The following is a 231608-nucleotide window of genomic DNA, read 5'->3' as shown; positions in this document are numbered from 1 at the left end:
AAAAATAAGTATTTAGAGCTGGAGAGACAGTGGGTAGGGCATTTGATCAACCCAAGTTTGATCCCTGGCACTCTGTATGGTCACCAGAGCACTACCAGGAGTGATCCCTGAGCACAGAAGGAGTGAACCCTGAGCATTTGGGGCCTACTGTGGCCCCAAATAAAAAACATTTAAAATAGGGGCTGGAGCGATAGCACAGCGGGTAGGGCGTTTGCCTTGCACGCGGCCGACCTGGGTTCAACTCCTTTATGGTCCCCTGAGCACCACCAGAGTGCAGAGCCAGGAGTAACCCCTGTGCATCACCAGGTGTGACCTAAAAAAGCAAAAAAAAAAAAAAAAACCCATTTAAAATAGACATAAATCCAACCAATTTGACAGTATTTCATCTTCTACTCTTCCTTTTAATCAAGGAAGATTTTATGCTATATTTTTACAATATTATATGATATCATTTTTCTTGGGGGGGCAGTGGCTGCACCCAGCAGTGCTACAGGCCACATTGTCCTGGGGATCAAACCCAGGGCTCCCATATGCAAAGCCCTTTAAGTCATCTCCATGGTCCTATATGTTAACTTATATAGCATTTTCCCACTGTACAGGAAATATATATACACACACACACATTTGTACATCTTTGCACATATATACATATATCTATTTATATAGATATATATCACATCTCCTTAGCCAGTCAGCTGGCGATGGGCATTTGGGTTGATTTCCATGTTATGGTTATTGTGATTAATGCCGCTATGATCACAGAGGTGCAAATATGCTTTCAAATTTTTTTTATATCCTTGGCAATATACTCCGGAATGTGGTTGTTGGAGCATATGGAATTTATTTTTCCCTTTCTATTCTTTTTCTTTTCTTTTTTAATTTAGTGAAGCAATTAGTTTTGTCTTGTTTTGTTGTTGGGCCACACCTGGCTATGCTCAGGGTTTACTCCTGTCTCAGCCCCCGTCCTGGGTTCAATTTCTGTCCCTGAAAAAAAAAAAAGTGTCGGAGCGATAGTTGGGGGGGAGGCGGGGCAGAGTGCTTGCCTGGTACCCAGCTGGGTTCCACCTCGGATTCCCCATATGATCCCCAGAGCTCAGCCAGGAGTGATCCCTGAGCTCAGAGAGTAAATCCTGAGCACCGACTGATATGTCAAAAAATACAAATAAATAAGCTGTAAATAAACAAGCGCAACAGCAAAAACGAACCATACGTTCCTCGAGCGGTGGCGCCAACGTAAGCGTAGCCAGCCCGAGCGATGGCAGACCGGAAATACTAGCTCTGAGCCCCCGCCGCCCTGCTGCTGGGGGCGGGGTTTGGAGCACGGGGCGGGGCTTGGGCTGGCGCGGACGCTGGGGGCGGAGCCTGCGCGGGGCGGCCGTGGCGTAGCTCCGCCTCCGGCGTTGGCGCGAGATTCGAACGTCGGTGCCGGCGCTGTGGGCTTCACCTGAGGCGCTGGGTGCGCTCCATCGTTCGCAGCTGGCTCGGGACCCTTGGAGGCCATGAAACGCCGAGGCCGCGAGGAGGAGGAAGCCTGCGGCGTGTGGCTGGACGCGGCGGCGCTGAAGCGGAGGAAAGTGCAGGTGGGACTTTGGGACGCTGGAGGGGGAGCTGAGAGGTTCTGGGCTGCGTGAGGGCGCAGCCATTCCGGGCGGGGACCCTTTTTCCCCCCCCCCAGTGAAGTCGGGGGCCGAGGGAGACATCTCGGAGAATTTCGAGGCGAGAGGAGGGATTGCAGTTTCCAGAAGGACGAATAATCCTGTTTGGAAACGGAAATGGGCGGCCGGTCTGGCGAGCTGTGGAGATTCCGAGACCGCCGGGTGGTGCGTGAGGCGTGAGGGAGACTCGAGGCGCCGGGGAGCCTGGGGAAGAGGCCGGAGCCTGGAGCGCGGTGCGGAGGCGCTGGGGGCGGGGGGCGTTCCGGCCCCGAGGCCCCGGTTCTTCCCCGTTTGCCCGGAACCGGTCACTTCAGAGGAGAAAGGGGGGCAGCGGGAAGGGACGTTGTCGGCCGGGTCATGACCCGAGCGTCTTCGGGGCCAGACGCCGCGCGAGTGCGTCACTCCCGGAAGGCTGGGAATCATCCCCTCGTTTGGCTCTCGTGCGGAGTCCCTGGCACTTAACTGCCGAGTCTCGGAGACAGGACTCTGGGTGGGTGTCTGTTGCTCTGTGCTGTTTGCGGTGGCGGCATCTTTTGGGTGCGAGCTGAGGCTGGAGAGCGCGCGCAGGGTGTGCTTGTGGGAGTTGCGGGGTGGGGGGCGCCTCTATTCCCTGCCCCTCAAGCACGGGGAGTGACCGCTGGAATAGCACCCCGCTTCCTCCCTCGTCCCAGGCATTTTAGGGTGTGGCCCCAAAACCCTAACTCCTTCACCACCACCCTCCTCCCCCCCCAAAAAAAAAACCAGTCCACAGATATGTAGAAAAAAAATTTTTTTAAAAGATGCTTAGACAGGTTCTTTCTTGAAAGATACAGTGTTGGAGAAAAGAAATGTGATTGTAACATTTATTGAGTCTATGTGTCAGGTATTTTGCAAGGGACATGACACTGCTTATCTGTAATAGGTCCTCACAAAGTTCATTCACATGCTTTTGTTACCTATTTTATTGATAATCTTTGCGGCCAAGATGTAGAAATTTGCCCAAGTAGCCTGGCAGACATCCAAGACCAGTTCTGACTACTGCACAAGCCAGTGCTCTATTATTATTACTTTTTTTAAGGACTTTTGTTTTTTTTTCAGAATCCCCTCTTCCCCCCACCACCACTTTGTTCTTTGTTTTTGGGAAGTAAGGTAGTTTTTGTTGATACTTTTTAAGAGAGATATGAGGGGAAGAGAGGGATGAAGTATGTGTTGGAGAACACAACAACTTCTCGGGAGCAGAAACAAGCAAAGCAAGCTTGAGACCAGCAAGCAAAAAACTAGTTCACTTAAAGAGGAAGCAAGAATTTCCCTTTCTCTTAGTTGTGATGACTAGGCATCTTGCATTTGATTGCGCTGCTTGCACACACCTGATTTTTATTTTTTTTTTGGGGTCACACTTGGTGATGCTCAGGGTTACTCCTGGCTTTGCACTCAGGAATCACTCCTGGCGGTGCTCAGGGAGCACCTGGGAATCTGGGATGCTGGAAATCAACCCTGGTTGGCCAATCGGTTGCGTGCAAGGCAAATGCCCTACCCGCTGTGCTGTCACTACAGCCCCACACACCTGATTGTTTTTGCACCAGAGGTTATTCACTCATTGTGGTTCTGGGAATGTGGCAGTGCTGGAGGGAAGTTGTGCTTGTGGGATGATAGCCAGGATGGTCCTCATGTTTTGGAGGCAGGTACTTTACCACAAACTGTCTCCTGATCCCGTAGACCAGTACTCTTGTTGTTGTTTTTGTTTTGGGGCCACACCCATCTGTGTTTAGGGCAACCTCCTGGCTCTGCCAGACCTTAGGTGCTGGGGATCAGACCTTGATTGGCCAAATGCAAGACAAGCACCCTACCTTGTACTAACTCTCTGTACCCCTGACCAGCACTCTTAACCACTTCCAAAATGTATGACCAGTTGAGTGGTTTGGAGGAAATACAGTTTTAGAGGCCAGAAACATTATCATGGCTTGGAATTATCAAGAGAGATTCATTTGAGCAGATAGAAAGGGATTGATGATTGGAAGGATGTGCTGAATTTGAATACTTGGTGCAAGAGTTTACAGATGGATGGTTAACCTAATCTGAACCACGAATGAGAATCTTTTCTGTAGGTGGCTCCAATCTGCTGAACAAAATAACAAATGAAACAAGACAGTTTTTATTGAAATTTACTTAGTACTGTATGAGGGGAGATGAGCTTGTTCAATTGAGAACACAGCAAGCAAGGTATATGTTCAAAGGAGAACAAAGACTTGAAGAGCAAACCTAACATAATTCTTATTTTGAGAAATAAAAAATGAAATACCTGTTCCTTCAGAACCAAATTGTTTTAGCTTAAACACAATTTGTTGGGGCCGGAGTGATTGTATAGGGGGTAGGGCATCTGTTTCAGTCCCCAGCATCCCATATGGTCCCCTGAGCACCGCCAGGAGTAATTCCTGAATGCAGAGCCAGGAGTAACCCCTGAGCATTGCCGGTGTGACCCAAAAAGAAAAATTAATAATTTATTGAGGGGGCTGGGGAAATAGTACAGTGGGTAGAGCATTTGCCTTGCATGCAGCTGATTCTGGTTTGATCCCTAGCACCCATATGCTCCCCTGGAGCCTACTTGAAAGTGATCCTTGAGCACAGAGCCAGGAGTAAGCACTGAACGACACTGTACCTCCCTTCCAAAAAAAAGAATTTCTTTTTTATAGGTAATGAATTCATGTGATACATAAAAATGTGTAGATGTCTAGACATAGCCCTGTGATAAAGTATAGAAGGGAAGGGGAAATATGTATAGGGTATGCAGTGAAATAACTCTAATATTGATGAGGAAAGTAGATCCCTGTTTTCCTCCACAATGAGGAAAATGATCTTTCTCCCCATTCCTTCAAGGAGAAGTGAAAGGCTGCTGGAAACAGACTGCTACTATGGGATGCATACTGACCTTTCTAAGCAAGTAACATGCTTAGGAATTTCTGCTTCTTTACTGTCTGCTGCCTGCAAATGTACCATCCCTCATCCATAAAAACTGGGTTCTGACCTTTGTTCTGGGCCCAGACCAAAAGAGCATGAGCTCACTGGGTCCACCCTGTGCAAATAAATCCTATTTCAAAAGCTTTGTGAGTGAGATTCCCCCCCGCCCCCAGTCTGATCTGGCAAAATCTTACAATATTTTTAACTATTCTTTCCCATCTCAGGCCACAACTTGTGTTCCCAGATATAGTCTATATCTCTATTAGTATTTCTATTTTTAAAGTAGTATAATGTATGTATTATATTATGTATTATCCTATTATGAGTCTTTACACATAATGACAAAGAGTACTTCTTTATCTATAAAGATGATAGTATTCTATTATGCAGAATAGCTCCTATCATATATAGTAATATTGTCTTAATCTGCTTGAGTTGTAATAACAGACTTAAACCAGTGCCTGCCTGCCTGCCTGCCTACCTTCTTTCCTGCTTGCTTGCCTGCCTGCCTGCCTTCCGTCCTTCCTACCTTCCTCCTCCTCCTCCTCCTCATCCTTCCTCTGGCAGTGCTCAGGGCTTGCTCCTGGATCTGTGTTCAGGGATCACTCTTGGTATGGTTCAGGATGGTGTACTGGGGTTTGAACCCAGGTAGGCTGCACACTAGGCAAATGTCCTACCTACTGTACTATCTCTCAGATCCCTAAGCCAGTGCTTTATAATTGTCCAATTGTCAATGTATGCATTCAATAAAGAGTTTGGAAATGAAAGAAGGTGGGGGGCAGTGGTGGGCAAAAGAGTAAGAAAGAAGATCATCTGTCACCAAGGTACAAAAGTGTCATTAATAGAATGAATTCCTAGAAGTGGAATCTGTAAAGCCATAATTCCTCAGTGGTTCTATCAGTATTTTATGTTAGCTAAGCTTATTAGCAATTTAAAATTATCTTGCTTCCTTTGGAATCTTTATCTCTAGTTTGTGCAAATAAGTATGAGTTTTATATAGAATGAGTTTTATATCAGAACTTTTATTTCTGATCAAGAAATAAAAGGTGACTTGCATACTACCTCTAAAGCACATCTCTGGCTCTTTTCTATAGATTGTGGAAAGGTGAATTTAGGTGTGTTGGGAAAATATCACGATCACATCATCCTGTTGTTCGTTGATTGCCTCGAGCAGGCCCCAGTAACGTCTCCTTCGTCCTAGCCCTGAGATTTTAAAAAGTGCCATATTCAAGGCTCTTTCAGGGTTAGGAGAATGAGACCCATCATTGTTACTGGTATTTGGCATATTTGGTAGGCCACGGGGAGTTTGCCAGACTCTGCCCTGTGGGCAGGCTACATTCGATAGCCTGCAAGTTTGTCCAAAGTAGGAATGAGATAATAAGATGTCGGGGAAATTTACTTACCAAAAAAAGAGCAAACTATGCAATAAATATTCATTACTTTTTGCATTCAAACTGTGCCTTTTGTACCTTTAAAATGCATTCTTGAATGGAATGGGGTGGGTGGTAAAACAGTATTAATTTAATTTACAAAGAAGAGAGTGCGGAAGAGAGTTAGGAAAACCTTAGGAGAAAGAAGAACTATCCCATAGGGAAGAGGAGAGCCAGTATTTGTTTCTGTGTCTTTAAGTCTGATATTACAAACCACATATTTTCTTTCCTGATGTTAAGATGAAAACATTTCTCTTGATCTGATTTGTAACAGGAATCTTCAGAATATCTAGTTCTTTACTGATTTTTTTGATTTTTGAAAAATATAGGACCTTATAACCACAGTGACTGGAAATATGTCTTGTTCTTATTCTGTTTCCAAAGTTGTTTGTTAAAAACTTTGGTTCCATAGCAAATTTCTTTTTCTGACTTTAAAGACTTCCAGGGCTGGAGAGATAGATGAATGCATGACTGAGTGTATACTTTGCATGTGGAAGGGCCTACTTTGATTCCCTGCATCACATGGTCCCTAGACACTACCAGGAGTGACAGCCCCAGCACTGCTGGCTGTAGCCCAAACATGCTCCCCCACCCCCCCAGAAAACACAAAAATAAAATAATAAAGACTCCCTTTCACAGGATATAGAAACCTGACTCTGCTTCAAGTAGCTATCACATAAGGCACATGTTTGTTGAAATATTTAAATGTTAGAATGGTTAGGCAATAGCTAGTGGCCATTGTTTTGGAAAACATGCTTCTTCCTTCTTTATCTCTAAACAAAACCACCTGTTTTTGAGATAAGCAGTATTAGTTTATGATCTGCCCAGAAAAAGAGGCATGCAGACTTGAAAGGTAAGTTTAAATCTCTCTCTACTGGTCTGACTATCATGGCAGGCTGGCCTCATTACCTTGGCCTTTGTATAGATGGTAGTATATTTGTGGGTTTTCCCCCCCTTTTTCTTTTTTTTTCTTTTCCTTCTTTTTTGCTTGTTTTTGGTCATACCCTGATGGTACTCAGGGGTCACTCTTGGCTCTGCACTCAGGAATTACTCATGGTGATGCTCAGGGAACCATATGGGATGCCTGGTATCGAAACTGTTGAGCACGGGCAAGGCAAGTGCCTTACCTGCTGAACTATCTCTCCAGCTACCCCCACTTAAAAAAAATATGTGTGTGTATTTATTTATTTATTTATTTTGGGGCTATACCCAATGGTGCTCAGGGATTACTCTTGGCTTCGTGCTCAGGGATCACTCTTGGCAGTGCTAGGGGATCATATGGGAAGGTGGGGATCAAACCAAGGTTGACTGTGCAAGGAAAGCACCCCATTCACTGTATGCTGTACTATCTTTCTGGCCCCTCTATTTTTTAAAAAATACAATGTCAGTAATATTTGTAGAAAATAATAGGGAGTTAAAAATTGGAAGATACAGAAGTCTCACTTATTCATTTACTAATTCTCCCTTCTGTTATTTTTGTTGATGTTGCAGTGACCAGGGTCACACACATGCCTGGCTGAGAAATTCACACACATTTACTAGTGGTTGTTTACATGGGTCACACATCAGGCTGACCTTCTCACTAGGTATTGCACCTCCTTTTAATTTTAATGCTTGCACACACCCTACTGTGGTTTGGTCCAAAATTGCTTGTGGTGTTGGGGATTGGGGCGGGGTCATGGAGTGCCTGACTACTTGTTTCAAACAGCAGAGCTGTTGGGGCTGTGCTTAGTATGTGTGACAGTGCCATGGATTGATGTGTGACCTTAAGCTTGCTTAGGTCTAGCTTAAACTATGGTTTGCTGTTTCAGAATCCTGTAACTGAATGTGGGGATTGTGAACAATTTAGCAATGGTAAAAGGTCTCTGCGTGCATGGTGCATTCATATGCATTATCAACTGCCTAATGAATCTGAGGTGTTTCTGGCAGTACTTGCCAAAGTTGTATTTCTTGGGCTTGAATGGGTTGTGAGTGGAAAAAGTTTAAGAAGCCCTGTTCTAATACTGAGCCATCTCCTGGACCCTGATACCAGAAATTATCACCATCATCATCATCATCATCATCATCATCATCATCATCTTTTTTTCAAATGTAAATTAATGTGCCAATCCTCAACTGCAATGTAGGATAAGCACTTTGTTTCCATTTCACACATGAGAATGTGACACTTGAGGATTAAGCAACTTGCAGCTAGTAAGTGGCAGTGCCAGAATTAAAATTATTTGAATTCAAGTTGTGTAACTCTGGAATCATGTTAACTACTGCATAATTGAAAATTACTGAAAATGTATCAAATGTTGGTGGCTGGTTCTGGAGGTCTTCAGCTGCCGGAGCCTTGGTCGGGGCGAGGAGGGAAACTCAACCCACTCCCCTCCAAGGGGCCCCGGCGAGGACAGCCAGGCACGGGGGTAGGAGACTCTGCGCTGTTCTCTTCTGGGAGCTGGGTTTTATAGTCTCTGGGTCTTGGCCGTTGATGGGATTACACGGCGCCAGGAGGCCAGTTGGTGGGTGTGACCCCTGCCTACTGGAATATGGAGGATCTGGGTGGAGGATGCTCAGCCCTGATCCGAGCAGGCTTGGAGATCTCAGCCCCCAGAGCCGCATGCCTGTGTTCCTCTGCTTGTACCTTCACTCTCCACACGCATTCGCAGCCGCACGACATCTTATTATCTCATTCCTACTTTGGACAAACTGGCAGGCTACCGAATGTAACCTGCCCACATGGCAGAGTCTGGCAAACTCCCCGTGGCGTACCCAATATGCCAAATACCAGTAACAACGATGGGTCTCATTCTCCTAATCCTGAAAGAGCCTTGAATATGGCATTTTTTAAAAAATCTCAGGGCTAGGATGAAGGAGACGTTACTGGGGCCTGCTCGAGGCAATCGATGAACAACAGGATGGTCGTGATCGTGATCGTATCAAATGTTACTGGTGTCAAATCCTTAATTACCTATAGACTATTATTTTTAGAATACCTTCAACAAATCCTGTTTGTTTTGCCGGTATTACTGATTTTCATGCAGAAGCGGAAGTTTGGGCTATAGTTAGAATATTTGATTCCAGAAAAAATAAAATCCATCAGACATCATTGTGGAAAGAAATGATAGATGATGTATAGCACAGACTACCTACAGATTTGGATATATGTGGAGTTCAAAGGATTCAATAGTTCTTCGAAGATCACTGTTTATTGAATCTCTCCTGCCCGGAAGCTGTCTTGATATTAATAAATTTAATTTTTTCTTCTCACTTCACAGAGGCATTTAATCACATCAAATACCAAACTGCTAACACTCTTTCCTGGAGACAGAACTAAAATTTCTTTTCCTCAAAGAAGAACACCACCTGTAGGTGTTCGGCAGACCAGCATTGCTTCCTTCTTCACATTGCAACCAGGTATGGTGATGATCAGTGGGCACCCAGGGAGCAAAAGGGAGTATGCATTTGTTTCATGCAGGAACATTTATGAGAAGTGTTATTAGACCATTGTGTTAAACTAAGCTGACCATTAGAAGAAATGATACAGTAAATCATTCCCTTTTGAAAAGTATGTATGCTTTTATAATGCCTTTTTTTTGTTTTGCTTTAATATTAAATACTTTTATTCCCTGATGAAACAGTGAGGCAGGTTATATTCTGGGAGTTGGGATACATAGGGGAACAGATATGTCATTAACTGGACATACACACAATAGACTATAATGAGTAGTCTGTAAGATTGATAATTGATTTTTCTGTACAAACCTTCTCAAAGTAGTTGAGGTTCAAAGATGCTTTTTCTTGGAAAAATTGGCATAATAAAGTTGGCAGTTTTTTTGTTTGCATGTCCCCCCCTGCAAGAGACAAGCTGCCTCAGAGGAGGCTGGGACTTACAGAGCAGGGTCCCTAGCAACTAAAAGTGTTGGGAGTTTCTTACTTTTGATACAGTTCCCAGGATTTCTTTGGATGCACTTTCAAAATGCACTGTCCTCCCTACCCCACACAAAAACTCAAAATACTCTTTTGCTTTGAGCAACTGGGCAGATTTAAAAAAAATCTCCCCTCTCCAATTCTATTATATAATCTGAATTCTTAAGCAAAGTTGAAAACTCACAAGACTTTTTTTTTTTTTTGGCAATATAATTGTTGGAAAAGGAAAGTCAGTTTGTAATTATCCTTGGTCAGTTTCCTAATTAGGAAGAGAATGGGATCTATTACTTGTCTGATAAAATGGATAGTCTGGACACCCATTGTATTTTTTCATGCAGGAACATTTTTTTTTTCTTTTTGGGTCACACCTGGCGATTCAGAGGGGTTACTCCTGGTTCTGCACTCAGGAATTACCCCTGGCGGTGCTCAGGGGACCATATGGGATGCTGGGAATCAAACCTGGGTTGGCTGCGTGCAAGGCAAATGCCCTACCCGCTGTGCTATCGCTCCAGCCCCACATTTTTTTTTTTCTTTTGTGGTTCTTCCTTTGGATCATACGCAGCAATGCTCTGGAGTTACTCCTGGCTCTGCACTCAGGAATTACTCGCGGTGGTGCTTGGGGAACCATATGGGATGCCAGGGATTGAACCTGGGTCAGCTGTCTTCAAGGCAAATGCCATATCCAGTGTACAGGGCCCTGGATACCCACAGCTTTTCACTACTGGTTTTCTTAGAGGAGCAATGCCATCCTAATAGTATTTTCACTCCCTTCACATGAAATATTTGAGTAGTGGTGAAACTTAACTTTCTTCACACTGTCACTAAGTTTCTGATTGGAAATGTTAATGTAAACTTTGGTATTTTATAAAATAATGTATTGAACGTGTTTCTCAAAGGATAATATTCAGGAGTATATATTTGGCTATGGCCACTGTTTAGCAAAAACACATTATATATAAAAAGAAGAAAGTCGAACTGATGTACCCTATGCTAATTATATTCCACTTATGAAAATTTAACTGAAAAAGCAGAGTGGTCTGTTTAGCATGTTTTACTAGGTAGGTGATAGGAAGCATTCATATATTTGATGTTTGGGTAGGGGAATATAAATCACTTAGGAGACACACTTACCTTCCTTGTAGCAGGAAGATCAGCTACAAGAAGGGTATGTGAAGAACTCAAAGTAGCAAGAGTAGCCAGTATTTCAGAGGCCAACTAAATCCTGCTCAGGGCTGTTTTCTTATGTAGTAATACTTGTTCATGTCTATTAGGAAAGACAAATGGTGTTGACAAGAGAAATGCTTCGTCTCTTAGAGAGAATCAAACTAACCAAGAGTCTAAAGAAGATGTAACCCAACTAGATCATCCAGTCCAGGTCACAGAGAATGACTGCATTACACCCCCTTTAGCCACTTCAACCCCTGCAGACATCCAGGAAGTTGAACTTTCTCACTCCTTCCAGGATGGCTGTCCCAGAACAGGAACCCCAGTTTTGACTGTGCCATCTGCATTGCAGCCTGACACCTTAGTCTGTGACGGAGAGAGTAAAGCCTCACTGACTTGTCCATTCATTCGTGATTTGGAAAGTTCTTGCTTGCTGAACCAAGAGGAGGAAGAGGATTCTTTCTGGAAAAGGAAATGGCTTCGTGGATCTAAGCAAAATAACTATCAGGGTGTTGGGAGACACATGAAACCTCTTGAGGGTAAAAGCCAACATCCTTTGGATAGAACTAAATTGGGAAGACTGTCTGCTAAAGAAAATAGGCAGGCTCCTATCCTTCAAACATACAGGGATTCCTGGAGTGGAGAAAACACAGAATCAGTGAAACAAAGCCCTGGTCCTGGTCCTATACTTTCCTGGGACACTGGAAAGAATGAAGACTCTTGGAGTCAGCTTTTCACTGCAGATTCTCAGGGCCAGCAGGTCATTGCTCACAACTCTAGATCTCCTTTCCGAGAGGTCACCAACAAAAGGAATCAGGACCTAGAACTGATCTCTAATAGCCCTCGGGCTAAGTGTCAGGATGGGGCCATGCAATTAAGCCTGCAATCTGATTTGCTTTTTACCCAGGATTCTGAAGGCAATAAGGTTATCAAGCACCGTATCTAAATGTCTTTAGGAAGATCTGGTTGTGAATAGACCTTGTACAATTGAGAGGGTAATATTTTGACATGGATGGGAAGGGAGGCATGGTGGTAAAGCTGTCATTATTGAGCATTTTATTTGTGGTAACTAAGGTTGTGGCACTTGTAGAAATAACTATTGACATTATGCCTTTCATGGTGGCTGGTAAATTCCTTGAATCCTAGATAGGGACCACAGGTAGAACAGACATTTCTCTACTGAAGAAAGCTACTGATATTGCATACAGCCATTTTCGTTCTTTCAGATACCTGAAAGACATTGCCTATTACGAATGTTTTATTTTTATGCTACACCTGGGGGTGCTCAGGGGATATTCCCAGTTTGTTGCTTAGAGGTTGCTCCTAGCAAAGTTCTGGGGACCATGCAGTTTTAGGTTTCCAACTAGGCCTCATGCATGAAAATAATATGCACTAGCTCTTTAAGTTATCTCCCTTGCCCTTTGGACGTGTTTTTATCTCTGGCTGTATATAATTTTACTCAGTCCCTCGAGACTATTATTTTGCACATTAGTTTTAGTAAGGCAAATCTGGATCCAGGGAGAATGGGGAAAAAGATAGTTTTTTTGGGGGTGTTATTTTTGTGATATTTTTACAGTGAGTTATTTATAGTAAACTGATACTACTACAGTGTGGGAGACAAGCCTTTGTAAAAGCATGAATCCAAATAAATGACTATTTACAAAGCTGGCTCTGATGATAATTAAAGTATTACCGACTTTATTCTTGAAAAGGCAACTTTTAAATAGTATAATGGCTGGTCTGCCATGGATCTGGTGAGTCTGAAAACCTGTGTACTATAGGTACAGTGAAAACCTGTGTACTATAGGTATAGTTAACCATAGGTGGCATTTTCCTGTGCTGCAGGTGAGGTACTAAGGAGGCTTAACCAGCCTCTGGAGGAGCAAGTGTTGTAACTTTTAAAGTGAAACTGCTTTAAGAGGTTAGGGTAAATCTATACGGAAAGGGGCAAGAAACTTAGGTAAATTTTCTTCCCTAAGGCAGAATCTTACAAGAAAAAATGATATGTCAGGATCCTGTTTATTAAATTTCATAGATCTTAAAATTAAAAGTAACCCTATACCTGTATAGGGTAACAGATAATCACAACTCAAGAGATGGACATAGAAATTGTGGTATCTCTTCAAATCCCTTCCTTTAATGTTAGGTAGTGCTTCAATACACAGGATGCATACCATAGAGAAAGGGACTTGAGGGTATCTGAATCATGCATGATATAGTAGGTACAAATCTTGGCCAATCGCAAAGGAGCAGTCAAAAGGATGTAAGCTCTTTTCCCTCCCATTTCTCTTTCCTACTGGGCTTACTAAAGTCCCTAGAAGAGAAAGTTTTTCCAATCAGTGGAACTGATGAGGCTCCAGGGCCTTGGAGGGTAGATTTGGTTGTAGAGTATTACAAAATACATTTAAGAAAAAAACAGCCCAGGCCTCCCAGCAGCAACTCAAATAGTCAGCTGGTCCAGTGGCTGACCTCCTACATCAAGGTGTTAGAGAAGAGGAATGGGGTAATTGTTGGGCATTGGTGTGGTTTGTGATGGAGCAGCATAAGATTTTCCCTGACCTGTGAATAAGTACATAAACAGCCCCATCCCCCCCCTCAGCCCTGCTCTGCTGCAAGGAAGCCACTGAGAGTGAGTGACATGTGGGCACAAAGTGTCCACTGAGACCAGTTATGGTGACTGATAAATGCAGTGAAGTCATACACTTAGGACCTATTTCACACAGGGGTAAAGAAAAACCAGGAATTTCTATCTCACCCTTTAGACTCAGACAATCCAATCTACACATTTATCAGTAATAAGTGTCTCATCTCCAAAATAGGCCTTAGCTTCTGCTAAGATGTGATGATTGGGAAATACATAATTGAGCTCTTCTTTTTCAGTCCAAGCTCAAGCTTTTACAAGACTGTTGCAGAAGTTTTTTAATTGAGAGGCAGAAACATCTGTGGTGAGGAAGGCAGCTATTGAAGGAATTCCAGGAGCATGAGATTGAGTTTGCAAAGCTGAATGCTGTCAGTTTCCTTTTCTAGTGATGTCCTCTTCCTTCAATGCAAACTTCCTCCTGAGGACCTCAGAGATAAGGATAGCAGGGTCTTCCTCCTTCAGTAAACTCCGGTTCCTGGAGATAAAATAGCTTGTATTTAGTACTTTATAATCCAAGTAATGTTATTTTTGAATTAGCGATCTCATTTAACTCAACAATCTTATGAAGTCAGTGCTTTTTACAGATAAGGAAAATGAAATATAGAAAACAAATTTGCCCAAAGTTACTAGTCACTCAGCTATAAGTGGTGAATCCAGAGTCCAAACCTAGCTATAGATCTCATTTCTTGGGTTGGGAGTAGGGGCTCCCAAGCAGTGCTCCAGAAATCTAGGGGCCATTTCCAGAAAGCTTCCAACAACTGGGCTAGAGGTAAGTGCCCTACTATTGCTCCAGTTCTCCAGGGAAGTGATTTTTGACCTTTATTAATTCTGGGGAAAAGGTGTGTGGAGATTTCCTATTAATGAGGGAACTATAAAATATTTTAATAAGAGATCTAGAACTTGAAACCAGAGAGTGTAGGGTGCTTGTCTTGCATAGGATAGATTCAGGTTTGATCCCTGGCACTCCAAATGGTCCCTCGAGCCCACTAGGAGTAAGCCCTGAGCACCACTAGGTGTGGTCCCAAAAACAAAAAAATCTAGAATTTACAGTAGAACGTTTATATCACAAGGGAACTGTGGGAACAAAGTCAAATCCAGATTAAATTCACATTAATAAATACATCATAAGAAATAGATTCCTAGGGGGGCTGGAGTGATAGCACACCGGGTAGGGCGTTTGCCTTGCACGCAGCCAACATGACCGACACAGGTTCGATTCCCAGCACCCATATGGTCCCCTGAGCACTGCCAGGAGCAATTCCTGAGTGCATGAGCCAGGAGTAACCCCTGAGCATCGCCGGTTGTGACCCAAAAAGCAAAAAAAAAAAAAAAATTGGCTCTCTTACACCATTCATAGCCCCGTCAGTGATCAGCACAGGGCTAGCACAAATTGGAAATCCTTTGGTGTTTGGTGAACAATAGAATTCATGAGTTCCTTGATTGCATCAGTTCATCATGCAAGAGCAGCTAATAATAATACAGTCATAAGGGCTGAAAATGTGGCTTAAAGTGGTAGAGCATATGCCTTGCATATCTGAGGCCCTTCACTCCCTGGCACCACACACACCCCCACGCAGAAATCCAGTCAGGAGTAACCCTACCCTCGATGTGCTCTTCAATTGAAGTTCATCCCTGACTCCTGAAATGAAATTTTAAAGTGTTTAATAAACTGGGACACATGTCTTGAGTCTATGCAGTACTGAGTTCTGGTGTCATTCATTGATACCAAATATAAATAAAATGCCATTTGACTAGGGATATAGCTCAGCAATAGAGCTTACTCCTGGCTCTGTGCACAGGGATCACTCCAGACTGTGCTCAGACTGTATGTGCTGCTGGAGAAAAATGGTTAGCTGCATGTAAAAAAACACCTGCTCACTCTACTATGTCCATCCCCTTGATTCTGAGTTTAAGCTGTATTTTTAAAAAACAAGTCAAGAAGCCAGATTTAGGAACTACCTAAGAATCTTAAAAGCCTTGACTTCACCTTGAGATGCTAAAATAATATAACCCCACATCTGAGGTTGGAGCATAGGAATACTATCACCGGTAGCATGACAACTGAAGTAGTAAAACTTTGGATTAGATCCAGAATCTAGGTGAGTCTGAGCCTTCTTGTAAAATGCCTACTAGTAAAAAATTTGGCTAAATCATTATCTCAGACCATCCCAAACAAATGTAAAGTGCTGGTTCTTCAAAGAAGTGTCCCCACCCTGGCATGAGGCAGCTTGCAAGTTTTGTGAACGAAAGAACAAAGAGCTATCGCTACAGAGCATTTATACCGATCTAAAACTTTTTCCTAAAATAGGCAATACTGCCCCCTGGGGGTGATGGTGAGATCCATGGGGATGGTAGGAGTCTGGAGTACAACTGGGGGCACTGAATATTTTTTTCTGAAAAGGTAGCTAGCTAAACAATTTTTGTAACCTCCTCTACAACTTAAACAGCATAACATATGTCAGCAGAAATCCTTATCAAAATACTTACAGATCTTGGCTCTGTTTTATCCGGTGAAAATCTTTCAGGATCCCCATCATATCAGCAAAACTGCTGGCTTTTGACAGAGAGACACAGTCATCCTCTTCAGACGAGCTGCAGGTAGCTTTGTTTTCTGGTTTGCAACACTCTGGGCTGGCAGAACAAAGCAGGGGGACTGATGGAAGCTCAGGGACCTCTACCTCAGTCTCCTCGGTGATGTCACTAATGACAAAGGAAGTTGTAGAGTGGAATGAGGATCCAAAACAAGGTAAGGGAGAAGAGACATTTGAACTTCCTGGAGATAAGAAATCTGGCGTTAATGAAGTCGAAGCTGAAAGAGAAAACAACAAGCATGGATGGGCATTGTGGCTAGAACAGAGCAGTAAATCTTTTCCCCACAAACACTACCTATATTCATTTTGGGGGTTACACTATGGTATAATTGAAGAGCCAGGATGGTATCTGTAAACCTGTGGACAGTTCCCCCACCACTCCCCTTACCCACCCAGGATCTCAAAAAATATGTAGAACTACAAGGTCCTAAAATGTCCCGTTCCATAGTAGGCTATGGAGTAATAAGCCCAGAGCAATAATGACAGAACTAAAATCTCAACTTGTCCTTTTCTCTAACAGATTAGGGTTTCTGACTATGCTCCCTGAATCCTTGCTCAGGGCTTACTCCTACCGCTACGATGATTTCTTCAATTTCTAAGTATCTTAAGAATCACAAGCATAAACTTATTGCTTGGATGATGAAGCAATCATCTTCATGAAAAAAACCTTTCCGTGATTTTTGGAAAGTTTAAATATAATTCTCTATTATTACCATATGAAGGTTAAGATTAAATATATGGTTTTAAATAGAATACTAAGAATTTCATGTGTTCTACTGTTAAAAAGTTTGAGCTATGCTTTTTAGGTAAGAGAAAACATTAGGATGGAAAGAGAATGAGGTAAACCCTGAATATTTTGGGAGAGATCCACCTATTTCATGCCACTGATCAAGACAGACACCGATCCATCCAGTGGAAATGGCTTAAGTGAAGACTGAAAAGTAGAGGGATGGGCATAATCTGGTAGAATGGACAAGGAAATAGAAAGGGGTGCTTACAGGAATTATTCCTGAGTGCAGAGCCAGGAGTAACCCCTGTGCTTCGCCAGGTGTGACTCAAAAAGCAAAAAAAAAAAAAAAAAAAAAGAAGGGGGTGCTTAAAAGGGATGTGTTTCTTAGTGGCTGGGAGTGTTATCCCCTCTCCCCATCCCTCTTTCTTTTATGCCTCATTCCAGATCGGTGAGGTGCCAGGGACAGAACCTGGGGTCCTGCATGCAAAGCATGCATTCTAATCTCTTGAACTATCTCCCTGGCCTCTACTTTTATATTTTGGTAAATTTGTACGGAGGAATTATAAAGAATGAAAACATAAACCTATAGAGCACCTTCCCCTCCTCCCCTTCTCGGACAACTAGGTCAGAAGTATTATTATGCTTGGGCCCTGGGATATGAGATAACAGGGACCATCCTAGTATGCTTAGGAGACTTCAGGGCTTCATCCAGCAATGCTCAGGGGATCACTGATATTGGGGATCTCTGGGGTTGGCCACATGCAGGGCATTTTTCTTAACCCCTATGCTTTCTATCTGGTCCCCAAAACATTTTTTAAAATGTGTTTCTTGTGAAAATGAACTTCTATTCAATCATCCTACTGAATTATCAGGAAAAAAATATTCCAGCTCAATCAAGACAAAATATATTTTTCCACAAAGAAACATTCAGAGTCTATTTGCTCCACTCAAATTACATTCAGAAGTGTGGCAGGCTTAGTATCTTCCATTTCTTCCAAGCTCAAATCATTCCCGGGATATTTTGCAAGGTAGTGATGAGACAATTGAGTTTAAAGGTATTTTTGATAACCTGTCAATGTACAAATCGGAGAACCACACTTGATGGTGTAATATAAATTTGGCATCTAACTGCATTACTGCAGTGCTGTGTGCTATTCATGAATGCTGAGGGTTGCTTACTGTGGACAGTCTTTTTATTCCGATGTGAACACTACTAAAAGTACTGACATCTGGGAGCTGGAGAGATAATATAGCAAGTAGGGCAACTGTCTTGCACACACCTGACCAGAGTTTGATCAATGGCAACCTATATTGTCAATTGAGCTCTACTAGAAGTGATCCCTGAGTGCAGAGCCAGGAGTAAGAGCTGAGCATTGCCAGGTGTGACCCCCAAATACAAAACAAGAAGCACTGACATTTGGGTTGGAGTGATAGTACAGTGGGTAGGCCACTTGCTTTGCACATAGCCAACCTAGTTTTAATCCCTGGCATCCCATATGATCTCCAGAGCCCTACCAGGAGTAATCATTGATCCTGCAGAGTCAGAAGTCCTGAGCACTGTCTGGCATGGCCCCAAATCCAATAAATAAGTATTGACATTTGTGGGGCAAAATAAATATGTGTCAAAACCCAAGTGACTTCAATGTGAGGTGTTCATTTTTCTGTGGTGACTCTTGGGTGTTAGAGCACACAGCCTCCCAACCACTAACCCTGTTCCTCATACCCCTTTCAACATTTGATGTCTTTTTCCCAGGGCTGGGAGAAGGTACAGTGCTTAGGGCACATGCCTAAGGTTTGATTTTTGGCACCATATGGTTTCCCCAAGCATTGCCAGGTGAAGCTCTAGAGGTCCGTCCCCCCACCCCCCCACCCCCAGCACTGCTGGGATGGCTTGAATACCCCTGGCACTGCAGGAACTGAGTAGTATTCCAGTCTTGGGCCTTTGCATTAAATCACCAATGTGGTTGGTCAAGAGTCACTGGTGGGGGCTCCTGATCTCCTGAGCATCACTTAGGTGGCCCTTCAATATCTTCATCTTAGTATAGCACTATAGCGCTGTCCTCCCATTGTTCATCGATTTGCTCAAGCAGGCACCAGTAACGTCTCACAACTCCTTGTTATAGTGATACTTGGAGCCTAATGTTCAGTGAAAGACACATGGCCTCTGCTTTGAGTCCTAGTCCAGGTATTTAGTTTGTATCCTTGAGGAAGTTATTTAACAATCTGTAAACTTTTCTTTTTTTAAAAAAAACATTGAGATTAATAGTATAAGATTTCCACTGAGAATCAAAGAAGATGGGCAATGGTATTTTATGGAAAACTTTAACAACCTTCTGTTAAATTCATTGAGACTCCAAAGAGAAATGACCTGCAGGACAGAGGCTCTGAGTTTGCATCATAGTCTCTTGTCCCAAATATAAAAGATACAAGAACAAAGCTTTCCTGCCCTCAGAACTTCTAAGTTGTAGTCCTGTGGTATTTACATGTCATCTACATTAAACTATTTTACTCTTTCCTAATACCCATTTTTCTTGCTAATAGCACAGTAGTTGGGCATTTGCCTTGCACATGGTCAACCTGGGTTTGATTCCTCCGCCCCTCTCGGTGAGCCCGGCAAGCTACCGAGAGTATTTTGCCCACATGGCAAAGCCTGGCAAGCTACCCATGACGTATTCGATATGCCAAAAACAGTAACAAGTCTCACAATTTGTTGTGAGACCTTACTGGTGCCCGCTGGAGCATATATGTTTGTTAATTCCCATAGCTCGGGGATAACAAGGAGATACAGTTGTGACACATTTTAGATTTACTATTATTTCTCTAGTACTGGCCAACCCATCAGATTCAAATTGTTTTGTGAGGACTAGAAATAGTACAGAGGCATTTGTCTTGAAGTGGATAACCCATGTTAAATCCCCAGCACTGCATATGTCCCCTGAGTATTTCAGGAGTGATCCCTAAGTACAGAACCAGGAGTAGTTCTGAACATTGTATATGTGGCTCACCCCTCTCAAATTTTTAAAAAAAGTTGCTAGCTGGGGCGATAGCACTGCAGGTACATCATTTGCCTTGCACGTGGCCGACCTGGGTTCAATCCTGGGCATCCCATATGGTCCCCCAGGCATTGCCATAAGTAATTTCTGAGCTCAGAGCCAGGAATAACTTGATTATTGATGGGTGTGACCCAAAAGAAAAAAAATTTTTTTAATAGCAAGAAAAAGGTTGAAAAGAAATCATGCTTCACATGAAGTAGTTCTTCAAAAATGACACTAAAGTTGGCCAGGGAGATAGTTCAAAGCACTGGTGCACACCTTGTATGCAGGAGCCTTGGGTTTGATCTCCAGCACTGTATGGTCCTCAAGCATGCTTGACAGTAGCCCTTAAACGAGCCTGAGCCCAAAACCAAGGTGGGAAAAAAATTATTATCCTAAAGCCTGGCTACAACATGTTCTTTTCCTTTATGAAGATTTGCTAAGATCCTATCTAGTTGTGGTTTTAGTATGTGAGCTTTGGAAATTCCTGAAATTAGACTTCTTTTTCAAATCAATCTTGAGAACCTTTCGCTGTTCTGATAGAAGGCTTCCCCAAAACAGAGTAATAATGATCTGCTTAGTTTCTCAGCATTAGTGAACTTATGTCATATTGAAAAGGAATGCTGCTGAGAGTTCATGGAAGACACTATCTTACAGACACTTGGAAAGGGTGTGGGTTTTTGGGGTCAAGGAAAGGAATCTGCCTAGTGTCACAGGTTAAAAAAAGATGATTCTGTCTCTAACCTAGCCATCTATGGACTACAGGTTTGACCTCACAGAACGTCCAGAACTAGAGGCCTAAATTCCATCTGAACAAGGGACCATCATTTTTCTTACACATATATTCTTATCTCTATAGTTCAACAACTTCCTACATTCTGGCCCTGGCTCAAGGGTTCCTACCTGCATCAGCTGCCACTATTTTAGCAATCTGGCTGCGAAGGTGGCTCAGCTCATCCTGGAGCTCTGTGGTGCGACTTAGGGCTGGCAGGGCTGGCTTCTTAAAGGCCAGGAGTCTCTCCTCAGACCCACGAAGGTTGGGGACTGAGGCATTGCGTTGCATAACAATCAGAGGGCTGGGTTTCCAGGGGTGCCTCAGGGGCCGTGTGTCACTCCTAGACCAAAGAAATATAAGTCAGTTAGAGAGCTGGTGACTGTTCCCCTTCTGAAATTCCTTCACCTATTCATAGAAAGTTTAACATAGCCATATTCTTTTAATCCTTACTGTTTTCAGTCTGTCCCAAGCTTTCTCCTGGCTGGCTGCCACCTCATCAAGGAAGATGATTCCCATTCCCCAGCAGACCAGCTTTGCTTAGCTACCTGACCCGGGCATATGTCTCCTCTTCATCTGCAGCAATCCAGGCAATGTCTGCCAGAGTAGGGACTGGGGGCACATCCTTCAGACATAAGTCAGAGATATTGGGCAAGGTCTATAGGGAAACAAAATTAACCATTTAATAACATCATGAAGAGACAATTAGCGGTTGCAAAATATTTATGAGGGGAACTTAACACAAACGAGGTCCCTAGAAGAGGGGGAAAGATTCCCAGATGGGGCTGGAGCAATAGTATAGCAGGTAAGGTGTCTGCCTTGCACACGGCTGACCCGGGTTCGATTCCCAGCATCCCATATGGTCCCCTGAGCACCACCAGGAGTAATTCCTGAGCGCAAAGCCAGGAGTAACCCCTGTGCATTGCCGGGTGTGACCCAAAAAGCAAAAAAAAAAAAAAGATTCCCAGAATAAATTGGCTTCAATAAGAGCCCGCAAGCAAGGGTGAACAGATTGTCCAGCCTGGCAGGAACAGAGAAAATGAGGTGGGAAGTTAGAAAGTGAACTGGGAGCTAGGACCTAAGACCAAAATTGAACCCCTGGACATTTTTAAGTAAGGATAAAATTTTAAGTTTTATCTTTAGTTTCAAAAGATCCCTTTGGCTACTGTCGGAACTATGGACAGGAGTGAAGAGATCAATTGTGAGGCTTCTAGCAAAACATGGCCTAGGGCAGGGATACAGCCTGTTTTTATATGTTCCATTTTATTGGAAAAAAAATCATATCCATTCACTTAGATGTTGTCTGTAGTTGCTTTTAAGCTACAACTGCAGAACTGAATAGTGGGGTGGCACACATCCAGGTTATTTAAAGAAAAAGTTTCATGACCCTCGCTGAGAGCAGAGTTCTTAAGTCACTTGGGTTAGAATTACCTTTTAAAAAAGATGGTCACTCGTTAAGAATGTCTTGCCCTCTGGTTTATAAGACTGTAAGTGCAAGGACATCAATAATATGTTACATGGACAGAAATTTTTCCTAGCTAGTTCTTTACACTTCTGCAGTTGAGATCTATGCTATTACAGCACCATGTTTTAAGCAAATATAATTTGAATATTTAAAGAAAAAGGAGTGATAGTTTATACAAAAGCAATTATAATAAGATTCCCTAAATCATCCCCTCATCTCCAACAACCAGGGAATAGAGCAGTTAACTGATACTTTATTAACTAATTATGAGGATTTCAACCCTGTGTTGGCTATGAATACAAAAACATGCATATGAGTCTTGTATGTTACATCAATTAAAAACATCCATCTAGGAGTGGGGAGATAGATCAAAGAGCTAAAGCTTATATTTGCATTAAATCCCTCCTTCCCCCTAGCACTGCCAGGTATGGCTATTGTGGCACCAAGCAGTACTGCATCATTGAGCATGAGCATTGAACTGTCAGGCTTTCACAGCCCGGAACACGTATCTCTAGGAGTGGTCTTTGGGCAAGCACACACTGCTGGGGAGAGTACACATCCTCCAAAACAAAGATCTGGAAAAAATGGCTTTAATAGTTGTTGAATCATGACTATGTGATTATAGTTAATTTTCTTTGTCCTTTTAAATTTTCCACTATTTAACAATCTTATATGGATAAATTTAAAAAATAAGTAAGATTCCTTAAAATAATATATTATTTTAAGATATTAAATAGTATCTTAGGGAAATAGTATATTAGCTATGGTGCTTGTCTTGCATGCAGTCTGCCTGGGCTTAAACCCCAGTATACTATATTGTTCCCTGAGCACCGCCAGGAATAAACTCTGAGCATCATTGGGTGTGGCCCCCAAACAAACAACAAATTTCTTAAAATATAAGGAAAATTACTGTATTTTAAGTAATTTCTCAGTACACACCTATATCTTAAATTCTGATTTTTCTGCTGCAAATTGGTAGCTGGAATTGGTAGCTTTGGCTTTTGGATAGGGAACATTTGCCTCATAGTAACGAAATGATAGTCCAAGGTTACATAGGTCTTTCCACTAAACCAGAAATACTGCTAAGATATGCCATCTGGGAAGACTATTTGCTTTCTGAGATTAGTCAAATGCTCCTCTGTTACTGGAAGTTAAAGAACTTATTAGCACTGTGCCTGGCACATAGTATGTGCTTAGTGTTATCTAGTACTAGTACTTCTCAGATACACACCTGTTCTTATTGACTACTCCACAGTATCCAGTCATTTCATACTTCCCAGTTGTGCATTTCCCATTGTTTCTGATGTTTGAGGCCACTAGGGCAAACATCCTATGCATATTCTTCAAGGCAATTCTGGATAATTGGGATACTACCCCCAACATTTTTCCTAGCTCTAATTCTAATCCTGACACCATTTCTAACTATAGATCCCGTTGCTTCACAGACATTGCAACTCAGCATTTGACACACAAACAACTTCATTTTGTTCCCACCTGACCTACATCTTTTCAGGCATATATTTCTGTGGGTGGTTAGAAAGCTGAAGTTTTTCTTTCATGTCCCATCTCCTCAAACACATATACACACCTTAAACATATAGCCCAGAACTGATGCTTAACCATTAGGTCTTAGAAGGAGGAGGCTCCAACTAATGAATGTTAGTTTCCACTGCAAAAGGGGGTCTAGGAGACTTGAAAGAAACTCTAGCAGAGTGGGTGCTAATGGCGTATAGACAAAGAGATAAGTATATAAGCCCTCCAAAAAAGGAGTGGACAGACTTAAGAGAAAGGATAGGGAGTAATGGCCTTAGGAAACGCTAAAAATAGATGGCTAAGTAGACAAGTCTTAGAGTTGGTTAAAGAAAATGGAGTTTTCAGTGTTACGGCTGGTCTTGTGATATGGTTCATTAAAGGCTTTGGCCTGCTCTAATAAACTAGGTTGATGGACTTAATGAAATCTGAGCAGAGGTATCAAAGATTAAATTTTGAGAAAAATGGAAGTCTGTTGTCAAAAGTTTGTATGAAACAAGACAGTGATGTTTTTGGCAAACTATTTCTTGACAAAATGCAGAAGTGACCAGGTAAATAACATGACTTGGCAACCTGGGTAACAGAAACAGGAATCTGGTTAACAGAAACAGCATAATCCACCTTCCTCCCTTTCAAGAGTACTTACCTCAAAGGATGCCCTAGGACATGGCTTCAGGGGCAGGTTGGTCCCAATTCTTCTCACTACACTGCGAGCAGCCCCATGGGGTTTATTTTGCCAGATTGGGATGGTCTAGAGCAGACACAGGGACAGCAACAAACTCAGAGAGAAGTCCAACTATAATCCCCTCCCCCCCAACACAACCCCTTTCCCTCCCAGGGATGCTACAGGAGTAAGGCAGTTCTCAGTTTTGAATGAAGGTAGGTTTCCACTGTCACCAGCATTCACCTTGGCCAGCACCTAAGTCACCTACTGCTGTCACGGTAGTCACTGTTGGGAGGGTGAGTGAAGGGGTTAGGAATGAACTCTTAAGGGGGTCATCTGCTGCTGTCAAGAAAGTCAGCGTTGGGAGGATTAGGATTTAGCTGGATGTAAGGATCACCCAGGCTTCCTTTTCCAATGAGAGGACAGTGCTACAGTAAGGATCACCCAGGCTTCCTTCTCTACAGTGGAAAAAGCAGAAATCCTGATTCTTAAATTGTTCCAATCATAGCTGGTTCTGACTAGGGGACAGGAGTAGAAAGGTAGTTTCCCCCAATTCTAACCCTCTAGAGGAAAGGGAAATGATTTCTCGGCTTGTAACTTTGGCATGCCAGGTGTTAAGCCTTCCCTACAACACTCCTGCCCTGATAATGATGTTCCTTACCACATTGGCTTCCATTCCCGACATCTCAACCAGCTTCTGCACTTGAAGGACAAGGCAGCCACACAGCAGCTTTGGGGGCTTGGAAGCGTAGCTCCTTCATATCAGGCCATCGTAAGGAACACCAGATTTCACTTCCTGTGAAACAATCCCCATAGTAGGGACTCAATGGCAATTATACAAGCCCCACAAGTTGTTCTGCTGTTTTATAGGGTGCAAAATATAAATCGAAGAAGCTAACCTCACCCAATGATGACTCTCTGAATCTACCTCAAAAATTCTGCTCCAGGCTTGCTACATGGTCATGGATCACCTTGGGAGCCTTTCTGGGCCCTGTTTCCTGAAACTTCTAGACATCTAAGTAATCTAAAAACTACTGTGGCAGTTCAAGAGTTCATGGGAGGGCCAAGAGATGCAGCTCAAAAGAATGGAGCGCATGCCTGTCATGTGCAAGGTCATTGTTTTTTGGCCACACACACTGGTGCTCAGGGCTTAGTCCTGGCTCTGCACTCAGGAATCACTCCTGGTGGGCTTGGAGGACCTTATGGGATGCTGGGGCCTGAACCCAGGTCAGCCATGTGTAAGGCAAGTGCATTACTAACTTTACTATCTTTCTGGCTCTGTGTTTTATCTCTGCAGCTCTGGGCTCAAGGACTGAACCATTGCGCCTACACCACAGAGCCTAATTTTGCCAGGAGTGGGCCCTATTAAAAAAAAGCTCATGGGAGTTGCTAGGAATGTGACTCAAGTGCTAGAGAACATACATTGCATGTGTAAAGCTATAAGTTCTAGCCTCATATCACATGCTCCCTACTCCTAGCATGGCCTGATTATGTCCATGATAGCTCCCCCAACACCTCCAGGAATAATCTCCATAACAATAATGACAAGAACATGGGGGAAAGCCAAGTTGCAGCTCCGTCCAGAGTCCAATGTTCACACTTAAAGATGAGATATAAAAGGCTCAGCATGTGCCACCCAGTCTGGCACTGCTGGGACCTAGTGAACAGAACTAAGACAAAAGAATGAACAGTTAGTTTTAGCAGTCTCAGTCTACTGGGCTACAGGGAAAAAGAGTCAAATTATTTTATACTGGTTCAGTCATCTACTGTCTACTGGTCAATCTTAGGGTCAATCCGTGAAACTGAACCACCCTCTCAGCCCCCAAAATTGGATCCAAGGTCTCACACATACATACCAAGTGCTCTACTGCTGAGCTATATCCCTAGTCAAATGGCATTTTATTTATATTTGGTATCAATGAATGACACCAGAACTCAGTACTGCATAGACTCAAGACATGTGTCCTAACAGTTTATTAAGCACTTTAAAATTCATTTCAGGAGTCAGGGATGAACTTCAATTGAAGAGCACATTGAGGGTAGGGTTACTCCTGACTGGATTTCTGTGTGGGGGTGTGTGTGGTGCCAGGGAATGAAGGGCCTCAGATATGCAAGGCATATGCTTTACCACTTTAAGCCACATTTTCAGCCCTTATGACTGCATTATTATTAGCTGCTCTTGCATGATGAACAGATGCAATCAAGGAACTCATGAATTCTATTGTTCATCCAACACCAAAGGATTTCCAATGTGTGCTAGCCCTGTGCTGATCACTGAAGGGGCTATGAATGGTGTAAGAGAGCCAATTCTTAACTGGCAAAGGTGAATTATCACCTATTGAAAGAAACCAGATGAGGATTTCTTAAGACTTTTTCTCCTGACAACCCTCTTTGCGTATGAGAAATGCAACAAAGGTGAGCTTGCCAAAAATGCTCCAGTTGATTTTGACTTTTGGTCCGCATTCATAAATTATTTAGCTAAGTTTTTTTGTGATCCCTGTATTCAATACAAAACCCCATGTAGGGTCACCACCCAGTTTAAGAATAAAATTCCGAGGTAAGTGGCCAGGTGAGTTTGGCCTCCTAGTCCCAGGGTACTCTGGTGAACAGGAAGACAAAAAACCGTAAAGACAGAAAGCTGAGAAGTAAAGAGACTGTGAAAGACCTGCAAGGGTTTGTTTGCTTTTGGTAAAGTTATAATGGGTGCAAATATCTGGGTGAGAAGTCACCGCAGAATCAAGGACTGCCTCCCTAGTCCTCCAAAGCAGCCCTTTCTGAAAACTTTCTTTCAAGAGAAGTGACCTCTTTTCTGCTTGACAGAGGACATCTCACTTGCTTTAAGATGCATAGAAGGAAAGAAATCGGGGAGAGGTCAAGACTTGGCTGAGGTCACTCTGCGGCAATGCCAATAGAAAGCACAACTCTGATCCAGGTTCTGTTGCCTCGTATGTGGGTTCAACTCTAGTTTATCTATGTTCCTTTGCCGGCCAGGCACTGCGCGGAATGTCAGTGCTTCCCCAGGTTTTTGACTTAAGTCACTTAACCACTTAATCTCTGAACAACTTCGGAGTCTGTCGAGTCTAACTCCGGGGACAGCAGAGGGGTCTTTCTAACATTAACGGCTCGGTGCAAGGCTTCCAGTCTGAATCCCCCTGCTGCCAGGCTGGAGCTCACGGGCTCAGTTCCGGGCTCCCTGGCATTCTGCCGGATCGCGACCTCTTTTCTCTGGGCACACACCTAACCCGTTCGTTCTCAGGGCCCTGGCAGCCACGCCTCCCTACCGGCAGACCGGCGGGTCCTCGCTTCCTCCGGCTCCCGGCACCGGCCTCCCTCGGCTCAGCTCCCTCTGCAGGGCTCGCTTCCCCGAGGAGCCCGCTCCCGGACATTCCCCCGACACAGCGCCCCGCACTTCCCTCCGCGTCCTCCAGGACCAGAATCGCCCCCGGGACCGCACTCACGCTTCCGTTTAAGAAACCAACGGGATCGTCGGATGAGATCCACGCCGGTCGGGGCTTCCCCCGCCCGGCTGCCGCTGCGGCCCTGCCGAGGCCGCCGTCACGCTGCTGTCCACGGGAGAGAGGGCGCCCAGGCCAGCCGGCCGGCCGCCAGGGAACCGGGTCCCGCAGGCAGGGCTGTGGGCCCGCGGGGACCGCAACGCGGCTCCCGGGGGCAGCCGCCGCCGCCGAGACACGCCTCCCGCCGCCGGCAACAGCCCGACCCCGCAGGGCCAAGGTCGGCCAAGTTCTCTCCCGCGGCCCTTGGACTGAGCCCGGGGACGCGCCCCGGGGGTTGAAAGCGGCAGCCGTGGCGCGGCCCACACGAGAGGCCTCCCGGGGAACTCGGCCACCGTCGCGGGGTGACGCCGGCGAGCTGCGATCCCTCGGGGCCTCAGTTTCCCTCCCTTGCCTAAAGACGCCCGGCAGCAGCGGATCCCGCGAGAAGTGGCGCGGGAAGCGGAACGGCGGGGCCCGCACAGCTCTCCGCACTAGGCTGTGTCTCCCGCCGGGCCGTGAGGCTGAGCGCCGCCGGCGGTCCGGCCCTCAAGACTCGGACTCACCTCAGACTCAGGATCCGGGACTCACCTCGCGGCCCCTCCTACTACCTCAGCGGGCCGGCCCAGCTCCACTAAGCTGCGCCCGCTTCCGCTGCCCGCCTCCCGGAAGCGATTCTTCGCGCCTGCGCAGCGGGCCGCGCCCCCGCTTGCCCTCGGAGGGCGGGCCCAGTTGGGGGCGGGGCGAGGGGCTGTGCGTGGGCGGGCGGCACGTGCGGAGGGCGGGCCCTCGAGACCACGCCCCGCGGGATGGGAACCCAGGGCGGAGTAGACCGAAGGGTGGATTCTAGAATCTTGATGGCTCTGCTGTTCTCTCCTCTTTACTACTATTCCCTCTTACCTCCCCACCGCCCCCGCGAAGAGGGAAGCCGAGGTGTGACTGTCGCTGCTCCGCCCCCAAATCCTGCTGTGTCTGTTGCACCCACCCCACAGTAAACTTGAAAATCCTCATCCCAGTGCTTAATGCTTCTCCCCACTTGCCTATTTTGGTCTGGTTCCCTGCCCAAACCTGACAGTCTTCAGCAGGAATAGACCTCTTTTTTTTCTTACCCTTGCCCTGCAGCGCTTTGTAGATCTCTATTCTTTTTAGCCTTTGTGGGTGTCACAAACATAAACAGAAGTTATATTTAGTGATTGATCACACATTCCCGTGGATTATTGGGCAAGATCCCAGATGCATTGGGAGAAATTCCTTTCAGGCTCACTCACCCACTCTGTGTCCTCAGATTCTCACTGTCCTGATCTCCCTGGCATCCAGGCCTGACTCACAGTCTCTCTTCTGCCTGAAAGACATGGCTGTTTCTGTCTCCCAGACTGCAGTTCTTTGGCTTCAGAGGTCGCAAGTTGGAGCTGCCCAGGAGAGGTCACCTTCCTGGGAAGACAGCACACAGCCCACACACATGTCAGAAGATCTCTGTACTTGCTCTAATACTCCCATGCTGCCCTGATAGATTAATAATAATTTTTTTTCTTTTTGGGTCACTCTGTTTTTATAGTCTCTGAGTCTTGGCCGTTGATGGGATTACACGGCGTCAGAGACTATAAAAACCAGCTCCCGGAAGAGAGCAGTGCAGTCTCCTGCCCCCGCACCTGGCTGACCTCGCCAGGGCCCCTTGGAGGGGAGCGGGTTAAGCTTTCCTCCCCGTCCCAACCAGGGCTCCGAAGACCTCCAGGACCAGCCACCACCATGCTGAGACCACTCTCCGCACACCTGAAGGTACCGGCAGAGGAACAAAGGCAAGCGGGTCTCGGGGCTGAGATCTCCAAGCCTACTCGGATCGGGGCTGAGCATCCTCCACCCAGATCCTCCGAATTCCAGTAGGCGGGGGTCACACCCACCAACTGGCCCCCTGGCGCAGTGTAATCCCATCAACGGCCAAGACTCAGAGATTATAAAAACCAGCTCCCGGAACCACGCGGCCGAGAATGCATCTTATGACATCTTATTCCTACTTTGGACAAACTGGCAGGCTACCGAATGTAACCTGCCCACACGGCAGAGTCTGGCAAACTCCCCGTGGCATACCCAATATGCCAAATACCAGTAACAATGATGGGTCTCATTCTCCTAAAGAGCCTTGAATATAGCACTTTCTTAAAAATCTCATGGCTAGGATGAAGGAGACGTTACTGGGGCCTGCTCGAGGCAATCGACGAATAACAGGATGGTCGTGATTCGTGATTGGGTCACGATGCTCTGGGGTTACTCCTGGCTCTGCACTCAGGAATTACTCCTGGCAGTGCTCAGGGGACCATATGGGATGCTGGGATTCGAACCCGGGTTGGCTGAATGCAAGGCAAACGCCCTACGTGCTGTGCTATCGCTCCAGCCCCAGTAATTTTTTAACAGCGGTTTTGGCATTTGTATTTTGCAAGTTTTCTTTTCCCACAGTGACTAGTCCTGGTTAGAGACCTTACAGGTTGTCCAGTCTGATCCCACCATATTTCTCAGCTGATCCTGGTTGACTGCCAAGAAAAGTAAATTGTTGCTTGAAACATTGATTCCCACTCCTGGGCAACTGCAGATTTTGAAAACCCATACTGTGTTTCCTGGAAGTGTGGGAATCTTGGTACCCCATTCAGATCCCTTTCACCACATAAGAGGATTCATCTTCCAGCTGCTAGGTTGGTTGCTCACAGCCACCCCTTTCTCTGGAAAATTGCCCTTGCAGGAGGCAGTATGGAGCTCTTGCACTGGGAATATACTTCACCTTTCCAAGCTGGTCAAGCTCTGCCCTGTGATTTGTGTTCCAAAGCCATTCCCCTGGGACCCTGGGATCAAGCCAGGCCTGGGCTTTGAGACTATCCCTGCTCAATGTTTTCTCTTTCTCTGTTTTGCTTCTCTCCTGGTTTTTTTTTTTTTTTTTTTTGCTTTTTGGGTCACATCCACCTGATGTTCAGGGGTTACTCCTGGCTCTGCATTCAGGAATCACTCCTGGCAGTTCTTGGGGGACCATATGGGATGCTGGGAATCGAACCCAGGTCAGCCGCGTGCAAGGCAAACGCCCTACCCGCTGTGCTATTGCTCCAGCCCCAACTTCTCTCCTTTTATAGGTTTTTCTAGAAGTGTACTCCCTTCCAAAAAAAAAAAAAAGTGACCTAATGCATCTCAGGCTGTTTCTAAGACAATGGGTTTAATTTCAGAATCTTTCTCAGCACAGAGCACCAGATTCTAAAAATAGTTAAGTTCTACTACTAAGTCTATCACAAATTTATTTTGAGCAAGTCACTGGCACCTTCTGGTAACAGTTAAGATAGTTCCCAAAAGGCGTTCGAGCCATATTCCCTTGCACACCAGCCATGCCAAACCAAGCAGGGGCATCAGACCAAGAAGGAAAAAATGGAATGTCTTACTCAAAGAAAAGACACCTAGAATCAGGCTTGTCTCTTCAGTTTTATTACAGGACACATTGGGGGCAGAGAGTGTAGTAGAGGGGTGACAAGAGGGAAGCTGGGGCCCAGTGCAGGTGCAGGGGTTTGGCAGAGGAAGAAGGCCCAGCACCAGGACTGTCTATAATGCAACAGGCCTTCTGACTCAGGACAAGAAAAGGGCCTGCTTGTGGGGGAAGCTGAGTCCCTCCACATTAGGTGGCTCAGGGCACGGGTTAAACCACCCATACCCGGAAGGGGTGTCCCCTCACCCCTGCAAGGGGCTTGCAAACTGTCTCACAAAAGGGCACATAGGATCTGGCGGAGCTTGCTGGAAAGAGGGGAAAAGAGACCTTTTGGCTTTTTTTTTTTCTCACGCCAATAAAAAATGGTAGGGGAGGGTCAGAGAGAGAAAGCACAGCAGACAGGATGCTTACTTTGCACGTGGCCTACCCAGGTTCAATCTCTATCACCCTTAGGGTTCTCTGAGCCCACCAGGGATGATCTTTGAGTACAGAGCCAGAAGTAAGCCCTGTGTACCACTGGGTGTTGGCCCCCAAACAAAAACAAATAAGGCAGAGGAGACAGATGGGGGTAGGCCGCGGCAATTCAGTACAAAAGGAAACCCTCCAAAAAATCAAGAGGGGCTGAATCTCATGTGAAGTCTCTGCACTTCCCTGAGACTCAGCTTCTTTATCTATAAAACAGGAACAAAACGGTATTTGTCTCAGGTTAGTGTGAGGATGAAATGGGAAAATACATGTGGTTTTTAACAAAGACGGTAAAGGCTCTTGGGGACAGCTATTTTTATTCTTGATAGAACACTGAGAACAAGAGCTGGGCTATGAGGAAGGCTCAGTTGTGGAGGCGCCCCAGGCAGGCAGGGAACTCAGGCAGAGAGCTCTGGGGCGCCCCTCAGGAACTGTCTTCCTCCTTCTACTCTCTAGGACTGAGGTGGGGGAACACAGCACAAGGGCCCCTCGTGGACAGGTTTGAGTGGCGGACAGGCTAGAACTGAAGGTACACTGATCCTCTGAGAACTATTTTTAAAAAGCTGGAAGAGAAGAGAGGAACGTTTCTTCCCACAGGACAATCGCAAAGACATCAAGCTGGATCCATCTAGGATTTCAGATCCAGCCATCATGGGGCGGTTGTGGGTAGGGGTAAAGCCCTCTTCTTTCTCCTCAGTGCTGGGATTATCAAAAATACTTATAAACTGTGAGAAAGTTCACATAAAAAATTTTTTTTCCTGCTTGTATAAAAAAGAGATGGCCACTGTTTGTGGCTCAGGACATAGACCAAGGCCCAAGTGGCCAAGGGCCAACGGCTACCAGCTGGATTGGGTGCCCTAACGGTTGGGTGGGCTGTGCTCTTGGCCGGGCTACCCTTCTATGGAGCTGGGGTCTGAGGATGATGGGAGCACTGGTTCCAGCCATGCTGCTGGGAGCCTGGGCTGGGGCAGGTGGCGGCGTGTCAAGACTGTGGGCCTTAGGGGCTGCTCAGGGGACCCGCTGTTAGGGGCTGAGCTGACCTCTGACAATCCCTGAAGTAGGCCGGGGGGAGGAAGGTCCTATCTTATATCAGTTAGTGGTCTGGGGGAGCAGTAGGGGTACAGAATGATCTCCCCGTATGAAGCAGGAATGTTTCCCTCAGCCCCTGGGGTCAGAGCTTCCCCATGTTTCCTCTGGATGGGGATAGGGGTGACCCTGATTTCCTAGCACTCACTCCACCTGGTTCTATGCCCCTCCCGAAGACCTGAGCTATGGGCCCGACGAGGCCAAGGGCAGTAACCCCAGGTCCCATTCTCAGGGTGGGCCCTCAAGCAGTTTCTGAATCCAGGAGGGCTGGTGATGTCAGCCAGAGCTACAAGATCAACCCAGGTTCCCCTCCTCTACCCCCCTCAGCTAGGATGTACACCCTCAGTTAATCCTGCCTGGTGCACAGGCAGCCAGAGGATAAGAGTGCTGAGTATGGGCGCCTCTGAAATTTGAAATGTGTGAGGACCACTGGCTCAGAGGCTGTGGGTCTGGTGTCCATGATGTAGCCTCTTTTCGGGAGTCCCACAAAGCCTGGCTGCTCACTGCCCAGAGCCACACTAGGACTGGAGGAGGGGCAGGCCTCGCCGCAGACCCTCCCTCAGGAACTGCATGTAGGTGGTCGTGGATGGGTCTTCAAAGGTGGACGAGAAGCTGAAGACGTTGCCCTCAACGTCCTCGGGCTTCATGGAGGTGATGTCCAAGAAGTAGTTGGCGTTAATGTGGTGGACCTAGGAGAAGGGCGGAGTGAGGTAAGTGGGGCTCACCTAGGGGCAGACTCCCTTCCTGTCACCCGTGACCTCCTTGGAGCAGCTACTACTAGGACTCACTGCCACCTCTCTGAGTGCGCGCATAGTAGGATCGCCAGAAGCACATGCGGAACCCAGCCCAGGGCCAGGCCGTTACTCTCCTCCCTGCTCACACAGCCCTTCCACACTTCAGGCCTTTCATCCACCCCACCCTGCCCTGCCACGCTCACCACTCCCGAACTCAGCCACCTCGGGGGCTGCGTCCCCACAGGCTACCCCGTCCAGCTAGTGAGGGTCCAGGGAGCGGGTAAAGGAGTGAATAAACAGACCAAGTGAGCAGGAAGACACATAGCAGACAGTCCCAGGTAGTGTTCTGTTTGCCCAGTGTGAGCGTGCTGGCCTGCTCCACCACAGTGGGTGCTGGTGGACAGGTGTGAACTGACGGGGCTCCCCCACGCTTTTCTCTCAGGCACGCAATACTCCAGGGGCCCACTCTCTGAACCCAAACTGGGGCCAGCAGGCTCTGGTTGTACCTCTTCCTAGCCTAAAGACCTGGACACTTGTCCAGACAACCCTGGCCTCTGCTCCTGCACAGTTGTCTGGGGGCGGGGGAGGAGGGAGGGAGGGCGGGCAGTCCCAGGACCAGCCTGAGGACCACACCTTTACCTGAGTCCCCCACTTATCCCCTGGGACTTAAAAGACAAGGCAGTTGTGAGCTGAAGGGTTGGGAAAGCTGAGGCTCACGCACACACAGACACAGACATACACAGACACACAGACACATATGCCTGGTGGAAAGCAGCTCCAGTTTCTAATTGTGACTCCACCAAGTCTCTGGAACTTCCTAAGTTTGCTTATTTGTACACCTGAGCAATTGTGATCATCTTCCCCACCGAGCGCAGAGGGAGGCCTGTGGGTGATGTTGCGCTGGGAGCTGGCCTACCCTCTGATCCCCAGGCTGGCCACAAAGACAGGGAAGGATACCTTCATTCCAGCTCCGACTCAGGTCTGCACCAGCCCACATGGTGACCATCTCAAAGGGTTATTGAGAATGCCCTTGCCCTCACCCTGCAGGCGCACCCAACACCCCCAGTCGTGGGGCATCCCGTTTCCTGCTCTGTAGTCCTGAGAGCAGCTGGCTGAGAAGCCTGAGGGCCGGGCAGCCACGAACTGCCTCCTACGTACCACGGTGCCATTGGGCAGGCAGACCATCATCTCCACTGGGAAGCTGTACTTCTCCAGGTGTAGGCTGGCCAGCTTCTGGTGGGTGGCGCTCTGCGGGTTGTTCTGTGGGGACAGTGGGCACACTCTGCGTGTCTGGCCTCCAGAACTGTCCCTGGGGCTGTTTTCACCCACCTGCCCCTCACCTGCAGGTCTTCTAGCTCCTTCACCAGGGACCAGGTGCTGATGAAGCTCTCGTTGAGGAGGGCGAGAATGGGCGAACTTTCCAGGACTGTCTCCCGGAGAGTTCGCCCGGAGCCTGTTCAGGAAGAGGTGAGGCCAGAAGTGAGCCCCAGCCCCGCCCCCTAAGCCCAACTCGTCTTGCTGGGGTTTTCACTGTCAGGGACAGTGGTCTGGTCTGTGCCCCACCCCGCGGTGTGACTCTAGGGCTTGCAGGGAGCTGCCTCAGGGAAGTTAGCATTGCACTGCAGCTGCCAGGCCAGGACTCAGCTCTGTGCCCCAGGGCCTCTGAATACACAGTTCTGCACCGAAGTTCCTTCCTCATGCCACTGCCAGACTCCTTTCCTATTTCAGCCTCTATGACAGGTGCTCAAAAGCCTTTGCAGGGCCCTGCCATACATACCAAAGGCAGTGGCCTCGGTTGCCCATGATACTCACTGACAGACACCCACAGAATCCCTCCTTGCTTGGCTCATCAGAGAAGTTTCTACGGAACTGAGTATAGAGACGTGCCTCTGGCATGACTTTCCGGCTTTACAGAGTACTAGGCACCTGCCTGCCTGTCTCCTGTGCAGGTCTGGGAGCCAAAAACGTTACCTTCTCTTATCAGTGAGAAAACCATGGCTTGCACAGGGTTTCTTAGCTGAGAGGGGCTGAGCTGGTCCCTTCCTCCGTGCAGAGGCTCAGCATGACCCCGAATCCACTCTCTGCCCCACGTAGCCCCCCTCTCCATGCCATGGGCCTCAGAGCCCCCTGCAGCTAACGACGTGTGAAGTCTCGAAGTTGTCCCCAGAATGGCAGCTCCCTCACCTCAGCAGGACTGGTCGTCCAGGGCTCCCCACAGCAGGATGGAGTGCACCAGCTTGTTCTGGGCCTTGGCCTGGTCGAAGGCCTCCGTGAAAGGGAGGTAAGCGACCTGTGCCGAGTACAGATGGAGGAAAGGAGGGTGAGCCCAGCCTGGGGGGGGGGGGGGGGGGTTGGGGGAGGCACGCAGCAAGGGAGGGCTGGGGGAGGGCTGAGAGGGGCAGGCTGGGCCCTGTAGGGAGGCACCTTAGCCGTGAGGTAGCCCCCAGACCTGTCACTCCCAGTCCCCAGCCTCACCTTCTTGAAGGGATACATGGCCACCTCCAGGCGCCCTGCAGCCTCCTCCCAGCTCAGCTCCTGTTGCCACTTGATTTCCTCAAACACAAACTGCAGGGGCTCTCCCGAGGGCAGGCGGCTGTCGATGGTGTTACCGTCCTCGTCCAGAATCACAGATGGCACTGAGGGGCCGGTGGCCTCCAGCTCCATCTGAGATGGAGAGCAAAAGAGGGGGGTCACCCAGGAGGATCTCCAAGAAGTGCCGGAGAGATCCTCAGGTTACCTTATGGCTGCAGAGGTGGGGAAATCGAGGCAGGCTGGGTTTCAAGGTTATGCCATATGTCTGGGACAAAGCCAGTATCCCACCAGGCCCCAGTGCAGACATGGGAGCAGGAAGTTTCCATCTGTTAGGAGCCCTGTGCTTCAGTCTGGAATGTTCTGAGGCTCTTAGCCCAGGATCCTCTGTAGGCCAGTGAGGGGCACCATAGGGTCCAAATTGCCTCGCCAGGCAGGAGAGATAGTAGAGAAGGTGGGGTGTTTGCCTTGCATGTGGCTGACCTGAGTTTGATCCCTGGCACCCCATATGGTCCCCTGAGAACTGCCAGGACTGATTCCTGAGTACAGAGTCAGGAGTAAGTCCTGAGTACTGCTGGGTGTGACCCCTCCCAAACCAACCAACCAAACAACAACGACAACAACAACAACAAACAAAACCCAAACCAAATGGCCCTGCTGTTCTCGCCAGCAGGGACGCCATGCTCACCTGTGGTATGTAGCCGATGTCCACCTCCATGTTGCTGCTCTCACTGGCCCCATACAGCCACTCCATGTCCACGTTCAGAGACCTGGAAATCCCAGCAAGCCTCTCAGCTGCATGTGGACATGATATCACCCCCAAGTGCATGACTGACGCCCTCTGACAGGTGAGGGCTGGAGGCAGGGCGAGGTGAGCCCTAGGCTGCATGGCAGGGCTTGGGGATCTTTGGTCTCCCTGGATGCCGCTTCAAGCACCACAAACCCCCACTGGCCCACAGAGGGTTTCACATTCCTGTCTCCCACCTGCCACTGTTCTGACAGTCAGTGCACCCCAGAAGAAAGGGACCCGGAGGGAAAATTGGTCTCTGCTCTCAGCAGCCGGAAAGCTGACCTGATCGGGTGCCATCTGCAGAACCACCATATGAGGGCGCCCCAACACTGACCATCAGCAAGCTTTGGTGAGGCAAGAGGGTGGGGTCCCTGGCACCTCAGAGAGATCAGCAATCATCACTCCTTGTGGTCTGGGCCTGGGGCTGGCCACTTGCTCCTTTCCTTCTGTTAAGACCAAGACCTTTAGCCCCAGGGTGGGAGCAGATAAGGCCAGGAGAGAGAGAGAGAGAGAGAGAGAGAGAGAGAGAGAGAGAGAGAGAGTGTCTGTGTGTGTTTGTCCAGTCCTTCATGTTCTCTGCAGACCAAGACCTATAGCTCCAGGGGTGGGAGCAGATGTGGCCAGGAGAGAGAGAGAGAGAGAGAGAGAGAGAGAGAGAGAGAGAGAGAGAGAGAGAGAGAGAGAGAGAGAGAGTCCAGTCCTTCATGTTCCCTGCAGACCAAGACCTATCCTTCATGTTCCCTGCAGCCCTGGTCCCTTTGAGACTGAAGAAGATGTGTGTGTGTGTGTGTGTGTGTGTGTGTGTGTGTGTGTGTCCAGTCTTTCCTGTTCCCTTTAGACCCAGGGTGGGAGCAGATGTGGCCAGGAGGGTGTGTGTGTGTGTGTGTGTGTGTGTCCAGTCCTTCTTGCTCCCTGCAACCCTGGACCCTTCAAGACTGAGGAAGATGCTGCTGCTCCTGAGGGCACAGTTCTCTTCTCAGCCCTCCTGCTCAAGAGCCAGGTTCCCACCTAGCAGACGAGGACGTGGAGACCCCTAAAGACAGTCCCAGCAGGCCCACAGCCACCAATGAGACTGAACTCTGGGCTGCTGATGCCTGGCCACGTCTCATCCCTGGGTCAGGAGGGAAGCATCTGAGGCCAGACCTTCAAGACACTCTGCTGCCCTGTCAGGAGGGGCCCCTCAGCAGGCCAGGCAGAGGGCACTGCACAGCCCATAACCACCAGGCTCTGGAGACCTCAGGTCTGAGCATGAGCTGTTCCCACTGCCACTTCACGCCCAGTCTCTGTGCAGCCTGCCCGGATGCTCGCCCTTTCTGTGGCATGAGCAGGATGTGGCACTGGGTCTGTTCGCAGATGGGGTTGGGGGCTCTGGCGTCAGGGTCTGTGGGCTGTGGTTGTGTATCGGGGTGGAGCTGGCAGGTCAGGCTGACTTGGAGCTTTGGACACACGTGTGGTGATGGAACAGGCCCTCCACCTGCTCCTTACTGCCTCATGCTGCCTCCTCCTGAGTCAGCTCCAGGCCCTTCCCTCAAGGGCATCCAGGCCAGACGGGTGGCTCTGGGGAACAAGGAAGGAGCAGAGACAGGGACCTATGGGCGCTTGTTTCAGACCTCCTGGGCCTGGGAGGGTGGGCACAGGGTAGCCAGGTCTGGGCCAAGACTCGCCGAAGCTCTCACCTGTGGTTGGGCACGAAGAGCCGGAAGTCGCGGACATGGGTGGCATCTTTGGAGATGATAATATGACCGGTGAACTGGCCGGGTGAGAACCAGAAGGGGAAGCTGGGAGGTTCGCTGAGCTGGAACTCAGCATGGATCCTAGGGGGAAAGGGGTCTGGCTGAAATCAGGACACCCACCCAGCCCCCAGTTTCTGCCCCCAACACCAAACCCTTAGCAAAAAGACTGGTGTCAGGGAGAGGCCAGATGGGGGAGCCGGGAGAAGGCCTGAGCCTCACGCACAGGGGTGCAGCCTGGAGCGTTGGGCCTGAGGGTATGTGGTGAAGGGGCCCTGCTCTCAAATCCCCTCCGCGGAACCCCAGACACAACCTAGTCACCAGCTATGCACGGCATGATCCAGGCCTTTTCCTCTGGGGAGAATGTCCACCCACACCTGGGGAAACTGGGGCTGAGAGCCCAGGCTGCAGGTCTAGGATTACAGGGAGTGAGGGTTGGGGACTTCAAGCTCTCTCTGGGCTCCGGGTGAGCTGGGGTGGCTGACCGGAACATGATGGTGTAGTAGAAGTCGCTGATGGCTGTCAGGCAGGCAACAGCCCCCTGGGGGGCGAAGCGGGTCTTCACGAAGGGCCTCGGGTGAAACATGCTCAGGAGCCTGTGGATGATGACCTGGAGGATGGCAGAAGGGTCTGGCCTGTTCGTCTAGGCCCTGTCTAGGCTGCAGAGCCCACGGAGGCCCAGGGAGGCCCAGGAAGGGGAGGGGCGGCGGGGGCGGCCCTGGTGCGGGGGCTCTCGCGTCTTCTCACCTCCTTGCCTTTGGGTGGTGGTGGGTAGAAGCGGTTGTTGGACAAGTAGCCAGTGAAGATGCTCAGCTCGCTGGGGATGAGCCACCAGGGCTTGCCCAGCTCGGCCTGGCCCCGCGGAGGCAGGAAGGGCCTGAAGTGGCGGGCGGCAAACACGGCGCTTGGGGAAGCGGCGCTCGTCCAGTTGCGGAGGCCGGACAGAGCCAGGTGGGAGACCTGGGGTAGGAGAGAGCTCTGGGGCTCCGAGCACCCCGACTTTGGGGTCATCCAATTGAGGGTGGGGGTCGCCGTGGAGCCTTAAGGCAACCCATCAGGAAGCAGGAGGTGAGGGGGCCCAGCCTTATGACAGTGCCAGGCTGGGCACTGCCCGAGGCTTAGGACACCCGGGGCTGTTGAGGCAGCTGAGGGCCTCTGCCCTCCTCACCAAGCCCCTGTGGACAGTGCCCAGCCTCACTTGGTCCTGTGTCTCCTTGCAGCAGCTGGCAGGCTGGGCCATGCTGACGCCTGCTCTGGTGTCCCCCTCCCCCCCAACCTGGATCCCTCAAATTCTCCTCCTGGTGCCTATACCTGATCAGAGCCAAATTTAAGGAAGGAGGCGGTAACCGACCACCCTTCAGGGGAAATCCCCAGGGCTGAGGGCACGATGAGGCCATAGAGACAGGAAAGAAAGGTCACCTGAGGGCAGTCCTGTCGGGCACCCAGCCAGTCCCCAGTTTTCACCCCTAAGACCAGAATCCTTCGTGAGAAGACTGGTGCTAAGTCAGGGAGAAGTGGGGGTCCGGGAGGGCTGGGGCAGGGAGAAGGCCGTAGAGAGTGGGAGGGTCTGAATCCCCGAAGCTCTTGGGCTACACAGGAGCCTGGCCCCCAAGACAGCTCTGATGCCCCAGGGGTCACTTGGCAACTAGGAGCTCCCTGAATTTCTCACCCCAGCCTGCTCCTCTCTTGGCTCAGTGGGAAAAGGGGTGGAAGGAAAGGGGTGCAGGGAGCTCCTACAGAGTGGAAGGAGGCTGGCTGTGCAGACCAGGAAGAGCTGCCAGCCTCGGCCCGAACTCAGGCTAATCAGCCTGCTAGAGCCCTGTTCCCCTGAGTAGTGGGGGGTGGTGGTGGTGGCGGCTGGGCTCTGAGGCCAGGGCTGAGGTGCTGACCCTGCTCACCTGTTCTCCCTGCTCTTTGGGGCCAGAGCTGGGTTTCCAACCACCTACCAACTCCCCGAGATGTCCCCTCACCTCCACCAGGTCCAGACTGACCTCATTTCCGGCCCCCCAGCCCTGCTTCCTCCCTAGGGTCCCCCAGGACAGCTGGCCTGCCCACGCTGACAAGAAGTGCCCAAGCTGACCAGAAGTCTGAGTCACTAGACCCCGCCCCTGCTGTGCCACGCCCATCTTGCCTCCTTTCCCTGCATCCTCCTGGCTGTCCAGCCTCCATCACTACCGTCTCCCCCACCGGCTCCCCCTCCCTCTGGGAATCAGTTTCTTGCCTCCTGCGTCCCCTCCAGCCACCAGCACGAGAAGCAGAGATGTAATGAGGGACACCCCATTCCAGCATGTGCCAGGGCCTTTGCTCTGCAACCTTGCAGTCTGTGTGGCCTGGCAGCGCCTTTCCCAGCCTGTGTGTCCCCAGGGTCCTAGTCTACTCACAGGCCTTTATTCCTAAATGCTGATGGAGTGTGGCTTGGGCAGTGTGGAGAAGTTGTTCCCAGTGCAGGGGTACCACACAGCACACTTCCAGCTGGACACAAGCTGGGGCTGCAGAGGCCAGAGGAGGGCCAGGAGAGGTGGGTGGTTCTGGGTGTGCTGCAGACCTGCCCGCCCCCACCCCCCGGCCTCAGGAGCATGGCCCAGGCACTGTCTCCACTCCACCTCGGGCTCTCACAGTGAATCTAGGGCCCAGGGTGTATATATATATGTGTGTGAGTGTGGGGGTAGGGGGTGGCAGGGAGGGGGGTTAATCCCTTGTGCTGAAGACTGACCTGCATTAGGTAGGGTTGTGTGGTGAGAGTGCAGCGGCCTACCTACATTCAGTTTCTCTAGCCACTGCTTTCTCCCCTTCCCATCCCTGGTCCTAGCCTCCTTCTCCCATGGCTTCCAGCAGATGTCACTACCTCAAGGAAGCTCTCCTGGATTTCCCCTCTGGGTTAGACGCTCAGACTTGTCTCTTCACTGTTCCACACCAGACTGTGTGCACACACACATTTTGGACTCTCAGGGCCTGTCGCACTGGGTTCCTGAAGGACAACTGGGGAAGGAAGGAAGGAAGGAAGGGAGGGAGGGAGGGAGGGAGGGAGGGAGGGAGGAAGGAAGGAAGGAAGGAAGGAAGGAAGGAGATAGGAGGCAGACAGGCAGGAAGGAAGTAGATGGAAGAATGGATAAACAGCACAGATGCTCTTCCTGTCTACTGTCCTGTCTATGGCCCCTATCCTGTTTCCTCTTCTGAACTTACCCCTAGGAACCCATTTTTGCTCTTGGTCATGGACTCTAGGAGCAGAGGCTGGAACTTGGCCTTGATGGTGAGCGTCTCCTCACTGGGGTCCAGGGGCAGCTCCTCCTCCTCCTCATAGCTGGCCACCGGGGTTGACCCTATGAAACATACACAGATGGAGAGTTCCCAGGCTCTGGTATGAAGTCTCCCTTCTCTCTCCCCCATGCCAGGAGAGGGGGTGGCAGCAAAGCCCCAAAGGAGTCTCCAGTGTGTATCCTGCTTCAGTAATGGGGGCTCTGCCACCAACTCCACCCCCCACAGGAGCAAGTGTGGGCTCAGAGCGGAGTATGACTCCCTTGGTCACTTGGCTAGGTAACGGAGGGTCAGGAGTCCGTCCAACTCAGGCCTGCTTAGCTTAAAATTCACAATCCCTCACAACCCCCTTCTACTGAGTTAGCCTCTCAAAGATTCATTTTCTCAAAGACCCCAGAGGACCTAGACTCCAGCCTTGGCACATGAGATGGTGGGGGTGTGGCTTGATGTGCTAAGGATGACCAGGCTGGGTATGCAGGAGTCCAGGGAACCCTCACTTGGGGTGCCATGAGCAGAGATGTCAGGGTCAGGGGGCCGCCATACCGTGCCGGGACTCTGACCTAGTGCTCTGGCCTCCGATCTGTGCTCCAGCTGCCAACCTAGTGCTCTGGCCTCCAACCTAGTACTCTTGCCTCTAACCTATGCTTTGGCCTCCAACCTGTGCTCTTCCCTCCAGGCTGCCTGCAAAAGTCTGCTCCCTTCGCCCTGCCCTATGAGCTCCAAACTGAATCTGAGATGTCTGGATTTTAAATCCACCAAAAGTGGCCTCTGAGCAAGCTGCCAGGATCCCCAAGCACCAAAGAAAGAGGCCACACTGTGGGGTCTGAAGGGAAGGCGTGGGGCCAGGCCAGCACACCCCGGCTTTGGAGGAGTTTGGCAATTTCCTGGACACCTGGGAGCAAATCATTCAGCCCCTCTGGTCTTGCTGTATTAGAGAGACTCAGGCGCCCCCCACACTCCCGTATTGGGAGGAAATAAACTGGCTCAAGGAAGTGCTCATTTAGTACTCAACCACTGAGGGGAGCAAGACACCCAGGTTCCCTCTCGGGGTGCAGAGTTCTGTCCTGGAGTGAGGGGACTTCTCCTCCCTGAGTTTTCTGGGTGGCCCCATTTCCTTGCTGGGGGAGGCTGGAGCTAAGCTAGCTTGATCCAGCTCTTCCTGCTTAGGGATCCTGCCACATTTGTCATTTTTCAGGGGCCAGAGTCCTTATGAAGGGTTAAGGGAGAAATGAAGCCTATTTCAAAGGGGGGTGACTAAGAGAAGGGAGGCTGTGGACGCATGTGGTATTAGAGCAGGTAGGTCCTGCCATGTCCACCCTCAGATGGGTATTTGTTGATGGATGAGCCCATGGCTTGAGCAGGGGCATTAAGACTGGGAACCAGTGGGACGGGCAGTTTCTGGACTCAGCCCCTAGCACTCCCAGGCTCCTGCAGTAAACCCCAGTCCCGGGAAACAAGGTTATTCCTGCATTGGTAAGTCAGTGCAGCAGAACTGTTTTTCCCAAAGCGATCCAGTCAGAAACCCCAGAGGAAGGCAACAATTGGGAACATGCGGAGTAATTAGTCAGCCTTGTGGATTCAATTATTTTGGTGCTATCAGATAATTATTGATAATAATGCTCAGCACTTTATATAGTCTTGTTTCTCATTAAAAGAACGACTTATATGCAACATTTGCTTATTATACACAACTTGTAAAACCTTTAAGGTGAGCAGAAGAAAATGAAATGCACGTGTAACTGTGCCAATTAGAAAGGCTGCTCCACTTCCGGCCTAGATTCAGTGTTTGGGGGTTTGTTTTCCTCAAACTGGGTCCGATTTTGCACTCAATTTCCCTGATGGAGAAAACCTGGGTATGAACAAGTTCAAGGGGGGTCACAGGTCACCAGGGAGAACACTAGCTCTCTGACCCCAGAAAAGGGGAGGTGACTGTGCACGCATGGAGAAATGAGCACAGTCAAATAAGAGGGGCGCACGGTCCAGCCTGCTACCTGCCCAGCTAAAATCACCACAGAACCAGTGGTACCTGAGCTAGTGATACACAGATTTGCATTTTCCATCTGACCAAGCTCCCCTGGCAGGGATCACAGTCCCCGAGCCGGCGAGCAGCTGCCCTCCCCGCACATGGAGACACAGCAAGGCCAGCACGGACCTCAGGGACATGCTCGACCGAGAGCAGCTGACATCGAGTTCTTGCCTTTCCCTCCTACTGGCCTACTTACACTGCGAAATCTGCAGAGCAAGTGGGTGCCTAAGACCTTCCGCTCATCAGTGAGAGAATTCAGGAGATAAAGCATTTGTGTGTGGTTTCGGTGGCTGGGAACTGGTTCTACTCTGTGGTACCACATATGGTCTCCTGAGCACTGCAGGGTATGGCCAAATGCCCCCCTTACCCCCAAGTCCCCCAAATTGTAAGTTTAAGAAATATTGCAAGAGAGGCCAGAGAGACAGTACAGTGGGTAAGGCATCTGCCTTGCACACCACTGACCCAGGTTCGAACCCTGGCGTCCCATATGGTCTCCTGAGCACTGTTAGGAATGATTTCTGAGTGCAGAGCCAGGAGTAACCCCTAAGCATTGCTGGGTGTGGACCTCCCCTCCTGAAAAAATGTCGCGAGAGGCTGGGGATGCAGCTCAGTGGCTTGTATGCTTGAGACCTGGGTTTCATCCTGGCACCTCAAAAACAAAAACCAAAAAGCCATGAGCAGTGGAGGGGGGGTGGAGAGGACCCAGGTGCTATGGGGCTGATGATGCTGTGAGAAATATAGTTTTTGACTGATTTTTGTTGTGGGGGCTATACCTGGTGGTGCTTAAGGCTCAGTATGCTATGCAGTGCTACCCAGGAGTGCTTTGCAGTGCTGAAGATTAAACCCAGGCCTTTCACATGCATACCATGTGCTCCCGTCTTTGAGCCATCTCTCTGGTCTCTGATATGACTGTTTAAAGGTGTTGAGAGACCACCGGGGTTACACCCAGTGGTGCTCAGGAGACCAGGAGTTGGACTCGGGGAGTCAAATATGCTAGGCCTGGGCTCTACCACTTGAGCTGTCTCCCCAGTCCTAGAGAACCATTCTGTCATTAGAACATTTGAGCTGCTCCTCTACAAAAATGTCTCATTGCAAACAGGCAAAAATGGATCGGACTCTGCACCCCTGGGCAAGGCTTGGTCTGGATAGGGAGTCAAAGTGACACTCCTCCGCTGTCCACTGACTGCCTGCTGCCCACGAGGTACTCAGCAAACTCTAATCCCCAATGATCTGCACTGCGGCAGGACCCAGAGCTGGAACTCCAGGTTCTGATCCTGGCTCCTTGTTGGCTGGAGAAGCTGGCCAACCTTCCCGTGCCTCCATCTCCCCAGTTACAAACACAAGGATGATGAGGACAGGACTCACGGCTATGGGGCCCAGGGAAATTGGAAGAGCTGGTTCACAGGAAGTGCTCAAGGTGAACTGGGGCCCGAGGAACACTGGACTCTCTTCACAGGTGAAGAACATGTGTGTGGGAGCACCACCAGCTGGGAAATGTCCCAGTGCCCACAGCTCCGGTGAGCCCTTCCTGCCAGGTCACTGTGCCGTACCTGTCAGCTTCTCGGCGATGGGCTTGAACTCCTCGGGACTGATGCGCAAGTCCCCATCAGTGTCCAGCGAGGAGAAGAGGAAGAGGCCTTCGTTGCCCAGGGCCTTCAGGGCTGACTCCTGCCGGGAGGGAGGGGCTGGCTGACTGGGGTCCCGACACCCTCAGCTGCTGAGGGGCAGCTGAGTCCCATCAACACGCCAGTCCATCTGTCCACTGCTCCCTCTGCTGCCCGGAGCCCGCTCCTCTCATCCCTCCCGCTTCCTGCTTCCCTCCTGCCCCATCCCTGCCCAGTCTGAGCCCCACCCTAGTCTGCCCTGTCCCGGCACCCTTCTACCTGCCCAGCCCCATTCACCCCGATCTTTCACCCCTCCCCACGGTCCCTGCGCTCCCCAGACGCCACTTGGCTCTTCGCTGTCCTCTGTCCCATCTCCCTCCGATCCGTGGCCCTGGACCCCGCCTCATACCGGCCAGCTCTTTCACCTCCCCGCTACCGCATCCGTCCTGCCAAGCGGGGTCCCCCCCACCGCGCCCCCACCTCCCGGGGCCAGGGGTCCCGGCCGGCCGTCCCCCCTCCCCGCCGGCCCTCCCGCGGGCGCGCTCCCCGGCCGACCTGCAGCGCGGCCGCCTGGGCCTGGTGGTGGCGGGCGTAGGCCCGGGCGGCGGCGGCGGCGGCGGCGGCCAGCAGGGCCCCGAGCAGCGCCAGGCCGCGGGCGCGGGCGCGGGGCGGGCGCGGCGCGGGCGCGGGCGCGGGCGGCGCGGCGGGCCCGGGGCTGGGGGTCCGGCGGGCGCCCGGCGGGGCCCGGCCCATGGCGGCGGCGGGCAGCGGCTGGCCGGGCGCCGGGCGGGAGCGGCGGGCGGGGCGCGGGGCGCGGGGCGGGCCGGGGCTGCGGGCGCCGGGGCGGGGCGGCCCGCGGGGTCCCGGGCGGCCCGCGGGGTCCCTGGCGCCCCGAGCTGTTCCTTCCTGCGCCCCCTCGTCCGAGAGCGAGCCAGCCCTCGGCGTCCCAGCGCCAGGAGCGTGCATGGGCAGAGCCGGGCAGGGAGGCCCCCGCAGGGCCCGAGCCTTTCTGGGGGGTGGTGGGGGCACGGGGGTGGGGGAGCAGGCTTCTGCCCCTGTGGAGGGACGCCGCAGAGGGTCCCCTCCCTCCCTGCCCTCCAGCGGCCGAGGGGCGCCCCACTTACTCCTTACTTTCTGCAAGATCTTCCTTCCCCCATTCCTCATGGACACCTCCGCTGGGACAGTACCTGTTGGAGGCCACCCAGGCATAGGAGGTGAGGCCCTACATCCCTCACCTCCAGGCAGGCAAAGCCTCCCCTTCCTGTCCCTCGAGGCTCGGGATAGGAGGGAACACACGGGCTGGCCAGGCTGGCAGCCCCTTGGGTGGCCAGGCAGTGCCCGTGTTCCCTGGCTTTTCTGCTGGACCCAACCTGGCCACGGTTGCTTTTTCAGAGAAGCACACTGGGTGTTCTTGAAGGGGCCCTGTGAATAGAGGTTGGTGCCTGGTGATCACTCACTGATGTCCCCAGACAGGGCTCCTGGGGCAAGTGGCCCTGTGTGATCTAGAGACCTCAGGTGCTGGGTACTTTGGTGGACCTTCCCCTGGAGAGGGGGTAGCTGCAGGCACCTTTAGGAACCCAACAGCACTGATCCCTGGAACACAGGGCCAGTCTAGTCCTGTTCAGGTGGCAGGATACACACAAGCCCTGGACTTGGGGTTGTTGCTTGACCTGATCTCATTTGTCTTCAAGCCACGCAGTGAGGAAAGGATGGTGGCATCATTCTTAAATGAAGGTGCCTGCGCCAGGCCCAGCTCCTTCTGAAGCCACTTCCTTCTCATGCTGTCCCCCAGGAGGGTAGGGGTTCTATTCTCCTCCCTAGCATACTGTGACAGCACTAGGTATCAGGGTCCAGTGTGTGATGGCCCCTCCACAGCGACTGCCATGAGGGACTCTCCGGAGCCCAGCCTTGCCCGGCACTCAGGTCTCACCTCCCTAGAGGCACTCTCGAGGGCCCGACATCTGCCGCTGGTTTCCGGAGGCTCCCAACTGTGCCACCTCAACTCATTACTGCTAATGTTTGGGGACACCCTGCACACGACAGATGTTATTAGAAAACCAAATTCCGTTCTACCAGGAAGCAGAGCTCACGGAGCACAAAGCAGGTTAGGAGGGGAAGATGGATGAGCCAAGGTCCCTGGAAAATAAATGAGGGACATTTTCTTTGCCAGATTACTTTTATTTATTTCATTTGCTTTTTGTTAAAGATGCAGACACCTCACTGCAGCGTGGGCTGTAGGGAATTGGGAGTTTGTCTCAGAGCTCCAGAGGGGTGGGTTGATAATACCATACTCAGGCCAGTGAGCGTCTTGGATAACCATCAGGGGACCCAGGTCTGGGAATCACGTGGACATGTTACTGAACCTGAATTCAGTGCTTGCCACTTAAACATCAGTTACTTGAGCCAAGAGGTGGTGTGAAAAAAAAATTAACTCAGTTCTGGCAATCTGAGAAGTTGGGGACAATTACAAAAAAATTTTTTTTAATTGAGACTGGAGAGGTTGTAGAGCAGGTAGAGCATTTACCTTGCATGTGGCTGACCTGGGTTTGAGCCTTGGCATTCCTTTTAGTCCCCCAAGTACTACCCTACCAGGAATAATTCCCGAGTGCAAATCCAGGAGTAACCTTTGGACCACTGGGCATCACTTGGTATGGCTCTCCCCCGCCTCCCCGACACACAGTATTTTTTACTGAATCACCCACCATATGAATCACAAAGTTATTCATGATTCAGTTTTCAGTTTCAGGTGTACAATATTCCAACACCAGCCCTTTTACCAGTGTCCACTTCCCTTTACCAATATCCCCAGTTTCCCTCTCGCTCCCTAACCTGCTTCTATGGCAGGCACTTTTTTCTTTTTTCCCATTAGGCATGATGCTTTACAACCTTTACCTCTTTTCAGCACCCAGTCCTTGTCCTGAGAGACCAGTTCAGGGGGTTTCTTATCCTCAAATAAACTATCTTCTGTCTCAGGGTGGGACTAGGGGGTTATACAGTGCTGGTTGGAAAAGTTAGAAGAAATTGTTCATCATAGGAAGAGCAGGAGGAAGCTGTCTCGAGGCCATGTGGACTGACATCAGTGGTTAGTGAATCCTTGGCTAATGATTACATGGTTCCTCACAATATGGTCAAGCACCCCCTTCTCTAGGGCCTGATGATGGCCTTCCAGAGTCTTTTAAGAGGGCCTATTGTTGACTTTTCTCCAAGGTAAGCGTCAGGAATATTCTCAGAGGGACTGTTGTTTACTCTCTCTCTATCCATAACTGGACCCAGTTCAGCTTCAAACACACAGGGTATGAGAACATCCTTTAGGACTGAGGGACAGAGCACAGACCAAGGGGAACTAGGTTCTAAGAAGTACACATGAGAGGAGCAAGATGTGCTCCTTGATGCTTCCCAGGGTGCCTCCAAACCCAAGCGAGCAGGGCAGGCCTTGAGAGATGGGTGTGGAGGGTGATTCTCAACATGGGAAACCTTACAGAATCTCTTTGGCACTGGTTTCTTGCCCCTCAGTGGGCAAGGGTGGCATTTAGTGCTATTTGCAGCTAAGGGGAATATAGCACTGTAGCACTGTCCTCCTGTTGTTCATCAATTTGCTTGAGCGGGCACCAGTAACGTTTGTTCCTGTTTTTGGCATATCTGATACGTCACGGGTAGCTTGCCAGGTTTTGCCGTGCGGGCGGGATACTCTCGGTAGCTTGCTGGGCTTTCTGAGAGGGGCGACACCTTGGGCTGGAGCAATAGTATTGTGGTAGGGTCCTGGCCTTGCATGAGTCCCACTTGGGTTCAGTCCCCGGCCTCTCATACTGAGCAACCCCAGGAGTGATTCCTAAGTGCAAAACTAGGAGTAACCCCTGAGCATCACCAGGTGTAGTTGGGAAAAAGTAAAGGTACACAGCAGCCAAGGAGATAGTTAGGTCAAAGGGCTGAGTGCATGTTTCGCATGTGAGAGGCCCAGGTTCTGTCCCCAGCATGGTATGGTCCCCTAAACTCCATAAGGAGCAAGCCCCAAACACAGAGCCAAGAATAGCTTCCAAGACTGCTTGGTGTGACCCAAATATCAAAACCAAAAAGTAAAATGAAAAAGCTTGGGCTCACAGGTCAGCAGAGAATCCCTCTTGTTTCCATTCTTCAGGTATTTATGGGAGCATGAAGTGTGTGTGTGTGTGTGTGTGTGTGTGTGTGTGTGTGTGTGTGTGTGTGTGTGTGTGTTTCTTTGTTTCTTTTCTGCTCTGCCTTGAGCACCAGATAGAAGAAAATACTCTTCCAGACAAGATTTACTCTGCCCCCCGACCCCTGACCCAAGAAGGAAACTCAACCCAGACTAGGGCTCCAGGACTGTGTATGTGTGGAGGTGGGAGTGGGGAGGAGTGCTTAGTACAGGAGGTCACCAGTCAAGTGAGCAGCAGATACCAGGGACCTGCCAGGGACTGTGAAGGCAGGGCCCCTGAATTTGTGTAGAGCCACTGGAAAGGGTCTGAGGGGTAGGAATTCAGGACTTGCTGGGACCATGGAGTAAAGAGTCAGGACAGAGTCCTGGAAACAAAGCAGGGTCTTCAGAAAGAGAGACTTTGGGTCCAGAGTGATAGTATAGCAGGTCGGGAGTTGTTGGCCTTGCATGCGGCTGACCCAGGTTCAATACCTGGCACCCCTTGAGACTGCCAGCAGTTATCCCTGAGTGCAAAGTCCTGAGCACCATGGGGTGTGGCTCCCAAACAAATGGGCTGTGGGGAAAGAGAGAGAGAGGGAGGGAGGGAGAAAATGAGAGAGAGAGAGAGAGAGAGAGTGTGTGTCTGAGTCTCATGCATCTTGGTGGGATGGGACGGAGGAGGGGGGGCTTCCCTCCTCTGGCCCTGAGCTGTGGTTTCCAGTCCTCCAGCCTGCAAGCTGCTGGCCACCCCCTCCCACCCACCCCGACCCACCCCCACCCCAGGAAGGGGCATAGGCCTGTCCTTGTTGTAGCCATTAGCAGTGTCTCGGCTCTCAAACCCATCTCTCTTGCGACCCTCCTCTGTTTCCTGTTTCTCTGGTAAACTCAGGAGAAGCAGGAGAAGCGCCTCTTTCCTGTGGGCTCTCTGTTCTCCAGGGAGACAGATCAAATTAGCTTTTTTTTTTTTCTTTCCAGCAGTGCAGGGACAATAAACAGCGAGCTGGGAGCAGGGAGTGGGCAGTGAGAGCCACTTAGCTGTGCTCTTTACGTTTTTCTTTTATTGTCTGAGATCCTGGAGAGAGAGAGAGGGATGATTTGAGCCATCCCAACCACCCGGCCCCTTACACTTTGGAAACTAGGAATGGGACCAGCATTTGGGGGCATCAAGGGAAAAGCAAGGCTTTTGGTGCCGTTGCAGAATTTTACATGCCTGGACCTCTGGATTTCTCAGGAACGAAGCACCTCCCACATGCCAGGAGCTATTCTGAGCCCCAGAAGACGGACAAGGCGCCTCCTCTTGAGTGGGAGGAGAGAGGTGATAGTCACACAAAAGAAGATACTTTCAGATAATGCTAAGCTGGAGGGGTAAGATGAGGTGGTATCAAGGAGGGTAGTCGGGGTGGGGTGGGGCCACCTTAACTAGGAGATGAGGCTTACACAGAGACCCACAGGGAGAGCAGCTGTCAGCTTTGTGCAGAGGGAGCAAAGGCGTTCCCAGTGGGGGTAGGGACAGGAAGAACAAATGCAAGGGCCCTGAGGTGGATACAAGCAACAAGGCAGAGAGAGCTGTGGGGAGAGCAGTGCAGGCTGGGGCCAGGCCACCCGAACCTGGCAACCATGGTAGCATATCCCGTTCTGCCATGACCAGAAACCAGGACAGGGCTCAGCGGTGGGAGGGGGGGGGGGGGAGCATGTGAGTCTCTTTTGTCTGCATGTCTTCTTGTTTTGTTTTGTTTGGGAGCTACACCTGGTGGGGCTTGGAGGCTGCTCCTGGCCTGTGCTTTGAGAGTCACAGGGTACCATGTGGTATGGGGGATGAACCCAGGTCTTCTGCATGCAAAGCATGTGCTCTGCCCATTGAGCTCTCTCTCTAGTCCCTGATTTTTAGATTTTAAATTTGGGGGCTGTATCCAGAGGTGCTCGAATGCACTGCTCACTCCTAGCAGTGCTCAGGGGACCAGGCTGTACTGGGGAGGGAACCCGGAGCTCCCACATACGAAGCACACACCCCAGCCTTTCGAGTCCTGTTTCTGGTTCCGTGAAGGGTTGTTAAAAAGACCTTTCTTGGAGCTGGAGTGATAGCACAGCGGGCAGGGCGTTTGCCTTGCACGCGGCCTGACCCTGGTTCGATCCCCAGCATCCCATATGGTGCCCTGAGCACAGCCAGGAGTAGTTCCTGAGTGCATGAACAAGGGGTAACCCCTGAGCATCGCCGGGTGTGACCCAAAAAGAAAAAAAAGACCTTTCTCATGGTCCAAATGTAGACAACTGAGAAATTTCTATTCATGCTTGAGTTAACTGAACAGTATTTGCCATAGAAGGCAAGAAAATACAACCACACTGCAACACGGAGAGACCCCCAAACACAGTCACATCCAGTGGAAGGAAGAGCCAGACCCAGAGACCTGAGTGGTGGGAGTCAGTTTATATGAAGAATCGGGACAGACAAATCTAGAGATAGAAAGTAGATGAATGGCCGCAGCGGGCTGCAGCAAGCAGAGGAGGGGGGCAGCCTCTGTGAATGGGTGTCAGGCTTCATGTGGGCTAAAAACGGTTTAGGATCCCATCACGATGATGGCTGCACCATTCTGTCACTGTGCTTTAAATGGATGAATCTGATGGCACATAAATTATATCCCTATAAAGCTTTTTTTTTTTTTAGCTCGCTCTGGTTTCTGGGTAGAGAATAGTCTGGTGGGTACAAGAGTGGCAGGAGGGAGAACTAGGAGCTGCATTTGGTCTCTGCTCCCAAAGGTGCAGTGGGCAAGCTCAGAGAGGGGAAGTGATGGGGGCTGAGGCTGGAACACTGGTGGGATTGGAGGGGAAAGACAGCAATAGTTTGGGGCGTGATCTCTGAGAGACCTGGGTATAGACCCTGAGGTGGGGACACCAAAGCTGGCCCGAGTGAGTACATGGAGCTCTGTGCTAAGTGAGGTGGGGGCAGTATGGGTGGGAATCCAGATCTCAGAGCCCTAGGTCAAAAGGGGGTGTTCAGGCTAGAAACCTCAGAGTTATCCAAGCAGACTTAGGGCTTCGGGGCCAGTGAGGTGGCCAGAGGAGACAGATGCCACCTTTGGCGGGGAGGCCCCAGCCGTGGCCCAGACCACGGAGCCTTGGGGCCGGGCGTGGGCAAGGCAGGCAGTAAACTAGTCTGAGAGGCCCTGCCAGCCTTGCGCTGGACTCACAAGACGTTCAGGCAGGGAGAGAGGCTGCTTCCTGGTGCTGGAAAGGCCCTGGCTCTACTCAGAGCCACAGTGCTCTTCTGGGCTCACAGGCTCCAGCCTTGGGGCTAGGCTGCCTGCTTGAGTCCTGGGGGCCTCAGATGACACCTGAGCCTCAGCCTCACGGCACCAAAATTGGTCTGGGGAAGTGGGAGCATTTTCTGTTGCCCCCTGCGTCCCCTGCAAGATCCCTATACATGGTCAGAGGTCAGGCTGAGATTCACTGCACTGGAGTAAAATTAGCCCCGGTTTTGTTTTTGGTTTTTTCGCTTTTTGGGTCACATCCAGCGATGCACAGGGGTTACTCCTGGCTTTGCACTCCAGAATTACTCCTGGTGGTGCTCAGGGGACCATATGGGATGCTGGGAATTGAATCCAGGTCGGCCACTTGCAAGGCAGCGTCCCCCCCCCTTTTTTTTCTTTTACCAGTCTTTGTAGAAACTGTCAAACTTGCCAAGTATGCCCACTGAATATATAAATATTTTTTTTTGGGGAGGGGGAGAGGCAGTCTCGGACATACCTAGTGGCGCTCAGGGCTTACTTCTAGCTCTGTGCATGGGAATCACTCCTGGGGATGCTCAAAGAACCATATGGGATGCCAGGAATCAAACTTGGGTTGGTCTCGTGCAAGAAAAGTGCCCAACATGCTGTACTCTCTCTCCGGCCCCTGCCTACTATATTTTAAATACTCAGGGCAGGATGTCTGAAAAAGTTTTCAATTAGCAATAATTGGTAAGGTAAAGGTAAAGGTAAAGGCCCTCCCGTTGATCGTCGATTTGCTCGAGCGGGCCCAGTAACGTCTCCATTGGAGACTTTGTTGTTACTGTGTCTGGCATATCGAATACTCTCAGTAGCTTGCCGGGCTCTCCGAGAGGGGCGGAATAATTGTACCATGGATAAACCTCATGGGCTGTGATGCTGCCACTGTGCAAAGCTGGCCTAGTTTTTGTGTGAGTCGTGAGTACTGGGTGTTGAATGCCAGGTTCAGGAGAATCTTGTCATTACTCCCACCCCCACCCTTGCCTTGCTGCTCATTTAGGATTGGAGGTGGGATCGTTCAGACATAAGGATAACCGTGTTCCAAAGTCACAAAAGCGAGCTGGACATGTGGGGCTCCCCATGCCAGCACAGCTCAGGAAGATGGTGCTGGACAAACACGCCTGATTCCATGCTTCTTGTAAGTTTTGTACTATGGCCACAGCAAGACAAAGACAGTGTTTGGATGACCTGCTTTCCCCTTTGCCTGAGGGGCTCTGGGGATGTGGGCTTCTCAGGATGCATATCTTAGGTGAGAAAAGGGGGGAGTCCAGTGTGGGGTGGCCCTAGTCCCCCAGGAGGGTTATTTTCTTTTGCTTTTTTTTGGTGGACACACCCAGTGATGCACAGAACTTACTCCTGGCTCTGTGCTCAGGGATCACTCCTGGTAGTGTTCTGGGGACCATATGTCATATGAGGTGCCAGGGGTCAAGTCCAGGTCAGTTACATGCAAGGGAAGCATTCTCCCCACTGTACCATCTTTCTGGCCCCACTTTTTCTTTCTTTTCTTTGAAGTAAGGTGTTGGACCACAATGTTTGGAGATTAGTCAGGCTCTGTGCTTCGGGGACCATGTGGTGCTGGGGATTGAGTCAGGATTGTCTGCATATGAGATAAGCACCTTAAACCTGGGATTCTCTCTCCAGCCCTTCAGTGACATTTTATAGCTCAAAGACTGAGAGTGGGATGAAAATATTTCATATTTAATATTTAATGATTAGTCCATGAGGACAGAGATGTTTGTGGTGGGAACAGTGAATCTGGTCAAGGAGCAACACCAGGGAACTTCCTGTGTGCTGGAAGGTTTTGTGTGGACCAGATAAGAGACATACGTGTGGTAAGGAATGGAGGTCTGTGAGAACCTGGCAGTGTCCAGCTCGGCTTCTAAGGGAAAGAATCTCAGGAATCTGTGAGTGTCTTACTACCTCCTAGAGCACTAAAGGCTTCTGGGAGAAATATCTCAGTCGTCATTGTTCCACTGAGGCATATAATTGGCTATACAAATTGAAATGCTCTGAGACTGAAGGGACATTTTTAATGAATACGCTTGAACAGCAGGTGAAAAATGAAACTGTCCCGAGCATGTCATGAGTGGAATAAGGGGTACCATGAGCTTGGAATTGACTGAGATGGGGAGGTAAAGGTTGTGAACTAATAGGGAGATCGTGGTGGTACTGAAGAGGGGACTGCCAGAGACTGGAACAGTTGTTTGCTCTGAGCAGATGAACTGGGTTTCCACTGGCTCCTCGGAAATACTTGCCAGCCTCACTTTCCTCCCAAAGTGGTAGGATGGCTCATCAGGACCTCCACCAAAAAGAAAGATGAGTTGGGCTCCAATATCCCCAAGGCAGACTGCCCCTGTCATTCTGGGGCACCTTCCCAGCACCTTCCTTCAGTCCCCCCATTCCCATTCCTGTTTAAGCACCCCCCACTACCAGGCAGCCCCTGGCAACCTGTGGACAGTTCACAAATCTTCATCCCAATTTCTCTGGCATCAGGGCTAATGGCAAGATGCTTGCTCTGTGCGAAACGCAGAAAATGTTGAGATTTATTGCTTTGAGAGCTTGGTCTGTCTCCTGGGCCTGGTTGATGCAGTTGCCTTCAAGTTTCAGAGCAATTTGTTTTAAAAAGAAGAATTTTTGACAATAGTGTTTTGCCTCATATTTACGCAGGTTTTTTTTTTATCGTTTACAAAGAATGGTCTCATATTAACAATAACAATCATCATGGTATGTGCTGAGCTCTTACACGGGGAAGCTTAATTTCTCTTTGAAAGCATCCTCCTTTCCCATAGATGGAGAAACAGAGGCCCAGGGAGGTTAAGGGTTTTTCCTGAGGTCACACAGCCCAGGGAAAGGACAGAAAAGAGTTGAAGACAGGTCTACTCTGCCTCTCCTATTGCCAACCTGACCCAATGCCTATCCATTTGCAGAAAAACAAAACAAAGAACCAGAGATTTTTGCTGAAAACAGCGAGAGGTTAGAACGAGTATAAAAATAACCACATAGATTCGAGGGAATCCTCGAGTCCCCAAACAATATGTTGTGCTAAGATTATTTTTGTAATGATGCAGGTGGTGGAGGGGCTGGAGAGGGGATTGTTGGCAGGGGACTGACTTTCTAAGTTCCAAGATTCCAAACTATCCTAACCAGCCAACTACCACAGGGCTGTTTACATTTAATAAAAATAAAACAACAAATTAGGTCCTCGGTTGCACTGGCCACATTTTAAGTGCTGAAGATCTCGCCACATATGTGAATCCTGTTGAACAGCACAGAGAGAGTAAATCATAGCACGAAGCTCTGTTTTGTTTTGGTTTTGGGGGGGTCACACCTAGCAGTGCTCAGGGCTTACTCCTGGCTCTGCACTCAGGAATCATTCCTGGTGGGCTCAGGGGACCATATGCCGGGGATCAAACTTGGGTGGGCTGTGTGTAAGGCAAGTGCCTTTTCTTTGGCTTTTTTGGGTCACACCTGGTGCTGCACAGGGGTTACTCTTGGCTCTGCACTCAGGAATCACTTCTGATGGTGTTCAGAGGACCATATGGGATGCAGGATCAAACCTGGGTTGGCCACATGCAAGGCAAACGCCACCCCTCCCCCCCACTGGACTATCACTCCAGCCCCCAAGGCAAGTGCCTTACTCCCTTTTCTATCATTCTGGCTGCTCACAGATTGGAGTTCCACTGCACAGCATCACTGAAAGTGGGCCATGAGCCTGTTCCTGTTTGGTCCTGAGCATTCTGGAGGAGGGTGAGCCACTGACATGGGTGACAGTCCTTTTTTGGAGGTGGGTCCCTGTGCAGTCCAGTGCTGCATGTAGCTGCCTCTGTAGCATGGAGCCCTGACTCTGGACAGGATTATGAAACCAGGGACACTAAAGGGCAGAAGGCAGAGGCGCCATCGTTCACCACAGCCTTGCTATTCAAAGTGCGGTCCGAGGACCTGCTGCATCTCTAGGGACCTTGTTAGATGCTCAGAATCTCTGTTTCACATTAGACCCGGTGAACATAATCCTGCATTTTAACAAGCTCCCCAGGTGATTCAGGTGCACATTTAAGTTTAAGAAGCACAGACTTAAGAGACAAGCAGAGTGGGATCAAAATATTGTCCCAAATATAGGAAACCAAATAGGTATTTTTAGACACACACAAAATAGCAACAGCACCCCCCTGGTTGTGTGTGAGTGTGTGTGTGTGTGTGTGTGTGTGTGTGTGTGTGTGTGTGGTTATGTTAGTTCCAGAAACACAGCGCTCCTGAGTCTCCCCATCAGAACAGTAGCTTCCCCAGGACATGGCACCAGGAGGGGAGCTGTGGGGTGCCCTTTTCCCACAGGGGGAGTCCTTCCCCAAAGCTAAGGAACCAGAGCAGAGAACCACATTTTAGGCCTTCGAGACACTGCCTTTAAATCCTACTTTCTTTTCTGCTTGTCTTTTTCATTGCATTTGGCTCTTGAGGGTACCGGCACCAAAAATATGAAGGAGTGTGCAAAGCTGGGGGGACAGACATAGGGTCATATAAAGGGGCCATTTGGAAAAGGTCGGTGTCAACCTCTTCCCAGATGAGAGTGCTCTGCAGGCCCTAGTACTGGGGCCAGGGGCAGCCGAAGCTTTCTGGGAAGGAACCAGCATTAGACCCGTGTAGGAAGAAAAGGTGCCATGGCAGTTCCAAGCACAGCGAGGGCTACATTGAGGCTTAAAAAAAGCCGGGCAGCACACTGACCCTTGGGGGTGGGGAGAAGGGTGGGGGTGAAGGGGCTCTCTAGGGCTGGTTCCAGAGCTCAGATCCTGCCAGGCGCCCTCCTTTATCAACGATGACTCATCCCTTAATTCCTCTTGCTCTCAGCCTAACTTGCGTCTTATTTTTATCCCCGGGATGGAGTTAAATTGCCAAAGGGATGCTATTTCTCGATCGGAAGGACCCTGCTGGAGCACGCATTTAAAATGCCCATTCTCCAGATCATCTCACTCACTGTGGAATCGGGACAGACAGCAAGGGAGTAGACAGGGCCGAACAATGACAAAGCTTAGATGACAAAATTTACTGAAAAACAATGGGGGAGGGTTGGTGGGGTGAAGATCTGACCAGAGGTGACACAGGACAGCATGGAGCATGATGGGCACTTTGGTGCTGGGGTGTGCAGTGACTTTGTACATCAATAGGATTGATTTAAACATGATTGGTACCATATTACCAAAATTGGAATTAAACAGTTTTTAATGTCCATTTTTACAACATGTTCCCAGCGAACATGTAGAAAGCCAAACTTTCTACAAGGGGGGCAAGGGGAAAGGCTGGCATTATGGCAGGATAGCTGTGGTGGCAGAAGTGGTGGTGGTGATAGTGGTGCTGATGGAGGTAGTGGTTGTGGTAGTAGTGGTGGTAGTTGTGGTGGTGGTGATTGTGGTGGTGGTGGTGGTGGTGGTTGTGGTAGTGGTGGTGGCGGTGGTGATTGTGGTGGTGGTGGTGGTGGTGGTTGTGGTAGTGGTGGTGGCGGTGGTGATTGTGGTGGTGGTGGTGGTGGTGGTTGTGGTGCTGGGGGTAGGACGCCTGAGGCCTTGTTGGACTGTGAAATGAGACAGGGCGCTATCACAGGAGCAGCTCAAAGGAGTGAGACCAAGGTGCAATGGGGACTGGTCCACTATACTTTCATGTTCTCTTTATGATACTGAAAAAATTCAAAGCCAAACCAGCCATTGTTCTGCGGCTTTTGCCTGGCCAGAGCCAGTGGCCTTACTCTGACTGCAGACCTCTTATTTTCCCAGGGAACTATCAGCCATTGTCTGGGGTCTTGGTGGGCCTATCTGTTTCCATCCCCAGGACAGCCACGCTCAGATCTTTGGAGAGAGACCCAGTAGAATCAGGAACCACCAGAAAAAAACCCCTCGTGTCTGAGAAGGGCCCCCCCGTTCTTGCATTGTGTACTTTCTTCCTACTCCTTTTTTGAGGTCTGCTGCTCACCCTCCTGGGATTTCATGAATATTTCAATACATTTCTTTCTGAAATTAGAATTTGTTTCTATTGTTGGTTATTCAGAATAGCAGCAGGGATGTCTAGCCAGAAAGCAGAATTCATCACACAGTGAAATACTATGCAACCAGGTATTGCTTGGTAGTTAATGGGAAAGGTTCACGACTTATACCTAAGAGCAAACACAAATTATGATCAAATAAGATGCGCTGGGCAGGAGCAATAGTATAGTGGGCAAGGTGCTTGCCTCTTAGTGGCTGACTCAGGTGGTCCTCAACCCTGCCAGGAGAGACCCCTGAGTACAGAGCCAGGAATAAACCCTGAGCACTGCTGGTTGTGCCGCCTTCCCCTGCCCCCCCTCCCGTCAATAACAACAAATAACCATGTGTGCAAAATACACTCTGTACAGTCATAGGAAATAAAAGAAAATATAACTTCATTCTGAAAGCCAGAAAAGTGATTTTTCTTTTTATTTCTTGACCTTTCTACAGTATGTTTTCCTGTTCTTGTGTTTCTCTTGAATGGATCCAAACTGGCCCCTGGAGCAATACTATGTTGATTGCTGTCAAGAGCACGAGATTTGCTGGGTTAAAAAAAAGGGACAGCCACACATGCTAGGGTAAAAGGGAGCTCAGATAGAGAAGGGAGCACCAAATAAAGTGTGTTGGGAGGATCCTCCCAGGATGGGAGAAGCATGCTGAAAGTAGACTATAGACCTACATGATTACCACTCAATGCCTATTTTGCAAACCACAGCACCCAAAAGGAGAGAGAGAACAAAAGGGAATACCCTGCCACAGAGGCAGGGTGGGATGGGGGGGATGGGGTGGGAGTGATACTGGGATCCGTGGTGGTGGGAAATGGGCACTGGTGGAGGGATGGGTATTTGATCACTGTATAATTGAAACCCAAGCACAAAAATTTATAAGTCTACAACTGTACCTCATGGAGTCTCACTAATAAAAATTTTAAAAAAATAGGGACTGAACAAATGGGTCTCCAGAACAAGGAGGAAACACTTCACACACTTCCGGCGGGCCAACAGCCTCCCCGCAAACCACCCCCACCTTCTGCTATTTTAATGCAACTTTGAGAGGTAAAGCTTCATCCTTCGGTTTGATGGCATAAAGTGGTCCAGAGAGATGAGGCCACCTCCTCAGGTTTCCACAGCAGGGACTTAAATCGGGGTCCCAGCACCCCAGTGGCTTTCAGGTTGGTGGAGAGAGCCAAGATCACATGGAGGAGGACTCGGTATGACTGTGTCCACCTTGTCAGCGCTGTGAACAAGCTGTAGGGCGAGGAGTGAAGGCAGAAGGACTCTGCCCAGAAGTGTCCTGAGACTCGCTCTCACTCTGCTGCATGGCCTTTGGTTCCCAGTGGGGCCCAGGGAAGCAGAGGACGGTCATGGGGAGAGGGAGTTTGTGGGAACTGCTCCAAGGCTGCTTCTCACCTGCTGGGGCCCAGCTGGAAGCTCCTGTGCATAGAGAGGCTCTCCTTGACCCTAAGACAGGACCTGGTCATTCATATTCCACCCTGCTCTGCCTAGCAGAAGCATTTCCTGGAACTTCCAGATGTCTGACCTGGTACCTGTTTACTCTGAGATCTGGGGCCCCATGCATTCTGCTGCCTAAGGGCAGGGCCTTGAGGAGCTAGTACAGATGTGGTGCTGCTGGCATCAGTTTTCTGCAGGTACTTACCACGTAGCTGCCGCTGCTGGGTGGATCTGATGCACCAGGATCGGGTGGTGGTAAGGAAACTGCAGGTACAGGGTTCACCTTGGCTTTGCCGTGTGACCTTACACTTCTCTGAGTGCTCTGAAGATCTGACCTAAGCATAAATATCCTCCTCCACTGGAAGGGCTTTCTGGACATATTAGTACCAGTTTAAGGGAAGGTAATAGAATTTGGATTCATTCATTAAATTATATCTTAAATCAGCTATTTCCTCCCTCCCTCCCTCCCTCCCTCCCTCCCTTCCTGCCTGCCTGCCTGCCTTCCTTCCTTTCTTCCTTCCTTCCTTCCCTCCCTTCTTCCCTCCCTCCCTTGTTTTTAGTCCACACCCAGTAACGCTTAGAGATTGCTTACTCCTGGCTCTGTGCTCAGGGATCAATCCTGGTGGGGCTCAAGGGACCATATGTGGTTCTGGGATTGAATTTAGGTCTGCTATATGCAAGCTCTACGCCTGACCCATTATACTATCTCTCTGGTTTCTCTTTCTGTTGGGGTCATATTTAAGGGTACTCTGGGGGCTTCTCCTTGATCGGTGCTTGGGTGTCACTCCAGAAATGCTTGGGGACCTTGTGGTGTCAGGGGCTGGAATTGTGCCTTCTATATGCAAAGCATGTGCTTTAGCCCTTTGAGCTATCTCTCTGGTTCCTGATTACTCATTTCGATGATAATATTGCATTGATTTTTTTCATGAGTCACTGATGTGTAATGAACCCAGTCCTATTTCTTATTCAATAAATTCTTTTATTGTAAGTTTACAGATTTTTCCATTACGATAATGAAAATAGCACTAGCTCTTAACACGTAAGCCCAAATCAAAGGGGTACTTCTTTTCAAATTATAAGGTAAATGATAGAGTTGAACACAGAGTAAATGTTGGGTAAAAGGTATTTAAAATATAGAAGATGGGTCAGGGGTTCTGTATATGTATATGCCTTAAGATTTAGTTTATCATGATGACATCATTTTGAAAGCACATGATACTGAAAACTATATTTATAATTTGTAATAAAATACAACTGCAGAGAAAAGGTAAAATCAAGCAAAAAAGAAAGAAAACCAACAACAACAACAACAAAACCCCCAAAAATCAAACCAAGAAAACCCCATTCCCCAAAAAAATAAAATGAAGAAAATCAAATACTCAGGGTCGTATGCAAACCTCCGGTCCTTTGGCCCTGGAATGACAATTGAGTTTCATAGAAATTTTCCATAGAAAGGAAGGTCTGGGCCTGGTGTGACATCACTGCGTCTCCAAGTCCTATCTCCTCACAGAGGAAAAGAAGTTGCTTGTCCAACACATCTGCCCAGGGTCTGCCTGGGAGGGGGTGGCGTTCCCAATCCCTTTGAGAACAGCCCCGAATCCTGAAGTGGCCGGGCAGCAGGAGCCTGTCAGAGCCGGGTCCCTGGCCTGTTGGCACTGTCCATGTGGCTCACGGGTAGTGGGTGTGCCTCTGTGTTGAACACCCAGTCCTCCAGGGAGAGCACATCATCTTCAGAGAACAGAAGATAGAGGTACCTGCACCCCGAAGGGCGGGAGGAAGACACAGCCTGTCAGTACCTGGCAATGGGGTCCACGAGGAGGGACCTCAGGGGTCTCTGAGACCCCATCTTGGGGGCAGGAGCTGTAGTGCTCAGGAGAGTGGGCAGCACCTGGGGACACACACTAGTTGTGCCCACAGCTCTTTGTGACCACACACACACACATACACACACACAAACACACACACTGGGGCACTGCAACCCCTGAGAGCCACCATCCCCTTTTCCTGCAGGTGGCCTGAGGATTATCACTGTAGCACTCTCATCACTGTCATCCTGTTGTTCATATTTTACTCGAGCGGGCACCAGTAACGTCTCCATTTGCCCCAGCCCTGAGATTTCGGGAGCCTCTCCTTACTCATCTTTCCCAACACTGCCGTATTGGAGGCTCTTTCAGGGTCAGGGAAATGAGACCTGTTATTGTTACTATTTTTGGCATATCAAATACGCCACGGGTAGCTTGTCAGGCTCTGCTGAGGACTATAAGCATCCAAACTCTTTTCTGCTCCTGAAGTGCTCCCGGAAGACTACATCCAAGAAGATTTGGGGCACTAAAATGAAGAGTCGGAGCCCAGAGCTCCAGCTTCCTAAGCCACAGGCTCTCTTTAAGGGGCAGTGGGAGCCTTCCAGCTCATCCTCAAGGGTTAAAGGCCACAGGGGCTGCTTCCAGAACAGCCAAGAAGTGGGGTGGCCAGCGTGTACCCTAAGACAAGCAGGGAGCAGGTGGCTTTAGACACCAGAGGGGAAGTCAATGGCGTGACTAGTGCTAACACCGACAACTCTGTGTCCCTTCCAGGGTACAAAGATTGTTCATTGCCCCAGGCTGACACTGTGGCGTAGATGGGAACTGGTTTCTCCTTGGATGGCAGAGACCAGCCTGGGCCAAGGCTCAGCCCGAGTGGCCCCCAACCTCCGGTATCAAGCCTCTGATCCCTCCTGCATCCCCCCCAACGTGCCCCCGGTTGGGGCAGATCCCAGGGTTGGTTTGGGAAGGCTGCTGCCTGGCCCCCAGGACTCTCCCCAGCCGGGCCCGCGGTGCCCCTGGGACTCAGCCCCCCTCACTTTAGCGTCTCTGCCAGGAAGAAGGTCTGCTGCTTGTTGTCGTGGTTGGGAATGCTGCTGTACACGTCCTGGATGCCTGAGAAGCCAGCGTCCGTCCTACAGTGCTTCTCCAAGGCCTGAAAGGAGGAAGGTGGCAGGTGTGAGCCCCAGAGGCGCCTTTGGGCTAAGGATCTTTCCAGCCCATTGGCAGGCATGTGTGGGAGCAGAATGAGGCTTTCAGCTGCCCTGTCGCTGGGGTCCCTGAGCCCACCACCAAGAATTGGCCCAGCAGACCCTAGCCTGGGAAGGCTTTGTGGTGCCTTTCAGGGACAAGGCTGATGTGATGGCCGCTCAGCAGTGTGGACAGAGGTAGGGGCTAAAGTTGCCTGTGGGCAGGCACTAGGGATGGGCCTTGGCACACCTTAGGACTCCCTGCAGAGGCACAGCCCTGGGTCCCAGGCTATCGGCCTTTTGTATCTAAATGTCATCCTGAGTTACTGGGCATCTGAGAGTGGACCAGAACCCTCACACTGGCCTTCACAGGCTAAGAAGCAAGGTCCTCAGAAAATCTGGGTGCTTTGGTCAGCATGCCAGGTGACTCTGAGCAGACCGAGCCCAAGGGGGATGCTCTGGTGAGCAGCGGGATCCAGAAGATTTAGCACCCATCCAGGGACTTTCTAGAATCTCCACACTTGCCTTTGGTGCTAACCCCACAGAGGGTCATGAGATTTCCCATTAGGTAGATGGGGGAGGAAGGTGTGGGTGAGCAGAGCCCAGAGGTTCTGGGGGGCTGTATGGGGCAGGGCTGCTCAGGGAAGAGCAGGAAGGGGAGCCACGGCCTGGCAGCAGTGGTTTAAGATGACAAGGCTGAAGGTGGGCTTTGGGGAAAGAAGGCAGTGATAACTTGTTCCTGGGGGTCTCTCTGTTGCCCCCATGCCACCAGCTCTCTAAGCTTGGCACCCCAGGGCCCAGGCCTTGTGGGCTGTGGAGACTCAGACACTTTTTCACAAGGTCCCAGGCTATATTTTTGCAACCTGACTTCCTGGCTCTGGACTCACAACCTTGACCCTTTGCACCCTTGCTGCCGAGTGCCAGAGGGGCTGTGAACACTGAACTCACCATCACCACCTCCCAGCCCCACTCCCGGTAGATGGGGTCGTGGGTCTGCCGCCACAGGTACATGTAGCTCTCCACCACCTCTGGTCGCAGGATGTAGTAACTCTCGCTCAGCTGCGTGGCCACCGCCTCCCTGCCGGAGTTAAACCAGAAAGCCTCGGGTCCGAGTTTGGTATCTGCGGGAAGGACCAACCAGAGGGCTTGGGTCAGGCTGTCTGCTTCCAGCTTTGCAGAGTCCCATGGCCTGGGTGCCCTAGGTAGGGGTGGCAAGTGTGGGACCTCATTGCCCAAGGCTGTGCTGGCGACAGCAGCTTCTCTCTTGGCCTAGGCTGGCCAAAGCAAGACCCTGAGTGAGGCCTTGGAAATTTGTCAGGCTTAGAATCTGAGCATCTAGGTGAACTACCCAGCAGTGTCGGGAGAGAGGTTCTGGTGCTATTTCCTCCCTGTTTCTTTGGAGACATTCGTGCAAGATAAAGCACCAGGAACTCAGGGAAGAAAGGGTTTGGGAACACCTTTGGGAAAGAGCGGGTGAAACACAGCAGAAGCAGCTCTGGCCTGCGGGACTCATCAGGTCCTATGGTGCCAGATGTAGCGATGCCCTTCTCCACCGAGCCCCTGCTCAGAACCAAGTTTGCTGAAGAGACAGCGGGGAAGGAGGGGGTGGGGGGACGAGCTTGGGAGGCGTGTCTCAGGCAGAGAGCACAGGCCTGGGCTTGGCTGCTGACGTGGGCCAGTTTCTACCATTCCTGCTTAGTTTAGTTTTATGGGCCGCATGCAGGGGGGCCCGGGGAGATCGGGCAGCACTGGGGATCCAACCTTGGCCTTCCGCATGCAAAGCATGTGCCCGGCCCACTGAGTTTTCTCCATGACCACAGCTACAACTACCACAGCTGCTACCATTTACAATTTTCAGAGTTGTGCTGAAAGCTTCATAATAAATTATCACTTTCCCACTAAAGGTAGATGTGACGGTCCCTCACACACATGTGAAAAACAGGATCAGAGAGGCTAAGTATGTGTCCAAATTAACACAGCAAGTTGTGGCTGAGCTGGGATGCGACCTGGGATCTGCCTGATGCCTTTTCCCCTCCTGGTTCTGATTCTCTACACTCTTACTTGTAGGTATGTCAGTTCTGGTTTTGTTTTGGTGGGTGAAGGTGGCTGGGGCGGTCATGCTGACTGTGCTCAGGGATCACTCCTGGCAGGCTTGGGGGACCATAAGGGGTGCTAGGGATTGAACCTGGGTTGGTCGTGTGCAAGGTGAGTGCCCTCCCCACTGAATGCAGTATGGCTCTGGCCCAAGGGCCAGCTCTTCCTTCCCTGATGCCTGCACACCTTGTGAGAGCTCAGGTGCTGTCTTTTTTTTTTTTTTTTTTTTGCTTTTTGGGTCACACGATGCTCAGGGGTTAGTCCTGGCTCTGCACTCAGGAATTAATCCTGGCGATGTTCAGGGGACCATATGGGATGCTGGGATTCGAACCCGGGTCGGCCTCATGCAAGGCAAACACCCTACCCGCCGTGCTATCACTCCAGCCCCACTCAGGTGCTGTCTTAAGGGGTGCCCCTTGCATCCCCCATGAGAATCTATTTTCAGGAGGTTTTGGAGAGTCTTCTGACGGCGGCAGTGGTGGTGGGGATCCATACTCAGTGATACTCAGGGGCTACACCTGGCTCAAGGTTTTGGGATAATTTCTGGTAGTGCTCAAGGGACCACACAGTGCTGGGGATGGAACCTGAACTTCTTGCAGGCAAAACATATGCTCGGCCCTTTGAGCCCTTTCTCTGACCCCGGGAGCCAGACCTCGGCACAACTCTTTATTCTCCAATATTCTCTTGGGGGAGGAATTAGCTAGTGCCTAGCTTCTTTAACAATGAGCTATGACCCCATATGGGGTAATTTAACTGAATGCAAGGGTCATAAAAATATTGAAAATTTGTATTAAGGGCTGGAGAGATAATATAGTGGGTAAGGCTCTTACCTTGCAAATGGCTGACCTTGGTTTAATCACCCCGGCACTGCCAGGAGTGATTCCTGAGCACAGAGCCAGGAGTAAGTCCTGACTATAACTGAGTGTGGTCTAAATTTTTAAAAAAGTATTTTAAAATACATTTTCTTTATCAGTAAATGTTAGATTCGTATACTTAAAAATATAGACTTTATTTTGGTTTTGGGGCCACAACTAGTGCTCAGGGTTTGTTCGCGGTCATGCTCAGAACAAACTCAGGGCTCCAGCATGTGCTTCTGTCCTTCGAACTGTCTCTCTGGGCTAGAGTGAGGGACTGGAGCTACAGTACAAAGATGAAGGGGTCGGCCTGGCATGTGGTTGCGGCTGCAACACTGGTCTGAATCCCAGTACCGCATATGGTCTCTCGAGCACAGAGCCAAGAGCAGCCCCTGAGCACTGCCGGGTGTTTCCCCCAACAAGCCCAGGATTCTCAGGTGAAAAGGGGTCACGAGTGGAACAAGTTTAAGAAGTGCTGGGCTAGACTCTGGCCCGTCTGATCCTCTCTGATGGGGCAGGCTCACGGCCAAGAGCACGGTCATTTGGCCAAGCGGCAAACAGGGGACAGCAAGGGCAGGCGCTGCGGCCGTCTGTGGAGCGGCTGGCTGGCCGCGGCAGCGTGCTCTGTGAAGCTGTCCTTTATGGGCTGGTTTGATTGTCCCAGACAAGTAGGGAGCTTTTTATGATTCCTGAGATTTCCTGTTTTGTTTATGGCCCTGGCAGAGGGAACTCTTTGAAGGGAACTGAAGACAGGCTTTAAGGACCCATTGAAAATTGCTGCTTCCTGCCAGCAGCTCCAAGAGATCTGGATTCCACGGGAGGGGTCGCAGACACGTTTCCGGAGGCCACCGACAAACAACTTGGCACTGGCTGTGTCCCCAAGACCAAAATAAAGTCTATATTTTTTAAGTATACAAATACAGCCAAATGAGCTCGGCTGTACTCGGGTGAAAAAGTGCTTCCTGTGGAGGCTCCACCCCACCCTGGAGACCCGATTATTGTTGCTATTAAACAGATAAGAAAACAGAGGCCACCCAGCTGGTGTGGGCAGTCACACTTGAGCCGGCAAGTTTTGCCTGTTTTGTTTCATTTTTGGATCGTATTCAGTGGCACTTAGTGGCTACTCCTCGCTCTCTGCTTGGGGTCACCTCCAGTGGTGCTCAGGGGACATGCAGTACCGGGAAAGAAATTCTGATCTCCAGCCTGCAAACCATGCACCCTGTCCTTTAAGTTGTCTCCCTGGCCAGAACTGGTAATTTTTGTCACAAATCCTGGGTCCTCCCCTCCAACCAACATGGGGATTACAATTTGAGGCTGGGAGACTGGGGAACAGGGACTGTTTTCCGAGAGGTACTATGTGGAGAGGCCTCCACCAGGTGATGCTGTGTGTCTGGAGACCTGGGTGATAGCCCTGCATAAATACTTAAGCGTAACGTGACTTGAGCTAAGTCACGTCTCTACTCTGGGCTGACTCAGTTTCCCCTGAGTCAGGGGCTAGGCTCAAGCTTCTCTGTAACTTCAGACTCTAGTGTTCGCCTGCTCTGTAGAGCATGCCAGGTGGCGGTCCTCAAGCTTTCCGGGGGTGGGCTGGGATAAGGTCAGAGACAGGTTGGTGTCAGGAAATGGGACCCACTGGGAGGGGGGGTGCTGTGGAGGGAAGAAGGAGTCGGGGCGGAGGTAGAGGGGTTCAGGGAGAAGGGCTCTGCAAGTTAGAGAAGCCAGAGTCTTTGCCTCAGGAGCTTTGCTCTGGGCCTCTGGGCCTCAGTTTCCTCATCTGCGTTGTGAAGTTAGGTGAAGGTGAATGTCAAGGGCTAATAGCCCTGGTGTGGATTCCAGTCACTGTTCCCCTGTGCCCTCGGGGACAGTGTCAGGGCGGAGAGTGGACTCCTCCTTCACGCCCTGCGCCCACGTGGTTTCTTCGCTGTCTGCTGACCTTCCAGGTTTCTGGGTGTTTACCTCAGTTTCTCCGGCCGCCCCTTCCCCTTGCGGGGTTACCTGAGCGCGCGTATGACTCGTGGCACGTCTTGGTGATCTGGGCTGCGAGTTCTCGGTAGTGGGCCCTCTTTTCTTCCTTGGCATCGTCAGCGCCGAGGGCGATCATGCCCCCGGAGAAACAGGCCAGGTGCCCCATCTTGTGGTCCAGAATCCCCCCTCGCCACTCAGCAATGTACGTCAGCCCCCCGGGAGAGACATTCAGCAAGTGGGTTTCTATTGCCTGGGAGCAGGGTGGGGGGCGGGCGGGGGAAGGGCACAGACAGAGAAGAGAGGGGAGAGGATGGAAAATGAACATTCTGGAGATGGCAGTCCACACGGCTCTGCTGAGCCCTCATCCCAGGCCTGGACCTCGGGTGGCCAGTCCTGATGGGTGGTCAGAGGTCAGTGATTGACCCGGCGGAGGCCTGCTGCCCTCTGTGGGCACAGGCGGCTTCTCTGGGCGAGTCTTTTATTATTAAGTTTTTTTTCTGGGGACCACACCTAGTGGAATACAGGTGCTACTTCTGGCGGTCTGCTAAGGGGCCACTCCTGGAGGTGCCCGGCAGATCCACGCAGTGCCGCAGGTGGAACTGGGTTTATCCATAGGTAAGGCAGGTGCCTGAATTCCTGTACTATCTCTCCAGTCCTTGGGGTGAGTCTTTTAGAGTTTTGAATCTTTGTTGCAAAAATTTAAGAAAACAAACATAAACAATTATCAACCTCTTATATCCTTTGTTGGGGAATCATAATCTGAAGCCCGACTGACTTGTGGGTGGGATTCATGGGATCTCAGAACACAGAAGGTGGTGTATATGCAACTTCGTGGAAATCAGACCTACAGGGAATGAAGTGCTGCTGCCCGCAGGGGCTGAGCCCGGCTTTTTCCTGCTGTACCCTCTCCAGAGAGATCTTCCTTCCTTCCTTCCTTCCTTCCTTCCTTCCTTCCTTCCTTCCTTCCTCCCTCCCTCCCTCTTTCTTTCTTTCTTTCTCCTTTTTTTTGGGGAGGGGGTCACACCCAGCAATGCTCAAGGGTTACTCCTGGCTCTGCACTCAGGAATCACTCCTGGCAGTGCTCGGGGGACCATATGGGATGCGGGAATCGAACCCAGGTCGGCTGCACGCAAGGCAAACGCCCTACCCGCAGTGCTATCGCTCTAACCCCTCTTTCTTTCTTTCTTTCTTTCTTTCTTTCTTTCTTTCTTTCTTTCTCTCTCTCTCTCTCTTTCTTTCTTTCTTTCTTTCTTTCTTTCTTTCTTTCTTTCTTTCTTTCAAGACTTCCTGTTTTTTGGTGGGGGAGACACACACATGACCATGCTCAGGGGTTACTCCTGGCCCTGCACTCAAGAATTACTCCTGGAGATGTTCAGGGGATCATATGGGATGCTGGGGATCAAACCTCGTGCAAAGCCAGTGTCCGACCTGCTGCACTATCGCTGTGGCCCCCATATCTAAGAACAGCTGGCCCGACTGTGCTGGTGTACAGGTATGAAAGGTTGCCAACCACAGCTGTATAGACAAAGCTGTTGAGAGGCCTGTCCCAGGTCACCCCACACATCTGGATTAGGACAAGCATTCTCCCACGCCAAGCACTGCTGCATGCCAGTTCTTTGGTTGGCAAGAGGCTTTTGGAGCCTCCTCAGGGAGATGAAGCTATTAGGAAAAATCTAAGATGTTGGGGAGATCTGGGCCAGGGTGGCACATTGCCTCTGCCTCCACTCTTACCCCTCTACTCTACTGGTGTGTGTGTGTGTGTGTGTGTGTGTGTGTGTGTGTGAGGTGCAGTTTGTCTGAGTGTCTGTGCCTATGTCTGAGACCATGTCTATATTCTGTGAGTAATAGACCAGGCTGCATCCCATGCCAGGATGATTTCCAAGATCAAAGACCCACAGTGCCTGAGGTCTAACTTGATGCCATGAGCTAGTGGCTACGTAGCTCAGACTCCTGAGGTCTAAGCCCACCCGCACTTCTTTCACTTTTTTTTTGGGGGGGTCACACCCAGCAATGCTCAAGGGTTACTCCTGGCCCTGCACTCAGGAATCACTCCTGGCAGTGCTCGGGGGACCATATGGGATGCGGGAATAGAACCCAGGTCGGCCGCACTGGTTCTGACCATGTGACAATCTCTCTGTGCCTCCATCTCCTCGTGCATTAGGTGGGAAAAGACACAAATACTTCACAGGGTTCTGTGGGTGACATGAGATGTGTCCGCCGTGCCTGACGCATTGATTTCATGCTCAGACAGTGGGAATGAACTAAATCCAGGGATCACAGTTCACTCCAGTCAGTGCCAGCTCCTTCTGCCTTGAGCTGGGGTACCCCATGCCACTCTGTCCTCCCACTAACACTCCTGGGGTGCCTCCTCCATGGGGCGTGATACCAGCCCTGAAAACAGGCCTGGGCTGTGCTCGGCGGGAGCTCACCCACCACAGCAGACTTTCCCAAGATCAAATCGTGTATCATAACTTCTGATCTGCATCTTGAAGCAGGAGGCTGGGGAAGTGTTGGACCCTGGTGGGCAGAGGGCAGTAGGAGCAGGCCTTTCTGCCTTGTGATGCTCACACAGGCCACATTTTCTACCTCCCCTGGGGTCCTGCCCCCACACTCTGGCCCAGGTCTGTTGACTCCAAGTTGGCCTTTGGGCCGCCTCCAGGATCATTTCCATGTGAGGAGGGGGGGGGGGCGGGGGAAGAGGACGACATCCCCTAATAGAAACCACCCACACTCCGGACTCTGCTACTCCAGCATGCCGTTCCCTCTTTGAGGATACAAGTTTGTGTGCTTGTTTTTTTTGTTTTGGAGTTACAACCAGGGATGCTCAGGGTCTACTCTTTCTGGCTCCATGCTTGAGGAATTGTTCCCAGAGGGCGTTTGGGGTGGGGGTGGGGGAGCGGGGAAACTGTGCAGTGCTGGGAATCCATCCTGGGCCTCCTCTCTGCAAAACCTCTGCTCTGCCCACTGAACATTTCTCCAGTTCAAATTAGAGTGTTCGTGGAGCATCTGACTCACTCCCGCAATGCACAACTGTGTAAGTCACCAGCAATTCCCAGCCAATGGGAAGTGCGGGAGCAATGTCTGGCCCTTGGCCGGGTTTCCCTTCTCCCTCTCCTGCAAGCCTAAGCTGGGCTGGGCACTGGCTCCACACTGGGAGGAGTGTGAGGAACCTGGAGAGTTGCTGGCTGCTGGGAGGGTCCGCACAGGGTCTGCGGCTGCCACACTAAATGCACAGGGCAGGGGGTGGTGTGGGCTGGGCTGTCCCAGAAGCCTACTCAGTCACTCATCCTCATCATCCTCACTCATGCAGGTCAGGGAGCCCAGGCACAGCGGGGGAACCCTGCAAGGTTTCCACTCCAGCATGAAAGCTGGTGCCCCTGAGACTGCTCCTCTGGGGTTCTTTCCACTGGGGGTTAACCCTGAGCTAACAGTGACAAAGAGGAAAATCCAGGTCAATCCTTTTTGAGGAAACAGTTGAGGAGAGCAGATGCAAAGCCAAGAAAAAACAAGGTTTTCTAAATGCCCCAGCACGAGATGGCACAGGGTGGCGACTGAGCAGAGAAATGGCTTCCATCATAAGAAGACACAAAAGAGAAAATGTTTGCTGCCGAGACCTGGGTGCCGCGGGGCTGTCAGAGCCTGGCTCTGCATCCGGGGCTGGCCAGTCACAGAGGGGGTGACACTCCCATCTGCACACCCTGAAGGGACCTCGGGCTCTGCGCCCCCTCCCCACACTGCCTCCTTTCACACCCTCACTCCTGGAGGCTCTCCCGGTTCATGGGGCCCCTCCTCTGTGACCCTTCCAGGGCATATGCAGTTGGCCTGTCTGAACCCCCCAACCCCACCCCTGCTGGACATTTGGCTCAACCTAGACACTGGGACCCTCTGGGCAGCTTTCAAGGCTCTGATGTCACCCGGGGGGAGGGGGGCCAGTCTGGGCACTGGGATCTTATAGCTCCCCAGACGACTTCTAAAATGCCAACAAGGTTGAAAACCACCAGAATATGCTTCAAAGCCCCAAACTTGCCGGAGGCCCAGCCTTTGCCCAGGGTCAGACACTCCAGGCTCTTCACTGGGGAGATCAAATGGGGGGTGGGGGCGGGGGCAAAGCTAAATCCTCTCCTTTCTTGGTGAACTGCTTCCCATCAGCTCCCAGTGTCTTAAATAATTCATGGGCATTTCTTCCCTAGAAGCCTCCAGTACAGCGTGCCCGAGGGCAGGGAAGCAGCTGCTGTGAACTTGATGTTGACTCTGCCGGGAAAGGCAGAAGGGCACAAAGGACCGGGCAGCTCCTCCTTGCCACGAGCTGGCTGCGCACGCTCTGACAGGGAGGCTGGCCGGGGCTCGGGTGCCGGCGTGGGGCCAGCCGGAGAGGACTGAGAGGTGTCATGACCGAGGGCGGGCAGGGCCACGGGCTCTGGGGGCCCATTTCAAGGCGCTTCCTTTCATGCCACCAGCATTCATTGTATCAGAGGCTAGTCAGGAACACTTTGTGCATTCATCCAGCTGCCCGCACCCACCTCTCCATCCATCCATCCTTCCTCCCACCCCTCCCCCCCCCGCATCTATTCATCCTTCTTCCTCTCCCTGCCTTCCTCCATCCAGCACGCATTTATTTGTTCACAAAGTCATCACTGTGCCTCCTGTGTGCCAGGCACTGTTTCAGAACCTTTGCAAAGGGTACATGAGTAGACAAGATCCTTGTTCTTCCTCAGCTTGCATTCTACTGTGGGGGGTGTGTGCGCGGGGGGGGGGGGCAATGGGGAGACAGACAATGAACAAGACGACAAGTAAGTGCCATGATCCTTCTAGATGCTGATGGAGATGAGTAAGATAACAGGAGTGGGAACTGGCTGGGGAGGGAAATGTCAGTGACAAATGAATCGGTGAGTGAGACGCAGGCCCTGCCTGAGAGATATTCTGAACAGAGGGACGGTAAGGAGCAAAGTTCTCAGGTTGGACCCACCCAATATTCTGAGAAAAGTCGGGGACTAGAGCTGAGAGACGAAGGAGAGGGGTTTGGGGTGATTGGTCAGCCTGGTCGGGGTGATCTGGTGAGTGGAAGGGATGGATCTGGTTTATTACTAAGTGCTAAGGTTGGGGGTGGGGGAAAGAGAGGGATATGCCAGCCTGGCCACTGTGCTGAGACCGTGTGACCCAGGGAGTCAGGCTGGGGGCAAGAGAGGAGTCAGCACAGGGGTGTTGGAAGGGAGTTTGCCAGGGGACCTGAATAGATCCAATCTACTCAGGGGAAAATCGAGGCCCCGAGTCTGCCAGTGCATTTTGCTGAGTTGAGGTAAAAGTGTTTCTTTCTTCAGTGGGGGCAGCTTCCCTCGGAATACATGGGGGCCGCTCCTGCATGAAGGTCTGCTGGTTTAGTGTCTACTCAGCCACATGGTGCCACTCACATCTGCAGAGTTGATCTGGGTGACCGTGGCAGCTCTGGGAGGTGTGAGAGGAAATGGGGGTGGTGGGGATCAAACTCCAGCCTCATGCATGATATACAGGCCTCTGCTCCTTTGAGTTATCTTTTTAGTTCCCAAAGTTATCTTTGGCTGGGCTGGTGGGCTTCTAACCAACAGCTCAGGTTCACCTGTCCCCGTTTCTGGCCTAAAGTCTCCCTGTCTCAGAGGCACTCACCTCTTATTCAAGTCCTGTGGACAGACCAGCAGCCATGGGCACAGTGGGGGGAGATAACACCAGGGCTCTCAGGAGACCCGAATCCAGCTCTAGTTCCTTGCTGTGTGATTCTGAGCAAGTGCCTTCTCCTCTCTGAGCCTTGATTTTTTTTTTTTTTGTGCTGAACTGGATACTCCCCCATTCCCCACCCCAGGTGCCTCCCGGCATGGCTGTGCAGATGGCATCACTTCTGGCAGGCTGATGGCTGAGGGTCTTGCTTTGGCAGTCTCACATGGGAGCTCCCAGCCCAGGGTTCAGCTATGTTCTGAGCTCTGACCCAGCTGCTGATGCAAAGGTGTTATGGTTTGGAATAGATCTGGCCACCCTTCTGCAAGACCTTGGACAAATAATTTTGCCTCTTTGAGCTTGGGTTTTGCATGTGGAAGAGGATATCACTAACGTTGCCTTAGCTTCAAGCTGCTCCAGAAGAGTCAGGAGACAGCGGGGTGGGGGTGGGGGCAAAGGATTGGTTGGGGAAGGGGCTGTCTTGATCTTCTGGTCAGCTCACAGTGAGGGAGAGCCGCGGGGCCCTGGGAGAGCTGATGGTAGTGAATGCCCACCCACAAAGGAGCCGCCGCCTGGCTTACCTCCAAGGCTTCGTAGTACATATCTTTAGCCTCTGTATCTGTCTTGGCCGACATCAACCAGGATTTGATCAAATATTCATAAAAACTGTCCCCGAGTCCTCCAACCGAGACGTGGTCTGCGAGGAGAGAGGACAGAGACATTATCTCCACCGGCGATGCCGCCAGCAGGATGAGCAGACATCAGCCTTGCCCGGGGGCTCCGGGGGGCCTCTGGTGTGGGGTGGTGGGGAGCCAACACTTCATCAGCAGCTTCCAAAGCCCAGAGAGGAGTGCCCAGAGCTGGTGTGGGCATGGTGGTGTGTGCAGGAGAGCAGGGCTCAGCTGGGTGCTATAAATCATGCCGCTCGCTAGCAGGCTGGGGAAGGCTGCGTCTTGGGTGATTCACTGTAAATGAGCTGCATTTCTTTAAAAAGATAATCTGGTGGCAGGGAGTTCAGGGATTTTTATTACCCAGTGACAAACATATAGTTAATGCGGGGCAGGTTCAGAAAAGGCCACGCAAAGGAGGAAGGAAAGGCTTAATTTAGATGGTTGGAGCCCGGAGCCACTCCGGGAAAGGTGATTTAACACGGAGCAAATTGGAATAAATGGGATTCAAAGAGCAGGAGGAAGGGAAATGGGGTTGGAGCCCCCCTCCCTGCCAGCCAGCCAACAGCTTGCACACTGGTGCCATCTGCCTGGGGTCACCCACAAGTAGGGCCTTGGGTGGTGGCAGTTGAGACATCTCCGCTTAGGGCTGTCCCAGGAGCCAGTCCAAAGGGTAGAAGCAAGACCTGGGAGCACTAAGCTCAGATGCGTTAAAGATGAACACAGGGGGGCTGAGTGAGGCAGGCAGGGCCTGGCCTTGCACGTGGCTGACCTAGGTTTGATCCCGGGCATCCCATATGGTCCTGAGAGCACAGCCAGGAGTAAGCCCTGAGCACTGCTGGGTGTGGTCCCCAAATAAACAAACAAACAAAACAATAAAAATGGACAAAGGGAGACATGGAGATGGTTAACAGATGGTTAACAGATGGAGAACAGGATTCAGTGCCTGTTATCACTCACTTGAGGGAGAGGCAGAGAGAAGGATGGAGAGAGGCGGGGGAGGGGGAAGGGAAGAGTCTATCTCGGGCTTCTCTGGAGAAGGAAGAGAGGGACAGCAGGAGGAGCGAGAGGGAATGTCAGCGGCTTCTGTTAGCTGAGGGTCTGCGGTAGACCGAGAGCTTCACTTTATCATCTCTTAGAATCTCTCAGGCACCCTGCAAGGTACGCTGGTGGGAAAACACAGCCAGACTTAATAACTCACCCAAAGCCATAAACAGGTAAAAGTCCCTTCCTGGAGCTTTCCACAGTCAACCAACCAGGACATGCAAACAAAGGTGCACAGAGGAAGGACCAGTGTGGAGAGAGGCATACTGAATGTCGGAGGGAAGAGACAGGGAAAACGGACTGAGAGAGTAATAGGAACAAAAGGGCACAGGCAGGGCAAGAGTAAGGACATGACCCGAAAGAAGGGGAATCACTGGTCTGGAGCAATGTCACGAGGGTGGCTTAGGTAGTGCCAGGCAGCTTGGGTGATCAAGGCCCTGCTGGGCACATCTGAGCATCATCTTCCCTGTTGCAGTGGTCCAAATTCTTAGAACTAATTAAAGAAATGTTCGTCACCCTCCTTTGTTTAAAAGGTGTAAAAGGGGAATGGTTTCTGCCTGTCTCCCAAACCCTTCTTCAGGAGGCCCACTCCTATAATCTGGGCTACTCCGCACTCCTTTCCCTTTCCTGAAGGAACGTCTTCTCTGAACTGGGCCACTCCCTCTCCAGTCCCTTGCTTTAATCTGTGGCTGTCTGATGAGCCAAGCATGTGCTCCTGCTCTAAGGGGATGTGGCCCCACAGGAAGCTGGCCCCTTTGCTGCCCCCAGTCTCCTCTACAAACACATCCCGGCAGCAGCAGTGAGTGTCCATCCATCTGGGAGCAGGAGTACTTGCAAAAACAGAAGCAGAGCAAGCAGAACTGGAGCGTGGGAGGGCTGTGGGGGCTGGGGAGAGGGGAGAGAGCCAGCACGGGGTGCCCCATTCTCGGGGACAGATGGCTTGAGCAGGAACAAGTAGGGCAGGGCTGCGCCAGGCCCCACACACCGACCCTGTGCTCCCAAGCACACCTCTGGGCCACTGCCTGCCCTATATGCACCCCAGCCTTTTCTCTCTATTTTAACCACCGCTGTACACCCTCTGCTCTTCCTTACCTTGGGCTTCCCCCGTGGGTGACACAGGCTCATGAACTGTCTGTGGGAAGTGCTCCCTATGCCACCCTGACAGCTGCTGGCCAGGGCCTGGACCTCAGCGGCTCCTCTGCTGTGCCCTAAGTCTGGGCTATGGTCTGTGTGTGCATATGTGTGTGCGTATATGTGTGTGTGCGCACACACGCAGGTACTCGCACACAGATCCTCTGGCACTGTGTGGAACACAGGGAGAAGCTCAGGAGGCAGACGACAGGATCTGTGCCTGTGCATAGTACAGGGGTACAGTCATCAGTACCACATGGCCTCTTGAGCACTGTTGGGGGTGGTCCTGCGAGACCTCTGAGCACTACTGGGTGGTCCTGGTGGTCCCCAGGACTGTGGGGTCTAAGCAGAACTGCATCCTCAGGCCCTAGCACTGAACTACTGACTGGAGTGGCTCTGGATTCCCTGAATGAGTCCTTGGGAGTACCCCCATTCCAAACAAAACAGATGTGGATCTACCATTAGCTAAGAATAAGACGTTCTCCAGAGCCCCTGGCCTGAATTTCCTAGTCCGTGAAATGGGTGTGGGGAGCATGGACAGTGCCCACAGGTCCTAGGGCAGAGAACAGCACTGCACTTCTAGACTGAGGAGGAGGGAACCAGACAGTGGAGGTAGAGACCCCTCCCGCCCTCCTCCAGGCCCCAGAGGCTCTGTGAGTGAGGTGTCCCCTAAGGCCAGGGGCAGGGTTTCTCTGCCTCCCATTACTCTGAAGCTTAGGTTCAAGTAGGAATGGAGGGCAGGCAAAAGCAGAGGCCTGGATTGGGGGGCGGTACCCCGATTTATCCTCTGCCTCTAAGTTGTGATTTCAGTGGCTGTAAATGGGTTAAACAGAATGAGTGGGGTTAGTTTATGCTGGCTGTAATGTTATTCTGTGCTGGAAAGATGCATATTCACCAAAACAACTCAAGGAGGCCCCCAGAAAGCCTGGGATGACCCCAGGTGCCAAAGCTGGTAAGGAGGCAGGCAGCACCCCTGGGGTGCGGTCTTACAACTCCTCAGCAGGCTGCAAACTCCTATTTGACTAATAGGAAACCAATTTCCACAAGTGACTGACTGCTCAGACCTGAGTCTCCTGCAGACGCCTGAGGAGAAAATGATGCTTCCCAGCAGGGAAGCTCTCCTGTAACTGGTGGAGGAAGGCCAGTCCCTACCCTCATCTGCTGTGCCCAGAGCCTGGAGGCCAGTGCAGCCACTGTCCTGGGAGTCGGGTCTTGCACTGACGAGATAAGATATTAAATCCTTTCCTCCCACAGTCACAATCTAAAATTCAAACCTCACTTTCACCCCGCACTTGAGGCCTTGGCAGTGTTGTTTTGGTGAAGAAAACACTTTAGGGGCCAGAGAAGCAGATAACCCCAGTTTTGATCTCCGGCATCCTATATGGTCCCCTGAGCTCAGAGCCAGGAGTGATCCTTGAACACAGAGCCAGGACTAAGCCCTGAAAATAGGAGATGTGCCTCCTACCCTCTCGTGTCCCCCCCCACCCCCAGCTCAAACCCAAACCAGCAAATAAGAACATCACTTTAAAAATCACTTTGAACTCAAGGGGCTGGAGAGAGAGTCCAAGTTCTGCACACAGGAGCAGTACTGCATGGTCCCCTGAGCAGAGAACAGGGAGAAACATTTGAGCATTGCTGGGTGTGGCCCCCAAATAAACAAAAATAGCACCTAGAGTTTGAACTTTAAGAAACGGTTTTCGCAGGAGGTCACCATTGGGGATCATCCTGTTAGGAGTTTGCTGGGATTCCTGGGGCAGCCTTTGGAAGGATGAATTTCTCCAGGGCAGCTTGCTGCCCTGCACACTTTCTGGCCCTGCTCGAATACTTCCAGTAACAGCTGCTCATTCATTACCTTTGGGGACAACCCAAATCATCCCGGGACAATGAACTCAACTCAGTTTCCTGGGGCATCTGACCAGGACTTCCACACCCCTCCTTCGTACACAAAGAGCACCCCTCAAGCCTGTCTCACAGGAGAGGAAACCATGGCTCAAGGAGCTAGAAGGAATTCCCCAGTCATGCAGGAACCAGCCTTGGATGGACCTTGCCCCTGCTGATGCCTTAACAACCAGCAAGAGGAACGGAAAGCGGGGGTTCTTATCTGGGCAGAGCCAATGGAGGGTTTTTTTTTGGGGGGGACCCCCTAGGCAGAACCATAAAACCTTCTACTTCTAGTTCTGCTGTAATGGGGACTGACTGATTGCCTGGCCAGAGTGATTCAGGAGGACAAGGCGGAATTGCTATCTTTCGAGGAAAACATTTATTTTATTCCCCCCCTTTTGGTAAAATTCCTATTGATTTATTTGCTTTTGGGTTTTGTGCCACATCTGGTGGTCTTCAAGGCAGGCTTACTCAAGGCAGGCTTTCGAGACCAAATGAGCTGTCAGGGGTCAAACCTGGGTTGGCTGTGTGCAAGGCAAGCACCCTACCTGCTGAACTGTCGTCTGGCCTTGCTAGCATTTTTATTTCCACTGCTTTGCTCCCGTCTCAGCAGAGGTGCAACCCTGGAACCTGGAAGCCTTATCAAGACTTTCCTGCCCCGACACCCACCAACTCCATTCTGCTTCAGTAGGTGGGGCTGTGGGCTGTGAATGAGACGCCACGGGTGCCTGTCAACCATCTGGTTGAGAAAAAAGCCTCTGAATGAAGCACCGTAGGAAATCCAGGGACCAGTCCTTGTAGGTGGAAGAGACCGTGATAGATTCATGATTTTTACATGTTCTCTAGTTTGTGCTTGAAAAGCAATTTGAGAAGAATGAGACTCAGTGGTAGGAACCAGATCAGAGGGCTCCGAGATCAGTCACGGTTTTTTATGGGAACTGTTTTCTGAGCAGAGGTTTCTATCTGGGACAGGAGGAAGGCAGCTCACGCACACCATGAGGGCTGAAGGCTTCTGGGGAGAGAGTTCAAAGGGCTAGAGCGATGTTTCGCATGCAGGAAGCCCAGGTTTAATCCCTGGCACCACAGGCACAGGCTAAACTTTCTTTCTTTCTTTCTTTCTTTTTTTAACCCTAGAGCAAAGTCTTTGGTGTTGACAAAGGCTGGAGCTGGCACAAGAGGGGGATGTCCGGGATGGGGCTCAGTCAAGCAGCTGTCATGTCGGTGACGTGCAATGACAACAATCACGAGACCATCATAATCAGCCTTCCTAGTGGGGTCTCCGCCAGTGCTGAGAGGATGCCCCTTCCCCACTTTCAGGTGAGACTCTGATGGTCCTGGCCGCCCCTCTCCCCCTGGCCAGACCCCTACGCAGACAGCGGCAGTGGTTTCCATACTCACGCTGCATCCAATTTCCGCTCACTGGGCTGAGGAAGTTGGGGTAGAGGCCGAAGGGCTTGTCGATCTTCCTAAGGACCTTCCGGATGTTCCTGACCTGCCAAGAGAGTGGCCCCGGGGGCACCTTCACATTCCTGATGAAGCCAGCCAAGCCCCATCTGTGTGTACCCAGGAGAACACTGGGAGGAGACAGGACATCGGGACAGTGGTGCCCTCAGCCCTCCTCTGGGGGGTGCTGGGATCCCACATGGCGCAGTCCAGCCCACCCCCTCAGCACCGACTGCTTTGCTGGGGGCCACATGTGCGTTCTCACCATACCTCTCCCTCATCACATGGCAGTTTGGGGCTTAGGGCTTTCCAGGAGGGGTGGAGGCAGCTCCTAAAAGGTACCAGAGCTCTCCTGCAAGTGCTCAGTAAAGTTGCCTTTAATAGGTTGGAAATCATGGAATACTGGCAATTTCATCTTTCCCAACATGTTATGTAGGGCCCCTCCCAGAGGAAGGCTGGGCTCCTCAGAGCCCCCAGGGTTGAGTATGTGTCACGGGAAGATGACAAACACTCCTCCGACCACTGCCTCTCAGCTCCCTGAGCCAGACCTGGCAGAGCCGCTCCATGCGCCACAACCATCAATGCCGGATTATCTCAGCTTAGCTGACAAGATGCCCTCTCTCAGAGAGGTTTCCCTGTGGCCAGCGGGTGGGGCAGTGGCTGAAGCAGGATTCGAGTCAGGACAGTCTGACCTGTAGAGAAGCTCTGATGGATCACATGGACCAGAGGCCGCCTATGCCACTTGAAGGGGGGGGGGGGGGGGAAACGTGCCATATGCAGCTGCGAGAAGCAGTGGAATTCAGGAAGGTTCATCCACCCAGGGTTGTGCTCTCTGGAGGCGCCTGAGATCCCCTCCCTACAGAATCCTGTCAGGGCGGGGAAGGCCCTCAGGGACAGAGACTCCCTGTATGGTGTGCACAGATTTATCTACAAGACAAGGAGCAGAGAACGGCCTTTTAGCTGCCAGACCTTTCAGGGGATGGCACTTTGCTTTGCCACATCAGATTTCATCTCCATTTATGTTAACAGAGTCCATTATGGGGGACAGGAATGTGCTTGTACCTGAGTTATCCTCGCTGTCCCGGCAGTGGCCAGTGAAGCAGGCTAAATGAACTCCCCCGGAGGGCAGGGGCGCTTTTAGAATTTGGGCCAATTTGTTGACTGCCAATAATCGCCTCTGTGGGAGGCATGTGTGGGGATGAAAATAGCTGGAGAATGCAAATGAAGAGAGGGAGACAGGGAGCCCGGTGGAGTCCAGGGGGAAAGTCTGACGCCTGCTAGCTAGCCAGACTCATCCTCCGGGACTTTTGAGAGCTTGAACTTCAGAGCCAAAGTCCTGGCTGGAGCCTAATCTTAGTACTCACAGCTGGATGACCTACAAGTGCTTAGTCTAAGTCTTAGTTTCCTGCCCTGTAAAATGGGGATAACACCTCCTAGGGTTCCTGGGACGAACAGAAATTCTCTGGGTTAGGGAGTTAATACTGGGCTTAGGGCATTGCATGACTTGCATGTACAGATTCCAGTCTGATCCTGGGACCACATTCATCCCCCTTCTCAGCTCCCAGCAATACTGGGGTCCCAGCCCTATAGAGCCCAAGCAGCACCACATTTTCAGGTCCTTGATTGAGTTGTCTTGCTCGGTTGACTGAGTCCTACTAGGAATGGCCCCTGGGTCCCCTGAGCACCACTAGGAAGGATTCCCCCCTACGCCCAAAGAGAGCTACTCAGTGGGCTCAGCACCCAGTAAGAGCAGACAGTGGGGCCAGTGTCTTCAGAGTAGCCCGGGATTAGGGGAGCTCCTGTCCCACTCTATCCTGAGCTGGGCTAAGGCAATGCCAACAGAAGCCTGGGAAATAGGTGTGGATAACTTACTCCATGAACTTTTTTTTTCTTTTTGGGTCACACCAGCAATGATCAGGGGTTACTCCTGGCTCTGCACTCTGGAATTACTCTTGGTGGTGCTCGGGGGACCATATAGGATGCTGGGGATTGAACCCAGGTCAGCCGCATGCAAGGCAAATGTCCTACCTGCTGTACTATCACTCCATCCCCACTCCATGAATTCTCAAGGATGGGGAAGACAGACCTTTTGGTACAAAGACAAAAACAAAAACAAACAAAAACCTTCTGTAGGAAGAAGGGCTGCTTAATTTTATTTGTAGGGCTTTTTACTTTAATTTTATTTCTTCTCTTATCTCTTCTCTTTTTGCCTCTGGGGTGGCAGTGGAGCTACTCCCAGCTCAGTGCTTGGGGCACTCCAGCAGTGCTTAGGGACGAGGATCAGATGGGTCTGGGGAATGAACCCAGGACCTCTACATGCGAAGCATGTGCTCAGTCCACTGAGCCATTTCCCAACCTCTGGAAGGCTGCTGAAAGGTAGCAGGAAACTCCAGTGCCGAGGAAGGGAGCTGAAAACACCTTCCTTTGAAAGAATGCAAGGAGCCAATTCCACTGAGTGGGCAGAGCTTGTGGCCCCCGAGGCTTGCTGAAATGCAGGTTTCCATGCCCAGTGTGAGGCGCAGAGAGCTGCCTTTCACAGTGGGCCAGGCCATGGCCTGAGATCCTCAGGAATCTGCTCTCCCCTCGTCATTTATTTTAAGAGGGTAGGGGGAGAAGGAATGAGGTGGGGGTTTTACAAAGAATCTCTTCTTGTAGGACTGTTGAGGAGCAGGGCATACACCCCTGGGGATGAGCTCAGGAAGGCTTACTGTGGAGGGGGTTGTCCAGGATGGGCGTGGACGTGTCCCACTCATAGAGTCAAGTGAAACCTACAGACATGGTTCCTTCTCCAGAGAAGGACTGCCCAGAACCACCTGTGGGCTCTGCGGGGGGCTGGGCATGGGCAAGCCACCAGGGTGGACGATGGCCCTGACGATCTCTGTCCTCTGCCATAGACGTGAGCAGCCCAGTGCAAAGAGATGGAGCCGCCGTGTGGCCCTGATGGAGAGTTGAAATCCCTCTGCCAGCCTGCGGGCAGCATGAGTGAATTGGCTGCTGGCACAGGCAGGCAGCCCTCCATAGAATAGTTACACAGCTCTGGGAAGGGGACCGGTGCTCTGGGAGAGTCCAGTCAGTGATGCTGGTGCCCAGGTTCCAGTCGGGGTCTCTGCCGCAGGTTTCACACGTGTGGTGGCCACCCAGCTGACAGGTACCCAGGAGTCCATCTCTGGGCGGATCTGCCTCTGCTGCCCCCCCGCAGTGCCAGCCATTCCCTGCACCTGCTCCCTGGCCTCCTGCCATCAGGAGTGGTTAGTCTCCCCACAGTGACCTGCTCTCTGTTGGAAGTCCCGGCTTTGCTCACCCTCTGCTAACATGGGCAAGAGAGGTTTGGGGACATGTTGGGAGGAGCCCGTCGGGAGACTTGCCTTTTCGGCGAAGATGGGGTTGCCAGAGAGCTCGGTGAGATGTAAGAATTCCAAGTGGAGGGATCCGAATTCCGCCAGGATGCTGCTGCTTCCCAGCATGGCCCAGCCCCAGCTCCTGTTGGAGCCGCTGAAAGACAGAAACAGCCCGCTGTTGTTCCCTCTGGTGGCTGCTGGCCCTCTGCTCAGAGCAGTGGTGTCGGGGCTGGGACTGCGGGGGTTAGGGTGTTGGGGCACCCTCTGTGGGACAGGCACTGTATTAGTTGTCACCACACAGTCTGGCGATCAACACGCTTTGGAGCCTGATCTGCAGATGAGGACACTGAGGTTGGTGAGATGAAATGATCTGCTGCGCTCTGCTGAACCCAGGCCTGCCTGCCTGCCTTGCAATATTCTTTGTTTCTATCATCAAGGAGTTCCTGGGCCTTGGGGGCTGGAGGTGAGCAGCTGAGCTGTCTTGGCGGGCAAAACTGGGCTAGTGCCTGATGGTAAATTTGCAGAAGTATTGAGAACATTCTCACAGACCACACCAAAAACCTTACTCCAAAGGACACTGCAGTTTGGCCTTCTGACGGCTCACCTTTGATGATGCTGGTGGTGGAGGGTCCTGAGGCTGGGGTCTAAAGGGGGACAGAAGAGGGGGTCCTGCTCCCCTCCCTACTTTGTCTATGATGCCCAAGGACACACAATGGCCAGTGGAGTTTCATGGGGTCCCAGCTAAGCAGCGCTGGTCTGACCCCACACCTGGAAGGCGAGGTGAGGCATGAAAGCAGCAGACGTTCTCGAGCCAACCATGGGACACCTTAGACAAAGTCTAGCCGAGCGCCAATGCCTCACTCTGGCACTGGGTACTTCCAGGAGGAAGGGCAGAGGCCAGGGATCCATTCCTCCTGCCCTTTACCCAAGTTACAGATGTTGACAACCAGCACAGAACAGTGAGGTCACCCCCACTCCCTAGCCCAACAAGATGACACAGGCAGGAAAGCTGCTGGCCCCCAGGCCGGCCTGATGCTGGATTCGCCCTGGCTGTGGTGCGACCGCCCATTTCTCCTCTAATTAAAGAATAATTAATAAGCACTCTGCTTTCACCAGAACCACCCCTCCTCCCCGGAACCTTCAATGGGGATGGTCTCAGGTAGAACTTGCCCGCTGAGAGACCTAGGGCAAAACAGTTTGTCCTGTGTATCTCAGTTTCTGCATCTCACCGAAAGCCCACCTGGCAGAGCATCAATAATCCCAACGGGCACAGGAGAATGGAAGGGAGTCGGGGAAGGAAAGGTCTGAGCCAGCCTTGGAGGGCACATGCCTGGCATGCCTGCCACCCGGTTGTCTTTCCTCCCACCCGGTGGGATGGGGATGTCCTGTCCTGCTGTCCTCTCCTGCCAGAGAAATGGGACTTTTCTCCATCCTGCCATCCCCGTGCATGTCAGGCCATCACAGAGCCATTAAATAATGATACTTCCTGCCCTCTCTGAGAGTCCAGGGGAAAATGCCGGCAGACCTGCCAGTCTTTTGCTTTTCTCGCCCCTGCTCACTTCTCTTGCCTACCCTTCCTGGCGGGGTCCCCATAGGAACTCCTCACAGGAGTGTGGCCCCAGGGAGTCCACAGAGCCAGTGCCGGGCAGGGCGAGTTGAGGTCTGGGTGCCTCCCACAATGACACACCCAGTGTCTATCCTGGCAGTGTGGATAATTCCTCACCCGCTAAAACTGCAGTGTGGAGTTCCAGGGTTGCCGCGAGGCGGCGGTTACGTCTGCAGTCACTGCCAGCTTCTTACTGTGTTGCAGAGCACATGCACGTTCCCTACGTGCGTGAGAGCTGGTGAACTCCCCATGTATGCCTGATAGCGGTGGCATCTTATGGCACCTTCATACCCCACTTTTCAAGCAGCTGCGATGGCCGTATTTCATAGGCGCACTTAGGCAGACTCAGGGAAGGGGGCAACTTTTCCAAGGCCACGCAGTGAGTGACAGAGCTGGGAAAGCTGAACCCAAACCCTCAGTGCTTTGGGTCCTTAGTGCCTCTGCTCTGGTTAGCACCCACAGGCCACTGATAACCCTGTGAGACTTGAGCTCAGGGGTGAGAGGGGCAAAAGAAGCTCGGCGCCTCCTGACAGTCTTGGAAACCTGCAGATGAGCTGCAGCCTGTGTCCTCTGTAGCAGGAGGGCTGCCCTGCAGTGCTGCTCCCCTGGGACAGGAGTGTGTGTGTGCGTGTGTGTGTGTGTGTGTGTTTGTGTGTGTTTATGTATGTGCCCGAGTGCGTGCATGTGCATGCGTGTGTATACTTGTATGTGCATGTATGTGTGCATGTGCACACATGTGTGTTTTCATGGGCACTCATGCAGATAGAACAATCATTAACTTTGGGGCTGGATAGATCAGGAGTCTGATTCTAACTGGTGTGGCCACTGTGTGACCTTAGGTAAGTTGCTTTACCTCTCTGAGTCTCTGATTCTTCACTGGTAAAAAAGGGTCCATGAGGCTGATGAGAAAATCTGTGTCACCTGATTGCGCTGTGCCCTGTAGGTGGCGCTCAATGGTGTTAGTAATGTGTAAGCTGTGCATGTGCATGTTTGTATGTGTGTGTGTGCACTCACGTGTGAGAGAGACAGAGACAGAGGGAGAGACTGATAGAGAGAGACAGAGAGAGACAAAGAGAGACACAGAGAGAGAGAGAGAGAGAGAGATTGAGGCAGGAGCGCGCAGAAGTGAATGCCACCCCCTGTGTAAATAAACACACCAGATGAATGTGTGAATGTGTGTATGTATGTATGTATGTGTGTGTGTGTGTGTGTGTGTGAGCACGCACACACTCATGAAGCTGCTGCGGGGGCAGAGATCTGGACACCCCCATTCTGTTAGGTGATCAGGCAACCCCTGCAGGTCCCGGTCCTGACTGTCCCCATCTCTGCCTCGGGGGTCTACCCAGTCGGTGCATCTCCCATTGGTGAGGAAAAGCAGGACCTTCCCTTAGTCCTGGAGCAGGGCCCAGTCCTCCCACTTCCTCCTGGACCACGTCTCACCCTTGCCCTCAGCACTGTCCAGTGTCCTCCTGCAGACCCTTTAAAGAACAGGCCCAGGCATCCCTGACCGTCTTCCTGCAGACAGGGAAGTGTTTTTCAACAAGAGATGCTCTTACCCAGAAAATGAAAGGGCATCGTTGCCAGGAAATGCGCATAAACATACATATGTATACGGCACTGGCAGCATTCAAACAGCCTAAAAATAAATGGACTTGCTTAATCAGACACATCAGAATCTACATCAGATCTGAGCTCAGAGGGACCCAGGTAAGACGTCAGGATGGTGCTTGGCAGGGCGTGGGGGTGTTGGCAGCTCCTGGCACAGAGGTAAGTCACACCTGTACCATGAGACCCCAGGGGTGGGACCCAGGAGGGTGAGCGGGAGAGAATTTGCATCTCGGCTTCCTGACAGCTACCCAGTGTATTCTGGGCATGCCTGGACTTTGCAAAGGAATTCAAGCAGAGAACCCAGTGTCCAGCTCTATGGAGTCACCCCAGGCGAGACTGAGAACAGGATTCCAATAGCCCTGCCGTCCCATGAAGTCACCCCCAGGAAGACTTCCCAACTGCGGAGGACAGAAGGTGAGGAGCCCAAGCATGCCCACCTCTTATTTGCAAGGCCCGAGAGGGGACATAAAGCAAATGAGGCCCACTGGGACTCAGCGGGAGGCGCAGGCACTGGCAGCAGACCAGGGCTCCATTCTCCTTCCAGACTCCTCCTGACCTCCCAGGCAGTGGCTGACGTTGCCGTGGGATCGAGAGCCCCGAGATGAGCAGAGACTCCAGGAGAAGGAACTCAGACCGGCTTCTATTCCCTCACTCAGGAGCCAAGGAGGCCCCAAGGAGCTCCTGGGGCTGCAGGGTGGAGCCCAAACCCCCAGCAGGGACCCTGACCTGGGAGGCCCTGACAGGTGCCAGAGGATGAGCGCTCAGTCAGCCCCTCTGCCTGTGAGCTTCCTGGTGCCATCCTTGATCTGAATCTCCTCGGGGAGAATGGGGACAATATAAGCAAGTCCCTGCATAGGGAGGCTGCATGGGGTACAGACGAGGCCTTGCCAGGCACCCCGACATGGCACTGGGTGTGGAGTATTTGTGATCAACGTCTCTCCCTTCTCCTGAGAGCGACCTGATGCTAGCATGAGCACTGCCTGGCGGGGGTGGGGTGGGGAGAAGCCTCCCACCCCCACACATGCCTGGCTCTGACCCTCTGGAGGGGAGTTTGGAGAGGGAGAGAAGGAATGTGTGTGGAGGCTGCAGAAGCAAACACACCTGGCTCGGAGGCCGAGTGGCCTCTGCACTGGGCTCTGAGCAGCAAAACAAAGGCATCTCCAGGAGCAAGGACAGGCTCCTCTGCGGGCTTCAAGCTTCCTGGGCTTCTCCCAACCCGGGCCTCATCCCTCCACCTCTCTGGGTTATAGCTGGCACATCTGGAAACAGCGTGGCTTTTCTTTGGCTTTCACTTATCTCTATTTCCTGTGCTTTTTTTTTCATCCTTTTTGGGTCACACCGGGCGATGCACAGGGGTTACTCTTGGCTCATACACTCAGGAATTATTCCTGGCGGTGCTCGAGGGACCATATGGGATGCTGGGAATTGAACCCGGGTCGGCTGCGTGCAAGGCAAACGCCCTACCTGCTGTGCTATCGCTCCAGCCCCCTGTGCTATTTTTTTTTTTTTATATAAAAACAAACCCACAGAAAATGTTTCTCTTTTATAAGATGAGCTGCTGCCCCCGCCTTACCATGAAAGGGAAGCAACGAAGGAGCTGGGGGGCGGGGGTGCTTGGAAAGCTCTGGAGCTGGACCCCACTGCAGCCCTGGCCCAACCCATCCAGCATGTCACCCAAGATCCCTTCCACTCTGGCACCCACTCACCCCTCACCCAGTGACAGAGTGATGGCCTCGACGGCTTGAACTCACACAGTGAATGAAGCAGCTGGTCAGGAGGGGGCCGTGATGGAAGGGCCAATAAAAACCTGTCTGATGACAGAGCCAGCAGGAAGAAACAGTCCCTGTGGGGTCCCTGAATATTGGAACCACATGGCGGTTTGGCGGTGCCTTCCAGCATTTTCTATGTGACCCCCATTTTCTGCAATGAGGATTCATTATCTTGGTGGAGGGGAAAAATTCTGACGAGTGTTAGTGTTAAAAACTGAGCTACAAATGCTGGGTTTGTGTCCTGGGAGGGTTGTTACTGGCTAAAGTGAACTAGCCAGGACCAAAACTCCTCAGATTCTGTGTCTCTGTGGGCCTGACACTTCCCAGTGCCCTGTTGGGTGCTGGGGTGGGGGTCAGTGGAACACAGTGAGAGGGTGGGGTATGCGGACAGGCTGGGGCACAGCAGGCGCTGAGTCCAGGCGGTGTTGAGGGGTTTACTGAGGAGAAAGAGCTCTGGGCCCTGGACTGCTGGAACCTGATTTGGTGATAATTGTCAACTTAGGAGAACCCTCAGAAAAGGACTGTTGATTCCCAGGGAGGGGAAGCGTCCTTTCCCCATGTCTCAGTTTCCATTAGAAGCCACAAAGGGGACCCAGAGAGGTCCTACCTTTTGAAATTCACCACACCTTTGGGGATGCCGGTGGGGGTGTTGAAGGCTGGCAGGAGCTTCTCTCCGAGCTTGATGGCCTTTACCCGGAACACCTACACAGGACGGAACGGGGAGGTGAGTGGGGCAGGGTGAAGTCCCTCTGAGCATGTCAGGAGCCCCAGCCCCGCTCTGAACCTGCCCGCCTGCTGGGCTCTAGGGTGTTAGGAGAGGATCCTGCTCCTCAGCTTGTTTCACCGCTCAGAGCACTGCTGGGAGGAGTGAGATTGTAAAGCGCTGGTGACAGTGCCAGGATGAATGAGGTTTTAACTGCCACCAGGGTGGCCACTGGAAAATGGAAGAAAAAGGCCATCAGAAGGACAGTGGGTCACCTGTGGCTGGTGGGTGCCCATACCACACACGGGATGATCAGGCTGAGAGCTGAAATGCATCTGGTACTTTTGTTTAATTTTTTTTTTTTTTTTGGTTTTGGGGCCACACCAAGAGGTGCTCAGGGCTGACGCCTGGCTCTGCACCCAGGGATCACTCTTGGCTGTGTTCAGGCATCGAACAATGATATCACGCCTGGATTGGGGCATGCCACCAAGCACTCTAACCACAGTACTATTTCTCTGGCCCCTCAGAAATGCATCTGAATAGAGTAAATGAGCACTGGAGTGGGAGCCCGGATTCTACTTTGATGCTGGTTCTCAGACCACAGCTTGTTTTCTTTGTGCTCAGACCCCGGGTAAGGGCTATGTCCCTCCTCCATTCTCAGCCTGCTGTTCCCATTTTATATGCAGGAATGAGTGGGGAAGGGGAACAGCTTCCCCAAATCACACACAACCAGCAGGTCCTGGTGCAGAGCCATGACCCTGAAGCTGACCCCTCCAACTATTCCTACTTCGTTGCAAAGGGCCTGTGAGATAGTGCAGGGCAGGGCACTTGCCTTCTGTCTGACCGAGCTGGGTTCAGTCCCTGCCTCCTATATGGTCCCTTGAGTCCCGCCCTGACCCTGACCACTGCTGGGTGCTGCCCCTCCCTCACCCAAAACAAAAAACCAAAAGGTCCCATGATCTTCACATGCAGCGGTTTTTGCCCAAGAAACTTCCTCTGAGGAAATCATCAAGGATGCTCTAGAGATTTAGCTTTATGGCTATTTATTTTCACATTTTATAAAGAGTGGGGAAATGGAAATGCCTTAAATATCAAGCAACAGGGAAGTAGTTAAATTATGACTTATCCATGCAATGGAATGCCGCGTGGCTGTGGATCCGCGGTTGTAGAAGGGTATTTAATAGCAAAGAAAGGATTTCTAATCTGCTGAGAGAAAATATTTCAGCACAGCGTTAACTCAGCTTTTGTGAAAATTACACAAACACGGATGCGTGAGGAGAGAGGCTGGGTGGGAGGCGCACGGAACAGGAATAATGGCCTTCCTGAGCAGAGACTCACGCGTGGCTTTTCTTTTCCTTTCACTTATCTCGATTTTCTGCGCTATTTTTTTTTTTAAATAAAAACAAACACACAGGAAGTGTTTCTCTTTTACAAGATGAGCGCTGGCCCTGAGGCAGGCACCCTGGGGCGACGCCCACCTTTCCAGTTCCTTCTGGAGTCTGAGTACACCCATTTGCTGTGTGTCTTTGCAAAACAAAGTCTTCTTGGAGTTCCCCCTCACTTCAACATGGGCAATCTAAGATTTTTTTTCTTTTGATTGTCTTGTTTTTGGGTCACACTTGGGAATACTTAGGGGTTACTCCTGGCTCTGTGCTAAGGAATTACTCCTGGCGGTGCTCGGGGAACCAGGTTGAGAATGAAGGGATGCAGGGGATTGAACCAGGTCAGCTGTGTGCAAGGCAAGTGTTCAAACTGCTGTACTACCTCCCGGGGGGCCCTAATCTAAGATTTAAGAATTTACATTTTAGAGGCGATAGCAGGGGAGGAGATATTGGATTAGAGGTCCGGGGGGGCAGTGAGGGCAGCTTCTGCCCAGTAAGGATTTGGGGAGGAGGCCCAGAGGCCTGGCAGAGGCCCCAGGGGAGATGGTCACATCCCAGAAGTGGGCACTGGGGCCTGCCATAGTCAAATCCCTGGGATGCTTGTCTGGATTCCAGACTCCAAAACCTTGACTTACCCCAGAAATCACTGGTTTTAGCAATAGCCCACTGCTCTCATTGGAGGCTTCCAATAGCTTCACTGATCCTCTGGGCAGTCGGACACAGAGGCACAAAGTGCCATGGCACCTGACCCCAGTGCTGGGGTGCCAGCCACCTCTCTGGCTACCTGCTCCTGAGGGCGCCTCCGACAGACCTTTTCTGCTTGCAAACCTTGGCACTGCCCCTGATGCTCACTGGCCCTCACTACTTCCGTCTGGGGCTCGACGGGGCAGGGCAGGGGCTGCACTCCACAGTACAGGCCTCCTGGATTAGAGGGAGCCCATGTGGGTGATGGCTGATAACCCAGGGGTCCAGTCACCTGAGCTGTGGCTTCAGGGGAGCTGATAAGGGGCGACAGACACTGCAATTATACAGGCCCAGTGGTCTCTGGATTCTGCTACAGTGCAGAGAATAGGAGCTTTGGAGCAGGTCAATCGTGGGGTCATGCCCTTCCCTCCCGTCCTACTGCACAAGAGCTCTTTGATCCAAGGGACTGCTGGAACATTGCTGTGTCAGCGGGGAAGGAAGAGAGGAAGCGGGGACGCTGAGAGAAGGCACTGGCTGGAGGCCACAGCTGGGAGAGTGTGGGCATGACATCCAGCCCTGGGCTCTGGATCGTTCACCTGGATCTCGGCTTACACGTATGGCCAGTAGAGGCTGCCCTACCACCCCTGCTACTGCCTTGAGACCCAGAGCAGGTGCTTGGCCCAGGAGGACAGGCCGCAGGGTGGCTGTGGAGAAGGCCAAGACAATGCGCCGGGGAGAGGAAAGAGGAAAGAATGGTCTTGACTCCACACACCCCTGGAACACAGTCCTACACACCGTGGTCCAGGGCTCCCCCAACCTGCCCCTGTCCGGCCCTCCAATTCCCGGGGCTGTGCCAAGAGCTGCGGGATGGGCTGGCCCCACTGCTGCCCGCTCAGAATATACCACCTAAGAGCTCCTTGGGCCCCACAGGCAGAGGAAGCGAAGGTCCCTAGAGATGAGCAAGGGGCTGCAGGGCCCCGCAGGGACGTGGGAATCTGGGAACATCCTCTTCCAGGCATGTGTGCCCCCCAGTGAAAACAGGGGTGTGGTGATCTAGAACTCCGTCCAGGCCTCAGGAGTCCACCTACCTCTTCTCCTGTCAGGTAGAAGGCTGAGAGGAGTCCCCCGACGTACCGGATGTTCACCTCGAACAAAGAGGCTTCTCCGCTCTGTGGACCAGAAGGAAGGATAAAGCAGTGGGCAGTGGGTGGTGGGGCAAGGCGAGCGGGGCTCCCAGGGGTGGCAGGCACCCCTCTTCCCCCACCCCCAATGTCCCCCTCCTGCCTGACTCCAGTAGGTTCCCGCAGCTACCCAGTGGGGGATTCCTGCACCAGAGGTGCGGGAGCGACCTGCGCCCGGCAGCCGCTTCGCACATTCCCAGCCTTCCAAATAAACACTGGGCTGGCGTCCTCACTCCTCCAGCCCTTGCAGGAGACGCTGAGCAAAGTGAGGCCTGGCTGTCCTCCAAGGCGCTCCGGGACCTGCCTGGGGAGCAGCTGGATGAAGCGGAGACTGAGGAGGGCAAGTTAGGCAGCTAGTTCCGACCCTGCCACCTGACGGGAGCCCTCGGGCTTAGCAGGGGGTTGGTGGGGACACTCCTCTGGGTGGGGGTGGGGGACACAGGAGTTCACGTCTAAGGAGGCTCTGGGCAGTCGAGGCTGGGCAGAGGGCAGAGGCGGCTGGCTGCTCTCCGGGCTCAGCTCCAGAAGTGCCTTTTTTCATTGCTATTTTCCTCTTGGAGTCTGAACTGCAAACGAGGGGTGCTGGGGGACATGGTCTGGGCGAAAACCCCACCTGTGCCGCTTTCTGGGCTTTTGTTTCAGATAAGACTTTTCCACCTCTCTCTGACTTTCTTTGGTCGTGCAGAGCAGGGCAGATCTGAGAGCAGAGCGGTGTGGGTGAGTCAGCCACGTGCCAGCCACGCGTGGCTGCAGCGTTCATAAAGACGCCGCTATTGCCTCTGTAGCATGCCCTTCCCACGTCACAGTCTTTTATTATTAGTGACAATAAGCCTCATCCCTAAAGCCACATCCTAAAGGAGAGCTTTCCCTTGACATGTGCTTTCTAAAACCCGCTCTCTTAGCCCGAGGGTGCTCAACCCACCGCCATCCCCTCAGAGCGGGGGTTCGAGAGACAGAGGGGCCTGTTTTGCTCTGACCTCTGTTCACTCAGGTTTGTGTCCATTTCCAGTTCCTAAAACCACTGAAGCAGCCTCTCCTTGGAGAGTGGGGTGCCCTGGGAGCAACAGGAGGTGCCTGTTCTGCCCCTCTCCTAGGCTGAGGCTGGGATCCTGACTTTACTGCCCACAGGTACACGGCCTTCCCTTCCCCGAGGCCCTGGGACATCCTTCAGGCTGGAAACAAAAGAGTGTCAGGCCTGGTCACGGGCCTCTAAGGAGAGAGACCCCTACTCCTACCTCTCTCCTGGGGCAGTTCAGGTCAGAGCAGCTTGGGGCCAGAAGCCACTTCCCCCAGCCACACACTGTTATGTTTCGCTCGCACACTGACCAGACCAGATGCGAGGATGCAAATGCAAGGCCCCTTTGTTGCTAGCTCAAGCTAGGGTCCAGGTTTCATCCAACACAACACAGTGGAGTCTTGACAAGGGCCTCAGTCCAATTTCTGAGCAGTTTATATAGGGTTTGGTTACATAACAGCATTTTTCCAGGAACTGACAATATGTTTCCAATTCTGGCTCCAGACCTGTCCCATGACTCCAGGGACCAACAGTATGTTTCCAATTCTTGGTCCCAGTCCTATCCCATGACAACACTCCCTCAGCCCTCTCTACATGCTGGGCGCCACTCCCCATGGCCCCTATTCTGATAGGCTGTTCCCACAGGTCAGTTTATCTGCCCAGGATAATATTGTTTTCTGAGAAGTCAGGACTTTCTGATAGGGGAAACCAAAACTCAGGCCTGCTGAGTTTCGGTCTTAAAGTGGCTCCACTTCAGCCTAAAATAATTCTATCCCCTGCTGCAGTTCTGGGAGATTCAGCCCCAAAGGGACCTCCTGGGCAAGCAAATTCCGGGTGTCTAGAGAGAAGGACTGGCTATGGCTCCCTGTCACACAGGGGTGGAGGACAGACTGGCACAGACTCAGGCACAGCCAGAGAGTGGGTGCCCCCTGCCTTAGGGTGGGTCTTTGGGGGTGGCACAGAGCATGGAGCCTGGTCCTGGGACTGCTCTGCTGAGCTACACTGCTGGTCTCAGACACGACAGGCGGAGGTGACCCCTGACCTCTTAGGTCTTCATGACGCCAAGCCATTGAGGGCCTCGGACTTACCACGTTCAGGTGGAAGCTCTCCTCAACCCAGGCCTTGGCCTCCTGGAACTCCTCTTTCAGCTCCATGAGGTACAGGGTGTCCAGGGAGTCGATGACCGTGGCCCCATTGAGGCCTCCTGCAGGACAGACAGTGAAAATTGTGATCCAGGGTCATGCCCAATTTCCATGCCAACCCACACAGGCGCATGTGCTCACTAATGAACACACATGGACACACACAGCTTCCCTCCTCCCCCCTCCCCCCGCCCCCTGCCGTCCCTTCTTTATTCCCCAGGGGACCTTTAAATGCCTGGGCAGGCTCTGAGGCCAAGGTTGGCCCAGGAATGATTGTCAGGTACTCCATGGCCACCACTCTCCAAGGCTCATTCAAATCCCAGAGTCCCTCCAGGTCCTGCTTCTCCTTGGGCAGCAAAGAGCTGGCAGTAGGTGGGGAAGGCCAAGTTCATGAATGGAGCCATATTCCAGATGATGGTCAGCAAGTCACTCCGCCATTGCTAGTTAGAGGTTCGCCACTTTCTGAGGTGCTCTGTGTGTGTGTGGGTGGGAGGATGTGTATGGGCATTTGGATTAAATAATTTTTACAGATGTGCCAATTCTTTTTTTCTGTGATTCCTTATTTTATTTAAGGGTAGGTCTAGATGTATTTATTTATTGCCTTGCAAGCAGCCAACCCTAGGTCAATCCCTGGCACCACTAATGGACCCTTGATTACAGAGCCAGGAGTAACCCCAGAGCACAGAGCCAGGAGAAAGCCCTGAGTCCTGCTGAGTGAGGCCTACTTCCAGTTTTTCTTTTAAGAAATTACAGAAAAGTGTTCATTAATATCTATTCAGGAGGGCATTGCCTGCAGCACTATATATAGTGTGGGGGTGAAGGGGGAGAGTTCTAGGAAAAAGAAACCAAATCCAATAATGGGAAATTCATTATACTAAACAGTGGCCCAGGCACCTGCAGAGGTGGGGTAGGTCTGCTTATGGGGGAACACAGACAGATCTGTTAAATGTAAAAATAAAATTCTAAAAACAAGCAGAGCATAATTTATTTCTTTTGTGCCAAAAGTATGAACCTGTCTGGCAGGGAACAAGTCAGTGGTTATCTCTGAGAGCTGGGACTTTGGGACTTTTAAATTTCTCCTGCTCATGGAATGATGTTTATGAATAGACGTTCTGGGAGCAAGCGGAACACGCCCAGGGCCTGACCCACGGAGGAGGGGAACCCCAAGAAAATCTGATGCATCATTTTCCAGGTACGCGGGGCCTATGAGCTCCCTCTCTCTGAAACATTCCCTGATCGAATTGCTAACCCTGGGCCACCTGCTGGGGAGGTGGAGGAACAGAAATTATGATGGAAGGCCTGAAGAAAAGGCCTCCCACCCCCTTTCTGAGGGCCACTAAAGACGCGCCCAGAGTATCTGATTTCTGAACTCTGCCCCGGGCCACCTGGATTTTTCACCCCGCTGACCCTCCTTCCCCTGAGCCTAGCCTCAGCCTGGAGGTCTCAGTTGGGCTGGGAGGGCAGCCAAGGCTCCTCGTGACCAGCTTTCCTTCCCAAAGGCTCCGGAGGTGGCAAGCTGAGAAGGCAGCTCGCTAAGAGATTTGTTGGCAAGGTTCTGTCCCTGTTCTCAGGTTCCCCCAGCCCCCGCTACCCTCCACATAGCTGGGCTGCCGGCCACCAATGCACTGATTGAAAAGCTTTCATTTCAGGCCAGAGGTTAGCCAGCAGCCAGGCAGGGCGGGGAGAAGGCCCTATCCCCAATTTCACCCTGCCAGTATGTGCAGTAGCCTGGGGCAGCTCCTCAGAGGCAAATGCCCTTCAGCAACAGACCCACTATTTATAGGCAAAGGGCAATGGGCACAAACTATCAGGCTGCCAGCTTGGAGGCTCCCCAAGCCTGGGCCTACTCCAGAAGCACCCCCCTCTCCTCATCTCGGCTCCCAGCTCCTGAAGATCACAAAGGTCTCCCCTGCCAGGGCAGGCTGCAGGGAGGTGAGATAAAAGGACAGGGTCCTGGGTTCAAATCCCAGTTGGGTTAACCACACATCTGCTCTAAGTATCAAAGTTCCCATCTGTGAAAAGGAGATTCAGAACACCAGGCTAGAGCCCAGGGAACACTGGGCTCGGGAAAAGGCATCATACCCAAGCTTGGCCTAAAGTTCTCCGAGCAAGGCATCAGCCTGTGCCCTGCACACAGGAAGTGCTTGGGAAGCTAGTTTACTCTTCTTATTCTGAGGTCCCTTAGTGCTCCTTGAAACATGGGCCTGTCCCATCTCCCTGCCCCCTCAGGGTCCTGGCTGTCACGCCCACAAAATGCCTCCCGGTCATTTTTAAGCACGGCACTGGACTTGATCCAGAGGCTCAGCAGTGAATACTGGGAGGCAGCAGCTTGCTGGAGATTTCTCTGGATCCTGTGCTGAGATGGTTTCACTGGGGAACCTCAGATGGAGTGGGTGTCCCAGCTGCACCCACTCCAGATGAACCCCCAGCAGCCACAAACTTTCAGAAGAAAAACCCAGGTACATGGGACCAGGGACTGAAGGCCACATGGCAGCAGGACGGTTTATCCGGGTTTATCCGTTCCCATCTCCCTACCCCCTCGGGGTCCTGGGTGTCATGTCCACCAAACACCTCCAGGCCATATTTAAGCCTTGATGCAGAGACTCAAAAATAAATCTCAAAATGAATTAGATCCCTACAGAGATGCCTCCGGATTCCAATCATTTACAATTTTTTTTTAAGTAAATAGATTTTATTTGGAGGGTTTTTGAGGGAGAGAGAATGAGAGAGAGTAACACGCTTAAGAGAGAATGCGGCTTCTCCAAGAGTGGAGAGAGCCCCTAGACACATCCCAGCATTGTAGACATGAAAGCACACATCTCAGGAGGGGAGATGCAGGCAACACATATACTTGGGCACCACATGTGCTCGGCCACGTGGGCTCAAGCAGCTCATGGGCTCGGGCAGCATATGAGCCAATCATTTACAATTTTAGAATTCCAAGAGCATGCGGCTGCTTTTGTGGCTGCGGGACCTCTCATGATACTCATAATAAGCAAGTAAGTAAAGTAAGTAAAGTAAAGGCCCTCCCGTTGATCATCAATTTGCTCGAGCGGGCCCAGTAACGTCTCCATTGGAGACTTTGTTGTTACTGTGTCTGGCATATCGAATACTCTCGGTAGCTTGCCGGGCTCTCCGAGAGGGGCGAAGGAATCGAACTCGGGTTGGCCATGTTGGCTGCGTGCAAGGCAGACGCCCTACCCGCTGTGTTATCGCTCCAGCCAACAACAGAAAATAAATTATCTAAGCATCTGCCTGTGGCAGGCAGGCTTGAACAGTGGCGGGAAAATTCGAAATGATGGTGGTAGGAAGGTGTAATGATGGTGAGACTGGTGTTGAAATACTGAATGTAATCAATTAACATGAACGAACTTATGAAAGTAAAATTTTAAATTAAAAAAAAAAGAAAGAAACAGGGGCTTGGCCAGGGAGATGCAGGTTCCGATCTTGGTTCCCTCCTGCACTAGCTACGTGCCAGGGCAAGTTGCAGTACCTCTCTGAGCCTCAGCTTCCTCACCTGTAAAATGGGGGTGACAGTGGGACCTAACTAGTTTGACTGTTGGGAGGGTATGGGATGGTGAATGGGAAAGACCTGGCATGCCAAGGGGTATGCATGTGCCTAATGCCACCATACGCAGTGTGTCCCTGTTCCATCCCCCCACAAAGTCCCATGGGGTCACCGTGGGACTAACCTCTTTGCTGCCCTTCTGGCTGTTTGGGCATGAGATGGCAGCCTGTGAAACCCGCAGCCTTACCAGTTTTCCATTTTTTTGCCCATGCTGGTGATCATGCAGCTTGTGTCCAATGGCTGAGCACCTCAGCCCTCAGGGCCCAGCTGAAAGGAAACACATCACCTGGGCCACAGCCAAGTCCCTGCAGAGCCTTCACCCACCCACCTGGACCTGGGCCCCCAAAGGCCCTTCTCGCCCTGACTCTCCTCCCCCATGCAGCCTGGCCCTTCTTCCAGAAGCCAGATCCCCTGGGTCTCCCTGGCTCTGACGCCTGCCCTGGCTTCCCAGCGCCCGGCCCAAGCGGAATGAAGGCTCTTAGTCTGACTGCAATGATCCGGCTGATCTCATCCCCATTAAGTTCTGCTTCCTGGCACGCTTTTCTCCTTCTCAGGTTTTTATTGCAGTTTAGGTCACAAGCTTACAGCAGTGTTAATGTCCATGGTTCTGACTTACATGGTCACTGCCCCTTCACCACCACCAAAAGTCTGATGGCTTTCAAGTCTCCTGCCTCCACACCTTGTTGTGTGTGGTCTCCTCTGCCACCTCAGTCTGCCTGAGCACTGCAAGCATGCATATTCTTCAAGGACTTCCTCCCACAAGCGGTCTTCCCTGATTCTACCCTGTCTGCTTTCTGCCCAAAGGGCAGCCCCAGCATTTTCTGCTGGGTTCTGAACCCTCACCTGCACCATGGAGCTTGGTCACATGGTCCACTGGATAGTTTGACCTATATCTCTCGTCCCTGACCCCCTGCAACCTTGAAGTCAAGAGTCCCTAAACAACCTGGGCCACTCGCCATGCCCTGCACATCCTCACATACCAACTTTGTGATTCTTCTCGAGTCCTGTTTTGGGGTCTCCCATCAGGAATACTGTGAAAGGCCGAGAGCTCATCCCAAAGGTCATGTGTCCCTGAAGTGAGGCACAGTCTCCCCCTTAGCTGGTTCCTCTGAGAATGCCGCCCTTGCCTTTAGCACAGTGCACTCCCTGCCCAGTCTATTTATTTATTTATTTATTTATTTTTTGGTGGGGCAGGGGCACATGTGATTGTGCTCAGGGCTTACTCCTGGCTCTGCATTCAGGGTTCACTCCTGGCGGGGCTCAAGGGGACCATCTGGGGTGCCAGGGATCAAACCTGGGTCAGCTATGTATAAAGAAAATTCCTTAACCACTGTGCCATCACTTCAGGTCCCACCCGAAGCTCAGTCTTTTCCTACCATAAAGGAACCTGCCCCTGATGTGTCACTGTCCTCTGTAAGGGCAGTGGCCCTCAGATGAGGGGGCACCAGGGGGCACTGCTGGGGGAGAGAGGCAGGAGGGCAGGTCCACCTGGTCCCTGTGTCGGGGGCGGGGGGGGGGGCTGGGGCCTTTGATGAGTTCTTGTCTCACCCTGGGTGACTTCCTCCCACTAGTCTCTTTCTCTCCATATGGGGGCAGTCCCCAGCTCTTTCTGTGGCCTTTTCCCTATCCTCCTTTATTCTTCTAATTGTGCAATCTGCTCTCACAGCTTTAAACACCATTTGCTAATGATCCCCAGATTAAAATCTCCAGCAGAGACCTTTCCCCTAAACCCTGAAATCACCACCCTCCACCCCCCAACTGCTCTGTTTCCACTCGGATCTGCAACCACTGCATCTTTAGCTTCTCTGAAAGCAGGTCCTGCTCTCCTCACCTGGCCTACCCTCCCACTGACCTCCTGCCTCGCTCATGCCAGCCCCTGCTCTCACAGGCTCCAAGCCCTGACTTCGCCCCCACCTCTACTCCCACAGCAAATCCTGGTAGGTTTATTGGCAATTTCCAGGCGCTGTCCAGTTTCCACATGCTCCATGTTCTGACCTCTGTCCTGTCACCGCCTTCTCTCTGCTGGATGCATTCCAAGAGCTGTCCCCCTTGGTTTCTACCCTTCCTCATCCTCCATGCCTTAACTGTCTGCAACATGGAAACCAGAGGGATCCTTTAAAGGGGCAAGTCAAGGGGGGCTGGAGTGATAGTACAGCGGGTAGGGCACTTGCTTTGTGCACAGCTGACCTGGGTTTGATCACTGGCATCCCATATGGTCTCCTGAGCACTGTTAGAAATGGATTGCCTGTTTCTCTTTGCTAATACAATGTCACACAAAACCCTCAAACTCAGCCCCTAGGAGACAGCCCCGGCAGCTGAAAACCTCCAGGACTCAACCACTACCACGCTCACGGCCACTCTCCACATGCTCAGGTCGAGCCTCACCCAGAGGGAATCCTTAGAAAACCCAGGTATGTGGGACTTGTGACTGAAAATTCAGGTTCAATGGAACCAGGAATGGGTAACCACCACCTATGTCCCCACTGCAACTCGGCAGTCACACCCACAAGCCACCTCTGACTGGCGCCACATAATTTCATCAATGACCATGATTCAGAGACTCACTATAAATCTCTTGGAAGAGAACATAAAACGATGTGTCATAGTCATGCTGTGGGACCCCACACCAGGCTGTTTCCTTCGGGGCAACCCAGAGTGGGGCCGGTGAGGCCCTTGCCACCCCTAGGAGCCAGCCCCGGCAGCCAAAAACCTGGATCATGCCACCGCAGATGTGGCTGCGCAACATCTCATACTTGACACCCACTAATATTCCAAGAGTAGTGTACCACATCTGATGGGGTTTAAAGTAGACGGCAACCAATCTTTGGGGGGAAATATATTTGTACACACACACACACACACACACACACACACATGCACATGAGGCTCAAACTTTAACAACATGATAGTAATCTCTTTTAGAATGGTTTAATAACCTCTGGGTGAAATACAACAATCTTCACATACTTTCCTCTAAGGAAACATTTTTGGATCATTTTCAGCTGTTTATTCATAGCAAATAGATAAATAATTTTGGTCCTGTCTTGGGGCAGGGGTTGGGATTTGGTATAGAAACATCTGAAATATGGTGGTGGGAAGGTGTAATGGTGGTGGAATTAGTGTCCGAATATTAAATGTAATCAATTATAGTGAACTGCTTTATAAAAATAAAATAAAATTTAGCAATCCCTCATCCTCAGTAATTGAGCAGAGTCAGGGGAATGGATTAAACTGAGTCCAGGAGGGCAGGGTGGGTCCTGACCAGGCAGGACTGATTCACTGTTAGGAATGATTCCTGAGTACAGAGCCAGGATAACCCCTGAGCATCGCCATCACTAGGCGTGACCCCAAAACCAAAAGTATTTTAGAAAATTAAAAAATAATAAAAAGGCAAGCCAAATGTGCCTCTTGCTCGGAACCCTTCCCTGTACTCTGAGGTCTGGAGTGATCTTGTTCTGGCTTCCTCTCAGGATCTAGGATCTAGGACTCCTGGATCCTTCCCAGACTGCTCCCCCATGGTCCTGGCACTGAAAGAGCACCTCGCCCCCCCCAACCTCTCACCCTCTGCCTCCCGCCCCCTAACCTCTTACCCTCTATTGCCTGCCCCCCTAACCTCTCGCCCTGTCTCCCTGTCTCCCACCCCCACTTATTTTCACCGCTTCCCCACCCATTTTTTTCTTTTTTGCTTTTTGGGTCACACCCAGCCGATGCTCAGGGGTTACTCCTCCTGGCTCTGCACTCAGGAATCACTCCTGGCGTTGCTTGGGGGACCATATGGGATGCTGGGAATCGAACCTGGGTCGGCTGCGTGCAAGGCAAATGCCCTACCCACTGTGCTATTGCTCCAGCCCCCCCCCCCACTTTTTCCCCAGGGCCCTTCCACACGAATCTGCTTCCTTGCTTCCTAAACCTCCCCTCAACTCACGAACCAGAAACTCGCAGCCCCTCTGTAGAGATTTGGGAACCAAAGGCCCCTCTGGGTGGAGAGAGGCTTGTAGGGGGAGATGGCTCATGCCTGGCTCTTAGTGTCTGGTACCCTGTGAGCACTGTGTTCTACATACTCAGCTCCCAGGCAGGCATCTTCAGGGACCAGGTCCAGGGGCTGGTGCTAGTCTCCAGAGGACACCCTCCCACCATCACAGGCCAGATGGGCTGGGGAGCTGGGCCCTGAGCCACTGACCAGAGCAAAACTATTTGTTACGCAGATGTCCATCTCCACGCTCCTTGAGCCTCCTTCCCTGGGCTCCCTGGTCAGGACCCACCCTGCCCTCCTGGTCTCAGATTAATCCGTTCCCCTGACTCTAGCCGATTACTGAGGATGAAAGTTACATGTGACATTATATTAGCAAAGAGACACAGGCACGTCTGGGTAACACGAGCTCCAGGAAGAATATTTAGAAGGGGAAAAATCACCCGTGGCATAGCCTATTACCACAGTATCCCCAGAGCCACTCACTAATAGTCGCATTTAATTTGATACTATAATCCACAGAGACCTTTCTTAAGCGATAAAGAAACAGCATAAGTGTTTATCTCAGCTTCCCCATGCTGCAAGGTGCTGCATGGTGGGTCCCTCGCTCCCTCACTGCCCCATACCCCACGAGGACACTCCTGACGTCACTCTTGTCCTCACAGCGCAGACCAGAGAACAGAGTGGGAACAGCGTGGGGTTCCAGGCCAGACCAGGCCACCATAATGTGTCGGAGCCCAAGGTCGCCCGCAAGGGTACACAGGAAGACCACATGGATGTCCCTGACGGGCACGTGAGGTCCAGTCAACAGCCAGCAGCATTTCTACACAAGTGAATGGAAACACTTCCAGATGGTTCCAGCTGTCAAGCCGCTCTCAGCCGCAAGCCTTCCCAGCAGAGGCCCATTCATCACCGGACAGAGACAAGCAGCTCTCCCTGTGCACTTTGTGAATTCCTCAGCCAGTGAGTCTGCGAGCATCACACAGCCATTGTTTTAAGTCACTAAGTTCTGGTATAATTGATTTTGCAGCAGTAACAACTGGAGTGTTCCACCCTGTGAGTTTGGAGGAAGATTAATTAAAGTGATATTCTCTCCACCCCCAAGTACATTGTTTCAAGCCGTATCAGCAGGTGTGGCAAGGTCTGATTGTGTGCAGTCCTTTTAGGGATCAGGACCTCTCCCTGTCGATTGCGTCTGGGGTTTTAGTTTTGTTATTGTATTTTTCCTCCAGCAGGAATATTTTTCCTGGCACTTTTATTCATGGTTTTTCCAAGAATCATAGAAGGCTGTGTTATCATAGAAGGTTGTGTTCAGAAGTTGAGTGCTTCCAAGTAAAAGGTTCTTGAGGTTTCAGGAAGTACAAAAAATATTTTTAGGAAGGGTCAGAGGATGGGTCAGTGGCAGAGCACTGCCTTTTAGGCATCAGATTGTGAGAAATAAGGCTAGCAGTTCCATTGTCAGCACTGTCCCCGTGCAGAGTGCGAGCCTGGTGCCACAACAAAGTGTGTGCTCTTCGGACACCACAACTTATGGGCATGACGTCTGGCGAGCACACTTCCCCACAAATGTGCTAGCTTAGTGAGAACTGAATGTGGACTGGTCACTGACCAGCCCCTGGTCACTGACACCGAAAGTAAGGGTAGGAGAATACCAGGGTCACAGAAACTATTTCAAGAAACCATAGAAGGCTCATAGATAACCCTAATACAAGATGATCAGAACAACACCCTGTGCTCTTTACAAGCCTGCAAGCACCTTTCCTCTAAGTATGTGGTTCTGGGTAGAGTGTGCTGGAGGCTGGGGCGGGCCTTGGCAACCTCGCCAGCCTCACCTGGTTGGTCCTGCTGTGTGTGAGGCCCTACTACCCCCATCCGCCACTTCCCAAAGGCCCTGGAGGGTCTCTGTTTTCAGAGCTGGCTTGGCTCACGCTGAGGACATGGCTTGAGCTTTGGCCTGAGTCTTCTCACACCACATCCCTGTGAGAGCCAGCTGTCTCCCGCCACTGCAGTGTGCCCGCCCGGCTCTGTGGTGGGGACTCTGCCGAACACCTGCTCTCATGCCCCTGTCCAGCTCAGCGGATGCACCTGGGACTTCTGGGCCGGGGCTGTTCCAGGTCCTTCCAGCAGCCTGGCAGGCACAGAGATGGTGAGAACAGAGGTCATGGGGGGTGAGTGAGCTCTTGGGGGAAACATCCATGATGTTCTACCAACATGTTCCAAGGTCTCTTGGCTTCAGCAATACACATGCCACACCATAGTGGCCACTGTTCATGGCAGGCGAGCAAGACGGAAAATTGCAGACAGTGGCAGGGCCCTGGTGGAACTAATAGCTCCTTTCACCCTTCCCAAGCAGATGCCACGCTCTGCTGCCATGGCCAGCTGGAGGGTATTTTCTGTGGCTGCCATGGTGGTTCCCCACGACAATGACTGGACACGGTTTGTGGCCATAGCACATGGGGCAGGGCTCTTTGGCGGAAAATAGGATGCTTGAAAAATGTGAATGTTTGGTCTGCTTTTAACTAAAAGCTGGGGGTGCTGTCTGACCTGGACTTTTTTATTTAAAAACTCCCCCTGGGACTGGAGAGATTGCTCAGTGCATGCTTTGCAAGCCGCAGCCCTGATTTGATCCCCAGCAACTCGTAGTCCTCTAGAACACCGTAAGAAGAAACCTCTGAGCACAGAGCCAGAGGTTGCCCCCAAATGAAACCCCTCCAAATTAAAAAATAATAATAATAAAACCTTCCTTCCAATAGCCCTAAGGAACAGGTGTAAACTGCTTTTGTCTCGAGCACCTCTGGGAGAGGAGAATGAACCGAGGCCACTGCCTAGGAGCAGCTCAGAGCCTGGCAGAGCTGGAGTCGGACACACCTTCCTCACCACATGACCCCGAGGACTTGACTCTGCTCCCAGCTCTGCCCCTTTCTAGCTGTAAGGTCTTGGACAAACGGCTTTCTCTGTTGGGGCCTCAGATGAAGGGGAAATGAGGTCTCCTTGAGGGGCCAGTGTGGGCAGTTCAGTGAGATGTGTACAAAGAGCACTCTGCGGGCACTTGATCAAGAGAGGGACGCATCAGCGTCACTAGGAAGGAAGCTACCCTTGGGCTGGCACGGCTAAGATCTCTGCAGCTCCTTGGCCCAGTGGGAAGCGTGGCCCAGCTTTCGAGCCTGTCAGGAGACAAGCGCTGCAGGAAGGTGGGACTGAAACAGCAGGCAGTGGCCTTGTCACTGCACTTCCTGCCTCGCAGAGGACAAAAGCCCGTCCCTTCCTTGTCTGCTCATTGTGGGTCACTGAGGCCCGGCTGCTGCTCTCAGCAGCTCTGGGGTCCCAGCAGCCTATGGCTTTTGCCTGCTGGTCTGAGGCTTCCCCGATGCTGACTCCCACCGCCAGGGGAGAAATAAGCATCCTGGTCTGCCCACCATTCTCCTGCCCTTGCCTCCTAGTGGGTGGGAAACTTAACTTCGCTCTTGACTTCAGACTTGGCCATGAGACTTGCCAAGTCTATGATGCTCCAAGACCTTGACCCAGGGCAGATGAAGCCCAGAAGATTTGCTTATAGAATGTGGGGTTCTAAATGCACTGCCAATGCACCCCTCCTCACAGGAGAGGAACAATAATCAGTGTGGAGATGGGGAGAGAACTTCACTGCATGCTCAGTCCCTGGCACCTCCTGCTCCCCACCACCCCAGCAATATGCCAGAAATAGCCCTGAGCACTACCAAGTGAGGCTCCAAAAGGTCTTCAACGGAAATGATGCCTAGTCATAGAGTCCAGCGTGGGATAATGAAAAGAGCAGAGCAGGGCTGGGGGGGTGTTGGGGGGCGCTTCTCCCTGCAAGAACCCCTCCCATGCATACCCGTCCAGCACCCCTCCCTCCCATCAGCCATCCAGAGCCCCTGGGGGGTTGGGCTTTCTCCTGAGACCTCTGGGTCCCAGTGTGGGCACCGGCCCACGCTGGCTGGTGTCTTTGACTGACAGGGAGGCTGGAAGGAAGGCATGAGCCATAGGCACCCTCGGAGGTTCTAAGTAACCAAGAGAGCACTGAGATGGAGCCGGAGGATATGCGACCAGAGGCTGGACCAAACGTCCCTCTCTCCACAGGCTCAGGATGGCCCCCATCATCCCTGGAACCTTGTGCAGAGGGGATCAGACCTCCCCCATCCAATCAGGGCCTTTGTTCTGCTGGGGCCATAGGTCCCTTTCCAGAAGCTCATAGAAACTTTCCCGTAACTAAAAGCATTGCAGAACCCCCATGGACAGGCTTTTCTGTGCTGAACACCTAGTCAGTGTGGAGGAGTTCCAGGATGGAGGACAGGGGAAGAAACTATTTCGGAGTCAGGCAGATTCTAATCTTACCCGACTCCTCCCAGCTGGGACCTTGATTAACTAATTCACCTGAGAACCTAAATCACCTTGGAGGTGGACAGGGAAGCCGTGGTTGGCTTTTTTTTCTCCCACTTTCAGTGTAACTAGGCTAAGAGGTAGGTAGTACAGGTGGTGAGGCACCTGCCGTGCATGTGGCCAACTCCTATCTGGTCCCCAGCACCAGCACAGGTCCCCAGCGTTACCGGGGAAGAGCCCCCCCAAGAGGGATGCCTGTGGGTCTCCTTTCTGCAGATTTCATTGGATTTGTTTTTTAGAGGCAGCAGTGAGTGTGGAAAAAATCACAGGGTTCTAATGATCTAATGTTTGAGCCTGGGCTCTTCGTCTTACCAGCAGTGTGACCGAAGCCCAGTGGCTTCACCTCTCTGAGCCATGAGTCTGTGTGTGTCAAAAGGGACCCCTGATTAACCACTGCTTTTCCTCCCCACGACCACCACAACACACTGAATTTACAGAAACTTGGGGGAGCTGAACAGGGCTCCCCAGCGGGCAGCGGGAAGGAGAATGATGAGAAAGGTGCTGTGGATGGGATGAGTAGGGAGAGCCCCATTTTCCCAACCACCCTCTGCTGCTGACATGACCATCCCAATGCGCTCCAGGGTGAAAATGGCTTGTGACAATTGTGCGGGCCAGAGCAATTCACAAAGGCAGCAATCCTACCACCCCCCCACACGGCAGCTCTGTCTGCTTCAGAGAAAACACACAGTTCAATTTCCTCAGGCTCAAACTCCCTGGGGGGCTTCATGGCCAGCACTTCTCGGAACTGGGGAGGCGTCACCCTCCAGCCGCCCAAGGATGCCCACCCTGAGGATTTGTCATTCTCTAGGCAGCGCTTTGTGTGGAAGATGGAGGAAATGGAACCAGCCTGATTTCGGCGGCACCGTTCTCAGAAATATATGGTAATCCATTTCTGCCCATCCACCGCGGGCACAGCTCCAATCATTAAAAAGCCATCGTACTTAATCATGCGCAGAGAAGGCTGGTGTATGCCTCTCAGATCATTTCCAAATGCTTTCAGGTTAACTTTCAAAAACTGACAGGCAAGCAGGGAGGGGATTAAGATGGACGGTAATCAGAGGAATTTCTGGTTCTGGTAGAGGGCTCTAAGGATTGATTCGAGGGGGCAGAAATACCACCCAAACCGTGGTGTGGTGGAGGGGATGGCGGCGAGGGGCGACTCTGGGAGGGATCACTCTGACGCCTGCCCTCAGGGAGCCGGCAGCTGCTTCTGCAGGAAGTCAGCACATTCGCAGCAAATGATTAAGTAAATGAATAATTGTGATGTATTGTGACAGGTGCTAATAAAAGGGAGACATTTACCCAGTGGTTATGTCTCGGCTGAGAGCATACAAGACCTGGCGTTGGAATTTGTCTCTGCTGTTTGGGAGCTGGGGTGCTCTCGCCCAATTTTTGTCTCTCAGAGAGGCGGCTTCCTCCTCTCTAAAATGGGGTACCCGCCCCTTGGAAAAGTTGTGAATGATTTCAGCCCCCCAGAGCCTGTCCTATGCTGCCCAGAGCAGCTGCCTGTGGCAGGAGCCTGACGCACTACCTTGGGTTGGATGGGAGGGTTTGCAGGGCTCTATGGGGCACTGAAAGGAAGGAAATAACTGCCAGGAGGTGGCGGGCACAGTCGTGCCAAGGCCCTGCTGCACTTCTGTTGGCCTAACACCTCTCCTACTTGTCACCTCCTTGAACCATATGCATGTGAGAAATAGGCTCCGAGAGGAGAAATGGGTAGGCTTGCTTGCAAAGACCACCCCGGGATCCCCCAACTTTGGAAGCTATGGTCCGAAGACAATGGCGTCTCCATCCATTATCCCTGACTGGGCAGGAGCAACAAGTAAGTCTCTGTTGTCTCTGTCACTGAGATCTCTGGATTTGCCTGCCACAGCAGCTGGCACTACCTGGAATAAATAGATGCTAAAACAGAATGGTCTAGGGTAGGTCACTTCTCCCTTAGGAGCCTGTTTCTCAGCTGCAGAGGGTATGAAATTGCAAAGCAACAAACAGAGAGGTGCCACAGACACCCTGTCCAACTCCCATCACTGGTTTTAGTTTCCAAGAGCCTGCAGTCAAGAACTGGAACAGAGACGGGGACCGGAGAGATGGGAGAGTGGGCAAGGCACTTGCCTAGCAAGCAGCTGACCCAGGTTCATCCCGGTATCCCAAATGGTTCCTGTGCCCACCTGAGTGCAGGGCCAGGAGTATGCCTTGACCACCACCAGGTGTGAACCCCCCAAACAAAAAGGAAGTGGGACAGGCAAGGGTCCAGATGCATCAGCAGATTCTGACGGGGGGCTGCCTGCCATTCCTAACCTCCGCTCTCCTGCACAGCAGAGATGCTCCCCCCTCTGCCCCCGAGCTGAGCCCCCCGGAAAGAGGCTGGACTTCCACTTATTTGAGGTACTCACAAGTCAGAACAGGAAATTGTATATCCTGCCATGAAGACACGCACTGTGATTCCCAGACAGATCAGGTGGCCCCATTATGAACACACGGTCCTTCTCTGCCCAGCACCCATGTCCTCTGGCTGAGTTTCCTGCCAGCTATAGGTTCAGAGTATCCGTCCTTTGGAGATGTGAGGCCCTCCTGGGAATCAGAACCCCATTTGTCCATCTGGCTGGGAGCAGAGCTCAGGAAAAGTCTGTGAGTGGCCAAGGCTTACGTGGTGCCTTGTTCAGAAGCAGCCCAGACTGCCAGCCTGGGCCTGTTCCTGAGGTTCCCATAGAAAGAGAGATAGGAGGACCTCATGTCACATGGGGAGCTGGACATGACCTGTGGGGGCTTGGTAGGACTCAGGTCATTCCGTGTAGTTTTTGCTGAGGCTATCTCCATGCCCCTGAGGCAGGAGGCAGGACCATGGGTCCCACTGCCTTGTTCACAAGGGAGGCCCCAGCTTTCGCCCCTCTCAGCCCCTCTCACCCCCTGGCCCTGCTCACTGGCTCCCGTGTTCTCATCACCTCACAGTAAACATCCACTCCGAGGGAGGTAGACAAGCAGTGACAAGCGCGAAAACATCCATTTCTGCCCTTTCACACAAGGCTTCCCCGGTTCCGATCCTTTACAATTACCTGAGGTGTGCCATTGCCCTATTTCACTGCGAGGAAACTGAGGTTCATGAAGAGGAAATGACAGGTACCCAAACTCACTCAGCCAGTCTACTAGGCAGTGCTTGGATTGGGTTCAGCAAACCCACAAACAAGCACAGTTCCTTGTTGAGTACGTCCATCTGCTAAGCTCTACACTGAGCATTTGATGCGTGTACACACCTGTGAGTATGTGTGTGTGTGTGTGTGTGTGTGTGTGTGTGTGTGTGTGTGTGTGTGGTTTTGGGCCAGACTTGGTGATGGTTCTTGGGGATCACTGCAAGTGTTACGTGGGGGACAATGTGGTGCCAGGGGATCACTGTGCAAAACATGCATTTAAGCTGCTGTACCTTATCTCTGGCCTGGAACTTTTTTTTGGGGGGGGGGTCACATCTGGCAATGCTCAGGGGTTATTCCTGGCTCATGCACTAAGGAATTACTCCTAGTGGTGCTCAGGGGACCATATGCAATGCTGAGAATCAAACGTGAGTTGGCTGCGTGCAAGGCAAACACCCTACCTGCTGTCTTATAACTCCAGCCCCTGGAACATTTGGTTCTTGATCTTCCTAATAACTCCATAGTCTAAGTTCTATTAGCTTCATTTCCAGTTGACAGATAGGCTCAAAGATATTAAGCAACTTGTCCCAGGACACACATCAAAAGAACAGGAACTGCAGCCTCAATGCCTATAGCACGATGCTCTCTCCCCTATTCTTGCTCCCTACCCAATGAAAGGGTCCCACCTGGGGAAGGCAGGAAAAGCTCCTGTTTTGAGAAAAAGTAGGATATATATCTGAATACACATTGCTCAGCACTCCCTGGGAAACTGGAGCTGACGGGTGGGGAGGGCCCTGGTACAACGTCAGTGTCTGAGAGCGAGGCTGAGCCTAAGGGCCTCTGTCAGCCCATAGACTCCCTTGGCTGAAGTTTTTCTTGTAAGATGATGATGGAGAGGTCCAACAGATAGCACAGCAAGTAAGGTGCTTGCTTTGCATGCAGCGAACCCAGGTTCTATCCCCAGAATTTCACATGGCTTCCTGAGCCCTACCAGAAGTGACCCCTGAGCAGAGTCAGGAGTAATTCCTGAGCACAGTTGGGTATGACCCAGAAACAAACAACAGAAAGGTAGAAGGTTGGGGTAATAGCACAAAGGGCTGGAGCATCATGCCCTGCTCACCCCTGCCCACTGCAAAACTCAAGCAGCATTGGATAAAGTGACCCTGAGGCCCTCTGAGCACTGCTCGGGAGACTTGCCTCCACCTCACCCAAAGATGAAAGGCCAAGGTGACTAGAAATTAGCTTTGTGCAGCTGCATTGGAAAACTTCTCTTTGGCCCTGGTGGCAGGGGTCCTCCACCCCCTCACCAGGTGCAGGAGCCACCTGGCCAGATAATCTTTCCTGCCATCACATTCCAGACACACTTGAGTCGTGGGCAGAGATCCAAGCAAACCAGTGGCCAGTGCTCTGGGTTCCTGGGAAAAAGGAAACCTCGGTGGGGTGGCCCCGAGGCAGCAGCTTCGAGTCCAGCCGCGCTTGAGAGGACCCTGCTCCACAGTTGCTCCACAGTTGCTCATAGTGGCCAAGGCCAAGTTTTAGTCTCCAGGTGTTCTCTCTCAGGTCCTTTGTGATCCGGCCCCTTCCCACCTGGGCACTCGTCATGCACATTCTGCTTATTCCGCTTACTATGGTCAGGATGCTCTGGCCCAGCTAGCTGCCTGTCTGCTCATCATGCCCTCCTGTCCTTCAGCTGCATGCAGAGTCCACATCTGTGGCTCTTTGCCTCCTTGTTTCCTGAGCCACCCAAACAGTACTAATGGGGTCAGAACCACAGCAGAGCCAGCTGGATAGTCAGTGCTTGGGCAGAGTGATGCAGTGCCGCTAAGTGTTGGGGAGCAGCAGGACTATACATGGAGGTGCTCTGGGGCCAGGGGATCAAATGTAGGGTCTCAGGCATGCACCGCAAAGGCCCCTGCCCCTGCATTGTGTCATGGGCTCACATCCTTGCTCTGAACCTAGAAGCCTAGCTTCTAGACTGTTCAGTCTCCTCAAAAGTCCTATTCTCTTTTTAATTTCTGCTAAAACACGTTAGGGATGCTGGAGTGATAGTATAGCAGGTAGGGTACTTGTCTTGGTGCAGTCAACTTGGCTTTAATCCCTAGCACCCAAATGGTCCCCAAGCCCAGCAGGAGTGATCCCTGAGTGCAGATCCAGGAAGGAGTAAGCCCTTAAAACTGCTGGGTGTGCCCCAAAATCAAGCTAAATAAAAAAAACATTTAAAACATGTTAGGAGAATACAATATCCTCACCGCCTCCCCAAACAAAACAAAAAACCCCCCAAACCTTCTACAAGGCAAAGTGGGCAGAGAAGGGGATCAGAAGAAGGAGAGAGGCACTGAAAAGTGGGTCGGGATGGTCCATGCACACACCGCTTATCTGCTTACCAGGTTCTGGGGGGTCTAAGATGCTGTGGAGACACTGGGCAGGGTAGCTCTAGCTGCCCTGCAGTGGTTCCTGGCTTTCCCAGCTCGGTAACCTGTCCTTGCCGGCCCTCTAACTAGGATGCAGCTCTACTTTCCTCTGCCTGGAAGACTCCAGCTTTAAGGCTCAATGTTTCCTTTCTGGATGCTCCAGGGGTAGAGCCAGCTCTCCCCTACATATTCTTATGGCATTCTGTGCCCCACAATTACATGTGAAGTCTTTGTTCTAGGAAGTAAACTCTTTGGAGGCAAAGAACCTGGAAAATTCAGCTTTACCTCTCAGGCATCAGAGCAGGTCTAGAAATACACCATGAGGGGGTGCTGGAGCAATAGTACAGCGGGTAGGGTGTTTGTCTTGCACGCGGCTGACCCAGGTTCGATCCCCAGCATCCTACATGGTCCCCCAAGCACCAAAGCAAAAAATAAAAAAGAAAAGATAAAAGAAATACACTGTGAGGGCTGGAGTGATAGTACAGCGGGCAGGGAGTTTGCCTTGCACACAGCCGACCCAAGTTCAATCCCTGGCATCCCATGTGGTCTCCCCATGTGGCATCCCATGTGGACTGCCAGAAGTAATTCCTGAGTGCAGAGCCAGGAGTAAACCCTGAGCATTGCTGGGTGTGGCCCAAAAAGAAAAAAAAAGAAGAAATACACCATGAATGAACTAAGAGAGGAAGGAGCTTCTCTCCGCTCGATCCTGGGGTTCCTACCTCCTCCCACTCTGCTGGACCTTTCTTTCCCAGTCGCCAGAGATTGATGGTGTTCTTTGTCTTCACACCACGTTGGTATTGACCAGAGTTGGGTTTTAATGGTGCGCTGACAAAAGGCAGCTCCCACATTCATTTTCCTTGGCTAATTACATTTCCCAATTGAAACGCTTATCTCTGGACTTGTGTTAAAGACATAATCAGTTTCTAGAACGGATTCAAAAGAGGTAAGAAGCAAGAAAATAATTAAGCCAACTTCTGATTGAATCAAATAATTGAGCGGATTAAATCAGTTGCTGGTGATCTACGGCCTCAGTCCCAGCCTGGGGAGTGCATTTCTCTTGGAGAGACCACTTCCAATTGTTGTAGAGATGGAGAGCACTTCTTCGTACTAATCAGTGAAACTGTGATTCTCTCACTGAACACAACACAAAGTAGGGTGGTAAAAGGCCAGGCCCCTGGGTTAGGCAAAGTTCTGGGTTGAGCAGAAGAGAACTTAAGGGTGTGGGGGAATTCCATTCCAAAGCTCTGCCTGGGCAAAGCTTTGGAGTTGTGTCCAGGCTCCTACTTCTCCATGGTTTCCTGTATCCGAATGCTTTGCCATCTGAGCAAGGGGTTGCCCTGTCTCCTATTCCAGGTATTAGTACTCAATGAGAGCAAATGCAATATAAAAGAGTAACTCTGTAAAAGCATTTGTGTGTTTCCACTTGCTTTCTAGCCAACTTTGCTATCACCAGTGAAAATTATGCTGGGCTCTACAGTGGGAAATGAGAGACACAGAGAGTAAAGCTGTCCCATCTGGAAGCCTCCTAGATTGGCCCACGGTCAGTCCTGGACAGAGACTGAATCAGCAATCACTGAGCTAACCAGCCTCTGGAGGGTCCCATGCTAAAGATTTATGATGTATGCCAGTGAGGTTTGTGAGTGATTTCTTTTAAATGAGGCATTGCATTGCTCTGACAATAGATAACCAATACAATATTCCTAAGCCTGGAGGTTTGACAATGGTGTGTGTGTGTGTGTGTGTGTGTGTGTGTGTGTGGTGTGTATGTGTGTGGTGTGTGGGGTGTGTGTGGGGGTGTGGGGGGGTGGGGTGTGTGTATGTGTGTGTATACATACACACACATACAGAAAAAGAAAAAGAGAAGTTAGGGGATCAGCTTAGAGGGTTCTAATTCTAATTGCAGAAATTAAAGAAACAAAACAAATGGGAAGGAAATCAAGAAACAATTAAAGAACATCTCTCAGGACTGAAGGACACAGACTCCTGGATGGAAAAGGTCTGCTATTTTTCTCCCACAATAGATAAAAGGGGACCCACATGAAGATATGTCATCATGAAATTTAGAACATTGAGGACAAAGATTAGATCCTAAAAGCTTCTAGAGAAAAGACCCAGGTTACATAAAGAAGTCAGAATGGCATCAGACTTTTCATCAGCAATATTAAATGTTAGAAACAACGAGGCAAATTTCAAAAAATTCTGAATAAAAATTATTTCTGATCTTTTAAAATTTAGCTTAATTATCAATTAAGCATGAGAGAGTAGAATACAAATTTGAAAAGTTCCAAACATTTTATACCAACTCTTCCCCAAGGTTCCCTTCCTCTTCCCTTTAGCCTTCCCCCTCCTCCTCCCCCTCCCCCTTTCTCTCTTTTCCTGTCTCTTCCCCTTTTCTCCCCTCCCCTCCCCTCCCCTCCCCTCCCCTCCCCTCCCGTCCTCTTTCCTCTCTATTGTTTTTAGGCCACACCTATGATGCTCAGGGATTACTCCTGGCTCTACACTTAGGAATCACTCATGGCAGTGCTGGGGGAACCATATGAAATGCTGGGAGTGAACCCAGGTCAGCAGTGTGCAAGGCAAGTGCCCCCCCCCCCCCATCACCAAGGTGCCCTTTTCTAGGAAGCTACTAGGTGGAAAGAAAAACAAGAACAACAAAAACAGCAGTCCAAAAAAAAAAAATTAGGACTTCGAAACAAGTGAGTTAGAGGTTGGTGAGATAGTACAGTGAGGAGGGCACTTGTCTTGAATGGGGCTGAGCCAGATTCGATCCCTGGCATCCTATATAGTAGTACCCTGACCACCACCAGGAGTAATACATAAGCGCAGAGGCAGGAGTGACCCCTTAAGGATCTATTGGTGTATCCCCCACAAGCCAAAATAAAGATAAATGAAAAGAGAAAGTGGACTCAGTGGGAGAGCACTGGCCTTATCTGAGAGAGGCCCTGGGCTTGATCTTTTAGCACTGCATAATCAATGAGCAAAAGGAAATGAGACAGGAGAGACTCACAGCTAACATCATACTTAATATAGAGAAACAATAGAACTTTTTGCTTAGGATCTGGAATAAACAAGGGTATTGACTTCTCTTGGCAACTGTACTAAAGTTTCCAGATATGGCAATTAGACAAGATAGAAAAATAAAGGCAACCGTATCTGCAGGGAAGAAGTACAGCTCTATTTGCAGGGGACATAATCTTGCACATAAAAATCCAAAGGAATCTACTAAAACACTAAAACAGAACTAATAACTGAGCTCAGCAAGTTTGTGGGATACATCAATATATGAAATGCAATTATTTTTTTATTGGTATCGCTGAGCAAAAGGAATCCAGGAATGTTCATTTTATTTTTAAAATCCAATTTTATAGATTTACATTCATTTATAATACTATAAGATTTGTGGAGTACAGCCTAAAACCTCTCTATAAATCTCACTGCACCCACTGCCAGAGTTTCAAAGTCATGACTATACCAAAATGACTCCCTCTGTCCATTCCTTCCACCCCTAACCCCTTTCTGTCTGATAACCACAATGTTTTTCAGAATCTAATCTATTTATTTTGTTGTATTTTGCAGTTTTTTTGCTTTGGCTATTTCTATTGCACATACGAGTGGAGCCATTCTGTAATTGTCTTTCACTTCCTGGCTTATTTCACTTAGCACAATCACCTCAAATTCCATTCATGTTATCTCAAAGACACAACTGTATCTTTTTTCTAAGCTGAATGGTTTTCCATTGAGAATATACACCACAACTTCTCTATACAGTATAACAGTTCCTATCTTTTTCTGTTATTGCCTTAAATCCAGTATGTATCTCTCTGTTTGTCTTAATATAATAAAAGTTTCATGTATACATAATATAATCTGATTTGGACCACACTCTACTCTGTGTTCAGGAATGACTCCTGGTGGTTCTTGGGAGACCACATGGGATGCCAGGGATCAAACCTGGGTCAGCAGCATGCAAGGCAAATGCCCTACCCACTGTAACATATCTCTGGCCCACTACAAGCTCTTTTTTTAAGTAAGCCATTCATATTTGAATGTATGTATCACATTGAATGCATGTATTACATAATAATGTACTGATATAATAATTATTCATTTATAATAATATAATTAGTTATCACTATTCTACCTTTTGTTTTTTTTTTATGTTTGATTTTTTTTTCATGAACTTCAATCTGGTTTATCCTTTGGACATTCTTTCAATTTCTATAATTTTTCTCCTAAGTATCTTTACTCTAAATTTTTGTTTTGTGGTGGTCATGAGGTTTGAATTGTTTCATCTAGAGCTAATACAGTATGTTTTGTGCTGATATTGACTTGTGGTCCTGACACTGATCAGGTTCCATTATATTTGGCCTCCTCTTTGATGTTTTGTTGTAGTCTCACTTTATTCTTGTTTGTGTTTCTGCTTCTATATTACTATGTGTCACCATACTTGGGGATTTATGTTCTTTCTTTCCTATAAAAGATAAAAGACTGGGGCTGGAGCAATAGCACAGCGGGTAGGGTGTTTGCCTTGTGCACAGCCGACCCCGGTTAGATTCCCAGCATCCCATATGGTCCCCCTAGGCACCGCCAGGAGTAATTCCTGAGTGCAGAGCCAGGAGTAACCCTTGTGCATTGCCGGGTGTGACCCAAAAAGCAAAAAAAAAAAAAAAAAAGATAAAAGATTGCCTTTTCAACATTTCTTGCAGTGTTTGGTGGTAGTGAGCCCCATTAGCTTTTATTAGGGTAAGTCTTTCCTTCTTCACTATATTGTAATCATAGCTCTGCAGGGTATTCTGAGTTGGAAGATTTTGTCTTTTAGAATTGTGAATCCTTTCTCCTAGTCTGTAGAGGTTTTGCTGAGAAATCTAATGGTAGTCCAATTGGGGTACTTTCGTATGTTACTTCCACCACTGAAGCCTTTATTATTTTTATTGTTGATGTTGGATAATTTAATTAAAAATGTCTTGATATATGTCCTCTGGAGGGGGGGTTTCGACTGATGCTCTGAATAACCAGGGCCCTCACTGGCAATTCTCAGCCAGTCACTAATGGTTTCAATAGAAGGGCATGAGATAATGTGCTGCTAGGACCTGTAGTGCTAAGGGACATCCAGGACCACATCCAGTGATGCTCAGGGGACCAGGTGTTGATAGGAATCAAACCCAGCTTGGCATAGTTTACCTCTGTGCTGACTGCTGTACTATCTCCTGCTGTATGTCCTTTTATCAACTTAATTTTGGAGATAATACTGGTTTTCAAGAGTGTAAGTGTTGGCCAGAGAGACAGTACAACAGGCAAGGTTGTTGCCTTGCATATAGCTGACCGTGGCTCAATCCCCAGCACTGGAAAAGTCTCTTCACAATGCCCACCACCAACTCCCAATATTCTTTGGTACATATCTTCTTGGGTTGGAGTGATAGCACAGCGGTAGGGCTTTTGCCTTGCACGCAGCCAGCTCAGCTGAGCCGGGTTCGATTCCTCCACCCCTCTCGGAGAGCCTGGCAAGCTACCGAGAGTATCTCGCCCGCATGGCAAAGCCTGGCAAGCTACCCATGACGTGTTCAATATGCCAAACACAGTAACAACAAGTGTCAAAAAATGGAGATGTTACAGGGCCCGCTCGAGCAAATCGATGTATAACAGGAGGACAGTGAAGTGACATATCTTCTTACATTTAGAAATTTAGGCATTCTATTGCTTTTCTGGGCTTCTAGGGTTAGTTCTTCCCTTTGATTTTTGGGAGTTCTCAGTTACTATTTTTTTGAAACTGTTCAACTGTTCACTTTGTTCTTGCTCTCTTTCTCTCTGTCCCTTCATTGTCCTTATGCTTTCTCTTGTAATGGACTTTGATAGCTCAAGTTCACTTTTCCTAAATTGCAGTTTTCTTCTCCTCTTTATTTTATTTCAAGAATTAATTGCATTTTATCTTCAATTTTACTTATTTTTAACTCTGCACTATTAAGCCTGTTTGCTATGCTTTCCATGGATGTTTTCATTTCATTAGATTTTTACATTCAGTATTTCTGTTCATAATTTTTTAATAACCTCAATATCTGCTGAAAAAAAGTTCCTTTATTTCCTTTCTTATTTAGTGGTGTTTTGTTCAGTATTAGTGTATGGAGTATTTGATGCCTATATATGCTTTCTTCATACATTTTGCAAATTCATTGTCTGCTAACATTTGCATTTCACTGTCATAAGGTTTATTTCTAGGGAATTTTATTCCTCTTTCTGTTGTCAAAGCTAACCTTTTCTGGTATTTGCTTTGTTTTCCTGGTAGCTGTTCTGACTATTATCATTGTTTTGTCTTGTAGAATCTTTAGAACAGGGAAACAGGTTCATCTGTTGAAGGCTTCTGGCTCTCAGCAGACTTGGGTAAAAATTTCCTCATTGTTCCCTCTCTGCTTGAAATTAGACCCATTCTCTGTTTACATTCAATGACCATTGTCCCAAGTACTTCTTCTAGGTCTGGCTTTAGGTATCACTGCCAGTGGAGACTGTCTTGCCTGGATCTCCAATGACAGGCAGGGAACTCTCACTTATTTACACTATGATAGTTGTTCTGCTGGGTCAGGAAGTGAGAAGGCTTTCTTTTCTTATCTTTTTGCCTGCACTTTGGCAGTTGCTGAGACTTAAGTTCTGATGGCATGGGAAGCGGACTAGTGGACAGAAAAACAGGGACCACCTCCTTACCCTGTCCCTCGCCATTGAAAATATTGGGGTGTCCCCAGGAGAGGGGTGGGACGAGTCCCCACCCTGTTCCCACACACCACTGCTGCTGCCATGCAACTGCCTAAGGCCTAATACCATGACTTCACTAAGAATCCTGCATACTCATCCCATGTCTACAGATCCTGAAGTTCCTGGATCATATGGCTACATATGTGGCTGCATGACATCTCCAAGTTACACAGCACTGAAATTCCAGCAGAAGCACACCAAATTATATAAGAAAGTAATGTAGAAGCCAATTAATTTCAACAAAGAAAAACTATAACACTAAAAACTATAAAACTAAAGAGGACTTAGTAAATCCACAAAAACTTAATAACCCAGTGGTGAAATATAAAATTTTTTTACAGATTTTCTTTTACTGAAATATGTTTTGATAATTCCTTTAGCCATTTGGTTGTAACAAGTAATATAAAGCAAATTATTATGTGCCTGCTAAAGGGGCAGGTTTGAGGACTGGTTGGGAAAATAGGGACAATGGTGGAGGAAAGGTCACATCGATGATGGGATTGGTGTGGGAACATCAAAAGCCTGTAACAACTGTATTATGAACAAATGTGTAAACCATGGTGTTTAAATGAAGTAAATTTAGTCCTCTGGAAAGAAAGATGGCAGCTGCTTGGGAGCTTTGTGGAAAGCCAGGTATGAGCTGGTCGTGATGGGGCGACTAAAACCTCATGGGAAGGGGGGTGTTCCCGGCTCGTCCTTCACGCCCTACTGAGGTCACCAGTTGCCCCCCACGAGCAGCTCTCCGGCACGGTCATGGCTCCAGAGCACAGAAACCAATCTCTTAATTATCTGACTCTCAGCAGAAATACTTCCAGGGTTAATAAGTAAAATAGCAGAAATTCAAAACCACACGGCTGCAAAAGCGGCCACGCAACATCATTTAATTCTTGAATCCAGCTGTAGAAAGCAAATGATTTCACGATGCCTTTTCAGCATGTCTGATTTGGGGGTGTAAACTCTAAATAATAATGTTGCATCTTTTATCGAAACAATGAATCTAGTCAAAGTAGATAGAGTGTTAACTAGAATTCATCTGCCTCACAGGCATTGGGAGGGTTGGGGGGTGGGGGTTTATTGGGGTTCTTCGTGGTGAAAAATAAGTATTGGTAAAGGGAAATGTGTTTGATATTTGCATGACCGAGACCTAAACCTGAAAGTTTTGTAACTTTTCCCACAGTGATTCAATAAATAAATAAATTTTAAAAAATCCTCAAAATAAAAGATAGAAAGAAAAAAAATAAATTTAATAGAAATTTAAAATGGCAATTAAAAAAGTCCACTTTAAATGTTCTGACCTTATAAAACAAAACAAAACAAAACAAAACAGAAACCTAATGGTCAGAATGTCGGCACCAGATGATGTGAAACGCCACTGAGTCCACGGAAATTGCTCCACCTTGGCCTGATTTCCTTGGTGAGAAAACACCACATAGAAAGAGACCATAAGAAAATGTTTGATCAGAACTGCCAAGGCATGAAGTTATGAAGTTAGCTTAGCTTAGAATCATTCTATAAGAATGGTGATACAAGTGATCAAAGTGTGCTGTCCCTCAGCTAAGAACGTCGTTCCCAATCCTGGTCTCCTAGTGTAAGGCAATAAGCATGTTCTGTGGGGAATAGATGGGACTCTCATCCCTCAAGGCTGTTAGCCCCCAGGCCCCACTCTTTTGATGCTCATTTTTTTCCTGTTTCTCAATCCTCCTGTGGTAGCCGCACTTTGGCTGGGGTGCTGGTATCTGGCATTCGACAGGACTGACTGCCACACTATGTTTGCTAAAATCACTGAAGCTTTGTCTGTTCTCTCTAAAGGAAAGATACAAATAATAAGCACATAAAAAGATTTTCAACATTATTAGTCATTGGGGGAACAATCAAAATCAAAGTTATGTGTTATCTCTGAGATATAGTTTCCATCTACAATGTTGGCTACAATAAAAAACAGATAAATGTTGTAAAGGATTTGGAGAAACTGGGACCCTCATGCAAGTGGGAATACAGACCCAGTGTTCTTTAGCAACACTTTGACAGTTCCTCAAATAGTTCATTGTTGAAGTCCCATAATAATTCAATAACCTTGTTCCTAGGCACACATACCCACGAGGAATAAAAACACATTTATCTAAAATGATAGCACAGTGATAGGGTGTTTTCCTTGCTCGCAGCCAGCCCGGCTGAACCGCGTTTGATTCCTCCGCCCCTCTCAGAGAGCCCGGCAAGCTACGAGAGTATCTTGCCCGCATGGCAAAGCCTGGCAAGCTACCCGTGACATATTCAATATGCCACACACAGTAACAACAAGTCTCAAAATGGAGACATTACTGGGCCTACTTGGACAAATTGATGAACAACGAGAGGACAGTGACAGTGACATTGGGGGATTTATTTCGTTGTCTTTTGGTTGTGTGGACAGTTCCACAATGAAATTGACCACATCATATTCAATCCACGGTTTTGCCTGACTGATGTCCCTGTTATCCCAAAATTCCAAACGGGATCGGACCACTGTCTCCTTCATGCAAAATTCTACTTCACAGAGCGGGGAGAAAGGAATGCAAAGTTTAAGAAGAGATCTGCCTATTGTCTGTCATCTACAAGCTGTTCACTCAAGTCATCCTGAATAGGATTGGCAGAACACTAGATGAAGGACAACCATTGCAAGCAAGCCGGGTTCCAAAAAGGATTCAGCACCATCAACCATATCCACACGATAACCAAGCTCATTGGGGTTTCTCAGAGTTCAAGATGCCGCTCTATTTAACGTTCATTGATTTAAAGAAGGCCTTTGATTCTGTTGAGATGGAAGTGGTCATTGAAGTCCTAGCCAATCAGGGCATTCAAACTCAGTACATCAGGATTCTCTGTGAGCTCTATTATGGATTCACTACCAGGATCTCACCATTCTACAAAGAAGTGACCATCCATGTCAAAAGAGGGGTTCAGCAGGGTGATACTATTTCACTGAAACTCTTCAGTGCCACCCTCAAGAATGTCATGTGATGACTGGAATGGGAAGGAATGGAAGTGAAGATAGATGGTCGGCAACTACACCACCTCTGTTTTGCTGATGCATCGTTCTAATAACACCAAACATAAGCCAAGTGACACAAATGCTGACCAACTTTGACTGTGAATGTGGAAAGGTCAGATTACAGCTGAATCTCACAAAGACAATGTTCATGAGAAACAGTCTTGTTCCTGATGTTCCATTCGCTCTCAACGGAACGACCATCTCTGAATGCAACAGTTATGTATACCTAGGTCGAGAAGTCAACATGCCAAATGACCTGGCACCTGAGTTGTGCAAGAGGAAGAGAGCGTCTTGGAACGCCTTCAAGAGTGTCGAAGAAATAACGAAGAGGACGAAGAACCTCCAGCTCCAAGCACATATCTTCGATTCCACTGTTCTTCCTACATTAACATACGCCTCAGAGACCTGGGCCCTACGAAAACAGGATGAGAACACTATTTGGGTCTCTCAAAGAGGAATTGAAAGAGCTATGCTTGGAGTATCATACTTCACTCAAATGAGAGAAAGAATCCGGAGTTCCGAACTCCATCAACACTCAAGAATCAGGGCCGCTGTCTCATTTGCCAAGGCATCAAAAATCAGATGGGCTGGACACATAATGATATTTAGAGACGACTGCTGGACTAGAGCCATTACTGACTGGATTCCACGGGACAGCAAAAGATCGTGTGGTTGCCCACCTATGAGATGGTCAGACTTCTTCGTCAAGACCCTGAACGATTGGTTTGAGGCTCTTCATGTTCCTAGGATGAGCAGATGCCATTGGGCTACACTAGCATGCAACAGGGATGAATGGAGATGTTACTGGCACCCGCTCAAGCAAATTGATGACTAACGGGAAGTCAAGTGATCAAGTGATCAAGTCTTTTGGCTTTGGGGTTTGGGGGGCCACACATGGCAGTGTTTTGGGGCTGATCTGGGTTTTGTGTTCAGGGCTTGCTCCTGATGGAATTCAGGGAATTTGGTGAACAAACCTTAAATTCCTGCATGTAAAGCTACACTTACCCTTGGGAGCTATCTTTCCAGCCCTAAATAAAAGTTCATACACGAATGTTCATAGCAGCATTATTCAAAGAAGTCAAATGGCATAAGATCTCAAATGTCCATCAACTGTAAAGCAGAAAGACTCTGATATATTAATAATGAAGTATTATTTTGCAGTAATAGAAATGAAGTGAAGCATGCTGGCAGTATGGATGTATATTGAAACCATTATGCTCAGTGAAAGCAGCAAGACACAAAGACCACAGACTGCATGCATGTTCCATTTTTAATAAATGCCAAACCCTCCAGATACATAGAGACAAGCTAAACTACATGTCTATAGAGAGGCAGAGGCAGAGACAGAAAGGGGATCAATGGTCATCCAGAGCAGCATTTCTCAAATGGTGGCATATGGCCCCCTCTGGGCCCTCAGGATATACCAGGGAAGCTGTAGGTGAAACTCCCACAAATGGAGGGTCACAAGGACCAACTGGTAGGCCAAAGTGGTAGGATATGGTGGTGGTGGTGGGGTTTACAGGAAGTAAAAAGATATGAAGGGGCCATAATCAGAAAAGGTTGAAAATTAATAGTCTAGAGTTTAGAACAGGAAAGGGAAGAAGTACTGTGAATGGGTACAGGTTTCTCTTTAGGAGGTGACAATATCCTAAGGTTAGATTCTGCTGCCATTTCTACACTACTGCAAACATATTGACATTCAATGAACACTATTTTTTTCTTTTTGGGTCACACCCGGCGATGCACAGGGGTTATTCCTGGTTCAGGCACTTAGGAATCACTCCTGGCAGTGCGCGGGGGACCATATGAGATGCTGGGAATCGAACCTGGGTTGGCCATGTGCAAGGCAAATGCCCTACCCACTGTGCTATTGCTCTAGCCCCAAGATGGGTAACTTTTATGTCATATAAATTATGTCACCAAAACTTAAAAAGAAATGAAAATAAGGGAGACAATAGGTGGTGCAGCAGGGCTGGGGAAAGTCCTCAGACTGGGTGGTGAGAAGGAGAGTTGTCTTCACGACAGTAAGACGATGCAATATGTATGGTATCTGGACATAATAGGAAGAGATTTATACAACTAGGGAAGACTTTGGAGCTAATAAGTGACAAAAAAGCAACAAACTGAGCAGCAGACAATTATGAACTCTAGAAATTCAGCAGGAAAGGAGAAGAAACCATCTTAGGGGCTGGGATAATAGTACATTGCCTAGGGCGCTTGCTTTGCACAATGCCAACCCAGGTTTGGTAACCAACCAGCATCACATATGGTTCCCCATGTCCTGCCAGGTGTGATCCCTAAGCACAGAGTCAGGAGTAAGCCCTGAGCATGGTTGGGTGTGGCCCCAAAACAAACAAAAAAGGAAATAATCTTATATTAGAATATTGAATTGTGATCATGTGTACAGAACTATTATGATGCTGAACATGAAGTATATTTTGATATAACAGCAATGGAAGGAATGGGGAATGGAAAGGGATAATATGTGTGTACATATATATAATATATAAGCTACAATAATATATCAATATAAATTCACTAGAATAGCTAAAATTAAATTATAATAATAAAAAGACTGATTAGCACAGCGGTAGGGCGTTTGCCTTGCATGCAGCTGGTTCGGCAGAGCCAGGTTCGATTCCTCCGCCTCTTTTGGAGAGCCCAGCAAGCTACCGAGAGTATCTCAATATGCCAAACACAGTAACAACAAGTCTCATGATGGAGATGTTACTGGGCCCATTGATGAACAATGGGAGGACTGTGACCGTGACTGTGATTATATCAAAGTTTGGTGAGGATATGGAGCAGCTAGAACTCTTAAATATTGCTTGTGGGACTGGTATGCATACAAAGTGGAATGATATGCAGCCACAAGAAAAAATAAAATCATGCAGTTTGCAGCATCTTGGATGGAATTGGAGGGTATCATGTTCTCTTTTCTTTCTTTTTTTTTGGGGGGTCACACCTGACAATGTTCAGGGGTTACACCTGGCTCTGCACTCAAGAATTACTCTTGGAGGTGCTTGAAGGACCATATGGGATGCTGGAAATGGAGCCTGGGTCGGCCATGTGCAATGCCAATGCCCTGCCTGCTGTGCCATTGTTCCAGTTCCTAAAGGGTATCATGTTTAGTGAAATAAGTCAAAGGTAGAAGGACAAATATCAAATGATCACATTTATATGTAGGATAGAGAGGAAAAAAATTGAGGATATTGACAATATCGATGCAATATGTATGGTATCTGGACATAATAGGAAGAGATTATAATAATGATAATAAATGATAATAAAATCCTGGACCCTAGATTACAGACCTGAGAATACTAGGTTCAGGGGAGGGAGTGAGGGGAACACTGATGAGGATGGAAGTAATTTGAAGGCACTGATGGAGAGTCTAGGTCACACTAGTAGTGGGAAAGTGAGATAACTGTATTCACGAAAACCATTTGCTCAAGCGGGCCCAGTAACGTCTCCATTGGAGACTTTTGTTGTTACTGTGTTTGGCATATTGAATACGTCACGGGGAGCTTGCCAGGCTCTGTGTGCGGGCGAGATACTCTCGGAGAGCCCACGAAAACCATAAAATCAATAAACAGTGGTGGGTGTATGTGATCAGACCAAAGATAATGATGGGTACGGAGGGTCATGGGAATGCTGTTGTGGCAGCAGTGATAGTGGTGGTGGCGGCGGCAGCTGTGTTGTTGTTGTTGTTGTTGGTGGTGGTGGTGGTGGTGGTGTGTGTGTGTGTGCGTGCAGTAACTTTGTACACCAATACTATAAACTTAAAAACTATTGTAAGCGGAGGTATGGTGCTGCCAGCAGGTCAATCTGTACCTGTTAGGCAAGTGCATCAGCAGCCTGAGGGCACCGTCAGATTTTCAGATACCCCAAAATCGCTGCTGTGCCTTTGGCCAGACCCCAAAAACTTGGAGCAAAGTTTACCAAGAAAGTAAACGGCCAAAAGTTAGGTATGTGGAAGACACACCCACAAACCACCTCTGGCTCAGCTATATAACTAGAGGCATGGCCTCTCTGGTTCTTGATCAAACTGCTTAACGGCCATGATCCCAGAGACTCAGAAACGAATCTCGGAACCCAAAGGCTTTGGGCAGAAATGCGTCCTGTTCCTGCAGTAGGTTACTGGAGCTGGACCACTCCAGGTGGGAATAGGTTTTGTGCCTTGGCCAGTTCCCCCTGGTGGCCTGGTGACCACCATCCTCCAGAGGCCACAAGACAGTCAGGTTTGGGCCTGCAGTGACAAGACACGTGGGGCCTCACTAGATGGTGGAACCGGCCCATTCCTCCCCCTCCCAATAAGACCCCAAGTCGCTGCCTACAAACAGCCTCTCTGGCTCCTGATCAAGCAGATTAACGGCCACGATCCCAGAGACTCAAACAAATCTCAATACCCAGCGGCTTTTGGCAGAAATGTATGTGGACCGCAAACAATGTGGCCGCCACCTTGGAGCTTATTGGAAAGCCAGGTATGAGCCAGGGATCACGGGGCAACTGCAGTCTCATGGGATGGGGGGGGGGGGGTGGTACCGGCTCATCCTTCACGCCCTACCGAGATCACGAGTTGTCCCCCACAAGTGGCTCTCTGGCATGGCCTTGGCTGTAGAGGCAAAAGGACTTAATCCAGAGCTCAGAAGCCTGCAGCAGAAAAGTATATGGACCATGCATTAAACTATGGTGCCATGCCTCCCCGGGAAGGAAAGGGTGTTACTCCCTTCCGCCTTCCCCCCAACCCCCAGCAGCAAGGTGGCCGCTGTCTCAGAGCTTATAGGAAAGCCAGGTATGAGCTGGCGGTGATGGGGCAACTGCAGTCTCATGGGAAGGGGTTGGTGCCGGCTCATCCTTCACACCCTACCAATGTCACGAGTTGCCCCCCACGAGCGGCTTTCTGGCACGGCCATGGCTCCAGAGGCAAAAGGACTTAATCCAGAGCCAAGAAGCTTGCGGCAGAAAAGTGAATAGACCATGTGTTAAACTACGGTGCTATGCCTCCCGGAAGGCATAGCTCCATTCTGCCTTTTTCCCCCTCAGCAGCAAGATGGCTGCCGACTTGGAGCTTATTGGAAAGCCAGGTATGAGTTGGCGGTGATGGAGCAACTGCAGTCTCATGGGAAGGGGGACATTACTGGCTCGTCCTTCACGCCCTACCGTGGTCACGAGTTGCCCCCCACGTGTGGCTCTCTGGCACAGCCATAACACCAGACGCACAGAAAGCAGTTTCATAATTATCTGGCTCTTTGCAGAAATCCAAAATTATTATACGGCATTATATGATTCTCATACCAGTTATAGAAAACAAAGTATTTCACGATGCCTTTTCAGCAATTCTGATTGTTAGGGGGGGGGAGAATTCTAAACAATAAAGGTGCATCTTTTGTTGAAATAATGTAATCAATGTAGAGAAGAGTTAAGTAGAAATCATCTGCCTCATAGGCATTGGGAGGGCAGGTATACTGAGGTTCTTGGTCGTGAAAAATGAGTACTGGTGAAGGGAAAGGTGTTTGATTATTGTATGACCGAGACTTAAACCTGAAAGCTTTGTAACTTTTCCCACAGTGATTCAATAAATAAATATAAGTAGAAAAATAAATAAATAAATAAAATTCACGACGACAACCATCCTGTTGTTCGTCGATTGCCTCAAGCAGGCCCCAGTAACGTCTCCTTCGTTCTAGCCCTGAGATTTTTTTTTAAAAGTGCCATATTCAAGGCTCTTTCAGGGTTAGGAGAATGAGACACATCATTGTTACTGGTATTTGGCATATTGGGTATACCATGGGGAGTTTGCCAGACTCTGTCGTGTGGGCAGGTTACATTTGGTAGCCTGCCAGTTTGTCCAAAGTAGGAATGAGATGATAAGATGTCACGCGGCCGCGAATGCTGAGTGTGATAATCTCTGGATCCTGGCCATTGTTGGGGTTACACGGCAGTCGGTGGGTGTAACTGTCTAGCTACTGGCAGGTCCAGTCCCAAACCATGCAGGTTTGGAGATCTCAGCCCCAGGTCCCACACACCTGGGTTCCTCTGCCAGTTCTTTTATGCGTGAGGCTCATCCAAGTGTGTGGATAGTGGTCCCAGCATGGCCTTGGCTGGGGCCCGGAGGTCTTCAGCTGTTGGGCCCTGGTGGAGACAGTCAGGCACAGGGTAGGAGACTCTGCCTTGTTCTCTCCCGGGAGCTGAGTGTGATAATCTCTGGATCCTGGCCGTTGTTGGGGTTACACGGCAGTTGGTGGGTGTAACTGTCTAGCTACTGGCAGGTCCAGTCCCAAACCGTGCAGGTTTGGAGATCTCAGCCCCGGGTCCCACACACCTGGGTTCCTCTGCCAGTTCTTTTATGCGTGAGGCTCATCCAAGTGTGTGGAGAGTGGTCCCAGCATGGCCTTGGCTGGGGCCCGGAGGTCTTCACCTGTTGGGCCCTGGTGGAGACAGTCAGGCACAGGGTAGGAGACTCTGCCTTGTTCTCTCCCGGGAGCTAAGTGTGATAATCTCTGGATCCTGGCCGTTGTTGGGGTTACACGGCAGTTGGTGGGTGTTAACTGTCTAGCTACTGGCAGGTCCAGTCCCAAACCGTGCAGGGTTGGAGATCTCATTTATCATAAATAAAATTATGATAAAAAGGTGGAGTTCATGCCCAAATCAATCAGCTAATCAGTTGCTGAATAAATAGCAGTACTCCTACATTAAAAAAAAAAACTATTGTAAGCATAGCACGTAAACTAGAATAAAAATAAAGTAAAAAAATAAATAATACTGCTGGTGGAAAAGAAAAACAGTACACCCACTTTGAAAAAGACAGTTTTGAGACCGGAGCAATAGTATAGCAGAGAGGGCATTTGCCTTGCATGCAGCTGACCTGGGTTTGGTCCCCAGCATTCCATATGGTCCCCTGAGCACTGCCAGGAGTGATTCCTGAGTGCAGAGCCAGGAGTAACCTGAGTATCGCTGGATGTGACCCAAAAAGCCAAAAAAACCCCCAATCAACCAAACAAAAAAAACCCCAAAAATGACAGTTTGGCAGCTATAGTTTATTTTTGGGGGGGGCCACACCTGGCTATGCTCTGGCTTATCCATGGCAGAGCTTGAGGGACATTTAGGGGTGCCAGGGATCAAACCTAGGTTGGTTGTATGCAAGGTAAGTGCCTTATCAACTGTATGATCTCCCTAGTACCAATTTGGCAGTTTCTTACAAAGTTAAAATTAACATATGACCCAACAATTCTACTCTTGAGTTTAGACAGAAGAGGAATTAAAGCATTCACCCACGCAAAAACTTGCAATGAATATGCAAAACAGCATTATTTGGAATAGCCCCAATCTGGAAACAATTCAAGTGTCCATCAACTGGTGAAAGGAAAAAACAAAAACTGTGTAGAGCAACACAATGGGACGACTGTCAGCAATAACTGGAACAAAACAGACACATGCTATAGTGCGGGTAAAACTAAAAACATGTTAAATGAAAGTATCAGACACAGAGTTCATACCATTTGACTCAAGTTTTGAGAAACATTAGAACACCTGGATGCTTCTAAAATGACAGAAAGTAATCAACTGGTGACTATCTAGGCCAGAAGTTGAGAAAAAAAGAATCACAAAGGGGAAGAAGGGAACTTTCTGAAGTAAAAATGTTCTGCTTCTTAGTTTTGATGGTATGAAAGGCATTTGTCAAAATATGCTGAACTTGCCTTTGCAAAGGCATGCGGGTCCTGGGGCTGAGATCTCCAAGCCTGCTCGGATTGGGGCTGAGCATCCTCCACACAGATCCTCCATCTTCCAGTAGGCGGGGGTCACACCCACCAACTGCCCACCCCCCCACCCCCACCCCCCCGCCGTGTAATCCTATCAACGGCTAAGACCCAGAGACTATAAAACCCAGCTCCCGGAAGTGTGCGGCCACATTTGTGGCCGTGCGACATCTTATTATCTCATTCTTGCTTTGGACAACTTGGCAGGCTACCTAATGGAACCTGCCCATATGGCAGAGTCTGGCAAACTCCCCGTGGCATACCCATTATGCCAAATACCAGTAACAATGATGGGTCTCATTCTCCTAACCCTGAAAGAGCCTTGAATGTGGCACTATTTAGAATCTCAGGGCTAGGACAAAGGAGACGTTACTGGTGCCTGCTCGAGGCAATCGACGAACAACAGAATGATTGTGATCGTGATCATGATGCTGAACTGTGCTGGAGTAATAGTAAGGCAGGTAGGTGTCTGCCTTGCATGTGGCTGACCTGAGTTAGATCCCCTGTACCAAGCTTGCCAGAAGTGATTCCTGAACACAGAGTCAGGAGTAAGCCATGAGCACAGCCAGGCACGGCCTCAAACAATACAAATAATTCTTGGCTATTTTTAGAGCTGGTGAAATAGTACAGTGAGTAAGATGCTTGTCTTGTATGAGACAGACCCAGGTACTATCCCTGGCACCCCACATAGTCCCCTGAGCACTTCCAGGAGTGATCCCTGAAAGCAAAGCCAGGAGTAAGCTTTGAGTATTGCCAGTTGAGGCCCCTAGACCAAGTGTGTGTGTGTGTGTGTGTGTGTGCGCGTGTGTGCGTGCCGTACTATATTCACTTAAAATGGTTGTACTTTATTACACAAAACGACCCCTCGGGGGACCTGGAGGTATGGCTCAGTAAATACCACCTGCTTTGGAGGCCACAAGTTCTATTCCCTGCATTGTCCCATATGTCAAATGTGATCCGGATGGTACTACTATGATTCCTGGTGCCAGAGCAGATTGTATCTGATACACCAAAACCAAGTGTGGAGCAATCCTGGCCACTGCAACAACAATGACAACAAAGGGAAGGGGAAAGGGAGCCAAACTCCCTGAAATGATTTTGAGACACAGAGAAGGAAGGACAGCAACCTATCGAGGAAGAAGCAATGACAGCAGCCAGCAGACAGCAACGGGGCTACATCTGCTCAGTGCTCGAAACATTCATTCCTCTTTGATTTCTATGGAAACAGATGCTACAGTTTTAGCTAAGCACATGGCCATGAGAGAGAATAAAAAAGACTCCCTCTCTCAGCCTCCTATGCCACTACTTGCACAAGTTCTAGCAAATGGGATAGAAGTGGATGTTACATGTACAAGTTCTGAAGGACTGAGAGGACACATGCTCTTCTCTTTTGGTATTTCCGTCCCTGCTCTCTGGAGTGTGGACACCAGACAGGCAGCCACTGGAAACACAAGGTGGCAGTGACTCCTGAGGATGAATAGTGGCACCTGAACCACCTAACCTGAACCCTTCCCCTAACCCTGATGAGAGTGAGGTTGCCACACCAGCTATTGAGACTGGAGAGAGGGAAATAAGCTCTGTTTGGTTTATACAATTTCCATGTTGGATTTTCTGTTGATTCCATAGAATTCTATAGAATTCAGTCTCCAATGATACATAAAAGCAAAGAGAGGAAACACCTTAGTGTTCCCAGTACCATACTCTCTCCAAAACTCCACCAAGCTTTGATAGGATGGGGGTGTGGTTCAGCACTTAAACACATACCTTGCATCCAGGAGACCTGGATTTAATCCCTGGCACCACACACATACACACACAAACACACACACACACACACACACACACACACACACCACCACCACCACCACCACCACCACCACCCTGCCTCCCATGATTTCACATCACTACTTGAGTACATGGCTCTGGTCTTCCTTATCTTCTCATTTCCAGGACTAGTCATACTGTAGGTGCCCAAAAAAGAGTTGGCTAGAGCCACATAGCCTGGTGTCAGCCCCAGGTATATATTCACAGCTAAGTATTTGTGTCTTCCCACAATTCAGGTGTGGAAAAACTAATTCCTCCCACCCTTAATATGATGGTATTTGAAGATGGATCTTTGGAAGATGGGCTGGAGCGATAGCACAGCGGTGGGGCGTTTGCCTTGCACGCAGCCAACATGGCTGACCCGAGTTTGATTCCTTCGCCCCTCTCGGAGCGCCCGGCAAGCTACTGAGAGTATCTCGCCCGCACGGTAAAGCCTGGCAAGCTACCCGTGACGTATTCGATATGCCAAACACAGTAACAAGTCTCAAAATGGAGACGTTACTGGGCCTGCTCGAGCTAATCAATGAACAACGGGAGGACAGTGACAGTGATTACAAGAATAGGCCACAAGATTATGACCCTCTGGTAGGTTTAGTGCTCCAAAGAAGAGACTCTTTTCACTCTCTTTCATACTTTCACTCTCTTTCGCACACACTCACTCTCTCTCTCCCCCTCTCTCTCTCTCTTGCTCACACACACTCTTGAAATAAAATACACCCTGCCTGTACCTTGAATTGGACTTCCCGGCCTCCAGAATTGTGAGAAAGGCCTGTGGCATGAGTGTGGGGCTCTATTACAGCAGCCTGAGCTGACCAGGAGAGGACGTGCTGGCTCTGAGGGCAGGCCTGGACTCTCCTGTCCCACTGTCCTTGCTCTGGAAGGCTGGCTATGGGATCTCAAGCTTTTGGAGTTGGACAGATGAAACGTGGATGTAGCAGAAGTGGGGGTTTAGAATACAGCAGTATGCATCCATCTTGTCATCAGGTTCCCAAGTCTCCTTCTGGGTTACCTCCTCTCCTTACTTACTTCCAGGCCAGTTCCTTCCTGGGGTGGGCCTATCTAGACTCTTGGCAATGGGGATGGCTGTGTAACCACAAACTCAGCCAATCCTACCTTTCAACCATCTGGACATACGAATTAGGGACAGACAGAGTCATGGGCCCAGTAAAAGCGGGTGTCAGAGCTAAACTTGGAACTAAAAACAGAAGCAAGAAAGTGGCATTGGTTCTTTTGTACCACACACAAAATTGGGAAGACAGAGGCTAAAGCAGCCAAATTGCTACCATTAAGGAAGGGCCAATCTAAGATTGAAGCCAACCCAGAGAAAAGTAGAGCACAGAGACAAAGAAACAGACCCCGTGACTCCATGTGATGCCTAGATCAAGCTGTGCCTGAAATTCAACCTTGTGATTTCAATCAGATGATCTGGTAGATATTTTCTGGTTTGAAATCAAATGAGTATGAGTCTTCGATCACAATGCAGAGAAAACACACTAACACAAATGACCTTGAGAGTCAATGTCACCCTTAAAATGTCCTTCTTGGGGAGCAGCACTGCCATCTAACATAGGGGTGAGGGCACTGTTACTGCATTAACTCCACATCCATTAAAAAAAAAAAAAAGAGGAATCTCACCTGACAATGTTTGGGGGGTGAGCAGGGCCCGGTGATGCTAGGGGTAAGCGTACCTGCAGTATGAGATCAAAATGTATGTGCTTTCCCACGAGTTATCTCCCTGCGTCCCTAACTTCACTTTTAAGGGTACCTGACTCCGCGAACTCAAACAAGGCCTTGTTGATTCTACCTAGTAAGTGACATTGTAAACCAATCACATATTATTAGCGGTGCAAAAATTTCCCTATAAAAACACAGGAGTCTAAAATGTTAATCTGGGAATTAGTGGACATTTATCTTCTGTTGGATCAGTATAATTTCCTCCCATTTTTTTTATCTGCTCTCTGAGGCACCTCATTTATCTAAGCTTTCAAAAGCTCATGCAAAACACATAATGCACTTCAGCTACAAAAATCAATGCTTGAGGATGTGTTTTTTTTATCAGGATTGCTATGAAAAATTTTCTACTGTTTTTCAGAGACCTGAGTAGCAGAGTTTTTAAAACTTCCAAATCAGAGCTAGAACAGTTCGACTCATAAGCAAAATTTTTTTACTCCCTAATTATCAAATCAAAGAGTAAGTGTCATTCTGGAAATATATCCTTTTTCTCTGCTTTTGAAGGGGAAGAAAATTAATATTAGTTTGGGCATCAAACCCCTCACCTTCCCCCAATCATCCGAAAAAACTGACTTTAATTAAAGACCATTTACCCTGGGAATGGATTGCTTGCTGCAATTTGTACTGAAGAGACACATTTGCAGACAAATGGATTGCAGTCCTTAGATTTTGCTCAAATGACAAAAGAAGTGATTATGTTCCCTAGTCACTTCCTCACTCTGAAGAACTCTATTAAGAGAATAATTTGAACGAACTCTCTGCTACTCTGCATTTTAAAGTCTGATCTATTTCAATGCCACCAACATTCTTCCCCATTTAAAAATGAGTGGTATTTAAGGAAAAATGCCAGCTGGGTGTCTATTTGAGGAGGGGCTACAGGAAATGTGAGCGTTTATATAACACCCCACCAGGCCCAGATACTTGCAAGAGCATACCCTGGGGGTACAGCTGCAAATAGCAGAGAGGCCGGCAGAGACGGCCTGAGAGCTTGAGAGACAGGAATCAAATTCTCACATTGGCTCTGGGCACTTTGTTTGAGCTTTTCCATTTCCTCCATTGCCCAGTGTCAGAGGAGCTCTGAAAGGGGCTAAATCCAGAGTGATGGCATTTAACTAAAACTATGGCATCCCAAGGCTCCCTAGTTGACATGTGCTCTAAAAAGGAGGCCATGTGCATGCCTCAATACCTAGTGAAGTGAGTCCAAACTGTGGGGACATCTCTGGTGCATGACGAGTCACAGGAGCGTCTTCACTGTGGTTTTCCCAGCACCTGTGCATGCAATGTTGCTCTCATGATTCAACAGACAATTGAATTGAGTGCAGGACTCTGGTACCTGCCTCTGCAGGCCTGAATCAGTGCCTGGCACATGAGAGTCAATAAATACAGAGAGAGGGACTGAGGGCCTGATTTCTGTCCATTTGCTGCCGAGGCTAGCCCCCACCATGAGTGAGGCCCTGGCTCAATTTATCCCCAATCCAGGAAAGACATACTTGACCTAAGATGCCGGTAATTCAAATTCTTTTTCTTCCATTGGTCCATAACTATTTGACTTTAGAGTAGGAAGGAATATGAGCATTCCTTCCTATTGGATTGCAAAACAAAAACAAAAGCATTACTGATTTCCTACCCTTTTCTGAATTGCCTTTGGCAATGTGACTTAGCAGTTGCTCTCAATAGTTGGAATCACTCTCCTTTACTGCCTGCTTTGGAAACCAACCCGTCTTTCAATTTATTTTGACCATCAGACACAAAGGAATAACAGTATACCAGTTCTGAGCTTAGACTTTTGCCTCCTCTCTCTCTCTCTCTCTCTCTCTCTCTCTCTCTCTCTCTCTTTCTCTCTCTCTCTTTCTTTTTTTCTTTCTCTCTCACTTTTCTTTTTTTTGCAGTCCTAGGAACTGAATCCAGGGCCTCATAAGGCAGATGCTCTACTTCCCTGAGCCCTGAACCTAGCTCTTAAAAGAGGTAAGTGTGCTTCCAACTGTTCTTGTCTCTGCTGTGAAAAGTCTGGGTCTAAAGAGACCAGAGGTGCATCATCTAACCAAGACCATCCTAGATGAACTTGGCCCCAGGTGACTGAGCAGGTGACTGCAGACATCTGAGTCAGCCTAGCCAAGAGTCACAGACTTACAAGAAATAATAAATGGGTCCTGTTTAAGGCAATTTGGTGTGATTTACTGTATGTCAACTGCTAGCTGATAACTGAGCTCAGCATTCCAAACAAGTGGCACCCTGAAGTCCAAAGAGAGGAGAGGCTCTCCCTAAAACCACATGTTAGTGACCAAAATCATGGTCCAGGAACCACAAACCTTTCTAACTATACCAAACACTGTCCTTCTTTTACGCCATTATTAGCCTCGGCTTCTACATGAAGGGCAGACGCAGGTCCGGAGAGGTCCCTGAACAGTCATAAAGAGAGGAAGTGTATATATCATTAATTCCCAGCTTGCTACCTCTGTGGTTCCAGAATGTCACTTCTAGAAACCCACCAAATTTTTACATAATTGTAACCAGGTATTCTTCCATGAAACCAAACCACAGTGGCCTTTTCCCCCCAATTTAAAAAAATTATGGAAATCAAAAGAATATTTAAATATTAGCAGTAATATATAAAAGACACTTAGAACAGCACTTGCCATGCAGCAAATGTCCCAATAAGTATTAGCTATTGTTACAATGATGAAATTCTTCTCACAAATTTTCTTAAGCCCTTGGTGCCTGCTACCATTTGTCAGCCAGCAGGAAAAATGAATGAATAATACCACAACAGCTAACATATATCCAGTGCCAAGGTAGGCCGGGTCTCCGGCATACATCACTGCTATTCATTCTAATAATAGTTCTTTTGGGGGAAGCGGACACCTGGAGATTCTCAGGTTTACTTCTGGCTCACACTCAGGAATCACTCCTGGCTTGGGGGATCATATAGATTATCAGGGACTGAACCCAGGTTGACCACGCGCAAGGCAAATGCTCTACTCACTGTACCATCGCTCCAGCCCAATAATAGTTCTTTGAAGTAAGAACCCTATCTTACAGATGAATAAACTAAAACTCAGGGAGATGAATCTGTCCAGGGTTAGGAAAGCCAAGAAGGGGCAGAGCAGGAATCACATACCAGCAGTCTGATATGAGCCTGCAGAAAAACATGCCATGATTATTCGTCTGTTTTCTCTAATGCTTAGCAAAGAACAGGAGCAAGAGTACAGAAATAAACCATAAGTAAGCGTTAAAAGGTTCCACAAAGGATATAGTGTTTCCTTCAACAGAAAAGTTAAAGCAGATACTATAATTAACACTAACTTGTTAATACTAATATCAGCACTACTGATTAGGAAGTGGAACAACTGGAACTCTTAAGCGTCAAAGCTCCTTTCCAATATGAAGCCCTTTTATATTGCTACCCCCAACTCCCACCCTATTTCACTATCAAATCCTGGACACTTAATACATAAAGGAGCATTGATTGTAACAAGAAGGCAGGACAGCAACCATGTGGAACTGATAAACACACAGGAAGAGGTCATGCAGAGACATGTTGGGTCTTCTAAGCAAGGAGCTAGGCACTGGGGCTGGACATGAAGGTGCAGGAGAAACAGGGAGGACCAGGAGCTGCTGGCTGCTCTGACCCTCAGGAGAACTTGCACAGAACTCGCTCAACAGACGTTACCACATCCCAACTAATGCCAGCCCGCAGCTCAGAGCCTGCCGGGACAGAAACAGAAGTCAGAGCTTTCAGGGAACTTTTCTAGCCCCTACCAGCCTGCGTGGCTGCCTTTTGGCTGCTTCCTTGACAGGCATCCCCAGGTTTCTGAGTGGCCTTCTCTTTGCGTGTAAATCATCATCTAGAAATAAAATAGCAGCAAGTGTTGCCATTAGACTTTGCCTTCCAATTTTCCAAACAGAAAACACTGCTCCTGCCCTGGAACACGGAAGCTTGACAAGTTCCACTGTGAACCTGTGTCACGATGGCATGTACATTTATGTCCTCCCACATTCCGGTGTTGAAATCCTGACTGCCAGCAGGACGGTATTAGGAAGTGAGGCTAAGGGAGGTGATTCTACCATGAGGGTGGAGCCTACATAAATGGGATTAGTGTCCTCCTGAAAGGGAGTCCAGAGACTTCTCCCTTCCACCCAGTGAGGGCAATGAGAATGCAGCCTTCTCAAGCAGGCAATGCATCTTGGACACTCCAGCCTACAGAACTGTAAGGAATAAACATGCCCGGTGGGTAGGCCACCGAGTCTGTGGTCCTTGTGTTTTAGCCGCCCTAAAGACTCCTACAGTGCTATTTGGTGGGGGCAAGAGAACCCCCAACCCTCTGCTTCTTGGCTCAGTCCAGAAGGTCCTAGACTTCTACATGGCTATGGATGTTAGCAGTATTTCATCTGAGATGTTCTGTGGGTTCCCACGGCTCCTGGGCACAGGAAAAGGCAAATACGCAAATGAAAGCAGAAGTTGAACAAAATGCAGAAATTCCCTGGGGACTTTCTCAGAACCTTTCCAATACGGAGCCCTTTTGTATTGCTAGGATTGATGGTATTGAATCCTACCCTCTGCCGAAGGTTCCAAGCAGCTGTCCAATATTTAATTTTTTTTTAAATTTTGGGTGGGGGAGGGTGCAGGGGGCTGCAATTTATTGATCTGTGCCTTTCCAGTCTGAAGCTAAGATTTATTTGGAGGTTTTTGAGGAAGGGGCGGGGGGGGAGAGAGAGAGAAAGAGAAAGAATGTGGGGTTCTCCAAAGGCAGGGGGAGCCCCAGTACACATCCCAGTATTAGGCACAAAAGTACATATCTCAAGAGGGGAAAGTAGGGGAGATGCGAGCGGCACATATGCTCAGGCCCTGCATGCACTTGGACATGATACATTGGACATGGGCAGCATGGGTAGCACCTGCACTTGTCCTACATTTTATATCTAGAAATACTGTTATTTGATTCTTTAAAAATCCCCTTCCCAACCTCATTCCCTTTGTTGTGGTCGCTGTTGGCTGTGGTACTGGGATGACAGGAAGCCGTATACACACTTGGCTGTGGGGCTCAGCGAGGGACACGGCAGGTTGCTGTGCTCATACAGCCGCGGAGTTTCCTGAGGTTTACGCTCCTTCCACTGTGGGGCTTGCGTGTGATGCTAGGGCACTCCTGGTAAGGCAGATGGTTATGACTGTGGCCCTTCTGGAGTTTTGTGTCATTCAAACATGTGCTTGCCAGAGGCTGCACTTCCTGGTCATGACATTTATAGCCTTTTTGGAGACAGTACTTGTCAGGGGTTGCACTGCTTCTTTGGTGGTGCTTAACTCACATCCGGCCACTATGTGGTCAGAAATAGCTGGAGGCACCAGAGTTGCCAAAATGATGCTTGGTCCATGTGGGACACCAGGGATTTGAACTCACGACCAAACACCTGCAAGGCAGGCATTCTAAGCCACTGTGCTATTACTCTGGGACTTTCATGATTTTTTTTTGTTTGTTTGTTTAATATTTCTAGCCCAAACCCTCTGAGGCGGGTCTGAGTTAGGAAATAGTCTCTCAACTTTGTGAGTGAGAGAACAGTTCTGAGAGGTGAACTCCTGGCCTATGATTGCATCAATCTGCCTGATCACCTACGGCTCTTTCTGTGACAAACCTTGGGTCCTCTCATAAATATGGGGGGCCAGGGGGTGAAGGGCAGAGGGTGACAGAGTGGCTAACACTGTGTCTAGCACTGTCACCTGTCATCTCACCAAGGTCAGGTCATATCACACCCACTTTACCGGTGAGGAAACAAAGCCAGGGAAGCATGAAGCTTTGGAATTTGGAAGCATGAAGCCCAATGTCATGAGGACAACAAATGACAAAGGAAAAATGCAAACCCAGGTTTTGAATTCAAGTATAGTAACTTTCTAGAGAGACTCAGAGTTCACAGAGATACTAGCTAGGCGAGTGAGACCAAACTGGGGCGGGGGGTGGGGGTGGAGGGAGTGGGGAATCAGTGGCCATTCAGGCTTCTGGAAGCAGCTCTCTGATGGGAGGGAGGTAGGGCAGGACTGAGGAACAGTGCTTTGAGACAAGAGAGTCACGGGGGTTATTCTAGTGTGTCTAATTTTTAAAAGCCACATAACTTCTCAGGTCAAATGAAATGAGAATGAGCCTGTCAGCACAGAAGGATGAGAGCGGGCCTGGAATGATGGTTCTGACGTGTCTTGCTATGTCAGGCCATGCTCTTGGACCTGCCCCCAAATATATATATTTTAGTTGGAGACCTTCACCTCCTCTGAGTTTGGGTGCCACGAGAGAGTGTCACTGGACCCTGGCTGCTAACAGGGAAGATCCACTGGAGGGAGACCTTGTGGCCGACATGTTCCCGAAGCCTCCTTCCCATCAACCATGCCCTGTCCTGCAACGGTGTGCATCTGAATGCTTCACAGAGAAATGACCAAAGCTGGTTCTCCATCATTGGTTGGGAACCTCTGACATGGTCCATTCCAGCCATGTGCAGGGTATCCCTGGACCAAGACTTTGGGGTACTCCCTTCCTATTCCAGCACCTGTTTCCCAATACCTGTTGGCTAGATGTTTACACTCGTCTCTCCCAAGAGATGAGCAGCAATGGTTAGGGCAGGGCCCATCTGGTTCCAGCCTGCCATCTCCAGGGCCTAATCTAATGACTTGGAACTTGACAGGAATTCAACAGCCGTTTGCTTGCTGGATGAATGAATAAATGAATGAATGAATGATGAGTTCTATCCAGAGACTGCTTTCCTGTGTCTGATGAGGAGAAGGTGATGTGTGAGATGACAGGAAGTGATGTGTGTGATGAGGAGGAAGAGGAAGGCAAGGAGGTGAAGCATTTATTGAAGGTTACAGCCAAGTCTGGGTATGAGAACAAATGCTGACCTTGCCAGCCTCCAAGCCTGCAGCAGATTTTCCCAGTTGGCCTACACCCTTTCTTTGAAAGCTCTCAAATGTATTTTCTCTTCCAGATAAAGTTATTTCAGAGGCATACTAACTCTCTGGTTAAATAAAAAGAATGTGAGCAGATTATCTATTGATTGTCATCCCCTCTGGGGTTTTAAGGAGAAAGCTCCCCTCCCCGTGGGCTCTGAGTAGAACCACTAATGGGCTGAGAGGCAGAGAGATGGGAGGTCCAGGGGCCACAGCTTTGACTGGCCTGATTTTGAAAATCTTTGTCAGTCATGCAATGACTTTATATATATTGGCATTTCCGCTCCCCGAGTTTCAAAGAATAAGAAATCTGTGGCTGATCACATATTCAGCAACCAACTGCACTTATTCGAAGACCTAAATTGCAGAAATAACTGGCGTGATTAGTTGAATGAATATGAGTCTGGATCATCAAGCTCCATCTCTGGGTAAATCAGGAAGTGATAACTGGGCCAAGTGGAGGGCAAGTGGGTGAGCCCAGCCTATGCTGTCTCCCCTGCTGGGCCAAGACACTTTCCCTGAAAGGGGGCGAGGGAGGGAATCCTTCAATCTCTGCAGTTTGCCTCAACCTGACTATGTATGCTCAGGACCTTTGGTTGTCCCTAAAGGGCAGAGACCCTGCTCATGAGCTCAGCGCATGAGAAGAGGGCCCTGGTCTCACAGCAAGACCATAAACTTGCTCAAGGATAACTGGTGAGTTCCAGCCAAGCTGGCCTTGGGTTTTCTCAATTCAGTAGCATTCTCACCAAGCAAATCTTCGGAGCCTTGGTGAGGCCAAATTCTTGCCAGAGTGGCCTACAATGAGCCCCTAGTCACGGCTCAGCTTCTACATGGAACCAGCTCCCAGAGGAGCACAGACGCATGTCCACTGGTTCCAGCCCCCCTGTACCTCAGCCCAGGCCCCCTGGGACCCCTAAAGAGAGTCTCCAGTGCCTCACCTAATTACAACAGACAAGCTAACTTCCAGAAAATCTTCCCAGCCCTAAATGGTTTCCTAGAAGGCACCCCCACCCCACCTCACCCCCTGGAACTGCAGGTAGCAGGTTCCAAGAAATGTCACCAATTCTACAAGAACATGTAGCAGGTTCCAAGAAATGTCACCAATTCTTCCTTTCCTTTCCTATTCCTGTAATGCCAGGGTGGGTGCGAGGAGACTCTGGGAAACCAAGCTGCAGGCCAGGGCAGAACAAACGAGATGCAAGAGAAGCAGCAGAGGAAAGGCATCCATAAACCACCCAGGGGCGGCACTAACCTTTAGTACCAGAAACTTCTAGAGTAAAATCGTTGGATTCTGCAATTTGCTAGCTGTGATCGAGGGCTCTACAGAGTGTAGCACTTCTCAGTGGCTCATGGTCCTCCACTGTAAAATGCAGGTATTTCTACACAATCATTGGTAGGCGTTGAGAGAGAGAGAGAGAGAGAGAGAGAGAGAGAGAGAGAGAGAGAGAGAGAGGTTTTTTCTCCCCTCCCCCCCCACCGCACTCTTTTTTTTTTGGCCACATCCAGCAATGCTCAGGTTTTATTCCTGGCTATGTGCTCTGAGACCACTCCTGGTGGGTGCCAGGGATCAAACCCAGGTCAGCCATGTGCAAGGGCACATTACTCACTGTACTAGCTCTCTAGCCCCTCAATACATAATATTTCTAAGGCACTTAGTGGGGCAGCATGTAGTGAATGCTTGACCATGTTGGCTAATCCAGTTCTAAAAACTTGCCCAAGGAAACATGTGCAAAAACTTGGAAACTGAGTGAGGAAAATTCATCTCCCCATGGCTGAGAATGACCACAGCAGAGCCTGGCAAGCTCCCCGTGACGTATTCGATATGCCAGACACAGAGAATGACCAAAAAAAAAAAATTCTCCTAAAGGCAGAAACAACATGTTCAGAAATGAATATGAGTAAACGATAGTTTTATGTCACTGTATCACTGTCATCCCGTTGATCGCCGAATTACTTGAGCAGGTGTGTACCAGTAACAACTCTATTCCTCCCAGACCTGAGATTTTAGCAGCCTCTTCTTACTTGTCTTTTCCCAACGATGGAGACTCTTTCAGGGTCAGGGGAATGAGAACTGTTGTTGTTACTGTATTTGGCATATCAAATACGCCACGGGGAGCTTGCCAGGCTCTGCCCGTGCGGGCGGGATATTCTCGGTAGCTTGCCGGGCTCTTCGAGAGAGTATTTATATATTTTTCTTTATGACCTGTTGCCTGCTGTCTGAACCCCATCAGATATGGTGTAGTAATTGTGGAAAATGGGTAGGAAGTGTCTTATAATGTGTCGTGCGGAGGTTTTGCGTCTGCAAAAGAGGCCTGGAATGTGACAGTGTTTGGGTAGTGGAGGTCAGCTGTTGGGGCTGGGTCCCTTGGGATGGGGAGGGCTCTCACCCACCCCATAGCCTGGCATGGAGTCCGGAGGCATGATTTTATATAATGTAGGTATATTATACATAGTGTGTGTATACATATATATTAATGGTCTGTCCATACAATAGAGTGGGCTGGAGTGATAGCACAGCGGGTAGGGCATTTTCCTTGCACACAGCCGACCCGGGTTCGATTCTTCCACCCCTCTTGGAGAGCCTGGCAAGCTACAGAGAGTATCTTGCCCACATGATAAAGCCTGGCAAGCTACCTGTGACGTATTCGATATGCCAAAAACAGTAACATTAAGTCTCATAATTTGTTGTGAGATGTTACTGGTGCCCGCTCAAGCAAATCGATGAACAATTGGAGGACAGTGCTACAGTGCTACAATAGAGTACAATAAGTCACCAAGTATGATAATATAGGTGGTGGTATTAAATAGCTCAAAAAGATGATAAGTGGAAAAAGCAGATGCACGATAGTATCTATCCTATGAATTCATATGTTCAAATGCATATTTACCTCTCCAGTTTATGTGGACAAAACTAGAGACACCCATGAACTATACAGCTCATTTCTGGGTAATAGGATTTCAGAAATTTTTCTTTCCAGTTTATACTTATAATTTCTTTTGTGGTTCTTTTTTTGCATTTCAGGCCTCAACTGGTGTGGGGCCTCTTCCTGCAATTTTTTTTTCCTTTATGGGTCACACTTGGCGATGCATGGGGTTACTCCTGGCTCTGCACTCAGGAATTACTCCTGGCAGTGCTCCGGTGACCATATGGGATGCTGGGAATTGAACCTGGGTTGGCTCCTGCAAGGCAAATGCCCTACCCTCTGTGCTATTGCTCCAGCCCCACCCTTCCTGCAATTCTTGGCCAACCACACTAGTTTGTTCAATAGTAAGGTCTGAAGACATGATGCTAATTAGTTCCTGCAGTTCTGGAACTAACTAGTTAGTGGCTGGAGACCACCATGGTCACACCTGGTAATACTCATAGGACCGTGTAGTGTCAGGTTCAAACCTGAGTTACATATACCCTAAACCCTGTGCTTTCTTCCTGGGCCCCAATATATTTGTAATGTCTAACTTCTTCACAATGGACATATATCATATTTATTGGTTTTTCAAAGAAAACAGGGATGGAATAATTTTAAGGGTAGGAAAGGATGTTCCCACTCAGATAACTTCAACAAAGAAGAGATCTGTTCATATATCATCGCTTACAGAAAATGCAGAAAGAACAGCAGCCTGAAGAAGAAAGGAAACCCACATTTCAAGGTTTCATATCTACTAAGCTGAGCACAGCTTAGCAATGAAAGCATCTCCCCCCCAGCAGGCCTCACTCCCCATCCTCCATCCAGGGAGAAGCGCACCAGGCAAGAAAACAGGCCTTTCTCTCAGGAACACAGAACCCCAGGGTCAGGGTGACAATGGTTTCTATTTTCCCTTGCAAAGAGACCCTTCCTGCTGAGAGGAGAAAATTCAGGACACAAATCAGTTCTTGGGAAGGAGGAGAGACATTTTAACAGGATCAGCTGGAGGTCGGGGAAAATTGCAAAGTCTAAACATTCTCCGTGTCATAACTTTGTCAGCTGTGTTGGAGATGACAAGATGCTTACCCAGCACCTCAAGACATATGCCAAATTGAAGTGGTTAGTGTGTAAGCGATAATAGCTACAGAGGTTCTTTAGCAAGCTCGTGCCCGGCAGCCTGTCTGCCTCTGCCCCTCTATGCCACACCCTAGCAGCTCAGGCCCCTGGCCCCGGGGTGGAACTGGGTCTCGGGCCCCACTGAACAGGCAGATTCCCAGTCACCCGTTCAGGCTTTTGAGCCCAGGTTCAATCAGTGGCTGGGCCCGCCTTCAGACAGCAGAGGGGACTTCTTCAAAGACAGAATCCCAAACCCAGGTAACTTCACAAAGCAAACCTCAGAGTCCGAGCCAGGGGAAAGATAAAGCAGAGGGTGGAGACAGGCTGTCCTGCCTTCTCCCCAGCAGGAGAGATGGTGTTGGAGACAGGGGGAAGGGATAGGAGTCGGATCTTATGAGAGATAGGTGGGCTCTACAGTGGGCCAGCCTAGTGGGCAGAGCCCCTCCAGGGGAAGGTGGGGAGGGTCTTGGCAGTTCCCAAAGAGATGATAACAGAGGTCCTTCTGGTCTTTTCTGCTCAAAACTCTGGAGAATCCTCCCAGAGGTTACACAGGAAGTCAGGGCTGGGGTATATTCCAACCTAGCCCCTTCCCCAGCCCCCAGCCCCTTCTCAAGTTATACCTCAGAAACAGTGTTGTGACACTGACAATATCCTGTTACCTGAGAGGAGGGTGCTCACTCCCACAATTTCACGGCAGGAAAGCTACCTTTCCCCACACCTCTTCTGCCCACTATTAGCAAATGCCTCCTTGCAGCAAATATGTGCAGAATGAAAACCTTTCAACAGGCTTGACCCAAGGATGTGGCATAGTCTTTACCAGGCCATCACAGCCTTCCCATGGATTGACCATGGCTAATGAAACGGGTCCACAATCCAGACAACCATCTCAGGACCCACTGGGAGTCAGGGCTCACTTTGCCTGGGAACTACTCGGAATGATGGGGTGGGGCTGTGGGAGGGGCACCCATCCCTTCAGGGAAGATCAACTTTGACTCCAGAGGGTCTGTTGGTTCCAGTTCCTAACCCAGACTGTCCTTCACAACCACGTTCCAGAATTCATTTAAAACACAGATTCTTAGGTATTTCTACACCTACTGGATCTGAATTTCTGGGGAGAGAACCCAGAAGTGTATATTTGCAAAAGCCCTGCATGTAATTCTGATACTCTCCCTGGTTAAGAGCCACAACTTGGTTTGAAGGCATCGCTTCATAGCTAGCAAGGGCTGGGAAACTGTGACATTGAAGATCACACAGGCCATCCCTAGCAGAGCAGGGACAAGACCCACTCCTGTTTTTCTGGAGAGCTTTGACAAGATACATAGTAAAGATGATGATGATAATGATGATGGTGGTGATGATGATGGTGATGATGATGATGATGATGATGATGGTGATAGCCACCAGTATTTATCGATACATCTTGAAACCTTTTAGATGTATGAAGGAACTGATTCTTCCAATCACTTTGTGAGGTAGTAGGTTCGAGTATCTCCATTTTTCCAGGACATAAGCAGAGGTTAATTCACTTGCTCAAGAGCACAGAGAGGAAAGAGGATAACCCGGCTGTGGGGTGCAGGTTATGCCAACTGTGCTCCCAACCATTTGACATAAGTGCCTCAAGCCCTCAGGGGTTTTCCTCCCTCTGTGACTAGGGGCTAGCCCCCAGATTCTGAGGTCAGTGGAGCCACCCAGCTTTGTATCCTGAAGGAGCTGACAAGATCACAGCCCTAACCTTTGGGACTTGCGGGAGCTCAGTTTTGTTGGCGGAGGGACCTTGTTCTATACTTACATCTAGATCTGGACACGGTTCCTATCCTAGGAGTTCAATGCCCTTCAGATAAAGCCACATCTGCAGTGAAAAGAAGGGCCCCACTGTTGGATTTGGGCAGAAATGAACAGTAGGGGAGGCTTTCCCGGTCCACCCCCCAGCATCCGTGTAGGCTGCGGTCAGTATCAGACACACCTTGTCTGTGGTACTCAGGAGTTTATCCTCCTTGGTTTGGGAAAGACAGGTAATTAGCATGACCTTTCTTTAAAAAAAAAAACTGCTTAATGCAGGGAAGAGGAACTAATGCCCCAGAGCTGAGCAGCACAGCCTCCTTTTCAATCAATGGGCCCTTCTTTGACATTCACCAGCACCTCCTGATGCCCAACAGAGCACTCTCTGGGCCTGACCCCATGCTGTGATGCACAAGGCAGGTTCAAGGGAAAGTCCTGGCATGTGGGGCCTTCACAGTCCCCGAGTTAGAAGGAAGCAGAGCTTTGGAGACAGACACAGCTGGGTTTTCACTGCTGCTCTGCCTCTTACAGGCTGGGGCAGGTCTCTTCTTTCAGAGTCTCAGATTCCTTGTCAAAATGACACCTGCTGCAAACAGGCACTGTGTGGAATAAATGAGACTCACAAGACGATGCCAGCACTGAGCGGGGGTGGGGGCTCTGTCAGCGCCATTCCACGCAACACCAAGACACAGAAAACTGGAGCCGGAAGGTGGATGGGCAAGCTTTGATGACAAGGAGAAGGAGGAGAAGCAGCCTATCAAGGCAGAGTAGCTGTGGGTGTGGGGGACCCGAGCCTGGGGAGGAAGATCTCCCCGGCCCCTGCCTCCATAAGAAATATTTGAAACCTGGAGTCAGAGAGTGTAGTAGGGAAGGTGCTAACCTAGCCTGCAGCTGACCCAGATTCTATCCCTGGTACCATATATGGTTCCTGAGCATTACCAGGTGTGGCTCCAAAAGAAAAGAGAAAACATTCCGTTTATGGATACATTGTTTTAAAGATGATATAATCCAGACTAAATTCATGATTTCATTCACTGCTACCCTCTGATTTAATTAAATTATTTGATTTGGCGTCATACCCAGCAGTGCTCAGGGACTACTGGCTCTGTGCTCAGGGATCATTCCTGGCGGGGTTTGGAGAGAGGAACCGTATGGAGTGTCAGGGACCGAACCTAGGCCAGCCACTTGCAAGGTAAGTGCTTTACCCACTGTGCTCTCTCTCCTGCCCCTGTCCTCTGATTCTGTATTAAAATTCTTTTGCGAGCTCTAGGCACTATGTGCACAGAGATCAACAGGATATTCAGACTTGGTCTCTTTCCTCTAAGTCAGCTACTCTTTTTTTCTTTTGAAGTAAATAGATTTTATTTGGAGGGTTTTTGAAGTTGTGGAGGAAGAGAGAGTAACACGCTCAAATGTGGGCTTCTCCAAGGGCAGAGAGAGCCCCTACACACATCCTAGCATTAGACACAAAAGCATGAAAGCACACATCTCAAGAGGGAGATGCGGGCAATACATGTATGGGGTCACGTGGGTGCAAGCAGCACATGGGCTTGGGCAGCATATGCGCCAAAGATCAGCTACTCTTGTCCTCCACCCCGACCCTTGATCTCTCTGCCTGGGCGCCAACATTCCAGCTGGCCAGACCTCTAACGCATGGTCTCTGCTGCTTTCCATCTGGACCAAAGACAACACTGATGTTCCTTAGAATCCACCTCTGAGCAAATCCAGCACTGGAGAATCCACCCATTCCCATACAAACTCTTCTCAAATACCATCATCTTTGTGATTCCCCATTAATGCAATGTGGGGAACCTCATGAAAATGCTACCGATTGTCTTGGGAATGTGTTCTGAGACTGACCTTCTTTTGGGCAGCTATGTGCCATGGTATCTGGCCTGTCCGGCAGCAAAGGCAACAGGTCATTGTTTGGTCCCCAATGAGGTCATTATCATCTGCTCATCTTCGTGGCCGATTTCCCCGCTCCAAATCCAGCCCAGAGCCTGGAGCTCAGTGGCCACCCAACACAACCGTGAAACTGAATTACAATTTAAGAAATAACTCTAGGGGCTAGATTACTACAGTGAGGAAGGCACTTGCGTGTGGCTGACCTGGGCTTGATTCTATGCACGCCATATGGTTCCCCAAGCCCTCCAGGAGTGATTCCTGAGAACGGAGCCAGAAGCCCGCCCAGGTAAGGCCCAAAACCAAATAAACGGAAATTACTCCCTACCTCCCCACATACTATCAGCTACTTGTTGCAAAACCCTATGCAGACATTTCTGGGAAACTATTTTGGGAACACCATTATTTCAGGAGGGGAGCTCTGGCTGCTAGCAGTGAGAGGGAGAGGACCTCCCTTCCCCTCCTAATCATTTACTTGGCCATTGGTGGGATTAGACAATAGCAATTATCCCCACAAGGTCTATTCCCAGAATTCAAAGTTATTGGGGGAGAAAATGCAATTGTGCTTGATCCAATCATTAAAAAGACACACAAAAACCCACAAGAGTTGTGAATTTCAAGCTGTCTTTCAGACTTGATGAAAAGGGAAACAAACTCTAGTATTAGCTCCAAATTGTGCTGACAACACACTTCCGGGTGTCTTTGTCCGCCTCTAGGCACTCTTCAGAATTTTTCCACAATTCCTATTGATCCCCGCCTGGTTCTCATGCCAACATTTATGCTTCAGAGAGCAGCTCTTGGAGGAGTGGGGAACTTATCTGCCTGGTTGGAGGCCCAGGGGCTGAGGGGCAGAGAAGTCCTGGGCCCCACCTTGCCCTGGGGAGGCCATGCCTTGGTCCACACCCTCGGTTGGGTCTCTGTTTCTCAGCTGCACCTCCACCTCCACCTCCACCAGGGAGCCAGGGACCTGCATAAACCACACCCAGCTCTCATCAGCCCATGTAGCCCACCGACGTGGGCCCAATCATTTACTATCTTGGAAATGTGAAGTCCAATGAAAGGAAAGCCTTAATGAAATGAATCATCTGTAGGTAAAAGGATAAAATCCATACTCAGACAAAGGAATATTACTTGGTGACAAAGAGGAGTGAAGTACTGATGCATGTTATATTATAAGAACCCTGGAAACAGCATGCTCTAAAAATGTGGCCACTCACGAAAGAACAGATATTGTATGGTTCCTCTACATGAACCACTCAGACTAGGCAAACAGAGAAATGCAAAACAGATTAATGGTGGCTGAGGCTGGTGGGGAAGCAGAGTAGGGGGAGATGGCGAGTGATTTACTAATGAGTTTGAGGTTTCCTTTTGGGACCTATGGTACTGGTGGAGTGGGTATGGGGGATGGGTCTACGAACTGCCAGGGATCAACTGGGGTCTTACATAAGCAATCTCCCTGAGCTATCTTCCTGGACCCAATTAAAAGTATTTCTAGCAACTCGTATTCATAATAACCAGGTATTGGAAACAAATCAATGACAGTAGAATGGGGAGATACGTTTGAAAAAAAAAGAACTAAAGGTCACGATGTAATTATGAGAGGGAACCAAACAAGATAACATTATAGTATAATACACAACTCTGAAGCAGACAGTAATAAAAAGTGATAGGAATGAGTAGAGCATCTCCTTGACCAGAGGGGCTGTGGGGACTTTCTGGGTCATGGATGTGCTGTCTGATCTGCAACACGGTTACAGAAATGGATCCATATGCAAAATTTACTGAGCTGAACACTTAGGATATGTGCATGAAAGTACATATATATATATGTGTGTGTGTAATATATATATATATATATATATATATATATATATATGAGAAGAGACTTAAGTTTATAATCAGGGTTTTAATCCTTACTGTCAGACCCAAGGAAGGTCTCTGCCCACCTCATGGTCTGTCTCTCCATCTTGAGATCTTGAACCAGATGGTTTCAAGGAATCCAACAGGCACTGACCGTCTGAAGGTTCTGTGAATTCACACGCCTATTTGTCACTGAGTTTTCTGGGAAAATTGGCAAGCGCTTACCACCAATGCACAGTGAAGGGAAGGGGGCTGAGTGCTGTGGGCTCTGCTTTGTTTCCAAGGAAGGAAAGGTCTTTGGAAAGTGGGTGGGAATGTGCAACCGCTAGGAGGGAATGTCAGTTTCCATATGAATCATCTTGTGCATCCCCAGCAGCTTGGTCTGGGAATAGATACTAACTCGCTCTTCCCTGGCAGGAACCAGGAACCAGGCTTGCTACTAACACTTCAGATTCCTGAAAGAACCAGCAGCATCCCCAGAAGCCTTTTAGAAGAGAAAAAGAAAGGAAGGAAAGAAAGAAAGAAAGAAAGAAAGAAAGAAAGAAAGAAAGAAAGAAAGGAAGGAAGGAAGGGAGGGAGAGAGACAGAGAAAAGAAGAAAAGGAAAGAGAGAGAAAAAGGGAAAGAAGAGAAAAGAGAAATCAGCATAGGAACCAAGCTGCCAGTGCTGAGAAGTGGGGTGCTAACTCTTTGTACTGAGAAAGGTCCAAAGGAGGGCGCCGGCTCACGTGGCTGCTGGCGCCAGGGCTGGGACAGGCACCCAAGGCGCCTAACTTCAAGTTTTCTTTTTACAACAACCTGCTACTATATTTTCTAGAGAAATAAATTATGCTCTGTGCTGGTGGGAAGCCTTTTAAACAAAAAGAGAAAGAAAACGGCACGATGCATCTTAATTAGGAGTGGCTTGGGAAACAAATCACTGGGGAGAGGAGGGTGCGGGGAGCACCAGCTATGGAGCGGCTGGAGTGTGGCTGGTGAACAGGGAGAGTGAACAGCCCCCAGCAGTCTGAGAGAGAGAGATGAGGGCTTTGCTTGGATAAGCACTCCACAGGAACTGCAGGGCTTCAGAAAGCGGCTGAAGAACCGTGGGTGTGTTCCCAGGAGACCAGGAGAGACCATAATCTCTCACCAGCAACCGAGGCTTCCGCTCACTGCTCTCAAGTGAGGGTCGATACTTAAATCTCATTACCCTCCTGGTGCTGAGGGCCAGGCTGCCAGCAATTGGAGACTTGAATCCAGTTCCTCTGTGCGCTGACCAGCTCCGGCTTCTGGATGGAACAGCATGGGGCTTCTGGGAAGACTTGCTCACTGTCTAGCCAAGAATTTGCAACATTACCACTTGCAAGACCGATGACTCTTTCTGAACACAGACTCAAAGTGTGGGTCAGAATGTGTGCCATACCTGCCCAAATCAGTGAGTGACGATGCCTGACATTGATTTCCAAGGACTGTAGACACTTTGGTGTTATGTTTTCACAGAAAAAAAAAAGCCTAAGTTCAAAAAAGTGTATGTGATATTTTCAATCATATAAGTTACCATGTTTTGTTACCTAATAAAATGGGAAAGGGAAAGAATGCGTATGCATGTGAGGGGAAAAAATTCTCCTTCCATAAGAACTTACTATGTGCTGGGCCCTGCGTGGGATTAGCTCTGCACCCTGATTCCATTTTGCAGGTGAGTAAAATGAGGTTCAGAGAACTTGGTGACTTGCCTAATTTCAGCCAGCTGCTAAATGTTGAAGATTTGAACCCAGGTTTATCTCTGCACTCAAGATTACTGCCTCTCAGAAATAAAGTCAGAGATTGGTGAAGACCACATGGAGTCTGGGGAGGCGGCTGGTTTCACGGTTTCACAAACTGTTTCTCTGGCACAGTGAGCAGTGCACAGGCAGCCATACTAAGAAAGTAACGCTCTCTGACGCCCACAAAAAGGGGTGTGTGTATGTGTGTGTGTGTGTGTGTGTGTGTGTGTGAGAGAGAGAGAGAGAGAGAGAGAGAGAGAGAGAGAGAGAGGACATTTTGCAGAGGACCCTCCTAAGTCAAACACCAAAAAGCAATTGTAAAAATGACACCTTGGGGCCAGGATTTACTCCCTCTTCAACACCACATTTGCTCCCTTTACAAGGCAAAGATGATTTTTCTCTCTGCCAAGGCCAAACATTCCTTGCCTGTGATCTGAAAATCATGCTGTGTTCATTTTGCCTCTTAACTCACCCAAGGCCATAAATCATTCCTCGAAATGGGGATGTGGTTGGCAGTTCTATTGGGGATTCACAAGGCAGAGGCAGAATCCAATTTGGGACTCTCCTGGGCCTCCTAGGCCAACTTTGGAGCAGGATGTTGCTTTTGGCCCCACCAGCACCACTCCCTAGAAAAGACGCCCAAGGACCAAACCTGCTGACTCAGCAGAACAGCTGCGCCTCCTCGGTCAGTCTGCTGCTTGGAAATGCACCCTGTGACAGAGGAGGTCAGTGACTGAAGAGGATGAGAAGAACAAAGCACCGCAGGGCCCAGCCCTCCTCCAGCCAATGCTGGGACCAAGGGCTAACCAGAAAACAGGGCGACTGCAGGGGGCAACGCATCTACTCTGCATTATTTACTGAGAGTCAACTATGTGCCAGATGCTGTTTCTTTCCTGGAAATATCATTATTCTCACACCTATTTTGCAGCAAATACACTGGCAGCAACTTGCAGCTAATGTACGCACATGGGTAGGGCCAGCACCAGGCGAGGTACACCATCAATCGGATCGAATCCTCACAACTTGGGGTTCTGTTATCATCACACAGACGGAAATACTGGGGAGCAGAGAGGAGCCTGCCCAAGGTCACATAACTAGGAAGTGGCAGGCCAAGAGATCAAACTCCGGCTGGTCTGATTCTCAGACCCCTCCGTTCAATGCAGAGGGCCCAAGACCTAGCTGGCAGTGACATGCTTTTTAAGTTATCAGGCAGGGATTGAAAAACGAAACATAAAAATCTTCCTCTGCTGGGAGAAAAAAGGAAATCTTAGAGTTTTTTCCTAAACCCTGAATATTGAGCTGAGGTTCAACAACAATGCAAGACATAAGACTGCAGGCCGGGCCTGAAACACGTAGCTCCCTAAGAGTGGGGAAGTAGAGGGTGCACACCACCTCCAAGCTGAGACCAGGCCTCTGCCCACTCACTTTCCCCAGCCACCTGTGTGGTCACTGCGTAGAGAATTTCTCTTTCCTGGGGGGTGCCCTGGCATCAACTGTAGGCTTGCATTTCAGGCCATCTGGCCTTGGACAATCTCGGAGTGAACAGTGCAATGTACTCGGGCCTCCCGTCTTGGGTCAAGAATCAGTCCTGCCATGAATGAACTGCTCCTCCTTGGGCAAGTCCCATTTCCCTCAGAGCTCTGTTTCTCCAACTCTAGGACGTGAGGGTCAGGCCAGCCTTCAACAGGCCTCCCTGGTGGCGGCATGCCTGAATTCTGTGCCCTAGCACTGACTCCCTCATGCCAGCACAGGATGAAGCTATACTCATCACTCAGAATTCTTGGAAGGATTAATTTTAAAATGCTTCAAGGTTGGTTGGAACCAAAAGCAAGGTGTTACCACTTAACCAAAACCCTTACACTGGCAGGGGAGCAGCTCACTCCATGACCTTGAGCCTGAAGCTCCCCCAGCCCTTTCCCTGTGAAAGTCCACTGTGAGCTGCTTAAAGGAACCGGTAACAGGCAGGCACCCTGCTTACTAGTGGGCCGTCCACTCTAATCTCTGGTATGGGCTCCTGAGGACTCGGGGTCCAAGGCAGGAAGATTGAAGACCAGGAAATCCTTGGACCCATGATGTGGGCCTCTGAGTCCAGGGTCCCTGATCCTGGGGCACATGCCAGACAAGGTAGGATACGCACTCGGTGTCCTAAGGATCATACATCCTCCTAACAGATGAGCTTGAAGAATACTTCCTACATGTCAGGCATGAACAGAAACCCTTCTTGCATATGAACTCATTTAGGGTTTTTTTTTCCCTTTGGGGGGGGGGATTGTCTTACCCCAATGATGCTCAGGGTTTACTTCTGGCTCTGCACTCAAAAATTACTCCTGGTGGTAGTCAGGGACTATATAGGATGACAGGGATTAAAGAAGGCCCCATGCAAGGCAAACACTCTACCTGATGTACTATTTCTCCAGCCCCATGATGCCACTTAGTTGTTAGGGTCTTTTGTTTGTTTTTTGGACCACACTCAGCAATGCTTCTCAGGTGTTACTCCTGGTTTTGCACTCAGGAATCACTCCTGGTGGTGCTCAGGGGACAATATGGGAAGCTTGGGATTGAATCCAAGTCAGCCACAAGGAAGGCAAGGTCCCTACCTACTGTATCTCTCCAGCCTCTCACATTGTTCTTAAACCTGTCATGTGGAGGGCCTGGAGAAAGAGTACAGGTGTGAAGACGCTTAAATGGCCTGTGATCAGGCCCTAGTTCAATCTCCAGCACCGCATCATTTCCCTAATAACCCCCAAGCAAAAGTGGCCCCTGAGCACTACTGGCTATATACAGCTCCAAACCCCCAACCCTTACAAAAAAAAAAAAAGATGGTATGACAAACAGCTTGATTCAGATAAGTTTGCCTCAATTTGTCTTCACAAACAGCATGGCTTTGAAGTGCCTCATAGAGTCACCCAAGAACCTTCCTCCAGGCTCTGAGGACACCTCTCAGCCGTCCCCCTCTGAGTGTGTTACCATAAACCTTTCTATCAGGCACCCCATTGGTGGGAATAAGAATCATAGCTATCATCTATTGAGCAGGTGGTGTCAGGCTGGTTCAGTCAGGGGCTGATGTTCTCAGCTCCACTTACAGAAAACTCAAACTTCGAGAGAAACTACTTGCCCAAGGTCACAACCTTCAGAAAGTAGAGTGAATCTGGGGAGATTGCTGAAAGGGCTGAGGCACAATGCTTTGCACCAGGAACCTTGGGTTTAATTCCTGCCATTGTTTTATCCCTTAAAAGCCACTGGAAAAATTCCAGATATGGTTCAAAAAAAGTGGGGGGACCCCATACATCTGCTGGGTCAGAGACAGGTCAGTGGACCGAGTACATACTTAACAGATAGGAAATCCAGGTTCAATTCCTAGCATCACATGGTTCCAAGAGCACAGAGTCACGCTCCCAAGCACTGCCAAGGGTGATCCCCAAACAAAAACAGCAGTAGTCTGAATTTGAGCCCTGTCCATCACCCCGAGCCAGTGAAACAGTAAAGGACCATTCATGTGACTGCTAGGATCACCTTCTGGTCATCTCCTTCACTCAGAGTCCAGAAGCCAGAGGGGCCCCGGGAAGGGCTGCCAGTGTATATCTTGGCAAAGCTAGTGGGATTCCGCTGTGCCGCTGACCTCTGTGTCCTGAGCAGTCAGCACCAGGCATGGCATCCACAAACACTTGAGTGGATAAATATCTCAACCAAGACCAGTTCTCCCTGTCCAGTGTGTGTGTGGGGGGGGAGGGGCGGGGGAGCCCTGGACCTCTTCCTCTCCCAAGAGCCAGCCTCCCACTGTGTTCCTTTGTTGACTGCAGAAGGCTCTGCTTCACTGCCAGGACTGTATCAGCACTGCGAGATGGGTACCCAGGGCCCTCCGAGACTGTTCTGGGGAGACAGACAACTCAAGGGACCTGATAACCTCCCCCATGGGTTCACCCAGGGAGCAGCCAACCACATTCATTATAGAGAAAATCACCAGTGGCAGGAATTAAACCCAAGGTCACACTCCTAGGTATGTGACCCTTGGCGTGCTCGTGTTTGTTCTCCCAGTGGGCCTAGTGAGAAGGGCCCAGAGAGGCCCAGCACCCCAGACTTGATCACACAGAGAGCTCCGGACAGATGAACAGGGTGATGAGGTGCCCAGGGCTTCTGGGTATAAGTTTCTTTCTGCCACTCTTATCTCCCAGGATCAGTGGATAACGGCTGAGATTGACAGAGCAGGTCCTGAATTTTACAGAGCGGACTGACTGGCTTTATTCCTCCCAGCAGCGCCTGTTTCCCTGTGGATGCTCTGAGCAATCGCTATGGCTGAACCCTGCCGATTTAGAAGTCATCCTCCCCCTAAACTCCAACTTCCTGAATATCTGCAAACTGGATAGGAGGGAGGAAACTTCCTTGCCCAAGTCTCTCATCTATACTAGTAGCCAAAGTCCCAACGACCTGGCTAAGAGTCATACCAGGAAGCTGTTCCAGGGCAGATAGTGTGTGTTGTAGGTAGGAAAGGCGGCAGGCTCCTACACGGGGATCCACATGGTTCACATTCGAGGTTAAAGAAGCATCTGCTTCCCTCCCTTCTGCCTCAGGAATCATCTCCAGGAATTTATCCCAAGACAACATTTCATGCACGAAGATGATCGCTGAGGCATCATTTTTAATAGTGAAAACTTGGAAACGACCCTTGTCTAACGTGAAATGGCTAAATGAACCACAGCACAGTCATGCAATGATTGTGACCATTAAAGTGTTTTTATGAAAAAAATTTAAATGAGTTAGGAGAATGCTGATGATGTAACATTAGGTACGGAGAGGAACACAAAATTGTGCATAAAGGGAGAGAAAGCACGCAGAAGAAGAGATGGGAAGGAAATGAGCCAAGATGTCGACAGGCTGTTTATGGAGCAGAATGAGTTTTGGGTTTTGGGTTTTTGGGGCCTCCTTTATACAGCTTTGATGTTTTTTCTGTTCCCCCTTCCCCCAATATTCTCATATTCACCAGAAAAAAAGAAAGTGAACCTCCCCAAATTCACACCACCCCCAGAGCCAAGAAGAGTAAATGATCTGAATTAACTTGACAGGCTGTGCTGCTGATGGCTGAGGGTGAAGAGAGGTCCCGTGTCCCTTTTCTCGTCATGCAAATACATGTGTGCCAATTCTCATGTTGGAGTGGTGGCAGAGAAGGGAGGCACACTCCTTATAAATCTGCCTTTAAGGTTTCTGGGAATTTTCACCTGACTTAATGCTTTACTCCTGGGGGCTGGAGTGATAGTACAGTGGGTAGGGCACTTGCTTTGATGTTGGTTCAATCCCCAGCACCCCATATGGTCCCGAGTACTCCCTGGAGTGATTCCTGAGTGCAGAGCCAGGAGTAAGCCCTGAGCATCACCAGGGTTGGGCCCAAAATAAAAAACCAAAATCCAAACCAATAAACAAATCACTGTCACTGTCACTGTCCTCCCGTTGTTCATCGATTTGCTCGAGCGGGCCCAGTAACGTCTCCATTTTGAGGCTTGTTGTTACTGTGTTTGGCATATCAAATACAAACTTCAGGAACCCGAGTCTGCAAAGGGTGGGGAATTCAGGAGTTGCATGTTGGGCCCTAGCCCCAGAGAGTTCCAATCTTTGGCAGAAGGAGAAGGAAGGAAGCAGGCTACCTCCAAGGTCTTGTCACAGGAACAGGCTGAAGGGGAGGGAGGGAGTGCCCCTTGGAGAGGCTTTTAAATTATTAAATTAGAAATTGGAGGCCTAGCCCCCAGCAGGCACCAGTCACCTCTCAAGCTGAGAGAGGCCTCCTAGGCTCTGGGGGCAGTGACCTGGAGAATGAGAAGGGCAGAGGCAGCAGCTAGCAAAGCTGCAGGTGAACCCGAGCAGTGAACACAGGCCCCCTGAGCCACAACTGCACGGGGACCACTCTATCCTTCAGGTGGCGTATGAGGCCCCAGACGTGCCCAGTGTCGGTAGAAGCATGTTAACTGTCCCCAGGAATAACCGAATTCACAGCAGAGCCATGGCCCGAGGGGGGCATGGTCACCCCACACCTCTGTGTTCCTCAGAGTCCCCATTTCTCTCAGGAAGCAGTCCTCTACCCCTCTCGGGCCTCTCTCTCTTTTGTAAGTCTTTTTCTCTGAGAAATGAATCATACGTCCAGACTGAGAGGCATGCATGGCTGCAGACAAGCCCACAGACCTCCTTCAAAGCTAGAAGGCTCTGACGTCTGAAAAACACCCAAAGAACCCAGACTTGGGAGCCGCCAGGGATGCAGAAAGCAGGGACTCATCTCAGGAAGAGCGAAGCTAAGGAGCAAATGGCCCTGGGCCACCAGGTGGGCAGAGGGGCTCCCTGATGTCCACTCACCGAACATGCTGCCCTCGTAGCCGTCCTTCGTGAGTGGCCGGAGCTCGTTTTTCCCCATTGCATAGCGCTTGTAGTTCTGCCAGGCGAACTGCATCATCTGTAGGAGAACAGGAAGCAGAGCCTGAGTGTGGAGGTCCCCGGGCTACGGCCTGACGACCTGGCTTTGCCTTGTGCCCACAGCAATAAAACACGAATCACATTTAAAAAAGAATCTTCCCATCTGCAGACCACAACTTCCTCTAACCATCACTGTATTCACAGTCAACCCCACACATCAAGAGTCTCTGCATGGATTCCTTAGACACACACACACACACACAAAAGCACAAAGTGAATCTCAACCCTCCTTTGGAGCCAACATGAAGAGCCTCATTTTCCCCCTGCAGTTTTCTCCATTTTGTTCTGGCCAAAAGCAATCCTCTGAAGAGCAGAGATGGACACTCTGAACATTTCCTGGAGCTAGGTCTTGCCAACCGACTCCATTTTATAGGTGAGATGGTCAAAGACATGGGGTAACCTGTCTAATGGCTGTCAACGTGTCCTTGGTCTGGCTCCAAGCCTCAAAAGCTTTCCCTGGAGAGCCACGTTGTGCGTCTCAACTCTTCTAGCACTTGGCTTAACCCACCCTGGCCATCCCAGACTCCCAGCATCCTGGCTGGTCACTATCATTATTTTTGGGGTCTCCTTGGCTCTAATCCCTAAGCCTCTTGAAGTCAGAAGCTACACTTGTCCTGCCTGTTTCCCCCATAGCACCCAGCACAGGCTTAGCCTGTACGGGCATTTATTGAGTTTCTCACCCAGTTCTTGCTACTTTCTACAGTGAAAGAGCAATAACGCTGCTATCTGCATGTCGGGAGCAGCAGGCAAACCCCTGGTCCCCTTACTGTACTTGGCACTGAATCTGAGGTGACAGCAAGGTGCTCTGGCCCCAGCCCTGCTGCTCAGGCCCCTGGGGATCCCTTTATCCTTCCCCTGGCAAGCAGCAGAGGCATGGGGTGGAGGCGGGCACTGGGGCAGGCAGTGGGGGAACAGCTAGAGGACAGGTGGGTGGGAGGAAACTGCAGCCAAAAGAACTCAGGCTTCAGGTCAGAGGCCTGTGTCCTCACCTGACCCCTCACCACCATCTATGTGGCTCTGGCAAGTGACCACCCACCTCTGACCACCTCAGCTGCCAGAGCTCTCAGAGGGGTAGAATAGGACTTGCTTTGCCACAATCAACAAAATCAAACCACAGGGATGCTGACACCAAGGGTCTGGGCTGCGGCCCAAGAACCTGCCTTGTGACAAGTTCCCGTGGTGAGATCTCACAGAATCCCCAGATCCGCTGAGAAGTACAGGCCTATGGGTCACAGTGGAGATCTGACCCCCGGGGCACGTCACTCACATACCTCCCCTCCCCTCCAGCCTCCACTGGCTTTTCTCTTCCTATCTCCCAGCCCACTTCCCAGCCTCCACTGCTCGCTTTCCAAATCTCCCCACCGGCATCTCCACGCTTTCCCAAGGCCAAGAGCAAAGCAGCAACTCTGGTCAGCAACTCCCGCCCAGAGACTCTGCTACAGCCCCAATGCACAGGCCAGGAGGGGAAGAAGCCTGGCAGGTGCGTGGACTAGATGCTCAGTGACACGGCAGAAGAATCTTGTACTGTCTCCTCACCTCGTGCATGGTAAGGCTCTGAGGCAGCATGTGTCAAAGGTGGCTTGGCAGTAAGGCTGGGATCCAGCGTGTTTGAGTCCCAGACCAGCAGAACCCAGCCGCCTGCTGGGTCTGATATGTGGTTTGCCACGTGGCACACATGCAAATGTCATGGTAACGCACGCCAAGCCCTGGGTCTGGGCTGGGAGTCCTGGTTCCATTCCTCTGTTATTTTCTACTTATCTTGAATTGGCAATAACGGAAACTAATTGCCGGGTATGAGTGCTGGAGGGAGACTGGCCTCCTCCCTCAGTCTCTCCTATCTAGGGGGCCCCTCAATTAAGTCAGTGTGAGGGGAGCAGTGAGGGGGTGACAGAGGAGAGCTGCGGGAGGCTGTTAAAACATAAATAGCAGCAGGAAAGCAGGCGTGGAGGTCGAAGGGGGAGGCTGCTCCTTACCCCCAGCCCCTCCTGCAGAGAGAATGAGGAAAGTGGGTGTAGAGGAGTAATTAAGAGAATCATAGGTATCTGCATGTTCTCAAAGGAGCTGTCACTGCAGGGATGTGGAGATGTTTGGAACGTGGCCTGTTCTCAGTCATCAAAATCAATGGTGGGGAGTGAAGGCACAAAGAATCCCCAAGTCACTGAAACAGCCTTCAGAAGGCAACCGGAATGGTTCCCAATGTGCGCGCGCGTGCGCGCGCACACACACACACACACACACACACACACACATCCAAGTACATATACACACACACACACAAGTACACACAGTTCTTCTGCACCTGCATTTCCCCATCTTGGTTCATGAGGGGACTAGCGCATGAGCAGGGGCAAGGAGGTCTCCCACTCAGGTGGGCCCTCTTTGCCTAGTACACCCTAAGAAAGCACCAGCCATGCATCTGTGCCATGCTGGGAAAGCTCTCCTGGCCCTGCCCTGGACTCCCTGCCAACAGATTTCCCTCACTTTCTAGCTAAAGGGGCACGTCTGCAGGAAGCCCTCACCAAGTAAGTCTAGCCTCCACTCTTCCCTTTGGGGTGAGGGATGGAGTGCGAGCGACTGAACCCAGTGCAGTGTTGCAAACATGAGAAGCATGTTTTCTGCCACTGAGCATCTCTGATCCCTTTCCCGGTGCAGGAAGCTCTCCAGCAGTGCTCAGGAGCTACCCCTGGTGACACAGTCCTATTGGTATGGGCCTGGCAGTAACATACTGCCTGGGGGCCACCAGGACTATACCCAGAGTGTTCAGGCAGCCATATGGTGCATGGAATTAAATGTGGGGTCTTATTTGTGCTAAGCATGCGTCTGTCCCCTTGAATGATTTCTTCTGCCTCCTAACCTATATTCTTGATACAAGTCTCTGCAGACCCACTCCAGCTTTTATACTTGATTCTTTGGTCATGTCGCTATTTGGTCTGTTCCCCTACCAGCCACTGCTACCTGCCCAGCAATTCATCCAGGGACTGGCACACAATAGCTGCTTGTTAAAGGCTTGCTGAACAGAGGCTGGAGATACAGGGCAGTAGGTAGGGCGCTTGCCTGTGGCTGACCAGGATTTGATTCCTGGTACCTCCTATGGCCCATTGAGCATCACTGGGAATGATCCCTGAGCACAGCCTTGACTAAGGCCTGAGCACCACTAGGCGTGGCCCAAAAACCAAAAATTAAAAGATTTGCTGAATAGCACTGTAGCACTGTCCTTCCGTTGTTCATCGATTTGCTCGAGCGGGCCCAGTAACGTCTCCATTGTGAGACTTGTTGTTACTGTGTTTGACACATTGAATACATCATGGGTAGTTTGCCAGGCTTTGCCGTGCGGGCGAGATACTCTCGGTAGCTTGCCGGGCTCTCCGAGAGGGGCGGAGGAATCAAACCCGGCTCAGCCGAGCTGGCTGCGTGCAAGGCAAACGCCCTACCGTTGTGCTATCACCCCAGCCCTTGCTGAATAAAGGTGGAATAATCAGAAAGGGGACAGGAAGAAGGGAAAAAGAGAACATTCAGAAAACTTGGCTCTGGAGCTTGACATGTGGCTGAGAATGTGAACCACAGACATCACCTGTAAGACAGGTAAGAGGCTAGAGGGCAGGGGCATGTGAGCATCGGAGGGGCTCCCAAGAGGACAAGTGTTTATCTCTGGAAGGTTTCATGGGTCCCCCACATGTCAGACTGGGAGGCTCACCACAGAACGGCAAATCTCACACAGGTGGCTTGTGCCTTAGGTGATTTCCAACCTTGGCTTTTGAGATTTATAGCTCTTTACTTCATGCTGAGGCAGTTCTAAGATGCAGCATTCACCCAGGCTACTGCCTGCCCGAGCAAACGAAAAGGATCCAGTCCTTTCTTTTTGAGCACTCCCAGTGTAGTGAGGCTCACTGCCTTACCAGGCAGTCCATTCAATGGCAAAGTGCCACCAAATTCTTCGTTCAAATCTTCCCCCTGCAACCCTGGGGAAAACAGCACAAAAGCTCCCACACACCCGGCTTCACGACTGATCTTGGAGACACACTGGCAGCTGAGTTGGCCCAGGTAGGCCAAGCTGCCACTGGGCACAGACCTCTGGAGCCTTAGCAGGATGGGGGCAGACCCAGTCCCTGTCCTACCAAAAGCCCAGGGCTCCACCCACCCACATCTGGCTCCTGCTGCTGCCAGAGAAACGGCCTAGCTTCATGACTGATCTCAGAGAGACGCCAGGGAGACACCTGCAGCTGATAATCCCAGCTCAGAAACTCCTGAAGCATGTGGCTGCTAATGCAGCTGTGTGACACCTCCAAACTTCACAGGGCTGACAGCCCAACAGAAGCACAGAAAATTAGATGGGAAAACTGAGTAGAACCCACTAAGCTCGATGAGTGACAACAACAATAACACAGAAGGCTCAATTCATACCTAACAGCTCAGTCAACTCTCAGGCCACGACTTTAGCAATACCATTATGAGACTGTAACAAGCAAAAGAAAGAAATTATTTTGTGCCTGCTAAGAGCAGGCTTGGGGGGTGGGTGGGAAACAGGGGGCACTGGTTAAGGGAACATTCGTGGTGCGACTGGTGTTGGAATATTAAATACTTGAGACAACTGTACTGTGAATAACTTTGTAAACCACAATGTTCAGAGTTTAATTCAAAGCAATAAATAAATAAAATCTAAAAAGGACTTCCACAGACTTCTTGCCAGGGGGACCTATTCTCACCTCACCTTCAGCCATCAGTAGGCGTGCTAAACAGCCCGTCCCTTCAACAGGGCCCCTCACAGCACAGCCAGAGTCCCCTGAAACTGCAGACCCACACAAAATGTTTTCCAGGTGCTCCAAGTCTTGTCACCCACTGTTAGGGGGGCTATCCCCAGGTGGGAGGCAGAAACCTAAGTGTACTCTCCATGGTTATATCGGCACCCAACCCTAGAGGTGTGGACTCGCTCTCTGACCCAAATAGTTACACCTTCTTGGACCCTGCTTACAATTCCAAGCTGTCAGAATCCCTCTGGAGGCTGGAGAGAAAGTGCAGGAGGTAAGGCGCTTCCTTGCCTTGCATAAGGCTGACCCAGGTGTGATCCCCAGCACTGCAGATGGTGTTCTAGGCACCACCAGGGTGACTCCTCAGCACAGATCCAAGGACAGTCCCTAAGCACTACTGGGTAAGGCCCAAGCCTCCCTCCCCTGTAAAAATTTCTCCTTCTGGAACCAGATCTTATTATTCACTCTGTGTGTGTGTGTGTGATATGCATGTGTGTGTGTGCGCGCACACACACGCACACATACAGGCACACACACCTGCACACTAGCTTCGGGCAATCTGCAAACTCAATGGAACTGCCATCTGTGTCTCCCCCTGAGTTTTGAACAGAAACAGTCGGGCCCAGGTTGAGGACGACATCAGGAAATAGCAGCAGGGCCTCGCTCCTGGATCCAGCACTTAATGGCTCATCTGTCAGGGAGGAGCCCGCCAACAATCAGCACAACCCCCCCATGTCTCCAGTTTTGGACACAAAGCTATTGTGAAAGATAAGGCTGAAACACACACACACACACACACACACACACACACACACACACACACTCTCTGCCCCAGTACAGCCAGTACCGAGAGAATAGAGTATGGCTTTGGTGATTTTTAATTTTTCTTTTTAAGGAAAATCACAGGTTAGATTGGTTTGATTTGTTCTTAGACAACATAATTTTGCTCCACAAAACACATTTGTTCTAAATGCCTAAAAAATCACTAACTTAAAAACTTGTTAGTTGTATTAGGATGGATATGGCTTTTTTAAAAGACAGGCACGGTGAGCTGGGAGATAGTGCAGTGGTCACGGGCAGGCCTAGCCTCCCCACCCCCACATGGGTCCCTGAGCATCATCAGAGAAGCCCAGGGACTCCCAGGCAGTACAGAGCCTGGTAGGACCACATCCTTGGGCCTTTCTTATTGAAACACTGGCCAAGCTGGCAGAGAGAATCACAGATGGGACCTCGGGCTATGAGGATCACTTAGGAAGTGACCTCCAACCCCACACAAAAAAGTACGGGCATGAACAGGTGTGGGGAAATTGGAACCTTCATATAATGCTGGTAGAAATGACAACAGTGCAATCACTTTGGAAAATGGTTTCACAGAAAAAGGGAAACACAGTTGCCAAGATGGGCAGCAAGTCTGAGATTTCCAGCCTTAGGAAGGCCTGTTCACAGAGCTGGACCTCAGCTGGCAACTGGAAACTTCAATTGAGTGACGTGAGTATTCTCACTGTTCTCTAACTGTGAAGGTGTTTAAAGGTTCCCTGACTTGTGCTAACACATGCTTTCCTTCTGGGAGTCTGGAATGTTGTCATGTGCTAGGCAGAGGGTACCTACATGACTGGTCCCTAACATCAACCTTAGCACTGAATTTAAAGTGTGGCCCGGGGGAACAGCACCTCCTGCATGCTGTCACATGTCAGAGCTGCCTGAATTCAGCGTGTTTTGTGTGGGTCCATGAGGAGGGAACTGGACTATCACTGAACCTAGTGGTAATCAGATTTTTTGTTGTTGTTGTCTTGTTGGTTTGGAGGAGGATCGACAGGGACCCACAAAAGGGAACAAAGTGTGTTAAACTGCACAACACAGATGAACCTTAAAAATGTTGCACTTACAATGCCACCAGGTAAAATCCTTCCCTAGCAAAACCAAAAATGTCATGCTTCATTAAAGAAGTCAGACACAAGAGACTCTGGTCAGTATTTGTCTATTTATGTCAAAAAGGGGGGCCAGAAAAGACAAAACCAAGCAGACAAGTAAAGTGGTCAAGGGGGTTGGGGGGCAGGAGACACCACGGGGAATGACTGATGATGAGTATGGGATCTTTGAAAGGTGATAAAAATATTCTAGAATTGATTATGATTATATTATTCTGTGAATGTAAAACTTAACATTTAATTTAAAATACCCTGGATGAAGGGTACATGTAAGGTATGTTAGATTTTTTGCAAGTTGGAGATTATTTTATTTTTTGCACCCCCTCAGGAAACTTTGCTGTAGTTTGATGCTGTTTCCATCTAACTCTTTCTCCTTCCTCAACTTCTGTAAGCTCAGACAGCATGTGAGTGTGCCAGGCTCCCTGGGGCCATCTCACCCACAACGCCTCAAGGCCCTCGTGCCCCCTTTCCAAGTCTGTCTCACCCTCTCTGCTCAGGAAACAGAGAAAATGAGGGAGGAATCAGTCATTGTGGTTTCTCCTTTTGTGATCGTACTACCTTGTTCAAAGGCCCATCCTTCCTTTTTTTTTTTTTTTGAGTCACATGCAGCGATGCTCAGGGGTTACTCCTAGCTATGCACTCAGGAATTACTCCTGGCGGTGCTTGGGGGACCATATGGGACGCTGGGATTTGAACCCGGGTCGGCTGTGTGCAAGGCAAATGTCCTACCCGCTGTGCTATCACTCCAGCCCATCTATCTATCTATCTTTTAATGCATCCAAAGAATGCATGATCATTACAGAAAAGCAAAAGAAAACCATCACCCATCATTCGACTGCTCAACCCATCAATCCCATTTTGGTGTCTTTATTTGCATTCTTTTTCTATCCATCTTTGCTTCTTTCAAAGATAATAACATTAATGTTTTCATTCCATTACACAGCTGTGTAATAGTCCAACTGGCAAATCCAACATTATTTACTTAACCTTTCTTCCATATTATTATGTAGTTCAATTATTTCTACTTGGGGGCTATAATGAACACCTTTGTGCATTTGCCTTTTTTTTTCTTTTTGGTGTTTTGAGTAATTTCCTTAGCTAAAATTCCAAGAAATATCTAGGGGGAGAAAAAAAGAGAAATTCTAGTGTACGTGTACAATATGTACATTTCCTTTTAAAATTTAAACCCAAATAGCATGTTTTGCACAATGTTGGGCATCTTGATAAACAGAAAACTATTAACAATTTTATGACAATACAGAATAGTTCACTTGGGGAAATCAAACTGACATAATGTACAATCATCGTCGTCCATTGTGCAGTTCTTTACACAGTTTATTGCATTTGATTTGAGTAGTTCAGTGGGCTTGACAGAATAGGTATTAATTTCTATGTAGAAATAATCATATGAAGGCTAAACAAAATTTGAGATGTAAAATATATAATAGATATTGGAAGTTGTATAACCAACTTGTATTAGTGATAACAAAAAAGCTCATTATTGCCTCTGGGTTGATCTTGGGGTGGGGTGGGGGTCAAGCTTCCTACCAAAGCCCCAGCTGCTGCACTCACACAACAACAGCTGCCACTTTCCCTCTGGAAGGACTCTACCACGTCAGAACTGAGCTCCATAGAGGTGTTAACCTGCCAAAAACTTCAGGGATACTGGGGGATATTTTGACTAAAAACTCTGTGCCTTTTTGGGAGTTGGGGTGGATGATCTCCCCCCACACACACCTGAACTTCTGGAAGTCCCAGCAAGCACACCCACATTCCATCACTGCTGCCATGTAATCTCACTGTACAATTAAATATTCTGAATTTTCTGGACATCTCCAGACTCTACAATACTAACATCCCAGTAGGAGCACACCAGGTGGGATGAGAATGTAACAGAGAAGCCAACCAAGCTGGACTAACAAAACATTAACCCAGAAGGCTTACCTAGCAAGAACTTAGCAAACCCTCAGACAAGGACATAATGTCCCCATGATGAGATACAACAATTTCCACAAAGCCTTTTATTGGTTACAAGTATTGTGGGCCTGCTACAAGGGCAGGCTTGAAGGGTGATTGGGAAAATGGAGACACTGGTGGAAGGAAGGTGACAGTGGTGGTGGGATTGGTGTTGGAATACTGAATACTGTAACAAATCATCATGAACAACTTTGTAAGCCATGGTACTTAAATGAAGTGGAGAGGGAAAAAACCAAACATGCGCATTACTGGTTAGAAAAGCATGTTAACAAATGATAAAAATAAAATACAAAACTCATTGCTCTATGTGAACATTTTAAAGGGGGAAAAAAGATTAGAAGGAAGTACACCAAAATGAGCAGCTAGAAATGTACTTCAGTATATGTTTCACATGTGTGAGAACCCAATGCTGAAAAATAAAATAATAACTTAAAAGGAAGAGAGGGGCTAGGAGTATTGCTCAATGGACTTTGCATGAAGGTGACCCAGGCTCAATTCTTGGTACTTCATGGGGCATGGGGGGATAATGAAGAGAAAAGAGAAGAGGAGGAAGAGAAGGAAGAGGAGAAGGAGCAAAAAAGAACAAGAAGCGAAAAAATGCAACAAAATGCTAACTACGGTTGAATCTGTAGTGAGAAGTTGAACAACTAACTGTACTTCCTATATTGAATGCTGAGAAATGTTAGTAAGATAAAAATTAAATGTTGCTAAAATGAAAAAAAATACTTTCCTCCCCACCCCAATGAGACCCTGAGTCATCACCCATGAACGGCCTCTCTGGCTCCTGATCCCAGAGACTCAGAACCCAAAAGGTTTTGGCAGAAATGCGTCTGGTTCCTGCAGTAGGTTGCCGATGCTGGGCCTCCCCAGGTGGAAATAGGTTTCGTGCCTTGGCCTGTCCCCCCTGGTGACCCGGTGGCTGTCTTCCTCCAGAGGCCACTGGACAGTCAGGTTTGGGCCCACAGTGACGAGACATGCAGGGCCTCACAGGATGGGGGTGGAGCCAGCCCTTTCCTCCCCATCCTAGCGAGATCCCCAGTCGCTGCCCACAAACGGCCTCTCTGGCTCCTGATCAAGCCTCTTAGTGGCCATCATCCCAGAGACTCAGAAACAAATCTTGGAACCCAGCAGCTTTTGGCAGAAATGTGTCTAGACCTTGCAGTAGGTTACTGTCGCTGGGCCACCCCAGGGGGGAGAAGGGTGCTGTCCCTCCACCTGGTCTCCCTTGGCGGTTCGGTGGCTGCCATCCTCCAGAGGCCATTGTACAGTCAGGTTTGGGCCTGCAGTGACGAGATATGCAGGGCCTCACAAGATGGGGGTGGAGCCGGTCCTGTCCTCCTGACCTAATAAGACCCCAAGTCACCGCCCACAAACAGCCTCTCTGGCTCCTGATTAAGCTGCTTAACGGCCATGATCCCAGACACTCAGGAACAAATCTTGGAACCCAGAAGGTTTTGGCAAGAAATCCCTCCAGATTTAATTGTTAAAATTTCATAATTTCAAAAAAAAAATTGAGGTGGAGGGATAGTACCCTTTTCCCCCTGGGGTGGCCCGGCGACAGTAACCGACTGCAGGGACCGGATGCATTTCTGCCAAAAGCCACTGGGTTCCAAGATTTGTTTCTGAATCTCTGGAGTCATGGCCATTAAGCAGCTTGATCAGAAGCCAGAAAGGCTGTTTGTGGGTGTCGACTCTGGGTCTCCTTGGGACAGGGAGGAAAGGGCCGGCTCCATCCCCATCTCATGAGGCCCCACGTGTCTCCTCACTGTGGACCCAAACCTGACTGTTCAGTGGCCTCTGGTGGATGGCGGCCACCGACATCACATGTTATTCATAACCAACAATAGAAAACAAATTGTTTAATGTTGCCTTTTTGGCAGAACTGAGTATTGGGGTAAAATCCCAAATAATAATGGTGGGTCTGGTGTCAAAATATTGAATGTAATCAAAGTAGATAGCAAGTAATTTGGAAATCATCTGCCAAGGTAGGGGGAGGGTGTGGGATGAGGGTATACCGGGGATTTTGGTGGTAGAGAATGGGCACTGGTGAAGGTACGGGTATTTCAAAAAAATAAATAAAATAAAAATAAAGTAAGTAAAGTTAAAAATTAATAAATAAAATGAAAAAATATCATGAAGAAATGTTAAGATGATTCTATGAAAAGGGAGTCTGTGGCTTGGCCATGGAGTGGATTAGACATGAGACAAAGTCAGGTTTAGAGAAAAGCAAAGATCTTCACAGTTGGTACCAGAGAGAAGACCAAGGAACAAGAGAAAGAACATAAACAAGAGAGCCAGACTGTCAGAGCAAAAGAGGATGTTCGTGGGAAGAGGAGGTCCACAGGACACCCCTTGTTTCAATGGCATGTTTTACAAGAGCCACGTGAGGACCCAACAAGGAAGTGGCCTGCCATGCCAGGAAACAGGGACAGTTACATTTCCACGAACATGTGCCAGGAGAGCGCTGCAGCTGACAGGACTGGGACAGCCTGAATTATGCTATGAAAAAATCCGAGACGGATACAAGAACATCACTGTATGAGTCCAGAGACACAAAAACTAAATCCCAGGAGATAGTGCACCCTGGCCCCCACTGAGAGCTCGGAAAACACACCAGGCAGTTGTGGCGGGATGTGTGCACGCACATGTCTGGACTGGAGGCAGTTCTTAGATCTCTGGCAGCCCCTCCCTTCCAGCAGCCTGTGATTTATAGACTCAAAGAACCACCTAACAATAGACCACAAAGCCTTCCCTTCACCGAGTCCTGCAAATGCTCCAGTGTCACAGAGAATCAGGCAAAGCAATCAGAGCTGAATCCAAAGGTACCTTTTCAGTTCTTTCTCAAACAAAAGCTGTTCTTGTCCACTGGAACAAATTACAAAGACATGAAATTCTGAAATGAAAAAAGTATATATTTACTAACTTGAGGCAGACATTATGATTTGGCTGAAACTTTCCTTCGACCTATCTCAGAGCGCTAGAATGTTCTCCTGAGGAAACGAAGTGGCTGGAACCCACTGTTTCGCCCGGACACAGATCTCCAACCTGGCTGAGGAGCCCTTGAACAATGGACTTGAGACAGACAGGGTCCATTTGAGGAGGGCAGGCTGCCAAGCGCCTGCAGAGTGGGGAACAGAAAGTTAGTGCTGCAGAGTTATTTGGGGGCAAAGGGGAGGAAGGAGGTGAGCGCTGAAAACAGCGACACAGTCTCCCCTTTTAAAATCAAACATGAACATCGACAGGAACAGGCCTGGCGGTGACCCAACACCACAGTTGCAACATCCCCAACCTGCCAAGAGGGGAAATGGATTTTCCCAGTCATTAGAGACAAGTGCTCACACCCAGCCTCCAGCTTCACAGCCATCTCCAGGCACACACCAGCCGGTTCACAGGGGCGGAGCGGGGAAGGATTTGGTTTTTAATGATCCCGGATGTAACGGATGTAATGGCCACTCTGATACAGAGATAAGAACGGGGGATTGGTTTTTCCCCTTCACTTTTTTTAGCCCAGTACAGGAAAACAGCTGACAGCTTGGTACCTAACCCATCCACATTAGATTTCTCAACCCACCCCCATGCTCCACATAAAGTTCTGGTTGCTGACGAGACATCTGTGTGTCCACATGACCCCTAGTCCATAGTTCAGAGAATAGCATGGAGCCAAGATTTGTGGTACTGGAGGAAGGTGGGGGGAGAGGGTGAAGGGCCAGATATTGACCTCAGTCTTCTGGATTTGGGTTTTGCATGTGCTACTGGAAGGCAAATGTAGGAAGTGAAAATGTGCTATGACTACCCTAGTCTCAGTCCAGACAGCTCTTCCACATCCTGGTTGTGGGGAGCCAGACTTGTGCAGCCTCAGGAATCTCACCCGCAGAGCTCTTTTTTGGTGCCCCCTCTTCCAAGCTGTGTGGGGCCTGTTAAGTGCCCAGCAGCGGGGCGTCCCTCGGGGGGTGGGGGGCAAGGTAGAAACACAGTCTACTGAGTAGGAACCAGGGTTTTATCAAGATCCCTTGGGGATCCAAATGCATGTCAGTGTTAGCATTTGTTTGAGAAGGTGCTCTGAGGCTCTGCCACCCATTGACGGGCCCTGGGGCCAGGAACCAGTGACTGAGGCTCTCTGAGTCTCGGTTTCCCCATCTGAGAAAGGATGGAAGGATGATCTTGGCCTTAGAGCAGCCCTGAGAGTCAAGGAGACAACAGGCATCAAAAGCCTGGCACACCAGCAGGCAAACGGCATGTGTCGAGCACAGCAGTGGCCGGGCGACGATAATCCTGCTCACACCCCTTGGCCCCACCATCCTCACCTGAGTGAGCCGAGTGAGAGCTCCCCATGCCTGCTTGCAGCCGCCTCCCTACAGGCCTCGAGGAGCCTGCGCTTGCCTCCTTCACAGTGAAGAGCCAGGGAGATCTAAATCACATGAATACTCATCTCTCTACCCCACCCCTCCCCCACCTCTCTCTCTCTCTCTCTCTCTCTCTCACACACACACACACACACACACCCATTTCCACTGGTGTAAGATCAAACTCAGTAAGACCCATCGAATATGGCAGAGTCCCAAACATTCCTGCCTCCAGTGGCAGCGTTTCCTCCTCACCTCTACGATCCTCTTTTTGCCCGAAAAACTCTACTCAGGTTTCCTGGAGCAGGTCGCGTCTACTATGATGAAGGACGACTGAGGTCAGGATGTACATAAATTATGTGACTGACTAATTGGTGCCTATTTCCCCAGCTCTGGTACCCATGAGTCACCAGAACTTTGCTGGCTCCGCTGGGCACTGAGAGTCCCCTGCATAGCAGGGTGCCAGCACCTAATCAGCGTCCATTAATAGGACTTGAGTCAAAGTCAATGGATTGTCACCACACAGGGACATTCCCTGGGCAGCCTATTAGATAAGGACCTTGGAAAAGCAGGAAGCAGGAGACCCCAGATGCTGGGGGTAGGGGGCTATGAGGCAACAGGGATGCACTCTAAGGGAGCAGTTCTGGGTGCGAGGAGACGGGGGTGGCAGTTGCGGTGGCCTGGCTTCCTCAAGCGTCCTCTTTAGGATTCTGGGGCAAACAGACTGACGAAAGGAGCTGATGAACAGGCCACAGCCACCGCCTTGAGATGGTCCCCACGACTCGCGCTCACAATGGAGGTTCCTCCTTCCCCCTCTGCTCCAGCACAGACTGATGCAGGGGGCAGGCAGGGAGGAGGCAGGGGGCAACAGTGAAAGATGCAGGGAAGCTCTTGGCTCACCTGTAAGTGAAATTTGGGAACAGAAAGGAGGTAGTGAACAGAAGGAGTCTAGGATTCCAGATCCGGCTTCCCAGCTGTGTGTCCTCAGAGATGAAATTTAACCTCTCTGTGCCTTGGTTTTCTCATCTTATTTTTTAAATGATAGTTATATTATGCTTATTCAGTGTTTCTCATGAGTCATGAGTGTCTTATGCATATATTAACTCCTTTCATCTTCACGCTAATCTTAGGAGATTAGGATGTCACTCTAATACTAATACGAACCTTGGTTTGGTGCTCACTGCTAGAGGGATGAGGGCTGGTGTGGGGAGTTGTATTTCAGTATTAGCAAGCTGAGAAGGTGGTGAACTTCTTGACTCCCCAAACCATCCCAGCTCCAGGTTGGAACTAGGGTTTTATAGGCTGAATGGGAAAGTAAGCTGGAATTAAAAACAGGGTCAGAGGGAGAAGGAATCCAGTTTGGAGGCAGTCCTCCTGGTGTCAGTGATTTAAAATAGGGCTACTTAAACTTTTCCCACTCATAGCCCATTTTTGTCTGAGATATCCAACACATGTGAGCACCAGCAGAAACACTTTGGATTTGGGGCCAGAGTGATAGTACAGAGGGCAGGGCACTTGCTTTTCATGTGACCAACCTGGGTTCCATTCCAAACACACCATATGGTCTCCCAAACCAGGAGTAATCCCTGAGAGCAGAGCCAGTAGTAACTCCTGGCACTGCTTGGTGTGGCCCAAAAACCAAGAAAAAGAAAGGGAAGGAAGGGAAAGGCAGGGAAGAATGAGAAGAATGGGAAGGAAGGAAGGAAGGAAGGAAGGAAGGAAGGAAGGAAGGAAGGAAGGGAGGGAGGGAGGGAGGGAGGGAGGGAGGGAGGGAGGGTAGGGAGGAAGGGAAGGAGGGAAGGAAGGAAGGAAGGGAGGGAGGGAGGGAGGGAGGGAGGAAGTGAGGGAGGGAGGGAGGAAGTGAGGGAGGGAGGGAGGAAGGGAGGGAAGGAAGAAAAGAAGGGAAGGAGGGAGGGAGGGAGGGAGGGAGGGAGGAGGGAGGGAGGGAGGAAAAGAAAGGAAGGAGGGAGGGAGGGAGGGAGGGAGGAAGGAAGGAAGGAAGGAAGGAAGGAAGGAAGGAAGGAAGGAAGGAAGGACACACCATGGATTCATGGAATGTTTAATTCTTGGCCATTGCCTTTTACTCTTGGCAATGTTCCCCCCACCCACATTCAGTTATATGACCCCATATGGAACTGGGACCTACAGTTTTAGAATCTAGAGTTTAATGAATCTGTTCCTTGAAATACTTTGAGATAACATCTTTTTTTCATTTGTTTTCTTTGTTTTGGGGCCACACCTGGCATTGCTTAGGGCTTACTCCTGGCTCGACACTCGGGAAGCACTCTTGGCTTGGCGGGAGTTGGGGAACCAAATGGATGCTGGGGGTCAAACCCAGGTCAGCTGCAAGCAAGGCCAGCACTCTACTTGTCATACTATCACTCGCCCCCCCCCCCCCCCGTCCCCATTGAGATAACCTACATTGCCTTCCTGGGGCTACGTGAATCTGTCCTGTGGGTTTACCCTCTCACACACTCACACATACACACTCAGCCAGGCCTGGTTTAACATCAAACATACAATCCATGAGAATATCCCTCAGGACTGGCGAACAGAGGAAAGACCAACAAAAAATGAGGAACTCAAGGTTGCAGGAAGCAGATATACAAAAAATGAGGAACTCAAGGTTGCAGGAAGCAGATATACAGAGAAGATGAGGCCTCCCAGAGTTAGTTCCTTCCATCACCACTCTCTCAGGAAGCTGAGGCCTGTGGCCACGAGTCACTGTGAGTAACTGGCAGAGCCAGAATTCAAACCCAGGCAGTCAACACTCCCTGGCCTCCCACACAACTGGACTGTCACAGGAGCTGGCTTGAATGAGTGTTGGAAGGGTGGCCCAGATAGAGCATAGAGCCCCGCACGGAGCAACTCCTGCCTGCGTTCGAACCCAGCACTGCTCCCCTCTGTTTCCTCAATCTCAGGGCCACTCAAACCCAGTCTGCTGAGGACCTCTCCAGCACACGTGCTACCCCCCCTCCATCCCCACCCACACAGCATGACCTCCCAGCTCCCACTCTGGCCCTACTTCACCCCAGCCCCCTAAAGAGGCCCCCAAGATCCCTTAAGAACACAAACTCAGGCCCCAGGAGGTAGCACAGCAGTAGAGCATTTGCCCTCCACGTGTGAGGCTCTGAGTCTGAGCCTGGTACTGCAAAATTTAATGAGTGAAAGATGCAAACTGTGAAACATTCCTTCGTGTAAGAGCCTTCCCTTCCGCCATACCTTTGACATCTCCCTACAACCCTCCCCACTCACTGTACCTCAGACCCAGGAGCCCATGAGCAACATCTCTAACACACACAAGCCCTTTCTGCCAAGAACCGGCAGAACAAAAGCCTGCAAAGGTACCTGCATCCTAATCCCAGGAACCCGTGAGCGTGGGTGCCAAGATGGAATTAAGGTTTCAGGTGGGATTAGCGTTGTTAAGCAGCTGCCTTGGAGATGGACTGATTAGCTGGAATTATCCCGGGTGAGCCCACTGCAATTACCAGGGCCCTTAGAAGTTCCAGAAAGAGCAGGACAGTCAGTGTCAGGGTGCTAGTGAGAGAGCAGAGACGGGTCAGTGCCTGCCTTGCGTGCAGCCAACCCCAGTTTGATTAGCATAGTTTCCTGAGCACTGTTGGGAGTGACCCCTGAGCACAGAGCCTGGAGGAGCCCCCAGCACCACTGAGACACCTCCCCACGCAAAGATTCTGCTGGCCATTGTCGACTGTGAATGAGAGAAAGGGGCCATTAAGTCAAGCCATGCAGGCAGCCTCTGGAAGCTGCACAAGGCAGGGGTCACTTTCTCCCTTAGAGCTCCAGAGAGGAATATAGTCAGATCAGTACCTTGATTTTAACCCAGTGAGTCCCGATTTGGATTTATGTCCTCAGAACGGTGAGACAGTAAATTTGTGCTACATCACTGAGTTTGTGGGATTGTTACTGCAGCAAAAGGAAACGACCTCAGGACCTTTGTACTTAAGTTGAAAAACAAAGTGAAAAAATAACTCTCCACCTCACTTGCCTCTTTACCATACCCCCCGTCCACCTGAGGAATGACAAGGGTGACAGTATACCAAGTCCATGTTCTCCTGCAGCTTTTGCCATTCATCAGTAGCAATGCTGATCACTTTTGTTTTTTTATGTCTCCTGCTTTATTCTTCTTTTCTTTTGCTTTTTGGGTCACACCCGGTGATGCACAGGGGTTACTCCTGGCTTTGCATTCAGGAATTACTCCTGGTGGTGCTCGGGGGACCATATGGGATGCTGGGAATCAAACCCAGGTCAGCTGCGTGCAAGGCAAATGCCCTACCCGCTGTACCATCGCTCCAGTCCCACCTGCTTTATTCTTGAGCTCTGTGGCCTATTCACCAATGTATGGCCACCCCCTAGCTAGAGTTTAGCTCAATAGAGGAAGCCCACAGAGCACAGTGGTAACAGCAATGGCCACCTGTGTGGCCTCTGTTAGCTAGGAGTGGACACAATGAGCACTTACTGTGTGCTGGCACGGGGCTAAGTCCTTCCCAAGCATTTCATCCTACACCCAGACTGCAGGGCAGATCCCCATTATTATTCAGTTCCCCAAGATGAAGCAACTGAGTCCTGGAGGGTTAAATAACTTGCCCAGGGACACAGAACAGCAGCAGGGCCTGGCGGGAGATGCGGGAGCCTGCACTCAGCCAGGCCGCACACTGCTTCCTGCTCCACAGCCCTCGGAGGAGAGATTACTGTCTTCTTTTCCAAACATTCGACTATGAGGCTGACAAGTGGCAGAGCAGTGATTGAAGTCGGGCTCTGGCTGATTCAAACGGCTGTGCTCCTTCCATCTCACCAGGCTGCGCTGCCATCTAATGAATGAACAAAACATGACCGGGCACCTCTGGACAGCACGTGGCACACAGAGAATCAAAGCGGGGACCAGCTGCTGACTGGTGCCTGGGATGACAGTCCTGTCTTGACATCTGCTTCTCTTTGAAAACAAGAAACAGCCCAATTCCCCGTTCCGGAAGGCTCAGTTTGCTAGAAGGAACGGCTGACCTGCTTTCAAGCTGCCCGAGCAGAGCCCAGAGCCTCTGGAAATGCAAAAGAGGCCAAACCAGTGCTTTTTCCCAAACGTTAAGAAATTTCAGAAAGGGTGAAAAAGCAGGTTGAAATGAAAGCTAGGAAAATACCAAAGCGAGTGGCAGGAGAAAAGTAGCAATTCCTAGGGAGGTAATGCCATTTAAATTATGGAAATTCAGCCTTGAGAACCACTTTCTAAAGACTGTTAGTGGCATTTCTATGGCAGCAAGGGGACTGTGTGACTGTGTCAGGCCTTGAGACTCCTGGGATAAAGGCCCTGAAGGGTCAGAATCTCACGTCTGAGTCATCGCTTGATAAATCAGCTCTGGCTATAAATTCCTTGGGGCCCCATCTTTATCATATAGAACTAGATGAAAGCATCTATATTTTGGGGGGTTTCTTCTTGGAAACAAATGAGAATCCACATGATTCTCCTTGAACATTCCAATCTTGAACTCCAGGAAGAGAACCATTGGTTTCTCTTTGCTGGAAAACAGGTATTATGCCTAATTTATGGACAAGCAAACAGATTAGGAGAGGTTCGGTACCTATTCCAAGGGTACACAGTCAATAAGTGGAGGGAGTGGGTTCAAACCCAGGTCTGATTCCAATCCTATCTTCTTCCTTCACATGCTTCCCCCTCACCCCACTGACATCCATTCAGAAAATAAGTACTGAGCATCTGTTACTGACAAGAGGGAAAAGTCAAAATGACTTTTAATCCTTATGTTTATCTTTATGTATCTTTTAGGTTGATCTAGATCACTATCCTCTGAATGTGGTGGAAAGTTTGGAGCATAAACAGGTTAGTAAGAAGGTAATGAGGAGGCAGGACCTCTGAGTGACCCATTCTAGAGAATGGGCAGCAGTGAGGGGGCCATAAAGCATAAATCATGATTCAGAACAGAACAGAAGGATCCAGACCATTCTGTAAGCAGGAGAGGGAGGCCCCTGCCTCCACTGAGACAACTGGCAGATTAATGTCTAAAGGGGACCTCAAACAATGTATCCACCACAAAGATTCCCACCAACAAGGGCTTCCGGTGATGTGTTCCTCCTGCCTCAATGTACCTCAGTATTGTCACCAAGTAGCCAATTGAGAAACCTCATTCTTTGTTCTTCTCCTTTTGTACCATAAATGTACTATGTTGCCAGGAATCTTCCTATTTAAAGTGCTCTGGCTGCAATTTCAGGTGATTGCCTAGTTGCAGACTGTCTTGACATTAAATAATTAAATCTCCTGGCTTTCTCCACTAAAGATGTTTTCGATGTGATTGGTTAAGTGAATTCCATTACACTATATTAGAGCTTAAGATTTTTTCCATTTCAACTTATGACCAACCAAAAATATGTTTACCTGACCCCAGATGTACAGTATATAAAAGTAGCACTGCACTGTAGCACTGTCCTCCCATTGCTCATCGATTTGCTCGAGTGGGCACCAGTAATGTCTCCATTGTGAGACTTGTTACTGTTTTTGGCATATCGAATACGTCATGGGTAGCTTGCCAGGCTTTGCCATGCAGGGGGGATACTTTCAGTAGCTTGTCGGGCTCTCTGAGAGGGGCGAAGGAATTGAACCTGGGTCGGTCGCATGCAAGGCAAACGCCCTACCTGCTGTGCTATAGCTTCAGCTCATACATAAAAGGAAAAAAATCGAACATCTACTTATAATAAATCATAATTTATTTTTAAACAAATTTTTTAAATGTCACCCGACCTTGCATGAGGTCAATCTGGGTTTGCTCTCCATCACCAAACACGGTCCAGTGATCCCTGAGCACAGATCCAGGTGTAAGTCCTGAGCACTGCTGGGTATGTCCTCCCCACAAAATGTTACTGGACCCCACAAGGGGTCATGACCCACAGCTTAAGAAGCAAGTGGCGATAATACCCATAAGGAAAATGGGCAATGTTCCTCCTGCCTTCAAGGCCGGTGTTCATCCACGTGAAGGGACAGACAATAAGAAGGAACCTACTGGTATAATTCTGAATGGTGGTAAGCACTAATGAGAACAATCTATGGAGAACAACCAAACAGGGGAATGGGGTAGAGGAAATTAAAATTCCTCCTATTTCCGGGGTAGAGCCTGAGAAATAACTTTAACTTTCTTCCTTATTCCTCCTAGGCCTCCATCAGCAGAGTCTAAGGCATATGTTTCCTTTTTTTTTTTTTTTTGGCTAAAAAGGTTTTTTCAAACCCACTAGTAAGGTTACCCCTTTCATCCTAGGAGAATGAATAATAAGGCAGTGACTAGATCCACTCAACTCAGCCTTCTGAATACCCTAGGAAATGACTTGGGCCCACAGCTCATTCATTCTATGAAGCCAAACAGCCGCCACCCCATAAGCACTCCTTGGGTTTGCATTAATCAGACAGCTCAGAGCAGGTTTTCTTTTCATTTTTCTAGGTCTGTGATGATGGATGATGTGCGGTGGCACTTCGGGATTCATAATAAGGGGCTGGTGGTGTTTTCTCACGCCTATGCAACTGAATTTCACGGGACACTTAGGACATTTTCCTTGACAGTGCGAGCTGAAGTGTGTGCTCTTGAAGGGATCACTGCAGCCCTGTATGAAAGATAACCTAATCACACGGGAGCCGGTAAAACATCAAGCAATTTGATTTCAAAGCCCTGAAATAGAATACCAAAGAATGATTAACTAGGAAAGCAGAAAAGCTCTAATCTTGACGAACTAATGGGACAGCCTAGGAGGAGATAGAAAACCTCCTATCTTCAAGTGTCACAGATTTGTGAATTGTTTGAACGACTGGAATCAAAGCTCGGGCAGTCCTTCAGGAGACTTGGTCTTTAGCTCTCTCCTCCCACCTCAGATCCACACACGCTACTTGCAAATCCCAGACAGCAGCTGCCTGGCTTGGCCCTGCAGCTTCTGATAGGATCAGGATTCTCTCGCTCCTGAACTGCTTGGGGGATCTGGACGACCTGCAGGGGCCAGTAAATCTGCAGCAGGAAGCTGGCAGCTTGCACCGAGAGAGCCAGCGAGCGAGCAAAATAGACCCCTTCACAGAGGGGAGACCAAAGGATTGACGGCCATGACAGGTGATTCATGGGCGCCTTCACAAAGACCCTCTGCTCAGGGTTTGCTGTTAAGATATAACCAGGGGTGAGAGTATTTCACTGGGGATTCTTCCATAAACCTCAAAGACAGGCCCCTTTAGCCTCTCCCACAAAACGGAACTTGGTGAAATTCTTGTTCTGAGCAGCCATATAGCCTGTATAAAATTGGGACTCCGTGTTTGCCCAGTTTTGAGCACAGTGGTTAAAAAGAACATTCCACAAATTCTATCTGCTAGAAGGGGTGAGCTGGGGGCGGGGCTGGAGAGTTTTCTCTTGGTTTTTTTTTTTTTTCCTAAAGAGGGTGGTTTTTATTCAACCTGCTGGGCTGAGAAATTGCTCCTTTGTCTTTTTTTTCTGGACAAGAGAAAGGAATTTCTCTTACTTTCACTGTGGACTTGGTATTCCATTTATGAACCTGAGAAAGATGTGAGTAACCATTCACTCTCAGATCTGTGACTCCAGGCCTGGCTGGTAGCACTTAAAATGAATAAAAGGGATGAGCCTCATTAGCTGGAACTCAACAGCCCCCTCATGGGTGGGAAGATACTCAGTGAGAAAGCCTCATTGCAGGGTGATGAAAGAGGTCAGGGATGGAACCCATGCAAAGAAGAGAGAGAATGTAAATGCAAAATAGCTGTGGCTATTTGAGCCATTAAAGGTTTAAACCCTCTTGAGGTCAGGGAAAGAAACAGAGCAAAACCAGAGCCACGTTTCCTCTCTTCCTATGACAAACCCAGCAAAACTTGAAAATGCAAAGCATCCCTAAACAGCTATCTGATTAGCTGGGTTCCCCACCCCCCATGAGGCTATGCTAATTAGCAAATGTCTGGGAGATGAGATTTAAATATGCCAATCAGTCCATCTCAAGAATTTATCCTGAATAATGTAAAATGTAATTATCTTTAAGCAACCGTCACTTTTGTGGGGCTACATCCTGAACTAGTGATCTGAACCCCACTAGATGACATCTCCCCCATGCTCAGAGCAGCTGCTTTCCCGTTTTTGAAAAAAATAGCAATGCCAAGTGTTATCTGAAAATTCTACCTGTGTGACCTTCCAAGAGAATGATTCTGAGTACTTCTACTGATGACTCTGACACCATTTTTCCCACTAATGGGGCATTTTCAGAACCAGCAGGGTGACAGAGATAACCCAGCTTCAGAGGTACAAACAGGCGCTACCTGCAGTAGCCAATGCCCTATTTTCTCCATCAGTGATCATTTCTTAGGTTGGAAAGCATCAAAAACCTGGAGATTTACAACTTCTCACATCTCATGCAGCTGAAGGAGCACCAAATGGGTCCCACAGTAGAGATTGGTCTGTAATGGGACAGAACGTCATCTGAAAAAAGGAGAGCGGGGTGCACTTAACTGCTTACAAGCATTTTCTGTCTTGCGACTTGGGGGAACGTTGCTTTGCAAACTACTCTGATTAAAATTAAGTCTTTTCCAAAGACTCAGGTGGTCCTCACATGGGATCCATTTTTACCTCCCCACACTGGGCTCAGGTATCTCTCAAAATAGCTTTTTCAAACATTACATTCGCAAAATGGCTCAGAGAGAGAGAGAGAGAGGAAGGTTTCACTTCTTCAGCTCGTAACTACAGAAACATGCCTGTCTTGAGCATAAAGAGATGTTACCAGGCAACATTACAGAAATGAATAACATTGATAATCCATCCCATAGTAATAGCTTTTGTAATTAAAGATGACTGCAAGTACAATAGATCCCATCACAAATGGGAATAATGGAGACACGACCCTCTTTCTGCCTCTTTGTTAGTTGCTCTCCTCCTGTCTACACATGGACCCTGCCCTTCCCTGGGACTGGAAAGGTCTGTAATTAGCCATCTGCCAGCGTCAGTGGCCATAACTCTAACGGGGCCAGCACTTTCCTAAGTTCTCGTGAGTGATAATTAAACCCGGCTGCCTTGCTCGTGAGGTCGGCTCATAACTGAACAGAATATGCATACTGTCTGTGACAGATTCGCAAGTCCCACTGGCTGGGGTCTGGACTGCCAATGCTCTAATCGTGAGATAAGTATCTCTTCTATTTGAGTGCCTTGAGTCACAACCCATGTCCCACAAGCCTTCACCTCTTCTTTTAATCGAACAACATTTTGCAATTTTGGCCCCATCTATCAGGCACTTCCATTGTCCGCTAATAGAGTTTACAGAATCCTATTCCCCTCTCTAGAGTCAGGGCCAAGAAATGTCCCATCATTCCTGTTAAGCCCAAGAACACTTCAGTTGCACTGCAAACGAAACTTGAACTTCCTCCACCATCAGCCTTTGACCAGAGAACATGCCAGCAAGGGCTTTCATTCATAATGATTTGTTGGCTAGACAAAATCCCTGCCAGAGGTACCTTAGCTGACTACTATCACACAGGCAAAGAATTTCCAAGGTAGGGGATACAGGGAAAGAGAGTGTTCTCCTGAGAGGAAATATTTTGCAATTGTTTCTTTGACAACTGTCTTTCAAGCAAATGTCTGTACTGTTCTGGGCTTTTGGTCATACCTGGTGATGCTCAGGGAATACTCTTGGCTCTGCAATTGGAATTACTTATGGCAGTGTTCAGTGGACCATGTGGTATGCCAGGGATTGAACCCGGGTTGCCCTCACACAAGGCAAATGCCCTACCCGCGGTACTATTGCTTTGGCTCAGTGCTGTAGGATTTTCTCCCAAGGTTTTGAAATATTTTTGGTGTTTTAAAAATCAACATTGTTAGGGTCAGAATGGTGGTTCAGCAGGTAGGGTGCTTGCTTTGCATATGGCTGACCCAGGCTCAATTCCCAGCAACCCATATGGCCCCCCAAGCCCACCAAAGTGACCCCTGAGTACAGAGTCAGGAATAAATCCTGAACACTGCCAGGCATGCTCTCCAAATCCCCCCCTACCCAAATCAACACTGTCAATGTCCTAATGTAAAAAATGCAAGAGATTAAAATGCAAGTGAAGGAAAGCTTCTAGAGTGAATGTTCTCAAAACCAAGGGTTCGCACCACCTTTTGGGGAGATGCTGATGAGCAAGAGAGGGGTGATACTTAGAGATACAACTGGGCATCTCAACATAGGAGACCCTGGACAAAAATGTGGGGGACAGGTGGGCTATCATGCTGGACCCCTTTATCCAGAGTTGAAAGACTAACCTAATCTCTATGGGAGTGCAGTCTAGTCCCTAATCATCCCCGTTAGAGGGGTTTAAAAACTCCAAGAGAGGGGATGAAGAGATAGTAAAAGTAAGTAAAAGTAAAGACCCTCCTGTTGATCATCGATTTGCTCGAGCGGGCCCAGTAACGTCTCCATTGGAGACTTTGTTGTTACTGTGTCTGGCAGGTGCAGATGCATGGGTGGTTCAGTGGTAGAATTCTCGCCTGCCATGCGGGAGGCCCGGGTTCGATTCCCGGCCCATGCAGTGACAATCTTTGGGCTGGAGCGATAGCACAGCGGGTAGGGTGTCTGCCTTGCACGCAGCCAACATGGCCGACCCGAGTTCGATTCCTCCGCCCCTCTCGGAGAGCCCGGCAAGCTACAGAGAGTATTCGATATGTTGAAGAGATAGTATAGTGGGTAAATGATTGCTTTGCATGACGCAGTCTGGGTTGGATCCCTGACATCTTATATGGTCCCATGAGTTTCCCAGAAGTGACTTCTGAGTGCAAAGCTAGGAGTAAGCCCTGAGTACCTCCAGGGGAGACCCCCAAACAAACAAACAAAAAATAACACCCAACTAGGTTCCAAACAAAGTTATATTCCTTTTAAATTTCACAATCCTGGTGAGATTATCCAGAGAGAGTTCCCTGTAGCCATGTCCAGTTCGGTATCTGGCACCACTTGGTCCCTTGAGCATCACCTTGTGCAGCCCTGGAGGCCTCTGAGCATAATCAGCAAGGCCTAGGCAGTTCCTATTACCACAGGGCCAAAGCAACACCATGTCCTCAGGCACTTCTATTCAACAGCTGGCCCAGATGGCTGAGAATTCTTTGGAGGGTTTCTCAGACCTCCTGTGTACTGCTTGGGATACCCCTCCCCCACCACACACACACACACACACACACAAATAACAAAGTAAAATCACCCAATCCCTGATTTTCTGAGACAGGAATCAGTTCTAAATATTTACAACATGTAACAGTGCATTAGATACCACACTCTAAGTGACTATTTGGAAGATAGTCTGATGGAGTTGCATGTCCTCCTGGGGATAAAATCATATCTGAGGTGTAGGGAACACCAGCTGGGTAAAGACTGCTATCATTCTCAGCTAAGCAAACCCTTCGACCATCTGATGACTTCATTGGCGCATCTAAGAAATTACTAACTCAGCTCTAGATAGGTCATGGCAAACCAGGACACATTCTTATGTATGCATCCTTCTATCCCATCCTTCAGTTCACCCACCTACTAGTTCACATTAAGTACCACCTATAATGCCAAGAGCTATGCTAGATATTAGAGCAGCAGAGGAACAAGGCAGATAACTGCTATGGGGAATCACATTTGCAAAGCAGGAATCTTGATCTGGAGCTTATAATTGGAATGGGAACCCTATTAAGATCCTCAGTGTGTATATGTGTGTATGTGTGTGTATATGTATGTGTGTTATATGTATGTCATTGGAATTATTCTGGGAAATGGGATTATAGTTTTTAATAAATTAGCATAGGGATCTATGACTAAAAAAAGGTTAAGCATCACATAAAATCACTAATGCAAACTGCTAGGTTTTCATAGACCTATCCAGATAGAATGGGTAAGAAAATTACCCATTACCCCAAAATTACCCAAAAACCGGGCTAGGGAGATAGTGCAAAGGGTTGAAGTGTATGCTTTGCAACTTGGAGGAAGCCCTGGTCCTTGAGGACTACTAAGAATGATCCCCTAGTACCAATGGGTGTTCATCTATAGCCTTTGGGGAAAGGAAAAAAAAAGAAAACAAGGAAGGAGGAGGAAGGAGGGAAGGAGAGAGGGAGGGAGGAAGAAAAGAAGGGAAGAAAGAAGGAAGGAGGAAGGAAGGAAACATCTCTGCAATAGAGGTTTAGTTTGGGTGAGACTTGTCAAACACGTTTGGCATCACTGGTTAATGGCAAAGAATGAAGGTTTCCAGCATAGGGATTTGGTTCTGTGGCAGAGAGCTGCCTTGCAGGCATGGGGTCAAGAGTTTAATTCCCTGCACCAGCCCACATGTCTAAGTATGACCCCTGGATGCCACCACAAAGTGTTCACTGTCCAGCACACCACAACCAAGTGTGTGTGAGCACTGTAACTAAAAGTGTGTGGCTCCTGGTGAGCATCACAACCAAGTGTGTGTAACTACTGGTCATCACAGCACCAGCAAAGGGAGAAATGCTTCACCCTGGCTCAAGCCTCTTGCCCCTTTCTCCAGGATGCCCGCTGGTCTCTCATACACATTGGTCTCCCTTCTCCTTTTTGTTCCTCCCATCATTCATGTACTTAACACGATTTTCCCAAGGCCAACTTGTCCCAGGCCCTGTAAGCAACACAGGCACGGTTGCTGCCCCCTGGAGCTAACATTTATGGAAGAGAGACAGACATCAATCAGACACAGAGATGTATAACTTCAAACGAACATGAATGGGAAGTGGAGGAGGGCAGAGAGTGGGTGAGAGAGTGGGCAGAGGCTTCTGGGGCCTTCTAACTAACTGCTGGCCAGCCACCTAGGTTATCAACTGTCCCCCAAGTCTGACAATCCCTCCCAGGGGTGAGACTGCAGCTCATCTGGCCTGGCAGTTCCTGGCGCTCATAGCACCTGGTGCTGGGTAAGGACTTATATTTGCTGAACAAACAGATGTGTGAAGCAGCAGGCTTTCCTGTGATATTTCTTATATTAAAATTTTTTAAACCCTTTCAGGTGCAAAAGGTCTCACTTTAGATCTCCTTCAACCCAAAAGCACAGAGAAAAGTTAACAAACCATTAAACCGAAAGTATACCGTTTAAATAATTTTCAGGAAGTTGTGATTTTTCTTTTCTCTCCTACTGATTTTCTCTCACAAGGACATTTCAATACTGAACCTGGACATTCATTTCAAGTGCCACGCGATCCACACCTGACTGGAGGTCACAATCCACACCTGAGCTGAGCCTCATCCCCACCAATGGAGAGTCTGAAAGATATGATCATCCCAGAGAGGGGGGCGGGGTGAGGGGGGGGTCAAGAGAGAGAAAGAAGGGACAGGTTGGAAAATGCATACTTTGGGGCAGGGAGGGATGGGGCAAACATTAACAATACCGTAAACATGTTAATGTTTTAAAGTGAAATATTTTACGAAGACAGAAAACACGTACCATGGAATCAATATATTTTGATTACTGTCCGGTTTGCTCACTGCTACCTCCTTGATGGCTAGCACACAGTGCACACTCAGCCTTTAAGAGTTAAATAATTGAGTCTGTGAATAAAGGGGGACTTGGGCTGGCCAGACAAAGGCATAGAGGCAGAAAAATACTTGAGATTAGTGGCACACACCCATGTACAGAGGCAAAAAGCTCTCATATGAGGGCTGGTTGATATTTCCCTTAACAGAGATAGAAATAAAGTAACAAGGGGCTGGGGAGGCAGCTCAAAGGGGTAAAGCACCTGATTTTAGTTCCTGACTTTAATCTCTGGCACCACATGGCCCCTGAGCACTGCTGGGTGTGGCTCTGGTGCTTCCTGCACTGTTGGGTCCCAGGAGACAAGGCAGATCTATACTGCCAGGCGGAATATTGCCGGCAGTAGCCCCCAGGCCTCCAAACACAGCTGGAGAGGCCCCCCAGAAATAAATTTTTGAAAGTAAACTAACAAAAGCATGCCAAAATCCCATTTGTTTGTTAATGACAGAAGCGAACTCGTTTCTAAATTGCATCAATCCTTTCAAAAACTGGAAAGAATTTCCTCCACCCCAATTCTGTGTGCTATTTATGATGATGCACTTTGAAGTAATCTTCATGAACATTTTCTCGATCGCTTTCCTAAGTCTAGACAATCAAAACAATAAGTCAAATCTGATTTATGATGTTTGTCAGTCTCTTCGGTACAAATATTCTCACCATGGTTGGTTTCAAGCTGCCAACACATTGTTGGGAAGAGAGAGCAGAGGCAATGCTATTATTATACGTGGATATGCCAGGCAGATGGAACCTCATGGGACAGACACCTAATGGAGTTAGTGAAATGATTGGAAAGTTATGGGGTCTAGAGCCTCTGCAACTTTTGGGATAGTTTATTCTAGGGAGTCTCCCAAGCAGTGTTCAGAGGCCTGGAAATAGCAGGCAAACAGGACCCACGCTTTAATGCCAGGGACCAGGGATGCTGCTCTGGTCCTGTAGTCCGGGACACCCCCAGTGCCACCCGGGGTGGTGCTCAGGGGCCTCCAGGGCCATGTCCAGCAATGCTCAGGGAGCCATGGTGTGCTTGGGTTCGAACCAAGGTACGACACACATAAGGCATGGTCCCTAATCACTGAATTGCTTCCTCGTCTCTGCAATACAGTTTTTCAATGTGATTTATTCTGTTGTAAGTCTTTGTAGTTCTGTTTTTAAAACAATGGCTCTTTTTTAAATCAATCAGTTCACATTTCTGAGAATTTAACCTTGGTGCTCACACCTCCTCCAGGCAGACCCAGGTCTGCTTTGGCATCCCTGGAGATTCAGCTCCAACGGACTCACCTAGGACCGTGAATCACAACAGCTAGAAAGCAGCGACATCAGCATTTGTACAACATAAAACTGTCATTTGAAATTTTTTATTTTGAATTACATATCGATCCCCCCTAAGTACCCCCAATTGGGGGTTTCTGAAAGCCATGCTCCAAGCCTGCCCAGTTCTCTGGAGACATCCTCTGCAGGGAACGGCCAGGCTGCAGAGCAGGTAGCCAGCACTGTGCTTCCAGGCAGGGAGCACACACGGCAGAGGTGTGGCCTGAGCGTTGCACCAGCAGCTTCCCACCAGGAAAAAGTCAGCCAGGAGGGCTGCAGTTGTAGGTCTGGTGGGATAGAACAGGGCGAAGAGAACAGAACAAGGATCTTACAGAAGTAGGCTCATGGCTTTGCTGACCTCTGGGGGAGTGGGGCCAGGGGCCCCCAGGGACAAGCAATCCAAAACAAGAGGGCCCTGACTCTGAAGGCTGCCGAGGCAGTGTCTCTGCACCAGGACAAAGTCTAGACGCTTGCACATCACCTCATGTCCTGGTCCTGGCCAGGAGCAGTTGGTAAAACCAATCAACAGGAGGCTTCACAGCTCAAGTCCTCCAGCAGCTCCGGGAATAGCTGTTCCCACACTGCAGTGGCCACGGCCTTCTGCTCTTCCTAATGTCTCTCCCCAGGGCAGTGGCTTGGGAGCAGAGTACAGGCCTGGACACGGGTAGCACCGTGGTGTGGCTGCCGCAGGGCGAAGAGGTGCAGGACAACCTCACTCAGACAACCCGCAGTCTGATGATATGGATAGCCTGGGAGTGACTTTGGGGGAATGAGTGGCCAAGAGGTGCTACAGGAGATGGGAGGAGCTCAGGGACCCTGGGGTGCAGGGAAGCAGGGAATGTGCTGAGTGAGAATGAGATGGATTCTGGGCGGGTCTGAGGACCAAACAGTAGTCAAGCCCCAGGTCAGGGGAACACAGGAAAACCAACATGGAGGAGATGTTGGGAGCACAGAACACAGAGAGGGCACGACTCAGGCTGACTACACTGTCTGGGAGATCAACTTAGACAAGCCCCCTACCACCACCTTAATTGGAAAGAAGGCAAATTCCAAGACTCGTCAAGAATCAGAGGAGAGAACGAGAAATGCCTAAGTCAGAGGTTACTGGAGAGAAACCTCAGAAAAGGTCAAGTAAAACCGAGAACTTAAAAAAAGGAAAAGAATATGAGAGCCGAGTCCCACCAGGAGTGAGCATGGGCTCTCACCAAGCCTGGCTCTGCCACCTGCAGCCATGGACTCTGGGCAGGTCAGTGAACCTCCCTGAGCCTTAACTCTGTCCACTACAGCCCGAGGAGAGCCATCCCCACCAGCCAGCATGAGTGTAAGATCACCCGGTGGGAAAGCTCTGGCAATTAGTGGTCATTGGGTTTGCCTGTGGTGACTGGCATTGGCCAGGCCACCCAGAGCGAGGCCAGGTGTGCTGGCAGAGCAGGTGTTGTCTTGTTTAGGCAGCTCAAGGTGCAGAGAGCAAAGAGGCGGGCCCTGAGGAGAGTGAGTACAACAGGGGCCTGGATAGAAACCTTCCCTAAGCGGGAGACCCTTCAGAGAGGGCAGGTGTCCAGGACAGACTGTGTGCGCTCACCCATGGCTGTTCATCCAGAGCCGCCCCTGGCGAGAATAGACATGCCCCACCACACCATGGGGCCAAGGAGTCAGCGCGCAAGTTATACAGCATCTTGTTCTAGAAAGAACGACACCACCTCAGCGGAGGTAGCAAAGATGACTTACGAAGGCCACAGCCCCTGTGGGGATTAGGGTCTTCAAGAGGTTACCAAGCTCCTGCCTCCTCATTTTTCTTGGGCACTTGCTGTATCAATCTCTTTTTGTGTGTTTGTCAAAGGGTAGTCCCCGAGCCCCCAAATGGGGCATAAATAGAACTGAACTACAACAAGCTACTATATTCTCAGTACAAGGAGCGTAAGGCCCTTCGTATCAAAGTGACAGATGAGTCGGAAATTGTTTCTTGCCAAAGAATAATGAAGGCCATAAACTGCATGTGTGTGGATGATTGGCTAGAAGGGAAACACCTCTGAATGAAGAAGGCAGCCACCACCACTTCAGGCCTTCGGGGCTTGCTTCATGGCTGAGCTCAAAGACCTCAATGGCCCTCCCACCTCCACCCCTCTTCCCTTGTGACCCAGACCCCTCCTTCTCACCAGCGCCTGGAGAGAGGCTGCAATGAGGGTGTCTTCCTTCATGACAAAGCTTTCTTTGTGCCTGACCACAGGGGCTCAGGAGTCAGAGCTGTGGAGCAGGGCAAGGGGAAGCATAGCTGTGGATGGCTTCCTCAGCCACTCAAAGGCCCTGGGACCCATTTTCCATCCAGGGTCCTGGTTCAAGCCCTTTTGCCTGCCTGTTTGCTACCCAAGTAGGCCGCTCTCAATCCCTTGCTCTCCTCTTTGGCTCCTCCCTGGTTTGAGATCAACATGGGCACCACCACACCAGTGTCTCGACTGTTCCTTCTCATCAACAACACCGTCAAATGAACCATGACAGGAGAAGGTCCAGGCATAGCCTGATGCACAGCAGAGACACACACACGGAATTACCGCAGAACGGATGGATCGCTCGGGCTTCTTTGTTCAGAATAGGAACCTGACGAGCGAGGAAAGGATTCATCTTACACTGGGGTGAACTGGCCGACCACTATCTGTTACAGAGTCAAAACGGGAGCTCACTTATAGAGGGGCTAAGCGCCAGCACTCTCCTTCACAAAGAACAATGCTGTTAAGCAAAGACTGTAATGGATTACAATGGAAGTTTCAGTGGATTTCAATGGAAGGAATAAGTAACCATAGTTCCCCAGAGGTGGGAGGCAGAGTGTGGGCGCTCTGACTCCTAGTACAGTTGAAGGAACTGAGTCTATGGCCCGAATGCTAAGCATCAGGTCTCTAATCCTAAACTGCTATTATAGGGACAGTCACTCTCCAGCAAGGGCATCAAATGTACCTGTGGTCAGACGGTGAGATGAGGCTTTCTGAAAGGATGTGATCATTCCTACTCAAGACCCACATCAGCCTTACAGACAGTCCACTTGGGGGCTGGGGAGGGGGTGCCAGCGACTAAACTGATGGCCTCATGCCTGTGAGGTGCTCTGCCATACGTATCCCTATTTTCTCAAAAATAAGACCCAGGAATCCAGAGAGATTAGCTCGGCAGGCTGAAGCGCAAACGTGGCATGAGTGAGCTCCAGGTTGACCCTGGGCTTCCTCACGCAGCACCAGGTGCAATCTCCAGACAAATCCTCAGTAACCCTCAAATACTGCTCGGTGTGACCCCCAAACGAAAAGTACCACTTTCTTTTCTTTTGGTTTTGGGGCCACACCCAGCAGTGCTCAGAGGCTCAGAGGACCAAGTAGTGCCAGGGATGGAATCCAGGCCTTCCTCGTGCAAAGCATGTATTCAGTCTGTTGAGCTCTCTTCAGCACCAAGACCTCTTTCTTCTTCTTTTTTGTTTTTGTCTTGGGGCCACACCCAGCCAGTGCTCAGGGCTTATACTCCTGATAAGGAGGTTCACTCTTGATGGTGCTTGGGGGACCATACTAGGGGTCAAGCCTGGGTCAGCCACATGCCATCAAGCGCTCTACTCACTGTGCTGTGGCTCTGCCTCCCCCTCCACCCCCCTCTTGAAGTCAAATTGTTACAGAAATTGAGGTTTTGCTGGTAAGAGTATTTCAGGGTAAGATGTCCCATTAACCCATGAACAAGTCCCTGAGGGGAAATTGTCATTTTCTGGAGGGCTTTAAAACAAATAGATTTCAACCAATAGACAGGGAAGTCAGTGCCCCTGGCACGAGGTCGGAGAGAAGCTGGGAGCAGAGAGGGATGTGAGAGAAGAGCCGATCCTCTAACCAGCCATGCTGCCCCACACATCGATCAGCCCCTGTCCCTGGGGGCTGGGGAGGGAGTCAGAGAACAGTTTTTCCATTTGTATTTGTCAAACTGGCTCACTTCCTTGAAGCCAAGAAAAGAGATTTAAACTACAGTGTCAGCCAGCTTCATGTAACTAAACTAGTCGTTTGGCATTTTGAGAGCATCTGAGAATTGTAATTACGGAGGCGAAGAGAGAGGGTCATTTCTTCAGCTCGCCAACACCTCGTGAAGGGGTGTTTTGGTGCTGGAGAAGCTGTCTCAGACAGCAGGTTACCCCCAAAGTTTCGTGAATCCTAGGAACTGAGAGAGGAGGGGACTTACTAGCTTTTTTTAGCCTCCAGTTTCTATAACAGAAGGTCAGACACGGACAAGTTAAAAGCATACCTGGTATCACATAGTAGATTAATCCCCTAATCCACCATCTTTGAGGTTTTTTGAGGTAGTTGGAGCCCTCAATCAGAGAGACGCTCTGAGTTATGTATACAACAGCCCAGCTCACAAGATGGTTCATTTCAGACCAGGAAGACCTTACTTTGTTTTAAGCCACTTCAATGATCAGAGGGCAGTATGTGTTCCAGTGAACTTCACAGTACTCTGGAACCACAGAAAATTTACAGCCTAGACGTGAGCAGATTCTGTTCTGCAACATCTGTTATAAAGGCAGGTTTCCCAATGCAGCCCCATGCAGATTAAAGTAAAAGCTTGCTAAGCAGAAGAGAGGGGCCTTTCCTTGTTTTGGAGAAGAGAAAAGTCGCTTCAGTCAGTTACCTCCTGTGACTTAGAAGAGTCCCCCCCATAGGTCAGAGACCCCCACCCGACACAGAGCCAGGGCCCAGTGAGATTGTCTCCACCAAATATAAGCTATAACGATCGAGTGAATCATTATAATAGCCCCAGGCCCTCCAAGACAATCTCTACACCAGATTTAAAGTCTTTGATAGATTCTCGTTTGCAAAGGTAATGCCAGTATTCTGATGTACAAGGAACTAAAAACTGAGGCTCAGAGGGGTTAATTAATTTGTGCCCTGAGGAATAGCACAATCAATGGCTTACAGTGCCCGTCTTGCAAGTGTATGGTTGTGAGTTCAATTCCCTGGAGTTCTACATGTGCCAAGTACAATCCTGGCAGCTTTGCTATTTGAGCCTGGTAGCTGTAGTCTCTGTGGACCCCCACAGCCACGCATGCGCGCGCACGCACGCACACACACACACACACACACACACACACACGCACACGCAATTTCTGGCCACACCAGAGCAAGGTCTGTGTAAACAACCCAAACAGGATGAGACCCCTGGCACAGTCGACAGCTAAAAAGATGAGCAAGTGCCATGGCGAAGAACTGCATACTCTGGTGGACATTGCCATGACCCCCAGCAAGCACCACAACCATACTAGTGCTTCTCAACAAGAGTGTGAGCCCTGGTAAGCATGTGTGCAAAGCACCACAGCTAAAGCAGTGCCAACCTCAGTGAGCACCACAATCAAGGGTGCCAACTCCCAGTGACCACTGCAGCCAGGCATATGTGCCACTGCGTGGAGGGGAAGGAATAAAATAAATAATATGTGCCCACTTCTCTGGTACATCAGTGTGACATAAGTGATTCCAGGTTCCTGGGATATGGGACCAGAAAGACTGATAGATTCAGGCTGATTTATCTGGCTGATTCTGCTCCTACAGCCCTCGAATTCTCAAACTGTCTCCCTGTCCAGACAGGAATCAATGGAGGCTTCTCACCTCAGCCCCTATAGACTTTAGACTGCCTAATTATTCCTTGCAGGGGTCGTTCTGTGCATTGTCAATCTTTAGCAGAACCCTGTTCTCTATCCACTGGATGTCAATAGCATCCTCTATCCACTGGCATCCTCAATGTGATACCCAACTATGTCTTCAGATACCGCCAAAGCCAAGCAGCCTAATTTTGGGCCAAGTAGCTTAAAACCAATAGCATCTTCAACATGGCCCTTGGGCCCAGAACATAGGAACCTGCTGGATCCAAGAGGTTCAGGAAAATGAGGGAGTGTGTGGAGAGGCCACTGGGCCTCACGTGGGGTGGAATGGCAGGATACCTCATGGCAGCACTGGAAGTAAGCTCACACAGTCATTACTTCACAACATAAAAACACGGTCTTCTCCAAGGGCCCCTGGAGAGCTGAGTCACAAGCAGCAGGATGGGAAATTTTCAGCAGTCTCTGCAAGAAGTAATAATAGAAGCTGCTACTGCTTCAACACCCATAATGGTCAGGAGCTCTGCTAAGCACTTTCTGAAGATGCTCACCCTGAGGGCAGCCCCATGACCACTCTTGGGACAGAAAAGAAAATAGAACCACACCCCATTTATGCTGCTTGTCAATGAGAGGGTACCCAAGCTCTGCTTCAGCAGGGAGCACACTATAGGTGGAGCTTCTGAGGCTCTGCCCTGCTCACAAGACACACAGAGGCAGGGGAAAGATGGCACAAACGGAGGCAGCAGCAGGTGTCGGTCGTGGCTCTAGTGCCACATGCCAAGTGACACAGTCCCAAGGCTGGGCACTGGGGCCTTCCAGCTGGGGGGGTGGGGATGGGCAGGGTAGGCTGGCACCAGCTAGAACTGCACTTGGAACACATTGGCAAAGTCTCACTTTCCAGGAGAGCGCAACTCTGCACTAAGCAAACATCTTTGGCAGCAAGTGATACTCATCAGAGTCCCAACATCACTCAGAGAATTTGTGTCCCAGTAGCAACCAGGAACATGGCAGCCATCCTATGATGGGGCTTCCTGTGACTGCCGGACCTCTGGTCTAGTGGCCTCTGCCAGGCACCACAAGGTCTTCCAGCCGGACACAGGCCCGATCCTCAGAAAGTACCTGGAGGCCAGCTGGTCAGATTATTAGGCGTCAGGAGCCCACTATGAAGAAGTCAAGCAGAAAGATGCCGTACGTGACTCTGGGAAACCTTTGCTGGGAAGCAGGATGGGCTCTGTGGTCCCTGCTCAAGCCAGTCCTGGGCCACAGCAGACGGGCAACCCTGCAGAACCACAAACACTCTGTGGGAGCCTTGAAATCATGATCTATAATGAATACACTATTTGGTCATTAACCTGATATTTTAATATACACTTTTCTCATCTATATTTGGTCCTCATCCACAATTCCTAGCTCACGGCTCCCCTACAAGCCTTGTCATTTCGAATGTGTTCTGAGTGGAAAAACGTATCCCATGTTATGTGAGTGAAGGCAACTTGTGAACCACACCTGAGTTTGGGGTCTCATACCAAGGGGAATCTGTATTTGTAGGTTAGAGTTTCTGGTCAACCTGCCTCACCTCCATGGAGGGCGGAGGGGCTGCAGGTTGAGCGCGGTTGCAATGAAGCTTCCATCAATGCCCCAAGGGAGAGGGGGGCTCCAGGGAGTTTCTGTCTCATGGGCCAGGGGAAGATTTGTGTCAAATGGCACACCTGGGGCATGCGGGCTGCATCAAGCCTGTGCCTACCCCACGCCCCATGCATCTCTCCATCTGGCTGTTGCTGGGTTATAGACTTTGTAATAAATTGGTGATCTAGTGAGTAAATGGGTTTCCTGAGATCTGAGAGTTGTTCTGAAAAATTAATCAAACCTGAGGATGGAGTTCTGGGAATCTCCGATTTATAGCTAGTTGGTCAGAAAGACAGATAATAAACTGGGGCTTGCTAGGGCACCTGGAGTCTAAGGAGGGGGCTGTGGAAGCCTGCAGTTGGTTAGATGGAGGCACAGGTAACCAGCCACTGGGGCTGATGAGCTGCATCAGAAGCAGGGGCTGGTCGGGGGAGACTGAGGCCTTGGTCTGTGAAACCAGAGAGTGTCACAGACAACCCGACAATTGAGAACTGTTTGTTGGTATAGAGAGGCCTTTCCCACAGACCCCTACTAGAATTCCATCTTGAGACATGCAAACGTCGGCCCATGTTGTTAACCTGCCTCTGAAGAAACAGCCTCAATTCTCTGCACCAACCACCCAGGAAACTAAGCATGAAGACATCTGTCACCCGGGAGCTGCTCGGCCAGGATGGCACCTGAAAGGCCGCCTGAGTGGCCAGGAGGGTCTGCGTGTGGCTAACGAAGGAGTATGTGAGTTCCAGGGACCTGATCTAGCGCCAACAGAGGAACACATGGGGAGCACTTGCGTGCCCATGACTGAAGTGAGAGAACATTACCTTGGGTCACAGCCCTGCAGACTGAGAAAGGTGAACACTGGCTGGTCCTATCCACAGCAGGGATTGAATCCCAAAGGCCAGCAGAAAGCCAAGCAAGCGCAGGGCTCAGCCCTGGCTGAACAAAGACCCCGCTTTCCTCTCATGCTGGGCAACTGGCCATTCTGGCCAGCCAAGGCAGGATACCTTCAGAAGTCCCTGGCCAGGGCCACTCTGCCATATCTCCTCTGAGACAGAGGGAAAGGTGGGAGAGGGTTTCCATCTAGGTGTGCTAGATCTCGGCATCCTCCAGACCCCTGTTCCTGGAACCCACTGACTTCTAGAATGTTGGCTCAGTTCGTGGATTCTAGATATCTACTGGGTAGAATACCAAGTTTTCCACTCAAAAATTTCCTGGTTACTTAATCCTTCTCCTAAGCCCAGTTTTCTTTTGGGAAGTTTTGTTTATTAAACAAGTGAGGGGTGGGATAGATAGTATAGCAGATAAAGGGCTTGCCTTGCACACAGCCAAACTGGATTTGATCTCCAGCATCTTATATGGTCCCCAAGCACAGCCAGGAGTAATTTTTCAGTACAGTGCCAGGAGTAACCACTGAGCTTGGCCACTGTGGCCCCAAAACCAAAAATAAAATAAATATGAGTGGGGGGGGGGTTAAAAGCTCAGATAAGACTATAAAGACACCCTTTAGTCTGTGCCATTAAAACTGATTTGAAATAGGAGAGCCAGATTTCTACATGAGAATTACAGGGTTTGTGGATTAGTAAGAAAACCAAGTCTCCTTTATTTTTCTTCCATAAGGACTAAATTGATATTTATTTACACAAGCCAAGAGTGAAAAAGACTTGTCTAGCTCTCCTAACAGCCATTTACACACCCCAGTGTGTGTGTGTGTTGGGGGGGTGGTGATTATCAGAGTCTGAAATGGCAGAAGGAGAATTCAAGGCATGTTTTGTCAGAGGTAAGTTTTATATGTGTCAAATGGAGTTCCCTTCTATTCAAAACCCCAGTGCCCTGCTGCAGGGAGATTTGAATATAGGTGATAAAGAGGACAGGAAAGTCAAACGGGCAATGTGTGAGCTGGTCTCCCTTGGGAGAGGTCAGGAGCTTCAAACACAAGAAGTGTGAACAACTGCAGAAGCAGCACTGACACAGCAGCAGCCCCGAGCTGTGGCTGCCTGCAGAGGCCCCCCTCTCTACCACAGCCATGGCTTTCAAGAGGGGGCACTGGCACCCAGGCCAGTCTGCAGGCATCAAAAGGTTGAAAACCCCTGTTCTAGAGGCCTCAGTAATGGTCGAGTACTGGGCATGGATTTTATAAAGAAGGCTCCAAAAGCCCAGGCAGCTTCTGGATGGATACCCTTGGCTTTCCAACTCATGTTCACCAAGACTACAGCCCAGGAAAGAGCCATATGCCTCTTCATCCTTCACTGAAGCCAGGAGAAATAAATGTTGGTAAGAGGCGATGCTAAAAGCAAAAGGACAATCTGCCTCATGGCCTAAGAGACCTCATGCCCGTGGTAAGTGGAGAATCACGCATGGATCTGAGCACATAGGGGCTGCCAGCATTCATACCTTTGGTTTGGAGAGCCAGAAACTGGTTTTGTCCTGCCACTGTAGCAACTCACCATGACCACAAACTAAATGGCCATGCTGAACTGGGAGCCATGACAGCCCCAGGATAAGAAGAAGCATCTTAGAACATCCAACATTCTAAGCCACACGATGAGAATACCCTCAGTCTCTGACATTTACTGCCTGACATCAAGAAGGATCCAGATGCTTTAATCAGAGTCAGGGCGCTGGGAAAGAGCCCCAGCACCCGAGAGGTTCCCATGAGAGGCTGAGTCCAACATCATGCAGCCCTCTAGGCCAAAAGCCATGGGTGTGCTGGATGCCAGGATGGAAATATGCTCTGGACAAACTGGTCTCAGAAGCCCTGAAACCATCTCTTGGCTGTGAAAGAAGTGCAGAGGCTGTGGGCCAAAGGAGCTGCAGAGGAATAGAGCACCAGAGAACACAAATCACAGCTAGGTTTGTAGGAGAGGAACTCCAGATGCTAAGGTGTCCATCTCAGTGTTCACCACTGGGCAAAGGAAAGGTCAGAGGCAAAACTACAGACAGTCAGTTCCCAGAACAATAAAAGCTGATGCCACCTAATGACCTTGTCAAAGGAGCAGCCAATATGGACCAAAGATCCCTTCAGAAGCTGCTGGCGACATCCCCAAACAAACAGACTTCTTTGCCTATAGAGAGATGCTATCTAGAAAGTCATCCGGATGGAAGGGAAACAGGACCAGGATGGAATTCATACCAGCTGAGCCCAAGACACAAGGAGGCTTTCAATCACACTGACGTGCCTGCAGGATTGTTTCTCCATCCTCCCACATACACTGTGGAGTCACTTGTTAGCAGGAAAATATTTGGGATTTCTGACACTCAAGAAGTGCCTTCGGTATTAGCATGCCCTATGTGCCACCTTATCACATGCCTGTCACAGAAACTAAAGCTCAGAATCTCTGGCGGAAACACAGAGCCTCCTCCGAAGACCGGCTCCGTCTGTGTTATGTAAAGAAACGAGTGCTGAAAGCGCTTTTAAGACTCAAGTGCTTCTCCGTGCACGTGCTGGGCCGCCTAGGAAGTGTACACCGCGAACCAGGGGAAAACTCAGATCCAGAGTCTTGGGGCTCTTCCTGACACTTCCCCGGTGTAAAGAACGGGAACAATGCTTTTGAAATTCCCAGGAAAAGGCAGCAGACTGATTTGGCATGACGGGAAGCGGGAGACAGGTAGTCAGGGAAGAATGACAGGGGATTAGTGTGATGACAATTAGCCAAGTTCTGCTCTGCTTCTCTTTACAAAGAAAACTTCCCTCTCTCTGCTCTTGGAATGCCATGTGAGAAGAGCTATTTCCATGGCAACCGCATACACATTTAGTGATGTGTCACTAAATTTGTGTGTGCACAAAGGCACATTAGGAGACTTTTTGAATGTGGCAAGAGAAATAGATTTTCATAATTGAATGTTGCCCTCAAGGGGAGTTTGCCACTTGTGGAGAGCCAGGGCTGTGGTAGGAGATGCTAACTCTGTCTCCTCAGAACCTGGGCTTGCCCCCAGAATCTCAGCTGGCTTCACTGGAGGGTTCTCTCTTGATGAAGCTGACACTCAGAAGGGAGAATAAACAGATGAAAGAGGGCCAAGATGGCCTTGACAGAGCCAAGGAAACAGATTCATCACGCATTTCGCCAGAGTCTGGGGAAAAAGAAAGCTACCTGCAAAATACTCAGATGTGCCCCTGACTCTTACCCCAAGTGATCAGCACCTGTGACCCCAGACCATGGGCCATTCCAACAGAGAGATCATAGCAAAGCCTCGGCACCTATAGCAAAGTTTCCCCAAGAAGCAAAAGCAATGGCATCTACAACCAAATCTCAAGCAGACATCCCCAGTGTGTGCCCTAGTTCTGTCCCATCCTGATTGTGAAACTCTGAAAGCTCCTCATGCAAAGCCTCGATCTATAAACTGGGAATGTGTTTTCTGATTACCAGATGTTTCAAGGAGACTGTGAACATACGTAGGAGCATCACCCTTAAACAGAACAGCTGTCCATCAACAATATACTTTCTGAGGTGACTGTGACTTGGTCCATGCTCCCAAAGCCATGTAATTCCAAGGATAGAACCTGGGTTGAGCATGAGCTAGATATGTGCCCTAACCACTATACTATTTCCACCTCTCTCCCCCTCTCACCCACTCACCACCTGGCCCCAGCACATTTTTTGCTTTTTTTATTTTTGCTTTTTTTTTTGGGGGGGGGGCGTCATACATCCAGTGATGCTCATGGGGTTACTCCTGAATCTGCACTCGGGAATTACGCCTGGCGGTGCTCAGGGACCAAATGGTATACCAGGGATAGAACCCGGGTAAGCCACATACAAGGCGAACACCCTACCTGCTGGACCATAGCTTCGGCCCACATTTTCTTCTTAAAGCCAACACCTCACATAGCAGTCTCTGAACTTCCTTGGAACCACCTAGCAGCCTCAGCTAACTTAGTTCATGTGAGACTTTGACATCCAGAGCTCTGGGCTTCAGAAGAGGACAGAAAGCACTTGCTCAGGGCCTGAGCGGGAGGGCCACATCTAGGATCAGAGGGTGTAGAAGGCCCAGGGCCAGGAGGAGGCCAGGACAGTCAGCAGTAGAGAGTCAGGAAGTGGGACACTTTTCAGCCAAGCGAATGAGACTGCTAACAGGCTTCTGTCAACATAAATAAACCCTGTGAGGCCTGGGGGCAACAGGGATTCAGCATAGTTCCTCTCTCAATAGGCTGCTATTGCAGGCACGGTGAGCCCAAGAAAAGAAGACCCCACATCCATTCCGTTCCTCAATGACAAACCCCTACTAACTAGGGTAAAAGAGGTAGCGGAGGGCTTAAGGTGCTTCCTCTGCACAGGGCTGACCCCAATTCAATCCCTGGCACCACATATGGTCCCCTGTGCACAGTCAGGAGTCATTTCTGAGCACAGAGCTAGGAATAGCCTCTAAGCACCACCAAGGGTAACCCTAAAATAAATGAATAATAGTTAAAAACAGAAAACTAGAAGTGACTTGCACTGGCCGTGTCTCCCACTTATTACCCAAGGGGAACAGCTGAGAAAACACAAGACTTCAAGATGCTTGAGTCTCTATCTAGAAAACAGTGGTTTAATAAGCAGGATGATTCAGGCATGACAGAAAAAGCCCAACCAGAGTGAGACTGTTCAATGGGCTGAGCACTTGCTTTATATGAAGGAGGCCTGGATTCAAAACCTGGCACCACATGGTCCCCTGAGTACAGAGACAAGAGTATCCCCTGAGCACCACTCAAAAAGGAGAAAGAGATAAGGGAGGGAGGGAATGAGGGAGGGAGGGAGGGAGGAAGGAAGGAAGGAAGGAAGGAAGGAAGGAGGGAGGGAGGAAGGAAAGAAGGAAGAAAAGAAAGGAAGGGAGGGAAGGAGGAAGTTAGGAAACGGAGAAAGGAAGGGGAAAAGAAAGAAAGAAGGAAGGGAGAGAAAGAAAGAAAGAAAGAAAGAAAGAAAGAAAGAAAGAAAGAAAGAGGAAGGGAGAAAGGGAGAGAGAAAGAAAATTTAAAAAAAAAAGAAAAAGGAAAAGAAAAAAAAAGAAAAAGTCAAGGCACTCTGGTTGTCACAAGACGGGGACTGCCTGGTCATAAGCTTTCAGGATTCCAGCTAGACATGCACCCCATGGAGGAGGCTGGCCTTAGAGCCCAGCTGGCCCAGGAAGCAGGGCGGCATCTGGTATCAGGAGGAATTCTGGAAGAGAGGCCAGGGTGTTAATGCCCTGAGACAGTCCTGGACACTTTCTGCAGGAGCTTTGCCAAATGACCCTTCCCCAGAGGGCAGGGGTTTTGACTTCAAGAGCAGCTCACTCTGTCCCGTGAGATGGGAGGCAACAGGTGCTTTCTATCTGGCTAGCACTTGCTGAACCAGGAAGGCCCGAAGGCACCTTCACCACTCCACAGTGTCTTCCTTTTCTCGGCAGCAGTGCAGGTTTAACTGCTTTCTCCACTGTCCCATCTCCTCTCTCACTGATGAAGAAGTAGGCCTGTGAGTAAAATGTGGGGCTAGACACAGACCCCCTTTCCAGAAGGGAGGCAATGGGAGGCTCTCCATGCTTGCTTGGCCCTGGACAGGAAGAAGCCACAAAGCAGGGCTCACTGCATCAGGCCAGAGTCACACGCCATCCTCAGGATGGCTTCTGTACCCAAGCAGGAATCTCTGGGCAGCCAGCTCCTGCTCTAACCCTTTGTACCAGCAAGGAAGCAAGAGTGGGCACTGGACCTCAGGTCTGTGTGAGGGTATTGGGAGCAGACAGGGGCCAGGGGGCAGCTAGATGTGACTAGAGTAGAGGAAAAAGAGGCTGGACATGCCCTCTCAACCCCTTCGCCTCCTCACTCTCCCTTCCTCCCACAGCTCCGGCTCTTCTGTGAAGCGCTGATGTCCCAAAGGCCAGGAGTCTTCCAAAGTAGGTTCTCCTCAAATGGCTCCACGCGCCAGCCTGCAGCCCTGGCACTCCATCCTAGGACTTCTAAATCTGCATGTTCTGGGCCACCATCCCAAAACCAGATTTCCAACCCCTATATTTCACAATCCTAGAATTCAACTCCTCCCCTCACTCACCCCCACTTTTCAGGAGTTCTCATTCCCCCCACTTCCAGATGTCCCTATCGCTTCCAGGTAGAAACATGACCATTCTAAACTTCACTTCCTGTGTCCACATACATGATGAGCAGATTCCTACCTGGACATTCCTGCCATCCTAGCAAGCCTTCTACCCCTGGTTCTGCCCACATTTGCCTAAAATGACAACCTTTCCATCAAGTTTACACCAAGTCAGTATGACACCCCAACCCCTTGTCTACCCCTCTATGTGGATAACTCTGGGGGGGTGACAACTGTGGGTGTGTCTATTGTAACCAACTAAGAAGTTTTCTGCATTGAGGACAGAAGCCTCTGTCTTTACATCCTCAGCCTCTAAGGCATTGCCAGACACGTTAAGACAAGGTAAGTTCCCAGAAAAAGTTGGACTGGAACAACACAGATAAGCACAAGGTAGTTAATATTCCTCTCACTGCGTATCAGTTCAACTATATTATTTTATAAAGTCAGTTTGGACCTGTCTGACAACTCTATTTCCAACACAAATCAACTTTGCAAATTCCAGCACTCTAAAGCCAGTTTCTAGAACAAAACAAGAGGAGGAGGGGAAACCTAAAAAGAGGTGGGCCTCTGGACAGCATCAGCAGGACGATGGGAAGGGAGACGAGGTGGGCTGGAAAATCCCCAGAACCCTCTGCAGCCAAAGGAACAGCATCCAGCTGGGGGAACTGGCAGAGATGGGCCTAAGCAGAAAAGCCTTGGCATCTAATTAACCATTTTAGACTCCACTGCACACGAGAAGGAAACCTACATCCCCCACGGAACCCTGACAAATGAGTCGTTTCCAACCAATCTATCACCATAGCATCTGGGTACCTCAGGAAGATGAAAATAAGACCAATACATAAATGAAAACCAATATACAAACAATCGTCTCCCCACATAAGCCTCCAGGAAGCCGCAGCCCCAACCATCTGCCAAGCTCCAGCCTCGTCACCGCTTCCTGCAGTCGGAGGCCTCTGAGTAAGCACGTTTTAATACAAGATTTAACAACTGAAGGAAATTTCTTCTCTGAAGTCTGACTCTCCAATAATGCTCCTACGCGAAATGTCCAGCCCTTGAAGCTGGAATGAAATAAGTTTGGGATAAGTCGGACTTGTTTTATATGCCACATCAGCCAAAGAATTTGCTAGAAATAGCTGAGACAGATTGAAGAAAGACTGCTACTTGGCAAAGGTTGAGGATTCAAAGGTTTCTCACATGGAAACCACTCCCGCGGGGACTGTCAGTAAGCCGCAGGGAGGACACTCACACTAATCTACTGCCTGTTCTCACCTCCTGCAGTTTCCACCCAGGTGGCTGGGGGAGACCAGATCTGATCAGCCCAGGACACAGTTCTCAGCCAGTCACATCTGGCACCTGGGAAGGCAGAGACAGGAAACTGCAAATGTTGCTGCTGCCGCTGGTCCGGCCCCCTCACTCCTTTCTCCTTGGAGTTTGTTAGTCCATCATCACACCCAGGCCGCGGGGGAAAGGCTGCTCTGTTAGCTAGAAGGCAGCAGAAACAGCCACAGGAGGAAAAGCAACGGCCTTCTGGGAAATCTACATCTAAGCAGGCAAATGTTTTCGCTTCAGATGTTTATGACCTGCCTGTTTTCCAAAAAATATATTATTTAGGTGGGACAGGTAAATATTTAGGCAGCTCACCAATGTCTCCTCTTTGCATCCATATGTGTGGAAAAGTGACTCAGACATGTGACAATGGGAGCCTATTAAGTCTCCCAGGCCAGGAGGGCTTCTTTGCTTTCCTTCAGGTCACAGAGCCTCAGTGTAGAACTGAGGTTCAGTCAATGGGCATTGTTTTTCTTTGTGTTTCTGAAAGTTTAAATAAATTCACAGCTTCCTTTGATCACATTCATCAGGTATGTCCTTATTTCTAGAAAACTGAGTTTCCATGCAGTCTATACCCAACTCATCATCTAACTTACCCAATCCTAGTCTAGATCTTATTCAATATATAAATTTTCCAGCCTCTTCTAGTAGTGGGCAAAAAAAAAAAAAAAACCCACAACCAGAAAGTGAGAGACGCAGCTGGGCAGAAGACAAAACAACCAGGGGTCTATTCCAGAGTGCAGTTGTACGTAAGAACCACCTGAAAGGTGATGAAGAATCCGGATGCTCAGGATGCACCTGGGCCAATTAAATGCAAACCTCTGGGGGAGGAACTTGGTATTTACTCGAAGTCCTAGGTCAGTGTTTGTCAACATTTTTCAATGGTGGCCCCTTTTCAACCTTGTTTCCTTCCAGTGTCTACTCTCCATCCAACCAACGAGCCCCTAGTGTCATACAATGCTGCTCTCCCTACCCCCGCCCCCCACACACACTTTTTTACATGATTTTCAACCTGCAGCCCCCTTGGAATATCCTGGGGTCACACACAGGGGCCCATGTCCCCCGCCCCCCGGAGAAAAGCTGTCCTAGGCCATACAGGCTGCATTATGCTAACAAAGTGATGTTTTGCAAAGCCGCTTTACACACTCTCGTCTCCCAGAGCTCTTCCCCTCCTATCCCCAGGCAAGTTCTTTTGAATACTTACCAAGGCCGAAAATTTCTACTTAGTTCCATCTCTGAGTGAAAACACTTACTCTGAATTAATATCTATGAGCCCTCAGGTGGTGTCACAGAAAGAACCTAAGAGTCAGGAGAGGGGGGTATAAATGGATGCATCATCTTTTGAACAGTTGGGCTAGGAGTTGGTGACTGGCTTTTCAAGGTCTTTATTCTTTCAGCTAGGAAGCAGGATTATAGTTTCATGCGGGGTATACCACAGGCTGTTATGGGGATCCACTAAATCCTTGTCAAGGTGCCAGAGCTCTACTAAAAAAATCTCACATGCAAGGAAGTCTTAATCTGATGTGTCCAGGAGGAGGTGGGCATCATCCCACCAGAGCCCCCACTCCTCTGAGAGCAGATCCCCTACGGACCCTCCCTGGGCATTTAGAAGACCATACATGGTACCGAGGCCCAGGGAGTTGGAAACTAAGAATGCTCCAAATCCCAGAGCTGGCACACTGAAATCTGCAACCAATGAATTTTGTCCCCAATAGGGCCAGGTTTCAGAACACATTCCCCAGAACAGAGAGAATTTTCTTACATGTTCATCTAATCACAGGAAATGTCTCATGTTGTCTGACTCCCTCAGCCCTGTTTGAATCGATGCCACGTTGATACCATTCCTAGTTACTTGAAGATCAATAGCCAGACACAGAACACCGAGCAGGACGATAGAGAGGCCAATGCCCTGCCCTGCCTCTGAGAGGGCACCAGAGCCAAATCTCTGCCAAAGTCACACACCCTGAGAGTCTGCATCTGAAATGGCCAGGAAAGTCTAGAGATGGGGCAGCTCCTTTTTTTTTTTTTACCAAAACTGTTACCTTTCTCTATCAAGCACTGCCCAATACCAGGCAGGAGCAGAGTTGAATACATTTTATAGAGAGTTCTTTAAAATTTTTTACTTCTGAAATCAAAAAACAAGACTTCTTTCTCACCCATTCTTTTCTTTTGTGGGGAGGGCACACCTGGTAGTGCACAGGGCCTACTTCTGGTTCTGTGCTTAGGGATCACTGCTGGTAGGACTCAATCACCCAAGTGGTGCTGGTGACTGAACTTGGGTCAGCCGTGTGCAAGGCAAGAATCCTACCCACTGTACTGTCACTCCAACCCGCCATTGGTTCTTATAATTAAAAACTAAGACTACTCCAGAGCTCTCGAAGGTACATAATATGGAAAATGGATTCTGGGAGAGTTGAAAAGAGAGAAGATTTGCTGCTGATTTAGGTCAAACACACACACACACACACACACACACACACACACACACGAGACAAATACAGAAAAATAAACAAAATGTCTTCCTTGGGGAGAGTGTTTACTTGACAGAGTTCAGGTTTAACCTCTGCAGAGCTCAGTCCAGAATAAAAATGGGAGTATAGGATCTCAATGCAGAGATGCAGCTTTCATCCACCATCCCTGCTGACCCTAAGGAGCCAGCTAAGCTGACGAATTTTACAATTAGCTACTACTTTCACTTCATATTGAACTTTCCTGAATAAGAAAAGAGCTCAGACATCACAGGCTATACCTTGAGGTGCTCCAGCCATAGGGATCTTGAGTAAAAAATTCTATAATCTGACATATGTGACGATTCTTGTTTTGTGTTTCATTAATTTGTATTTTCTCTTTTTTTGCCATCCTTCTCACCACATTATTTTCGTATGTGGATGCCAGGATCAACCCCAAAGCCACCTACATGCAAAGCATGTGTTCTACACTGAGAAACACCACCACCCCCTCCATCCCCTGGCCCCATTAAGCAGCAGTTTACAAACCAAATTGAAGAAATGGTGAAGGGCTGAGGATGTAGCTCAGTGTTAGAGCACTTGCATGTAAGGCCCTAGTTTCCAAAAAATAAATAAAAACCTTTATAAGCAGTGAACATTAGACTTAAGGAAAGGAGCCCAGATTAAATACTTGACAGCTTAAAAAACCCCAGAAAGTAATGGCAATAAAGGCTGCTGGAACATCACAATAAATATTCCTCCTAACAACTAAAAACTGATGAGCAAAAAAATGCACAAATAATTTAAGAAGATATTAATCAGAAATTAGGAGCCCTTCTGAGAACTGTTATGCTCTATTCAGGATTCAGTTTCAACACGAAAGTATATTTCATGCACTTAGTACCAATTTTTCAAAATAAATAGAATCTCTAAATAGCAAAACTACTTAAAAATATATACATTAAAGTCTGTGCGCTTTTCCCCTCTGGTCTTTGGGGCATACTTGGTGGTGTTCAAGACTGAAATTCCTGCCTCCATGCTCAGGGATCAGTCCCCACAGGGCTCAGGGGACAGTGCATGGTATTGGGGATCAAACTTGGGTTGCCTGTGTGCAAGGCAAGCAGTTTACCCACTGTACTCTCTCCAGTCCCCAAATTTTCCAAACTTGATGGGAAAAAACCCCAAAGACACAAGAGGCTTAATAAAATCAAATAATAATAATAATAATAATAAACAACTGTTCCCCACACCTAAACACATCAAATTGCTGAAAACTAATTATAAAGAAAAAATATTAACAACATCCCAAGTAAAGGGAAAGACATTACATTCAGGAGAACATATGGTTAACCTCCTATCAGAAACAATATAAACCATACAACAGGAGTCATCCATGTAGTAAGAAAAAAAAATCACCTTACAATTATATTCCCAGCAATCATATCCTTTCAAAATGAAGGCAAAATAGAGACACACTCTCTCATATAAACAAGAACTGCAAGAATTTATCACTATTCTACTTACACCCCATGAAGTGTTAAAAAGAAGTTTGTTTTTCAGGCTGAAATAAAAAAGATGTCAGACAGAAACTCAGACATACAAGGAGAAATTTTTAAAAACAGCATAAATGGTGAGTAAATAAAAAGATTGATTTATTAAATTAAGAAAAGTGACTCCTTGTCAGAAAGATAGTACAGGGGTTAAGATCCCTGTCTTGCTGCCAGCTGGCCCTGGTTCAAATCCCTGCCAGCACATATGGCCCTCTGAATAGTGCCAGGGGTCACTCCTGAGCACAGAGCAAGAGTAGCTAGTTCCTAAGCACCACTAGGTATGGCCCAGGTTCAGTCCCTAGCCCCACGTGGTCTCCTGAGCACTGCTAGGAGTGAGTCCCATCACAGAGCTGGAGTAAAAACCTGAAAAAAAAAATCTATACCAAAAAAGAGAAAGTGAGAATTTAGAAGTAATTTATTGCAAAACCCCTCTCCAAAATTCCTTGAAAGCAAGATTAATAAAACTTACATAAGAAATATACAGATGAGAAATGGAAAGATAGTACAGAGGGCAGTGCACTTGCACTGCATGTTACTGATCTGGGTTTGATCCCCAGCATCACATACGGTCCCCTGAGCCAGGCCAGGAGTGAGCCAGGAATGATACCTGAGCACAGAGCCCTGAACATTGCCAGGTATGGTCCAAAAACAAAAACAAAAAAGAAAGAAATATACAGAAAAGAAAAAGGAAAAAATATAGAAAGAATACTCTATATCTGTTAATTAGCTCATCATTCGATATGCCATACACAGTAACAACAAAGTCTCCAATAGAGACATTACTGGGCCCGCTCGAGCAAATCGATGAACAATGGGAGGACAGCTCATCATTAAGCCCCGCTCCACACACAGACATACAAATCAACAACAACAAATAAAACCCAAGTGAGTTCTAGCAAGCATGAAGAAAGAGGAGCCAGAAAGTATAATGAGTTAGGTTGTTGCCTTGCAAGCAGACAACCCAGGTTTGATCCCTAATGTTACATATGATCTCCTAAGAACCACCTGGTACGGCCCAAAAACCAAACAAACTTGGTTTTGTACCACAAACTTTTTCAGAAGATAGAACCCTTTCTCAGTTCATTTTATAAGACAGCATGATTTTCCATCTAAAATCAAAGGCTTTATACAAAGGAAAACTATAGACCAACATGCCTCAGGAAATAGAAATATGTAATTCTTTTCCTTTTGGAAGGAGGAGGCAGAGTGCTCAGGAGATTTGGGGACCCCACCACTGATTCTATGCCAACTGTGCCCAGCTATCCAGTGAAGTGCTTATGGATGCAAAGCAGTGCCAAGGATACTTGGGACATCCCATTAGTGCTGGGGACCTCCAGGGCTAAACCCAGTGATGCTTGGGGGACCATGTGGTGCCAGGAATGGAACTTGGGTTGGGTGTGTGCTAGGCACACACCCTGAATACGGTACTGTCTCCAGGTTCCTAAACACATAATTCTTTTTTTTTTTTATTAGTGAGACATCATGAGGTACAGTTGCAGACTTAGAAATTTTTGTGCTTGGGTTTCAATTATACAATGATCAAATACCCATCCCTCCACCAGTGCCCATTTCCCACCACCATGGATCCCAGTATCCCTCCCACCCCCCATCCTCCCATCCCACCCTGCCTCTGTGGCAGGGCATTCCCTTTTGTTCTCTCTCTCTTATTGGGTGTTGTGGTTTGCAAAAGAGGCAATGGGTGACAATCATGTTTGGTCTAGAGTCTACTTTCAGCATGCTTCTCCCATCCTGGGAGGATCCTCCCAACACCTTTATTTGGTGCTCCCTTCTCTACCTGAGCTCCCTTTTCCCCTAGCATGTGTGGTTGGCCTCCAAGCCATGGAGTAAAATTCCTGGTACTAATCTCGGCCATTCTTGGGTGTTAGTCTCCTATTTTGTTACTTTATGTTCCCCAGATGAAAGCAATCTTTCTATGTCTATCCCTTTCTTTCTGAGTCATTTCGCTTAACATGATACTTTCCATGTAGTACCACTTGTATGTAAATTTCATGACTTCGCCTAGACACATAATTCTTAACAAAATATTAGAAGTCAATTGCAAATTACTGTGCATTTAAAAGAATCAAAAGAGGGCCCGGGAGAAAGCGCAAAAGGCTAGACCACATGACTTGGCATGAGAGATCCTGGGTTTGACTGCCAGGATCACACAGTCATCCAAGCACTCTGGTGCAGCCCTGGTGGCCCCTAAACACTGCAGTATCTGAGCACTAAGCCATCAGCCAGACCTCACTCAAGCAGTCCCAGCTCTCTTCCGCAAGCAACACACAAGGGAGCCCCCATCACACAATATCAGAACCAAAAATACACTACCTTGGCCAACAACTAACCAGCCCCTGGAGAACAGTGGGGCACAGGGTGGTGAGAAAAAGGGGCGGGCCACTTAGGTCACTGGGTTCTCAGAATTCTTTGATAAGTCTCCAATTTGGTCTCTTTGTGTTTATTTTGGGATTCTTTTCTGTTTGGCTGGTTTGTTGGGTTTTGTTTGTTTTTGTCTGGGGGCCATACGTAGCAGTGCTCAGGGCTTACCGCTGGTTCTGTACTAAGGGGTCACTCCTGGCAGGCTCGGGAATCAGATGAGGTGCCAAAGATTGAACCTGAGTTGGCCATTCAAGGCAAATACACAGCCATTGGACTATCTCTCTAGCCCCTCCAATTTGTTTTTTTATCATCATCTTCCATAAGCACACAAAGTAAGAAAGTCTGTTGGGGTTTTTTCCCTCCTAAATTATGCAAATACCTGGCATTAGGTCTTGACCTTAAGATAGGGAGAAATCAAGAACTGGGGTTTTTGGCATGAGTAAGGCTGTTCTTTCTTGACTGCAGGTGCAGAGAACTGTAATAATTAAAAAAGAAAAAAAAAAACCACTTGGTTCATGACATATATCCCTGTTCCATGCACAAACCCTTTCTTTCAAATACATAATAGACTCATGATTTAGCTGAGGCAACCACTCACCTGTATCCTGTCCATCATTCTCTTAGAAGGCTCCCAAGCTGGTCGATAAATGCAAGGCACAGAGAATTTCCTAAGGTTCCCCTTAGGAACTCACCTAATGCAAGCTCAACTCAGGACGTGAAGGCAGGTGCCTTCTTCCACCAGGCCCGTGTGGCCAGCTGGTTACTAATCAGCTTCCCTCTATGGGGCTTTCCAATCTGCAAGACTGATTTATTTTTTCAATAAGAGAAAAGATGTAAATCCCTTTGAGCAAAGTATGCCTGATATATATCATGATATTTATTTTTGGTGAAGTAATGGATCAGTCTTCAGGGAAAGCGAGAGAAAAGGCATTTCTAGAGTTTGAATGTAAATCAGTCACTTTGAAAACCACAGGGGAATCTATAGTCTTCCCCCCACTAAACATACTGTGAAATAAACAAGTGACTTTTAAAGTCATTGTAGTGACTTGCTCTTGAAGCCTGTGCTCTCCTTTGAACACATAACTCTCTTGCCTTTCTCTCTGTTTCTTTGCTTATTTCCACTCTGGAAAAGCCTGTGTCCCTCTTGAACACACATTTCCCCTATTTTTCTCTTCTCACATCTTACTAAGCAAGTTTCAGTCCATAAAAACTATCTTGTAGGCCAGAGTGATAGTACAGCGAGGAGGGCATTTGCCTCGCACGCGGCCGACCCAGGTTCGACCCCTGGCATCCCATATGGTACCCCGAGCACCAACAGGAGTAATTCCTGAGTGCAGAGCCAGGAGTAACCCCTTCGCATCACGGGATGTGACCCAGAAAGCAAAAAAAAAAAAAAAACAGACAAAAAACAACTATTTTGCTTCACTTAAATAAAAAAAAATTCTTTAAAAAAGTCATTGTACTGTTTGCTTCTAGACCTAGCACTAAAGACAACTAAAGACAAGTCTGGTTAAGGACGTGAGAATTTGGAAGGAAGCAGTTGTTCCTGAATGGCTGCACTTAATTTCTCCAAATGACAGAGCAACTCAAAATAAAAGGAGCTGCAGGTGTTAGGTTGTGCACCTGGTGGGGGCATGGTATAAGCATTATTCTAGTTGCACATTTAGTTCTGAGGAAGAAGAAAGAGGTGTAGATGGGCTTAGGATATAAAAGTCTCCCATGGGACCTGTCCAGTTATTATAGACCTGCCTTCATAGCTAGAGAAAAATGAATCACAGAGCAGGACAAGAGTGAAACTGAAGGACAGGGATAGGAGATGAGGTGGGGAGGGGGGAGAAAATCTTCAATGGAGTTGCAACTTAAACAGAGCTCTTAGAAGGAAAGCTATTTAAATCTGAGGTACTCTTAATATTAATTATCCCGAACATCTCATCGGCTCAGGTTCACATGCTACAAAGAACACAAAGCCTTTTAATTTGCCTACCTATTCCAGGCACTAGCAGTGATAAATCAGATATACAGAAAAACCACACATGACTAACGAACCAGCCCATTAATGGCGAGCAAAGATCATTTGCCAAGATGACTTATTCAGACGTAGTCACAAATCATAACGAAGAATATCCTGGAGGATTGACCTGGCAAGCACGGAGAGCAAAAGCTGGGGCAGTAAGCACTCCTTGCCAAGTCACAGGTAGCTCAGGGCGGCTCTCACATCCTCCAGATGCCTGCTATCCAGGCATGAAACACTTGACTCAGGTGCACACTCTAGCCCACTTCTTTCAACTTTGACGTGCACTTGGAAAATTACTGCAAGGTCTAAAAGGCCTGATGCTTCCATGGGAAGATAGTTCGATGGGCTGGAGTGCATGCTTCACCAGTAGGAGTCTTGGACCTGATCCCTGACACCACATGGTTTTCCAAGCACTGAGTCTGGAGTAGCCTCAGAATACCTATGTGGCTCACAACACCAAAAATAAATAAATAAAAAGGGTCTCTTTGCGATCACCTGGTTAAGTCTTCAAACTTTATGGTTCAGGAGCTGAAGCAATAGTATAGCAGGTTGGGTGCTTGCCTTGCACGTGGGCCAACTAGGGTTCAACCCCAAGAACCCCAAACGGTCCCCCTTAGCTGGCTAGGAATGATTCCTGCATGCAGAGCTAGGAATAAACTCTGAGCATTGCTGGGTGGATCCCCCAAAATAAAACAAACTTTATAGTTCAGACTCAGAATTCCAGGGAGTTTCTATTACTAGCAACAGTTAAATCTTTATCATAGCCATTGATTCTGGCACGGAAGCATCAACTAGGTGTCAGATCTTCAAAGTGCTTGGGTGAATGGAAAACAAAACAGCAACCAAATGAGACTGAGGGCCAAAGAAGAGTTCCCTAAATGCCAGTCTTGATATCTTTCCATGAAAACATCCCCAGAGATGGACTGGAATTTTCCCCAGGCATGACTCAGAACTCAAACCCAGAAGTGCATTAAAGTCATTGGGCAGAGGGAATGGAATTGGGGTGAAACTAAATACAGGTCCTTCCTGGGAGCTAGGGGCGGCCCCTCTCCAGTATTGTGTTCTCATGGCCCTACTCAGACCCCCCACCCCACTTCTCTGGCAGGATTACTGGAGTTTCTTCTGGTCAGCAACCAGGCACAATCAGTAGGACCCGGAGAGGTGGAATCCTTTCACTGGGCTATAACCCTAACAAGTTAAGTATTTCCAACTCTGATCATGAAGTGAGAAAAGGCTGATGGATTTCAATGCTTAAGAAACCCACCTATGGCCCAGGTCTCTATCATCATGATAATAACTTCCTCTATTATCGCCCCATCTGAAAGGGAAGGCAGCTAACGAGTCATTTTCCGTTCTCAACAAAACCTTTACTCTTTATGGTCACAAGCTGAGGTCACTTGTGTCCAATCCCACTGCTGAAGTTCAATACCAGTGGCAGTAATGACTGACTTAGTCAAGGATATGAATGAACATCTACAGTTGGCTTGGTGCCAATGATACAAAAGTATCACCTCTACCACCACCAGCAAAACACTGTCCCCGACCTTAGGGAACTAAGACATGGAAACAGTAGGAAAGGCTGGCTGCTACAGAGTCACCGATCACACTGGCAGTTGCTTCAGAGCAGGACAAGAAGCAAGAAGCAATTGCAGCCTGTTCGACATTCCCTCACCCCATTGTCTTTAGTGTATTGATTTTTCTATAGCAGCCACACCCAGTGATGGGGGGGCGGGGGCACACTACATCCAACAATACTTGGCCAAGAAGTATGAGCCTGAGGGTCTGGCATTCTGATCAGCGATGCTGATACAGGGAGAATCAAATTGCAGTTTTTGATTCACATTGATTACTGGGCCCGCTCGAGCAAATCGATGAACAACGGGAGGACAGTGCTACAGTGGAGTGACGTATTCTTTTTGGAGCATGAGGAGGACATTTTCTGGGGACAGAAAAGACACCGGCAAAGTGACAAGTGACCTGGGAAAGAGTGACAGCAGCCCTGAGTGCAGGAAAGATCATCCCTCAGAAGTGGTCAGTCTTGGGGCTGGAGAGATAGCACAACGGGTAGGGCGTTTGCCTTGCACGAGGCCGACCCGGGTTCAATTCCCAGTATCCCATATGGTCCCCTGAGCACCGCCAGGAGTAACTCCTGAGTGCAGAGCCAGGAGTAACCCCTGTGCATCGCCAGGTGTGCCCCAAAAAGCAAAAAAAAGGAGTGGTCAGTCTTTTGTAGAGATACTGAGAGACCTTGAGAGCTTGATTGGAGAGCCCGGCAAGCTACCAAGAGCATCCCGCCTGCATGGCAGAACCTGGCAAGCTCCCCGTGGCATATTTGATATGCCAAGAACAGTAACAACAAGTCTCTCAATGGAGACATTACTGGTGCCTGCTCGAGCAAATTGATTAACAGCGGGAGAACAGTGCTACAGTACTCTTTTATCATTAATTTCTGCTTTAATAATGTTCCATCCTAAAAGTCACTTTTATTCAAAGGTGTTGGAACATTATATGACTGAAATCCAATTATGAACAACTTTGTAACTGTGTCTCTAACATGATTCAATTAAAAAATAAATTTAAAAAAGTCCTATCCTAATGCATCATTGATCTGAATCACTATCCTGTGAATGTGGTGGGAAAGCTGGGAGCATAAACAGGTTATTAAGAAGGTAACTAGGAGGCAGGGCCTCTGAGTGGCCCATTCTAGAGGCTGGGCAGCAATGAGGGGGCTATAAAGCACAAGTAATGATTCGGAACAGAAGAACCCAGACCAACCTGTTACCTAGGTGGGAAGGGGGGTGGAGTAGGGCAGAGGCCACCGTGAAAATTAGTAGATTCATGTCTAAATGGGACCTAAGACAATGTATCCACCACAAAGATTTCCACCAACAAAGGCTCCCTGTGTTGTGTCCCTCCTGCCTCAGTGTACCTCAGTGTATTGTCACCAAGTAACCAAATGAGAAACCTTTATTCTTTGTTCTTCTCCCCTTTGTACCACAAATGTGCTATGTTGCCAGGAACCTTCCTGTTTAAAGCTCTCTGTACCTCTGCTCTGGCTGCAATTTCAGGTGATTGCCGAGTTGCAGTATGTTTTGACATTAAACAATTAAATCTCCTAGCTTTCTTGCCTAAAGATGTTCTCGGAGTGGTTGATTAAGCGAATTCCATTACAACAGTGCTAGAACCCAGAAATGCACAGAGACCAGGAGAGCCACACTCGGTGGGGTTGAGAAGGACCATGTGGTGCTGGGCTTGAATTCAGGGCTTCATATATGCCGGCATGTGTGCTACCATTTGACCCATATGACTGGCCCCCTCAACCCATTTTGAAAAAGGAAAAATAAGATCCAGGAAAGATAAAAAGAGATTTGCTCAAAGTCAAGAGAGTTGACAGTTGAGCTAAGATATGAATCTATGTCCTTTTTCTTTGTTGGCTTTTGTCTTTGGAGGGGCTTTTTGGCAATGCTCAGGGGCTAAATCCCATTGATGCTTAGGGTCATTCCTCGTGGTACTGTGTTCTCTGGGTTTGCTCTTCCCACCACAGTTCCCTTTGTGTGTGTGTATGTGTGTGTGTGTGTGCGCGTGTGTGTGCGTGTGTGTGCGTGTGTGTGCGTGTGTGTGTGCATGTGAGAGAGAGAGAGAGAGAGAAGAGAGAGGAAAGAGAAAGAAGAGAGAGGAGAGAAAGGAGAGGTAGGGGAGAGGAGAGAGAGAGAGAGAGAGAGAGAGAGAGAGAGAGAGATTAAACAGATGCAAGGCAAGTGCTCTACTACTAAGTCACATGGACCCTGGGCTCAAAATTTTTAGGGAGAAATAGCTGGTTCTAGTGACATATTGTTTCCTGAGGCTTATACACCCAGAACATGCAGTTTCAACTGATCTTATCAACAGACCTTGTGCCCATGGCCATCACTCAAAGTAGAATGTTCATGAATAGATTTCGTTGATCTAGAGCCTGTGGGTGTCCAGTCTTCTTTCACTCTCATTTATTACCCCCTCTGACTCTCGATGTTCACTTACACTTTAAAACCCTCATCTTATAAGAACAGAGCCCTTTTATCTGATGTTATTCCCCTCTGCTCCTGGGATCTAATCAATCCGAGTCTAGAAATAAACAAGCCAGAGTAGAAAGCAAAGGTCCCTTTTATGAAAACAGGCACCTTTCTAAAATGACCTCCCCCTGTGCAAGACACAAAGAGACATTTTAATGAGAAGAAAATAAATATAACCTCCAGTAACAGTCATATGCACCCCTCGTAGGGAGTCAGAAGGTAACCATGAACAGCCAAACCCAGAACTCTGCTCCACATTTGGTCAATTTGATAGGGGTGGCGGGTGGGAGTCACAATCAGAGAGCCTGAAGAAACACTATGTTTCTAAACAAAATAGTGGCTATATTCTAGTCCTCCTCTATTCTGAGGAGCCTTCTTCAAGATAATGGAAGAAAGCTTGGTGATCACTACTTGCAGGTATACGTAGTCAGGCCTCTAGCCACTACCGGAGCCATGGGGAAGCCAGATAGAATGATCCAGATATCTGGCAACCCACAGACCACCAACCTTCATGCTAATTCACACCCACCTGCACAGTCATCTTCTCACCTCCTCCAACCCCCAGCCTGTGCAGCAAGTTCCCCCACACACATACACACACATACACACCAGCCTCCACTGACAAGGGAGACTGTCTCTGTGGAGGAGCAGAACCAAGTCCCCAGCCCCCCCCCCCCCCCAGTTACCCACCTTCCTCCCGTGGCTCCCAGGCCTGGTCTTTCTGAAATGGGACACATATAAGCTATTGTTGGGTCAGCCCAGAGGGCTCAGGGTAGAAGGGACCTTGACACGGCTGGCAAGCACCTGCAGACAGACAGGTCCACTTCACTGGCCTCTTTAGAGACCTGTGAACCCCATCTGGGAGCAGTCCTTCTTTCTTCCAATAAACCTGCTTTCAGCCTGACTCTTCTGTTGGTCTGTTTCTTCCTCTCTGCAAACCCACTCTCAGACCTTTCAGCTATGAACGTAGTTGGGGGAGGCCCCTCTTCTGCTTCTTCCTTTGGCTTTTGGCCAACACAGGCATTGCTCAAGGGGTACACTTGCCTCATTAATTGCTCCTGGTGGTGGAAGGGGGACCATGTGGTGGCAGACATAGAAGCTGGGGCTCCAGCATGCAAAGCATATGTTCTGCCTCTGGAGCCATCCCCCCAGACCCTTCCCTGAAGAGTTCATTTTCGCTCCTTTGGAGAACCCTTTTGAAAAATGTATGGTAGCTCTAAATGTGCTATAAAAACCTCCATGTGTGCAGCTTATTCATAATTTGACAGGGGGAGGGTATGGGAAGGGTGCGGGACACTGCCCCCTAAAGAGGTCTGAAGGGGGCAGAAAGGTCTCGGGTATTCAGAGGCAGCTTTGAGAAATGGGGCGGCTGCAGGGGGTCCCGATGACTATTCAAACTACAGTTCCCTAACCAAAACAGGAGAAATTAGTCTCCTTTTTTTTTTTAGCTATATCCATTTCCAATTAACCTTTCTAATTTCAATAAAAATTTAGAAACTAAGAACACAAACGCACACAGCAAGGACTCATCTTGTGGCTTACTATGTTGACGTCACAAAATATCCTGTGATTGCTAGCAAAGACACTAGCGATCCAAACAGGGCTTACTTTGAAAGGGCTGAGTAACAGCAGAGATCAGGCTAGGAGTCAGGCCTTAGGAGAACCCATAATCCAGCCATGGGCTCTGCGCAGATCTTGGAAGGGCAGGAGCTGCCCCCTAGTGCTGCTCCCCCTGGAAACCAGGGAAGACCTGCTCCTCATCTGAAGCAAATCCAGAAGTCTAGACAGAAGCAACCCCTTCCTCTGGATCTATGAGGATGATCTTGGGGGGGGGGGGGGGGGAGCATCCCCTTGTTTCTAGGGAGAAACCCCCAGACCTAGCCCACTGCTTGCCCACAGCCCCCTTGTGGCCTGGGGGTGTCACTGCATCATAGGGCAGAACCCTCAGACAGGCAGTTCTAACAGCCTGTTCTCGGAGTATTTGCTTCTGAGTGGTGATTTGGTCATATCTTCAAATCATAGCAAGATTCCATTTCCTTTAGTTTCTTCAACACAGACTCAAAAGTTATTCTTCTAAACCCCTCCCTGGTACAATTCCTACAGGGCACAGGTCCAAGACTTGCTTCTTTAAGTCAATAACCTCAGAGCTTCTGTAACTTCACAGAGGTCTTATTGATCATTCCTTCCTGCATCATATACAATTATACACAATTGTTTCCAAGCTCAATAGAAACAGCAAGAAGCACAGCCACCTTGGGTTTGTAGGTTACAAGCTAGACCACAAAATACTTGCAAAACATCGAATCCACCCCAAAACCTAGAACTCCAGGTAGCTGGTGCTCCAGGGGGTTAGAGGGAGTCCAGACTTAAGGACGCTAAAAATGTGGGCCTTGGGTCTGAGCAAGTTCATTCATGAACCTGAACTCCACTGAGGGCGACTCCACAAAAGGACAGACAGAGACCACCTGGGCTGGGGACTGGAAAACTCACTCTGGTCCAGCTATCTAAGCTGTCAGGGGTGGGGATAAGCAATCGAACAGAGCTGGAAAAGTGTGCAGGAAGGAGCAACGGGAGTAAGTTCAAGGGGAAAGTGCAGACTGAGTCTCGAGGGCCTACAGCCCACCCAGGAGCGGGAGCTAGTGGAGCCAGGGAGAGGGACAGAAGCACAGGGCGGACAGCGCAGAGGGGTCCTTACCTCCTTGATCTTCTCCCGCTGGCTTCTAACTAGGCTCTGGGGCTCCTGGCTCTTGTCGGCCTTGGTCCCCAGGACCGGGTGGCGGAGGCGGCCCCGGAACGCGTTGAAATCAAAGCTAAACGGGATGCTCTGCTCCTGGGTTCTGGGCGCCGTGAGGCCGCTGCTCCGCGCCGCCGTGGCCTCCTCCCGGGCCCGGGTGGGCAGCGTGGTGCGCCGCAGCCACCCTTTCCTGCGCCGGGCACCGACTTGGTTGCGGGGCTCCCCCTCGCCCGGGGCCGGGGCAGCGGGCGCCGGGTTGGGGGGCGACTCCTGCGCGCGGGCCAGGGGGTGGCCGGAGACTTCGGCCACCACCTCCAGGGCGGGCTGCTGGGTCCGGGAGGCCAGGAAGAGGCGCTTGAGGCGAGAGGAGTTCGGCAGGAGGAAGAGGGCCCCGAAGCACAGGGTGACGAGGCCCGAGAGGAAGAGCAGGAAAAGGAACTTCTGCGGCAGCCGCAGCCCCCACGGGGAGGCCGGCACGAAGCCCGGCACCTTCCTCATGAGCATCGTGGCCGGCCACTCGGTGCGGGCCGGTGCGCTCGGGCACTTGTCAGCCGGGACCGCGGCGAGGGGAGGGCGTCGAGGGGCGCCGCTGGCGGGGAGAGGGGTCCCTGCGAGTTCCACCGCTTGGGGACCTGTCCCCGAAGTTCAGGGAGTTTGCAGCGAGTCCTCCCGCGCCGGGGTTGGGGCGCAACGGCCCCCGCGGGGCCCGGGCGGGTCGGGCAGCAACGCTCGGGGCCCGGGCCCGCAAGCTCCGGCCGCGCGCTGCAGCCCTGGCTCCGGCCGGCGCCCGCGGGCCCCGCGCTTCCCGCGCTGCGGCGGCGGCTGGGCTCTCACATGCCGGTGGGCGCCGAGGGGCCGCAGGCCTCGGCGCCCCCGGCCCAAAGTTTCCGCCGCGGGAGCAGCTGCGGGAGAAGGCTGGTTCGGGGGGCGAGGCGGCGGCGGGGCTGGAGCGTCCGCGCCTCTCGGAGAGCGCGCTGACCCCCGCCGGGTCGCGACAGCGCCCAGGCTCGGCCCCCAGGACACGTCCACAACTTTGCTCCGCCGCCGAGCGGAGCGCGGAGAGGCCGGGGAGCCCGCGGCAGGCACTCGTGAGCCTGCGCGGGGCAGCAGGGGTGGGCGGGGGGCTTTCTCCGAGGGGACCCCCCGGGAGTCGAGGGGAATCCTCGAGCCCGGCTCCCGAGCCCCGCGCGGTCCACGACGAGCCGCGGCGAGGCGGCTGCAGCTGCGTCCCGCCCCGTCAACTCGCCAGGGCTCCGGGTTCCCGCGGGGATCACCTGTTCCCGGCGCCCCGGCTGCGCCTCCCCCGCTGCAGCTGGCGTCCTAGCAGCGGCCGCCGCAGGCTGAGCCGCCGCCGCCGCCGCCGCCGCCGCCGCCGCCGCCGCCGCCGCGCCGAGCCTGCGCCCACGAGCGCACACACCGCCCGGGCGCCGCCGCCGCCGCAGCTCGGCTTTCACAGTGACAGCGCCCGCGCCCCGCCTCCCACCGGCCACGCCCGCCGGCACGCCCCCCGCGCGCGCCCCGCGGGCCACCGCCGCCGCCGCGCCAGCCGCCTCGCCAACGGCCGCGCGTCTCGGGGTGGGCAGCGCGGGGCCTCGGCCAGGGCGGAGAGGCGGGCGCGGACTCCAAGCCACGCCCCCTCCCCCCAAAAGGCCAGCGCCGCGCACCTCCCCTCCCCCCCCAGCCCGCCACCGGCACCAATGGTCCAGCTGCGCGGGGCTGGAGGGGGCGGGGGCGGAGAGCGGAGCGAGGTCATTGGCTGCCTCTGAGGGATCCCCGTTGGGCTGCAGTCGCCCATTGGTTACTGCCCAGCCTTTGCAGGACTGGGAACGACCCAGACCCACCCACTCCCACCCCGGCTCACTCTGCTCTCCTTGATGGTCTCTGGAAAGGGGGCAGAGACCTGGCCGATCTGAAGGGCTGGTTCCTTTTAACCTCTCTTATCCCTCAGTGTCAGTTTAGGATTGACCAGGAGAGTTCGGGACCTGCGCCCCTGGAGGCTGCCTTGGGGTCACCGGAGCTTCTTGGGTGCTGGCGGGTTGTGAGCAAGAGGTGGCTGCAGCCGCGGGGGCAGCGTTAAAGTAGTGTGTCCACCAGACCACTGCAGACCACTTTTCTGCCTTTCTTTTCCCACATCTTCAAACCGGGTCAGGAGCCATGGGTGTAGCCAGGAGAGATGCTAACCATGAGCGGGTTCAGGGCACGGAAGCAGAGAGACGGCTGATAGAGTGCACAGAGCGCGCGCGCGCGCACAGACACACACACACACACACACACACACACACACACACACACACTATCTCACTCACACTCACACGCACCGTGTGGAAGACTGCCCTGATGCCTCCTTGGGCTTCATCCACGTGCAGTCCTGTGGTGAGATGCCATGGGTGTGTGCTTGCACCCAAATACACAGTAAAGGCATGGACTCCAAGTGATTATAGCAAGGCAGTTCTGAGACATATGTGCTACAAATACTGGTATGTGCACACACATGCCCACAAGGAGATGTAAAATCCCTGCACAGGGACACTGTCGGACCTGCGGGAGTCTCACCCCCAGGCACTCACACCTTCCTCCTTGGATTTGAGTCTCTGTCTTCTCTTTCCAGTTAAACCTAACCCAGGGCAAAGCAATATTGTGCTGTATGGGTCTTTCATGCAAAACACTTTATAGAGACAAATAACAGCAGAGGGAAAGACAAATTAAGAGGTGTAATAGGCAAGAGGGAAAATATCTGCTTTCAGCTGCAATTTAAAATGAAATGCAGCGTTGACGAGACAGAAAATACTGCAGGGAGGCCTTTCCTGCAGAAGAAGCGGCCCAGGCAGGCTCACACCTCGTAAATCTTGCGTGTCCCCGAGGCTTGGTTGGCACTCACACATCCTTCTGCCTCTGGCCAGGCTGCTGACTGTAGAGCATCCCTTGATATTTAAACACCCCTGACAGGTACATTTCTTACAACTGGAAAGAACAGGTCGCTCTGGGTAATAATGAGTGCAAATATTTTGGTGACCGAGTAACTTTCTCCAACCCCCACAAGAATACCTCTCACCTTAAGAGCAAAATTCAAGTGCAAGTGTTATAGTTTTGAGTTTGATTGACAGGAGCCATCCAGGAGCCAATGAGAACAGCAAAACAAACCGGGGGTCCACTTCAAGGCAGAAGCCCAGAGAGACCAAGCCTGGTCACTCAGCTCCCCAAAACCCAAGATTTCCTCACCAATTCCCCCTTGGGAAGAGGCAGGCTTGTGGGGGTGACAAGTAGGAACTCAGCATTCCTGGAGGTACCCTGTGCTGCTCTGCATCCACAGTGAAGGGAACATCTGATCAGTACCCAGAGAAAGTGGAACTCAAGTGAGGACAGAACACTCTTTGTAACTGTGACCACCCCTTACTCCGCCTACCACCACCAACAACACACACGCAAGTTCTCAGAATGCCACTGGGAACATACATGGGCGCCCACTGTGGCAGCACGCTTCAAGCCAGTCATGCTGGCAACTGCATGGAGCAGGTCACACCAGAGGTTGCGGAAACTCTGGAGGTGCCTACCCACCCCCACACTCTCACTTCCCCAAAGACTTCACACATCCCCACATACCACAGCTCTTCACCAATCCGGTTATAACATGCTGTATCCTACCGCAGACACTGGGCTCCTTCTGATACGGATCATGATTCCTCCTTAATCGTCCTGAGTCCTCATACATGCCTTGCACATGAATGCTGCATATGAACAAATTAATATATCAATAAACACGCATTTTACAGATGAAGAAATGAAGGCTCAGGAAAGGACATCATAAATGAACATTTGCTGTGTGCTAACTACATACTGCTTCATTTACTTTTTAGGACAATCTTCTGAGGCAGATATTATTAGTAGCCTCGTTTATGGATAAGAAATACCAAGACTTGCATGGGGAAAAATACTGAGACTTAGATTTAGGAAAAGTTAACAAGTCTTTTTTCTCAATGTAGCTCAGAGTAAACTCAAATAAGGTTGAGAATAGAAATGAATTGTCATAAGGGTCAGACTGATACATGCGGCCAATTCGGATTCGATCCTCAGCACCACACATGGTCCCGTACGCACTGCCAAGAGTGATCCCTAAGTGCAGAGCCAGGAGTAAGCTCTCAGTACTACCCCAAAAAGAGAATAGTCATTTAATAAATTGATTCTGTAAATAAACACTAAAATTAGATGCTAGGGTTTGTAGTAGTGTTGAACACAGGGAAGAGCAAAGCATGGCCCTATCCTTGTTGATTGATTGACTCATTCCATTTTAAAAAATAAACTATTATTGAACACCATGTGCCAGGAATGGGGACATAGAAGCTAATTATCTGAATAAGACACGAATCACTAGCTTCAGTAAACTTCTTGCCTAAAAGGTATCAGGAACCATTTCAGCCCTTCAGAAAGGGACACTCCCGACTCTGGGCTCTGAGCTAAATACTCCACATACATTGCATCACAGCCCTCTCTGAAGCTAGCAGATGGGGAAACTGAGATACAACGGTACACGAATTTTTTCAAAGTCACCCAGTAATCACTGGCTAATATGAGAGAAAATCAGGCTCATCTAATCCCAGAATCTAGATCCTTCTGTTACCAGTGTCATTTACAACTAAGGTTACTGGGGCTTTCATTATGTTCCAGACCTGTATAAAACCACATTCTAGAAGTCAAGATAGTTGATTCTTACAATAGCCCTGTGAGGTAGGTCACCCCGCTGGAAAGTGGCAGGGGAGGTGCAGGGTGAAGACCACCAGGTCAGGCCCGGAGCCCAGCACACCTTCAGAGTCGACTGCTCTTCCTGTTCTAATGAAGGGGGGTCAAAGCAAGGAAAGAAAGCTGGCCCCCACCAAAGTGTCCACAGGCTGGCCGGGAGGGTCAGAGGAAATCAGTCGCCCAGCAAAGATGTACCAAGTCCCTGCTATGTTCCAGCAATATAGAATGTAAGAACAAAATAGTGAGCAAAACCAGATCACAGTGTTGCCGTCATAGAGTTTATAGTCTCATAAGGGAGCAGAAGTTTAAGGAAATAGGCAACCTCCAAATAGGTATGTGAGCTGAGCTAAAAGAGGAAAGAAGTGGGAAAGTCTGATAGGAGAACACCTAGCAGTGGATCTGGCCCCAGACTGGCAGAATGAGAAGCAATGAGGGAAGATTTCCTCTAAAAGGAGTATTGTTTTCTGAGCAAAGAAGGTGGGGGCCGGGAGAGTTCTCTGGCTATGGGAGCTGCACATGCAAAGGCCCTGGGGTAGGAGGGAAGATGGTGCTTTTGAGAACAGATGAAACATATCTGGAGTAGAAGAAGTGAAGGAGAGAAAACCAAGAAGCGGGGCTTGAATAGTTTAAGGCAAGAGTAGAAAATGTGTTGATGGAGGCTGGGGTTTAGATTCAGATGAGAATTTTAAAAGGCCCTCTAACTCTAGTGTTAAAAACAAAATAGAGTGTGGGATGGGGGGATACTGGGGGTTTTGATGGTGGAGAATAGGCACTGGTGAAGGTACGGGTGTTTCATTGTACGACCAAGACTTAAACCCAAAAGCTTTGTAACTGCTCTCACGGTGATTCAATAAATAAAATTATAAAATAAACAGATAAATAAATAAACAAAAACAAAATAGAAGGTTGAGTCTGGACTGGAAACAGATGCTTTGACTCCAGGAAGGCATGAACAAAGCTGGTGATTTCCAATATCCAGACCAGGAAAGTGGGAGGTGGTCACAGGACCCAAAAATCATATTTAGAATCCAAAATTGATAGGCCTGGTGAAGGGTAAAAACTAGACAGTGAGAGACAGGGAGACACTGTAGTTGTTCCCAGTTTTCTAGCTTATTCAGTATTGGGGTGGGATGTGTTGGTTGAGAAGAGATCGATGATCCAGGTGCCAAGACTTCCCTGTCTTCCAGGTCCTGGGCAACTGTGAGTCCACAATGGAGTAGGTGCGTGACACCCACTGGTGACCGAGAACCACCTCCTCAGCCTCCCCAGCAGAGAGACAAAGAGATTCATGGATAGATAATCAGAATGGCCCCTATAATGCAGAGCTACTAGCATACTTATAGAACATCTAAAAGGATTCAAGGTAAAGGACCGCACTTAGGTGTGATTGATCATTTACAGAGGTAAAGCATTTCAGTGGAGACAATTCTCTTGGGGGATCAAGTCAAGGAGACGCTCTGTCTCCCAGGGACATCTATATTGCTTTTCTCTTTCCCTTTATCTGTACATATTAAACAATTAAGTTTACTTCTTATTAATACTTGCAGTTATTTGAATAAACACAGCAAGAGATATAGATTCCAAAACTTAGTCCTCTTGGCTCTGAGGGCAAGCAAGGCTTTTGCTATAAATCCCAGACTAAGTCCTCAGGATGGTTCAGCCTGTCCTTCCCCATCTCTTAAGTCATAACAGTTTGCATCTAGATCATGCTTTTATGCTCTCTAGACAGTCCCATTGCAATGCCAGCATAGCTTCGCTATTGGACCCGGATCCATCCCAGTCCCACATCAGGACCTCCCTTTGTGGGATGTTACCAACTACGGCAACCAAAGCCTGAGTCAAGTAATTATGATGGTTGCCCAGGAGTAGATATATTTCAATCAACTCCCAAATATCAGCAGCATAATATTAATGGCCTTTCTGTGTTTAAGCGAAGAACATTGCTCTATGGTAAAATATAAAAAGGCTATAGGAAAAACAGAAAAGCAAGTAATTCACTTCAAATACAAAGTCCAGAGTCACCAGAAATTTTGGCTTATAAGTAACCAAGACGGACTTGAGGAATTATGACAATGAGAGGTAAAACACAAAGGAAAGGTTAAGAGATAAACTCTGGGGATTAGAGGTGCTTGCAAGAGCACTGTAAGTTTCGGGGCAGGAGGGGAAGGAAAAAGGGCAATTCACTGATGAAGCCTAACACTTAGGGTTAATATTTAACAGGAAACAGGTTTGGAACCTACATCTGAAATGTCATTAGTCCCGTTGAAAACCAAAGCCTGGAAAATTCCATTTGCAGGACTGGGATTTGAACCTGTGGATCAGGATCCTAGCCATAGCCACAGACAAGGCAAGAGTCTTAACTGTTGAACTCTCTCATTTAGTCAAGGGTTTGAATTGAGGCATGGGAATGTGTGGGGAGGGGGGACCTGGGTCTGCATCGTGATTTTGAACCATGTCAGCTGGTTGATCTTAGGCAACCGGTCTGACTTCTCTGAGTCTTGTTTTCTTCATCTGCCAACTGGAGTTCAAAATAATGCACAGCTCAGAAAGAGAACCTGAGAATTCTTATACTCGTTCTCCTGATGAGATTGAGGTCTGTATTCAACTTTTTCTTAACTTGTCTTATTCCTCAGAATTCTGAAGAAGGGGAAAGAGGGGAGAACAAACATCTTGGAGCCGGCGTCTATTTCCAGTCCAGACTCAGGCTCCTAGCCACATGGGGCCTTGGATCAGTTGTTCACCTCTGCAAGCCCTACTGTCCTGGTCTGAGCTGGAGAGGATGTGAGTGCCCCACACAGGTTGATTATAAGGACGAAACGGGCTGAAGTCACAGAGGAGTCTGCTGCACAGTGATCACTAGATACCAGTGAGCTAATGTTACAGAAGACAAAAAGGCTCACTCCCCAAATACTTCCTAGTATTTACAAGCCAAAAGGCATTCAGTTTCCAGTGCTTTTTGGCTTGCAAATACTAGGGTGCCCCATTTCAAATACTCTGTCCATGGTCCTACACGAACTTGTCTGACCATTTATGCTGACCTTCATTTCAGAAGGTCTTTTTGTGAAGTTCTGTGTGGTGAACATTGCTTAGGTAAGCCCCTCTTCTCCAGGAATTGTTAGCCAGCTCATTGGTGGAATGTTATAGAGATGTGGATCTAAGTATCAGAGCCGGTAGGTTACTTGGCATAAAATGCCAGAAGACAGGTAGTACTGGAAAACCCCAACAGAGGCTACTTGGACAAGAACAGGAAATAATCTAGATGTATCTCATTCCTGCAGTCCAGGGCTGCATTTGCCTCTCTGACATTGTGAGAACTAAATGAAATAACCCACATTAATGTCTTAGCAGAGTACCTGAAATGTGGCAGGAGTTAAATGTTAGTTATTATTTATGGCACTGGCACTTTTTAAAGGGCATGTAAAATAAATATCTTTAAATCTCATAAAAAATACATTTCTAAAAGCTAACATGAAGCCCCATAAAGCAAGAAATAAAATTAGGTCTTTAAAATGTAAACTTGACATAATTTAGTCATATGGTTTCACTTGCTAATATCAAGGAAATTCTGATTGTGTGTGTATGTTTCTGCCTGCCTGTTTTTTAATGTCCATGGACATTATTATTTATTAAAATGTTTGAGTCCCCAGCTCCTATGCAGGGTCTCAAATTATCTGCCCTTCTGGTGGTAGGATATAAAAGGACACAAGGTATCAGGGAGGCATTGCTGAGTGAAGACCTCATGGGCTAAACCATCATGGAAAGTTCTCTCAAAATTTCCCATAATGCCACTAAAGTGTTCTTTGAAATCAGATTGATAAATCAGAGTGACAAGAGAGCACCATGGCTATCACTTTGAACCCCATAGATATAGATGTAAGAATCCAAGTCTTATCTCTTAGTGGCTTTGAAACTTCAGGCAGCTATAAAATAGCAATGATAGAAGTACTAAACTCAGTATATATTAAATGTTAGGATTCTTAAAAGAAGTCAAAATTTTTTTTAAAAAAGTCAAAATAGCAAGGTAAGACTTCGGGTTGATAAATGAAAGAGAATGATTGGGGTTTGTAGAGGGAGTCCCATATGTTATCTTACTTGTCCTCTCGGTGCTGCCATTTGATTATGTGACCTGAGCAGATAATGTAATCTCTGAGACAGCTTCTTCATCTAATGAGATAATCACTGAGAAAGCACTTTGTGGGCAATAAAGCAAGAGAGATATGTTCATTGTGACAATAGTCCCTTTTCAGAAGAATTTTTAGCTTCCCATAAGTTGTTATTGAGGCTCAACTATGATTCTAAATTCTTGATGTCCCTAATATTGCTTACTAATTCTTTTTTATTATTTATTTGTGTGGTACCAGGAATCAAACCCAGAGCCTCACACAAGCAAGGCAAGAGCTCTCCTGCTGAACTACATCTCTGGCCCTTACTATTTGACTCTTTATCTTTTGCTTGTTTGTTTCTGGGTATTTGCATCCTTCTCATACACACATGCTAGGGGGCTACTCCCCATTCTGTGTTCAGGGTTGCTCCAAGATGAGCAATTCTTTATTTTAAAGAAACAAAAGAGGGGCCCGGAGAGATAATATAGAAGGTAAGGCATTTACCTTGCACACTGCTGACCCAGGTTCAATATCCAGAACCCCATATGGTACTCCAAGCGCTGCCAGGAGTGATAACTTTATCACAAAGTCAGGAGTAAGCCCTGAGTAGTGTTATGTGTGACTCAAAAACAAAAGAAAGAAAGTGGCAGAACAGTGGGTAGGCCATTTACCTTGAATACAGCTCACCCAGGTTTGATCCCCAGGATCCCATATGGTTCCCTGAGCACCACCAGGAGAAATTCCTCAGTGTAAAGCCAGGAATAGCTCCTGAGCATAGCCAAAGAACAAAAAAAGAAAGAAGAAAAGAAAGAAGGGAAAAAAGAAGGAAAGCAAGGAAGCAAGATGGAAGAGATGGGGGATGGAGGGAAGAAAATAAGTGATAGAAACCAAGCTAGTATTTGCTCTTTCACCAGATATTTCTGGATGTCCACCTTAAGGCATATAGTGAAAGTGTTCCTCTTCATTATGGTTGAGTAGAGTCATGTGATGAGTTTGTTCAATGAGCTGAGAGAAAGAAGAAAATTCATCTCTAGGTCAGGGTTTTTTGTTCCAGGCCCATATTCTACAGAGCTCTGACTTTCCTTCAGCAAGGTGACTGGCTGTGATTGAGAAGGCAGCTGCTGGCCAGCCAGGCCCTATGGAAGTGTGGTTAGTGGGCCTCCTGTTCATCTGCATCAGCTGCATTGGCATAGAGTTTCAGTGAGGAGTGAATATGTGTTGTGCTGAGCCTCTGAGCCCACAGGACTTTAAAGGACTAATGAGCACCACAGGATGCTGGTCTAGAGGGTCTTGAGCCAGACCGAGAATCTACTAGGACCCCCTAGGTCATTGGAGCCCCATTTGTAGGCCCCCCTATCAATATTGGTTAAAGTGAAATTACGTCGGGGGGGGGCGTGGGGAGGTAGAGGGTCACACCTCGTGGTGCTCAATGTTCAGGGATCACTGCTGGCAGTGCTTGGGAAAACATATGCAGTGCAGGGGGATCGAGTCAGGGTCAGCCATGTGCCAGATAAGCCTTTTGTGCCCTATAATAACTCTCTAACCCTTACCTTTAACAATATATTTTATTTTATTTAATATATCAAAAATAAGGTAAAAGGTAAAGGCCCCCCGTTGATCGTCGATTTGCTCGAGCGGGCCCAGTAACGTCTCCATTGGAGACTTTGTTGTTACTGTGTCTGGCATATCAAATACTCTCGGTAGCTTGCCGGGCTCTCCGAAATAATATTATTAATTAATTAATTTATTATTTATTTATTATTAATTATTATTTTGAGAATCAGTGATTGGGGTTAGAGAGCTGAGATTTAACCCCTGGCAATGACTTGGTTCCCTGAACTTACCAGGTGTGGTTCCACCCTCTCCCTCCCCACAAAAAGATCAGTGACGAAGACCAGAGGCCCTCACTACCTTACACACTGTTGACCCTGGTTTGATCTCCAGCAACCCGTATGTTCCTCAAGTCCCAATGGGAGTAATCCCTGAGCACAGAGCCAGGAGTAAGCACTGAGCACCATCAGGTGTGTCTCCCCTCCCACTCTGTTCAGCCCCACCAAATGTGATAGGTGACTTTTTTTTTAATCATATAAGTCCTCACAATCTGGTGTGTGTGCATTATACTGACAACAATAACACATCTATTCAGGCTAATCACATTTTGTGTAGACCCTGAGCCTTGAATGGTTATTGGGCTTTCAACTGAACCACACAGTGTGATTGCCGCTGACCCCTCATTTTGAAACACTGTTCTCAGGCATCCTGAATAAATAAAATTGATCTTTTTCCAAAGGTATATTAGAAAAGGAAATCCCGTGTCTAGTAAAACAGGTTGTGGCAGGATTTGGATCCATTTTCCTCATGTAGTCTGCAGTTAGGATGGAGTGGGGGCTGGAGACAGGGTTCCTTGGTGCATTAAAGTTAACTATGTCCTCTCCCCCAACCTGTGGACCAATTCACTCTCCCTGTTCTCCTCAAGGGAATTTTTTTAAAAAACAAACAAACAAGCAAACAAAAAGCCCCAACCTTTCAAGAAGTCCAGGTTGAAGGTAAAGAAAAAACTATGAAAATTTACTCTTCATTTTATCTGGGGGCCATATTATGAGGAACTCTCCACTCATCTCAGGGGTTTCTCCCAGATCAGTGCTCAAGGGTCCTTCTGATGGTGCCCTGAGGGACCACCATGGGGTATGAGGGATTGAACCTGGAGCTTCTTCATGCAGAGCATGTGCTGTGAGCACTTCCAGGAGAGCTGGGTGCAATGAAGCAAGAGATATGCAGGGTACACCTGTTGGCTCTGCTGATCTCTTCTCTGAACTTCAGTTTTTTCATTTGTAAAATGAGGATCATGGTGCTCACCCCTCGGTTTTGTTGTGAAGATTAGACTATCACCCTGGTGAAAGAAGACAGACTGAGCCCACGTGCATAGCCCAACTCCCTCCTGCATGCCACTAACATAAAGACAGAGAGATTCTTTTTTAAGGCATAGAGCCAAGGATAATAAGCTCAGAAAGAGAGATAACATGAACAACATTTGGAGGGCAGAAAAGCAGATCAATGGGTGGTAACTTAGGGAACCGTAAACTATGCATGGGAAAAGTAGAAGTAACCCAATTTATACTTTAGAGCCCCCAATATTCCAGTGAATACACTGAGGCCAGGGTAGGAGGCACTGACTGCAAGGCTAGTTCCCTCTGTCTTCTCCCACACCCAGTCACTGCTTTCAGGTTCAGAACACAGCCTGAGATCAGAGGACAGGTAGGATGTATGCTAGCCCTCCCTTGGGTATGTGCAACCTGCTCTGTGCCAGGCACTGTGCAGAGCCCCTGGTGTCCAGGGTGGGAGTAAGGGTGGGGGTGGCAGACAGATACAAGGCAGAACAGGGCAAAACTGCAGCATTACCCCCCCACCCCCACCTCAGAAGGCCAGTCTGCATAGTAAGTGAGAGATCATGCAAAGGAGACACAATAGAAAGATCTGGTAAGTTATATTGCACAAATCATTTGTCCCAACCATCCACATAAAGATGGGGATACTGAGAGATGGGAGATGAGTACAGCAGGTAAAAAGAGAGCACAGAGCCAGGAGTAAGCCCTGAGCACAGTTGAGTATAGCCCAACTGTGCTCACCCTCCCCAGTAAAAAAACAAATGATGGAGTTGCTGAGGCCCCAGAACACACAGACTTGATCCCAAATCCACTCTTTTACCTGCCCCCAGGACTCTTTGCCTTCCCTCTCTTAACCAGGTGGACACTGGCCTAATGTCCAGTTTCAGGTGCTTTTTCTTTGACCATGGAGTGAGTGGCCTGCTCAGCTGGTGGTTGGGCTCAGGGGTTTGGGGCCCTCCCATCAGGCACTCCCTGCCCTCCTGGGAGCATCACATACCCACCAACCCCCAACCCTTCCTGGAAATCATCACCGACTTCTATTCTCAGAAATCCCTACCCCCAATCATCAAATGTCACAGAAAGTGTTTGCTGATGTGGCTTCGAGCCTTGCAGTGGCAAATGATTTTCCTAAGCATCGGAAACAGAACAAGCCTGCAGAGATCAAAGGACTGCAGCTGCCCTGGTGGAAACCTAGGCCAGGGCCAGTAACTGGAGAAAGGAGGACAGTTCAGGTCCTTCCCCCACAGAGCTGATGTCGAATGTGTGAAGAGGGAAGTAGGGATTTGGGAAGGGGGTTTCATGTGTGTCTGGGGGGGGGGGGTGGTATCCCTGGACCATAGACCTGTCTGACCACTGAGAGACAGAGGCGATACATCCTCACCCACAAGGGCCAGGGCATGACATGATAGAGGGGGGAAATTTTTCCAGAAAATCCAATTTACACTTGCCTTTCAAATAAACTACAAGTATTTTTTGTTATTTATGTTCCCCATGCAATATTCAGGACATATGTATACTAACAGACCGCTCAATAATTTATGTAGGGGAGCTGGGGAGACGGCTCAAAGGGCCAGTGCATATGCTTTGCATGCGGGAGGTCTAGGTTTGATCCTGGTATCTTCTCTGGGAACTCTCTCTTTCCCTGGCACAGGATCTGGCACAGAAAAAGTTCTTGAAGAGGTATTTGTTTGAGCTTTGAACTGGATATGAAATTAAACATTTATATATCTTGGGGTCAGAGTAGATTTTCTGGTTACTAAATATGATTAGCTAGAACTTTTATTGTTGTTGTTTAGGGAGCACACCTAGTGGTGCTCAGAACTTACTCCTGATCCTGTAACAGGGATCTTTCTACCAGTGCTGGGGGACCATATGGGGTGTCGGGGATTGGTCCTGGCTTGGCCGTGTTCAAGGTAAGTGTCTTACCCACTATACTATCTCTCCAGCCCCTTGAAAATTAAAAAAAATATAATAATTTTATGGAGTGGTGCCAGGAATTGAACACTGGGTTGCAAGTGCAAGTACTCTATCACTGAACTAGGTCTTCATCCTCTGAACTTGGGGTATTGGGGACAGGAGGTGGTAGAGAACCAAAAGGAACCAGGAAGTCACAGGTCTGCCAGAACTATCATGAGACCATGAGGACAAAAAACCTTTGACCAAGAACGTAGGAGATTTTCATAACCAAAAGAGAAAAACAAGGGGGTATGGTGCCGCCAGCAGGTCAGTCTGTACCTGTGAGGCGAGTGCATCAGCAGCCTCATGGCACCTTCAGACTTACAGATACCCCAAAATTGCTGTTGTGCCTTTGGCCAGACCCCAAAAACTTGGGGCAA

At 49.3% G+C, this 231608-nt stretch overlaps 4 protein-coding genes and 1 non-coding gene across 9 annotated transcripts; 2 read left to right on the top strand and 3 right to left on the bottom strand.

Moving 5' to 3' along the window:
- The first annotated feature begins 1477 nt into the window (after positions 1–1477).
- On the top strand, positions 1478–20816 carry AUNIP (aurora kinase A and ninein interacting protein). Of its 2 annotated transcripts, XR_008793708.1 has the most exons (4): positions 1478–1580; positions 9280–9418; positions 11203–12214; positions 20806–20816. XR_008793708.1 is itself a non-coding variant. In XM_056123280.1 (3 exons), exons 1-3 carry the CDS (start codon positions 1500–1502, stop codon positions 12039–12041), a joined length of 1059 nt encoding a protein of 352 aa, XP_055979255.1. In that variant the 5' UTR covers positions 1478–1499; the 3' UTR covers positions 12042–12451. The 2 variants fall into 2 exon arrangements, 1 of the variants encoding a protein (XP_055979255.1); XM_056123280.1 differs by lacking the exon at positions 20806–20816 and having other exon boundaries at positions 11203–12451.
- Positions 13096–28662, bottom strand: MTFR1L (mitochondrial fission regulator 1 like). 4 transcript variants are annotated; one of them, XM_056123282.1, is made up of 7 exons: positions 28578–28662; positions 25182–25316; positions 24503–24607; positions 21410–21519; positions 20993–21204; positions 16224–16545; positions 13096–14211 (listed from the first exon to the last, which is right to left on the bottom strand). In XM_056123282.1, the coding sequence occupies exons 2-7, from the start codon at positions 25203–25205 to the stop codon at positions 14106–14108; spliced, it is 879 nt and encodes a 292-aa protein (XP_055979257.1). In that variant the 5' UTR covers positions 25206–25316; positions 28578–28662; the 3' UTR covers positions 13096–14105. The 4 variants fall into 4 exon arrangements, with proteins under 4 accessions (XP_055979257.1, XP_055979261.1, XP_055979258.1 ...); XM_056123286.1 differs by having other exon boundaries at positions 16224–16509; XM_056123283.1 differs by having other exon boundaries at positions 28603–28659.
- Positions 28663–33409: 4747 nt separating this feature from the next.
- Positions 33410–46437, bottom strand: SELENON (selenoprotein N). Its single transcript, XM_056123279.1, has 12 exons — positions 46240–46437; positions 45631–45748; positions 41983–42119; positions 39547–39759; positions 39285–39409; positions 38746–38883; positions 36968–37049; positions 36226–36414; positions 35935–36040; positions 35091–35203; positions 34909–35010; positions 33410–33705 (listed from the first exon to the last, which is right to left on the bottom strand). The coding sequence occupies exons 1-12, from the start codon at positions 46435–46437 to the stop codon at positions 33535–33537; spliced, it is 1692 nt and encodes a 563-aa protein (XP_055979254.1). The 3' UTR covers positions 33410–33534.
- Positions 46438–61508: 15071 nt separating this feature from the next.
- Positions 61509–218943, bottom strand: MAN1C1 (mannosidase alpha class 1C member 1). The gene is made up of 12 exons (XM_056123278.1): positions 217512–218943; positions 157851–157947; positions 94679–94794; positions 92483–92563; positions 89233–89327; positions 83670–83796; positions 80260–80353; positions 74719–74834; positions 68483–68702; positions 64488–64660; positions 63390–63505; positions 61509–62304 (listed from the first exon to the last, which is right to left on the bottom strand). The coding sequence occupies exons 1-12, from the start codon at positions 218052–218054 to the stop codon at positions 62178–62180; spliced, it is 1905 nt and encodes a 634-aa protein (XP_055979253.1). The 5' UTR covers positions 218055–218943; the 3' UTR covers positions 61509–62177.
- On the top strand, positions 182432–182502 carry TRNAG-GCC (transfer RNA glycine (anticodon GCC)). The gene has a single exon. It is a non-coding gene; the product is annotated as a tRNA-Gly (tRNA).
- Positions 218944–231608: the final 12665 nt, after the last annotated feature.

Source organism: Sorex fumeus, unplaced genomic scaffold, assembly GCF_029834395.1.
Source record: "Sorex fumeus unplaced genomic scaffold, SorFum_2.1 ptg000047l, whole genome shotgun sequence".
Lineage (NCBI taxonomy): Eukaryota > Metazoa > Chordata > Mammalia > Eulipotyphla > Soricidae > Sorex > Sorex fumeus.
This window is presented reverse-complemented; position numbering and strand designations above follow the sequence as displayed.

Coding starts and splice junctions, on each gene's coding strand:
- AUNIP (XM_056123280.1), top strand. CDS start 1,500: ATGAAACGCCGAGGCCGCGAGGAGGAGGAAGCCTGCGGCGTGTGGCTG. Junction 1,581..9,279: donor TGAAGCGGAGGAAAGTGCAG/GTGGGACTTTGG, acceptor CTCACTTCACAG/AGGCATTTAATCACATCAAA. Junction 9,419..11,202: donor CTTCTTCACATTGCAACCAG/GTATGGTGATGA, acceptor CATGTCTATTAG/GAAAGACAAATGGTGTTGAC.
- MTFR1L (XM_056123282.1), bottom strand. CDS start 25,205: ATGTCGGGAATGGAAGCCAATGTG. Junction 21,520..24,502: donor GTCCTAGGGCATCCTTTGAG/GTAAGTACTCTT, acceptor GTTTCCCTATAG/ACCTTGCCCAATATCTCTGA. Junction 14,212..16,223: donor ATAAAACAGAGCCAAGATCT/GTAAGTATTTTG, acceptor TTTTATCTCCAG/GAACCGGAGTTTACTGAAGG.
- MAN1C1 (XM_056123278.1), bottom strand. CDS start 218,054: ATGCTCATGAGGAAGGTGCCGGGCTTCGTGCCGGCCTCCCCGTGGGGG. Junction 74,835..80,259: donor GAGCGGAAATTGGATGCAGC/GTGAGTATGGAA, acceptor CTCTCCTCGCAG/ACCACGTCTCGGTTGGAGGA. Junction 62,305..63,389: donor TTCCTGGCAGAGACGCTAAA/GTGAGGGGGGCT, acceptor TTCGGGGTGCAG/GTACCTCTATCTTCTGTTCT.